The 206,320-nt window shown below is 38.8% G+C and overlaps 1 protein-coding gene across 1 annotated transcript; it reads right to left on the reverse strand.

The window, feature by feature from the left end:
- Positions 1 to 24,506: 24,506 nt before the first annotated feature.
- LOC126162267 (methyl farnesoate epoxidase-like) lies at positions 24,507 to 167,983 on the reverse strand. The gene is made up of 9 exons (XM_049918665.1): positions 167,850 to 167,983; positions 133,919 to 134,170; positions 106,220 to 106,472; positions 89,110 to 89,236; positions 76,135 to 76,249; positions 74,060 to 74,240; positions 54,194 to 54,311; positions 47,861 to 48,002; positions 24,507 to 25,247 (listed from the first exon to the last, which is right to left on the reverse strand). Exons 1-9 carry the CDS (start codon positions 167,932 to 167,934, stop codon positions 25,066 to 25,068), a joined length of 1,455 nt encoding a protein of 484 aa, XP_049774622.1. The 5' UTR covers positions 167,935 to 167,983; the 3' UTR covers positions 24,507 to 25,065.
- Between the last annotated feature and the right edge of the window lie 38,337 nt (positions 167,984 to 206,320).

Here is a 206,320-nt window from a genome sequence, read left to right on the forward strand (position 1 = left end):
TCGTTTTTCCGCCAATACCAAGGAAGGGGTGGCGATCGGATGACTTAAGTGAGTGGAGGTAGCCCAAGTGTCCTATTTTCCCGCCATTTTCTTAGGCAAGTGGAGGAAGCCAAGCGACCTTTTATCTGGCGAAATTTGAACATCCCGCCACCTTCTGGGGGAGGGCAGGGAGAGGGGGTTAGGTTAGTGGAGGTAGCCCAATTGACCTATTTTCCCGTCAAAATTTGAACTGCCCACCATGTCATCATTCCACGTTGCCACATTTATCACTGCCATATTGGTTCCGCCATCTTAAATAAGTTTGATAGTTATGCAGAGTGGGATGATGCTCTCTTTGACCCCAACTAATGCAAAACTGTGTTACCCCATTCATACGTAAGGAAGTCAAGCTTGTATGTTCTGTCACATGACATGTATAAAGTAACAAGCTGCAGAGCGGCACGAGACTGGCTTTTTTTTTTATTTTTAAGCCAGGGAAAAAAATCCTCTTTTCTGGTATTTACACTTGGTATTTTCTCAGCAACAGTTGAATTATAACTGGCAGTGACCGACTTCGAAGCTTCCATTCTTCCTATGGCTCTCCACTGCAGAGAGTCTGGTAGGCATCATCTCTCTGCCATACTGCTGCCTGAGACTGAGTACAAAGTGATTGTGGATGTGGGACTACCCAACAAATACTACCCCATTTGGTGGGTGCCTTGACAAGAATTTTGAATCACATCACGAAACTGACAGTGTTCATTTCCGAATTGTAGTCACTGCTGTTTTTCTTAACATGTAAATACAAGTTTGCTCCCAGAAACAAAACCAGAAGAAGAGTCAACATACAGAATAATTTTTCGAGAACCTATTACTATGAAAACTTTAAAACCTCCAGCAGATGTTTCTGGAATGTTTCTAATTGGCTAATGTTTCATCAAGGTAATACATTTTTGAACTACCTCCTTCTCTTGTATCGTGAATCTTTACATGGGATGGAGTTCGTGAATCACCGATGGCACTACTTTGAACTAAAAGCTCTGTTCTTAACATTAAAGCTCTGTTCTTTACATTAACAAAGCATTTACCATTGAAGGTATTTATCTCATCCACAGCTGTAACACGTTTTTGTGATGTCAGGCAGTCATCATTCACATGGAGCTCTTTAAAACATCGTTGTTAAAACCATTTATTTGTGTTACAGGTTCCTTGCGATTTCGATGCTTTCCAGATGACCCGAAACCAAGTTTTTCTATGGTTCCTACAGCTCTGACACATTCGTTTATAATTCTCTTTACATACCTGTTGCTGACACCACATGGTTCTGGAGTCCGTTCTTGTGTCTTCAATTGTCAGCATTAGGAGACCTGGTTTCAAATTCACGCTTGAAAAAGTTATAAATGCGATAAATAACTCCCTTTGCCTGCTTGTGAAGCACTTCACATTTATTGCCGTCACCGGGCTTTCTTCTTAGCGCCCTTAAACATGTTACAGATATATATTCACACATTCACACCTATACTGCTACAAGAAAAAACAAAAAACAAAACAAAAGAAAACTGACAGTTGAATGAATAATGCGGTTTTCGCGAAGTACGGCAACAGTGAAGCATGTTGGAGCGAGATTCTCGCTGTCTAGCTGTAACTCGCTGGTAGCCACTCAGAAAGAGAATGAATATTATTGGCTGCTAGTGGCTAGTGGAGGGGAATGCGCAGAACGGCTGAAAATTGGGTCGCCTTCTAACCTGACATGGAATTTAAGACTCACAAAGAACGTCAGCGGCATCAAACAAATTTACACTTTTGTGTTCACATAAGGCTCCCAAAAACCAGATTTCATAATCCAGTTTCACAATACCATTTCCAGTTGGTTACGTAAACACTGTAGCTTTACTGTATGGAAAATGATGATGGCGTCCTCTTGGGTAAAATATTCCGGAGGTAAAATAGTCCCCCATTCGGATCTCTGGGCGGGGACTACTCAAGAGGACGTCGTTATCAGGAGAAAGAAAACAGGCGTTCTACGGATCGGAGCATGGAATGTCAGATCCCTTAATTGCGCAGGTAGGTTAGAAAATTTAAAAAGGGAAATGGATAGGTTAAAGTTAGACATAGTGGGAATTAGTGAAGTTCGGTGGCAGGAGGAACAAAACTTTTGGTCAGGTGAATACAGCATTATAAATACAAAATCAAATAGGGGTAAAATAGGTTTAATAATGAATAAAAAAATAGGAGTGAGGGTAAGCTACTACAAACAGCATAGTGAATGCATTATTGTGGCCAAAATAGACACGAAGCAAAAGCCTACTACAGTAGTACAAGTTAATATGCCAACTAGCTCTGCAGATGACGAAGAAATTGAAGAAATGTATGATGAGATAAAAAAAATTATTCAGATAGTGAAGGGAGACGAAAATTTAATAGTCATGGCTGACTGGAATTCGATAGCAGGAAAAGGGAGAGAAGGAAACTTAGTAGGTGAACATGGATTGGGGGGGAAGAGATGAAAGAGGAAGCCGCCTGGTAGAATTTTGCACAGAGCATAACTTAATGATAGCTAACACTTGGTTCAAGAATCATAAAAGAAGATTGTATACATGGAAGAAGGTTGGAGATACTGACAGGTTTCAGATAGATTATATAATGGTAAGACAGAGATTTAGGAACCAGGTTTTAAATTGTAAGACGTTTCCAGGGGCAGATGTGGACTCTGACCACAATCTATTGGTTATGAACTGTAGATTAAAACTGAAGAAACTGCAAAAAGGTGGGAATTTAAAGAGATGGGACCTGGGTAAACTGAAGGAACCAGAGGTTGTACAGAGTTTCAGGGAGAGCATAAGGGAACAAATGACAAGAATGGGGGAAATAAATACAGTAGAAGAAGAATGGGTAGCTTTGAGGGATGAAGTAGTGAAGGCAGCAGAGCATCAAGTAGGTAGAAAGACAAGGGGTAGTAGAAATTCTTGGGCGACAGAAGAAATATTGAATTGAATTGATAAAAGAAGGAAATATAAAAATGCAGTAAATGAAGCAGGCAAAAAGGAATACAAACATCTCAAAAATGAGATCGACAGAAAGTGCAAAATGGCTAAGCAGGCATGGCTAGAGGACAAATGTAAGGATGTAGAGGCTTATCTCACTAGGGGTAAGATAGATACTGCCTACAGGAAAATTAAAGAGACCTTTGGAGAAAAGAGAGCCACTTGCATGAATATCAAGAGCTCAGATGGAAACCTAGTTCTAAGCAAAGAAGGGAAAGCAGAAAGATGGAAGGAGTATATAGAATGTCTATACAAGGGCGATGTACTTCAGGGCAATATTATGGAAATGGAAGAGGATGTAGATGAAGATGAAATGGGAGATACGATACTGCATGAAGAGTTTGACAGACCACTGAAAGACCTAAGTCGAAACAAGGCCCCGGGAGTAGACAACATTCCATTAGAACTACTGACAGCCTTGGGAGAGCCAGTCCTGACAAAACCCTACCATCTGGTGAGCAAGATATATGAGACAGGCGAAATACCCTCACACTTCAAGAATAATATAATAATTCCAATCCCAAAGAAAGCAGGTGTTGACAGATGAGAAAATTACTGAACTATCAGTTTAATAAGTCACAGCTGCAAAATACTAACGTGAATTCTTTACAGACGAATGGAAAAACTGGTGGAAGCCGACCTCGGGGAAGATCAGTTTGGATTCCGTAGAAATATTGGAACATGTGAGGCAATACTGACCTTACGACTTATCTTAGAAGCTAGATTAAGAATAGGCAAACCTACGTTTATAGCATTTGTTGACTTAGAGAAAGCTTTTGACAATGTTGAGTGGAATACTCTCTTTCAAATTCTGAAGGTGGCAGGGGTAAAATACAGGGAGCAAAAGGCTATTTACAATTTGTACAGAAACCAGATGGCAGTTATAAGAGTCGAGGGGCACAAAAGGGAAGCAGTGGTTGGGAAGGTCGGGAGACAGGGTTTTAGCCTCTCCCCAATGTTATTCAATCTGTATATTGAGCAAGCAGTAAAGGAAACAAAAGAAAAATTCGGAGTAGATATTAAAATCCATGGAGAAGAAATAAACTTTGAGGTTCGCCGATGACATTGTAATTCTGTCAGAGACAGCAAAGGACTTGGAAGAGCAATTGAACGGAATGGATAGTGTCTTGAAAGGAGTGTATAAGATGAACATCAATCAAAGCAAAATGAGGATAATGGAATGTAGTCAAATTAAATTGGGTGATTCTGAGGGAAATATATAAGGAAATGAGACACTTAAAGTTGTAAAGGAGTTTTGCTATTTGGAGAGCAAAATAACTGATGATGGTCGGAGTTGAGAGGGTATAAAATGTAGACTGGCAATGGCAAGGAAAGCGTTTCTGAAGAAGAGAAATTTGTTAACATCGAGTATAGATTTAAGTGTCAGGAAGACGATTCTGAAAGTATTTGCATGGAGTGTAGTCATGTATGGAAGTGAAACATGGACGATAAATAGTTTGGACAAGAAGAGAATAGGACCTTTTGAAATGTGGTGCTGCAGAAGAATGCTGAAGATTAGATGGGCTGATCACATAACTAACGAGGAGGTATTGAATAGAATTGGGGAGAAGAGGAGTTTGTGGCACAACTTGACTAGAAAGGGATCAGTTGGTAGGACATGTTCTGCAGCATCAAGGGATCACCACTTTAGTATTGGAGGTCAGTGTGGAGGGTAAAAATTGTAGAGGGAGACCTAGAGATGAATACACTAAGCAGATTCAGAAGGATGTATGCTGCAGTAGGTACTGGGAGATGAAGTAGCTTGCACAGGATAGAGTAGCATGGAGAGCTGCATCAAACCAGTGTCAGGACTGAAGACCACAACAACAACAACATGTAAACACTCCAAAATCTAGTCTGGAAATCCTTTTCTAGAAAAATCCGTTTCTAGATACCGGTTTTTCGCTTCCATGATCAATTTTCGCTCCCATGTAAATGCAAAACCATTTTTGAAACGTGCTTGGGTATTCAGGTTACACCTTGTTTTCAAATTATTGTGCAGAGTGTCTTACTGTGCAGTGAAGGAGAAGCAGAAGTATTAGACTGATCATCTAGCTGCGTACCTGTAATATTTAAATGAAGACAAATAGCAGTTGTGCTGACTAAATCAGGAACAGGAACAGCTGTTTTCCAAATACCATATTTAAATGGGCTAGCAAATTCACTTCAGACCGTAACATGTAAATGCAACAGCGAGAAATGGTTTCCACAATTCATTTCCAAATAGCGGTTGTGCTGACTAAATCAGGAACAGGAACAGCTGTTTTCCAAACACCATATTTAAATGGGCTAGCAAATTCACTTTAGACCTTAACATGTAAATGCAACAGCAAGAAACGGTTTCCAAAATTCCCTTTTTGTCTTCATGAACACGAGTCCATGAAAACGTAATGTGCTAGGTACAACTTGCTCTCAATGAAGTTACCTGCGTTGGCATAACTTCTGAAAATTTACTGAAATTAAATCCTGACTTAATTTTAAATCAAGTTTGAGGGCTAAATTTTTACTGCATTACCATTTATATGTTTTGCTAATGGCGTCATCTGGGGAAAAAGTGACATAAAAAGTTTTAGATGAAAATATAGACATTTCTACTGTAAGAATTTTGAACAGAGTGTACGGTACATATCAAGCAAATGAGGTGAAATAGATGTATCAGTAGAACAAAGCTACTGGTACCATGTATTTTTATAATGACAGAACATAAAGGGAAATGAAATTACTGTTTACATCATACATGGCTATAAAAAAGTGTCTCTCTTCTGCAGAATTGAACAAAGATAGACAAGTTGCAGTATATGTACACAATGAAATGAGAGATTCATTTTATTTTTTAAATAAAGTAAATGAAAACAGAAAATAAAAACAGATAACACTGTTCATTATTTATGTGTAATGGCAACACATAACAGCTCACAAAAGGGAAGAGGTAAATCCATTTACCACCAAAGTTTTAATACCTTGCAAAGGTGCCTTGGTGATAAAGGCAGCACCTATAGTTTTTGGTATTAAATCACAAAAATAAAATTATAAAAAAAAAAAAAAAATCGTCAGTTGATCACAATTGTAATAGGACAGCAAAAATAATCTTCACTGAATTGCTACAAAAATGTGCCCTTGAAGGGTTAAATATTTTCATGAGTGCCCAATGGGTCGACATCTTGATTATTTAATAATCTGGGGAAAATTTGCAGGAAGTTTATGTGGAAGGGCATGAGTGGGCACATTAAGGATAGAGTAAAGTTTTGTCAAATTTGTGCTCTAAGTAAGCCAGTGAGAAACACTAAGATCAGTTTCTTGGCATCCGCCCTAGTTGAGACCCTCATTGAAAAATTATATGTGGGCTTTGTAGGAGCACTGCCTAGAACTCAGAATGGTCACAAGTACATTTTGGTCCATGTCAGTGTGTTTCCCAAATTCGCTTGGTTGTTTCCAACTAGAAGTGCTACCACACGAGCACCAGTACATTGTTTACAACAAATATTTGCTGTATTTGGGCCTAGTAATGCTGTTGTTGTTGTGGTCTTCAGTCCAGGGACCGGTTTGATGCAGCTCTGCTATCATTAGTTATATTGTTGGTGTCACCACTTTAGGCTTTCGATCATCTTTTGCTGTAGAGCCCAACAGTTGTTCCTTAAGTGAATATGGGGGCACCAACTTGCCTCTATTTAGTCAGTCCTTAATGACCTCAATGACTATATCCTGGTCTTAGGAGTCCTGCCCAAGACACGGCTCAGTGCCTGGTTATCAGTCACAAGGCAATAGGTTGTGTGTTTAGTGTAGTAATGAAACATTTCCAAAGCAAAAAGAACTTACAAGGCCTTGAACTCATAAATAGAATATTTATTTACACATCAGATAATCCCATCAATGTGTATGCATTGGTCGTTCACATTGATTCCTTACTGCGATAACACATTACCTAATACAGACACACATACATACATCTGTACAATTATTTTTTGTCAAAAAACTTTTGTTAACAGTCTGCTGTGGTATACTGTGCCAAATGCTTTTTGGAAACCTAGAAATGTGGAAACTGCCCGTTGCCCTTCATCCATAGTTTGCAGTATGTCATGTGAGAAAAGAGTGAGCTGAGTTTCCCCACAAATGATGCTTTCTAAAACTGCACTATTCATGGACATAAACTTCTCAGTCTCAAGGAAATATATTATATTCAAACTTACAATATGTTCAAGAATTCTGCAGCAAACTGATATTAAGTACAGGGTGTGTCAAAACGAATATACAGGTTTTGAGGCTTTGTAGCATTTATTATATTCACCTTACAAATATAAATAATACATCAAATGAAAGAGCAACCCAAACAGTTTTGTCTGTATACTTGTATGCAAAGGGAAGAGAGTGGAACGAACCAGAGTGACTGAAGAATGTGCTGGACGAGTGAGAACCTTTTACACACAGCACCAAGAAATCAGTTTGGATGGCTAGTCATGATTTAGCATTTCCAGTGATGTCTCTGTGGAGAGCTTTAAGGAGACACTTACAACTACATCCTTATGATCTGCAGTTGTTACAAGCTGAAAAAAGCCTACAGCATAAGTTTATGTGTCAACTTTGCAAATGAAGCATTGCTGCTTTATGATGAAGATATTCTGGATCATGTCGTCTTCGGTGATGACTTGACAGTTCACCTAAGTAAACACTTGTAAGAAAAACTGTTTGAGCTGCTCTTTCATTTGATGTATTATTTATAACTGTAAGTTGAATGTAATAAATGCTACAAAGCCTAAGAACCTGTACATTCATTCTGAGACACCCTGTTTATTGGTTTGTAATTTTGTGGGTCTGTTCTTTTACCCTTCTTATTCACAGGCATCACCTGGGCTTTTTTCCAGTCACTTGGGGCATTGCTCTAGATGAGAGAGATTCATGATGAATGCAAGGTAAAAACGGGCCAGTGCCATAGTGTGTTTTTTGTAAAATTGAATTGGGATTCCATCCTGATTTGGTAACTTATTTGTTTTCAACTCTTTCAGTTGTTTCTGTATGCCAGGGGTGCTTATTACTATGTTGTCCTTACAGGAGTCAGTTTGATGGTAAAATAATGGTATGTTTGAATGATTCTCCTATGTGAACAATTTCTTAAACTACAGTTTTCATTTTGCTTTCTTCAATTGCCACAACAGACTGGTTAGTGACTGACTAAATGGAAGCCTTATACCCACTTACCGATTTTGCATAGGATCAGAATTTTCTTGGGTTCTCAGCCAAAGCTTTTGTTAAGGAATTATTGTGGTGGTTGTAGATCTTTTCACATACAAATGAATCCCTACTACCGTATTTACTCGAATCTAAGCCGCACTTTTTTTCCGGTTTTTGTAATCCAAAAAACCGCCTGCGGCTTAGAATCGAGTGCAAAGCAAGCAGAAGTTCTGAAAAATGTTGGTAGGTGCCGCCACAATTAACTTCTGCCCTCGCATATATATGTAGCGCTACACTGGCATCCTTTGTAGCCACAAAGATAAATACTGGCGCCAAAACCTCTGCGTCAGTAAATAAAATTAAAAAAAAAATTGGAAGACGAGCTTTTTTTCTCCGCCCGAGTTTCGACCACTGCATTCTCATACATTATCCAACGAAGTAAATACAAATTCCGTATTGTTCATCTTCGAATGTAGCAGAATTTCAATGTACTACGAAAGTCCGACTGGCAAGACTGGGATTTTTGTCAATATGGCCAACTCTACGTTCTGAATTTTTTCCTACCTGTGAGAAGAGATGGTTGCTAATAGGAACCAGATGAAATGTGAATCACATGCAGTATTCTCTTCACCAAAAGAATAATACGAATATAAACATTTTGTCATGTATTCTTTCGTGTTTGTTTCTATCTCATTTAAATCGTGTCTGCCTAATAAACTACGAAACTAGAGTGAGACAACAGCAAACGCGGAAGAATATACGTATCGTGTCATGTTTATATTCGTATTACTCTTATGCCTAATAGTGATACAGTCAGAAATGAAGCACGGCAACTGACTAGATTTTTAAATCGAAGATGACTAATTTCTGTGCAGAATTTGATGTACTAAAGAAGCGGCCGCAAAGACTTTCAAACGGAGAAAAAATTTCGCCAAACTCTCATTCAGAACATGTTCTATCATACGCAGTCTATTATTTGGTTCTTGTTGATCATTATCAAAGAAAGCAGCAGTGTAAGTAACTACAAATAGCAGTCTCTTGCCATTGCTTCGCTAATGAGACAATTCCTCTTTTTTTAATTGTAGGCGGCGGTAGCGCGCACAAAAGCAAGCCATGCCGCGAGCAGCGACAGGCCGTAAACACGCACGATCAGAATGCGACAAACAATGCATGATACAATATAGTAATGCATTTTCAGCTTAGATTGACTGACGTAAACACCTATAACACAGAAAACGGCACTTATCATATCAAAGCAAAATAAGCAATCGATTCAAACCAGACGAAGCACGTGAAAAAGGAAGAGTATCCGTGTAAATACGGACGGAGCGCCTGACGCATAGCAATGGCTACCTGGTAAAGCTTAACTGCTAAGCTTACGACTCGAAACAAACTACTGTAGCTGTATCGTCATTCATTCGACCTAAATTGTGTCTCATATTACAATGGACCAACTTTGTGTCGATTTTGAGGTGCGGCCTAAAACTTTTCTCTCCCCTTGAATATCGAGTATCAAATTTCAGGTGCGGCTTAGATTTGGGAATTTTTTTTTCCTTTATTTCGAATCTCATTTTTCAGGTGCGGCTTAGATTCGAGTGCGGCTTAGATTCGAGTAAATATGGTAACCTTTGCCTCTCATCATTTGTGTGTTTGTATTTGAACAGACACTGCAATAGCCTTTGATTTCTCAATATTTTCTGAATTTCATTGTTAAACCATGGTGAGTCTTTTCCATCATACAATCTGTTTAAGCTTTGCCCATAATCCCTCTGTCCATTATAATGAAACTAAATGATTTCAGTTTGTTATATAAGTGAGACGCTAACAACTGCTTATCTGATCTTGCTAGCAGAAACTCTCTCCTAGCCTTTTTTACTGATTTATTAACTTTTGTAACCATAGTTGCTGTGATGACATCATGATAACTAATCCTTATCTGTATACTGATGCTGTCGATAAGATCCAGCCTGTCTGTAGCTAAAAGGTTTAAGATATTTCCAGTGTGTGTGGGAGCTGCCAAACTAGCTTGTCAAGGCAGTTTTCAGAAAACATGTCAAAAGTACTTCACAAGACTACCTGTCTGTAGCCCCTGCAATAAATCCATAGATGTCCCAGTCTATACTCGGTAGATTAAAGTCACCTGCAACTAGTATTGCATGATTTGGGTATTTATATGTTGCTGACCTTAGATTCTAGAACTGTCAGTGGAATTGGGTGGCTGGTAAAAACATCCAGTAATTAACTTGGTTTCACCTGCACCTGCTATATGTGATCAGGTAACTTCACTGTCACATTCAACTTTGAACTCAATAGTGGCAATATTTTTGTTGATTGAAATGAATACAGTGCCCTCTTATGGCATCTAATATGCCTTTCCAACTCGCTTTATATCTCAGCGTTATCTACTTCAGGTTTCAAGCAACTCTCAGTCCAAAGAATAATTTGAACATGAGAGCTTTCCTGGAGAGCAGTAAATTAAGGGTCTTTGTTACAAATACATTGACAATTTACTGATAATTTTTTAACAGCAAAGTGTCATTACTCTGAATGTGGTCTGATTTGACTATCTGTGTATTGACTGGTAAAAGTCCATCAGAGTATATCAAACTATCGCTTAAATCTACAGCCAAGACCATCACAGAATCTACGAAGCCTTTGATTGAGACGCTCCACTTGGCTCCAAACCAAAGGACCCCAATCAGCTCTGGGTACAATGCTGAATACTGTGAACTCTGCTTGCACTCCACATGAGGTTAGTGACCATCACCATCTTTCCCTGGTGCTTCCCAGAACTCTCAGAACCCTTGTGACAGGTATCGTTGGTGCAAACGTCAGCTGCAACTTGCAGATGATTACACCCTTCATGCCCAGGAGCCTCAGGCAAGGCCTCCTCCACATCTCTGATAAGGCAACCCGGCAGATGTACCCAAGTGCGTGTCGGCTACCTTCCTGATCTTGGATGCTCTCTCTCTCAGGCTCTCCATAATGCACATAACATTTGAGCTCCCAATCATTAGCAAACCCCTGCCCACATGTGTCTGCTCACACCATGCTGAAGGAATGGCCACCTGCTTACTCATAGAGCAAATAGGTGAGGCCAGATGGCCAGCCTCCGCATTGGCCCTCCCAGTTATGGGATGTGAATGTGTTACCATCCACCACACACCCTGCTCTGAGGGCAGATCCACCATTCCATATATGCTATGAGGTGCCTCAGCAGCAGAGCCCATGGGCAAAACAAGTGACACCTGAGTTCCCGCATGAGGAGCGCCAGATTCTCTGCCTCTGCTACTCCCCAAGGCAACAGTCTGAAGGCAGCTGACCATAGCAAAGAACACATTCAGCTGTTTGTGAATGTGTCTGGCTCCTCCTGCATCCACACAGCATGCACATTTCCTAAAGACTAACTGAAGGTACTGTTGATCATAAGATTCTAGTAAATAAGATAGAAGCACTAGGAATAAGAGGGGCAGCTAATGACAAACACTGTACATGTACATGTATACTGACGTCTGACTATGTTTTCTGGTTGTTTCACTTTTTTTGTCAGGCTGTGTATTTGTGTAACTCCATGGAAGATGCTAAAAAGTCTGTGATTTTAGGTGCTGGTACTTATGTTAAGACAATACCATAATTCATTTTATTGATAAATTTGTGTAATTGTATGATTTTGTACTCCACATAAACATAACTTGTCCGATACCAGTGCTCAGAATGGTTCACAGAGAAATAAAACTATAGGAATTGCTATTATTGCTATTAGTACAATTGAAGAACGTTATACACTCCTGGAAATGGAAAAAAGAACACATTGACTCCGGTGTGTCAGACCCACCATACTTGCTCCGGACACTGCGAGAGGGCTGTACAAGCAATGATCACACGCACGGCACAGCGGACACACCAGGAACCGCGGTGTTGGCCGTCGAATGGCGCTAGCTGCGCAGAATTTGTGCACCGCCGCCGTCAGTGTCAGCCAGTTTGCCGTGGCATACGGAGCTCCACCGCAGTCTTTAACACTGGTAGCATGCCGCGACAGCGTGGACGTGAACCGTATGTGCAGTTGACGGACTTTGAGCGAGTGTGCATGCGGGAGGCCGGGTGGACGTACCGCCGAATTGCTCAACACATGGGGCGTGAGGTCTCCACAGTACATCGATGTTGTCGCCAGTGGTCGGCGGAAGGTGCAAGTGCCCGTCGACCTGGGACCGGACCGCAGCGACGCACGGATGCGCGCCAAGACCGTAGGATCCTACGCAGTGCCATAGGGGACCGCACCGCCACTTCCCAGCAAATTAGGGACACTGTTGCTCCTGGGGTATCGGCGAGGACCATTCGCAACCGTCTCCATGAAGCTGGGCTACGGTCCCACACACCGTTAGGCCGTCTTCCGCTCACGCCCCAACATCGTGCAGCCCGCCTCCAGTGGTCGCGACAGGCGTGAATGGAGGGATGAATGGAGACGTGTCGTCTTCAGCGATGAGAGTCGCTTCTGCCTTGGTGCCAATGATGGTCGTATGCATGTTTGGCGCCGTGCAGGTGAGCGCCACAATCAGGACTGCATACGACCGAGGCACACAGGGCCAACACCCGGCATCATGGTGTGGGGAGCGATCTCCTACACTGGCCGTACACCACTGGTGATCGTCGAGGGGACACTGAATAGTGCACGGTACATCCAAACCGTCATCGAACCCATCGTTCTACCATTCCTAGACCGGCAAGGGAACTTGCTGTTCCGACAGGACAATGCACGTCCGCATGTATCCCGTGCCACCCAACGTGCTCTAGAAGGTGTAAGTCAACTACCCTGGCCAGCAAGATCTCCGGATCTGTCCCCCATTGAGCATGTTTGGGACTGGATGAAGCGTCGTCTCACGCGGTCTGCACGTCCAGCACGAACGCTGGTCCAACTGAGGCGCCAGGTGGAAATGGCATGGCAAGCCGTTCCACAGGACTACATCCAGCATCTCTACGATCGTCTCCATGGGAGAATAGCAGCCTGCATTGCTGCGAAAGGTGGATATACACTGTACTAGTGCCAACATTGTGCATGCTCTGTTGCCTGTGTCTATGTGCCTGTGGTTCTGTCAGTGTGATCATGTGATGTATCTGACCCCAGGAATGTGTCAATAAAGTTTCCCCTTCCTGGGACAATGAATTCACGGTGTTCTTATTTCAATTTCCAGGAGTGTATATAGAATACTGCATTTTGTTAACTGGAAAGATAAAGCTGTCTTTAAGAACCAAGAGGTTAAAGCAGACTCTGAAAACTTTTATATTAGTGTTCATCAATAACAGAGATTTTTAAGAAGCTTGTCACAGAAACTACTCATACCTGTTATGGAATAAGCCTTGGTAGGTGTGCAGTTTTGCCCGATTGCCACCCGAAAGTGCTCTAGTAGGACTTATCCTTAAAATGAATTGCGAGACACTTCTTCATAAGTTCAAGTGGGTTACAGGCCTGAATTAAAACTAAAGAAAGACTGACTGAATGGCATGAGTGTCGCCCTTATAAAGACTCGGTCCAAGGTTTTACTGAAGGAACAGAAACTTTCTTTTATTGACTGTTGGTCATTGTATTTTGTTTGTATATTATTTATCATAAGCAACATTTATTCAAATGTTGCCTATGCAGTGGGAATCCTGGTTTTATGACTGTGTTAAAATTTAGTTACTGAAAATGTAGTAATTTCAGATAGGGACTCTTGCTCCTTAATATGGGTGTCACTGGATTCAGAAAGATCAGACAATCAAAAGTATATCAACAAATCCTAGTAATTTGCCATAATTTGGCTAAAATTTACACTGAATGTTAGGATCAGGTGAAATCTTTAATTAATTAACAATATCTTTTAAACTAATTACATTTGGCTTATTATGAACACTTCACTGAAAAGGGGAAAATAGCTCTTTAAATTGGAAGTGATCTGTCCTGAATTTACCTATTAACTCATTAACTCACAAGAATTTATCCATGACTAAAGTACCAAATCTTATAATTGTAAGAACTTTTAATGACCATTATTGCTGCTGAAACTAACTAACTCATTGCAACAAAGTGAATGATTTGAATAATATTTTTGTTGGGGGAATTTGTTTCTATCATTCGAATAATATGCCTATTATGTGGTTAATGTAGCAACTGTAACATCGGAACATTGAATAGAAATTTAGCAGAACTTTAAGTAGGGTGGTGGGCATCAACCTGCTTTGTCACAAGCTCTATCATTGTTCATTCTGATAGCTCCTGTTAGCAGTGGTGTAGCAGAAGAATGTTTTCTGTTGTTTCCTGTTTTAAGAGAAATGTAACAGATAAGATTCAGCTGTATCATCTTGATGCTGTTAGTGGGCTGATGGCCCATTTCTGCGTTCAAACTGATGCTACAAAGACTTCATCACAATTAATGTTAAAATAGCTTCTCCTGTGACCATGTATATGGCACATGTTCTGCTATTACAAGTCAAGAAGATAGTGATACCTTTGTTATGGAATTTTGTTTATGATGTACTGGTAAAGACTGAAACTGTATCATATTAGTATGAATTTTTTTCTCTCTTTTTCTTGGGCCTTTTGGCCATAACTAACAAAGTCCTGCAGCATGCGCTTTTTGTTTTTGTTGGGTTAACTATGAACAAAGGGAGGCTTCTGTGCAGGTTTGTCACTTCACTTGTAATAAAACATATTTATTAATATTTACAAATAAATGAGGTAATATTTTAGGTGCTGTGAGGATTTCATTTTTATGAGCAAATTTTGTATTTCTGAAAATTAAGTACATTCAGGAAACCTCATTTTCTTGGAGAAAACTGCTGAACTATTGTTTTCCCCAAAGTTTGGGAGTCAGTACTGTGAGGAAGTCTATGTGGCACGTAAGACTGTGCAAATCTGTAGGCCTATCTGTTTCAATGAACAATCTGTACACTAACAAAACAGTTTCTGTGAGTTAGTCTCTGTTGTAACAATTTGGTTGTCATCCTGAAGTTAACTGCTGCTGCTCAGAGTGGCAGGAACAGTTTTACATTATTTTCATGTAAAATTTTGTATTATTGCCAGTATTATGATTTATTAGCCATCTGAGCCTCACCAATATGAAAAAATATAATTTTAAAGTGTTTCATATGATTAACCTTTATCAAAGTGAGAAATAAATAAAAGAAGAAATCATCAATTTTAAAGTTTTGCACAAAATTAGCTTTTATTATCATAGCAAGAAATGACTACAAGAAGAAATTGGCAAAAAGTGAACAATCAGTTGTTTCAAGGAGATAGTTTCACTTTGGAACCACCAGACATACACTCTTCAACCACCCATCATTTCATGTGATATATTTGAAAGTGAATTCGCATCTTTCTAGACATAATCCAGCATCTCAGATCTCTCATGAACTGATAACGCCTACAACTTATGGTCCTAAATAACAAAAAAAAATTTGGTTAGTTTTTAATTAATTTTACATCACAACTATATACCGCTCAAGAGATTTCAATCAGAAACCACACATAAAAGCAGCAATACAAACTCAAATTTATATAACCGTAACTTTAGCCAGATTTACTTTCACTTTCAATTATCTCTTCAATGTGGCCAGTATAAAAAAGACCCGCATGTCATAATCTCCATGCTGACAATTGCTTTGAATACTGTGAATGGCTGCTACAATGCACTACATTCATAGAAGTAACTCAGTGTACCACTGAATGTTTCTGTCTTGCAGCAGCATTGGTGGTTTCATACTAAAGGCACTGGTACTTGAAAAAAACTTATAAAATGGCAGTTTCAGGAAGAAATCTCTGGTACTCAAAGGGTTAACACAGACATTCCTATGAAGCATTCCCATATTGCCGGTGGAATAAAACTGAACAACACGTAATCTTATCCCAAGTGTCACCATTATCTGTTTTTTGTTGATATGATGCTAGAAATATTTGTGAACACTGCAAATTGACATTATACTCTAAGAGACATAACTAATATTTTAGCAAGTACCATACAAAATAAAAACCGAATTTAAAGCATGCATTTCAGAAATGCTCAAAGCTAAAAAATGAGCAGTCTTACTAATTATCTGTATTTCACATAGATACTTCTTGAAAAAACATTGCAGTCAACTGAAAAAAATCTAGTATTGTTAATTTTGGACAAGTCTGAATGCTATTGCTTGTTGTAAAGACCAGTACATTCATGTGCTTAAAATTCCTTCACACTAGAGCCATAAAATTCAGCTACTGAATGGCTGCTTTTTCAAGCCATTAGAGGACTTTTATACTCAAGAATGCAACCAGTGGTGCATTAACCACCCACAACATTTAATTATGCAAGAATTTATTTCCTGATTGTTTGAAATTATGCAGCAAAGGATAGCCTCAATAGTGAAGGCAACAATATCATTCAATAGATGCAGCATTTCACCAAGTCCTCACTTATGCACTAAGGCAAATTTGCTGCCTTTGTTATAGGGCAGAACGGTACTTGCAGCTGCATCTCTCAAGAGCCAAAGGTCATGGGCATGTGCAAATGAAGCACAATTAGGTCCAAGTACCTCTGTTTCACCAAAAGAAATAATTTCTTAACCTAGAAGGGAAGATCCCCAAAAATGACAGTATAAAGGGAAGACGTCTACGGGCACTTCTAGAAATTACCTGAAAATGTGAAATTTGTTAACACTAATCTCAATTAGTGTTTCAAGGAATAATATTTATAGCAAATTAAGTTTTTTTTTCACAATATTTAGACACATGGCCTTGAATCATAACCAAGCTTAGAGCTCAGACATGGCTGCACTTTTGGGCCATTTGAGACTTGCTGCTGTTAAACTGTATCGATAACGGTCTAAACACACACACACACACACACACACACACACACACACACACATACACACAGAGTCACACACACAAAACTGAACTATTGGCTTACTGCAACAATTGTATAAATTGACAACAGATAACTGGCTGTCACAAGCTCTGTTGGTCAAAGTCACAGTTCATGCACAACTCTGCTGACAATGTTATTGTCTGGTTTTGCTTCCACAAACATGACTAGATTTATAATGCACAGCACAAAAAATATAATTCTTAAGCATTGGCTGTTTGCTATGAGGCAGGTTTACATGGCAGTAATTTGGACCTCTTAAGCCCATAGAGAAAAATATAATTATTTGCAGCATTACAATCTCCTTATGAACTGATTGCACCTGACTGTTTTTCCTGTCCCCCCCACCCCCTCCCCAGTGTGTGGCATCTTTATATACAGAAATGCGCATAAGTTTAATATTTGTCTTGAATAGAAATGATACAAAAAGTGCAAGTGTTCCTTAATGACCGATGGCTTAGCAAATCTCAATCTTCCATGGAATGAGAGGACTCAACAGTTTCTCATTCAGCTAAATACAAACAAATTTACTTTACACAACAGCAATGTCATTTATTTTCTAGCTGGTACAACTGTTCAGTCACAAGCAATAACTCAGAATGCATGTTAATGTAACTGAATGTGGAGCAGCTTGTAACAGAATAAAGATGGTTCTGAAAATTTCAATCAGTTATGTATATGACAAATAATATATGGCCCAATTAATATACGACATCTTTGTAATATTATTAACTATTATGCTATTATTACAAGATCCATAATTAGTTTACAACAGCTAACTTTCTTTTGCAGTGCTCATCTGAAATCCTTAAGATATTCCTCATATTAATGGGACAAAATAAATGAATGATCAAGTGAATTCATAAATGAAAAATATTATTTTGTGGCATAGTGAGGACTAATATATCAACAAAATAATCAGTTTTTGAAAATATAGTACAATTGGATAGATAATCTGCCTCCACATAAGTGCTGAAGTTTTCACAGATCAGTATGTTATTGTGTACAGGACAACACTTTACTATTACGAATCAGATGAGATATCATATCACACTTTAAGATTTAAAGTTTTGTTGTAGGCATCTTAAACTTCTCAGATTACAAATAATGCATGCAGAAAATAATCATTTGCGCCAAGGCCACAGTAACACATAGACAGCCGAATTTGCAGAATGCAAAATTCATAAAGATGAAAATGTGTTTGGAAGAGTGAGTGAAGGGGGGAAAGGAAGGAGGTTTAAAGTTTTGTTGCAGGCATCTTAAACTTCTCAGATTACAAATAATGCATGCAGCAAACAATGATTTGCACCAAGACTACAGTAACACATAGGCAGCCGAATTTGCAGAATGCAAAATTCATAAAGATGAAAATGTGTTTGGAAGAGTGTGTGAAGGGGGCAAGGGAGGATGAGGTAGAGAGCAGTAATAATGTAATAACCTTTTCTGTTGTGAAACAAATTGTCAAGTGTTTACATAAATTTGAAATGCGGGGAAGCTTAAATAATGTGAAAGTAGGAATGACCTGTGGATTAAGCTGAATTTGAAAAAAAAGTCATTAGTGTTTATTTGTAAGTAAAACAAGGAAAAGATGTTATATTTAATGGAATTCTTTCCTCAGTAAGGAATTTTTATACTTTCTGTTCACCACATGGTGGTATTTTCAACAGTATGCAGCAATCAGTTGGTAAACATAAAATAAAATATTTATTGTTTTATTTGCTGAAGTCTAGTTACATTGTGTCACAGCAAAGTCATGTGTTTACTATTGAAGATCTGAAATTGAAACCTGAAGTGACACAAATCATTATTTTGGTTTACAAATGAAGCAGTTTCAGTATGGCTCTATCTTTCTTAATCAAGGAGTAGATATGGGGTCTGAGCTAAAATAGCACTACACTAAAAATGCTAATTTTGAGACAGTATCTTCTGACTATAATCAAGCATTTTCTGAAATACTACACTAAAAATGCAAATTTTGAGACAGTATCTTCTGACTATAATCAAGCATTTTCTGAAATACACTTCTATTTAACAGTTATCAGTGCTTAATACTGTCAGACTATGTGTTTGTCAATAGCAAGCAGAACGGACATCACCTTTGTGGAATACAATGATCATGCTGATACAGTAGAATGACAGAAAGAAGCACTATAAAGGAAATTGTTTATGACATTAGTAGTAGTCTATAGAATTCATGGAGATGTAAACATTTTTGACAGTGTACTGTAGTGTGAAGAGAAAAAGAGCTTAGTGAAAGAAAGAGAAGAGGAGAAGGAATGAAATATTTCCTGTTATGAAAGTGGTCAGCAATTGTTTACATAAATTTAAACTATAGGAAAGCTTCAACGATGTGACAGTATTAGCAGTAAGAATATCCAGTGTCATATCCAAAAACAAAGGGTATTCATTTGTCCACATGTAGGTATTCAGGCTATGCAAGGACCTTTAACACTCAAATAAATTTGCTGAAGTCATCATAGGTTAGAACTCTGACATAGTATGTGCTAGGTTTTTAAGCAACAGAAGTAGACTGTCTTTCTTCCTATCAAGCTGTGAAAGATACCATATGGACCAAATCAGTTTTACAGAATCTCATAACACTTCAGGAAGTGCCCAACTACCTTGTAAATGGACTACCAAAGTCCTGTTAACTGATCAAGAAGTATGAGCCCCATTAATGCACAAAACTCAGATGTGAAGTATCATTTAATATAAAAAAAATTTCTGGCTCCTTCAGTCCAGAACATCTCAGCTTCATAAATCAAGAAGCAGATACGCTTACCAAGATACTCTTTAAAAGCAATTTTTAGAAACAGATACTATTACTGTTTACTGTTAGCACCATGTATCCTAAAGACAAACAACATATTCAATCTGACATTTACTAACTAAAGTAGACATAATATGATCATTTATTAAAATAGATTTGTTTTGTTTTATTTTCACTTAAAATATCAATAAACTGTGTTAATCTTTTAAGTTTGTATTTGGCTCTCTTTTGTGTGCTACTCTGTGGTGTCACTGTAACTGTAATCCAACCAATGGTTACAGTAAAATTTGCTACACTTTTGTCTGTGTGATTCTTCATTATGTTTTTAGTGCTTTTATTTTGAAACTAGTAAGGCATTGTTATTATTCTAAAAAGACATGCTGAGTTGCAGATAGGCACTACAAACAGACAATGAAGCAAGTAACCTTTTGGTCAATCAACATTTATTGGAATGAGGCAAAAAACAACAAACACACACGCACACACACACACACACACACACACACACACACACACACACACACACAGAGAGGGCGAGAGAGAGACAGAGACAGAACTGCGCACACATGCAAACGACACACACACACACACACACACACACACACACACACACACACACACACACTGAGAGAGGAGAGAGAGAGAGAGAGAGAGAGAGAGAGAGAGAGACAGAGAGAGGAGGAGGGGGGGGGGGGGCAAACGGAACTTGCACACACACATGACCACAGTCTCTAGCTGCCAGAGCAAGACTGTGAGCAGCAGTGCATGATGGGAGGAGCAAGCTAGGTCGTGGAGGTAAGGAGGAGTCTAGGGCGGGGAGTGGGAGTGGTAGCAGGTAGCAGGATAGTTGGTGGGAGACGGTAAAATGCTGTTTGTGGGAAAGTTTGAGGGGGTAGGGCAGCTATGTGTAGTTCGGAAGTTAGAGGGCAGGGGGCTGGTAGGGGATGGGTAGGGGGAAGGGGTGCAGTGGAAAAAGAGAGAAATAAAAACACGGTTGGTGCATTGATGGAATAGAGGGCTGCAGGGTTGGAATGTGGACAGGGAAGGGATAAGTGGGTAAAGGACAGTGTCTAACAATGAAAGATGGTGGTGCCATATGAGGAGGCCACTGCCATGGTAATACCCATCAGGCACTTCCCCTTTCGTTTTGTTTGGGTGATTATCATACAGTTTCATTTACCTCTGGTGTATCTAAATTTTTCCTGAATGACATTAATCTGATGAACTATTAGGGTTAGGGTAAATCACTGATCAATCTCACAGTACTTGCATGACTTGAGTAGCGGCAGGAGAATTAAAATTGGTTATAGAGACAGATTTTTGGACACTGGAGGTGACCATTGCGTTAGGGGCAGCTTTAGAACTTTCCCCCAGCAGCAGGAAAGTTCTAGGCACCTTCTCACTGATAGCCTTCCTTTTGTACTCACCGAAACTGGCCGTGGGCTCAGCAGGGCAGTGGTTTGTGAGCCTCCATTCTGGCAGCCAGCCTTTTTTCGCTAGTGGCCAAGCGAGAGGCTGGGAACACTGTGGCTGAATGTGAAATGAGACTTCTTTAGAAACTGGCGCCACTGGGCATCCTGGTGCCAGCCTAACTGCTTTATTGGACATGGTGTGGGAGCCTGGTCTCCTTATCCTGTGTGCAGGTCCAGGTAAAGTGGCATTGGGCTGGCGCCCGGCTAATGTGTTTATTACAAGAACAGCTTACCTTGTGAGATGGTTCAAAGAATTTCTCCGGATGCCGTGTTTCTTAGAAGCCATCGCACCTCGCCAAAATGGCGCCCACTAAATCGTTTTATGGACTATGCAGAGCTTGGTTTCACTAGGAAGCTTCCCTCATCTTATGAAATACGCCGGGGCTTTGGCTGCAGGACATCCAGGCATTGTATGCTGGTTTTTTGGAGGAGAACAGAATGTGTACTGCACTGCAATGATTGGCTGAGAAAGGTCGGGTCTTCTTGCTATAAAACATGATTGGTATGGTAACCACTGCTGGGCCATGATAGGTTTATTCAAGAACATGGGGGGGAACAGCTGTTTTTGGAAGGTTTTGAGCAACAGGAGGGGGACTTGCTTCTCAACCGTCGTGGAGTACAGTCACTAGATCTCTTCCATTTATACAGAGAGAGCAGTTAGTTTTACCGATGGCTGGACACCCAGACAAAACTATATTTTCAGGATCGTGAGACGATCACCGGCAGACATAGGGTCATATCCTGCAGTACGATGCTTCAGCATCACCTGGATGCAGATGATGCCGTCTCATCTTTCACCAGCTATATCGCTAATGTTGCATGGCTTCGACAAATTCAGAAGCATATCAATCATTTTCCTGACCATCTTTTTTCATACCAGCCTTGTACTCACAGTAGTCGCTCCCAGTGTCCACTGCTTGCTTCATTGTATCTTGACATGAGAGGCCAATCAGTGGAACAATACAGCAGAGTGTGCTTGCCTAGATTGGCATCCTTCCACTTACAGTAGCCAGTCTCATTTACATGTAAATTCTAGTTAGGTTCCCCAAGTCTGTTGCTAACCAACCTGAGTTTGTGTTAATGAAATGTTACACAGTTGAAGTTTCTGTTGATATGTTTGTTCTCTCTTGACCTTGATATTACTTAATAAATCTCTTTGTGAAACCGTGGGACCTTGTCATTAATTTTTCACTGACACTCATTCTCATTCCCTGCGATGTCATTTAATTTGTTGTGGGTTTGAAGTAATTAAATTACTTTTATGTCTAGTTAGCCAACTCAGGGGTGATCCACACAGGGGCCAATGTTTAATGTCGGATCTCCTTGTGCTATTGATGAATGTGGCACCTATTGTGTATGGTGGTTACAACTTTTTTGTCTTTTGGCTGACGGAGAATTGCTACCACCATAGGCTAGCTTGCAACAAAGGTTGAGGCCAGAAGGGTTTTGGGACTGTAGGATATATTGCAGGGAGAGTTCCCACTTGTGCAGCTCAGGAAAGCTGGTGTTGATGAGAAGGATCCAGATGGCACAGGCTGTGAAGCAGTCACTGAAATGAAGGAAGTCATATTGGGCTGAGTGCTCAACAACTGGGTGGTCCAGCAGTTTCTTGGCCACAGTTTGTCGGTGGCCATTCATGCTGACAGACAGCTTGTTGGTTATCATGCCTATGTAGAATGCAGCACAATGGTTGCAGCTCAGCTTGTAGATCACATGACTGGTTTCACAAATAGCCGTAACTTTGATGGGATAGGTGGTGTTTGCGACGGGAATGGAGTAGTTGATGATGGGTGGATGTGTGGGACAGGTCTCGCATCTAGATCTATTACAGGGATATGAGTCATGAGGCATGGGGTGGGGAGCAATGATTGTTTTGGATGGATGAGGATGCTGTGTAGGTTCTGTGGGTGGCTGAATACTACCGCAGGAGGGTTGGGTAGGATTGTGGGTAGGACATTCCTCATTTCACAGCATGATGAGAGGTAGTCGAACTATCTTTCTATCTTTTGTCTCCCTCTTGTTGTGCCTTGAAATGAGGAATATCCTACCCACAATCCTTCCCACCCCTCCCACAATGGTATTCTGCTGCCCACTGAACCTACACAGCATTCATGTCCTTCCCTACACAACCTCTGCTCCTAACCCCTTCCCTCATGGCTTACATCCCTATAATAGACCTACATATGAGATCCATACCATACATCCTCCCATCACCACCTACTGCAGTCCAGTCGCAAACATCACCTATCCCATCAAAGGCAGGGCTACCTGTGAAACCAGTCACGTGATCTACAAGCTAAGTTGCAACCACCACACTGCATTCTACATGAGCAGGACAACCAACAAACTTGAATGGCCACTGACAAACTGTAGCCAAGAAACTGCTGGACCATGCTGCCCAACACAATGTTCTTCATTTCATTAATTGCTTCACAGCCTGTGCCATCTGGATCCTTTCCACTAACCCCAGCTTTTCTGAACTGCGCAGGTGGGAATTCTCCTTGCAATATATCCCAGGCTCCCATAACCCTTCTGGTCTCAACCTTTGTTAGACATTGTCCTTTATCCACATACCCCCTTCCCTGTTCCCATTCCAGCAATACACCACCCTCTATTTTGTCAACACACCCACAGTCTTTCTACTTCTTTCTGTTTTTTTCTGATCCTCCTCCTGCCCACTGTGTAACCTCCCAACTGCACCTAGCTGCCCTACCCTCTCCCCTACCCTGCTATCCCTCCCCCTCTCTTTCCCAGTCTCCTTCTTACACCCTCGATGCAGTTTGCTTTTCCATGTGCCATTTCTCGTGTTCTGACCTGTGGACGAGTGTGTGGACTACATTTGTGTGTGTGTGTGTGGGGGGGGGGGGTTGTCTGATCCTGATGAAGGCCTTTTTGGCCAAAAGCTTAGTTGTTTGACAGTCTTTTTGTTATGTCTATCTGTGACTCAGCTTCTCTGCTATATGGTAAGTAGAAATTATTCTTTTCATACTATTGTCGAATATATAACAGAAGATTTTCAACAAAGAGTTTGTGTTTGTCTAAAATTGAGAATGGAATTCTATATTCTAATACAAAAATCTGAAATGAGGTGCCTGTTAATCCAAGTGGTATACAGCATTCAAGCAGGTAGTTAAATAAAATTAAATATGGCATACAAGCAGGTAATTAAATAAAATTAGAGACAGCACATGAGCAGATTATTAAATAAAATTAGATATACACCTTTCTTACCAGCTTTATAATTTATCTGAATAATTCAGATATGACATTTCAAGTCTTAGCTAGCACAGTATGTTGTAATACACCTAGTAAAATGTCTTTGTTCATAATATGAGTAATTATTTAAATTCTTCCCATGTATATAAACTTAGACACACATGCTGCACTATGAAGTGACAAGTGTTAGGGAATACTGTCTTTTCATTATGCAATATAGGATAGCTACTTAAGAATAAAATGAAGCATAAAAACATAAAAAGAATGAAAATATAGGCCCACTTGTCCCATACCGCACAAGAAAAACAGTAATTAATGCTATTCAGTTGCCACCCCCATCCCTCTTGTGTGTGTGTGATTAGTATTATATAAATGAGTGTAAATTCCACCACTTTCAACTGATAAACATTATTCTAATACTGGAAATGAATTTTAAATATCATCTCATGAATATATCAAAACAAGCAAGTCTAAATTTCCTGTACACATACTAAACATTATGGAATAAACATGTAAAATCAAGATCAATCAAATCAGTTGTGCTATAATCTTGGTGTGAGGGTTGCATAGAAAGGCTTAGGTGACAGAGTGACACCATCATAACCATCAAGTGAAGGGACAGGATGGGCTGCTGGCACACTGATGCTGAAGCTATGTAACACTGTTGAGAAAAACAGAAACATAGTGCTCCTCGCAAGACCTTCTCCCAGACACCTGCGTCTACCTGTAGAATGATAAAGATTACAATAAATTAAAAAATACTTCATTCCAGATGCACATCATGGTGCAAACAAAATTGTCAATCACTTTATCACTAAGCTATTTGATAGAATGTTAGATATTACAAAAATTGAATATGCTCTAAAATAGGATTACTGTCAATAAATTTAGTCAACTTTCCCCAGTCTGTGCCATATCCAACATTGGTACAGTTTTGTCATAGTACTTCATAACCTTGGGCTTGAAGCAAATTTACATGACATCTTACAAGGGAACCTCCCCATCACACACCCCTCAGATTTAGTTATAAGTTGGCTCAGTGGATAGGCCTTGAAAAACTGAACACAGATCAATCAACAAAACAGGAAGAAGTTGTGTGGAACTATGAAAAAAATAAGCAAAATATACAAACTGAGTAGTCCATGTGCAAGATAGGCAACATCAAGGATAATCTGAGCTCAGGAGCGCCACAGTCCCGTGTTTAGCATGAGCATCTGCGGAATGAGAGGTCCTTGGTTCAAGTCTTCCCTTGAGTGAAAAGTTTACTTTTTTAATTTTTGCAAAGTTATGATCTATCCGTTCATTCATTGACATCTCTGTTCACTGTAATAAGTTTAGTGTGTGTGTTTTGCGACCGCACCGCATAACCATACCGTGCAATTAGTAGACGAAAGGACGTGCCTCTCCAATGGGAACCGAAAACATTTGATCGCAAGGTCATAGGTCAACCAATTGCTCCACAGGTAAACACGTCTGATATATTCTATACAAAACTGGTGATGGCATGTGCGTCACATGACAGGAATGTGTTGTTGACCCACCTAACTTGTACACTTGGTGAATGGGTAAAAAGATTCTTCTATCGTGCCCAATTTAGGCTTTCTTGTGGATGTGATAATCACTTCCAAAAAAGTGATGAAAACGTAAGAGTTTGTCACATAAACTGCAACAAATGAATGCAACTGTTTCACAGCCACACAGTTTTTCCTGTGCTCTGTCAAAACATATGTTTTTAACGTTTTCAAATTTTTCCGTGTGTAGACCGTCAAATCCTGCATATGTCCAAGCAAATCTGAACATGTCCTGGAATTTTGGAGAGCAAAGTTGATTATGTGTGAGTGCCTGAGCTTTGATAATTGACTCACGATCATGTAAACAATACTGCTCTGTGTACCTGTGCAGCTTCGCAAAATAATTGTCTGAAAATAAAAAATTAAACTGCTCACTCGAGGGAAGACTTGAACCAAGGACCTCTCGTTCCACAGCTGCTCACGCTAACCACGGGACCATGGTGCTCCAGAGCTATCACTATCCTTGATGTTGCCAATCTTGCACATGGACCACTCAGTTTGTACATTTTGCTTATTTTTTTCATAGTTACACACAACTTCTTCCTGTTTTCTCGAGTGATCTGTGTTCAGGTTTTCAAGGCCTATCCACTGTGCCAACTTATAACTAAATCTGAGGGGGGGTGTGATGGGGAGGTTCCCTTGTTAGTAAACAGAATGATTCCTTGTCAAGTGGCGTATGGATCCCCACTTCACAATCTTCGATTTTGACAAATCTGGTGCACAGGTTTTCTAAACAACTAATGGAGGATTTACAGATTTGTAGCTCCCAAATTTTAATACTCTGTGGGCACAGGCCTCTTAAGTGAAGGCTGTGTAGTTGTCATGGCAGCATTTCAAAAAATTTAGCCATGTTTGAAGTGCTATGATTCATTGGCTAATTGTGGTAATGCTGCAGAATGTCCCAAGATAGTTGGACTATTTTTATTATGCACATTCTGTAAGTTTTATGTCATTTGGCTCTCTATTTTTGTCATAAATGGCATTCAAACTTGTCAATAAATTTTGACACAGCAAAATTTCTCTCAAACTGAAGTAACTTGATCTCTTTTATGTAGTTCATCTTATTTTGTAGTAGCTTTTTTATGTACCCTTTGTCAGAAAAGTTCCAGGGCAGTTTTTTTATTTCTGAGTTTACAATACTTAAAAGGAACAAATATTGATTTTATGTTACCTGGTATGAGTGCATCCGTGAAATGACCTCGAACATGTTCCCTCGCAGACTCATTAGGTGGCAGGGCTGTGTTTAGCAACACACTGTTGGGGTTCTTGGTGCATTAGTTATGGTGTTGCAATGGATACTGATTGAGAGCAAAGTGTGAGCTTTAAGTTCTGCATTAAGCTTGAAAAAACCCCTGGTGAAACGTGGATAATGATTAAGCAAGCATATAAAGGCGAGGCACTTTCAAGAAGTAATGTTTTGAATGGTGCAAAAGGTTTTGTGAAGGCAGAGATTCAGTGAAAGACAATTCTAGAGCTGGTCACCTGTCTACAGCACATACCGATGCAAACATGAAGCGTGTAAGGCAGTTATTGCATGAAGACTGTTGTGTAGCTGTGTGTACAATATCAGAAGAACTTAATTTGAATTGTGATGTGAGTCATAAGATTTTATGTGAAGATTTAGTGAAACAGTAACTTAATGCAAAACTTGTTCCTCAAACACTAACAGAAAGAGGAAAGACAAAGCATTTCACCTGAACTAGTAGATGGAGCTCGATGTGATCCCATACTTCTGTCAAAGATTTATTGCTGAGTATGAAAGTAAAGTTGGTGCTGCCAGTATGACACACACACACACACACACACACACACACACACACACACACACACACACACACCACAGCATCAGAGTGTTGTATGTTGGAGTCCTGCTTCACCAGCCTCAAAAAAAGTCAAACAACAACCTTTGAGAACAATGACAATGTTGATCACATTCTTTGATAGTGAAGTTCACCATTAGTATGTTCCTCGGGTCAAACAGTGAACCAAACTCTGTACATCTAAGTCTTGAAATATTTGCAGCAAGCAGTTCGATGTTGCCATCCTGTTCTGTGGCCTTCTCAATCCTGGTTCTTACTGCTTGACAATGCAAGACCCCATACTACTTTATCTGTTATCAAATATAGGGCCTGAAGTTCTGTTATTGCCATCCTACACCCTGTACCTTCACCTGACCCTTCACATTGTGATGTTTTCTTCTTTCTGTGAATGAAAGACATCCAACGTGCTGTGACAAATAAGCTTACAAGCATCACAGTTGAAAATCTGCCTATTTGCTTCCAAGACCTCCAGAAACATTGGCAATTATATATAAATAGCCAAGGGGGCTTCTTTGATAGGAGCTAGGATCATTACTTGGTAAGAACAATTTTCTTTTCTTAAAAGAATCTGTCCTGGAACTTTTCTGACAAAGGGAGTGAAGCCTGTAAGTTTTATCATGACTGTGTTCATAGGTTTTGAGGTAGACAAGGTGAGATTGCCTATAAACAAATGTTCTGCCTAAGAAATGATACCTGATCCATACTTGTGTTAACTACCATTTGAAACAGAATCTTTTTTTGCATAAAATATCAAATTTGTACAAATATTTTTTTTTTATTTTCCTCGAAAGACTACAGTTATGCACTCAAGTTTCTTGTGCAAACTACTGTTCAGTCATTCCAGAGAGATATGGACATAAAGATAAAAAAAAATTATTTTTACCAAACTTAGTCCTCTCACATCTAATCAACACTAAAGTTCTACATTTTACTGCTTTGCTAGCAATTTCGCCCAGAAACAGGAATTTTCAGGACTATAGCTTGGCGAATATGATCTATACAGTTTGCAAAGAAATCAAAGAAATTTTTGAATGTTGGCAGGAATATTGAGGAGGAAAGTTTTTAATTACAAGCTACGCAAAAATGCATGAACCATTAATTATTTTCTTAGGTGGCTAATTATATTTATTTATGGCTGTTCTATTTTCCAGTGTGTCCCATGTGCAGCATAAAAATTGTGAATATTTATGAAACATTGAACTCATTTTTGTTGGTAAGTCTCAAATAGAATCAGCCAGAACCTCTTGGAAGAAAGGTTTTATTTGGCTTCAAGAGTTGCAGGAAAAAAATAAATTCACCAGTTTACTCCAACTTATTTGAGAGCATTTCAAGTGTAAAGGTTGCAATGTAATTTCATGTCATTTGTTGCCAAAATATTAGAACCAATTGATGATACACCAGAATTTATGGTTTCAGCATTGCAACCAGGACAGAAAGTTGCACTCATATGTGACAACTGCTGTGCCAAGGCTTTTCACCTGCTCAGCCAGCAACCAATAACACAGACAAGTTATGCAAGCATGGATTTCACAGGCCAGCTCTTCAGATGGCAGACAAAGGATGGCCTTCCTTGTTCTGGCCACCATGTGGCAACCTGAGTGCTGCCAGAGGTCAATGGCTGTGGGTCTTTTCTACTCTGTGGGCCACATGGCTGACAGTAGTACCTGCAGTATGCTGATGTCTTTTTGAGCAGACCATTCAAATTCTGTCCCTTATTGTATCATTTGATGGGTTTTCAGAAACTATTGTCACAAGTAGTGAGCCTCAGTTTGTTTACATAGGATTCTCCGCTTCCTGTGAAGCAGATGGCCCTATTCTGAAGCGTACTGAGCCCTTCCACCCTGACTGTGATGATCTAGCTGAATGCTTAATCTTTTCCTTTAAATCTGAGCTGTCCAAGCTCCACCACCATCCTTGTTTGGATGCGGCCCTTATGCTCTTCTGACTTCTTATCATTCCACTCCACAGGTCAGGTCAACCCCATCAGCAAACTCTATGGCCAACCACATCAGTCACAGTTATCTCTCATACATTCCACCAGCTCCCAAGCCTCCTCTTGACAGTCCAGCCACCATTGTTTCTCTCTGCAAGATACTGCATGGATCCTTGTCTTCACGAGGGGCCACCAGCATTCATTTCCCATGGTCATTTCCAATCTTCTGTGGTGGGACCTGGCTCAGGTGACACTTCAAGATGGCACACTGTACCACCATAAGCTGAGTTAAAAGGCCTTTACCAGGGTTTCAACGTTTATAAAAATGTCTTATTCAGAAGGAAATACTGACCACCTAAACAAGGTAACAGTGAAAACATGAAATACACACACACACACACACACACACACACACACACACACACGCACGCACGCACATACAGGTACAATGTATCTCATTATGAACACAAAAGTTATTCAGACTTAGTGAATCACATGTTGTGCCAGAGGTGCTTAAAATATAGCCCAGAGGCATCACTCAGGTATGAAATTTCACCTCTGTGATGTAGTGGCAACTTCTGACTCTGAATGTAATAGCAAACACCAAATGTAGTGGGAGGAGGTAGAAGGCAACTTATTAAGACTCGTCCGAGCTTTCCAAGTGATTTATTATTTCCAGCTACAGTGCCCCCATTCCTCTCAGTCTGCGTCACCGGTCCTGCAATGCTGAGGACATCACTTTGCTGTCTGCGAAACGGTTTGGTGTGGAATGGCTGCCTCAGCGACCCGTGCAACGCCCTATGGTGTGTCGGCCTTGTACGGGTGAGGAGTTGTGGCGACGTCAGGGCTGCACCAGCAGCCGACTCAGCAACCTTCATCCTGCACTGCCTCAGCACCACCCACTGACAACTGCAAGGTGGCCAACACCATGCATGCCCGCCGGCGTGGCTTGGGTCACGGAGACAACAAGCGCCTGCGATCCGGCAGCTCTATCTGCAGCCCTCGCCCTGGATGTCTCTGGTGCGTTTTGGGAGTCAAGACGACTGCTCACAGTAGCGAGCCATGGAGTGGCCCACCGCTAGCTGGCCACGGACCCTGCATCGGCCTCAGAGGGTCAAACCACCAACCCACTGTGGACTGGAACACTGGCGCCCCATCTGCTGCTGTGTGTAGCCGGTGGTGTGACACTCCCCGCTGTCCAGGAGAGCTGCCACTCTTGAATGCTTTGTTAGTGAACCAGCACCTATTTATATGTGGCTGTGCACCTCTGTTTTGGTAAACCCACTGGTCTGTGTTATGTACTCTTAACAGAGGTTGGCCAATAGGCCCCTTCTGCCTGTGACTTGCACCATGCAAACTGTTGCGTGTACTTTTTCCGGCGGTTCCACGCCCCTGTGGCCTCTATTTTACTTTGCAGCTGCTGGCAAGCATAACTCATGGTAAACATGCCTGTGCCTGGCTGTAACTTGCACACTTAGTAATATAACACCAAAACTGACTTTCCCTATCCCAAACAGTAGTGCCACTACTGTAATAATTAAAACTTGCACAACATGGTTATTGTCATATGGTATTTCCTCACCAATGTACAGCTAGTGTACTAGCATCATGTACAGAACAGGTGGGCAGAAGAAAGCTTCTGGCAAGAGGGGACAGTAGTAGTATGTGCAAGGACGGTGCGTAATACAAATGAAACTTATCTTGCTAAACTTGTTTAAAATGTTAAAATTAAAATTGTACATTAAAAACCAGATAACATTTAGCTGTGTATGTATTTAAAATTGATGAAATGGCAACAAATAGTAAGCCACTACCTGAAAAAGATCATTCTGGTAAAAACAAATTATGTAAAACTGAATAGTGCAAATAGAAAAATAGCAAAAAGAACCAGATTGAGGTGTGGGAGGTCGATGGAGGTATGGAAAGGGGAGAGGAATGGGGGTAGAGAGAAGGAAGGAAGGAGGTGGATGGAGGGACATGGTAGTGGTGGTGTGGTGGGGGGTGGGGGGGAGAAGACAATAAGATGGTAAAACATTTGTAACTTTCAAATACATCTCAAAAACCATGTGGAAATAGGGGTCTCAAACTGGTTCTTTTTGCTGTTGTTTCTATTTGCAATATGCACAATTCTACATAATTTGTGTTTACCACAATGACTCTTTTTAGATGGTAACTTATTATTTGTTGACATTTCATTAATTTTAAATATGTACACAGTTAAATATAATCTGATTTTTGTTCTAACTACAAGAACACACAGATAATAATGAACACTATACTTTATTACCTTGAACACAACACTTTATTACCTCAAGAATGTTGGTAAAAAAACAAACACTGGCTGTGGAGTGGTGGCCCCACACTGGCTGAAGTAAACATCTGGCTGAGAGTAAGGCTGGCCAGGCCCGACTCTATAAACTGTCAGCCAGCGCACATCTGAAAGTGGTGGCCTCTGCCGATGCTGGCATCTTGTGATTTCTGTGACGCACTGTACAGCTGCGTGCCCAGATCATGGGTGTGGAATCTGACATGGGTCACTACAGTTTTTATGTAATAATTTTAATTTAAACAAGTTAAACATGATAAAGTTTCATTCACTATCACGCACCCTCCTTTCACATACTACTAGCGCCTCTCTAGCCAGAAGCTTTCCATAGCCCAAACATTCCATATGTGACGCTAGTGGTAATTCTTTCTTGAGTTCTTTCTTCCTGCTATTATTTCTATTTGAGGAGCTAAATCAAGTTGTCTGTATATGGGGCTAGAATGAGTTTATTTTGCTTCTTAATTCTGTAGTAAATGCAGGGATCATATTCTGATTTATGGTTGATTTTACATAATGTTACATCCAACTTCCGATACCAAAGGAATGATGCCTGTTTTAGACCATAAAATGCTTTCTTCATCTTACACAGCTTCATCTCCTCCCCCTTCATCATGTAGCCTTCAGGTTGATGAATGTAAATTTCTTCATCAAGGTTAACGTATCTATAAGAATAGAGGCTAATCATAAACTTGTTCAGCATCGAGATCAAATTCAACTGTTAAGGCTAAAAGGTTCTGATGTGAAGAATGATCAATAACAGATGAGAATGTTTAATCAGAGTACTCTCCTGTCATCTGTGAATAACATTTTGTGACAAAACAAGCCTTGTGACACTTCACCACATGACATTTCTTTGACTTTGAATACTCTCTTTGAACTGATCATCTATATGCCTCATTGTAAATCAGTCAAAGACCAAGTCACATTTCAAATAATGAATTATGCTCGTCATTTAAGGCTTCCTTCCATTTTTCATAATTCCCATGACACATTCCTTCTTTATACAAATTTTGGCCCAGAATTACTGGTAAAACAAGCATAATCATATTATAATGCTTGGTGTTTGGCTTTCCTGAACATGATGTCTTATTAATTTCTGACTGTATTTCTTAATGAACAGCTTATGTATCTGGCTGATCAGTGTCCATGTCTATGAGGGACATTCAGTAAGTAATACAACACATTTTTTATCAGCCAGTTTTGGTTGAAAAATGCAGAATTTGTTGTGGGACATTGTGGAATATTCCTGCTTCATCACATGTAGTTTTGTGAAGCTTCAATAAGTATTAGGCTGTATGTAGCCTTCAAATGGCACCTGTAACAGAGGTGCATTCCAAGCAGAGAGCTGTCATTGAGTTTCTGTGGGTGGAAAACCAGAGCAGCACAGATATTCATAGGTGTTTGCAGAATGCCTATGGAGACCTAGCAGTGAACAAAAGAATATGAATTGTTGGGCAAGTCGTCTGTCGTCATTGCAACAAGGTCGTGCAAACCCGTCTGATCTTCCACGTGCCGACCAGCCACACACAGCTGTGACTCCTGCATTGTAGGACCGTATGGAACTCTCATTCAAGATGATCAATGATGATGACGGGGAGGTTCTGGATGCAGCAAAATGTTGGCTCTGACATCAACCAGTAGGGTGGCACCATGTGGGCATACAGACCCTCCCCATAAGGTGGTGCAAGGCCATCACACTGAATGGAGATTATGTTGAGAAACAGGGTTCTGTAGCTAAAAGAGTGGAGAATAATATGGTGTACTGGAATCCTGACTGAAACCAACCTGCTCTCAGAAAAAGTGTGTTGCATTAATTATTGAATGTCCCTTGTACATTGCCATTCACTGTCTGTTCTGTGTCACTTTGTGCCAGTTCAAGGTAAACTGCATTTCTATCAACATCAGCAGATTGTGTTGGTTCTGTTGTCTCTTTGATGCTGATATGTGCTGCTGCTGGCTGATTGCTTCAATCAGATTACTGTTCATGATGTCGTTTCCGTAATTGCATTTTGAATTTTTCACTATTGTCTTTGGTGAATTTGAATCAGTCAGAGAGTATGCTTTAGAATCTGTGCAATATCCAACAAAGGGAGGTTCCTTGGACTTGTCTTCTAATTTCATTTGTTTATTTTTGGTATACATACAGATGCTCAACACACAAAGATTCGTAAGTGACTCAGATTTATTTAATGGCTCCTCCATAATTCTTCAGGAGTAACATTCTGAACAACTTTTGTTGGAGCTAATTTCTTCTGATAAATCACTGTGTTCAACATCTACATCTACATCCATACTCCGCAAGCCACCTGTCAGTGTGTGGCAGAAAGTACTTTGAGTACCTCTATCGGTTATCCCTTCTATTCCAGTCTCTTATTTTTTGTAGAAAGAAAGATTGTCAGTATACCTCTGTGTGGGCTTTAATCTCTCTGATTTTATCCTCATGGTCTCTTCACGAGATATACGTAGGAGGGAGCAATATACTGCTTGACTCCTTGGTGAAGGTATGTTCTCGAAACTTCAACAAAAGCCCATACCAAGGTACTGAGTGTCTCTCTTGCAGAGTCTTCCACTGGAGTTTATCTGTCATCTCCATAACGCTTTTGCGATTACTAAATGATCCTGTAATGAAGAGCTCTGCTCTCCGTTGGATCTTCTCTATCTCTTCTATCAACCCTATATGGTATGGATCCCACACCGGTTAGCAGTATTCAAGTAGTGGGTGAACAAGTGTACTGTAACCTACTTCCTTTGTTTTCGGATTGGATTTCATTAGGATTCTTCCAGTGAATCTCAGTCTGGCTTCTGCTATACCGACGATAAATTTTATATGGTCATTCTATTTTAAATCACTCCTAATGCCTACTCCCAGATAGTTTATGAAATTAACTGCTTCTCATTGCTGACCTGCTATATTGTAGCTAAATGATAAAGGATCTTTCTTTCTATGTATTTGCAGCACATTACACTTGTCTACATTGAGATTCAATTGCCACTCCCTGCACCATGCGTCAATTCGTTGCAGATCCTCCTGCATTTCAGTACAGTTTTCCATTGTTACAACCTCTCGATATACTACAGCATCATCCGCAAAAAGCCTCAGTGAACGTCCGATGTTATCCACAAGGTCATTTATGTATATTGTGAATAGCAACGGTCCTACAACACTCCCCTGCGGCACACCTGGAATCACTCTTACTTTGGAAGACTTCTCTCCATTAAGAATGACATGCTGCATTCTATTATCTAGGAGCTCTTCAATCCAATCACACAATTGGTCTGATAGTCCATATGCTCTTACTTTGTTCATTAAACAACTGTGGGGAACTGTATCGAACGCCTTGCAGAAGTCAAGAAACACGGCATCTACCTGGGAACCCATGTCTAAGGCCCTCTGGGTCTTGTGGACGAATAGTGCGAGCTGGGTTTCACACGATTGTCTTTTTTGAAACCCATGCTGATTCCTACAGAGCAAATTTCTAGTCTCCAGAAAAGTCATTATACTCGAACATAATACGTGCTCCAAAATTCTACAACTGATAGATGTTAGAGATATAGGTCTATAGTTCTGCACATCTGTTCGACATCTCTTCTTGAAAATGGGGATGATCTGTGCCCTTTTCCAATCCTTTGAACACTACACTCTTCTAGAGACCTACGGTACACTGCTGCAAGAAGGAGGGCAAGTCCCTTTGTGTACTCTGTGTAAAATCGAACTGGTATCCCAGCAGGTCCAGCGGCCTTTCCTCTTTTGAGCGATTTTAATTGTTTTTCTATCCCTCTGTCATCTATTTCGATATCTACCAATTTTTCATCTGTGTAACAGTCTAGAGAAGGAACTACAGTAAAGTCTTCCTCTGTGAAACAGCTTTGGAAAAACACATTTAGTATTTCGGCCTTTAGTCTGTCATCCTCTGTTTCAGTATCATTTTGGTCACAGTGTGTCTGGACATTTTGTTTGATCCACCTACCGCTTTGACATAAGACCAAAATTTCTTAGGATTTTCTGCCAAGTCTGTACATACAACTTTACTTTTTAATTCATTGAATGCCTATCACATAGCCCCCACACTACATTTCGGTTCGTGTAATTTTTGTTTATCTGCAAGGCTTTGGCTATGTTTATGTTTGCTGTGAAGTTCCCTTTGCTTCTGCAGCAGTTTCCTAACTCGGTTGTACCACGGTGGCTCTTTTCCATATCTTACGATCTTCCTTGGCACATACTCATCTAATGCATATTGTACGATGGTTTTGAACTTTGTCCACTGATCCTCAACACTATCTGTACTTGAGACAAAACATATGTGTTGAGCCATCAAGTACTCTGAAATCTACTTTTGCTAAACAGAAAAATCTTCTGACCTTTTTTAATATTTCTATTTATGGCTGAAATTATCAATGCAGTAACTGATTTATGATTGCTGATTCCCTGTTCTGCGGTGACTGTTTCAAATAGTTCAGGTCTGTTTGTCACCAGAAGGTCTAATACGTTATCACCACGAGTCATTTCTCTGCTGCTCCAGGTAGTTTTCAGATAAAGCACTTAAAAAAATTTCACTGGATTCTTTGTCCCTGCCACCCATTATAAACGTTTGAGTCTGCTAGTCTCCACCCAGAACTATAACATGGTCAGGAAATCTACTTGAAATATTTTCCAAATTTTCCTTCAGTTGCTCTGCCACAACAGCTGCTGAGCCAGGGGGCCTATAGAGACATTCAATTACAATGTCTGAGCCTGCTTTAACTGTGACCTTCACCCAAATTATTTCACATTTCAGATCTCCATCAATTTCTTTTGATACTATTGCACTTTTTATCACTATAATAAACACTCCTCCCCCTTCACTGTCCAGCCTGTCTCTGCGGTATACATTCCAATCTGAGTTTAGAATTTCATTACTGTTTACATCTTTCAGCTTTCTGTCCCTAGCACTATGTGGACATTGTGACTGTTTATTAATGAGAGCAGTTCTGGGACCTTTCTGTAGACACTCCTGCAGTTTACTATTACCACATTACTATTGTTATGCCCTGTTGTGTTTTGCCTACTACTACCATGTCGCGTCTCAGGAGGTGTCTTGTCTGGCCTAGGGAGGGAATTCTCTAACCTAAAAAAACCACAAGTGCACTCCACACATACTACGCTACCCTTGTAGCCGCTTCCTGCGTGTAGTGCATGCCTGACCTATTCAGGGGGACCCTACATTTCTCCACCCGATAGCGGAGGTCAAGAAATTTGCACCCTACATCTCCGCAGAATCGTCTGAGCCTCTGGTTTAAGCCTTCCACTTGGCTCCGAACCAGAGGACCACGATCAGTTCTGGGAACAATACTACAAATAGTTAGCTCAGATTACATACACCCCATGAGCGAGGCTTTCCACCTTCACCTGCTCTGCCAACCGCCTGTATGAACTGAGAATGACCTCTGAACCCAGACGGCAGGAGTCATTGGTGCCGACATGAGCAACAATTTGCAGTTGGGTGCACCCAGTGCTCTCTATAGTCGCCGGCAGGGCCGCCTCCACATCTCGGATGAGACCCCCCCAGCAAGCAGACAGAGTGAACACTGGTCTTCTTTCCCAACCTTTCCGCTATTTCCCTAAGGGGCTCCATCACCCGCCTAACATTGGAGCTCCCAATCACTAATAACCCCCCCCCCCCACCATGTGCCTGCTCAGACCTTGCTGAAGGAGCGGCCACATGTTCACTCACAGGCAGAGTGGGCGATGCCACATGGCTTGCCTCCACATTGACCCTCCGCTTTGTGCGATGTGAACGCCCGTGAACCCGCCACTCCCCTTGGGGAGAGGGTGGCCCAACCGTGCCTGGTACCCACGAAGATGTCTCGACAGTAGGGACTGTGGGTGAAACACGAAACACCTGGGGTGTACCATGCAATGCACCAGACTCCCCACTGCCACTACACTCCAAGGCAGCAGCCTGAAGACGGCTGACTGCGGCCATCAACACGTTCAGCCGTTCGCGAACAGTGGCCAGCTCCTCCTGCATCCATACACAGCAGTCACAGGTCCTATCCATCCTAAGAAATCAACAATTGACTGTGGAGAGTTAAACAACTTTTAACTAGACTGCTAATTCACTAAAGGCAGCTGATAGCTGACTAAACTGTGGTTACTAGACACTTCTTGTTGGAAACAGTGAAAATAAGCACTACCTGTCTCTGGACTGTATTCAAAACAAACACGAAATCTATGGAACACTATTGCTAGTACTCGAAAATTAAAGCTTCCTAAAAGCAAAAACACATGGAAAAAGAAGTGACAAGTAAGAAAAACACAGTTAAGACTTAAATTAGCACAGTTAAGACTTAAATTAATGTAGCTTGCTGCACAGCAGATGTGAAGCTGACGGCAGTTGCGACAACACTAGCACTACTGTTAATGGGTTCAGCCCAAAATATAATTGCATAGTCCTGCGTCTGTCAACATCAGTCTTGCCTTTTCAATGATAAACTGGTTCAGGCATTCTGCAACTCCATTTTGTCCTGGTGTGTAAGGAATTGTTGGTTCATATTAGATTTCATTCTCCTTTAAGAATGACTTCATATGTTGATTAACAAATTCTTTTCCATTATCTGTTTGAACTATTTTAATTTTTCAACCAATTTCATTTTCTACCCATGCTTTAAACTCAATGAAAGCATCAGAGACTTATTTTGCTGAGTTAATCAACTGACATTTTTGTCTGTAAAAGTAAGAAATAGTGTGCTCCTTCCACAGAGCCATAAGGATCAATGTGTAGTACGCCAAGTAGAGCTCCTATTCTTCTGTGTGATGGTTTAGGAAAAGGTTGTGCACAATACATTCACTTGTCATTTGACTAACTGACAGAAAGTTACATCTATGGCCTGGAACACAGGCTACATCGTTAATGGTTATCTGCTTATTTTTGTCATCATAGGTAACTTCAAGATGAATTTTACCCCCTGCACTTGCCTTGAGATTGCAGTTATTTGCTACTGTAACTTTTGCAATTGTGGCCAATTGGAAATTGTTAAATGAGTCTCTTTTACCCCTGGTATCTACATAGCAGCCACCTCCACCATGTGAAGATGCAGTTAGAGCCATTAATGCATTTTCATTTTCAGCTTTCGTGGTATGACCACAATCTGAAGATTAATTTGGTTTCTTCTTAGTTCTACACTCACCCACTTTATGACTAACTTTCTGATATTTATAACATTTAAACAACTTGGGTTTTCATATATTGCAGTTGATTTTCAACTTCTGGTGTTTACTGTTCTGTTTACGAGCTGCCAGTGCCAAATCTATAATCTCATCTGTCAAAGCCAATTTGTGTTTCATTGATTCTATAATAACCACTAACTCACTAAATTGAAGCCCAAATTCTCAGTTTCTATAATCAAGGGCTGGAAATCTTCAGGAAGTTCACTTAGCATGATCACAGCTATATAATCATCGTTCAGTTTCTTACCAGTGTTCTGAATTTGTTGAGAAAGTGATATAAATTTTGACAAATACAACCCAGAAGCCAATTGTGCATTCATTGAGTATTGTAGCAGCCCAAAGTAAGTAGAGAAACTCTTATCTTTGAATGCTGATAGTAAATTTTGCCATGCTTCTGTAGCAGTAATTGCTTCATGCTGATGAATTTACAGTTAAATATATTTTGGATAATGATTTCTGTACATTCTTTGGATTTTCATCAGCACCAGCAGTTGTTTCTCACAGTCCCTTGTGTTTCAGGTACATTTCCTTTGTGTACTTCCAGTTGCTGAAGATAGCCATGCCTGTCAGATTTTCAAAATTAAACATTGATTGTTCACCAAAAGCCATCATAAATATCTTCAGGTAGTTCAACAAATAAATCTCAAAAGTTTATTAACAAAAATACGATAGAACTACATTGGACACATGCAAAATATGATAACTTTGCAAGTAAAAATCATGACAATTGATTTCACACAGATACATGCAATATTAATTTATCAGTTTTTGCACAAACGGTACTTTATCAATGTTGAAACTTCACTGATCTCTTCTGGGGTCCACAACCTACTGGATATTGACTCTGATAAGCACTCTAAGACAGTGCAATGATGACTGTGATTAATGAAATTCACATACGCCATACTACGGGGTGTTCAAAAAGTCTCTCCGCAGTGCCATATGATTGTTAGCCGCATGTGCTGTGTGATTGTTCACCTGCCTGGGTTACTTCCCTTCAAGTGGACTCTCCCAACATTCCACTGTTTCGTTTATCTCAGCCAGCATCAGTAGTATCCTTGGTGTGTGGCGATACGTGTTGACGTGAACATTTGAGTTTAGCTCCTTTGTTTGTTTGTTTCATTTTTGTCGGTGTTAAACTGCTAACCATTAAAGAACATGTGCTTTTAGTCAAACAAGTGTTCAAAGCTGGTGGTAAATACATGGTTTCTGTTCGTCAAACATCTGATTCAGTTTTTCTGGAGACAACACTCCCACATCGCGATACTGTGCGATATTTGATTAACAAATTTCAAAGTATGAGTTTAGTGACAGATGCACTGAGAAGTGGTCATCCTAGCGTTTTGTCTGAGGATAAACTACTCAATATTTCTGATAAAATGTCCATGAATCCAAACAAGTCCGTAAGAAAGCTTGGCCAGGAAATCGATGTTAGTGTCGGAACGGCCCACACAGCTGTAAGGAAAAAATTAGAACTTTTCCCATACAAAGTGACAGTCATGCAAGAACTGATAAATACTGATCATGGCCAGAAACTGCATTATTGTCAATGGTTCAAAAATTTTGTTCAACAAACCGGAAGGGATATTCTTAATGAAACATTTTTCATTGATGAGGCGTCATTTCATTTGTCTGGATACATGAACTGACAAAATTCTCATTTGTGGAGTACTGCAAATCCACTGTGTATTCATGAGGAACCACTTCATTCTGTGAAAATAGAAGTTTGGATTGTGATTTCTAGACGTCAGATTGTGGGTCCCATATTTTTCAATGAAACAATAAATGCACAATGATAGTGCAGTGAGTTTCATTTTGGTATATTCACTGTGGCATACGGTACGTGCAGCTAACAATCATACGGCACTGCGTTGAGACTCTTTGAACACCCTGTACCCTGTATTTATTCATTGATATACTTACAAAACAGAGCAAACATGAAAAACCAACAAACTACTGTAGAAGGTGGCAGCAAAGGAAAAATGTAGTTGTTTCCAACAGTTCCAAGTATTCATTTCCTCTCTTATTCTGTAGAAGTCCTCCTGATTTATCTTATCAATTCTCTTAATTTTTGACATCTTTCTGTAACACCACAGTTCAAATATTTTGATTCCTTTTTTTTCTGATTTTCCCACAGTCCACTAAACACTTTCATACAAAGCATTCTCAGTAAACATTCTCAAAAATTTCTTTTTCAAGTTAAGGTCTATATCTGATCCTAGTATACTTCTTTTGGTCAAAAAGCTCTTTGCCTGTGCTAGCCTGGCTTCTTACATCCTCTTGCTTCATCTTTCATTTTATTGTACTTCCAAGGTAGAATTCCTTCACTTTGTGTACTACATGGTTGCCAATTTTCATGTTAAGATTACTACTAATCTTGTTTCTGCTGCTCACTTAGTACTTCAGTATGTCTTTGGTTTACCATAAATTCATGTTCTGTGCTCAGTATAATATTCATTCCATTCAGTGAGTCCAGCAATTCTTGCTCATTTCTCAGACGCTGTCAGTGTCATCATGAATCATTGACATCCTTTCACATTCAGTTTTAGTCCCACTTCTGAATTTTTGTTTTAACTTCTTCATTACTTCTTTGATATACAGATTTAAAACTTGATAAGAAAGACTGCATCCCCATGCTACATAATTCTTAGTTGCTGGATTGGTTTTCAAAGCCACTATCCCTAAACCATGGTGATCAGCACAGCTATTGCAATCAGCAGCATCTTTGGCTTTCTGAATTCATATCCATGGACAATTTCATTATGTTTTGCTTCTTATCTGCACTAGCTTAATCTTACAAAACTGTATGCATACATTTCCACATTATGAGGCACATTTACAGTCAACCAAAAGCGTCATGAGTTACACAATTTTTAATGTGAATGTCATAAATTGCCTTAGCCACATGTCTTGAAGAGTTTTTTATAAAGTGGTTTATCTTGGCTCTATTATGAGTGTCAGTTACATGGATCATCATGGACCAAATGTCTAGAGATCTTTGAAGTACTGATCATGAGGGTATTACACACACAACAGTTCTGTACAGTCCCATTGCCAGCCTCTGTGCAGAGGCTTGTAAACCAACACTGTCCATCTAGTGGTGAGCCTCATGGTTCACCAAATCTATAGGTTCAAGTCTGATCCCCAGTCATTCCATCTGATTGCTTAACCCAGCATGTGGACAGTTTTAGTAAATCACCTACACGACACAAAGCCATCAAAGATCCACTTCTGGCATTGATTATAGTTCTTGCTCAGACATAGACCTAACTCATACCCCGGATGCTTGAAAAGCTCAGTCATTTTTCACTTTTCTGCAATACAAGATGAAGATTGCCCCAGATCTCATTTATAAATTGTCTTTTCAGAAAATATTATGTCAGCAATTACATATCTCTTTTTATGAGTGAGTTAATGCAGAAGAGGGCTACCTTGGCTGCCTAACAGTTTGACCTGTTGGTGTAATTGAGTCACATGCCAAACAAATAGGGAATTCTTAAGGTGGGCATTAAAGTAGTCTAGTGCATGTACACAACAGAAAAGCTGGTTCAGTCCATCCAGGACACTCTTCTTTACTTACAAAATCTAGGAAGGAGGTGATATCCTATTGGTTATTCAAGTAAGGCAGTAATATGGGGCAACTAAATGTTGAATGCAGCAGTCAAGAGTCCTGTGCAATACCTACAGTGACATATGTTTAAATCCCCTGTATGAGCAGCGTCATGCATCATTGAGGGCACAGGTGACTGACTATATGTGAGGAAAGACAATCTTCACAACTACTGATGCAGAATGCTAATGTGGCTCTGTATAAAGCACACTGTTTCCTCCTCCAGAGAGATGGTTGCCAGCATGTGGTCCTTGTGACATATGTCTGTCTCTACAAAGAGTGCGACAGTTTAACTTAAGTACAAAAATGAGCTCAATTCATGGGTACATATGTATACAACAATGTGTCAGAATATAGGTCATGTGGGTAAATAGTAGAGTTTAAGTGGAAATTAGTTTTCTGTTGGGCAACCTCTTGTATTCAATTGAAGTGTGTCATCACAGGAACTCGGAGTTAAGTAGTTATATTAGAGTATACTTAGAATTAGCACTGTAATACTATAATGCTGAACATAGTTAAATTATTATTTTGTGTTTCACTTCAATAAAATATACATCACTGATATTTTTCTGTATCCCAGAGTGTTAACTTCCTTTGGATCCATGGAATATTACTCATGTAATATAATGTAATATTCACAGAATTTTGGTAAACATTTTTGGAAAACAGGGATCAATTAATTATTATATTTTGACTAAAGTTCAGTCTTGATCACACCATTTATGTTTTAATGATATAGGTAACCGGTTTTGGTTCTTTTTACAAAACCATCATCAGACCTGTGGATAAATTTTAGGAAATACTAGAAACCAATCTTTAAATAGAATGAAAGTGTCTAATGATGTCAAAATTTAACAAGATATAATAAAATTAATTATACCCATGGCTCCCTTAGGATGGTAGGCGGAGCTCCTAAGGGAGCCATGGGTTTCTCATGGACACAATGGTCAGAGCTGTGATATTTAGGTGCATCAGCAGGCCCTTCAGTTTGAGGACCTCACACTGGAGGAATACTGCACAGTTGTTTCAGGTCTTCCACACCATGGGCCCATGTTGTTAAGAACTTGCAGCCCCAGTGCATGGAGTCTAGCATGCTGTGGGAAGAGTTTGTCACCACAGTACAAACAAACCAACTGGGCTGACTCAGACAAACATCTTGCCAGCAGCAGGAACAGTGAACACCACTTCCTTCATGCCTCTGTTGTTTTGTACAGCATCAGTGGGCAGCCTGCCCCAAGAAGTGGGCTTCTTGCCATAAATGTAAAAAGATCACATAGCAGCAATATGTCAATCTCTGCCTCCCCCAGGAGTCATTGCAGGAACCAATAAATATCAATATTCACACTGTTTTGTCATTGTGTTTTCTGTACCTCTAGGCTAGAACAAACTTTTCATTGAAGCACAAGTGATGGATCAGTCATTAATTCTACAAGTTGACAAGGGGCTTCCATGTCCCTGCTCAACTCACAGGCATACACCAGGCTTAGACCCTGCCACTGGCACAGTCGAGCATCGATTGGTAAGCTACAACAAACAGCAGATCCCTATTGTCAGCCAGCTCATGGCCCACACAGTTTACAAATGAGTTGTCTGTTCCATTGTGTGCTTGGTGGTTAATGACGTGAGTGCCAAAATCCTTTTTGTGTTAGAATCCTTTGCTGCTTTTGGTTTTTCTTTTATGGATGCTGTGCATCTGATGTCAGATCAAGTGCTTTATCATGAATTGGATTCTTTGTGTACTTAGTTTTTGGATCTGTTTCCCCCAGGATTAGGTTGTGCAAATAATTTCATTGCACACAACACTCTCAGACCCTCCACCTGCCCTTTCTTTTCATGGGTACAGCCACTGCCAGTAGCTTTATACAACCAAGTTAAGACGGAGCTTGATTGCTTGACATTGGTTGGGATTAGACTAATTTCTTCAAGCGAATGGCCTAAACCCTTGGTGGTTGTAAAAAGCCATCAAGTCAGCTTTGGGTCTGTGGCAACTTCAAGGTCACTATTTATTCACAGTCAGTCACAGTTATGTACCCTCTGCCATGCCTGGATCAGTTGTATGCAAAGTTGGCTGGGGTTAAATTCTTTCCAAATATCAACTTGGCCGAAGCCAGACCAATGAATGAGGCATCAAAATAGTTGCTTGCAGCTAATATGCCTTTCAGCCACTATCAGTATCAACAGCTAATGTTTAGGGTCACTGGTGGTGCCATCTTTCAACATTTTTTTAGAACAGGTTATGACTGTTGTCCCCCATTGCATTACCTATCTTGATTATATCATTGTCGCAGGTGCTACCACGGAGGATCACCTACATGACTTCCATTCTTTGTTTACTGTTCTACAGGTTATGCACCTCAGATGTAATCTCACTGAGGCATTCGTCCCATGAAGCAATATGTGGCTGCCATTATTGCTTTGCCTTATCTATATAATCTAGGGGAACTCGGGTAAGTGGCACACTATCACAAATTTGTTTCCAGACTGACTTTCACTGCCCACCCCTTGGTAATGTTGCTTCAGAATTGTTCTTCTTTTATTTGGTCTGCAGCTTGTGAGCATATTTTTGTACAGCTTAAGTATCATCTTCACTCTGCTCCATGTTTTGGAACATTTCAACCTGACAAGCATCTGGTCCTGGCTATGGATGCATCTGAGTACGAGGTGAGAGTCATCCTGGCCCATTGTCAATCAGATAGCTCCAAAGAGCCTACTGCCTCTGACTCAAAAACACTCAACTCAGCTCAGCAACATTATTCTGAGTTAGAAAAAACCTCTTGCTATTGTCTACAGCTTAAAAAAAATTCATGTGTTAACGAAAAATTTCATTTAGTTGTAAATTATAAGCCCTTGGTTTTCTTGTTCAGCCACTCCGTGTCCTTACCAGACAAAGCCACTCATCATCTTCAGTGTTGGGCTTTGTTCTGTACAATTCTGAGACCCATTTTCATCCCCAATATGCGAAAATAGATGCCTAGTCCTGGCTCCCCATGAGCCTTGACCCCTCTTCGACCAAGAGGACCTGCTTTGTCTTCATCTGGACAGATGCCATGGATGTCTCTCCAGTCACTGGATGCCATGGATGTCTCTCCAGTCACTGGATCATGATGCCTGATCTTTTTGTAATAACCCTCTGGTTATTACACCTGCCACCCACAATGGGCATAAGCCGAGCCACTACAGCAAGTGTAGTTCTCACTGACATTCAAGTGACATGCCTGTAACTACATAAGGTGGCTGCCAGGGGCAGCACAGTCACTGACTTCCATCACCTGGCCCGCCATGCATGCAATGCATTACACCAATGATGCCTGATCGGGACAGGATCTTTACAAGGAAAAGCACAGGTCTCCAGGCCTTTAGTTGTTAATATTTTTTAGACATTTAACCACCTTCACTGTATTGTTATTGTTGCCACTCTGTGACTTTATCTACACTGTTTTCTTGTTGTTGTCACTTTGTGACCCAATAAATTGTATCTCCCTTATGGTGTGTTTCTTTGTGTTCCTAGTTAGAACAAAATCAAAGAAGAAAAGACAAAATTCAGCCTCTTAAATTGCATTAGTCATTTGGAAAGAAAGGAAGAGAGACAATAATTTAATGTCCCAAAATAAGAAACCTTGCAAGCAGTAATCAGAGTTGCCAGTTTTTATTGTTACTATGTGTTAATGCTTATGCAGGCTGATTCTGCTAAATGAGGACAAACTGCAGGAAAAATCCCTGAAAGGATAAGGAGAGAAAGGTCATATGGACATATGACTGAAAATGTGTTCCAAGAGAGGTACATCCACTTGAAGGTAGGGTTAAAAGATCTTTGACAGTGTGTATTTCAGTGATTGATAGCACACATATGAACACATGATGCAAGTGGTAATGTTTGTCTTTACTAGTGTTTTAAGTCCACATTCCAGAGGACAGCTAGCTAAAGCACCATAATTAGTAGCCACATTAGCTTTTGTGCCACCACAAGCATGTCTTCTAGTGAGGGAGGCAGACTCACCAACAGGAAGTGCAGATATGCCCTTACTGGTAAGGCTTTGTGGAAGGATGACTGGGCCCACAAGATGGCTGTTAACAATCCCCACCCACACATTGAGGCTGTGCCAGTATTGACAGTTCACAACTATTATACTGTGGGTATTCTCTGATGCACACAGGTGGTTGTTGTGAAGGTTCACAATGCTGTCCTTCATAAAGATAGCCTCATTTGTGAATAGAATGGATGACAGAAATGCCAGCACTGTAGTGGCCTATGTGACAAACCAGTGACAAAATTGTTGCCATGGAGGAAAGTCCCTGATAGTGGCAGTTTTTGTGGTGAATGTTCCACATGGTTGCCTGGCTTACCTCACACTATTGGACCACATGTCTGGTCCTGATACCAGAGCCACTATCAAAGATCTCTGATCTCCACCTTTGTAGTGCATGTACTTTCCTTGTACACATTTTTGGTCAAATGTCCGTATGACCTTTTTTGCTCCTAATCCTCTCAGGAATAATTTCTTCCAGTTTGTCTCCATTTAGCAAAAGCACCCTGTATAAGCTTAAATGTGAGGTTAAGCAGCCTTCCATTGCAGAAACAGGAAGCAACACTGACATCCATTCCTTCCTTTAAAAATGCCCTTTGCCCATTGATGTACAGATACAAGGAATAAATGGGTCACATTTCATAAAATTCTGCAGAATGTGCAATGCTATTTAATGTAAGCAAAATTAAATAAATAAAACTGGAAAACTATAATGAATAAAAACTACAAACTAGTTTTATTTAAAGTTGTAAAGCATCATCAAATAAAAGAAGCAAACCACATATGGCAATAAACAAACTGTCTTCAAAGTGCTTCAACAAGTACTTTAATATTTTTCCTCATACCTAATCCAAAAGGAAGAAACCAGGTATCATGTTTTATCTTTCCATCTTTTCCAATGAATCTGTCTGGTCTGAAGTTTTCTGGATCTCCCCAGTGTTGTTTATCCATGTGTACACTCCATATACTAACTAGAATTGTTGTTCCCTGAAATATACAGGATATATTACTTGATTTCAAAATAAATTTCCTGTGTCAAGTCTCTCTCTCTCTCTCTCTCTCTCTCTCTCTCTCTCTCACACACACACACACACACACACACACAAGAGTAAAAAAATTATTATTTTTTTTTCGAAGCATAAATATAGAGTAATTTGAATAGTAAACCATGAATAAAAATTGAAAAATCGTTCTGACCATGCACTGAATGTAGTATTTACATGACATTTCTGAAGGGAAAATATGAAACATGTTCACTCTTACAATGCTTAGCAGTATCTTCTAAGAAAAAGAAGCTCTATATACAAAGTTACACATCTTCACTATCTTCCATATACTAATGAATGTAATTTTCAGTGCGTTTATTTTTCCTTTGTCACTGAAGTATCTGTCACAAAGTATTGTTCATTTTAGTGTAGAATTTAGAAGAATGAAAGTTGTGAATAATGTTAAGAAGTGTAATGATTAAAATGGTGAGTGAATTCATATACAGTTATATAAGATTAAACATGTAGTTATATTGATTTGCAGTTAAAATTCTGTAACAGTTTTAATGTGCTAGTTCTTTTTTAAATACATGCACATTTATAAAATATTGCCAGAAAAATCACAGTGAATGAGGAAGCTTTGTTTATGTTTAGATCTATGGGGTAATCATGAGAGGGGGAAGCCTGGAAGAGGCTATAGTTATTATTGTTGGTGTGTAAAGATACATTGCAGGTAGTGGGTTGGTAGTGGTTGTCCACTACAGCAGAAATCCTCTCCATTGAAACATGGAAGCCAATTGGAGTGTGGCACCTGGATGATTGCATTTATTGATACTAAGAAGTAGGTGAGTATGCAAAGAGGGGGTGAAACAAAGAGAAAGAAATGGTCTTGTAATGCCAGTGGATATTGCACTGGACCTGTCTATTTTCCTAACATAGTGTGGTCTTTATGCAACCACATGTTGTGCCTGCTGTGTGTTTGAACCAACAGCACATACTTAGACAGAGAGAGTGGTTCATGTTAAAGTGCTTCCCCAGGGGCTGACGAAGCTGCAGTCTTCACTTAAAACTTCCGGGCTGATAGGCCGTGGGCAGTTCGCCGCTTTACCTCTGAGGATGTCTCCTGCAGTCGGAGACGAAACGTCAGGAGAGTGTTTTATACTTCGACCACGGCCTATCAGCCCGGAAGTTTTAAGTGAAGACAATACCAGCCGTGAAAGCTTACATTGTATGAAGCTGCAGTGTTCTGCAGCACTAACATTTGAATTATTCAGTAAATCTCTTGAGTACTTTAATTGCCAAGAGATAGGCAGTTCTAGAAGTCTTTGTTTTTGTTTGGTTCCAGACTCAATTTTTTCTGTGGTTTATTTGTATTTAGTTTATGTTCATTAAAACCTGTGATGTTGAAGAAGGAGACTTGAATTCACAAGTGAAGTATTTTGATTGGCCCACAGATTTTAGCAGACATTGGAGGTCATACTATATTTCTGGATTAAGATTCTTACAGCAAGACTTTTAGGTTGACATATCTGACAGCTGGTGCAGACTGTTATATAAATCTATTGAATTCTCCGAGATGTTGATCTCCTCTTCTCGGATGGCTCCATAAATACATGTGTCCACATCAAGTGCACCAATCACCGACAGTACCTCCACTTTGACAGCTGTCATTCATCCCACATCAAAAAGCCTCTTCCTTACAGCCTTTCCATCCACAGATACTGCATCTTCAGTGGAAGGCAGTTATCAAAATTAACTGATAACCTTACCAGAGCCTTTACTTACAGACAATACCCTATCCAAAAACAAATCACCCATTCTGCTCCTGTGACACTAGTAAACCTGTTAACCAGCCACTCCTCTGATCACCCAGTGTCATCCTGACATTAAAAAGCTCAACCACATCCTCCACCAACACTTTGAATATCTCTTGCCCTGAAATGAGGGATATCCTACTCAAAATTTTATCCACATCTCCCAAAATAGTGTTGTACCACCCGCTCAGTGTATGCTTGCCTATGCTCATTCCTATTCCAATCCTATTTCCAATACTGCACCCTGTGGGTCATTCCCTTGTGGTCAGCCCTGGTGCAAGATCTGTCCCATACACCTGCCCACCACTTTCAACCTCAGTCAGTCACAGGCATTTCCTCCTCAATGAAAGGCAAGGCCACGTGAGAAAGCAGCCATGTTATGTGTGAGCTATGCTGCAATTACTGTACCCCGTTCTAAGTGGGTATGACAAATAACGAGCTGTCTACTCACATGAATAGCCATCACCAAACTCTGGCTGACCACAAGCCTGACCATCCAGTTGCTAAATATGCTCCACACCAAAACACAAATGACGTCAACAGCTGTTTCACTTTGCAGGCCATTTGGATACCTCCTTACAACACAACTTTTTATGAACTATGCAGATGGGAACTGTCTTTCCAACATCCAATATATCCTGCACTCCTGCAATGCCCCTGTCCCCAACCTCCACTAATTTGTTCCCATCACTTCCCCTTATCTTTTCCCTTCTCTCTTCTGTCCAAACCACTCCTTCTCCATGCAGATCATGCACTGCCTTCTCCCACCACTCTTCCTCCCCAACCCATGCAGGAATTCTCATTCTTATTCTCTCTCTCTCTCTTACACACACACACACACACACACACACACACACAACTCACAACACACACAGACAGACACACATTCTCTCCCCTCCCTCTCTTTTCCTTTCCCCCCACCCTCTCTTTTCCTTTCCCCCCACCCTCTCTCCCCTTTTCAACACCTTGCCCTTCACTCTCACCTCCCTTTCTCACTCTTCATCATCACTTTTCTCTCTCTTTACCCCTCTTTTTTCCCCTCCCATGTACTCCATTTGACTTGTTGTGCAGCCACAGAGGCATCTGTCCTAAGACTTGTCTCTTTCCCACTACCCCCTACTTGTGTCTTTCACTGCCCCTCCCCACTTCCATCAGCTCAGGCAACTGCTTTCAGTAATAGAGTATTGATAACCAGTCTTGCCATGGCCACTGAGTGTGTATTTGGGTGCCTGTGTAGTTGTGTGTGTGAATGTATATACTTCTGCTAGAGAAAGACTTAGTGTTTGAGAGCTAGTGTGAATAGTCCTCTGTTGTGTGTTTCTGTGCAACGCCCATCAATCCACTTGATCCACTATAGGTGAGTGATTGCCTTTTCCTTATTTTACATGTTGCTGCAGCCAGGAACTTCAATTTTTGTTCATTCTAATGAATCCCACAGATGGTAACAAGTGCAAGCCACAGAGCTTGCTTAAACACAAGCTAGGCTCAGTGAGAGGGAGTTAAGAAGTGGCATGCCCCCCCCCTTTTTTTTTTTTTTTTTTTTTTTTTTTTTTTTTTTTTTTTTTTTTTTTTTTTTACTGTTGCGACCAGAGTTTACTTTTGAAGTATGTTACCAGCTCACAGAGGCTCTTTAAATTACTCACAGGCCAGCAAAATACTGACAGGCTGTTGACACATCAAATAATAGCAATAACAATAATTGCATGCTCTAAATTAAAACAAAATGATAATAATAATAATTATTATTATTGTTATGCATATGCTAATGCAAGCCATGAGTATAGTATGCTGATGAAGGCAACTAGGCAACCAGTTTTAACATTACAGATGACACAGAAAGAATAATGAAAGTGAACGCTCTGAGTTTGTAACTTATATTGATGTACAAAATGCATTCAACACAGAAAATTGGATTTTTTAAAACTGGAATGGAATGGAAAGGTGGAAGCTATGCAAGTGCCCATGATATTGCAAGGAAACTAAAATTAAGAAAGGTGTGAAATAGGGCTGTCTGTTTTTATCACACTTGTTCAGTGTGTTCGAAATATTCCTGCTTTCTGTGATCTTGAAGCTACCATATCACCTGGTGAAGTTCCAGTTGACAGACTTGAATAATTTCTGTGCACTGTCACACATGTGCTGTCCAGCTAAATAAGGGTTATCTGCCTTGCCTTGACACAAAAGATGAGGTTAAAACAGTTGCTTCTGCTGCACCACTAACTAATGCCCTGCAGCAGTCTGACTACTTTCCAAAAGCTCCCACTTCTGACCACTGGATTGTACAACAGACACTGCAATCAGTTGCTAAACTGTCACCAACTGATATCTACAATTTTTCTGTAAACAACACAGGAAAACAGTCTAAAGTCAAAGAGGGCATGGACATATACAAGAACTACATACTTTAAATGATTGGTATACGGTAGCTGTAGTTAGGGGACATAGTGGTGTAAGTAATCTTCCTGGTCTTGGGACTTTTCTGAATGTGATGTTACAGCTTATTGTACCTATCATGTTGGGGTACAAGCTAATAAGGATTTTGGAAAGTCAGATCCATGTCATTCATTAGGTAACACTCCCAGATAGCTAGATGCTCAGAACTCTGTTAGATGGCTTTTTCCTGAACCATCTGTCTACACTTTCTAAACTTTCTACACTGAGAGAACTTTGGGCCAATTAGCCTCCAGAGCAGCAAGTAGGCATTGCAGTTGGCCATTCCCTGTTAACGTTCATAGTACTTCTGTAAAGTGCTGCTGCCTACTGACATGTTCAGAAGTGTGTTGTCCGAAGGGTATTAGTAAATAATAGCCTTCTGTAGGAAACACTCACTATTGAAAATTGTCAGGTCAGGCCAGGCCACCATCCTTCAGCTGGATTAAGCAAAAACTAGACACTTATCTACAGGTGTGAGAACAGTTCCTGGCCCCCAAAGGCAGAAAATAAATTCTGTTGCTCACAATAATGAGCAGCAATCACTGACTGTTGCAGCCAGAAGTGATATATTGCATGTTAATTGAGAAAAGGACCAACATCTTAAAAAAGAGAACAACAAGGAGTCAGTTAAACTAAGAAACAGTCCATTGCAAATGATTTGTTGTAATGCTGTAGTGGTGGGCACAGAAAAGAATGTGAACATAATATGGAAAGTGATGGCAGTCACATTGTAATAGTGTAAAGTTAATGTAAATGCTGAAACAACAAAACTGTTACTAACAGGAAAGAGTGGTCAGCATATCATCACTTATACGACACTTGGAATATGTTACATGGAGCAGATAAAACAGTTTTGCTATTTAGCAAGCAATCAGTGATGGACATAACAAGCACACTATGGAAAACTACATAGTGAGCAGCCTTTTCTGAATTAGTGTTCCAGGTCAAGATAAGTCTCTCAATGAGCAGATCCGTGACTCAGAAAGGTATTTGCAAAATATTTTGTCTGTGGTGCGCTACTCTGTGATGGTGAGAACTGAACAGTAAGTAAAAAGGTAATCAGCAATGAAAGTATGAATATGGATGAGAGTACTTAGAATGAGGTGGAGCCGTAGAGAAGCAAATCAAGCAGTCCTAACAAATATAAATGAAGAAGGCTGGAAGGAAAGAGAAGAGAGACTGACAAAATTTTCTAGCCATATGCCTGGACGTAACATGTGTGAAAAGCATTTTTGAAGGCAAATTACTTGGTAAAAGGGGATCAGGCAAACACAGGGAACAAATCTTTTAAGCCATGAAGAGGGTAGTGATTTAACAAAATTATCAAGCTGAAGACTGAATAATGGTTTTAGCAATGAAGCTTAGACTTTGCAATAAGAAAAAGCAAAAATATTATTCATATTCACTGATAGATAACACCTCTTGGAGAGCTAATTGAAAAATAACTTGTTACTCATTGATGTGTCAGTGAAAAGCATTTAGTACATTCATGATCATGAGAGAGAGAGAGAGAGAGAGTCAGTTAGTTGTCCACAACTCCATAAATTAAATTATTGAATGGCTTTATTGTCTGAAAGACCATGGCTAGGATTGTTCAACTGCCTTGTGCAAGTCTTTCTATTTGATGCAACTTCGGTGACCTGTACATGTTCATGATGATGAGATAAAACTATCATTGCAACACAAACATCCAACACTCAAACAAAGAAAATCTCTGAGCCAGCTTGTAATCAAACCTGGGACCCCAAAATCTGGAGACGGCGATGCTAACCACTAGACAGTGAGCTGTAGACCTTAAATTAACTGATGTGAAATACAAGTGTCAGTCAGTCTGGCTGAAACATGAGTGCAAAGGCATCAGATCATTCAGAAATATTGTGAATGGTTTCTAAATGTTAGGTATAAAACTATTACCAACACCATTCCTTCTATCAGGCTCTGTTACCTTTGGTATTTTGTATCCAAAGAGTTCTGTATCACAAACAGCTCGATGGGCAACAGAAGTAGGAGCAGTGTTTACTCTTCTCTGTATCTCCATTAGAACTGCTTCAGTATATGGCATCCTAAAATACAAGAAAATTAACACATATATATTTTCGGTAAATTGAAACATAAAAAGGAAACACGAATTTACAGAACTATTTAAAGTTTCTAAAAATATATACAACAGGGGGAAATGTTGGATGGAATAAAAAAAAAAGAATAAATGAAGACAAGTGCTAATCATATAGTTTTATTTGTTAGACAGTGGATACACAAATAAATAAAGAGCTGAACCTTGTAATTCAACTATAGAGATTTTGTTCTTCATAGTAATTACACTCTTATGCACACTCAGGTAGATTATCATGGAGCTGCTAACATCACATCTTAGATTTAGAACTCAAATAGTTGGTGAAAGCCTTTTGTCAGGTAGTTACTAAGATTCATCATGATAATGTTGGAGCCTTTGTCTGCAATGATGGTTTATATTCTTGAGAAAGGACCTGGGGAAGCATGGTGAGGCCAAATTTGAGCTAAAGAATTCCTCAAGTTGACCAGGTGGTGGGTAGGTGGGAGGGGAAGGGGGCTCACAACTGGGTGGGTGTACAAACTGAGAAAGCCAACATTTAATGGTGGAACTAGTTCTGTTTGGTACCAGGGATTGGTAGCAAAGAAGTGTTTCCACTGCAGAAATTGGTAGAAGTAGAGCAGTCTTTGACATATACACATATATTAGTGTTCCACATAACTTTAGTGGCTTTTGTGATATGTAGTTAAGAGAATATTATTGTTATTGCCTAGATAAATTTTGTAAAAAAAATTGTGAACAACCATGAGCAAGAAGTGTTTGAGCTGCTGTAGGAAAGTCAGTTCTGGGGTTCTGTGCAGCTGTCATGACAAATGGTTACAATGGGGTGAATGTAGTGGCATGGGAATCGGGGAAGTAAATGGGTTTCTTCCATGGTATTACAGATTATGTTCAAGGGATAGGAAAATAGTGGAACAGGAAGGGAAGATTAGAGCCCTTCAGGCTGAACTGGATAGTGCTAGGGAGGAACTGATGAGGTTAAGTGGGTAGGAGGATGAAGACAGGTGGGAAGTTGTAGCAAGGAACAGGGGCCACAGAAAGAGAACAGTAGCAGACAGTTTCATCATTGGCACAAACAATAGATTTGCCTTGCTATCTCAGTCAGCTAAGGAAGAGGCTCAAGTAGATGTAAGTGTAGTCAGCACTCAACAGACTTTCACTAGGAAACCAACTGTTGCAAAAAAAAAAGTAGAAAGTAGGAGGAAAGTTCTGTTGTTGGGTAGTAGCCATGGAAGAGGTGTGGGCCAGATTTTGCAGGAAAAATTAGGTGACAGGTTACATGTATTTTCAAGCCCAATGCATGTCTTAGCCAAGTGAGGATGTAGGATCATTGTGCAAAGGTTTTACAAAGAAGGATCATGTTGTGGTAGTGGGTGGAGCGGGAAACAGTATTGACAGGGATCAGGGCTACAATATTGAGTGTGACCTGGTAAAAATAGCATCTGCAAAGAACCATACAAATGTTGGCTTGGTTCCTGCTATCATGCAGTATGACTGGCCCAAATTGAACAGCTCTGTCAGGAAGGTCAATATAGAGCTAGATCAGCTGCTTTGGACAGCTACTTTGTCAAGCATAGGTTTGGTTCCTGGTGATGGCATTGGTAGGTGGGACTTCACAAGACATGGTGTGCATCTCAAATCTTTAAGGGGGGGTGGGCACTGAAACTCATGAGAGTACTTTTTTGGGCTAAGATCAGTATCCAATCATCCTAAATCAATTGAAATTAAGCTTAATGAAAAGTTCAGACAGGCAGGTACTAAAGATGTGAAAATATCACAAGATTCGCATAACAGTACAGTGAAAAATAATGTTAATATATTGCATCAGAATATCAGGGGATTAAAAACAAAGTAGATGAACTTCTCGTTTGTATAGAAGATTTAGAAACTGAGGGTGGAATAAATGTACTATGCCTGTCTGAACGTCATATAGTCACCGATATGGAAATGGTAAATGAAGGTGGATATAAGCTTTCAGCTCATGTAAGTAGAGACATTATGGAGAGAGTAGGAATTGCCATATATGTTAAAATCAGTCATAGTGTGAAAAATTTGGAAACTAAAAAATTTTGCATAGAGCAACACATAGAAGCATGTGCATGTGAGCTTAAACTAAATAAAGGTACTTTTATAATTGTAGCCATTGGGAAATTTTCAACTATTTTTGAAAAATTTGGATTCTTTGTTGTGCTACCTGTCAGACAAAGGAAAGCAAATTATTGTTTGTGGAGATTTCAATGTAGATTTTCTGAAAGAGTCCGATAGAAAGCTTGACCTTGAAGTATTACTTGCTTCTTTCAATTTGACATCAGTTATTGATTTTCCTACTTGGATGGTACAGGAAAACAGCACCCTGATAGATAATGTTTCCTTAGACCAAGATAAGTTTAATCAAATAAAAACTTTTCCTATTAAGAATGGTCTGTCTGATCATGATGCACAGCTAGTTACAGTAAATGATATAGCTCCATGCAGTAATGCAAAACAGTCCTCCAGAGTAGTGCATTCCGTTAATGATTTAACACTTCAAACTTTTAGGGAAAGCTTGCAACAGTTAGACTGGGATGAGGTGTACAGGGAACATGATGCTAATCTAAAATTTAACCTATTTCATGATACCTTTGTGAGTATATTTGAAAACAGTTTCCCTAATACGCAAACAGTGAAATACAATTGTAAGAAACCACGTAAAAAGCCATGGCTTACTAAAGGGATAAAAATATCTTGTAAACAGAAAAGGGAAATGTATCATATAGCTAGGAGGAGTAATGATCCCGAAACAATGACACATTATAAAAACTACTGCACTGTATTAAGAAAAGTTATTAAAAAATCCAGGAGTATGTGCATTATGTCTGAGATTAGCACATCTGATAATAAAATTAAAAGGATTTGGAATATTGTGAAAAGGGAAACAGGGCAACTGAGAGCACAGGAAGACTGTATTTCTATCAAACACAATGAAAAGAATATAATATAGGGAAACATTCCACGTGGGAAAAAATATATCTAAAAACACACACACATATCCATCCACACATATATGGATATGTGTGTGTGTGTGTGTGTGTGTGTGTGTGTGTGTGTGTGTGTGTGTGTGTGTGTGCGAGTGTATATCTGTTCCTTTTTCCCTCTAAGGTAAGTCTTTCCGCTCCTGGGATTGGAATGACTCCTTATCCTCTCCCTTAAAACCCACATCCTTTCGTCTTTCCCTCTCCTTCCCTCTTTCCTGATGAAGCAACCATGGGTTGCGAAAGCTTGAATTTTGTGTGTGTGTTTGTGTTTGTTAGTGTCTCTATCAACATACCAACGCTTTTGTTTGGTAAGTTACAAACACAATGAAAAGTTTGTTAACAAGAAGTCAGAAGTAGAAAACATTTTTAATAATCATTTTTTAAGTGTGTAGAAAAATAGGTTCCAGCTGTTCATTAGAAAATGCAAGGCAGTATATGGAAGAGGCAGTACCTACACAATTTGATAAAACTGAAATTCAACCCACCTCTCCTACTGAAATTAGGAAAATAATAAATTCACTCAAATGTGAAAGCTCGCATGGAATTGATGGCATTTCCATCAGAGTACTAAAAGCTTATTTCCAACAAAGAAGTAGGATTCTCAGCCACATATGTAGTAACTCACTGAAACAGGGATTTTTCCAGATAGACTGAAATATGCTGTTGTTAAACCATTGCATAAAAAATGGGATAGATCTGATGCTAACAACTACCGCCCAATCTCACTTCTGACAGCTTTATCCAAAATCCTGGAAAAAGTAATGTATTCAAGAGTAGCATCACATATGTGTAAAAATGAAGTACTAACAAAATGTCAATTTGGTTTTCAGAAAGGCTTTTCAACAGAAAATGCTACATATGCTTTCACTGATCAAATATTAAATGCAATGAATAACCGAACATCACCCATTGGGATATTTTGTGATCTCTCAAAGGCTTTTGATTGTGTGAATCATGAAATTCTTCTAGATAAGCTTAAGTATTGTGGGTTGAGTGGGACAGTGCATCATCATCATCATCATCATCATCATCATTTAAGACTGATTATGCCTTTCAGCGTTCAGTCTGGAGCATAGCCCCCCTTATACAGTTCCTCCATGATCCCCTATTCAGTGCTAACATTGGTGCCTCTTCTGATGTTAAACCTATTACTTCAAAATCATTCTTAACCGAATCCAGGTACCTTCTCCTTGGTCTGCCCTGACTCCTCCTACCCTCTACTGCTGAATCCATGAGTCTCTTGGGTAACCTTGCTTCTCCCATGCGTGTAACATGACCCCACCATCTAAGCCTGTTCGCCCTGACTGCTACATCTATAGAGTTCATTCCCAGTTTTTCTTTGATTTCCTCTTTGTGGACACCCTCCTGCCATTGTTACCATCTACTAGTACCTGCAATCATCCTAGCTACTTTCATATCCGTAACCTCAACCTTGTTGATAAGGTAACCTGAATCCACCCAGCTTTCACTCCCATACAACAAAGTTGGTCGAAAGATTGAACGGTGCACAGATAACTTAGTCTTGGTACTGACTTCCTTCTTGCAGAAGAGAGTAGATCGTAACTGAGCGCTCACTGCATTAGCTTTGCTACACCTCGCTTCCAGTTCTTTCACTATGTTGCCATCCTGTGAGAATATGCATCCTAAGTACTTGAAACCGTCCACCTGTTCTAACTTTGTTCCTCCTATTTGGCACTCAATCCGTTTATATTTCTTTCCCACTGACATTACTTTCGTTTTGGAGATGCTAATCTTCATACCATAGTCCTTACATTTCTGATCTAGCTCTGAAATATTACTTTGCAAACTTTCAATCGAATCTGCCATCACAACTAAGTCATCCGCATATGCAAGACTGCTTATTTTGTGTTCACATATCTTAATCTCACCCAGCCAGTCTATTGTTTTCAACATATGATCTATAAATAATATGAACAACAGTGGAGACAGGTTGCAGCCTTGTCTTACCCCTGAAACTACTCTGAACCATGAACTCAATTTACCGTCAACTCTAACTGCTGCCTGACTATCCATGTAAAGACCTTTAATTGCTTGCAAAAGTTTGCCTCCTATTCCATAATCTTGTAGAACAGACAATAACTTCCTCCTAGGAACACGGTCATATGCCCTTTCTAGATCTATAAAGCATAGAAACAATTCCCTGTTCCACTCATAACACTTCTCCATTATTTGCCGTAAGCTAAAGATCTGGTCCTGACAACCTCTAAGAGGCCTAAACCCACACTGATTTTCATCCAATTGGTCCTCAACTAATACTCGCACTTTCCTTTCAACAATACCTGAGAAGATTTTACCCACAACGCTGATTAAAGAGATACCTCTGTAGTTGTTACAATCTTTTCTGTTTCCATGTTTAAAGATTGGTGTGATTACTGCTTTTGTCCAGTCTGATGGAACCTGTCCCGACTCCCAGGCCATTTCAATTATCCTGTGTAGCCATTTAAGACCTGACATTCCACTGTATTTGATGAGTTCCGACTTAATTTCGTCCACCCCAGCTGCTTTATTGCACTGCAATCTATTGACCATTTTTTCCACTTCCTCAAATGTGATCCTATTTCCATCATCATTCCTATCCCATTCTACCTTGAAATCTGAAACATTACTGATCGCATTTTCACCTACATTGAGCAACTCTTCAAAATATTCCCTCCATCTGCGCAAGGCATCCACAGGATTCACCAGGAGTTTTCCTGACCTGTCCAAAATACTTGTCATTTCCTTCTTACCTCCCTTTCGAAGACTGTTAATTACACTCCAGAATGGTTTTCCAGCAGCTTGACCCATAGTCTCCAAAGTCTTCCCACGATTTCTTCTTGGATGCTGCAATTATCTGTTTGGCTTTGTTTCTTTCTTCAACATAGCTTTCTCTGTCTACCTGGGTTCTGGTATGTAGCCATTTTTGATACGCCTTCTTTTTCCTTTTACAGGCTGCCTTGACTGTATCATTCCACCAAGCTGTTTGCTTCATCCTACTTTTACACACTACTGTTCCAAGATATTCTTTAGCCATTTCTAGTACTGTGTCCCTGTACCTTGTCCATTCCTTTTCCAATGACTGTAATTGACTACATTCAACTAACTGGTACCTTTCTGAGATCGCTGTTATGTACTTGTGCCTGATTTCCTTATCCTGAAGTTTCTCTACTCTTATCCTCCTACATATGGACCTGACCTCCTGCACTTTCGGCCTCACAATCCCAATTTCACTGCAGATTAAATAATGATCAGTGTCATCAAAGAATCCCCTGAATACACGTGTGTCCCTCACAGCCTTCCTGAATTCCTGATCTGTTATTATATAGTCAATGGCAGATCTGGTTCCCCTGCCTTCCCAAGTTTACCGGTGAATGTTCTTATGTTTAAAAAAGGAGTTTGTGATTACTAAGCCCATACTGGCACAGAAATCCAAGAGTTGTTTCCCATTCCTGTTGGCCTCCATATCCTCTCCAAATTTACCCAAAACCTTTTCATACCCTTCTGTTCGATTTCCAATCCTGGCGTTAAAATCACCCATGAGCAGAACACTGTCCTTGTCCTTTACTCTAACAACTACATCACTGAGTGCATCATAAAAACTATCCATCTTATCTTGATCTGTCCCTTCACAATGCGAATATACTGACACAATCCTAATTTTCTTGCTAGACACTGTCAAATGTATCCACATCAGTCGTTTGTTTACATACCTTATTGCAACTACGCTGGGTTCCATTTCTTTCCTGATGTAAAGCCCTACACCCCATTGTGCTATTCCTGCTTTGACGCCTGACAGGTAGACCTTGTATTCTCCCACTTCCTCTTCTTTCTCACCCCTTACCCGAATGTCACTAACAGCTAAAACGTCCAGCCCCATCTTACTTGCAGCCTCTGCCAGCTCTACCTTCTTCCCAGAGTAGCCCCCATTGATATTAATAGCTCCCCATCTCATTACCATTTGTTTGCCAAGTCGTATCTTAGGAGTCCCTGGTTTGTCAGTTAGAGGTGGGACTCCGTCACCTCCAAAGGTCCGAGGCATTTTGCTCTGATTGTTGCCAGCATCATATTTAAAGTACCAGGGAAGCAGGTTGCTAGCCTTACTTGCCCCGAGTCCCATTGGGTTTTACCCCTAACGGCTGAGGGACTAACCGGTGGATTTGGTAGTCTTTGCCGTATGAGCACAAAGGTGACCACGACTCAGAATATGTCCGAGATGCCCAGCCTTATTCCAGAGTAACTGGTATCCCGACTGTCAGGACCACTTACTTGGCCACTCATACGTTGCCCGTGGTTCATGAACTAGGACATGACTACAGGAACCCACACCATGAACCACGGGACAGTGCATAAATTGTTTAATTCATACTTATCTGGAAGAATGCAGAAGGTTGAAATTAACAGTAGAGATAGTCTACAAAAACCAGCAGAATCCTCTAACTGGGGAGGTACCAAGAATGGTGTCCCACAGGGTTCAGTCTTGGGTCCCTTATTGTTCTTAATATATATTAATGACTTACCACTCTGTATTCATGAAGATGCAAAGTTAGTTCTTTTTGCTGATGATACAAGTTTAGTAATCACACCCAAGAAGCAAGAATCATCTGAGGATATTGCAAATAATGTCTTTCAGAAAATTATTAAGTGGTTCTCTGCAAATGGACTCTCACTAAATTTTGAGAAAACACAGTTTATACAGTTCTGTACAGTAAATGGCATAACACCATTGATAAATATAGACTATGGACAGAAGTCTGTTGCTAAGGTAGAATACTCAAAATTTCTGGGTGTGTGCGTTGATGAGAAATTAAATTGGAAGAAACACATTGATGATGTTCTGAAATGGTTAGGTTCAGCTACTTATGCTATTAGGGTTATTGCAAATTTTTGTGATAAACATATCAGTAAATTAGCCTACTATGCCTATTTTCATTCATTGCTTTCATATGGCATCATATTTTGGGGAAATTTGTCATTAAGAGAGAAAGTATTCATGCACAAAAGCTTGTAATCAGAATAATAGCTGGAGCCCACCCAAGATCACCTTGCAGACATTTATTTAAGAAACTCGGGATATTCACAGTACCTTTGCAATACATATATTCACTTATGAAATATGTCATTAATAACCCATCCCAATTCAAAAATAACAGCGAAGTGCATAGCTACAACACTAGAAGAAAGGATGATATTCACTATTCTGGATTAAATCTCACTTTGGCACAGAAAGGGGTGAATTATGCTACCACAAAAATCTTTGGTCATTTGCCAAATGGTATTAAAAGTCCGACATAGTGACACAATCCACATCATTACAAAATGTCATATTCATGATCTATGGAACAAGGATTAATGTACGTATGTACAAGTCCAGCATGACTGAAGTTGAGTGTGGGCTGATGGTGAGGCCTGTGGATAGGACTGACAGTTCTGTAGGAATCAGATTTCTGGTGGGTATATATTGACAACAGTGTTCTGGCTTTATGTGCATTCAGCTAGAAAAATTTCATGTGGTTCTGTTATCAAACATGACAGTCATACTTCTCGTACAAGTTATGGCCAAAGTTTTTCAGAACCAGCTTCCAAAAGCTTTGTAAAGACATTGTTTCCCATTCTTTATCACTCTATGAAAGTGTAGATATTGCAGGCATACAGTCACACAGTGGATGTGTCTCTCTTAGAGTAGAAAATGTAGGTTTGTTGTGGAAGTTTTGAGTCTGTGTCTAGAGACAGAGCACCTGTTGTGACTGAGAAAAAATCAGGACCCATAGTGTAATGGAATGGGAAAATGAAAAACCTTCCTGTACCCAATTCATGCGGATTTCCAGCTTGGCAAATCTGATCTGTAATAAGACCTATGTTTCTTGTATGCAGCTTGGGATGAATGACTGTTTGAATATCTCTTGTCCTTATGATCCCTACAGGAGTGATAAGTAAGGGCTTGTAGTATATTCCTAGAGTCTCCAATTAAAGCTGGTTCTCGAAATTTTGCAAGTAGGCTTTCTTGGGATATTTTATCTCTGTCTTAAAGAGCCTGCCAGTTCAGTTCTTTGAGCACCTCAGTGATACTCCCCCATGTGTCAAATAAATCTTTGAGCATTTATGCTGCCTTTCTGTGTTCACATTCAATATCCCCAGTGAGTCCTATCTGGTACAGGTCTCACACAATTGAGCAATATTCTACGATGGGCCACATGAATGATTTGTATGTAGTCTCCTTTGTAGACTGATTGCATTTCACTAGTATTCTACCAATAAGTGGAAGACTGCCGCTTACTTTACCCATGACTGGGCCTATGTGGTCATTCCATTTCATATCCCTACAAAGTGTTACACCCAAGTAATTTTATCCTTGATAACCTCAGAATTTCAAAGTGTATTTTAGTCAACATTGTCAAAAGCTTTCTGTAAATTCACAAATGCTATAAACTTAAATTTACCTTTCTTTACTCTATCTTCTCAGTTAAGCTGTAGCATCAGTATTGCCTCATATGTTCTCAAACTTCTCTGAAAAGAATATTGATCTTCCTTGAAATCAGATTCTACCAGTCTTTCCATTCTTTGGTGAATAATTAATGATAGGATTTTGCAACGATAGCTTTTTAAACAGATTATTTGATAATATTCACTCCTGTCTGAACCTGCTTTAATTGGTATTGAGGTTATTACATATCTCTCTGAAGTCTTATGTATTTTGCCTGTGACATATTTGTTGTATAGCTGGTGGAATCATTTTGTTATGATAGGTACTCCCAAGGATCTCAAAAATTGTGAGGAAATGACCTCTATCTCAGGGGCTTTGTTTCAATTTAAGTCTTAAGTGCTGTCAAATCTGCATGAAGTGTTGTATCTCCTTTCTCATCTTCATTTACTTCCTTACTTTTGTCATAATAAATTTTCAAGTTTCTTTCTTTGTGTAACTCTTCTGTATATTATTTCAATCTTTCAGTCTCCCCTTCTCTACTTAGTAGTGGACTGCCATCAGAGCTCTTGATATTCTGTCACCTGTTCCTGTTTTCTCCAAAACTTGCTTTAATTTTCATATACACAACATCTTTCTGTTCCATAGTTATGTGTCACTTAGAGTTTTGCATGTCTTCTCAAGCCATTCATGCTTTGCCATTTTGCACTCTGTCAATCTCATTTTTAGATATTTCCATTCGCTTTTGCCTTCTCCATATCCTACATTTTTATATTTTATCCTTTCATCAGTTAAATTCAGTATCTATGTCTTATCAAAGTTATCTATTAGGCCTTGTCTTTTTGTCCGTTTGAGCTTTGGTTGTCTTCAGTATAATATCATCTCTCAAAGTTACCCATCATCTCCTGTTTTATTCTTTTCTCTTGTTTCTGTTGATGGTTGTCTAATGATCCCTTTCAAACTCAAAAACTTCTGATTATTTTTATTTATCCAACTTACAACTCCTTAATTTCCTACATTTCAGCATTTTCTTCAGTTTTAATCTGCGATTCTTAGCCAATAAATTATGTCCAGTTCCACATCTGCCATGGGAAATACTTTTCAGTTTAAAAACTGGTTTCAATCTCTGCCTTACCATTATACTATCACTCTGAAATTTTATGGTCTCTTCTATGTCTACATCCTTCTTTCATGACTCTTAAATATGCAATAATTAAATTGTGATCTTTACAACATTATTTTCAATCATGAAGCATTCATAAATTTCCTTGGTTTTTGGTTAAAAATGATACATAAGAGCAAATCAAACAAAATATGTGAATATTAAAAAATATTATTCAGGAAGTGACAAGATGAACAACTACCTATATACTATGTGTTGTATCTTTTTATCACAACGGAAATTTTGCTATTCACTGCTTCTTTGAGTAATCAAAACACCAACAAATCATTCAGGTTTACATCTAGTGACTTTTGTGAATGTTAAAGGCATTTGGACTTCAGTTCTATAAATGTTGTGACTCTTGTACAAAGTGTTTGGATTATGCTTGCTAAATTGCAACAGGACATTTACAAACACCACCATAAGTAATCACGATTTGACTGATGTAAAAGGTGGTTTTTACAAGATTTGAAAATACTGCAGCAATGGCAGTCATCTCTAATGGCATGTAGTGATCCAAGATTGTTGTTGTTGTGGTTAGAAGTCCGCGACATTAGCTTTATTAATAGATTGTTAAAGTGAATAAATAAAAAACTCAGAAAATTCTGAGAAATAAGAAGTGCACTAAGGTAGTTGGCTTCACCAGCTATAGCATACTGTCCTATATTTCTAGCCATAATTGTTTCCTGTGCCTCGACTGGGAAACCTATAAGGGAATGTTATATTGTTCTGAAGTAAGTGCTGATTAGGACTTTCTCGCTAACACATCAACCACTTTATTAGCTAGAATTCCCCTAACCTAGTTCCAAGCAGAAAATCACATCCATTGCTAGCAGTTGTAAGCAAACAGGTGGACTAACCTAGTTTGTGTTGGATACATACAATGTATGGCTTGAAGTGCACTCATGGAGATGGAGCAAGTTGTGTAGCTTGAATACATCACATACATTTTAGAGCATCAAAACTGCATGTCATAAACACTGAAAGTGTTCAGTAAGTTGATATTGGCAATATGATTATGGAAAAACCATGGAACAACAAAGGCTATCCCCAACATAAACTTCGTTGATCAATGGTGCTGGTGGTTCCAAAATATCAAAAATAACTACGAGGCTCTTAACACTCCTGGGTAGCAGTGCACTTCATTTCAGAATTGAAACTTTTTCTTACAGGTCCTCAATTGCTTTGTAGTATGTGTGTCATTTACAAAAGCCATATATGTGGTTTTGGGGAGAATCAGATGGAATGCCTTAGAGTTCAGATCAAGCAAGAACCAGTAAATTTTTAGTACATTTTGCTTTGTTGTCAGGTGATTTGTGGGAACTAGGTATAGAACTAGTCATATAAGCTGCTGTACTAGGTCTAATCTAGTAAAATGTAAACTCCATCCACAGGCTCTGGCAGACCCTATGGTACTGCAACCACTGCATAATTTTCTGCCAATGGAATCCGTGGATATGGTATAGGGGGATGTGGTGTCAGTACACCACGAACCCAGCTGTTGTCAGGTTTTGTGAGCTTGGTGTAATCTAGTGCATAGTATTAAAATTTACAGATCTTTAGGTCTTGGTGATTTGTACACCTGGCACCCATAACAGAGTTGAGGCCCCATGAATACATCATAAAGCTGTAGAAAATGTTCTCTGTTTGTTCACTGACACTTGAGACTAAGGCACTTACAAAATTAAGCACCTTGCAGAATCGTGCCTTAGAAACTCCAGCTGTCATAACCGCAGAGCTTATTGTCAAAAATGAAGTCCTGGTAGCTCAGTCACCCATTCACATTCAGAGCAGCGACTCTCATAAATGGTTCATATAGACTAAATATGCACCTTCAGTGGTGCTGTTGAATGGATATGTATATCTTATTGGAAAACTAGGAACTAATGTACACTATCCACTCCTTGAGGATCCTAATGACCAACTGAATATATGAAAGTAAGAAGGCTGAAACTAAGAAATACAGATTGCAGATAATGGAGTTTTAAAAAATTAATGCCTTTAAAAGTGATTATGGAAAATAGTTCTCTGTTATGTTATGCTATATGATAAATAAGTTAACTTAAGAAAACTGCCATAATGGACCTTCCTTTTTCTATTTTTTTTTTTTTTTTTTTTTTTTTTTTTTGAGCTATGCGTTATTTATTCTTTTATTCAAATACTGATTTCATTGTCATATTTTTAAAAAAGTTCATGATAATATTACAAAGGTAAATCTATGTTCAAGAGTTCCTGTTTATAATTGATTAGTTCTGCAGATTGAGATTCCTGAAAAATATTGAATCAGATTGTTCTCTTGTAGTATATTCTTTGATTCTTCACTTAATGCTGGTTCTTGAAACTTTGTAAGTATGCTTTTTCAGGACAGTTTGCTTCTTTCTTCAAGAGTCTGCCAATTTGGGTTCTTCAACATTTCTTTGGCACTTTACCTTGAGTCAAACAAACCTGTGACTATTCACGATGCCCTTCTTTTTATATGTACATCCAGTATCCTGTGTTGGTCATATTCAGTTGGGTCCCACACACTTGAGTAATATTCTAAGATGGGATGCACAGGAAATTTATAAGCAGTCTCCTTTGCAGACTGACTGCATTTTCCCAGTATCTTGCCAATGAATCTATGTCTGTCACCTGCCTTTAAACCTATCACTGAGCATATGTGATCATTGCATTTCATATCCCTACAAACCATTATATCCAGATATTTGTCTGATTTGACCAATTCTGATTGTGAATCATTGTTACTGCAGTCATAATAACAGGCTTATGTAACAGGCTTATGTTGGTCATGCAGATTTAGCTTAAGATATCCATCCATGTACATCAATCATAAAATCATTGTCATGGCTGTGGAAGTGTGTGAGTGAATTAGAAGAGTGGGAGATCAGAAATTTGTGTGTTTCTACAATTTTTGAATGTGTCTATGAGATATCCACCATTAACTAGCAGGTGATCAATTAAAAACCTTCATTATCACTTATTTATTTCCACCTTGGGATTTTTATTGTAAGATATGGTTACAAAGCCCAGAAATATGTATTATTGCTTACTTGTCAGCTTGTTAGGAGAAAATTGTCGTAAAATTTCTCAGAGTCCAAATGGATAATAATTTAAAACGTAATTGACATGCAGATAAGCTGATTGAAGTCGGGAGATGTGTTGGACCAAATGATATCTTCAATTGTGGGTAAAGTAGATGGTTGACTTTGGTTTATTGGTCGAATTCTGAGGAAGTTCAGTCAGTCTACAAAAGAGACTGCTCACAAGTCGCTCATGTGATCAGTTCTTGAATACTGCTCAAGTGTGTGGGCCCCATGCCAGATAGTACTAACAGGAGATATTGATTATATACAGAGAAGGGCAGCACAAATGGTCACACATTTGTTTAATCCATGGGAGAGTGTCACAGAGATAGAAAAGGAACTGAAATGTAAGACTCTTGAAGATAGATGCAAACTATCCTGAGAAAGTCTATCAACAAATTTCAAGAACCAGTTTTAAATGATTGCTCTAGGAATATACTACAATCCCCTATGTATCACTCTCATAGAGATTGTGAGTATAGGATTAGAATAATTACTGCACACACAGAAGCATTCAAACAACCATTCTGCCCATGCTCTATATGAGAATGGGACAGAAAGAAACCCTAATAACTGGTACATGAGATGTACCCTCTGCCATGCACCTCATGGTGGTTTGCAAAGTATAGATGTAGATATAGATATTTGCTGTTTCTTGTCCTAAAATTACCTCTGCTCTATTCTCATGACATTTCCTGTCCCCAACACCCAACTTATTTCTTACTTCACTCTACCTCCCACGTTTAGCTTGGCTTCTGAGTCTTTAGACTGCCATGCACACTATTTTTACTGTTATCTCAACCACCATCCCTATATTCTTCTCTGTTCCTACCAGCTATTCTCAAGACTACCACTTCTCCATCTTGGCCACAACACAATGAGACTGTAGTTATGTGTTTGTATATTTGATTGCAAGTGTCTGTTCTTCTGTGGAACCTAATTCCATCATCGAATTTTGGCTTTCTCAGTTCATACATCCATCCAACTGTGACCCCCTACCTAACTGCCACCTGGTCACCTTCGAAGAATTTCTTACCTCAAACTTAGCCTCACCATCCTACCCCAGATCACTTCTCAAGAACACAAACCATCATTGCAAGCAAAGGTTCCAACACTGTCATCATGAATCTCAGTAATTATCTGACAAAAGGCTTCCACCAATTGTCTTGACTCTTCCACCTACAAGCTCTGCTATAGTGATCCTACCTTACAAAGGGAAGGCCTCAGACACGGCCAACCGAATCGGCTCAAATTTGGCAGGTCGCTTGTTTACAACCTAAAACAAAGGAATCTAAGATATTTTGGGTCAACACCCCCATGTTTTTGAGAAATTCACCCCTAAAGGTTATGACGAGCAATCGACTTAAAATTGGCAGGATCAATAGATAATTGTAAATAGAGCATTTTTCATCATCAGTTATGGGGTCCGAAAACACCTATTTTTCCAGAAATTGAAGTAAGAAACTTTTACGACTGCCACTTCTGTATGCACATGGTAAATGCTTTTCGCTGACAGCACTGATAGCGCAACGGCCAAGGTAACTGGCTGGGAATTGGAGAACCCTAGCGGATGTTCTTCTTTTCGTTTGAATTTTTCCATATCTCAATTGATAGGGATAGAAGGGTTAATAAGGTAAGTAAATCAATAACAAATGATAATAATAAGGTAGGCAAATAAATTTCTCAAATCTCTTGGGATAGTAAACAACTAAAATGTTACTCCAGGTCACTTTACAATGGCTCTTCCAGTCACTGTTACGTGTCCTCACTTTTCTTTGAACAACTAGATGGATGGTACCTGTCATATAAACATTTGAAACAAATACACTCACAGAACCAAGAACATCTAATGAATGCAATCTTTCAACAGCTACACTGTTCCTTCCAAAGATTCAGCAGAAAACAAACGTGGTTTACATTTAAAAATACGTCTTTTTCGGGAATTAATTTTGATGCGTACCATGCATACGGTATCATTGCCTGAAAAATCGGTGCTGAAAGTTGGTTATGAATTATGCTGTGAATAGTTTTGTATTATCACGTAATAGGGGAGAGAGTGTGACAGATATGATATGCGAGTTGGGGCACTTAAATGTGAATTGCAGAGTAATCATGTAGATGTAGATGTAGTTGTTGCATCCGTGCGGTTGTGCACTTTCCGCTGGGTTTCCAGAAGCATACTGCAATTCTGAAGCCTGGAAATAAAGATTTTAACCTGGCGATAGAAATAAACATCACATGGCTGGCACACAGGTGTGCAGTTTGGTGGTATTACTTTTACTGTGCACGTCGGCTGACCCTCGCCATCTATAAACATTGTGCCATATATTGTAGTGTTAATTCGTCCACTCCAGGAATCCAAAATTAGACAAAACTTGTTATCAGAAACGATTGTTTTTAAAACATTCTCAAGAAATGTTCTGTAAATTGCATTTGTCAGTTTCCCAGATTTGGAGCAGGTATTGTAAACATTTTCCAATGAGTCGGTTAAACATTGACCTCTTCTATAACCCGAGGACCAAATGTAACATTCGTTTCTTGTAAACACAGGAAAACCTTAGGCAACACTTTTCCAGAGGCTGTGATGGCATATTGCGCCGTGTACAAATGTGTTAGTTTGTTTTTACTACCAACTGAAAAAAGGGTTCGTTTTTCTCCCTTATGCAGTTACGTGCGTCGAATGTTCACCCGATACTCACATCCTCTTTGATCGGTGTTGATCATGTAATCGCAATTAAAACTGGTCATAAGCGACATCATTTGCATGCTGAAAAGAGCTACCACTTTCTTTATATCTTCTATATTTTGTACCTCCTTATGAGAGACGTATTTAGTGATGTGCCATTGACAAATTTTGTACTCTGATTTGAAATTTCTTGCCCAAGATAATGATGCAGTAAACGTAAAATCCTTGTTGGCCATATATTGAAATACTCTTGAAGTATTCTCATTGTTACATTCTCATTACAACAACGAGATTTGACAAATCGGTCATATGTCCACTTATTTATCACCTGGTATTTGTCGTATCTTGTCCCTCCTTCAGTGATATCACTTTCCCACAATTTCAAGTCCTTCCTTTTCAGGGCTGTTCTTGCTCCATTCTTTTGTAGTGTTTGTAAGTTCCAATTTGGATGATTCCTGGGTAGCACTACTGCCTTTACTTTTACTTCAAGGAGTATAGCACCGTAGTTCAATCGCTTAGTAACCAGTTCATAATACTAATTGGGAACAGATGAAGCACATATTCCCAGTGACTTGGATATTTCCAAAGTGTTATGACCATTTTTCGATTCAGTTGTCAGGATATCTTCCACTGAATCACCTTCTGCTTCGTCTTCATGGTATAGTACTTCAGTATCAACAAAAGTATTTCGTTCATCAGCTCCAAAAATTGCTCGGTGATAGCTGCTCCTATCAATCTGGAACGTCGAGAAACAGAACTGCCTGCTTCCGGTAGTGCATTGATAATGCATCTGTCTTGCAGCACTTCTGCAAACCAAAACACAGCGTTGGTAACTTCCCACTTGCCTTCGTCTGTGACTATATATTACAGCACTAGTCGAAGGGTGTATATCCTCCATTATTCAGATTATGCACCTGAAAGATATGACACAACAAACAATAACTAGTTACTACGGCTACGTACAGTACTCGTCATATGTTACTTATGGAAGAACACTGTATTCATTCACAAAACGTATTTCATTGGACACATTAATGATGGAAAAATCACTACATGTATCTGTGAGGTTCACGACAGGAAAACAGCTCTTTCTGATTGACTTCTGTAAGGCTCATGCTGGACACCTTCACTCTTCCAGGTTCACAACTATGATATGACGATGAGGCAACTGGGACAACATAACTCTCCCTGTATGGATTCTGTCCTGTGCCTCACTGTAAACAAGTGTCGCGTGGTTGGCTGTCTGTGATCCCTCATGAGAAATTTGCAGCATTCTTACTCTGTGTTGTTATCATGTGACAAGGCTTAAAAGTTTAACACTTTACTAACTCACGGCATTTGGGAAATTAGTTTGCCTACCTTATTATTATAATCCCTTATTGATTTACTTACCTTATTAACCCTCCCATCCCTATCAATTGAGATATGGAAAAATACAAATGAAAAGAATAACATCTGCTAGGTTTCTTTGAGATTCGAACCCGCGTTTTCTGATTCCCAGCCAGTTACGTTGGCCGTTGCACTATCAGCGCTGTCGGTGCTGTCGGCGAAAAGCGTTTACCATGTGGGTACAGAAGCAGCAGTTGTAAAAGTTTCTTTCCTCAGTTTCTGGAAAAGTTTGCGTTTGCGGACTCCATACCTGATGATGAAAAATGCTCTATGTACAATTATCTATCAGTCACTCCAATTTTGAGTCGATTGCTCGTTATAATCTTTAGGGGTAATTTTCTCAAAATTTTGGGGGTGTTGACCTAAAATATCTTAGAGTGCTTCGTTTTTGGTTGTACACAAGTGATCAGCCAAATTTGAGCTAAATTGGTTGGCCGTGTCTGGGGCCTTCCCCTTGTTAGAAGTCCAACACGACCTCCAGTCTTTACTCAAATCGTTAGCCCATCTCATAATTTCTGCTGATTTCACCTTCCTCCTCAACTGAATGACCCCTAGCACACTCATCTTCTACATGCTTTCCAAATTCTATAAACCCAACAATCCTGGAAGCTCCATTGTTGCTGTTTATGTGCTCTCATATGAGAGACACATAACACTTCCTTCACCAATTCTTAATCATCTATGTGTCATTGCTGCCTGGATCCCTACTTGTCACTGTTGACAGCTCCTCCCTACACACCGACATCCCTCATGCCCATAACCTAGCTGCTACCAAGCACTACCTTTCCCAACATCCTTCTGATTCCTAACCCACTACTTCGTTCCTTAATGCAGATTACCAATTATATCCCCACATAAAACTGCTTCTCATTTGAGAGGAAGAAATATAAAGAAATCTGTGACAAGGCCATAGGCACCTGAATGACACTCTCCTATGCCAATCTGTTTATGGGCCATCTTGTGGAAACATTCCCAGCCTCCCAAAACAGCACCCTTTTGTGTGGTTCAGTTTCATTGATGATATTGTCATGATCCGGGCCCAGGGCCTAGATGTACTACCCCATTCCTCCATAACTTTACACCCACTCTCCCATCCACTTCAACTAGTCCTCCTCAGCCCAAAAGGCCACTTTCCTGGAATTTCACTTCCACCTCTCCAATGGCACCAGTCATACCTCCAGCTGTATCAATCCTGCCAACCACCTGCATTTCAACAGCTGTCATCCCTTACATACCAAAGAATTGCACTGATTTAGCCTGCCCACCCACAGGTGGCATATCTGCAGTAACAAGAATTCCCTTGTCCAGTATGCTGAAGGTTTCACAAAGGCTATCACAGACAGGTACTACCTCACATAACTTGTCTGCAAACAGATTTTCCAAGCCTTATCCGCACACATCCCTAATTCTCCCACCATACTCGTGAACCAGTTAAAGATGAGCACACCACTCATCACTTAGTATCATCCCAGATTAAAGCAGCATTTTGTGGACCTGTCAACGACTCAGTACTTCTACTGTCTAGAGAGTGATCTCATTTGATTTTAAATTATTTACATTATGCCAGAACTTTTCTTACTATATTAGTTTTGATCTTCATTGTTCTCAAGCATGTGCATCAGTGGTTTGCACAAAATCAAATCAATTGAAATGTAATTTTATCCTTCTGTTTTATTAATTTTGTATAACAGAATGAATGTGTATAACATACATACATGTATTTTTTATCATACTATTGCTATTTTCATATACTGACAAAATAGAACTTTGTGTGAGACATGTAGCTATTTGACTAAGCAATTTTACCACTTTGGATAAATATTTCATCTAAACTGTCTGACAAAGGATGTTGCAACAATAACTTTGTAGTATGTTTTATGAAATAAAACTACTAATATTGAACAGTAACATAGTTCTGTTAGTCCTTTCTAGATGCTTGACAGTGTTTTGTTTATGCTTGCATCAGGTGTGTAATTTTTCCAACTTACATTGAGCGATCAGCAAGAGATGGCAGTCTGGTCCTCCCAACAACAGAGTCAAGTTCTGCTTGCACTTTTTGTTGTATTTCTGGATATCTCATCATGTATAAAATAGCAAAACTGAGAGTGTTGCTTGTTGTTTCAGAGCCAGCCATGAACAAATCAAGACATACAGATAATAACTGTTCATCTGTAATTGAAAAAGAAAATTCATTTGTAAATTATATATTTAAAATTGTCTTTATGGTTGCAGTACTAACTTTATAAACTGGGAAATAATCTCAGGCACTGTGCACCTCCATATGATGTCAGTGCACAGGGGATGGGGCAATTGAATTGAATCATATTATTTTTATTTATTTCCTTTTGTTATATATAAGCTATATGTAAACATAATTAGCTTAAACCAAAGACACCACCAAAGCAAAATTAACGAGTTGTTTTGTGGCAAGGATAATGTTTTGATACATTGTTAAATATCTGTATGAAACAAAGTAAGAAATATGTTCATCAGTTTATTAATTCATGTGTCTTCACCCTTTTGTTTTGCAAAGTGGTAGCATATGGACGTATGCTTGGCGCCATCGTACCAGCATTTTTTAAAATGTGTATTTTAACTGTTAATGAAAAATATTATAAAATGTTATTAGAAAAGGAATATTTATTTGCACTGTTATGAGTTCAAACCCTATCTGTTCATCATTTCACTTGCTGCTGAGACCCCGCATCAAGAGGTTCGGTGCAGGCAAGAATAATTCACACCATATCTGGAGTAGCATACCTGCATTGACATTGTCACACTCAAGACTAAACACAATGGAATTAATGTGAAGGTAATGACTTAGACTTGATAGGCACTTATTTGAACTTGGTGTACTTATACCAAAAATATTGTGCTTCGTGTGACAGATTGATAGTTTCAAAGGTTGTGGTGATTATTTGGTACCGCACACTACTGGAAGCAGTAGTACAAAATGCAAATTACGTTTATTGACCTTGAATGTAATGATATTAAAGGACTGTTGATATTTGTATCAGTCGAAGTTCACCCAAGTTTGTGCACAGATTCATAAATTACCTTCAAAATTTTTACTCAACTATTCTTTCCAATCAATTTTTCCAATTATTCAAGCAATTATTAATCCATTTCCACATCTCTATTCATAACAATGTACTTTACTAAAGTAATAACTTACATAAAAGCCATCTTGTAACATAATAAGGCAAGGGTCCATGTAAGAATACCTTAATGTAGTAACTATATATTTGTATAAATTTTTTATCACAACTGCGATTGTATGTGATAGTGTTTAAGGAGAAATAAATATTCTATTCTAATTGAAATTGGTTATTCATAAGTGAGTTATAGCATGTGTGTGTGTGTTCTTTTTAAAATGAGTACCTTCATTATTGATTATTGATCATATTAGTTTTGAGAAGTTCTATATAAAAGTTAAATTAAAAAAATAATTTATGTAAGTGGTTTTATACATTGTATCTTGTCAAGCTGAAAATTAATCTTTGCATTGTTTTGATGAATTCTGTAAGAACAATTAGTTTGAAGATGAACTACTTAATCAGTTTTTTTTTAATTTCACTGGATAGATAAAAAGTCTACTCATCAAACTGAGCCAGCAGATCACACCCATAGAAGTATTTTAATTTGCAGGCTTTTGAAGCCCATTGCTCCTTCTGGCAGAGAGGCTGAAGGGGAAGGGGGAGGTGTGGAGGAGGAAGACTTATGAGATCTAGGAAATGGGGAGGGTTTGTAAAAGTTGCCCAGAATCCCAGGTTATGGGAGACTTACTGGATGGGATGAGTTGGAAAGACTGGTTGTTGGGGACTACACAAGACAAAATTACTATTTTGGCATGTTATTTTCTCACTTTTGTTTTCTTACTAACCCTTAAATTTTCTGCATTACTATTATTTTTACCACATGAATACAGATGCTGGAAATTGCCTTGTGCTATGTGATAAGAATGAAATTGAACTGAGCTCTAGAGATAGCTATACGTAAAGTGTTGAAGGTTTTTTTTTTTTTTTTTTTTTTTTTTTTTACATAGAATGCCATATGTTGTAACCTGTGAATGATGAAGTTGTTTTGTTTTTATCTTCTTCTTTTTCCAGAAGAAAAGAATCAATTAAGTCCCTTGGGCATCCTGCAGTTAATGTTGTCTCATGTTCATGTATAGTTTCCTGCAAATAAGAGAGCAATTTTAGATCCTGCATTGCTAATAATTAATAGTGCTTTGTGTACTCTGATGTAGGAAGACTCAAAACATATTGAAGGAATTACATTAATATCCGTTAGTGGGTATAGCATTCAAAGCCTTATACATACAGGAGATATTCTGACAGTGCCGTATCAGATATTACTCAGATATTATGAAAATGACATGAATGCATTCAAAATAAATTAACATTGATGAAAATAAACTAGTACTATCAGTTCATCCATTGGTCAATGCCATTAAACATAAGGGACACCATATGTCAATCTTATAAGAGTCAGGCCAATTAATTCAAATGATGTCCTACTCTTTAAAATGTATAGTTCCTTTACTTTAAGTGTGCATTGGTTGAATGTCTTCAAACAAGTTCTGTGGTTTTATGAAAATTATATTTCTAGCTGTAAGAAAAAATGATGCATCCTGAAGGAATTTTCTAAAAGGGATGGAAAGCGATAGATGTACTGACAAACAAATGACAACAGTTTCAGAAAAATTGGATGATTTATTAAGGAGAAAGAGCTTTACAAACTGAACAAGTCAATACCCCCTTGGTCCATATGTGGCCCTTATACAAGCAGTTACTCAGCTTGATATTGATTGACAGAGTTGTTAGATGTCCTGAGAGGGGTATCATACCAAATTCTTTCCAGTTGGTGTGTTAGAACATCAAAATCCGAGGATGATTGTAGGGCCCTACTCATAATGCTGCAAATGATCTATGTGGGAGACCTTGGTGGCCAAGGTAGAGTTCGGCAAGCATGAAGACAAGCAGCAGAAACTGTCTCTGTGTGTGGGTGGGCATTATATTGCTGAAATGTAATCCCAGGATGGCTTGCAATGAAGGCCAACAAAATGGAGCATAGAATCTTGTCAATTTACCTCTGTGTTTAAAGGCACCATAGGCAACAACAGAAGGGGTCTTGCTATGAAAAGAAATGGCACCTCAGTCCATCACTCCTGGTTATTGAGCCGTGTGGCGGGCAACAGTCAGGATGGTATTCCACTACTGTCTGGGGCATCCTCAGACATGTCTTCACTGGACATCAGGACTCAATTGAAAGCAGGGCTCATCACTGAAGATAATTCTACTCCAATCAATGAGATTCCCGGCTGAAGACAAGTCTGGAGGTGCACCAGACATTGGTGGGATACCAACTTGACTGTCACCTGCTACAAGACCCAAAAGCAGGAGTGATGGTCTGGGGTGCCATTTCTTTTCGTAGCAGGACTCCTTTATTATTGTCTGTGGCACCCTTACAGCACAGCAGTACATCAAAGATATTCTAAGCTGTGTTTTGTTGCTATTCATGGCAATCCATCCTGGTCTTTCATTCCAGCAAGATAATGTCCACCTGCACATGGGAAGAGTTTCTACAGCTTGTCTTCCTGCTCATCAAACCCTGACTTTACCAGCGAGGTCACTGGATCTCTTCCAGGCTGAGAAAGTTTGGAGCATTAGCAGCAGGGCCCTCCAATCAGGTCAGCAGTTTGCTGATCTAACATGCCAAATGCACAAAATTTGGCATGATATCCCTCAGGAGGACCATTCTGTCAGTCAATGCCAAGATGAATAACAACTTGTAAAAGGACAAGTGGTATATCAATGTATTACTGGCTTGCTCAGTTTGTGAACCCCTTTCTCTTGAATAACTCATCTAATTTTTCTGAAATTATGATCATTTGTTTGTCTATATAAGTACATCACATCTACTGATTTCCATCCCATTTAGATAATTCCTTCATGGTGTGCAACATTTTTCTTTTTTTTTTTTTACTTAAAGTGTCTATACATAACTAATAATCACTGGATCTAACTCCCTACCAAATACATGCTGATACATAATGCAAAATAAATTAGTAAAAAAATTATAGCACTGCATGGACTGCCACCAGTATATATCTTGCAGAAGCACATGAAGACAAAATAAGAGGAATCAGAGCATATACAGCAGTATATAGACAGTCGTTTTTTCCTTGGTCCATTCGCAAGTGGAACAGGAAAGGGAATGACTAACAGTGGCACAACATACACTCCACCATGTATTATGTGATGGCTTGCAGAGTATGTAAACAGATATAGATGTATCCAGTAATAAGAGGAAAAACTCCCCATATATCATAAAAATGTTCAGCCAACCACTAACAAACTTTCAATTGTTGTAACTTAGTTTGACACTGACCTAGGCTACATGATGTCCTATATATTATTGAACATTGTCAGAAAGCAGACCAAATTTATTTCATTAGGCCACCTGGTTGCACAAACTCATGTGGGAATAGCTGCCACACTCTACAGAAATCTTATATAATAGTGCCCTATGCCACTTAGATCAAAAAATTAGGCTAGCAACTGTTGAAACTGTAAATATTAATAAAACACTGGTTATCTTTATTACGAGGTGCATTCAAGTTCTAAGGCCTCCGATTATTTTTCTCCGGACTGGAAAGAGATAGAAACATGCTCATTGTTTTAAAATGAGGCCGTGTTCATTGTCAATACGTCCCAGAGATGGCAGCACCATATGGCAGATGGAATTTTACCGCCAGCGGCGAGAATGAGAACTGTTTTAAATACTTAAAATGGCGACGTTTTCCTTACTTGATCAGCGTGCAATCATTCGTTTTCTGAATTTGCGTGGTGTGAAACCAATTGAAATTCATCGACAGTTGAAGGAGACATGTGGTGATGGAGTTATGGATGTGTCGAAAGTGCGTTCGTGGGTGCGACAGTTTAATGAAGGCAGAACATCGTGTGACAACAAACCGAAACAACCTCGGGCTCGCACAGGCCGGTCTGACGACATGATCGAGAAAGTGGAGAGAATTGTTTTGGGGGATCGCCGAATGACTGTTGAACAGGTCACCTCCAGAGTTGGCATTTCTGTGGGTTCTGTGCACACAATCCTGCATGACGACCTGAAAATGCGAAAAGTGTCATCCAGGTGGGAGCCACGAATGCTGACGGACGACCACATGGCTGCCCGTGTGGCATGTTGCCAAGCAATGTTGACGCGCAACGACAGCATGAATGGGACTTTCTTTTCGTCAGTTGTGACAATGGATGAGACGTGGATGCCATTTTTCAATCCAGAAACAAAGCGCCAGTCAGCTCAATGGAAGCACACAGATTCACCGCCACCAAAAAAATTTCGTGTAACCGCCAGTGCTGAAAAAATGATGGTGTCCATGTTCTGCGACAGCGAGGGCGTAATCCTTACCCATTGCGTTCCAAAGGGCACTACGGTAACAGGTGCATCCTACGAAAATGTTTTGAAGAACAAATTCCTTCCTGCACTGCAACAAAAACGTCCGGGAAGGGCTGCGCGTGTGCTGTTTCACCAAGACAACGCACCCGCAGATCGAGCTAACGTTACGCAACAGTTTCTTCGTGATAACAACTTTGAAGTGATTCCTCGTGCTCCCTACTCACCTGACCTGGTTCCTAGTGACTTTTGGCTTTTTCCAACAATGAAAGACACTCTCCGTGGCCGCACATTCACCAGCCGTGCTGCTATTGCCTCAGAGATTTTCCAGTGGTCAAAACAGACTCCTAAAGAAGCCTTCGCCACTGCCATGGAATCATGGCATCAGCGTTGTGAAAAACGTGTACGTCTGCAGGGCGATTACGTCGAGAAGTAATGCCAGTTTCATCGATTTCGGGTGAGTAGTTAATTAGAAAAAAAATCGGAGGCCTTAGAACTTGAATGCACCTTGTATTTCTAAAACAGAAGTGTTAAATATCATAATCATTAAATGGTTACAAATAAAACTATGGTCTATATGGTGACTTTAATGTTGACCTACATAGATCAGGAAAGATGAAGAAATCGCTATGTAACTGTCTGAAAAAATTGGTAACATTCCTCACAAGATCCAAAAGCATTCTAAAATAAAGGAAATATTCTAGTCTGGTGACGCCAAAAAGTTGTAATATTTTTCTTAAATACATTTCTTTGCTACTGTAATACTATGATACTACATATCCCATTATATTAAAGTATTTGACTAATAATGTATAACAAAATCATTTATGTAAAATGTTCCTGTGAAAGTAAGGTAATTTCAACTGTTATCCAATGAAACACAGTTGCTTAGAAAGTGAATGAAGAAAATTAAATCTTTCTTTGCCTCTACAGTCTTTTACGAAACTAGAAATGATGACATAACATCTAGGACAAAAAAATAACAAATAAAAAAAAGAAATTATTAGGTGGAATTGATGTATTTCTTCATTTTATAACTGAATAGTGTATAACTGATGTAAACTTCCTATAGACTAATTTTTACAATTTGTATCCGTTGACCTATTCTCTGAATATGCTAAAAATAATGAAATTTTCTTTGTATTACGTGTGCATTGCATTTATCAGTTGCATCTAAATGTCTGTTTTTTTCTTATTTTTGTTTACTGTATTCTGGAATTTTCATTGTAATAAAAATAGGTCTACTTTTCAAGAAAGGCCTGTTATTGTTGACTTCAGAAAAAATTAAATACTGTCTTGGAGGCACAATCAACGTAAGCATTTCACAATGCTGTAACTAATTTCTGAAAATGTTCATTTGATTGTGCCCTTTTCTTTTTAATTGTGAAAATTAAGGTAGTTTTCTTTAACTCAGTGTAATTTTATAAAGCTACCATACCTACTATGTAAAAGCCTTTTAAAGTACATGAATGCTCTTGGGAAAAGAAGTCCTGCAGATATTAGTTGACATTGTTGTGGATCTAACAATAGCTTTTGAAGTTGTATCCCACAAACTCTTACCAGAGGACCTATGGTTTGTGTTCAGCTGTTTCAGCTGACAGTTGATACCTTTCGAGAACAGTTACTATCTTTATATATGTAATTAAAGGCTACCCAGCCATTGACCTTCGTCTGTGCGAACGTGCACAGGTTGCCCAAACTCTTACGGGAATCGTCACCTTAGCGTGCGCGAGTAATGAGTGGATGGGCAAATATCTATTAGGTACATTATGTATGTAGATTGTGGACAGTTGGGAGTGTGGGTCTCACGGGAAGCTTAAAAGGGATAAGTCCCTGCAGTCGCACGATTCATCTGTCTCCTTGGTGGCTCAGATGGATAGAGCATCTGCCATGTAAGCAGGAGATCCTGGGTTTGAGTCTCGGTTGGGGCACACATTTTCCGCTGTCCCCATCGAGGTATATTAGCAACACCTATCAGCAACTGAGGGTTTCAATTAATTATCATTTATTCTAGAGAAGCTGCACTGTCATCAGTGGTCTCTGTTCTTTCGAGAACAATTACTATCTTCATATATATTCTAGAATACATTACTTTTTCAAGAACTTTGGAAAAAGCTGTCATAAGCTGGCATCAGACCTATCCTCTTTTTTATGCAATGTCTTAACAATAGTATATTTCACACTATCAGGAAAAATGCCCTGTTTCACTGAGCTAGTACATATGTTGTTAAGAATACCACTTACCTGTTGGGAACAAGCTTTTAGTACTTTGTTGGGGATACCATAAATTCCATGTAACATTTTACTTTTGAGTGAGTTTATTATTATCCTAACTTCAGAAGGAGAGGTGGGTGGAATTTCAATTTTATCAAATTGAATAGTTATTGCCTCTTCCATATATAACTTTGCCTTTTCTAATGAACATCTGGATCATATTTTCTCCACAACATATAAAAAAGATTATTAAAAATATTTTCAAACTCTGACTTTTTGTTAAAAACTTTTCATTCAGTTTTATGGTAATATGAGGCCTATCTAGAAAGTATCCGACCTTTGGCCAGAAAAAATATTTCGAATACCTGACAGGATTGAGACCCTAATCTCCTTCAAAGTAAGCCCCTTGTGCTTGTACACACTTAGTCCACCAATCCTCCGACTGCTGGAATACTTCTGGAAGTTTTCTTTTGGAATGGTGTTCAGCTCTGTCAGCGTTATGTTTTCTGTACTCTCAAAATGGTATCCTTTCAGTGGCATCTTCAATTTTGCAAACAACCAGAAGTCACGAGGTTCCATGTCTGGAGAGTAGGGAAGTTGGTGAACAGCTGTAATTCCATGTTTGACCAAGAAATTTTGGATCAGGTAGGAAGAATGTGTGGGGGTGTTGTCGTGATGCAGTTGCCACATTTTCGCCGTCCACATATCTGGTCTTTCACGGCGAACTGTGTCACGGAGTCACCAGAGAACATCTTGATAGCACTCCTTTGTCACTGTTTGTCCTTCCAGTGCATATTCATGATGCACAATTCCATGGACATCAGTCAGCATCAACTGATTTTGCTTCTCACCTGCTGCACTTTCTTTAGCCTTGGAGACTTGGGATTCTTCCATTGTGATGACTATCTTTTTGTTTCTGAGTTAAAACCCATACATCCATGACTCATCTCCAGTTATCATGGTGTTCAGAAACCCAGCATCAGTGTTGGTGGTGTCCAGAAGATTCTGTGCAATGTCAAAACAGAGGTCTTTTTGTTCCAGTGCCAACAACTTTGGCACAAATTTCGCAGCCCCTCAATACATGTTCAAATCATCTCGCAAAATTGCCTTTACTCCCTCCAACCTCTTGGGCAATCTCCCACATGGTCAAACGATGATCTGCCATCACCAAATTTTGCACCCTCTCAACAACAGCTGCACTCTGAGCAGTTTGGATCCTGCCAGAACGCTGGTCACTCTCTGCTGATGTGCGGCCATTTTTGATTCAGTTGAACCACTCCTTAATTTATGTTACACCCATCGCATCTTCTCCAAACACCTGTTAAATCTTAAAAATTGTTTTGCTTTGAGAATCACCAAGCTTTTGACAAAATTTGATGCACTACCTTTGCTCAACCCAACGAACACGTTGTGTAGCACCTCACTCAACAACTGACAGGCACCGACTGACACACTGGAAGGCAGGGACAAAATTCACGCAAGCACATAAAGGTCTCTTCCTTTGCTGTGTCCAGTGGCGTTGTGCTATCATCTCTATTTTGCGCAGGAAAATCAAAGGCCGGATACTTTTTAGACAGACCGCATACAGTCTTCCTGTGCTCTTAGTTGCCCTGTTTCCCTTTCAGCAATATTCCAAATTGTTTTAATTTTATTATCAGTATTGTTAATCTCAGGCATAATACACATATTTCTGGACTTTTTAATAACTTTCCTTAATATAGTACAGTAGTTTTTATAATATTTGAATGTTTCTTGGTTACTGCTTTTCTTGCTATTAGATTTATTTCCCTTTTCTGGTTATAAGATATTTTCATCCTTTTAGTAAGCCTTTGTTTTTTTATAGTTTCTTACAGTAATATTTAACTGTTTTCTTAGGGCAACTGTTTTCAAAAATACAAGCTTTTCAGGAAATAAGTTATAGTTTAAATTAGCATCAGGTTCCTGGTACACCTCATCACAGTCTAACAGCTGCAATCTATCCCTAAAATTTGGAATCATTAAATCATTAATTGATTAATTGAATGCACCCTTTTGGAGGACTGTTTTGCATTACTATATGGAGTTATGTCATATACTGTAACTAGCTGAGCATCATGCTCAGAAAAATAAAAGCTATTCTTAACAGGATAAATGTTTATTTGGTTAAATTTACCTTGATCTGTGAAAATATTATCTATCAGGGTGCTCCTTTCCTGAAATATCCAAGTAGGAAAACCAATAACTTATGTCAAACAATGAAAACTCCAGGTAGGAATGTCAGCAATGTAGGAAAAGACAGATTACTATTTACCATAAAGAAGGCACATCAGGTTGCACACAGGCACATTTAAGAGATACTTACATAAGGCTTACGGCCACAGACTTCATTAGAAAAAGAGAGACGCACTTCATTCAGACTCACAAGCAAACACACCTCACACACACTAGACCACCAACTCCAGCATCTCGGGCTGGAATGCAACTATCAAATGGGATGCAAGCAGCAATCTGGAGGGGGTGCAGAAGGGGATAGTAGTCTCCAGGTGGGGAGAGAGACAAACATTGTCTGATGGGGTTGGCAGGGGGTAGACTGCCAACAGGAGGTTGTGGGCCAAGGAGGTGGAGAAAAAAGGAGAGGAGCAGGGAAAGACAGGCAGATGCAATGACAGAGGTCTGCAAATAAACAGGGTGGGAGATGAGAATGGGGAGGAGATGATAGGACAGAGAGGGTGCAATCTGTTGGCTTCTTTGTTCCTTCACAAACTCAACACCTTCTCTCCCATCCACTTTATGTGATCCTCCTCAACTGAGGGTGCCATCTTCCTAGATGTTGACCTTCTCCTCTCTGATGGCTCCACCCACACCTCTGTCCACATTAAACCCACCAACCACCAACAGTACCTGCATTTTGACAGCTGTCCTCCCTTTCACATAAAAAAAATCCCTCAGATATAGCCTGGCCACCTGGGGATGATGTATCTACAGTGATCAGACTCCCTTGCTCAGTATGCTGAGGGTCTCACTAAGGTCTTCACTGACAGGTGCCACACACAGACTTAATCTGCAAATAGATCTCCCACGCCATTTCCCCTCACACCCCTAATCCTCCCACCAACCCCAAGAACCAACCACAAAGGGGTGTCCCCTTCATCTCCCAGTACCACCCCAGACTGAAACAGCTGAACCACATCCTTTGCCAGGGCTTTAATTACCTATCATGCCCTGAAATCAGGGACATCCTAGCTGAGATTCTTCCCACTCCTCTGAAAGTAATGTTCCATCACCCACCCAAATCCCACAACATCCTAGTCCATCCCTATGCCATTCCCAGTTCCAACCATTGCCACAATGATCAGTGCAAAACGTGCCCAATCCACCCACCCAGCAGTTCCTTCTCCAGTCCTGTCACAGGTTTATCCCATCCTGTCAGGGGCTGAGCCACCTGTGAAACCAGCCATATCATTTACCAGCTCTGCTGCAATCATTTCACAGGTTTTTATATTGGTATGAGTACTGACCAACTGTCCACCAGGATGATTGCGCACTGCCAAACTCTGGCCAAGAGCTTTCAAAAACTCATTTACGCTAGAGGTCTGCAGCACCATTCCCCTTTCAATTATTGAACAAACTCAAGGATGGCTGACGTAGTGTTCAGTGTATCTGGGATTGCAAAACAGTTAAGATCCCCAGATGCTAGGAAGGCATCTGGCCCAGACGGTATCCCCCTAAGATTCTATGTTGACTATTCTACAAATGTAGCACCCTTTTATCCATCATCTATCAGAGATAATTGGAACAGCGGAAAGTTCCATGGGGCTGGAAGAAGGCCAAGGTCATAACAATCTATAGAAAGGGTAGAAAATCGGATGCACATAATTACCGGCCAATTTCACTGACATTGATTTGTTGTAGAATCATGGAACATATTTTGTGTTCACACATAATGACCTTTCTAGACTCTGAGAATCTCATCTGCAGAAACCAGCATGGTTTTAAGAAACAGCGCTCATGAGAGACACAGCCGGCCCTCTTTGTGCATGATATACAACAGTCTCTAGATACCGGCTCCCAGGTTGATGCCATATTCCTCAACTTCCAAAAGGCATTTGACTCAGTTCTGCACTGTCACTTGCTCCAAAAAGAACATTCTTATGACCTTTCCAGTGACATACGTGGTTAGATAGAAAGTTTTCTAACATCAGAGAGCAGTATGTCGTCCTGAACAGGGGGACTTCAACAGAAACAAGCCCAACATCAGGTGTGCCCCAGGGCGGCGTAATAGCTCCACTGCTTTTTACAATTTACATAAACAATCTGGTTGATGGTATTGACAGCTGCATTAGACTGTTTGCCAATGATACTGTATTCTACAGGAAAGTAGTATCACACGAAAGTTGTGAACAAATCATTGAGGATTTGCAGAAAATAAATGTGTGGTGTAATGACTGGCAGTTATCTCTCAATATTAGTAAGTGTAACCTACTGTGTATAACAAAGCAGTAGCATCCATCAAGTATCTGGGTGTGACTACTTGAAATGATCTCAAATGGAAAGATCAGACTACACAAGTAATGTGTAAGGCAAACTCTAGATTGCGGTTTATTGGTAGAATCCTGAAGTGATGGTGTCCTTCAACAAAGTAAATTGCTTACAGTACTTTAGTTTGTCCAGCCTTAGAGTATTGTTCATCTGTATGGGACCCTTACCAGTTGGGTCTGGTTCAAGAGATTGAGAAGGTCCAAAGAAGACTGGTACATTTAGCCATTGCCAGAGCATTATAAATCTCATAGAAATTTGGAAGTGGGACACACTTGCAGATAGACAACGCGCTAAATGGAAGGGCCTGCTCACTAAATTCCAAAATCCGATCTTCACCAAGGATGTAGAGCATATATTATTACCACCCACTTTCAAATTATGCAATGATCACCATTTACAGATAAGGAAAATTAGAGCTCGTACTGAGGCATTCAGACAGTCATTTTTCCCTCACGTTGTCCACGAGTGGAGCAGAGGGGGGAAATATGACTTTGGCACAAATAGTGTCCTCCACCACACACTGTTTGGTGGCTAGTGAAGTATATATGTAGATGTAGAAAGTAGACTACCCTGTGGCACAACATGCAGCACAATATAACACACTTGATTTCAATGGCTGCTTCACTACTTGAACCACCTGGATCCTTCCATCCACCAACAGCTTTTCTGAATTGCACAGATGGAAGTTATCCTTATAAAACATTCTCTGATCCCATAAATATTATGGCCTCAAACTACCATCCCCACACCCTCCATCCAACAATTTTCACCCTGTCTGTCCTATCATCTCCTCCCCATTCTGATATCCCACCCTGTTTATTTGCAGCCCTCTGCCAATGCATCTGCCTGCCTTTCCCTGCTCCTCTCCTTTTTTGCTTCCTTTTTTCCCAACTCCCTGCCCCTCATCCTCCTGACAATGCACCTGTTGGCAGTCTAGCTCCTGCACACTTCACCAGGAAGTATTTGTCTCTCTCCCCACCTGTACACTACTATCCCTTCCTCTTCTCTGCCTCCCCCAGACTACTGCTTGCATCCTTCTTGATAGTTGCATTTCAGCCTGAGATGCTGAAGTTGGCAGTTGGGTGTGCATGAGGTGTGCTTGTTTGCATGTGTGAATGATGTGTCTCTCTTAACTGATAATGGCTGTGGCCAAAAGCTTTATGTAAGTGTCTTTTAATTGTGCAAGTTTGCAACTTGAGATGTCTTATTTACTATAAGTAGCAATCTGCCTTTTCCTACATTGTTAATAACTGATGTCAAATTGAAAGAACTGATTAATACTTCAAGATCATTCTCCCACTCAGATTCTTTCAGAAAATATGCACTGAAATCCCACAAATAATAATTTGCTACCCTCTGTCTTAGAGAAAGCACAACAAGGACTCCAAGTTTTTCAGAAATAGTTGAAAATTTTCCAGTGGAGACATTGTTACAATTATAAACTTACCATTATTTAGTTTAGGCTCACAGGCATGCACTTGTATATGTCACTCTACATGATTATTTTCAGTTTCTAAATTTTTCATGCTATTATAACTTTTAACATGTACTGCAACTCCTCATTTTTCCATATTCTCTCTACTCACATGTTCAGAAAGCTGATATGCACTCACATTTACCCTTTCCATAACTGTGACTATATGATATTCAGATAAGCATAATACATCTATTGCATTCTCAGTTTCTAAATTTTCCAAACAAACAATAAGTTCATCTGCATTGTTTTTAATCCCCTGATATTCTGAGGCAATATACAAATATTATTTTTCACTGTTCTCATATGATCTCATTATGCTTGATTCCTTTCAGTGTTGTATCACTGGACACTAACCTTAGCTTAAAAAAGAGGTACCCCCACCCCCAAAGATTTTGCTATCAACCCAGTCAATTTACCCTTCCATTTCCTACTGAGATGCAGGCCATGCCTACTGAATTCCCAGCTACCAACACCATCAACAGGAACCACACCCATATCTGCCCTAGTAGCCACTTGAAGCAGCCAATCCAACTCCATATTGACCCTTCTTACAGAACTATTTAATTGAAGCCAATCATATCACCTGAAAGCAGGCACCAACCCAACATTTGCAGGGTTCGTTGCAGAAGCTATTTTTACCAGGTCACTCACTATTGTAGCCCTGATCCCTATCAATATTTTTTTCTGCTCCACACACTGTCACAATGTTATCTTGCTTTGTAAAGCCCTTGCACAAGGATCTTACATCCTCTGTAAAGCTGTACATCCGTCTACATAGTACAAAAATTCATCCTTATTGTCTTCATGTAAGCAGTACAAAGATCTGCCTTCAGTGTCTACCTTCAGTCACTATATTTTAAATTAACAAAAGCCTGTGAATATAATTCACCAACATTAAGTAATTATTACTGTTTTGTAGGACCCTGTAATTTCTGTACATAGATTACATTTACAAAAACTTATCTAAGATTTTTTCCACCTTTCTAAAACAGTTTATATGTACACACACAAACTGAAAAAGTGAAAATCTGTATTTTACATTTTTACATACTGTGTGTGTGTGTGTGTGTGTGTGTGTGTGTGTGTGTGTGTGTGTGTGTGTGTGTGTGTCTGTCTGTCTGTCTGTCTGCCCCAAAGGAATATGAAATTATGATCAGTACTATCTTCTAATAACTTTGAAACAACAGCTTATTATTTTGCTTCATATATGACAAAACCTGGAAACACAACATGTCATGTCACCACCCCTCATAGCATATACTTAACATGGTCCGTATATCAATGTATTTATCCTATAAAAGATAATGTGAACAAATTGTGCAGAAATCATTCAGAGAGCAAGTAAATCTAAGAACAGAGAGGCTTAGGTACTGAACTATAACACTACACAGCTCTTCTAATGTTACAACTAACCTTCATGAAGTTCCACATTCGCTGTAAATTATTCACAAGGGTAACATATCCTGAGGCTCTGGGAGCAATAAACCTGAGGTAAGGCATTTGGTTTAGCAGCCCACCAGACATATCGGTAGCACGAAAACTGAAAGAATGAAAACAGTAACAAACATTGCTTCATGGTCTATTTTCATTGTAATTTATTTGAAATTAATCACTGTTGTTAGTGGTACAGAAAATTCATTAGAAGAAATCCAAGATCAAATATATTTATAACACATAACAAACTTTACCTTAACTTAAAAGCATAGTGACTCAAAAAAATTGGTGGTCAAATATTTGGAACTGACACCTGAAATGTATTTTAAACCAAGTCCCATCCTAAGCTTATAACTGCTTATTTTATATGGCTTTGCAGATTGTGTTTATTCTCCACTGGGCACTTTGTTTTTCATAACAGGAGCGGGCATGTGGCTTACTTTGTATACATGTAAAGAATAGCTCTCTTTAGGTTACCAATGTAAACGTGTATGAGCAAAATCACAGTTTAATTTAACAGTGATAAAATAAGCTTATGTTATATGAGTGAAAGCACCATTCAATTAAATAACAATAAACTTTCATTATATCAATCTGTTGCTGCATATAATGTTACCCCCCAGAAATGACCCACTCAAAGCATTTAACAGCACTGTTGCATAAGATCCAAGCCAGCCATTTATTCAGTTATTAGTTACCTTGTAGACAACTATTTCATTGTGGGATTGTGGTACTAGCTCCTAACATGGGTCTTTTTTCTTTTTCTTTTTTGCACAAATTGCAAATTTTTTCTTACCTAGCTCACTGTTTATTTTATATTACCGCTGCTCACTTGGATGTATGACTACACAATTTATCACTGTGTTAGCTGAAGCAATAATGAAAGAATAGATAAGAGTTGACAATTGTAAAACAGTGGAATGGTATGATGTTATTTGAGATTGGCATTCTTTATAGTATATATAGGCACACCTGCTTGAGGGTTAATCATTATGCCATTCCGAAAATTTCATGATTGTAGTGTCTCAAAATACATTATCTAAATTGTTCTGTTAAAATTTCTTCTGTGGTAACACTGTTGTTGGTAGGCTTTATCAATGTAAATCCATGTCTGTAGTGTTGATAAATGCTGTTCGCTGGTTTCAAAGACTGGTCTTGTCTTTTAGATAAAGCTTTATTTTGTGCCAAGGAGGTCGTTAATTAATGCATGTTTTTATTGCAGTGTATATTATTTGAGGATAATTACTGGGGAAGTCGCCTATACCCTGAAGCAACAATATAGAGTGTCTCGACACAGATGATAATCATAGGTCGACATATTTTTTTGTGACTTAATGAATGAAAAGAATTAGCTTATTATGGTTCATTATAATTGGTATTTTATTCTCATGGGACCAGCTGAACAATCTATTCTTTATGCAAGTTGGCACTGCACTTCATTTTGCACTTCTGTCTATGCGTGGCTTAATGCCCATTTTCCAGCATATTGTTTGGGTCTTTGAAGACCTCTGAACTGCTACCATCAATTTTTGAACTACAATTTCTGTGTTCATCAGAATCTGTTAGTGCTGAAGGTGCCACGCCCCAAATTAAATTAAAAATTAATTATTTGTAGAAGTCTGTTCTAAACATTTGAAAGAACAGATTAACAGTTTTGCTTTTTATGGGAAACTATTAAAATGTATAATAATTCTGCCATTTTAAAGTATGCTATGCTTTTTGTTTCAGTAAACTTATTAAGAACTAAAAGAGTTATATGATTTCTTCAATCGTGTGTTGATTGCTAATCACCCTGTATATTTTGCTGTACAGAAACATATCCTGAATAATGTCATAGTACTATTTAATTCATTCACTCATCATGCTCTATAAATCCCAACATGAAGGAGAATCTTCAGAGTTGTAGACTGACTCACATTATACATCAACAACTGCTGTTTACTTATGTATACTAGCACTGAAATTTATTACAAACACCCATGCATGCACAAACACAACTCACTCACATGATTGCAGTCTCAGGCAACTGGAACCACACTGTGAGCAGCAGCACCAGTGCATGATGGGAGTGGTGACTGGGTGGGGAAAAGGAGGAGGCTGGGGTGGGGAGGGGGAGTGATAGTATGGTGGGAATGGCAGACAGTGAAGTGCTGGAGGTCAGGAGGAAGGCAGGGGAGAGGTAGGGAGGGGGGGGGGGGGGGAGCGGAAAAGGAGAGAAATAGAAATGAATAAAAAAATTAATAAAAAAATTAAATTAAATAAAAAATACTGGGTGTGGGGGTGGAATGACAGGTGTGTAGTGCTGGAATGGGAGCAGGGAAGGGGCTGGATGGGTGAGGACAGTGACTAATGTAGGTTGAGGACAGGAGAGTTATAGGAACATAGGATGTATTGCAGGGAAAGTTCCCACCTGCGCAATTCAGAAAAGCTGGTGTTGGTGGGAAGGATCAATATGGTACAGGCTGAGAAGCAGTCATTGAAATGAAGGATATCATGTTTGGCAGTGCGTTCAGCAACTGGATGGTCCACTTGTTTCTTGGCCATAGCTTGTCGGTGGCCATTCATGCAGACAGACTGCTTATTGGTTGTCATGCCTACGCAGAATGCTGTACAGTGGTTGCAGCTTAGCTTGTAGACCACATGACTGGTTTCACAGGTAGCACTGCCTTTGATGGGATAGGTGATGTTAGTGACCGGACTGGAGTAGGTGGTGGTGGGAGGATGTATAGGACAGGTCTTGCATCGAGGTCTATTTTAGGGGTATGAGCCTTGAGGTAAGGGATTGGGAGCAGGGGTCGTGTAAGGTTGGAAGAGTATATTGTGTAGGTTCAGTGAATGGCAGAATACCACTGTGGGAGGGGTGGAAAGGATAGTGGGCACGAGATTTCTCATTTCAGGGCACAATGACAGGTAATCGAAACTCTGGCACAGAATGTAATTCAGTTGCTCCAGTCCTGGGTGGTACTGAGTTACGAGGGGAATACTCCTCTGTGGCCAGACAGTGGGGCTCTGGGAGGTGGTGGGACACTGGAAAGATAAGGCACAAGATATCTGTTTCTGTACAAGGTGAGGAGGATAATTATGGTTAGTGGAGGCTTCAGTGAGACCCTCGGTATATTTCGAGAGGGACTGCTCGTCACTGCAGATGCGATGAGCACAGTTGGATAGGCTGTACAGAGGGACTTCTTGGTATGGAAAGGGTGGCAGCTGTTGAAATGGAGGTATTGCTGTTGGTTATTAGATTTGATGTGGATGGAGGTACTGATGTAGCCATCTTTGAGGTGGAGGTCAACATCTAGTAAGATGGCTTGTTGGGTTGAGTCGAACCAGGTGAAGCAAATGGGGCAGAAGTTGTTATGGTTCTGGAGGAATGTGGATAGGGTGTCCTCACCTTTGATCCAGATAGCAAAGATGTCATCAACAAATTCGATTAATCGACAAATAGTACAATTCTCAAGGCTGTCAATTCAACTAGGTACCTGGGTGTAAAAATTACAAACAACGTCAGTTAGAAAGACCACATAGATAATATTGTGGGGAAGGCGAGCCAAAGGTTGCATTTCATTGGCAGGACACTTAGAAGATGCAACAAGTCCACTAAAGAGACGGCTTACACTACACTCGTTCGTCCTCTGTTAGAATATAGCTGCGCGATGTGGGATCCTTACCAGGTGGGACATCGAAAGGGTGCAAAAAAGCGCAGCTTGTTTTGTATTATCACGTAATAGGGGAGAGAGTGTGGCAGATATGATACGCGAGTTGGGATGGAAGTCATTAAAGCAAAGACGTTTTCGTCGCGGCGAGATCTATTTATGAAATTTCAGTCATCAACTTTCTCTTCCAAATGCGAAACTATTTTGTTGAGCCCAACCTACATAGGTAGGAATGATCATCAAAATAAAATAAGAGACATCAGAGCTCAAACAGAAAGGTTTAGGTGTTCGTTTTTCCCACGCGCTGTTCTGGAGTGGAATGGTAAGGAGATAGTATGATTGTGGTTCGATGAACCCTCTGCCAAGCACTTAAATGTGAATTGCAGAATACTCATGTAGATGTAGATGTAGAAATCTGAACCAGGTGAGGGGTTTTGGATTCTGGGTGTTTAGGAAGGATTCCTCTAGATGGCCCATAAATAGGTTGGCATAGGATGGTGCCATGTGGGTGCCCATAGCCATACCCTGGATTTGTTTGTAGGTAAGTAAAGAAGAAGTAATTGTGGATGAGGATATACACACATCGAAAAAAGTTTTGCATCACCTCGGTTCCCGGAACTCCTGAAAATAGACAGATTGTGAATATTGCATCACAGACGCAGTCCCTTTGACTGTTCAAAGATGTCACCAAACATGCCCAAAGATGTAAACAACCATGCATGAGCAGCACCTATTAGACGGAGGGGCTTCAACAGCTGATCACTTCCAGTCATTTCACCAGGAAGGAGGTACACAACTCGTGTTGTCTGTAGTTCAACCGTGCCTAGATGGTCAGTACCATGGTTTGATCATGTCCGCATTGTTATTTGGTGCCAGGAAGGGCTCTCAATGAAGGAAGTGCCCAGGTGTCTCAGTACGAACCAAAGCAATGTTGTTCGGACTTGGAGGAGATGCAGACAGACAGGAACTGTCAATGACATGCCTCACTCAGGCTGCCCAAGGGCAACTACTGCAGTGGATGACCACTACTTATGGATTATGGCTCAGAGGAACCCTGACAACAATGCCACCATGTTGAATAATGCTTCTCCTACAGCCAGAGGACATCGTGTTATGACTGAAAGTGTGGGCAATAGGCAGCATGATGCGCAACTTCACTCCTAATGTCCATGGTGAGTCCATCTTTGCAAACATGACGCCATGCAGCATGGTACAGATGGGCCCAACAACATACCAAATGGACCACTCAGGACTGGCATGATGTTCTCTTCACCAATGAGTGTCACATATGCCTTCAACCAGACAATTGTTGGAGACGTGTTTGGAGGCAACCCAGTCAGAATGAACGCCTTAGACACACTGTCCAGGGAGTGCAGCAAGGTGGAGGTTCCCTGCTGTTTTGGGGTGTTATGTGACGCCGATGTACACCACTGGTGGTCATGGAAGGCGCCGTAACCGCTGTACAAAACATGAATGCCATCCTCCTACCAATAGCGCAATCATATCGGCAGCATATTGGCGAGGCATTCGTCTCCGTAGCCTACAATTCGCGCCCCCACTGTGTACATCTTATGAATGACTTCCTTCAGAATAACAACTTTGCTTGGCTAGAGTGGCCAGCATGTTCTCCAGAAACGTATCCTATTGAATATGCCTGGAATAGATTGAAAAGGGCTGTTTATGGATGACGTGACCCACCAACCGCTCTGAGGGATCTATGCTGAATTGCTGTTGAGGAGTGGAATAGTCTGGACCAACAGTGCCTTGATGAACTTGCAGGTAGTATGCCACATCAAATACAGTCATGCATCAATGCAAAAGGATGTGGTACTGGGTATTAGAGGTACTGGTGTGTACAGCAATCTGGACCCCCCAACTCTGAAGGTCTCACCGTATGGTGGTACAACATGCAATGTGTGGTTTTTATGAGCAATTAAAAGGCCAGAAATGATGTTTATGTTGATCTCTGTTCCAATATTCTGTACAGGTTCTGGGACTCTCAGAACCGAGGTAATGCAAAACTGTTTTTGATGTGTGTAGTTGGTCATGGCAACTAGGAAGGAGGTTGTTGGTTTGGAATCTGTTGGGCGTTGGGAAAGGTAGTGCCCAATACCGGTAAGGCCATGGGCATTAGGAATATTAGTGTACAGGGAGGTGGTATCAATAGTGATGTGCAGGGCACCGTGTGATAAAGGGACAGGAACTGTGGAGAGTCGGTGGAGGAAATGGTTGGTATCTTTTATATAGGATGGTAGGTTCCAGGTAATAGGTTGAAGGTGTCGGTCTATGAGAGCAGAGATTCTGTCAGTGAGAGCACAGTAACCGACCGCAATGGGGTTTCCTGGGTGGTTAGGTTTATGGACTTTAGGAAGCATGTAGAAGGTAGGAGTGCGGGGAGTGATAGGGGTGAGTAGAGAGATGGATTCCAGGGAGAGGTTCTGGGATGGGCCTAAGGATTTGAGTAGTGACTGGAGATCCTGCTGGATTACTGGAATGTGGCACTGTGGCAAGGTTTGTAGGTGGAAGCATCTGACAACTGGCAGAATCCTTCTGCCAGGTAATCCTTGCGGTTCAGAACAACAGTGGTGGATCCTTCGTCTACAGGTAGGATTATAATGTCATGATCAGTTTTTAGATGGTGGACTGCAGTTATTTCTGTAGATGTAAGGTTAGTCTGCATGTTGAGGGATTTGGAGAATGATGGGGATGTAAGGTTTAATGTTAAGAAACTCTGGAAAGTTAACAGGGGGTGGTTTGGGGGCAGTGGTGGTGGATCACGGTTGGATGGAGGAATGAACTGAGTTAGACAAGGTTTAATATTGGTCTTTGGTGGAGTCTGATTGGTAGGGTTGGTGGCGAAAAAGTGTTTCCACTGTAGGGAATGGGAGAAGGAGAAAAGGTCTTTAACAAGTCCTGCATGATTGAATTTGGCAGTGGGGCAAAAGTTGAGACCTTGGGGAAAGGACTGATATTTCTGTGGGGCTAAGGCTTCTGGTGGAAAGGTTCATGACTGTGTTGTGGGTCTGCTTAGGTTCTGGATTCTGTGTGGTGGTGGGAGGGAGTTTTGGAGGGTGGGGTAAGTGTAGTAGTCTGCAAGACATGGTTTGTCAGCTATATTGGAGCATGGGGGAGGTCTGGAGGTTGTTGTAAAGGTGATGGACAGTGGCACTCCAAGGAGGGAGTAGGAAGTGAGCAGGATGGAGAGCTTTTTGAGGTGGCATTGTGCATGTTGCTCAAGTTCCTGCAGGGCAAGAGTTTCAATGTGTGTTATGGATTCAGGAATTTGGGATTGTATAGTAGGGGAATCTTGTGGATGGAGAGAAGGTACTGCAGGGAGGCTTGGGCTTGGTTGATATGGTTTTGCCAGACTTCATTGGTGAGGGCTAAGGATTGGCAGAATTTGAACAGGTGGATGTCATTGTGAAAGGAGGGGTGGTAGCCAGCGATGGGTAATTTGATGGTAAGGTCATTAGGGGGGATTCCATGAGCCTATCTGCAACTCATCATCTCCACTATATGGTGAGTAGCAACTTTCCATCTCGGAATATTGTTACATTCCATCCTCGATTTTCTGTTGTTTGATTATTGTAATTTCTTATAGATTACTTTATATGTGTAGAAAAGCACTGACTTTGAAAAAAAGTCACTGCTCCTTCTGTTCTACTTATCTGCTGTTTTTATCTAAATTCTCAAAGAAAGCCTGTATATAACTTTATGCCGACCGCTGTCTGCTGCCTATAAACTGTCAGGAACTATCTAATACAAATTTTCTGTTAAATTGCAGAAGGAATTCAAAATAAGGTATTCTTTTACTCTGTTTATGAAAATTGCTTTTACCTCTTGTATTGTAGTTGTGGACTGCAAAGTTCATTCCAAGTTTACTATTGTTTCTAACCACAAATACTGTTAGGGAGAATGTGTATTGACATGTAAGTGCAAGAATTCTTAGGTCCCTGGAGAGGCTTCTATAAGATGTTAGGTTATCAACTTTACACTATTTTCTTTTGTGCGACTCTGTAGAATAAATAATTTTTCTCCTTGGTTACATTTCCCCAGAATATTATGCCACAGTGCAGTTTGAATGAAATTAAGCAAAGAATTCTGTCTGCACGTTCAACACTGTGAGTAATATTTCCATGTGCAAAGCAGGCAGAATCTAGCTATATGGTTAACTTATCCATCAGGGTGCCCATAAACTTCACACATGCATTGTATTCCCATTGATCTCTACTTCTGGCAACTGTGAATCATTTTGATTCATTTGCAGTCATGTAATATGAGCTTTGTAAGATTAATGGGCAAGTTGTTGGCCATAAGCCTACTGCAAGCTTGTTCAATTATTCTCCTGGCTGTGACTGGTACAGATTTTATTTTTATTTATTTATTTAGCACATTTATTATCACATTCATGATATTGGACTTGTTATGTTTATGTAAATAATATTGGATGACTTCTGTTGTAAAATATAGCAAATGAAGGAAAATAAATCCTTTCTATTTATTTTAGATATAATTAAATGGAAGAAACAGGATATATTTGCAATATGATAATTACATGAAAATAAAAATTCAGCTGAGAAAGCTACAAAATTATAGACAGAATGGCTTGCTGTTTCTTGACTTCAGGTGATGAAATTCTAAGAACTGCTGACAGACACATCCTAAAGTACAAGAAACTATCCTAAAGTACAAGAAACTATCCTAGCTTTCAGAAGTATTAGCTTCTTCATCATGGAGGGAAAAGAGGTGTACTGAGTCACTCAGACCACATAGATTTATGCATAACAATCATTAGCAGTTATGCAAGTCTCACTTGTAGTCAGAAACAAGTAGCTATTAGCAGCTACAGTCAGAATTACAGATCACATGGAGACACACTTTTTAAGGATTATTTATTTATTTATTCCTCATCCCAGAAGTATTCCAAATACATACAATTAAACACATATATGATTGTATAACAATCATAGGTATATATACATAAATTACAAAATATACATAAATTAACAAGGCAAAGGAGTTGATTGCATATTTATGATGCACTCTTTCAAATGTTCAGTATCAGCTTCACATTTAGTACATGGCATATTTTCATTTTCAATGGATGTAATTCCATTTGGGGGAACATCACGCACATCGCACTCAGGAACCATTTCATTTGGGTTCACATAAGTGACAGTAGTTCACTATTTCTAGAGCCTTGTTCCTGACACTTGAGTGATAATATTACCCACGATGCACTTAAGGTAATAAAAACTGATTTTTATGTATGTCATACATTTTTCGCTCAATTTACATTTATGTTTCCCGAGCTAACATACTTGTTATTTACACTGTCTGCCATGTTGTGATAAGTTTAGAACATACTGTAAGTCTGGCTGTGCTGTCTACTGAAAAGTAATTCAGGAAGCAAAAAAGTTATATAATGATAAATTAATGACAGCACCTAAAAATAAAATGAAAGGCATTTGCAAAGATGTAAAAACTGAAAGTAACAACAAACATTGTGCTGTAAACTAAACTTTGAAACTGAATCTAAATGGTGAATTGACATCAGAACCAGAAAAAATCATAAATACTTTTAATGACTATTTCAGTACAATAGTTGAAAATCTGATAAAGAAGAACTGCCACAGAGCCAGTACTCAACACCCACCATGTGTGGAAACCATAAAAGCATCAATGTTTCTCCACAAAGCCTCAAACACTGAAGTGCTCACAGTTATAAAAACACTAAGAAATAAATACTCTAGTGGCAGTGACAACATACCAGATTTTATCGTAAATAATTGTGAGGAATACATCATAGAACCATTAACAGTTGTAATTAATGCATCCTTTTGTAAAGGATTTTTCCCTGGCCACCTTAAGATAACTTACATTATCTCACTCCACAAAAAGAAAAATGATGTACCTAGTTACAGGCCAGTAGCACAACTCAGCACATTTTCAAAAATATTTGAGAAATTGTTGTACACGAGATTAGAAAGTTTTATTAACAGATTCTCTTTGATATTGGAGCACCAGCATGGATTTATAAAAGCTGAAACAACAACCACAGCAGTATATGAATATCTTGACACAACCTTAAAATCTTTGGATAGTAAGGAAATTACTGCTGGTATTTTTTAAAATTTGTCTAAAGGTTTTGATATTATTGAGTACACCACACTCCTTAGAAAGTTAACTAATAAAGATATGAGAGGAACTGCAAACCAATGGTTAGAATCATCTCTATCAAATGGAGCACAAAAAGTTGAAATGAAATTATGAAATTTGAAAAAAAAATACTGATGTTCATCAGTGCACTCCTCTGAGAAAACACCTGTTAAATATGGTGTACTGTCTCTGTTATATTGTGATGACACTAATGCAAAGCTTACTTCAGGGCATATGACACTGTTTGCAGATGACACAAGTACTCTGGTGACAGGCACAGACAAAGTTGACCATGATCATAAGGTTAAACCACTTATGTCACAATTGAGTGAGTGGTTCAGTGAGAACAAGCTCATCATAAATGTGCAAAAACAACCTACATAAGCTTCAGCCATTGATCTGAAATTTCCAACTTGTTCCTAATCAACTAAGAGCTCTCCAGTGCGAGCTTCATTAAGTTTCTTGGTATATGGCTTGAAGAAAGAAAATGGAACACACATATAAGTTATATCTCAAATAAGCTGTCAGCTGTGTGTTATATTCCAAGGGTACTCAGCAAGTCAATCACCAAATTAGTCCTTACACAAGTACATTATTCTTACTTTCACTCCATACTACAGTATGGGATCATATTCTGGGGGAACTTACCCTGCAACAGAATATCTTTAAAATGAAAAAAAAGGGGAGGGGGGGGGGGGCAGTACACATAATATGCAATCTCAGATATAATTAATCGTGCAGGCAACATTTCAAGAAACATAGCATTATGACACTGTCATCTGTCTACATTTATAGTATTATATAATTTGTTAAAGCCTACCCATTAAGCAATGATGGCTCATTAATGTTAAATGAACATTCATAGCTTCAAAGCAAGACAGCAGTCTGACTTACATAAGTTTCAGTCCACAACAACTTGTTACCAAAAGAGTGTCTTACATGTTGGGATACTGATGTATAATAATGCACCAAAAAGAAGACAGAAATATCAATAGATTTCACATATAAATTAAAAAAACTTTCTTTTCGAACAAAACTTTTACACAGTAAATGAAGTTTTGAAAAAGGTAATAAATGTTAGCAAATTTCTTAATAATTGATCACATAGGCCTTATTATATTCAAGTATGAACAAGTGAAAGTACAATGCAATGTCTATTACCTTCTTGTAATACTGAACAAACTTTCATGAAACAATTAAAATTGCAGTAATATAATTGTAAAAATAACTTATAAAAATTACTTGTAAAAATGTATACTGACTTGTCCAATATCATATGTGCAAATTGTACAATATTATGACTTCTTGGGTCAATTAAATACAATAAAATACATTACCAAATCTTCATTCAGATAATGTTTCTCCAAAACTGAGCCAAATCTAGGGCACTGTCATTGGCAAGCAATAAATCTTATTCTGAGCACAAAAAAGTACAGAGAGGGCATTGATACATATGACTGTCTGTTCTTGGACACACTCACACTTGCCAAGGCAAAATTTATCAGTAATGATAGCTTAATAAGACAGTCAAAAACAAATCAAAAGCTATAAGGATATTGTGAAGACTATAACAGGGAAGAAATGAGAAGACAAGGATATCATTCTCAAAAATGTAACGAATTTCAGTATTAAAAAAAAACAAATTGCCAAATTTTATAAACAGTTGCTTCATCAATTCAACTTCCTCATGAAGCTGTAAATCTACAAATCAAGAAAAACCAGTATGTTCAAAAGCTGCATGAAGCATGTGGTGGAGCCAACAAATGAACATGAAGTGTTAAAAGTGATAAAAAGCTTGAAACTTAAAACATTGGCAGGATTAGACGAGGCACCTATTTCTATCATAAAATTAAAGTTTCACAGATTAGAAGGGCAACTTATATTTTGCGAAGGAGTGTTTCTGGAAAAACTGAAAATCTCATCAATGAAGGCATTATTTAAAAATGGTAACAAGTATAAGGTAGAAAACAATCAGCCAGTATCACTCCTTCTGACATTTTCCAGAATATTAGAAAAATTGATGAAGCACAGGATCAAGAAATATCTAAATGATCATAAGTTACTAAACAGAAAGCATTATGTCTAGGCAGGTAAAATTACAGAAACAGCAGTAATGTGCTACAATGAACAAATAATCAAAACTCTAGAAAATGACAACAGCATTCCTTAACACTGTCTAATGCAGGGAAGTGTCCACAGTCCTTCTTGCACAACTCTTTTCCCACAAAATAAGATTTTTTTTTTAAATGCTTGAATCGTTTGCACTAAACCAACAACAGAGAGATTTTTGCCTTGGAGTGAAATATTCAAAGTATTTAAATGACCAGTTAGGTCACCAAAAGAATCCAAATTTGCCACCTACTTAGGATCACAAAGTAATTCTTCTGGATGTCCTATCATTTCCAAAAAGGTAGTGATTCCATCCCTCAAGGAGAAAAACTGATGAAGCGCCTTCCCTCTGCTCAGCCATCTTACTTTGGCATGGTAGGGGATGTCTTGGTATTCTGCTTCGATATCAATCTGATATTCTTTAAATTGGCAATGTGTGAGCCCATGCAAGCGAAGGTAATTAACATTTCGAGCACCTGTGTCCATAACGTTTTCTTATGTTGACAATCTTCACACAAAGTGCATCCTGGTGTATCAGACAATGGACTACCGTGAATAAGGAACAGCTGACTTCAGCCATTTGTCACCTGACCTAACCCAGGAATCCAATGCGTATCCCTTGTAGCACGGGGGTTACATCCATTGTTATACTGGTCAGGCATTCCCATTTTAAACCCATTGACTAAAACATGTTTTCCAAGGCTAGAAAGATATCCAAACCTGTGGTTGTGTCTTTTAATGGTATAAGGTCAAGAAATTCTTTCATGACACACGGACTGTCGTCGGTGCCCCAGATACATATGATGAGCTAAAATATGTCTGCAGCATCTGTGGACTCATCAAGAGTGACAGAAAATGAAATGGAGTTTGCTGCTCTCTCCATTAATTGCTGCTCCATATCTGAGGCAATATCTTTGGCTTGGCGAGCAACAGTTGGAGGTGAAAGAGCTATTTTTTCAAATTTTTCCATGAGGTCTGCTGGACAAATATGAGCTCCTGGGTCAACCAGGCGATCCTTGATCAGAATCCCAGCTGCAAAGGGTTTTGCTGCTTTCACAATGCTCAGCTAGCATTTGTAACTTGCATGCAAACTTTTCCCACCATACACTTACAATTAATTTTATAAAATCCTGTTTTTAAAACACGTTTATCATTTAAACAATTAATTGTTTCATTCACTGAAACCCAGATAAACAACTAACAGAGAAAGGTTGGTTTCAGGTGCATTTTCCTCCCATTCCCCTAAAAAGCAGTCATAGATGCTAGCAAGGATAGCAAAATGTGGTTGCAAAATAAGTTTTTATTTCTTGGAATATTTGAATTTTAATTAATTGAAAATGTAGATCAAACTGCAATATATGTTTTTCCATCCATCAAAACACAAATACACAAAAGCAAAGAATGACTCTTAATGACAATTTGCTGACTGAGGGAGTGTGTGTGATGGCTTTTCAGAAAGTGGCAAAAATAATGCACCTGAAACTTAAATGCAACTCAAATATAAAAATTAACCAGAAAGAAATATTCCTTGTTGCTGATAATCTGATATTCGATAATTGGCATATAGCTAAGTGAGACATCACAATATAAAATAAAGTTTTATTTATCATCTCTATAAATAATAAAGAGTTATACAATAGGAAACAATTACTTCACTGTAATACTGTTTGAAAGTTTCTTTTAGTTCTTCAAGCTTTGACTGGTGTTCCTCTTGCCACAAATTTTCGAACTGATCTTTGTGACAGCTATTAAAGTGCTGTTCAGTCAAGTACTTTTTTTAATACATGAGGCTCCAATGACATACTGAACATTTGACACGACTTTCAACAGCAGTAAAAAAGAAATTAATTTCCCACTCGGGTTTAAATAGTGCAGATGTGCCACTCCTCCTTTTTTTTTGTCTATTGCTGTTGACCATCCATCTTGATCCACTGTAGTTTTATGTCTGTTGACTAATGACTTTGTGTCATATCATTGCTTGTGTACGAAGTGCGCATACAGTGGTACGATGAGGCGGACCGCACAGTCAGCTAAGCGACACAGCTCAGCCACTGCAATAACATACGAATTTGCCTGGGGTGGTGGCCTTGTGCAATCACAGCTGCTCGCGTCCCAGGGGCACAGTTCAGATGAGCCTGATCTATGCAGAAAACACTTACAGGAACTCTTCTCGACATTGTTAGTGAACTGATCATATGCCTTTGAACTGGTTTGATGTTTTGGACCATGACATCCAGTACAGAAGAGAATTTTGACCAGTCTGCTTTTTTGAAGTTATATCTAGAATGAAAGGGAACACACTGTGGTTGGTTAGCTGGATTAATCTGACTCAGGATTGATCTGTAGAGAGACTTTGGCATCAGATTGCATACTGTTTTAAAGCACTATTGTGCTAGTTGTGCTATACTATTAGCGATGAAAATCAAATCTGGATTGTATCCTTTTTGCCAATGGCCACTGTTGAAGGAAGGTGCAGTTTACTGTCATGAATAAGAGACAGTTCACTAACACTTGTCCAATGTTGTGGCAGCTCCCCTTTATTGCCACTGTGTTCATATCACCATTCAGTACTGTAGCAATTAAAATCTCTCACCACAAAGTTTACTTTCTCATTCCTTAAGTTCACTGGTTCATCAAAGGAAAAAACAGAGTTTGGTAGCTTATAGACTGATGTAACTGTGCACTTGGAAAGTTCAGTTAAAATTTTGATCTCGTTCTCCAATGTATATGCTGTTGACAGGAGCAGGGTTTCAGGTTTTGTGAAAATGGCATCTCCATACTGCTGTGAGCCATTTCAGCTGTGAGTTGCTTGCTGTCAATTATGGGATGCGCCTGGTTAGTATTAGCTTGTTTGTAATTATGATCACTGGCAAATCTATATAATATGTGAATTACACATTCCTGGAAGTTCCAACATGATAAAATCAGATAAAATATTTTGAGTGGGGCTATATTGAGGAAGCTTGGGGTAGTAGAGGGTACAGAGGAAGGGACATGGAAAAAAGAAAGATAATAAAGAGAGAAAAAATAAACAAACAAAGCACAAATAAGGAAGGAGGCAGACTAAATGGCCAGATACTCTTGCTGCAATTATCATTGTGGTGTACAATATCAACTTTACTGTACTCCTTGGGTAACAGAAGAAATATTGAATTTAATTGATGAAAGGAGAAAATATAAAAATGCAGTAAATGAAGCAGGCAAAAAGAAATACAAACGTCTCAAAAATGAGATCGACAGGATGTGCAAAATGGCTGAGCAGGGATGGCTAGAGGACAAATGTAAGGATGTAGAGGCTTATCTCACTAGGGGTAAGATAGATACTGCCTACAGGAAAATTAAAGAGACCTTTGGAGATAAGAGAACCACTTGTATGAACATCAAGAGCTCAGATGGAAACCCAGTTCTAAGCAAAGAAGGGAAAGCAGGAAAGGTGGAAGGAGTATATAGAGGGTCTATACAAGGGTGATGTACTTGAGGACAATGTTATGGAAATGGAAGAGGATGTAGATGAAGATGAAATGGGAGATACGATACTGCGTGAAGAGTTTGACAGAGCACTGAAAGACCTGAGTCGAAACAAGGCCCCCGGAGCAGACAACATTCCATTGGAACCACTGACGGCCTTGGGAGAGCCAGTCCTGACAAGACTCTACCATCTGGTGAGCAAGATGTATGAAACAGGCGAAATACCCTCAGACTTCAAGAAGAATATAATAATTCCAATCCCAAAGAAAGCAGGTGTTGACAGATGTGAAAATTACCAAACTATCAGTTTAATAAGTCACAGCTGCAAAATACTAACGCGAATTCTTTACAGACAAATGGAAAAGCTAGTAGAAGCTGACCTCAGGGAAGATCAGTTTGGATTCCATAGAAATGCTGGAACACGTGAGGCAATACTGACCCTATGACTTATCTTAGAAGCTAGATTAAGGAAGGGCAAACCTATGTTTCTAGCATTTCTAGACTTAGAGAAAGCCTTTGACAATGTTGACTGGAATACTCTCTTTCAAATTCTGAAGGTGGCAGGGGTAAAATACAGGGAGTGAAAGGCTATTTACAGTTTGTACAGAAACCAGATGGCAGTTATAAGAGTCGAGGGACATGAAAGGGAAGCAGTGGTTGGGAAAGGAGTGAGACAGGGTTGTAGTCTCTCCCCGATGTTATTCAATCTGTATATTGAGCAAGCAGTGAAGGAAACAAAAAAAAAATTAGGAGTAGGTATTAAAATCCATGGAGAAGAAATAAAAACTTTGAGGTTCGCCGATGACATTGTAATTCTGTCAGAGGCAGCAAAGGACTTGGAAGAGCAGCTGAACGGAATGGGTAGTGTCTTGAAAGGAGGATATAAGATGAACATCAACAAAAGCAAAACGAGGATAAGGGAATGTAGTCGAATTAAGTCAGGTGATGCTGAGGGAATTAGATTAGGAAATGAGACACTTAAAGTAGTAAAGGAGTTTTGCTGTTTGGGGAGCAAAATAACTGATGATGGTCGAAGTAGAGAGGATATAAAATGTAGACTGGCAATGGGAAGGAAAGCATTTCTGATGAAGAGAAATTTGTTAACATCGAGTATAGATTTAAGTGTCAGGAAGTCATTTCTGAAAGTATTTGTATGGAGTGTAGCCATGTACGGAAGTGAAACATGGACGATAAATAGTTTGGACAAGAAGAGAATAGAAGCTTTCGAAATGTGGTGCTACAGAAGAATGCTGAAGATTAGATGGGTAGATCACATAACTAATGAGGAAGTATTGAATAGGATTGGGGAGAAGAGAAGTTTGTGGCACAACTTGACCAGAAGAAGGGATCGGTTGGTAGGACATGTTCTGAGGCATCAAGGGATCACCAATTTAGCATTGGAGGGCAGCATGGAGGGTAAAAATCGTAGAGGGAGACCAAGGGATGAATACACTAAGCAGATTCAGAAGGATGTAGGTTGCAGTAGGTACTGGGAGATGAAGAAGCTAGCAAAGGATAGAGTAGCATGGAGAGCTGCATCAAACCAGTCTCAGGGCTGAAGACCACAACTAACAACAACAACAACAACAACTGTACTGTACTGTATAATATAAACTTCACTATACTAGTTGTCTTGAATACAAAAGTACTTTTAAATAATAACAATGACAGCTCTTAAGCATAATACTAATAGCTTGTACCTTGAGTGGACAATGTTTAGCAGCTCGGAGAGACGATGATCATTCAATGCAAAACGTTTACCAGCCAGCATTGCCCAAAGTGAATTGAGGACACATATATCGAAAGCTGTGTGCATTGGTACAGGATGCTGGCAGCGCTTAGCCAAGTCATCAACAAGGTCACAGGCCTCAGCGGCAATATCTGGATCACGTAGTCGCCTTTGCAGGAATCGACGTTGCTCAAGCCAGTGTGTACCATCTGTAAAAACCACTCCTGTGGTGACACACCAGAGTTGGAAATTAGCTCTTCGGTTTATGAACTAATATATAGCTTCAGTTCACTACAGTATCCTTAATGTATATTTTTTTATCTGTTCATTTACATTATATTATCAGTAATATTTTCATTGTTAATATATAACTTGTGTTACAAGTTATTAAGTTTTAACTGCATGAGAGACCATAGTGATTAATTATTGGAAGGCATCATGCCTAAAGTTCATTATGAAGTTCTTAAAAAATTTTAAGTGAAAATGCAGATCAAACAACAAAGTCCAATTCCTTCCCCAACTCTGTAAAAGTGTTCTTTTGCTCTAGCTGTAATGGCCTTGAGAATTTTACAGTCCACATCAAAAAAGATTTATTCACAAAATAAAATTTTTAAAATCAAACAGTGGAAAATCTAGGATGGAATAATGAAAATATTATGATAAGCATAGACTGCTACTCACCGTATAGAGGAGAGCATGAGTCACAACAGACACAACACAGAGACTGCTATATATTTGCAATTTTGGCCAAACACAAACTCATGACCACCATCTCATACAGCAACTGTCCAATATGTGGGTGAAGATGGTAAGGGGGAGCCTGGAGCAGGTAGGTGGAGGGATAATGGGATAGGAGTGGGGGAAGGTGTACTGTTGCTTGTGGAAGTGCACAGGGATACAGTGGGGATAGTGTAGGACTGTTATGTGTAATTGTGAGGTTTGAGGGGGGGGGGGGGGGGGGGGGGGGGAGTAGAAAAGAAGAGAAGTAGAGAAGCGGAAAAAGACTACTGGGTGCGCTAGTGGAATAGAAGGCTGTTTAATGCCAGAGTGGGAGCAAGGAAGGGAACAGGTAGGTGAAGGACAGGGACTAAGGAAGTTTGAGTACCATAGAAAGCAGCAAAGTGGTTGCAGCTTAGTTTGTACATCACACAACTGCTTTCACAGGCAGCCCTGCCTGTCACCTGACTGGAGTGGGTAGCGGTAGGAGAATGTATGGGACAGGTCGTGCATCTAGGTCTATTACAGGGATACAGGGCAAGGATTTGGGAGCAGATGTGGGATAAGGATGGACAAGGATATTGTATAGATTCAGTGGGCCTTGGACTACTGCTGTGGGATGGTTTATGGATTTTAGGAAGCATATAGGAGGTAGAAGTGTGGGAAGTGGCAGGTCTGAGGAGACAGACTCATTGAAAAGGTTTTGGGATGGGCCTCAGTATTTGAGGAGAGACTAGAGATCCTCTCAGATTTCTGGAATGGGGCTACTGAGGCAGGGTTCATAAGTGGACGAATCCGACAGCTGGTGAAGCCCTTTTGCCTACCGCAGTGGTCGAGCCTTTGTTGGCAGATAGTATTGTAAGGTCGAGGTCAGTTTTTCTGCACATATAAGATTAGTTTCCATGTGGGAAATTATGGTGAGGCAAGGTTTGAGGTCAAGAAATTCTGGAATGTTAGCATGAGTGATTCTGGAATGTTAACAGGGATGGATCACAGCTGGATAGAGGAGTGAACTGAGTCATTTAGGGTTCAACATTGGCTTTGGGCTAAATCTGATTCATAGGGTTGGTGGTGAAAAAGTGTTTGCACTGTAGGGACTGGTTGAAGGAGAGAAAATCTTTAATAAGTCCCGCATGACTGTATTTGGGAGTGCGGAAAATGTTAAGGCCTTCAGGAAGAACAGATATACTACCCTGCTATCGCTCCACCTCCCTGTACCAGCCTCCTCCTTACCCCTACCACCCACAGACTGCTTCTCCCATCAGGCACATTTGCTGTATGCAGTCCGGCCTCAGTGACCAGAGACAGTGATCATGTGGGTGTGTGAGTTGTGCTTGTCTGAATGTGTGTGTATTTTTTACTATAGAAGAAGGCCTTTTGGCCAAAAGCTAAAATGTATAGCAAGCTCTCTGTCACATCTGTCTGTCACTCAAATCTTTCCTCTATACGATGAGTAGCAATCTGCCCTTTCCTTAATACTGTCATTATTCCATCCTGAATTTCCCATTCTGTGATTTTTCCTAGTGGCTTTTCTTCCATCCCACTAACGTGCACTATTTTTCTTTGTTACTACCCTCTAACACATTACTTTACTCAGTATCCATCCTTTTCTTTCTCGTCATTCCTGTGTTTTACATGTTGCCTTCCAAACTGCACAAGCTCTGACTTGTGGTTCCCACTGTATAAATCATCTTGTCTGTGCACAACACATGGCTATTTGACCACACTGATTGTTGATGCAACATCTTATGTGCCACAATAGTCCCACCAGTATAACTGATGCCAGACTTCAAAATTATCATTCTTTCATCCTAATTCTCTTGAATTTTCACATTTTATTTTCTGTACTTTCCTGTACCACATGAACTTGTTGAACTATAATCTGCCAAACCAACCCCACCTCACCCTCTTTCTCTTTCCTTATTCCAGCACGCACATACTAACCACAATCCGTCCTTTTACATCTGCTGTCCCCTCTCTTCACACATATTCAGCCACCAACCTGGATTCCACATTATCACTCTTTTATTTATTTTTATCATTAATCTTATTGTGTTTTCAAGTCAATTTTAGTTCGTTTTCACCTTTCACTTTTTGTCATGGTTCATTCACTCAGTCCTATTTGCGATTTTTCACGCTTATTTTTACTTATTTTGTGGATTTTTATGCGTTTTTTATACTCCACCCTGGATCCTTACTTCTTCTATCATCACCATGATAGAAAAGTTTCCTTATCTCTGGCCTGAACCTATCCCCAAATACTGTACTTGCATTCTTGTAATGCTCATGGAACCCTGCCAAATGTCTCTGCCATTAAATTACTCATCTATGGTTGCAACTACTCCTTGCACAATTATCTCTATCTATTCAAATTCCGTCAGTCCATAGCTATCACCAACCTGGTCCTGCGAAACCATGTAAATCAGACCAAATCTCATTGCATTATCTCTTCTCCATCCATAAATTTCTCCTGCTCTGCAGTCCCAAATTCCTGCAAGTCACTCTTACACTGAAACTCCCTCCAACCACCAAACAGAATACAGAGTCTAAACAGGTCCAAAACACTGTCAGGAACCTTTCCTCCAAAAGCCTCAGTCTAACAGAAGTATCAGCCCATTTCAAAGGCCTTACCTTTTGCCCCACTTCCAAATTCATTCATGCTGGACTTGTTAAAGATCTTCTCTCCTTCCCCCAACCCCTACAGTGGATACACTTTTTTGCCATCAACCCTACCAATCATAATTGGCCAAAGCGAATGTTGAATCCTAAATAACTCAGTTCATTCCTCCATCCAACTACAATCCATCTGCACTGCCCCTAAATCACTTGCTTTTATCGTTCCAGAATTTCTTGACCTCAAAGCATGCTTCACCATCATTCCCCAAATCTCTCAACATGGAAGCTGCCATTACAACTTCAGAATGAACTTTAACCCATCACCTAAAAACTGTTCCTTATCTTATAATCCTACCTGATGACAAAGGCTCTACCATTATGGGTTTGAACTGTAGGTGTTACCTGTCAAAGAGACTCCAGCAGCTGTCAAATCCTCCCAAAGTGACCTAATTCCAGAAATCCAACAGAATCTCCAGTCTCACCAGAATCCTTACATCCAACCCAGAATGTCTCTCCTCACTATTACCAGTCCCTGCACTCCTGACTTCTATACGTTTCTTAAAGTTCAGAAACTCAACCAGCCAGGATGACCCATTGTGGCTGGTTACTGTTCATCCATGGAGAGAATCTCTGCTTTCTTGGACCAACACCTTCAGGCTTCTACCATAACTTTCCCTTCTCAATAAAATAAGCCAACCATTTCCTCCACCTACTCTTCACTCTTCCTGTTTCTTTACCACATGGTGCCCAGCTCATTAATATTGTTGCAACCTCCCTCTACATCCCTAATGCCCATGGCCTTGCCACTATTTAACACTACTTTTCCCAACACCCAACTGACTCCAAATGTAGGACCTTATCTCTTTAAGAATGATCACATCAAAATTGGTATCAGTGACCATGATGTGATAGTGGCAACAGTGATTACCAAAGTACAAAGGACAATTAAAACAAGCACAAAAACATACATGTTTGGCAAACCAGATAAAAAATTGGTAGCATTATATCTCAATCAGGAACTTGAAACTTTCAGCAGAGGGCAGGAGCACATGGAGGAACTATGGCTCAAGTTTAAAAGAATAGTTAACTTTGCACATGATTGTTTTGTACCCAGCAGAACAGTTCATAATGGGATGTTATCTCCATGGTATACAATCATTGTAAAGAAACTTCTCAAGAAACAGAGACTACTGCATAATAGATGTAAAACAATGCACAGGACTGTAGATAGGGAGATGCTGAACAAAACACGTTTGGCTGCCAAGAGAGCAATGCATGACAACTTCAATGAATATGGTATGAGAATACTGTCAAATGATATTTTGTAAAGTGCAAAGAAATTCTGGTTGTATGTAAAGGCTGTTAGCAGCACCAAAGTTAGTGTCCAGTCCCTAGTGAATAAGACAGGAACTGAAGTTGAGGGTAACAAAGCAAATGTTGATATGCTTAACTCCATTTTCAAATGTTCCTTTATAAAGGAAAACCCAGAAAAATTGTCCCAATGTAATCTGCAGTTCACTGAAAAGATGAATGAAATAAGTATTAGTGTTAGCGGTGTTGAGAAGCAGCTGAAATTGTTAAAACTGAACAAAGCTCCTGGGTGTGATGGAATCCCTGACAGATTTTATACTGAGTTTGCAGCTGAGCTAGTCCCTCTTCTAATTATAATATATCATAGATCTCTTGAAGAAGAACACAGGCCCAGCTCTTGAAAAAAGAGTATAGGTCACACCTGTCTACCAGAAGAGAAGCAGAAGTGGTCCACAAAACTACCATCCAGTATCCTTGATATCAACCTGTTGTAGAATCTTAAAACATAATCTGAGCTCAAACATAATAAGGAATCTTAAACAGAATGACCTCCTCGATGCCAGTCAGCATGCATTCCAAAAATGCCAATCATGTGAGACCCAACTCACGTTTTTCTCACATGAGTACTGAAAGGTTTGGATCAAGGCAGTAAGGTAGATGCAATATTTCTTGATTTCCAAAAAACATTTGACTCAGTACCACACCTATGATTATTGTCAAAAGTTCAATCATATGGAGTATCAATCAAAATTTGTGAGTGGACTGAGGACTTGCTGGTAGGTAGGATGAAGCATGTTACCTTGTATGGAGAGTCATTGTCGGATCTAGAAGTAACTTCAGGTGTGCTCCAGGGAAGGGTGTTGAGACCCTTGCTATTCATGTTATAAATTAATGAACTTGCAGGAAATATAATAGTAACCTCAGACCTTTTGCAGATTATTCATTTATTACATTACCAACCCTAAATGAAATTTTTGTTGTACTGATGAATGATGGTAATTTGTCTTACTCTAATGCCATTTCTATTAGAGTATTAAAATATTGTGCTGATTTGATAGAACCACCCTTGAGCTATCTTTGTAATCAATCAATGGCTCAAGGAATATTTACTGACAGACTTAAACATGCACTAGCAACATCTCTAAAATTGGAGATCAGCAAATCACATCCAATTACAGGTCCATTTAAGTTTTTCTGACATGTAAAATGTTTCTTAGAGTGTCTCCTCCATTAAAAAACTGACACATTGTTCACAGCATACAGTAGCTTGCTGTCTCTAACTCTGGATTTAGTAAATGATCATCTGCAGAGAAGGCAATATATGATATTACAAATGAATTTCTGACAGAGATAAACAACATAAACTGTGCTGGAGACATGTTCTGTGACCCCAACAGGGCCTTTAATTGTGTGTACCATGTAATTCTACTTGGGTAACTAAATACTAAATTATTATGGTGTTAGTGAAATCCTTCATGCTTCAAAAATAGTCTTCAGTATTGGATCCACTCCTGTCCATGTTAGTGAAATCCTTCATGCTTGAAAAATAGTCTTCAGTATTGGATCCACTCCAGTCCATACCCTACACAAATCATATTCCAATCATTGTAAATGATTATTCAAAATCTTTAGTGTTTACTGAGAATATTATTAAAGAACTCAAACTGAATCATACTATACAAAGCACAGATGATAGTCAAATAGGCCTGCAACTGTTCCACAGCAGATTCTATAAGCTCCAATCTCGTCAAGACTCATGTTGTGCAATTTCAAACACACAAAATGAGCTCCTAGTACTGGAAATAGGCATCAATGATCACATTTTAAACAAAACTCTGTGCTTAACAATTCTTGAGTCCAGGTGAATAATGAGGTAAATTGGAGTCAATAGTTCCCACTATATTTGTTTCTTAATGATATTTATTGTTAGTAGTACAAAGTAGATTTAGTTAAATTGTTATTTACCTGATGACAATGCAGGACAGAAAAATATAAACTTCATTCAGTGATGAGCAATGGGTTTATGTCTTGGTGAAGTTCAGTAAAATGTATTAACTTAATACTGGGTAATATTATGATATTGCAGACTTCCAGAGTGAAATTTCGCTCTGCTGCAGAGTGTGTACTGATTTGAAACTTCCTGGCAGATTAAAACTGTGTACCAGACTGGGACTGAAACCTTGGCCCTTTGCCTTTCATGGGCAAGTGATAGAGAGATTGAGCTGTGTTAGCATGACTCACAACCAGTCCTCACAGCTTTCTATCCAACTTTGCCTCATCTCTTACCTTCCAAACTTCTAATGGAGAACTAGCGGGAAGTGTGGAAGGTAGGAGATAAGGAAATGGTGGATGTAAAGCTGTGAGGACAGAGTGTGAGTCATGCTTTTGGATAGCTGTTGGTTAAGCACTTGCCTGCTAGAGGTCTGCAAGTTGGCATTTTGCTCACTCACACTCACTCGAGCACACTACGCTCAGGCACGGTGTTCATAAGCGTGAATGCTTGGAGTGAGCAGGCTATAGTTGAATGAGGTACCAAGGGATGAGGAGGACAGAGGCTGCTGGGCCTGGTGCACCCACTGCAATGCTGTTGTGAATGTAATACCAGTGGTAGTAGTAGTAGTAGTAATAGTAATAGTAGTCTGCAGGTTGATGTTACTTCTGATACACACCCACCACCTTATGGAACTACATTCAGATCAATTTAGTTACGCTGTGGATGAATATTCCTGTATGGTAATGTCTAATCTCAACATGAATGGTAATATCTAATTGTGATGTATTTATGAACCATAAGAGAAAATAGCTTGCTTTACACAATAACAAAAATTCTGAAACAGTTTAAAGTCTCACAAGATAATTAAGTAACTAACTAGACACCAACTTTTGCAATGATGGTTGGTCTAAGAGTGAAAAATAAAAATGCTCTCTTTTTATAACATCATCTGCATTATTGATTCAGATTTTCGTATGTAAATTTGATCACATAAGAAATTAGAAATCTAAGAGGAAATCATTTCTGAATTCTTCTGTTAGCATTGTAATTACAATGAATTGTTAGAATATCGTCTAACTCATTTTGGATCAAGTCTACTTCATGTGTCCAAAACGAGGTTCTCTGCCTACTGTAATATATTTACTAGCCACATTTGAAGCTGGGCCACAAAAATTTCTTCTCACCAAATTAGATAGCTTAGGAAAGATTTTACTGTTATGCTTTCACCTCACAAGCAGATCGCCAAGATTGGCGCTATCCATTCAACCTCATGGGCAGATTGAGTATAACATGACACACAGTGTATTGACTCTGAAAACACTACCTTTTTTTAGCCGGTAAGCACAGACGACATAAAATAAATATTTACATATGTCACAAAAACAGAATAAGATATTACTATCATGTTATAATTTTGTCCCAGCTTACCTGGAACTGATGTACCATCATAAATGTGTTGCACCATATTTAACTAGTCATCTCTATCAGAAACAGACACAATTTTTGCTAATCAGAAGGGCAGGATCAGAAATGTTACTATCTTGCACAAAATCAAAATGCTGACTTTCACCTCTATAAGGCAGGGAAAGCCCTCTTTCAATTCTCATAGTATTTACAGTTTGTAACCAATAATAAGGCAGTTAAACTGTACTGCCAAAATATGTGTGATACTGAAAACATCATTTTGCAGTTAAGGAAGACTTTTATTTACTGGACATGCAGCATGCCTATTAAACAAGAAACTGTAACTCTGTGTCTTCAAACCGTGTATTACAATGACTTTTCAGTTTGTGCTGTCATAAGCAGCAAGTTTTTCAGAGACCCCCTTCTCCATAAGCAATTCCATGATTTTATCATATTGCTAACTACAGTCTGTAGTATTCTAGATAAGTAGTTCACCTAGTCAGTTTCTGACTTCAAGCTTATCTATACTGATGTCACATCACTAGTTTTCTTCATGGAACAGGTAGTATATTTAGCAGTATAAATCATGGAAGAAACCACTGCAACTTCATTTTTCAAATAATCATTGTCAAAAGTGTGTTTCAAACTTGTGTTCATAATTTGAGTAATGCTGAAAGAATTGCAATGCCTTACATAAATTTGCACCTCAGTCAGTGACAAATGAAATCTTATTAAGATGCTGATTAAATAATATTTCCTCAATTCCTTCTTAATAAATTCACCAGATTTTTTTTTCTTGTCAGTAAAGTGAGTGGTCACCAATACCATATGTCACTGTGCCTATTCTTGATAAGTAAAGTGTGCAGTAACAGATAGGTAAGACCTTTTCCAAAATGTTTGTCCACATGTCCACTGTACATGCACGTGCATATAAGCTTATAGCCTGGATTCCTATAGCCTGTACTCCGTTCGCTTATCTTTTAATGTTTCATGCTACTTTTGTAGGATTAGGCAACATTTAGGAAGTGTCAACATGTCCCAATTCTGAACTTACATTTACAAGCTCCTGACATAAAGTGCAAAATTTTCCATCTGATTGTAATGTAAATGAACAAAAATCTCAGGCACAAATTTCTACACACTTTTTAGTTACCGAAGCTTTAACTTAAACTGTAAATTGAATGTGTGTGCATGAATAATGCTGTGTGGCACATTTTGTGTCATCTTACTGCACTCTGCCATTCTTGTAACATACAGCACTATTTGTGCAGAGGTGCAAAAACTGCACGAGTCTCCTTGCTGTTTAGTGCTACCCTTGAACAGTAAATGGGTCAACTATTACAGCAGAAAATACAGACCACCGTATACAACATTATTCCATGTGAGTGTACAAAATGTCAGAATGTGCCGTACAGTGTAATTCATGCACATGCTTCAATTTTTTAAACTCAAATTTTGTTCTGTTCTGCAAAAAGGTGCTTTCAGATCTATGTTGGTGGATCTGCAATACAGGAGAGCAGAGCACCTGACAAGAAGCAGGTATGACTCCCATCCTTATCAATCACTGGTGAAAATATTTCCCAGACACTGTTATGTCCACTGTCTTTCACACTCAGTATATATTCATTCAAAACAAATTTCACTTTCACACTCTCCTTCATCTCACATTCAATTTTTTCACAGAACTTCTTCTAAGTACCTTGCATGACTAACACTCTTCCCTTCCCAAACATCACACAGGTCCTCCTGCACACCTTGCAGCACTAACACTTCCAGCAGTGGTATACCTGTAAGGTATCCAGAAGAACTTCTGTGTAGTTTGGAAAGTAGGAAATACTGGCAGAAGTTAAGCTGTGAGGATGGTTCATTAGCTGTGCCCAGTACCTTGGTCATTAAGAGCACTTGCTTGCAAAAGGCAAGATTCTGGGTTTGAGATCTAGGCAGGCACACAGTTTAGCATGGGGTAGCCGCACGGTCTGAGGCATCTTGTCACGGTCCGGGCTGCTCCCCCCGTCAGAGGTTCGAGTCCTCCCTCAGGCATGGGTGTGTTTGTTGTCCTTAGTGTAAGTTAGTCTAAGTTAGATTAAGTAGTGGATAAGCTTAACGACCAAAGACCTTAGTAGTTTGGTCTCATAAGACCTTACCACAAATTTCCAATTGCACACAGTTTTAATCTTCCAGGAAGTTTTAGATCTACATCTACATCTATGCCTACACCTATCTATATGTAGATGTAGATGAAGTTTGAGATATTGCCTGTTCAGATGATGGTCCTTTTTTATATCCCAAACTGATATGATTTCCTGTAATGACTGCTTAAAAAATCTATTTTAAAGGACCTTCTTAAAATATTTTGTAAGTGCTGGCAGTAATATGATGAGTCTTGCCTGAAAGGGCAGGAATTGGAATACAAGCTGTACATAATTCCTAAGGTTTCATTTTTTGTGAAGTGGCTTGACAAAAGCCTATTCAAGTTTCTCAGGGAAATATCACTACAAAATAATTCATTAAGTAACTTAATACACTGCAAAGTACAGCTGAACAATACTTGATCATTGTTCTACTGATTTCATTCTGACTGCTTGAACATTTATTTTTAGAAGAGTTAAAAATACTGAAAACATCTCATGACATTGCAAAAAGTTGTGAGAGTTGTTAAATTTGGATATTATACTGATTCAAAACCTGCTGTAGAGGTGTTGTTTTCAAACCACTGCTGGGATATGCCGTACAACACTTCATGTCATCCCACATGTTGTTTCAAGCAACACGGTTAAATCCTTTCTGCCATTTCACCAGGTCCTGACCAGTGTCTCTAGAGAACGCTGCTGGATGCCTGATGTGCAGCTAACTTGCTACTGTTTTGCTATAGATTCATTTCTTGAATACATAGATGACTTTTACGTGCTTAATTGGAACCATAGTGATGTAATTTGAAGTAAGCAGTGATTCCACCAAGCAATATCACTTAGTAATCATAATCAAGTTTAAATATGAAAGCAGGCTCATCACTGAAGTACGACACTTAGCACATTTATTATTAATTCCTATCTACATACAGAACAGGATGGAACTCCTGATCTTCTCTGATGTTTAGGTTCACAATGTGGCACACGGCCAAAACATTCTGTTATACTGTGTCATTTCCCCATTACACCAGGTAGTGTTTTTCAATTCTTCTTCTGCTAAACAGAATTGCTGCTGATTGTGTCACCAAAAGTTTTCTTCAGTTTGACCTGGTATTTTTCCTAGCTATTGAGCTTCCCTTTGTTGTAGAAGTGATAGCTGCTACAGCAAACTACAGAAAAATATTGTCAAGATAGTAAAACAAGCAAAATACAAAAAATACCTTAGACCAATATTTAAAATTCCAATATTTAAAAGTCACAGTATATTGCTTCTGCTTGTTTACATATTTACAAATCACTGATATCTGGGTAACTCTAATACCTGTGTTAGATAAATCCTGACTTTGCAATTGTGCAGCCAGTTGACAGTGGTCTGTGTGCTTTGTTTGAAGAGTTGGATAAAAACAGCAACTGAGCAGCGTAGGAGGAGAAACATTGGCTTTCTGTGAGGTTATAGCTTTTCTTCTAATGTGGTGACATGCTACAGTGCATGCACGCTTGTGAGCCATCTGCTTCAGCAGATGAAAACAGCAGACAAATTGGATAGGCCATGAGCAAAGTGGACTGAAGTAGTGAAATCTCTCTGCAACGTTCATTTCCTTGCAGCAGTCCTGGTATGCTTTACCGACTTGAATAACATCATGATTTATTCGTTTGATTGCAGATCAGCTGTTAGCATAGTGGACCAAAGTAGTGGAATCTCTCTCTAGCACACATCACCTTACAGCAGTCCAGGGTGTTTTGCCTGCTTGAACAGTATCCTAATTTATTCATGTGATCTGGTGGAGCAGCGTCACCATCCCCAAGGTGTATTCTCTCACCTTCAGGAGGCTGGTATCATTATCAAACTGGAGATGGGTGTTTTCAGCATTCTGAAGACCAACTTCCTCAGTTATGGATATCATCTGCAGGCTCTCGCCACCTTGACATGAAGACCCAAGTTGCACATCTCACGGCATGCAAGGAACTCCGCAGATTCCTTGGAATGGGAAGCTGTGAGCAGTCAAACACAGCTCATGACCGCACTTCAGGGCGAGTGCACAAAAGATAAAAGGTCTGTTCCCTGGATCACACAAATTTCAATCAGTTTTGAATGAACAAAGTGCAACCTCTTGCAAGCTGCTCTCACAGCAACCACTCCCCCCCTCCAACCCCCCTGTCCACCCTGACTGCTCTGCTCACAATTGTCACCAACACCAGCCAATTTATCAGAGGTGTAGTCCTGTAACAAAGTGTTGAAGCGACTTGGCAGCCTCTAACTTTTTCTCAGTGAAGCTTACAGTGCTGCAGTTGCATTGTGCCACGTATAAGTGTGAGCTCCTTGCTATGTATGAGGTGGTTAGGTATTTCCACCCCACATTGGAGAAGTGCCATTTTATGATTTTTACCAACCCAACCATTGCCCCTTGACAATGGGTTTCTGTCACAAACAGCACACACAGACATCTGGCACCTTGCCAAAAGGGACATAGCATCACCAATTGCCTTAGGCAATCATGTGCCCTTACCGCTCCCCTCGACTATGCAGCCCTTGCCACCGCACAGGTTGCCAATCCCAAGCTCTTATGGCTGTAAGACAACATAAATACGGGTCTCAGTCTGCAACTGCAAATGGCACCAGGCGCCCACGAACCCATCTGGTGCAACATCCATGCCAGTACCAACCACCCAGGCCCTCCCTCAGAACGCATACGTCTGTACCTTCCCCTGGATGTCCACAAGGCAGCCCTCAAGCAGTTGCACAGCCTGGCCCATCCTGGCATCCATGCATCTGCCATGCTTGTGAAGAAGAGTTTAGTATGGCCCAAGATTAATCACGACTGCACCAACTGGGCCAGTGCCTGCATCCCGTACCAGTGGTCTAAAGTTGGCAGACATGTGCATGCCCACATCGCCTCTTTCTCCCCCTCTCCTGGTGGACCATTGCTTCTCTCACACATATATATGGATATCACAGACCCCCTGCTGTTATCCAACAGCCACCGGTATCTCCTTACTATTATCAATCAGTTCACCTGGTGCCCTAAAACAGTACCTGTGCCTAACATAACTGCAGACACAGTGGCAAAGGCCTTTATAGATACATGGGTCTCATGTTTTGGGTGCCCCTGTCTCTGTAACATCACCACTGACTGTTGATGACAGTTCACATCTTGTTTATTTAAGACTCTCTAAGCAACCTGTGCACACTTGTGCACTTCACGACCACTTACCTCTCTGTTGCTAATGGCATGGTGGATATATACACAGGTCTCTAAAAGCTGCCCTCATATGCCACTATCCAACTTTGTCTTCCTCTCAGCCTCTACTCCTCTTAGGTTTTTGGGTGGCCTGCAAGGTGGATATGGGTACATCACTTGTCCGAAGAAACTCATTAAGTCACTCCCCCTGCCACCCTGCATCCTTGTCTTCATGCAGCAGCTACATGACTCAGTGGAGTGCCTGTGCCCAGTACCTCACAGGTGACACAGCAACTGCCAGCCCTACATGAACCGAGGTCTCAGCACATGTACTCATGTGATACTCCAGGTAGATGCCGGTCAGCCACTACTCTGCCCACAGTACTCAGGAACACATGTTGTCCTCTTACATGGCGCAAAGACATTCTCCCTGTGGCTCCACTGCACCACCCTTAGGCCTCCATCGATCACCTGAAGTTGGCATAGACACTCCGCTTTCTGAGCCTGTGTGTACCACCAGACATCGAGATCGAGGTGGTACCAAGCAACAGTGACAGTGCTTCACCCAATACTGCTGGTTTGAATGATGGCCCATGGGACTCCAGAGTGGGTACTGTCTGTCTGTTTGCCCAACCGACCAACCTGACAGAGCCATCAATGATGTCAGTCACCCTGCCCCCAACACCATACATTTGCCCAGCCACTGCACCCGAGTCATCTGGCAAAAAATCATGTCCCTGGCACTAAGGGTCATTCACCACTGTTACAGTGCTGATGCATGCCCATGTAGCGTTCGTGACCCAGCCTCCCAGCAAGGGACACCTGCAGTGGATGCCCATGACACCAACACAGGACAGTGCACAGTATACCATCCACAGGGAGGAGGGGGGGGGGGGGCACTGTGCATCACATTCTGGCATGCTACTGCCCTCTCACCAAACCCTGTCGCTGCACCACACCACACCCCACTGTACCGGCAAACTGACGTACAATAGCACACAACGCCAAGGCTGGTGGTGTGGCATCACGTCACCTGAGCACCAGGCTCACCATGGAAAAAAGCAAGGCCTACTGTGCACTTCATCACCATGCCTGTTGCTGCAGCATATGTTGGCCTCATTGACTCCATGCTGCAGCGAGCTGAGGACCGTGACATGTGTCGTCATCACCTCTGTCTCACCACCTGTCTTGCTGCCACAGCCGACGGCACCTCCTGCCAACAACAACATACCACCACCCAGCACAGGGACCACAGCCAATATTGCTGCCACCACTGCTGTTGCTGATTACAACCCCCCCCCCCCCCCCCCCCCCCATGTCACGGACGAACAACCATGTAAGTCTCTGTTCCTTTCCTGGATTTCACCTCAAATGTATCGGTTGTTGTCGCAATTGGCTCCTTTGAAGGATCCTGCGTCTTTGTCCTTCGCTGAAATGTGCTCACTTCTGTCTGTCTGTTTTCAAAAGCAAACGCATGTGGTAGCCTCTCGTGTTGCCTTTTATTGTTGTCAAAAACAGTCACATCAATCCTATTGTGTTTGGGCTACTGAACTTCATGGCCTTAGTCGAAAGTGTCAATTTGTTACTGACATTCACAAAGAATCCTATGCCGATTCCATGGTACAGGATGCTATTATCCGGTTGGCGCCCGACAAAGAAGTTCGGCAACGTGCCTTTAAGTTGGCAAATCCGACTCTAGATGAAGTTCTCTCCATTGCGCAGTCTTTTGAAATTTCTCGCGCCGCTGGAGCGCAAATAGAGGCATGGGATGATGTCGGGGAAATACAACTTCTGTGCGCTGTTGACGATGCGTGCGGCGCGTCCCCGCTGGCTGACATGGCCGCAGTGCGCTCCCATACGCAGCCTCGGTCTAGCCGTAAACAACCCGCTAAGAAACTGCAGCAAAACCCCCGGCAACTTCCTTCATGTCCGCGGTGTTTTACGAAACATTCACGCTAGGATTGTCCCCAACGTTGGGTTGTGTGTCACAATTGCAAAAAGAAAGGTCATGTGTCTTCCATTTGCAAATCCGACCACATACATGATGTTCATGAACATGACGCTGATTCTGATTCTGTGTTGTCTGTCAATTGCACTTCTTCCCTTTCAGGGAAGTTATTCCTCACTGTCCAAATCCTTGGTCGAGATGTTCGCATGCAAGTGGATACCGGTTCTGCTGCCACTAAAATTAATTCTCAGACGTATCTTCAGTTGGGCTCTCCACTCCTGTCACCTGTCACTCGGCAATTATGGACGTACAATAAACAGAAGATTTCTCTCTTGGGACAGTTTAATGCTGAAGTATCTTACAAATCTGTCGTTCGCACTGTTCCCATATTTGTGGTCGACCAGAGCTACGCAGAAAATCTTTTTGGTTTCGATGCCTTTTGCGTTTTTGGGTTCTCCATCGATGCCTCTGTCAATATTGTCTCTGATGCTATTCCTTATGCTCAACTGGATTCCTTGTCGACAACATTTTCGTCCCTTTTTTCTCCAGGGTTAGGCCGTGCAAACGACTTTGAAGCTCATATCATACTCAAACCCACTGCTCGGCCTAAGTTTTTTCAGGCTCGGCCCATTCCTGTGGCCCTTCGTGATCGGGAAAAACGGGAGTTGGATCATCTCACTACTTCAGGGGTCTTGCTTCCTGTCACTTCCAGTGAGTGGTCCTCTCCTGTCATTGTCGTTGCTAAGCCAAATGGTGATATTCGTCTCTGTGGCGATTTCAAAGCCACTGTAAATGCTCAATGCCTCATCGACACTTACCCTATGCCCCGTCCTGAAGAACTGTTCACTAAACTTGCTGGAGGCCAGTATTTTTCTAAAATTGACCTGTCAGAAGCTTATCATCAACTTCCTCTTGACACTGCTTCCTGGCAGTTTCTGGTCCTTAACACACCTTTCGGCCTCTATCAATACCAACACTTGCCATTCGGGGTTGCTAGCGCCCCTGCTCTCTTTCAGCGATTCTTGGAACAATTATTGCTCCCTGTCCCTGGATGTAACAATTACATGGACGACATTTTTGTCACTGGCTCCACCACTGAAGAACATCTTCAAAATCTCTGCACACTTTTTCATCTCTTACAGACTGCCGATCTTAAGTGTAATCTTCAGAAATCACAATTTTTTCAGGCGTCTATCACGTACTTGGGGTTTCAACTCTCTCGGGATGGTATTCGTCCGCTTCAGCAAACTGTCGCCCTACATCTGTTAAGGAACTGCAGGCCTTCTTGGGGAAAATAGCATACTATCACAAATTTTTACCGTCTGCGGCTTCGGTGGCTCAGCCGTTGCATCGCCTGTTGCATAAAAACGTGCCTTTTCACTATCCGCATCATGCAAAGCGGCTTTCCAGAAATTGAAGACTATGCTGAAACAGGTCCCGTGCCTGGCTACTTATTGACCTGGCCAACATCTTGTTCTTGCCACAGACGCCTCTCAATACGGGGTTGGTGCAGTCCTTGCACACTGTTTTTCTGATGGTTCGGAACAACCCATTGCTTATGCCTCCAAAACGCTCACGGATGCCCAACAAAAGTATTCTCAAATTGAGAAAGAAGCTTTGGCCATTATTTATGCTCTTCATAAGTTTGGTGTTTTTGTCTATGGCTCAAAATTTCGTCTTGTTACGGATCACAAACCACTTGTTTCCTTGTTTCATCCATCAACGTCACTTCCCGACAAGACTGCACACCGCCTCCAGCATTGGGCTCTTTACTTGTCCCGTTTCAATTATGAGATTCATTTCCAGCCAACGGCTCAACATGCAAATGCTGATGCTCTGTCTCGCCTTCCCACGGGTCCTGATCAGGCATTCGATAGGGACGAACTTTTGTGTTTCCACCTGGATGTTGCCGAGCAGCAGGTTGTGGATGGGTTCCCCATCACTGGGGACAGGCTGGCAGCTGCTACAGGTTCTGACCCTACCCTCTCCCAGGTTTTACGCTGTATTCAGAAGGGTTGGCCAGATTGCCCGTCCGCTAAGACTTCTGATCCGTTGCGTAACTACTACGCTTTGCGCTACCGCCTCACGGCTAGGGATGGTGTTATCCTCCTCTCCACTGACAATGCTTCGCCACGTGTTGTGGTACCTGCGTCTTTGCGTGCTTCGGTCTTGCGCCTCCTTCGCCAAGGGCACTGGGGTGTGTCTCGCACAAAATCTCAGGCACACCATCATGTGTACTGGCCTGGCATCGACTCTGAAATAGCACACATGGTCGCTGCCTGGGGCCCTTGTGCATCACAAGCCGCTGCCCTGAAGTCATCTTTGTCACCGTGGCCTTTGCCTGAGAAGCCCTGGGAGCGCATTCATGCTGACTTTGCGGGACCCTTTTTAGGTACTTATTGGCTCCTCGTAATTGACGCCTACTCCAACTTTCCTTTCATTGTCCGTTGCACGTCGCCTACCACCGCAGCAACCACCAGTGCTTTCGCCTGCATTTTTTCTTTGGAAGACCTCCCCTCTACTCTTGTTACTGATAATGGTCCGCAATTTGCCCCTTCCTAATTTGCGGATTTTTGTGCTCGTCACTGCGTTATGCATGTCATGGCCCCGCCGTTCCATCCACAATCCAAAGGTGAGGCTGAACGACTGGTCCGCACATTTAAGGCTCAGATGCGGAAACTTCTGACTTCTTCTGCTGCTGATGATGCGCTTCTCCTGTTTCTGGCATCTTACCATTGCACCCCCATGGGCGACCACAGCCCGGCTGAGCTCTTACATGGCCGACAGCCCCACACGCTACTTCATCTTCTGCGGCCTTCCACCTCACAGCCGCGGGTACCTTCACTTGGCCGGTTCACCGCCAATGACCTCGTCTGGGTACGGAGATATATGGGGATATGGCAGGCGGCCAAAATGGAGCCCGGGCCGCATCTTAAGACACCGTGGTAGATGCCTGTATGAATTCCAGATGGACACGGGTGTTGCAGTGCGTCATTCGGACCAGCTTCGGCCTCGTGTGCCAGCAACGCCTGTTCCGAATGCCGCTACACCACCTTTGGCTCTACCTGATGCTCGGGATCTTGGCATCTCTCAATACTCACAACGCAGCCCTTTCACCATCGTCGCAATGCCAGCACAAGAATGGACACCACCAGGAGACGTGCCCATGCAGGAACTGGATGACCATCTTCTGTCAGACCAAATCTACTCGCCTCCTCCTCCAACGGACGCCGACACATCGCCCATGTCTCCTGTCATATCAACTGGACTTGCCGCAATGGGCAGATTGGTGCATGGGGCCCCAGCAGATTCGACCCCTACGTCTCCTGTCATCTCAACCCATTATCATCGGGGACACTTCCGTCCGTATGGGAAGCCTCCTCCTTGAGACTTTACGGAGAGTCAAACAACGCCTATGGACCTTAGCCATCTCCAGGACACCTCCATCAAGACCAGTGCAACAATTTCAAAGGGGGGAAAAGTGTTGTGACTCGTCGATCATTCAAAGCGCCGCCGTGCAATTACGCACGTCCTCTACGTGCGGCGCTGTCTGCCAGCCATGCAGCAGCTGCGCCACCTAAGCGCCCAGCTGAGCAGCAGCCGCTAGACTGGGACTCAGTGCTCATTCAAATGCTAATGTGTACACGTCTTGCTTGTCAACTTACTCTGTGCCTTATATGTGTTGTGTCGTTCTGAAATATATGTGTTTAACTTGACATTATAACAGGAACATGGTTGATTGCCGAAATATTGTGTCCTATGCACACTCATACCAGGCTGTTCACCCGAGGTTTATTTTGTCATGAAATACACCTAGAGAAATTGAAGAATCACATTCCCCATACTGATATATGTGTATAATGTTGAAGTAATTATGATAAACATCAGTATGATGAGATTGGCACTAGCCCTAATTCATTGCTAGTATGCTTTATGAATTAACCAGACTTTCTACTGAGTTCCAGAGAGCCTTCATGTGTCTAACATTGTACCTGTTACCACTTGGACCTCGGTGAGAGAGAAGCCACTGTTCGAGCAGCAGAGGCAAAGCCTTCTGGCTCTGTCTTATTATCATTTATGATCACGTCTCTAAACTGCTCATTATAAATATGAACTAACCTTTTGGCCATTTACCATGTAAAAGGTTTTCTATCACACATATCCAGAACCGAGCATGATCTTTGAGCCACTGTCAAGAAATCATTGGTGCCAGATCAGATTTCTTTGTGGATTTCTGGCAGGCTACATGATGCATTTGTGACATCAACTGAACAGTTGTCACTAAAACTCCCAGCATCCTTTTAAGTAAGGTAGAATATTGTGATGTCATAAAAAATTCTCTGAAATAGTTGAATCATATCTATGTAACAGGAAACAAAAGGTATCAGTAGGCAAGTGTCCTGTATTAAGTAATCAGTCTTTATGTGAATGGGAACTAATCACAAGATGTATCCCAAAGGTTTCCATCAAAGAGCTGTTACTATTTATTTTGCATAGTGATCACAGATGATACAAACATTGCTAATAGAAAGTCAAATGTAGATTTATACAGAGCTGCTAATGTACATTGTTAAGTTGTTACCCAAGTCACTGATATTCAACTTTGGAAACAAAAAAACAAAAAAAACCAATTGTGTACATTTCAAGATCTGAAAGAGTTTCACCCACCATATATGTACAATATGAAGACAAGCAATAGAATGAGATAACAGCATTCTTGAGATTAAAATGTAATAATAAATTTAGTTAGAAGGTACATACAAAAGAACTGCTTAAACTTCTAAATAAATCAAAGATTATGCTAAATTATTGGGATCGTAACTCAATAACAAATTCAGTTGAGAGGGGACTATTACAGACTTCCTAAAGCACCTAAACAAACCTTTATGTTCAATGTGGGTATTTTCAGACTTATGTGATGTAAAAGTGAAACATCTGACATATTTTGCTTATTTTCACTCCATAATATCATATGGTATCATATTTTGAGGGGACTCATCAAGTGAAGCAAAACTGTTTGTGAGAAACATGTTCAAAGAATGGAGTATAATTTCTATTGTTTCTCAGCATATTTATTCTTTACTAAAATTTGTCATAAGTAATACATATTTCATTAACAACGAAAAGTCAGTTTACTGAAGCAGTACCAGGACTAAACACAATCCTCGTAAGGGCTTAAGGTCACTCACTTTCATTCAGAAAGTTGTACGTCCTTGAGGAACACATTCTTTTCAATAACTGGCAAGAAACCCTAAACAGTTTAGAGCTATTTCAGTGGCAAACTTCTACTCCACTTATGAATTTCTTAGCAAAACCATTAGCTGTACTTATTATTAACTGTATCACACAATATGATACTACACACATAAAAAAAAGTTTTGCATCACTACAGTTCCGAGAGTTACGGAACCTGTACAGAAAATTGGAATAGAGATCAACATAAACATCATTTCTGCCCTTTTTATTGCTCAAGAAAACCACACATTCCACGTTGTGAGTTAATGAGCATTTTGGTCTCATTTAAGTACATGGCCGAAAGAGACAGTCTTCCAGGAATTGTGAAACAAACCCTGCCATCCAGGACAGTGTGCTACAAATAGTGCAGATTAACCATGAGATGGGGAAATTAACAGGCGTCTATTGTGCTGAATGAGGCCAGGCTGATCAGGCCTAAGTGCTGTAGCATGCAAGTGAGACAGACGAGAACATGCATCATAGAGAAACCCCGTAGGAGCTGCTTGTGTCCAGGGAGGTGTAGTAGTGTTAAATATGGCAGGCCTAAGATCGGTCATAAAGGGAAACACTTATGAAAACTATTTAATTCTGTAGTAATTCAGGGAATGAAGCCACAGTAATATTAATATACCATCTTTCTTAAATTTTCATGGTGATCCCAATAAAACTTGAATGTTTATCGTATCTATAATAGTGTAGGATTTACTGTTAAAGTGAAATTAACATGTTTTGTAACAAAGACCTGAATGCTAAAATCTGAGTGCTTTGGTCGATCTTAACAATCAACATTTCATATAATAGCACATCATTAAAATGACATACCAACTCTATAACTTTATTTGTTTAAAAACTATAGTAAATTTATATTATCAGTATTTTCAGTTAAGCACCAGATCATCATCTCCTCCACACAAAACACACTGAATGATGACAGCATGACACCTCATTGAATCATTAGGTAATAGAATATTTGTTGTAATGTTTAGTGCATAATAGTTACTTTTGTTCTTTATTTATTTATCAGAGAGCACATTGGTGCAAGGCTACTGGCTGTGACATTCAAAGTTAAGAAGGAAATTGTATTGGTTTTATGTAAAAGAATTTAACATTTATTATGTAATGGATATTATTGTTACTTTAGTTAGAATGCGTAAGTGGTCAAGCTTTGATTATTTAAATATGTTAAAATGTAAAATAATGTAGAATAATCTGTAGCCAATCAGATGGACAGCTTCTGGGAAGGGAACTGCACTAGTCAGTTGAGTGACAATGTTCAGCATGCGGGTGATGCAGCCGGAGATGGGCAGAGGGACAGTATGGCTGGAGACACCAAAGTGGACAGTTCTGGTCTAGACACCAAAGGAACAGTTTGGATTGGGACTCAAAAGCAGTCAGTCGGTCTTTAGGCAGCTAGGAAGTGAAATTACTTAGAAAATTTCGCGTTGTGTGATATTGCGGGACTTAGTCTCTGAGCGGTGAGCAGCCGTGCACCTGGTGTCAACTCTAACTTTTTGTGTAGATTACAAGGTGGAGTATTGGACTTGTATTTTGTGATGAGATTGTAAGTGACTGAACTGTGTCAAATGGATATGCAGTTGAGTGTAACAGTAACTCTAAATACGACCACTTTTACTATTAGTTTTCTTTCTGAATAAACATTATTCTAACCAAATAGCAACTGTGTGGCCTACATCATTTATGGGTCGTTAATTTAGCACCGGATGTTATTATTACTGTTATTATATGTTGTGTTAACTTTTTGATGAAGAGGAACCTCATGTGAGCCCAAACATCTTTGGGATGTTAGCTTGCAATGTTGTACCACCATACAGCGAGACCTTCAGAGGCAGTGGTCCAGATTGCTGTACACACCGGTACCTGTAATACTCAGCAGCACATCCTCTTGCAATGATACATGCCTGTATTCATCGTGGCATACTATCCATAAGTTCATCAAGGCATTGTTGGTCCAGATTGTCCCACTTCTCAACGGCGGTTCAGTGTATATCCCTCAGTGTGGTTGGTGTGTCACATCGTCCATAAACAGCCCTTTTTAATATGTCCCAGGCATGGTCAATAGGGTTCATGTCTGGAGAACATTCTGGCCACTTTAGTCGAGCGATGTTGTTATCCTGAAGGAAGTCATTCACAAGATGTGCACAAGGGGGGAGCAATTTGCCATCCACGAAGACAAATGTCTCACCTATAAGCTGCCAAAATGGTTGCACTATTGGTTAGAGAATGGCATTCACGTATCATACAGCCATTACAGTGCCTTCCATGACCATCAGCAACATACATCGGTCCCACATAGTGTCACCCCAAAACATCAGGGAACCTCCACGTAGCTGAACATGCTGGACAGTGTGTCTAAGGCATTCAGCCTGACCAGGTTGCCTCCAAACATTTCTTTGATGATTTTTTGGTTTGAAGGCATATGCGATACTCATCGGTGAAGCAAACTTGATGCCAATCCTGAGCGGTCCATTCGGCATGTTGTTGACCCCATCTGTACAGTGCTGCATAGTGTTGTGGCTGCAAAGATGGACCTCGCCATGGATGCCGGGAGAGAAGTTGCACATCATGCAGCCTATTGTGCACAGTTTGAGTCATAACACGATGTCCTGGGGCTGCACGAAAAGCATTATTCAACATGGTGGCAGTGCTGTCACGGTTCCTCCAAGCCACTGTAGATAGCGGTCAGCTGCTACAGTATTAGCCCTTGGGTGGCCTGAGCGAGGCAGTGCCTCTGAATCTCCTCCATGTCAGAACAACATTGCTTTGGTTCACTCTTGAGACACCTGGACACTTACCTTGTTGAGAGCCCTTCCTGGCACAAAGTAGCAATGTGGACATGATCTAACTGTGGTATTGACCATCTAGGCATAACTATAGACAACACAAGCCATGTACCTCCTTCTCGGTGGAATGACAGGAACTGATTGGTTGTCGGACACCATCCGCCTATTAGGCCCTGCTCATGCATGGTTGTTTACATCATTGGGCAGGTTTAGTGACATCTCTGAACCATCAAAGGGACTGTGGTTGTGATGCAATATCCACGGTCAACATCTATCTTCAAGAGTTCTGGGAACCAGTGTGATGCAAAACTTTTTTTGATGTGTGTATGTAATATCTAACTTCAATACAACTTCAATGCAGTAATTCAAATCAGTATAAGTAAGCCTTGAAAATAGTTTTTGGTTTTGATAGTGCTTAGCTACAACAGAACTGGTATTATCCAGTGCACTTCAGTATTTATACATTTAAATATTTGTGGTCTGCTTCTTAATTAAGATTTAATAGAAACATCTGTAAAATATTTAACTTTACATATTGCTGTGGACCACCTCACTTAGAATCTGTGAAAGGAACTTCATCAAATACAGTTACTCTGCAAATATGTATTACACATTTTTTGTTTTAACAGATTCCACAGCCTAGAAAATGTCATCTGTATTGGTCTATGGAACAAATAGTACATATAGTGTAATTCAATATAATCCAAGTGTTTGTGATGAGCATGCTCTCTCAAGGACCACAGTTCTTTGCCATATCTGCTACTGAAAGTTACAAATGAGGCTAACTTTTGCAAGTACAAAAAATAGTAAAGCAATTGAAAGTACTAAATAAGTAAAAAAATGAGTTGCTATTCACATCTAGTAAAGGAAATTAAACACAAAGCATAAACAAAGTACTAATGCTGCTGCAGTTGTCCTCCCTGTAACTCATGCCTCCTGCCTGAGGACTAGCTAGCATCCTGCATGTGTTTCTATCAGCAACACTGTGAACTTTACCTCCTGAAGATGCAGTGAAGTGTCCATGCACATTCACACTTAAATACTGTATTCGAGTTCTTGAGTTGAAACTTCTGGGCTGAGAGGCCATGGTCAATGTATAAAATTTTCACCTAATGTTTTGTCTCCATCTGCGGGAGACATCTTCTGAATTTCTCCCGCGTCATCTGGCTACTGCAACTGAGGGTCCAGGTACTCTCACATTTATAGAGTGCATAGAGGGCACCACCATTTGTCACGAAATGCCGATGGTATGGCTATCTTTGGAAGGCGTCATCATTCTCGATTAAGAGTAATTGATTGTCCAACTTTAAAACTTTAGTTTTAAAGTTGGACAAAATATGGATGTTGACGTTGTGCCAGCAGATGGAGACGAAACATTAGGTGGAAATTTTATACATCGACCACGGCCTCTCAGTCCGGAAGTTTCAACTGAAGACAACACCAGCCGTGAAAGCCTACATTGTATGTATTCAAGTTGTTAATGCTCTCATGTGGAATAAAGTTGTGTTCAGCCTACTGGTAATGTTGTACTTACTCCTACATTCAGTAGAAGGTAAGTATAAATAGCTCCTAAAACACTTAAACACATTAGGCTAGTTTTGTTCCATAGTTGTTTATCCTTCAATAGAATATGGTGTAAGATGTCCAGAGTTCATGTTCAGAGCCTTCCTTTCATAAAATTGCCAAAAATATCCATTGTGAACACTCAGCCTTTGATCCCCACTCTCTGCCACCCACCCTCTCAACACTTATGAACTTGTTTATTACAACATAATATTCATTTTGAAAGAAGAGTGAGTTGGCTTCATCTCTAAAATTCCAATGATTTTGATCATCATCTAAAACAGTATTCTACAATAAGATTTTTTGATGTTATTGTTACAACTTTTTGAAAGGAGCAAGCTCTGATGATGAAGGCAAGCAGATTATCATGGACACAGTTTAGAGAATGAAAATGACGAATTTGCATCATTATTATCTTTGTTTTTATACTGGCTCTTCTATGCTTACAATAGAATTTCTAACAATAGCCACTTGTAAATTCACAAACAGAAGAATAACATTCAAGCATTGTGGCAAAATCTTGAGTTTCTATTTCCTTGCCGATTCCTCACCATCAGTTTGTAGAACTGGGAAGTGACAGTGATGTATATCTTTCCTCAAGACTGTTGAACTGCTGGTTTGCTATCATCCTTATTTAATGTACTGTTCTCCCATGACTTAATAATTCAGAGTTATAATTCCGAATTGGCTTTTTGGAACAACTTTGTCCCACATACAAGGAAAAGATAAATTATTCTCCTCTGGAGATTACCCTGAAGATTCTGGAAATACAGGTGTTCTGTACTCTTTGGTAGTATGTATAGTCTCAGTCTAAGTTGGCTGCACTGGTTTCCAAATGTTTTTTCTTTGTTGGAAGCATTGTTACAAGAATTCCCCTCTTTGGTCATGGTAAAGTAGTGTAACAACAATCTTGCCTGTAGAGATTAATTTCAACCTTAAAATTCAAATAAGTATCAGTTTCTTTACATTAAGTAGTATAAAATTACATTGTCCCTTTAATAAAGCTTAAGTTCTATTTACTTTCTTATATCATTTGGAAATTATGCTTGGTGTTGCAATATAGGTTACCTAGGACAACTTTGTCTTGGCACGAAGTTGCTCCAGTTTCACTTAAATATACCTACATAATTGTTCTATACAATATCCTACATGAATGGTGCAAAACACAAATGGAGAAAAATTTAAGAGCTGTCTAAGGAAGCATTTCCAAGATAGCTTAAAAAATAGTGACTCTTCAAGGTAAAGAAGAAAACTATATATGACGGTAGTATCTGTTGCCGAAAGAACAGTTACCATGGATGACCATGCAGCTTTGCTAGAAATGAAATGATAATTAAATGGACACCCTAGCTGCAAACAGGCGTTGATGTACTTCATTGGGGACATGTTGAAAATGTGTGCCCCGACCGCTACTACGAATGTAGTGGTGTGGACATGGTGGGAATGTGGATCTCACGGGGAGCGTGCAAGGGATAAGTCCCTGCAGACGCACTATCCTCTGTGACCGTGGTGGCTCAGATGGATAGAGTGTCTGCCATGTAAGTAGGAGATCCCGGGTTCGAGTCCTGGTCGGGGCACACATTTTCAACATGTCCCCAATGAAGTACATCAACGCCTGTTTGCAGCTAGGGTGTCCATTTAATTAGCATTTCAAAGAAGAAAGCATGGTTTCAGGTTTTAGAAGTTTTAAGGCAAATGCAGTTCTGAAAAGACTGTCAGATGTTGAAAGGTCTGTGAAAGTTGAATGTATCAGTGAATCATTTCTTAAAGCAGCAATTGGTAAGAGAGCAGAGTCTGCACATGTTGTAAGAAGAAAAAGGTAATTAATAAACGTGAGGCCTGGAAAATGAGTCATCCCTGCAGACTTGGAAGTGCAAATGCTTGGATCACCTGCAAATGAGAAGGAGAGAAAAAATTACTGGTGTATAACCTCTTCTACTGACAAGTCTGACTTCACTGTTGATTATTCTACAAGTGATGGACTGGAGTGTGGACAAGAGGACAGTAACACTTATAAAAACCCTGCTTAAAAAGATAATATATCATGGAACAAAAACCTGAAAGAAAATAACTATATTGTAGTCAGTTATAATGTGCCAAGAAAGTTAGAGTGTCATGCCTGGAGGAAACTATGAAGTTTAGGAAGAAGCCAGCTGAAAGGAAAGAAGATGTAATTACCTATAATTTTTCGGACATAAAAATAAGGAAAAATGAGCCCAGAGCAGTTAGGAGACAATATTACTCTGTTTTGGAACTGGGTCACTAAATTCTTTTCTAATCTCATAATGATACTTCCCCTACTTGTGTCACACTCCCATCTGTAATATTTTCACTCAGTAAAATATTTAGTAAAGTACCAGTACTTAACTTTAACTGCCTTTTCTCTGCCTTACTTTACTTTACAGAACCTGCATTAACATTATTTCTTCATAAATCATGAGCAATATTGGCCATCTGATCAAAAACTTTTTCCCAAAAATTAAAAATTAAAGTTTTCCTATAGTGCGTCAACATTAGTCCGTTTAGGAAAAGAAGTTTTTTTCCCATACAAGAATGATTAGTTATGCATTCTGTGTCAGAATGTACATGTAAAATCACCACTTTTTCCACAAAATGTTTTTGCACTTAGGAACAAAAATGGAGGACAAATCTTGAAAAACTAGAAAATGTGGGCCCAAGCTTGCTCATTTTACAGCATCTCAGAGTAATTGTTGTAACAAATAATTAAACTCTATAAACTGAACATCTGGCAAGTGGTGTAAACATTTTCTTACCTAATCGTTTGTTAAATGTTCTTGTCTGGAAGAAGAAACCATCAGGACGACCATCAAAGGCATCTGTAGAGAGAACAGTAGAAGCTGCTTCCTTTCCGCAGATAACTGCAATGAGATTATTTCCAAGTCTAAGACCAATGATTGGTCCATAAGAAAGTGCCAAATCATCCCATACAAGGTGAAGATAACCTAGGTGGTGTCTTAATTTCTGAAGCTGCAAATAATTTCCAACGAGTGGCAACCATTTTGGCCCTATAAAGTGTACAAAATGGACTCCATAAATGTAAGAATACTAGTACAAAAGTCACAGAAAGTTATGAACTAGATTCAGAATATAGAAAATTCTATACTTCTTGACTGCAAGATCAAGAGTAGTTAACAGCAATCATTTCATATACAAATGTAGCACAAAAATTGGCCATTGGCCTGTGCATCCAGAGTTAAATATCTGTGCATTACTGTCATGAATGAAATACAACAAGTCAGTTTTTCTATTTACACTGGAAACACATGGAATAAGAAATATTTCTTCAAAATTTCTATAGTTTATTTCAGTTAATGCTCACAAAATTATTTGGTGGCTATAACAGTTTCAACTGTACAGTCATGATCAGCAGCCATACACAAATAAGAAACATTGTACAAAACATATTGACTAATATTACATTTACAAACAATTCAAGCAATATATTGCGCATACTAAAGCTACAGAAAAGAATAATAAGGAACATGTGTACCGCCCATCCAAGGACATCATGTCGCCCACTATTTGAAAAACAACAGTTATTAACAGTTCCCTCCTTATACATCTATGATATTATCATCTTTCTACATAGCAATTTAGAAGTTATTTGAGAAAAACTGTTTCAATCACTCATATAACACAAGAAACAAAGACAATTTCATGCTTCCCACTCATGGGTTAAACCTATATGCGCAGTCTCCTCAGTATATGGCAATGAAAATTCATAACAAGCTAAAAGGAAAGAATGTTCTGAGTATGAACCTAGCGACACTGAAAACAAAGCTATATGATATACTTGTCAAACGCTGCTACTACACTGTTGAGGAGTTCATGAAGGATGAACTGAACATTTGAGCAGGATAAATTTACATATAGTCTTGTGTGTAAATGTAGCTGTCCTTCACAAAAGGGAGGAAAGAAAAATAAAAGTTTATATTAATGTTAAAATTCTTTGTACCAATTAGGCCTAAGTTGTGTTATCCATTTTTTGACGTGTCTCCTGTACACTAATCATATGATTAGAAATTGTATGTTATGAGACGAATAAAACACTATTCACTATTCTAACTACACTGTATAATTTAAATGTGATACCATAAATGCTGCTCATTCTGTGGTTGCATCGAAACATGCCGGGAGTCAACATTTCATTGAGGGTCCTAAAACAGGACTGGATGGAGCTAGCGAGTGTAAATCCTTATATAGCCAGAACTGGCTGTAAAGCTATTACAATTAATTCTTCAGACATGTTCACAAGAGAAAGTGTTCTTTATTTTTAGAAGCATTACTCTACATCCTCTAATGTGACTGGCTCACATGTAAAATGCCTGATAGTTCAAATGTAGGCTCTAGTCATTTTTTATGCTGTAAAATGAATATGATTGGCATTCTGAACATTTTGAGGAAGTAACGCATCTTCCTTCTGTTCCAAAACCTTACCTTCCATTCTCCTCAAAGTACTCTCATTTAGGTCCTATGAACCACTATGTCTCCTCAAACTAGTTACACCCACATCAACATCCAAACTGTGCAAACCCCTGAGAAGTGTGGCAGAGGATACTTCATGCTGTATCAATTATTATGTTTTCCTCCCATTCCATGCATGTGTGGAGTGCAGGAGGAATGACTGCTTTTAAGCCACTGTGTGCATATTGAAACACTCTAATGTAGTTTTTGTCATCCCTGTGGAAGTTATACCTAGTGGATTGTAGTATAGTTCTAAGTTCCTCACTTAATACTGGTTCTTTAAATTTCATAGGGATGGTTTTGTCAGACACTTGATATATGTTGTTAAGAGTTGAGAGTTGGCCAGTTCAGTTGAATCAGCATTTCCATGATGCTCTCCCAAGGGAGAGAAAAACCTGTCACAATTTGTACTGCCCTTCTTTGTGTACATTCAATATCCCCTGTTGGTCTTATTTGATTATACACTTGGGTAATGGTCTACGTTGGATCACCTTAGTGTCATGTAGACAGTCTAGTTCATAGACTGCATTTTGTCAGTACCCTACCAATGAAACTAAGTCACCTTCCTGCTTTACCTATAGTTGAGCCAATGTACAAATTAATTTGCAATGTGAATGTAAAATGTCTCATTCCACATCATTATGATCTATCAAGCAAAGTTATCCTTGGAACATGTAACTAACCAACAAACAATGTGATCAAATTGCTTCATAGGGTGCACAGTCTCAAAGAGAGTGCAGCTTGTATTGCTGACAGCTGATTAAACTGATCAGCTTGCCACTTATGTAGTAGTGTCTGGAGTGGTATCAGAAACAAAAAAATGGTATCAGAAACTCCTCATAGAAGCTGTGTGAAGAAACCCTGTATTTCTGAAGTGAAACCCTAAGAACCACTTTTCAGCTTTCTTAATGTAATTCTGTTACTGTGTTGCAAAAATTATTCACATAATACATGAGCAATCACCTTCAGTTCTTGACTGTATTTTGAGAGGTTGGCTTTCAGTCTACTATAATGCATCCACATATTTTGCAAATTTGCCATGTGCTGCCATCTCCTGACTTTGGGTAGAATATTTTTTTGTTACTGTATGAAAGAATATGCATGTTACATCACCAAAGAGTGAGTGCTTACTCTTTAGGGTGCAACTGCAAATTTATACCATTTTGCATGTGTTGTGGAGTCTAAGGGATAGGTTTCATTTCAGACTGACTTCAAATTAAGTACAAAAATTGGACAGGAAGTTCATCTTTACTGAAGAGCTGCTCAATGAGGCCAGAAAATGAACAAAAAATGGAGTAAGCAAATGAAAGATTGCCGCTGCTCTTGGTACATAGAAATTTACTTTAAGCAAAAGACTGGTAGCAATGAGTAGTGAACATAGTTTATGTATTCCCTTATTAAGCATCCAATATACAAATGCATAGGCTATGTTCAAAATATTCTGATTACAGATAGTGTTTTCTTTTAGGGCACTGTACCAACACCACTGGGATGTTTTAAAAAATTTCTCATATGAATTAGACAAAGAATTTGCAACCTATGTCAGGGACCTTTATGCTGTGTTCTTTGGTCTCAGCAGGCTGCAACTCATGCAATTAGCGTTTGAGCGCACAGAGGCTAACAAGTTGGATCCCCTCTTCAGTAACGATGCAAAGACAGCTGGATAGCACTGGATTCAAGATTTCTACAAAAGCCACCGTCTTACACTTCGGACTCCAGAGAAGTGCAATATAGGGAGGAGTACTGGTTTCAGTAAACCTCAAACTGAGAGATTTGTAAAAAATTTGAAGCAGGGAGCAGAAGAGGAAAAGTTTCTTGCTCATCACACCTGTAACATGGATTCAACAGGAATACTTTCTGCTCTAACAAGACCCAAAACATCATAATTCCAAAAGGAAAACATTTGGTTGTGTAGGTTGTGTCAGCAAAAAGAGGGCAAACCATCACAGTTGCCTGTGCAATGAACCCTATCAGTTTCTTCATACCACCAGCCATAATCTTTCCATGAAAGAGGATGGAGCCTACGCTCTTCAAAGATGCACCCAAAGGAACTCTCCCCATGATCTCAGACAGTGTTTTCATAAACTCTGGTTTCTTCATTGACTACCTAAAGCACTTCAATGGCTATGCCAACCCAACTAAAGATGGTCCATTCTTCTTGATACTTAAGAATCGCAAGTCGCATTGCAGTCTTCAAGCTGTTCTCTATTGTCAAGATTATCATAACTTTGTTATCCACGCCACCACACACCAGTCCTAAATTTCAGCCCCTAGATAATTGTTTCTTTGGACCACTGAAAACTGCTTATGCAGCTGAAGCTGATAAATGGGTGCATGACAAGCCAGGGACTGCAATTATGTTAAGTGACATCTGCCCGGTATTTCTTAATGCCTATGAATGAGTTATCACTCTTCAGAAGACAAAGCATTCCTTCCATGCAACAAGTAAACACCCATTTAACCCCAATGTGCTTTCAGATAAGGTACTCCTTCCATCAAATGTCAGTGTTTGACCCCAGGAAGATCTAATCCAGAATTCTCGATGAACAGAACAACTTCCACCTAAAGTGGTAGATTTGAACAGCACCTCCAACAGTGACCCAGGTAGAAATTCTCCATTTGTGGGAAGTGAGAACACAGCAGAAACATCAGTATCTCCAGCAGATATCTTGCCTGTACCAAAAGCTAAGCAAACAAGTAAGAGAAAACAACAATCCAGATGATCAGAGGTCATGACATCCTCTCCATACAAAAATACATACTGTCTTATGGACCTAATACTGGGGAGACATTCTGCTACATAAGAAGCATTGCTTCTGAGGACATATCCTGTTCCAGACATAATAGACCTACTGCACGTGAAGAGACAGCAGACAGGTCAGATATTTTCTGTGCAGTATGTGACAAAAAATAAGAGAAGCCAATTCCAGAAGACTGGATCCAGTGCATTAAGTTGAGAGATGATGGCATGAACAATGCTCTTCATTTGAGACTGTTATTGCATTTCTTTGTGACATTTGCTAAATGCATAGTCTTTGGGTTTGTTTGCGTGCTCTTAAGCACAGCTGAACGTAAGTGAGTGCATTTCTCATTTTTTGTATTTTTAAAAGCTCAATAAAAGTATTACTACTCTACTGCTGTTGTCTTTTGAACATGTATATATTGTGTTAATAAATATAAACTTAAAATGTTTTTGTTTCCTATTGATAATAACTCAGATATTTAAACTTATAATTCTCCTATCCCTGTTAATTTTTTCACCCAGGTATTCAAATGAGTTGACTGATTTCATTTGTGACTCTTGGATATTGTAGTCATATGATACTACATTTTTTGTATTCTGAAGTGCACAATTTTATATTTTTGTTCATTGAAAGCAAGCTGCTAATATTTGCACCACTCTGAAGTCTTGTCAAGATCTGACTGAATATTTGTGCAGATGGTACTTCATTAAAGAAGTCTGTCATTGTTATTAATATTGATTGCCAGATCGATAATATACAATGTGAATAGCAACAATTTTAATATACTTCCCTGCATCAGCTAATGTCTCTCCATCCAAGATAACATGCTGTATCCTTGTTATACTTAGTGACATGCTCCACACCCATGAGAATCATCTCATTTTTGGGTCTATGGAAAAAAAAATTGAATCTAATCTGATACAGTTTTGTTTGATACACTATATGATAGTACATTTGTTAATATGTTTTGGTGGTGTGGCACTGAGTCAAATATTTTTTGGATATCAAGAAATACTACATCAACCTGACTACCTTGATCATGGCTATCAGAAAATCACGTGAGAAAAGTGTGAACTGCATTTTATATTGAATTTGGGACCTTTACCTTTTGTGGGCAAGTGCTCTTGTATTGTATTGTATTGTATATTTATTGGTCCTGTGAATCATACACTGTACAGGGGTACATAATGATGTAGGACAAGTCAAATAATTTGCAATAAAGTTCGCAGAAAAACTGTTGTATGGTTTTCAGTATATAGCAATATAACTCTAAGATATGGGACTAACATTTCACAAATACACAAATAAATTTTACTCGCACACAGTTCATACTTTCGGCCTTGATTATACAGACACACACATATATGTAATAGACCACATATAACACACTGATAAATCTACATGTACACATTTTTTATTTTGGCCTTAATTGTATAAACTATTTAAATTTTTCACATATATACATTGTAGATAAAAATTCATCAACACTATAGTAGCAATTCTGTAGCAAGTAGTCACTCATCACAGTTTTGAATTTATGCGTGCCAGTTATTGCTTAATTTTTTTAGCTAGTTTGTTATACAGTTTTTTTCCTGCTTGCAAGGGTCCTTTTTGTTTTAGTGTTGTATGTGAAAAGTGCATATGTAAATCTTGATTACTCCTTGTGTTGTATGAATGGATATTTTGGTTTTTTGGAGCAATCTTGCTATTTTCATCTACGATTTTCCTTATAAACATTATTGTTTCTAGGATATATAGGCATGGTAATGGAAGAATATGAAGCTTTTTAAATGAGGGTTTGCATGAAGATCAAGGTGCTGAGCCTTCCATGGCTCTTATAATTCTCTACCAATGAAGCTATCCAAGCATGACTCATGACCCATCCTCACAGCTCTACTTCCACAAGTACCTTGTGTCCTACCTTCCAAACTTCACAAAAGCTATCCTGGAAAACTTGCAGAACTAGCACTCCTGGAAGAAAGTAGGCTGCAGAGACATGGCTTTGTCACAGCCTGGGGGATGTTTCCAGAATGAGATTTTCACTCTGCAGTGGAGTGTGCGCTGATATGAAACTTCCTGGCAGATCAAAACTGTGTTCCAGACCGAGACTCCAACTCGGGACCTTGGTCTTTCATGGGCAAATGCCCAGCACACAGTTTTAATCTGCCAGGGAGTTTCATATCAGCACACACTCTGCTGCAGAGTGAAAATCTCATTCTGCATTTTGTACTGCTGATTTTTTAAGAATCTGAGCTGTTCACATAGAGGACATCACATTGTCTGAGATACTTCATTATGTTTTAGTTCAGAATATGTTCTAAGATTCTACAATGGATGGACGTCAGTTAAATAGGATAGCAGTTTTGTGGATCACTTATGTTACCCATCTTGCAGATGAATGTGATCTTTGCTTTCTTCCAGCTACAGGTCATAGTTTTTTTTCCAAAGAATCAACAATAAGGGGTGATTATAATTAAAGTCCCAATTTCAAAACCCTGTAAAAAAAGAACCACTGCTCCCAATGAGATCAAACTTGAAAGAAATATTATAGAAGAAGAAGGAAATATTATGGAAAAAAATAAATAAATGAAAATTTTTCCACTAGATGGCACTGTAAGTGCTTCAAAGTCTGAAGTAATGGAATTTAACACAAGGACATAAATAGAATTTGACATGAAATTACTCATAGGAAATGACATTGTAAAACAGGAAAACTGGATAAAATTCTTGGGAATCACAATCCAGGTCAACCTCATTTCTTAGCCTCAAAGCTGTTGAAGAATGTATTTGCCATAAACACGATTAGCAAATATTGTAAGGCTATGTGTGTACTAAAAACTGATTATCACACGCTATTCTCATCAAATTTAAACTATGCTGTAGAAATTTGGGGTGCAACAACTCAAGCCACCCTAAGCACATTATAAACACTACAGGAAATAGTTATCACAATTATTTGTGGTGCCAAACTAGGGAAACATGTCAGAACCTGTTCTCACAATAAGGTATGCATACCATTACAGGTGTATAAATATTCAAAGTTATATTGCTTGTGAAAACAGTAAATCCAAATTCCAGCTGTGAGCTGCACCAGTATGATACAAGACAAAAATTTAGATACTATGTAAATAGCCACAGAACAGCTTTATGTGAAAAAAAATGCACTTCATGCTGGGATGAAGCTAGCCAATGCCCTACTGAAAAGTTTCACAGCCTTTCCTACTAACAAAGACAGCTAAAAAGAATTCTAACTAAAAACCCTTTCTATTCCCTAGATGAGTACTTTATCTTGTGTGTTAAGCACATAGTTTTAAATTACTCACAACTGATACAATGTTTTGATAGCAACAAAATGTAAAATTTATTAACACAAACTAATCTTTAGTTTAAAACTTATTGACATATTCAGAAGAATAATCAGTATGATGTCCTGAAACTGTATTATTTCTGAGGATTGTATTTGATTTTTTGATGTTGAATAAATACTATTATTATTATTTCTTTCCTTTCTCAGATGTTATGTCTGGTTAAAAATGGAAAGTGACATGGACCTTGATCAAGCATGACTTCCTTTTAACTGTACGGTATATGTTACATTGCATTTAGGAACTTTCGGGTAATTGAACATGTATCAATAATTACAGATTTCTGTAGTTGTATATATACGTTTAAATGTAGCTGTATTGCGTTGATGTACTGGTGGATATTGTGTGGTATGACCCCTGTAGTTGATAGTATAATTGGTATAATGTCAACTTTATCCTGATGCCACATGTCCTTGACTTCCTCAGCCAGTTGGATGTATTTTTCAATTTTTTCTCCTGTTCTCTTCTGTATGTTTGTTGTATTGGGTATGAATATTTCGATTAGTTGTGTTAATTTCTTCTTTAATTGGTGAGTATGATGTCAGGTTTGTTATGTGGTGTTGTTTTATCTGTTATAATGGTTCTGTTCCAGTATAATTTGTATTCATCATTCTCCAGTACATTTTGTGGTGCATACTTGTATGTGGGAATGTGTTGTTTAATTAGTTTATGTTGTATGGCAAGTTGTTGATGTATTATTTTTGCTACATTGTCATGTCTTCTGGTGTATTCTGTATTTGCCAGTATTGTACATCCACTTGTGATGTGATCTACTGTTTCTATTTGTTGTTTGCAAAGTCTGCATTTATCTGTTGTGGTATTGGGATCTTTAATAATATGCTTGCTGTAATATCTGGTGTTTATTGTTTGATCCTGTATTGCAATCATGAATCCTTCCATCTCACTGTATATATTGCCTTTTCTTAGCCATGTGTTGGATGCATCTTGATCGATGTGTGGCTGTGTTAGTTGATACAGTTGATACAGATAGTGTTTTCTTTTTCCAATTTACTTTGTTTGTATCTGTTGATGTTATGTGATCTAAAGGGTTGTAGAAGTGGTTATGAAATTGCAGTGGTGTAGCCGATGTATTTATATGAGTGATTGCTTTGTGTATTTTGCTAGTTTCTGCTCGTTCTATAAAGAATTTTCTTAAATTGTCTACCTGTCCATAATGTAGGTTTTTTATGTCAATAAATCCCCTTCCTCCTTCCTTTCTGCTTAATGTGAATCTTTCTGTTGCTGAATGTATGTGATGTATTCTATATTTGTGGCATTGTGATCATGTAAGTGTATTGAGTGCTTCTAGTTCTGTGTTATTCCATTTCACTACTCCAAATGAATAGGTCAATATTGGTATAGCATATGTATTTATAGCTTTTGTCTTGTTTCTTGCTGTCAATTCTGTTTTCCGTATTTTTGTTAGTCTTTGTCTATATTTTTCTTTTAGTTCTTATTTAATATTTGTATTATCTATTCCTATTTTTTGCCTGTATCCTATATATTTATAAGCATCTATTTTTTCCATCGCTTCTATGCAGTCACTGTGGTTATCCAATAAGTAATCTTCTTGTTTAGTGTGTTTTCCCTTGACTATGCTATTTTTCTTACATTTGTCTGTTCTGAAAGCCATATTTATATGATTGCTGAATACTTCTGTTATCTGTAGTAATTGGTTGAGTTGTTTATTTGTTGCTGCCAGTAGTTTTAGATCATCCATGTATAGCAAATGTGTGATTTTGTGTTGGTATGTTCCAGTAATATTATATCCATAATTTGTATTATTTATCATGTTGGATAGTGGGTTCAGAGCAAGGCAGAACCAGAAAGGACTTAATGAGTCTCCTTGGTATATTCCACGCTTACTCTGTACTGGCTGTGATGTGATATTATTTGAATTTGTTTGAATATTAAGTGTGGTTTTCCAATTTTTCATTACTATGTTTAGGAACTGTATCAATTTAGGATCTACTTTGTATATTTCCAATATCTGTAGTAACCATGAGTGGGGTACACTATCAAAAGCTTTTTGGTAATCAATGTATGCATAGTGTAGTGACCTTTGTTTAGTTTTAGCTTGATATGTCACCTCTGCATCTATTATCAGTTGCTCTCTACACCCTCGTGCTCCTTTGCAGCAGCCTTTTTGTTCTTCATTTATAATTTTTTTCTGTGTTGTATGTGTCATTAATTTCTGTGTAATGACTGAAGTTAACATTTTGTATATTGTTGGTAGGCATGTTATGGGGCAATATATTGCAGGGTTTGTTGTGTCTGCTTGATCTTTAGGTTTCAGATAAGTTATTCCTTGTGTAAATGTATCAGGGAATGTGTATGGGTCTGTAATGTAACTGTTAAATAATTTAGTTAGCTGTGAATGTGTTGAGGTGAACTTCTTTAGCCAGAAATTTGCTATTTTATCTTTTCCAGGGGTTTTCCAATTGTGCATAGAATTAATTGCTCGAGTGACTACATGTTGCAAAATTATCACTTCAGGCATTTGTGGTATCATCTTGTATGTGTCTGTTTCTGCTTGTATCCACCATGCATGTCTGTTATGTTGCACCAGGTTTGACCATATGTTGCTCCAGAAGTGTTCCATGTCTGTTATGTTTGGTGGATTGTCTATTTTAATGTGTGTGTTATCTATTGTCTGATAAAATTTCTTTTGGTTTGTGTTGAATGTTTGGTTTTGTTTCCTTCTATTTTCACTTTTTTGTATCTTCTAAGTTGTTTGGCCAATGCTTGTAATTTCTGCTTCTTTTCATCTAATTGCTCTATTGCTTCTTGTTGTGAGATTTTACCTAACATTTTTCGTTTTTTGTCTGATATTTCATATCTTATAAATTGTGTTAGCTGTCCGATGTCTTTTCTCAGTTTTTCTAATCTGATCTGTAGCCTGTGTTGCCATGCTGGTTTTGTGGGTTTCTTCTGTATGTTGGTTGGTTCTGGTCTCTGCCTAGTGTCTATATTTAGTGTAGTGAGTGCTCCTATATAAACCAGTAGTTGTAACTCTTCCATAGTTATATTTTCATTTATTTTGTTGTGTATGATTGTGTTGATAGTTGTTATTGTTGTTTCGACTTGTGGGTTATTTGGGGGTCTATGCAAGAATGGTCTAATGTCTGTATTTGTGTCTTTGTATTCTGTATATGTCAGCTGAAATTTTTCTTCTATATCTAACATGTGTGTCACTTCGTGTTATATTTGTGCTTGTTCTGGTGGCTGTCTTAAGATTTCGTTTTCCTCTGATTGTTTAATTGATGCGTGTTGTTCTTTGTTTGTTTGCTCTGGGATGTTTGAGTCCATTACCGTATTTTCTTCTTCTTCTGATTGCACATTATTTTGTTCCAGTATTTGTTGTACTTGTTGTTTGATGTTTTCTAATTCTGACTGGGGTATCCTGCTATTTTTGATTATTACACGGATCTTATCAGCTAGTCGTTGTTCTGTTAAAAATTTTAATTCTGGGTATCTGGTAATAAATGTTGTGTATACTTGTGATCTGTATCCAGTTGTGTTGGTTCCTAAGTTTGTTGCTTGGTAATAACAGAACACGAGGTGTCGGTTAACTTCATCTGACCATCTCATCCTCTGTCCTTGTTTTCCTTCTAGAGTGGTTGCAGGAAGCATATCCTGAAAAACACCTCTATTTGGATTTAAATCATTTTCCGTGTGGCTAGCAGTGTCGTTACCATTGTGGACGGGCATAGGGTTCAAGTGTCATCCCCGACCATGACAGCGCTTCTCCGAGGCTTCATTAGTTCTGTCCTGAACTAACTAGTCACACTAAAAGGGCGGTTAGCCCTATTAGTGGTTTGTTCTTTTTGTCGCCTTTTATGACTGGCAGAACATACCGGAGGCCTATTCTTTTACCGGGCCTCCACAGGATTTATTATTATTATTATTATTTCTATTTCTATTTTTCTCAGACCTTAGGTCTGGTTAAAAATGGAAAGTGATGCGGACCTTCATCAAGCGTGACTTCCTTTTAACTGTATGGTATATGTTACACTGTATTTAGGAACTTTCGGGTTATTGAACACGTATCAATAATTACGGATTTCTGTAGTTGTATATATACGTTTGGATGTATTGCGTTGATGTACTGGTGGATATTGTGTGGTATGACTCCTGTAGTTGATAGTATAATCGGTATAATGTCAACTTTATCCTGATGCCACATGTCCTTGACTTCCTCAGCCAGTTGGATGTATTTTTCAATTTTTTCTCCTGTTTTCTTTTGTATATTTGTTGTATTGGTTATGGATATTTCAATTAGTTGTGTTAATTTCTTCTTTAATTGGTGAGTATGATGTCAGGTTTGTTATGTGGTGTTGTTTTATCTGTTATAATGGTTCTGTTCCAGTATAATTTGTATTCATCATTCTCCAGTACATTTTGTGGTGCATACTTGTATGTGGGAATGTGTTGTTTTATAAGTTTATGTTGTAAGGCAAGCTGTTGATGTACTGTTTTTGCTACATTGTCATGTCTTCTGGTGTATTCTGTATTTGCTAGTATTGTACACCCACTTGTGATGTGATCTACTGTTTCTATTTGTTGTTTGCAAAGCCTGCATTTATCTTTTATGGTATTGGGATCTTTAATAATATGCTTGCTGTAATATCTGGTGTTTATTGTTTGATCCTGTATTGCAATCATGAATCCTTCCGCCTCACTGTATATATTGCCTTTTCTTAGCCTTCTTCTTCTTCTTCTTATTATTATTATTATTATTATTATTATTACTGTCATTAATATTATGATCAGTATTCTATCCACTATTTTCTGCCACAAGTTGAAATCAAGAGACAGCACATCCCACAACAGACTGGAGTAACTTGTAGGTCATTTTCTGAATGTGCTGCACACTCAGAGCCTTCAGTTCAGCTTTTGTTATTTTTTCCCATAGTGTTTCCCCCTTCTCTGATTTAATCAGAGTACTGAACACAGCATCTTTCAGTTAACCACCCAGGCAGAAGTGATACGGTTTAAGATTAGGTGATGTGGATGGTCAGGCATAGGGAAATGGTGGCTGACAATTTAAGTATTTCCAAAATGTCTCAACAGTGCTTCACTGGCTGTAAAATGAGCAGAAGAGCCCCATCTTGCATGAAACTGATCCTGCCCATATGTCCATGCTGTTGAAGGGCTGGAATGATATTGGTGCACAGAAGACTCTTGTATCATTTCTCCCATCTTTGGGGGAAAATATGGCCCTAAGATAAATGATGCCATCGCACTATCACCCTTGCAAAATGAAGTGGTACCAGTTGAAATCCAAGTGGATTTTCCATTGACTGTGTTTAGCAATTCTGTGTGCTGAATTGTCCTTGGAATTAGAAATGGGATTTATCTGTCCACAGAATGATTCATGGCCATTCATTGTTCACTTCCACATGAGTAAGAAATTCTGTATCAAATGTTTTTGTTACTGGCAGGTCAGCATGAATCAATTCCTGAACATTGGTCATTTTGTATGGGTAGTAATACAATATGTTTCATAGAACTCTATGCACTGTACTCACAGGCATATTCAATGTTCAGGCAATTCCGCATACACTGCATGTTTGCACACCACCACTCAACCCCTCCTGCAATGCTGTGACCACATCTTCTACTGACAACAGATCGATTGTTTTTCTTCCTCTGTCACACTGCACTTCAAAAAACCCGTCTTTTCAAAATTTGTAATCATTTTCCCCAGACCCATGGCAGACATTGGACCAGTGTCTGTTTTCATACCCTTGAATGTCCAGAACTTCTGCAGAGCTACAGGCACACAGTCACCATTCTTGTAAAAGAGCTTTAACAGCAGTGTGTGATCCTGCATTGAGACAGTCACACCAACACACCAAGCATCTCCGAAGCAAACTGACAAACAGCTGTGTAACCCATGTCTTTTATTTTGCTTAGAGTACCATCTAGTAGTAAAATTTTTGTTATTTTTTCCGATGGTGTTTCCCCCTTCTCTGATAATATTCTACTTAAATTTGATGTCATTCTGAGGAGAAGTTCATTTTTACAGCATTTCAAAACTGGAACTTTAACTGTAATCACACCATACATTATAGTTAAAAGAGGGAAACTCAGCCACAAATTCTGTGTATAATCTGATACAGATAAAACCAGGTTCTGGGTTCTTGATCAATTTTGACAATTTTATCTGCTCCCCAATGCCACTTATACTACTACTTGTCTTGCACTCATATCTGCAGTGACATGAGTATCCAATTAAGGCAATATACCTGGATCCTCCTTTGAAAAGAAAAACTTGCAATTCATATGTCATTCATTTATGCCTGGACACTAACTTTGGTGCCACTGATAGCCTTGTCATATGATCAAGCTTTCAATAAGATTCTGGTACAGTAGTTGTTGAAGGCTTCACCCATCATCCCATTGAGAGCTGCATATTTCATTCAGGATCTCTGTACCTATAGCCCTGTTCTTTTTGTTACACTGGTCTCTTTTGCAGTTCCTTTACAGAAACTATGTATTGTGGACAATCACCCTCATCACACACTGTTTGGGGATTGAGGATAGAAAACTTTTCCTACGGCTGAAGTTTTTAAAGTAAGAACTAGACTTATTTTCTACTAAATTAGCTGTTTTTTCTAAACTTTAGCCACAGTTCCTCTACATGACCCTGCCCAGAGCTAAAAATTCAAGGGTCTTCCCTGAAACATAGTGTGACTACCTTGCTATCGAGTTTGCTGAACTTTCAATTTGAAATTGTTTTAGTTGCCCTTTGTACTATTGACATCCTCAAAAATGTCAGGTTTATTTGATTCCATTAAATCTAATAAATTACATCACAAATGAGCTTCCAAACCATATGTTCTAAGTAGTTTTCAGAGAAGACGTTTCATAATATTTTGCATGACATCTTGTCACCCCTATCACTTATCCTAACGAATTTTTATTTCCTATTAACTTTTCTTTTTGTTACACACTTAAATTTACTCCAGAAATTTCTCTATTATCAGTTTTGAGATTTTTGAGTTTCTATATTTAGTATTATGTGAACTTTTTTTTAAGTCTTATACTGATACTTTGAGGTCTCCAATAGCTATCATTATCCATATTGGATGGAGAGTTACCTAAGCTAAAAAAACCTTGTGTGCATTCCACACACAAGCAATCAACTGGGAAGAAGTCTCTGATGTGTAGTATGTTCTGACACATTTAGGGTACCCTATAGTTCTCAACCATATGTCACAGCATAATCTTGTCACAGAACCCTCAAATTTTTGGTTCAAGCCTTCTACTCAGCTTAGTGTTGGAGGGCCAAAATCAGTTCTAGGGATGACACTACTGATTGTTAGCTTCATTTGAAACTCCATGAGCTATGCTGATCTTCTTCACCTTCTTAGCTATTCACTGAAATGAACCAAGTATGACCTCAAAACCCAGGTGACAGGCTTTGTTTATTCCAATACAGACTACAATTTGCAACTGGTTACATGTTGTTCCCCCAGTAGCTGCCACAACAGCCTCTTCAGCATAATGAATGTGGTCCAAGACATATATGAGTGTAGGAGGTGGTCCTTTCACTATTTTGCTGCCATTTCCCTAAGGGGTATCATTATCCATCATACATTCAGACTTTTAAGGATTAAGGAACTCTAGCTTTTTGTACTTGCTACCCCCTTATACAGAACACAGCAAGTTTTCCAAATGGTGAAGCTTGTTTCACTGACACATTTGCAGTTTTGGTAGGAGACAGCATCTCAGTCTTTTTGGTTAGAGCCCTGAGTAATCACCTATCCCTTCCACTCCTGTACATGGTTCCAAGACATATCATTGACAAGTGGACAAGTGATAATAGATCCTGTGCTACCTGTATAGGAGACAGTATCCATAGAACAAGGTAGTACTTGAAATATCTTTGGTATATCTGGTATGTCACTTTCTTTAGGTGACCCAACACACACATTTACAGCAGCTTCCAGTCACTTTGCAGCACTCAGAGCAACTTCCATCTGAAACTGCTACTGATTCATCTTGTGCTCAAGAATACCATTCATCAATCATCTTGGATGTTTCTGGTGTGACTGAGATTGGACTACTGATATGCGTATATGTATCATCAGCATGAATTGCAGATTTTAGTAGTGTTTTATGTTTTCTGATAGGCGAGTTGTGTCAATGAAGAACAGGAGTAGACCTAGTACTGTCAAGAACAGGAATAGTCCCACAATTGAATCCTGTGAGATACCTTGTTGTATAACAAAACAATTCATGGCCATACAGCCAGATTTTAGTATCCAACTCAGTTTTCAAATGTTCCTTTGCGAAGAAAAACCCGGGAGAACTGCCACAGTTTAATTCCCATACCACTGAAGAGATGAATGAAATAAGTATTAGTGTCAGTGGTGTTGAGAAACAGTGGAAACTGTTAAAACTGAACAAAGCTCCAGGTCCTTATGGAATCCCTGTCAGATTCTATTCTGAATTTGCTGCTGAGTTAGCCCCTCTTCTAACTGCAATCTCTCATAGATTAATTACATAAAAAATAGTACCCAGTTCTTGGAAAAAAGCACAGATCATACCCATCTACAAGAAGGGTAGTAGAAGTGATCCACAAATACCCATCTACAAGAAGGGTAGTAGAAGTGATCCACAAAACTACCACCCAATATCCTTGGCATCAACTAGTTGTAGAATCTTAGAACATATTCTGAGCTCGAACATAATGAGACATCTTGAACATAATGACCTCCTCAATGCCAGCCAGCATGAATTCCAAAAACATCGATCATGTGAAACCCAACTTGCACTTTTCCCACATGACATACTGAAAGCTATAGATGAAGGCAATCAGATAGATGCAGTATTTCTTGATTTGCAAGAAACATTTGACTCAGTACCACATCTATGCTTATTGTCAAAGGTTCAATCATATGGGGTGTCAAGTGAAATTTTGGTAGAAAAGACATAGCATGTTATCTTGGATAGAGAGCCACCATCAGATGTAGAAGTAACTTTGGGTGTATTCCAGGGAAGAGTGTTGGGACCCTTTCTGTTCATGTTGTATATTAATGACCTTGGAGACAATATTAATAGTAACATCAGGCTTTCTGCAGATGATACAGTTGTCTATAATGAAGTAGTATTTGAAAGAAGCGCATAAACATTCAGTCAGATCTTGATAAGGTTTCAAAGTGGTGCAAAGATTGGTAATTTGCTTTAAATGTTCAGAAATGTAAAATTGTGCACTTCATAAAAGGAAAAAATATAGTAATCTATTAGTATAATATCAATGAGTCACTGTTGAAATCAGCCAACTCAAACTAATACTTGTAAAGATATGAAATGGAATGATCACATAGTCTCAGTCATGGGTAAAGTAGGTAGTAGGCTTCAGTTTATTGGTAAAATACTGGAGAAGTGCAGTCAGTCTATAAAGAAGGCTGCTTACAAATCACTCATGTGACTGATTCTAGAATATTGTTCAAGTGTGTAGGACATGTACCTAATAGGAATAACAGGGGATATTGAAAATATACAGAGGAGGGCAGCACAAATGGTCACAGGTTTATTTAATCCATTGGAGAATGCCACAGAGATACTGAAGGAACTGAACTCGAGGACTCTTGAATATAGACGAAAACTATCCCAAGAAAGCCTATTAACAAAGTTTGAAGAACTGACTTTAAATGGTAGGAATATACTACACTACCCTATGTTTTACTCACATAGGGGTCATGAGAGTAAGATAGAATGAGAACGTAGAATAATTACTGCATGCACAGAGGCATTCAAACAATTATTCTTACCACACTCTGTATGTGAGTGGAGCAGGAAGAAATCTTAATAATTGGTACAATGAGATGTACCCTCTGCCATGCACTTCATGGTAATTTGCAAAGTGTGGATGTAGATTTAGATTTAGAACATTATTTCAGCAAAAGAGCATGTTGCCATCATCTGCTGCACCAATTGACTGACTGCCTTGGTGCTAGCATGCAGCATGTGTCTTTCCCTATGATCGCTCTGACTCTGCTCTGTCCTCAGTTTCCACTCTGGGACACATGCTCAAGACATGTCCACTGGTACTCTATCTGCCCCAAAAATCAGTGAAGTTGTAACTGCAGGATACTTCCTTCTTCTTCTTAATAAAATAAAGTGCAGGTTCCCATGGCTTACTAAAGTTGCAGCCACAGTCACAATCAATCAGCCAGTCCCCTACTTGAGTCTCTGTGGATTCTTTAATGACTAAATCTCAGCATTTTGACATACACTCCTGGAAATGGAAAAAAGAACACATTGACACTGGTGTGTCAGACCCACCATACTTGCTCCGGACAGTGCGAGAGGGCTGTACAAGCAATGATCACACGCACGGCACAGCGGACACACCAGGAACCGCGGTGTTGGCCGTCGAATGGCGCTAGCTGCGCAGCATTTGTGCACCGCCGCCGTCAGTGTCAGCCAGTTCGCCGTGGCATACGGAGCTCCACCGCAGTCTTTAACACTGGTAGCATGCCGCGACAGCGTGGACGTGAACCGTATGTGCAGTTGACGGACTTTGAGCGAGGGCGTATAGTGGGCATGCGGGAGGCCGGGTGGACGTACCGCCGAATTGCTCAACACGTGAGGCGTGAGGTCTCCACAGTACATCGATGTTGTCGCCAGTGGTTGGCGGAAGGTGCACGTGCCCGTCGACCTGGGACCGGACCGCAGCGACGCACGGATGCACGCCAAGACCGTAGGATCCTACGCAGTGCCGTAGGGGACCACACCGCCACTTCCCAGCAAATTAGGGACACTGTTGCTCCTGGGGTATCGGCGAGGACCATTCGCAACCGTCTCCATGAAGCTGGGCTACGGTCCCGCACACCGTTAGGCCGTCTTCCGCTCACACCCCAACATCGTGCAGCCCTACTCCAGTGGTGTCACGACAGGCATGAATGGAGGGACGAATGGAGACGTGTTGTCTTCAGCGATGAGAGTCGCTTCTGCCTTGGTGCCAATGATGGTCGTATGCGTGTTTGGCACCGTGCAGGTGAGCGCCACAATCAGGACTGCATACGACCGAGGCACACAGGGCCAACACCCGGCATCATGGTGTGGGGAGCGATCTCCTACACTGGCCGTACACCACTGGTGATCGTCGAGGGGACACTGAATAGTGCACGGTACATCCAAACCGTCATTGAACCCATCGTTCTACCATTCCTAGACCGGCAAGGGAACTTGCTGTTCCAACAGGACAATGCACGTCCGCATGTATCCCGTGCCACCCAACGTGCTCTAGAAGGTGTAAGTCAACTACCCTGGCCAGCAAGATCTCCGGATCTGTCCCCCATTGAGCATGTTTGGGACTGGATGAAGCGTCGTCTCACGCGGTCTGCACGTCCAGCACGAACGCTGGTCCAACTGAGGCGCCAGGTGGAAATGGCATGGCAAGCCGTTCCACAGGACTACATCCAGCATCTCTACGATCGTCTCCATGGGAGAATAGCAGCCTGCATTGCTGCGAAAGGTGGATATACACTGTACTAGTGCCGACATTGTGCATGCTCTGTTGCCTGTGTCTATGTGCCTGTGGTTCTGTCAGTGTGATCATGTAATGTATCTGACCCCAGGAATGTGTCAATAAAGTTTCCCCTTCCTGGGACAATGAATTCACGGTGTTCTTATTTCAATTTCCAGGAGTGTATTTGCCAGAATCTTAGTGTGGCTGTAATCCATTCCATTCCATAGACAGTGCTCTGCACTGGCAAACTTGTTAGGCAGTAGTACTTGGGTCAATTGCTGATTTTCATGGAAGTGATCTTTAACAGTTCCCACCATCTGGCGAAGTATGACATGTCACATTACCAGTTGATTTGTTAGACACTGCCAAGCGATGTACATGTAAATGTAAAAGTTTTATGGCATTATTGGCAGGGAAATCCCATAGGATGGATTCACCTAACAGAAAAGATGTTCTTCCTGCATGCATATGGCCACTTTTCTTCTGTATAAGTGAAAGGGTGGTGATGTGTATTTGTGGAGTGTAGGTTAGTGTAATGGGTACATGTGTAGTATAACGTTAAGTTTGTTTCTCTTAAATAACACCAAGGAGGCAACCAGGCTTAATGTCCCCATCTGACAGATGGATCACTATCAACAGTGCCACATTTCCTTATTTCAAGAGACTGTAGAAAGGTTTGAAATTTAATCCAGGATGTTGGCACAAAGGCTGATGATCAGGATCCTAATGCTACCACCTTTCCTCCTCTTTCTGGCCAAAAATTGGTAGTGAAAGTTTCATCCACCACCAGGATTCTAACTGACATATCTCTGAGTCGAGCACCACCTCATAGGCACTTGTTAGTCACCTCAGCTATGAAGGTGAGAGCACAAGTTTTAGCATGTAGGCATAAAACCGTCTTTACATGGCATTTCCTGTCTGTGCATCCTATGTTCCTACATAATGCACCACTGTAGGAAGTAAATGCAATAGCTACATACTCCTCAGTTCCTGTTTTGTTTTTGCTGGTTGTATTGTCAGTGTAGGTTATAGATCTCACTGGAGCTGCCACTCTGTGTACCCTTTCTTATGAGGAACTGTCTCCAGATTTTCTAGTTTTTGGATGATACTGTTTCTGAAAGGGTATGTCGCCCTATGTACCAATGCTTTGTGTGCCAAATCGGTATGTGTCTTCTTGCAGTATACAGTGTGGCTCATTGTACCATATGCTCTTCTTTTTAACAGGTCATTCAGAAAGAAGAGCATTCTAATCATTTCAACTTCCAGGGTAAAATTGATGTTTGTATGTATGAAACTGAGATATGTAAGGAATTCATTCTCTCTGCTCACAGTAAATGCTGCCAAAAAGAAATATGTCAACATAAAGAGATGCTTTAACAAGTTAGAGGTTGTCAAGACTTGTTTCTGGCCAATAAATCTGACAAACTGTCTGCCACAGAGCAGTAACTATCGGGAGTATATGCACTGGATTATTATCACACTGACATTCTGGCATAGATATCAAAATTCTGGTACTGAGTGATTAAAGAAGCCATCAAGATTCAAGTAAGAGACCAATCGGACAAACATTACTTCAGTTACAACCTTAATGAGGTGTGGAAACCAGCACTTTGTTTTTTGTAAGAAGAAGGACACATTCTCAAATTGCAACAAACTGATTTTGGGGACAGGCAGAGCACCAATAGACATGTCTCAAGCACATAAGACGGCATAGAGGAACAAGTCATAGGAATAGTCATGCTACGTTAAGGCGGTGTCCCCTGAGGAGGACTGAACTTCATTAATTCCCACAATATCTAACTTCAACCTATCCATTTCTCTTTTAAAATTTTTTTAACCTATGTGCCCAATTAAAGGATCTAACATTACACACAGTGATCTGTAGAACACCAGTTTTGTTACTCCTGATGACGACATCATCCTGAGTAGCCCCCACCTGGAGATCTGAATGGGGGACTATTTTAACCTCAGAATATTTTACCTAAGAAGATGTCAGTACCAATTTTAATAATGTAAAATTTTGTTTTTCAAATATCATTTTATGATCTACAAACTCAATATCCTTGTTGAGCTAACACAGAATAAATTTTGTTATTTAGCAATGCTAGGACTTCATTTATTAGATGATAAATGTCTATCTTTATAGAGAATTCTTTTTGCAAGAAGAACTGAGCTGTTGTTCAATAAGTTCTGAAAAGTGGAACACTATTCTGGTGTAGAATGGTTTCGATAAATTGGAGGCTTTTAATGAGGATCTGATATAGTTTCTGCCAAAAATACTAGTTCAATACCTTTTCTTTAATACTGCTTTCTGTCTGACTTCAGTTTAATTATTGTCTTTGGATAAAAACGTCATTTCTGTTCATCTCATTACATATTTCAGTCAGTTACCTTCTGTACTATACTATAGGTTTCTCTCAGTGTATGTCTCAAGTTTCATTGAGCTATGTTACTTGGTAATAAAACATCATGTGAAAATTACTTTTGTCCTTAAGGTCTGGATACCAATTTGTATACTGTGGGAGGAAAGTAGCTACTTTGAAAGGCAGCACTGCTCCCCCTCTTACACTACTCAGCTGCTGTTTTTGTTATACTTCATTTATTAAATTTATTGATTTTGATAACACTTGTTTAGCACCCACTGCTTTGTCCATGCAGACTGCACAGATATTTTTTTTTTCTGCAATCAAATTTGTATGTTGTTATGTCCATTGCTCATGCATGAATCTACACACTGTGCAAACAGGGTATATAGTGTATGCAAACTAAGCTCAGGCAAGGTATTAAAATTTAATAAAAGAATTAGTGACCTTTACATAGCTGCCAGTCTTTAGATAATTAAAGTGTCCCAATGGATTTAACTCAGTTTCATGAAGCAACTTAAAAAAAAAGAAAGAGACAACTCAGAGAAGTAGTTCTACAGTTATTTATGTCAGTCTCACAACTGGCACTGAATTTTCTCATGCCAAACAGATATTCTTGTAGGCCTACCTATTTAAACATAATATCTATTTTGTCATCATTAATGATAGTTTGTGTAGTAATTATATCAAGAATAAGTTTGTAAACATGTATAAGGCCCACTGAAAAATTAATGTATCAAACATCTGTTTCTTTTTCTATGCAGTTCTGACAAAGTCAGTTAGTCGTGGTGATTGTTAATAGCTTAAGACTTGTTGTAGACAGTCTGCAACACTTTATAAATTTTTCACACTAATTAAGGCCATAGAAGCTATGTCATTTCTGAATGTACTTCTAACCAAAAAGCAATTCTGGTAGCTGGAGTTGAAGGTTGTCTTTAATCCTGCCTTTTGAGTTCTTTTGGTGATATTTTCATTGAAACTTTCGTCCACTAACACATATTTCTTTATTTATAACTGAGAAGTGAAATAGCAGTTTTCATAGATTTAGCTTTAAAATACTTTAGTAGTTATTTAATAATGATTTATTTAATAAAAGACTTTCAGCCACTGTTCCACCTCCTTAGGGGTTTAATTTCTGAAAATTCAGGAACATGTGTCTTTTTGTTTCTGATCAACAAACCAAATACTAATTTCCAGAGTTAGCTTCAAAACTTCCTTAACAACAACACTTTCCAAAAACCCTTTTATCCCCTCTTTCATCCCCTTCACATCACAATCTACCCTGCAACACCCTTACAGGCTTTTCAGACAATTTCTGACCACCCTGTATGAGATCCCGCACAAGGGTGAGAAATCTTATACTGAAATCTTATACTGGACAGACATGTCACACTGTGGAAGAATGTTGTGTTGAACACCATTCATATACATCCCTGGGCCATCTTGATAAATCAGCAGAGCATTGCCTGTACATGAGACATTGCAAGATGTCCAGCGCAGCTCTGGACGAAACGTTAGGAGCTGAAGAGTTTCATGGACCACGACCTTACATCCCGGAAGGTTTACCATAAGATATGTCATCCGGTTGTGAAAGCCTTCATAAAGGGCCTTCAATTTATGACCTGGTGTATTACACTGCAGAGAGTTAATTTATCTTTCAATCACAGGAGCACCCAACAGCACAGTCATTGCCCATTGTGCATGCATGGAATGCTTCTCTTCAGCTCCTTGTAGGGGACACTATGAGTGCCACTTCCATGAAATTGTGAGCAGCTTCCTGAACATGTGTAATTCCTGTTCCTGACCTGAATTTCAATTATGCTACTTGCTTATCACCAGCCTTTCTTGCAGCTATAATGATACCAACCACCAACACCTGAAGATGCTGAAACGTTGTTTCAATGAAATATTGTGGGACTTGCACAGTATTATCTGGCAGCAAACACGAGAAGTGTATTTGCATCAGACCCACTGGGAAAGTCAGAAAAGTCACAGAAGATGTTTGCTGTAAACATGTAGATGGGCAGGCTGCTTTCATGACTTAAGATTTATAATATTTTATACACAAACAAAACATCATAAATAATCATTGTTGAGTTGATTTACAATGTTCACAATGGAATATTTATATTTTGTTTGTGCTGTTCTCTATTTTGACTCGTATTTGGGAGGAGTGGAACTTAAACATTTTTCCAGGCATCCAGATTTAAGTTTTCCATGTTTCTTCTAAATTAATTAAGTAATGTGAGTGTCATGATGACACCCTGAAAAGGCATGACCATTTCATTCTTCACGCTACTCTAGTACATGCTTGTGCTCCACCTCTGAGTCGTGAGAATATTAAAATCTACTATTTCTTCTTTGTTCTCTGCCACATCAGGTTGGAGAAAAGTCTGGTGTTTTATAGCATATCAGCTTGTGCAGATATATAAAGCTGGGTGTAATATTCATAAACATGTTTCCCTGCAAAATGATGACTAAAAACAAACTCAGCAGTGGTTGCAGTGTCCTTATTTGTATGAAATGTAACGAATTTACTCGTTTTGATTTCAAAAAAGGTTCAAAATGTCTTTTATCTTGTTCTAACCATGCTGCTCTATCTTCATGCACTTAGGATTTACCAAAGTATCTCTATAGCTGGCAGTGATTGACATCTTTACCAGATTTGTTCAACCATCTAATCTCTTACTGCAGGACACAGTTGACTCTTTAATATGTCTCAGTATATCTCCACAAAAAATCATTAATGCAAATGAAGCCCCTCTCTGAATCCACTGACTAGGAAAAATTTTATTTGAATTATTAAGAACAAATGACCCAATAGTACTTTGTTCTCTTGTTCTTTTGCAATGGTTTCCAAATGAAAATATTCTTTGTGATTTTGGAGTAAATAAACTTCTTTTGGGAAAATAGAAGAAACTGTGTTTACTAAAATAGCAAGTATACTAATTTTTTTTCACTACAACATAAAAAATATTTAAGCACACCCATTATGCAACAAAAATTTTGACTCTTTCATTATCACTATTCAGTCTGTCAATTCCATGGGGATTACAATAATGATATTATCAAATTAATGCAAGATACTAAAGAGGAAGGTCTTATGGCTGAAAGCGTAAATATATAGCAGTCTTTTTGTTGTGCCTGTCTGTGATTCAATGTCTCCTCTATATTGTAAGAAGCTATCTGTCCTTTTCACAATGTTGTCATTATTCCATCCTGGATTTTCCATTCTTTCAAAGTTTAAAATGTTTTCAGAGCTCTGTTCAATTACATTATTTTTGTGCTATTTGTCTAGCAATTTAGCCTCATTTTCTTAAGTTTCCTGCAGATTCTAGGCATTCCTTGGTGTTTTAGGGTTTGTAGCCAGATGAGGTTGACAGCTTTCCATGATATTTCAGGCTGCAACCTTTCTGCTATCTTCAGGTGAGTGTTTTAGACTGGAGATTGCTAGTGCACATAATTAATGTTATGCCAAAAATTGCTGCAGAGATGCATGTACATAGTAGCCATTACACGACCCCTTTCAGTGGATTTTGGTTCCTCTTTGAATATTGTCCCATCTGTGGTGTGCAGGTGCATGTGTGATATTACATGTGGCCTCTCTGTCAGAATGTGGACTTGCAGAGCTAAAATTCAGATGTCCACTTAATAAAGTTAATTGTTGCTAAGCATGTCATTAGGCATAAAATATTTTCTTTCTGAAGATACTAAAGAAAATGTTGGGTTCCAGGGCTTATTCAGCTGAAAGCCACCATCATGAGTAATAAGATCTTCTGCCAAATGTATTTATAGAGATTTCTTAAGACTTGAATACCATGAAAATCTTGTAGGGGCCAAAATTTCCATAGCAGAATAATCCATAGAATGACCTGTGGAGATACAATGCTCAGCAGTGGCTGATGTACTGGATTGTGAAAAGTGAGTGTGGTGATCATGTTCAGCGCACTTTTCAAATACTGTGGGTTTGGTCTTATCATTGTAGCCTTTGCCACACTAGCAAGGTATTCTGTAGATTTCAGCCTTCTGTAATCTGAGCTAGAAGAATGCTAGTTTTCATATATGGCCAGACAATTACTTTAAAATAATGTTTTCTTAGGATTCTAAATAATTTTGATAAAATATTGCCAAAATATGGAAGGAATGCCCTAGACTTAAACAGCTCCTTCTCCTCTTGATCTCGTGAGTGGTCATGTCTCTTCCTCCTTAAAGCTGTGCTAATCTGATATGGAGAATTTCCTACATCTTTGAACACACTTTGTAGATGTTTCAGCTCCTTTGCAAGGCTGTCTCTATCATTCACATGTACGCAGCGCATCAAGGATGCCCTTAGTTGGTAATGCCTGCAAATACAGACTTGTACATGTGAGCTTATGGAAAATGGGATGCCCCAGTGAACCATCCACTTTGATTGACCAAGGCATCCAGAAATGGTGAACAGCCATCCTTCTCCATTTCCATTGTAAATTGGATGTTCTCTTGAGTTGAATTCAGATGCTACAAAAATCATGACAGTTCTTCTTCACCATGAAAACACACTACAAAAGTATCATCAACATATTGCCAGAAGACTTTTGGTTTAAGCTCTGCCAAATCAAGTGCCCTCTTCTCAAAGTTTTCAAAAATAAAAGTTGGCTACCAGAAGTGTAAGAGGAGTACCCATGACAAAACTGTCAATTTTCTGAAGACATTCATTGTTGGATAAAAAAATAGATTGAGGAAAGGGCATAGTGAAATGGCATTGTTATATCGACTTTGAACTTACTGCTGATGACTGACAATGGATCCATGAGTGAAGAGTGAGGTGACATCAAAACTTAGTAAAAAGTCTGATTCATTGTGTCATAGTGATTTCAGTCTTTTGACAGTCACCAGAGTTGTGAATATAGTGCAATCATTTTCCCACAGAAGGTCTCAATAAAGAAGCAAGATGTCTAGCTAAGTCATATGTCACAGTGATGATATGGCTCAAAATAGGATGCAATTGTGGACCTTCTCTGTGAATTTTTGGGAGATCACATAAACTTGATGGAACCAAGCAATAATGGCTTAATCGTTTTGGAACTGCTTGTAGAAGAGAAGAAGAATTCAACAATTCTGACATTTTTCTTTTACTCTCCCTGTTGGGCCTTTATCAGTTTTCCCAGCACATTGATTCACTCAACAAGCTATAAATCTACAGGTCATATATTTCATACAGCAACATCACAGTGGCAATTCTCTTATCCACTGAAAGGTCCACAGTGTCAGGATCTTATCATTAATTGTGCAGTGTGGCCCTTCCCATGGAGGAAATTTTATTCTTCTGACACAAAGATCTCTAAAGTGTGAGACACGTTTCACACCATATTTCTCCTGCTATGTCACTGGGAAGAGATCTAACAACTTCTTCAACAGCACTAAATAAAACTAGTTAAAGATAAGGTTCTAGTAATAGGTGTGATGTTCAAGCCTTTCCCAAGCACTGTCAGCAACACATTATTCAAAACCTTATCCGTAAAATAGACCACAAAGCATCAAAAAGCATTGGTGACATTGCTGACAGGTGGGTGAATTTCACAGATTGTCTTGAAGCAGACTCATTACGGACACAGTCTGACTTGGCCCAGATCACACCATTGTCCCATTCCCATAATAGGGATGGGAGACTGGATGCAACCTCCATGTAAAGATAAAACAGCTGTTTTGAAATGGCATTTCATTCATAGTGTGCAAAATGAGTGTTCTTCTTATTATGCAACAGCCCCCCCCCCCCCCCAAGATCATTATGAACTGTCCAATACTACCTTTCTTATATGAATCTGTGTATTTATCATATGATTCAGTGCTTCATAGGGCGTTTTATGGGTATTTTTATAGGTATCGTTCTTTGTAAATACATATAGAATATTCTGGAATGACGTACAACATCGTGATTGTTAATAGATTGTTGTCATTAACAAAAATATGTACATATGCCAAATTAAATATCAGATCATTAAAAAATTGAAGTAATAAATAACTAATGACTCTAACTACCATAACTGCAATTTGTCAATTTACTACACAAAAACCTCATCATGATTCAAATGAAAACAACAATCATTGTCCAGTGATGTAATTTCATTCATTATTCATTTTTATGTAATTCATTGTAATTAATGATGCTTATAAATTACGCAGATATTTACCTCTTGCTAGTTACACCACCCAAATTTACAGAATTCTGGTATTTGAGAAAACATGTGTGTATTTAATTTATGTAATCTGGTGAAGCACGGTGTGTATACTTTGAACAAATGTTAGCAATAGAATCCATACAGTCACTAATTACAAAATTAAACTTAAATAAAATAATTGTTGAAATCAGATTGTGAATTAATTTTCGCACATAAAAGCATGTTGATGATAAAAATATTATGTTATTTGACATTATATTTTATAGCTTGTACAAATGTAACAGCAATTAGTTCATATTAAATTGTTCTTAATTGTAAGTTATATTTTGGAGTAAATTAACAATGGTAGTGATTGTTAAAAATGTATTTAAAGTGATGCAGCGAGGCTGCGCAGGCAGTCAGTCAAGTTTTGTTTACTTTTTGAGCCAGTGCAGTTCAGTTCGGCTTAGCTCAGTTTTGTCAGTTGTTTAGCACTTAAGTCAGTTCTGTCAGTCAGCTGATGTCAATAAATAATTTGTCAAGTTTGAAATTTTTGTGATGTTCTCATTATTTGCAGCATCCACAACATCGATGAACCACAGGCCAATGCAAGTTAAGTAGTAACATTTAAAAGATCATTACATCCTTCATGAGCACTAGGCTTACCTAATTTGTGATAAACTTCATAGCAGTGGTCTTGACAAAATGTGTCACTCTGGCAAACTTTTAACTGAGGACATTGTTCCACCACTTCAGTAAAAAACCCAAAGAACTTTTAACAGTCATGCTCATTTATTGCATAACTTGTACAACCTCTTGAAGTGTAATGCTATCTTCTCTGCAAAGAGGAAAACATTTCCCCTGCATAAAAAGTATTCTGTGATATTTCTGAATTGCAGCTTTATGAGGTCAATATTTTGGCTGTCAACCAATCAGCCATCTTCAGGTGAGTGTTTTAAACTAGAGACTGCTAGTGCACATCACTAATTTTGATGTGTTTTTACTGAAGTTCCTTGACAGTGGCCTCACTATAAAGTTTTCCACAGTGACACATTTTATCAAAACCACTGTGAAGTTTATCACATGTATGGTAAGCCTAGCACTCATGAAGGAGAGAATTCGTTTTACTTGCCATGAACTGAACATCATTCCAAAACAGCTGTTTTATCTGCACATGGTGATTGCATCAAATCTCCCATCCCTTTCATGGGTGAGGCTCAGCAGTGTGACATGGGCCAAGTTAGATTGTTATCATAGTGATTCTGCTTCAAGGCAATCAGCAAAGTTCACACACCTGTCAGCAATGTCACAGCAAGTACATGCTTTTTCAAGCTCAATGGTCAATTTTACAGGTAAGATTTTGGACAATATGACATTGTCAGTGCTTGGGAAAGCCATGAACCTTGCACTTACACCTGAAACCTTGTCCTTAGCTGATCTGATTAGTGTTGTTGAAGAAACTATTAGACCTCTTCCAAGTGATGCAGAAGAAGAACTAAGGCATGAAACATCATATGAGAGCTCTGCATTACAAGAGCAATATTTCCTCCATGGAAAGGATTGAACTATGCAAGGAGTAGGAATATGCTCATGTGGTGGCTCTTCCAGCAGCAAAGGAAATGTCATTGTGCTGTTACTGCATGAGATTTACAACAAGAATATTTATAGCTTGTTGAGTGAACTAACGTACTGGAAGACTGATAAAGATTACACACAGAGAGTAGAAAAGAAAATGTCAGCATTGTTGAATTCTTCTTCTCTTTTGCAAGAAGTTGTGAAAAAATTAAGCCGTCACAGTTCTGTTCCACCAAGGTTATATGATCTCCCAAAAATTTGCAAAGTAGTGCACCATTACAGCCTACTGCGAGCAACATCAGCTTTTGACATATGGCTTAGCTATACATCTTGCTTCATTACTGAGACCTTCTGTGGGAAAATGCTCACATTGTATTCACAGCTCTGATGATTTTAATCAGGAGGCTGTAGTCACTATGACTCAATGAATATTTGTGGTCACTCATTAGCAATAAGTTCAGAGCTCACAGAACAGTGCTGTCTCATCATGTCTTTTCCTCTATCTACTTTTTATTTAACAATTAATATTTTTAGCAAATCTCTTCTGGTAGACTTTAAAGAGAGGACATGTGATTCAGCAGAGCTTAAACAAAAAGTCATCTGGTGATAATCAAACAATGGAAAATCCAGGATGGAATGTAGAGTTGCCTGAGACTGCAGTCATGAGTGCTTTCCTTTTCATAATATTGTCTACTGGTGATATGTTGATGATACTTTTGTAGTGTGGTCCCATGGTGAAGAGGATGTGTCACAGTTTTTACAGCACCTGAATTCAGTCCATGAGAAAATTCAATTTACGATGGAAGTAGAGAAGGGTGGCTGTCTGTCGTTCCTGGACATTTAGGTTGGTTAGTTGGAAAGTGAAAGGTTCACTGGCGCATACCATTTACCATAAGGCCACACATACAGATCTGTATTTGAAGGCATCTTATTGTCATCACTTTTGACCAGCTATGGGCATCATTTGAACATTGGTGCAGTGGGCACATGTTGTGCCTGATAGAGAGGGCCTTGCAAAGGAATTGGAAATCTGTGTTAAAATACAATGGATATTCTCTACATCACATTAGTACAGCTTCAAGGAGGAAGAAACTTGACCAATAATAATATCAAGAGGACAAGCAGCCATTCCTCTTATATGTCAGCAATATTTCACCAAAATTAGTTAGAATCCTAAAAAAAAATTATATTTAAGTAATCTTGCAGCCACTTACAAAGACTTATGTTCATCCTTGTGCAGTAAAGGATGATCTGAGATTATGGAATGCTGGATCTACAGAATATCCTGCAGTGTGGCAAATCATTTTGAGTCAGCACCACATCTATGCCAATTGTCAAAAGTTCGATCGTATGGGGTATCAAGTGAAGACTTCTTGGTAGGGAGGATACAGCATGTTATCTTGGATGGAGAGTCATTGGCAGATGTAGAAGTAACTTTGGGTGTACTCCAGGGAAGTGTGTTGGGACCCTTGCTGTTCATGTTGTATATTAATGATATTGCAGACAATATTAATAGTAACTTCAGACTTACTGCAGATGATACAGTTGTATATAATGAAGTAGTATTTGAAAGAAGCTGCATAAACATTGTCAGTTCTTGATAAGATTTCAAAGTGGTGCAAATATTGGTAACTTGCTTTAAATGTTCAGAAATGAAAAATTGTGCACTTCGCAAAATGAAAAAAACATAGTATCCTATGACTATAATATCAATGAGTCACTGTTGGAATCACCCAACTCATACTAATACCTGGATGTAACACTCTGTAGGGATATGAAATTGAATGATCACATAGGATCAGTTAAGGGTAAAGCAGGTGGTAGATTTCAGTTTATTGGAAGAATACTGTGGAACTGTAGTCAGTCTACAAAGGAGATTGCCTACAAATCACTTGTGCGATTGGATCTAGAATATTGCTCATATATATGGGTCACGTACCAAATAGGACTAACAGGGGATATTGAATGTATACAGAGAAGAGCAGTACAAATGGTCACAGATTTGTTAAACCCATGGGAGAATGTCACAGAGATACTGAAGGAACTGAAGTTGAGGACTCTTGAAGATAGACACAAACTATGCTGAGAAAGTCTATTAAAAATATTTCAAGAACTGGTTTTAAATGGTGTGTCTAGAAATATACTACAATCCCATATCTATCGCTCACATAGGGATTGTGAGAATAAGATTAGAATAATTACTGCACACATAGAAGCATTCAAACAATCATTCTTGTTGTGCCCTATATATTAGTGGAACTGGAAGAAACCTTAATAACTGGTACAATGGGACATACCATCCGCCATGCACTCCACAATGGTTTGTAGAGTATAGATGTAGATCCTACAGTGGTCAGACTGCACACACATGTACGTGAAAGTTGCACTGATCGCAATTGCCACACTTGCCTTCCACTGTTGACAACTGTATCTCCACAGGACATTCTATGGTTTATTCTGCTGTGGAAATCTGTACCCTTATGAGATCCTTCCGGAAATCAATTATTAAGGAATCTATTGAAATCCATTTGGCAGAAGATCTTATTAATTGTGATTTCAGCTTTTGATTGGGTAAGCCATGACACTTAATATCTGTGAAAGAAAAATATTTTATGCCTAATACCACATCTAGTGAAAATTAATTTTATTAATTTGCCATCTGAATTTTAACTCCACAAGATCGCACTTTGACAGAGGTGCCTGTAATATCCCCTTAACCCGTGCCTGCTGCCGGTAGCTGAGTGGTAAGCACGACACAGTGTCAATCCTAAGGGCCACAGGTTCAGTTCCCGGCTGGGTCAGAGATTTTCTCCTCTCAGGGACAGGGTGTTGTGTTGTCCTAATCATCATCATTTCATCCCCATCAACACGCAAGTTGCCGAAGTGGTGTCAAATTGAAAGACTTGCACCTGGCAAGTTGCCGAAGTGGTGTCAAATTGAAAGACTTGCACCTGGCAAACGGTTTACCCAATGGGAGGCCCTAGTCACATGACATTTACATTTACCTTTACCCATGTGCCTGCACGCAATAAATGGAGCCATATTTGAAAAAGGACACTAAACTCAACAGAGGGGGAGTGGGGTGTCATGTTGCAGTGCATGCCAATGTGATTGTATCTCTGTGACAATTTTTGGTTAAAGTTAGCTACATTCACTTTAATCTCCAGTCTAAAGCTCTCGCCTGAAAGTGGCTGAATGGTTGTCAGCTGAAATATTGTGTCAAGATGTCAGCATCATCTACCTGCTATCCAGAAACATCATTGAATACTCTTTACACTGGGAAAACTTCAAGAATCATGACAGATTCCTTACAGTGTGATATTCAGCATGGAATTTGTCCCTCAGTTTCTTAAAGTCATTTTAAAAATGAAAATACATTGGATGTGCTGTTTTTATAAAAAGTACTGTTTTAGAAGACCTGGGACTATCAGTTTATAGAAAAAGTACTGTCAGTTGTTTTGCATTTCTTACATGCAGGAAGTAAAACCTGAGTAAAAATTTTTTATTATGTACTTATGCCTCACTTCAGACAAAAGAACTTAGTCTGTTAATATTTTAATCTTATACTTGCAATTTAAAAGTGCCCATCTTTCTATTCCAACATAGTTAACTGTAGCCTTCAGTTCCAACAACCAGAGCAGAGATGTATTTACATTGCGAACATTTCTCTTGGGCTGTTGAGCTGTACTTTGTTCAGTTACTATGTGGTATATTCAGGTGTATAGGGATTAATTTGATTATGTAATTTTGTTTCCTAGCATTTTACTATTCTCTTTTTTCTTCATTTTTAAACAGACTGTATAATAACTTGTTAAGAAATTGAAACCATTTTGGTGATCTGAAATTGAAATTGAAATTTCTCAAGGATCATCTTCCAATATTGATATGGCTAACAATACAAAATTTTCCAACAGTTACTTTACTAACCACTTGTTTTAAATAATATGTCAACTAATAATATATTAATGCTGCTAATGTTCTATGTAATAGCTCCCATATTTAATTGTAGATGTATGGAGAGAATTCTAAATAATGAGATCATTATAATTGCGAGATGTGATTGTAAAATGTAATTGTGTGACTCACAAGTATTTATAATGAATGGGAAACACCACCTGGATCACTATTTCTTTTATTAAGGATAACCAATTTCAATTGGACCAGCTGACCATCTTTAGATCTGGTGCTACAAGGTTTGTAAGAAGGACTTTTATCACTACTGACAAACTACACTTTGCATACCAGATCTAAAGATGATCCACTAGTCAGATCAAAACTGGTCATTATTATCATATTAAAAGAAATAGTGTTCCAAACAGTTGTTTTTGTTCACTATAACAACTGCGATCACAGTTTACTGAGGCAGGGCATCAATTATGTCACACACATTTAATATTAGTTTTCTATAAAATACAAACAGACTCATATAAGAGCTCATGAAAGTTATATCTGGGCATATCTCTGCTAAAATGAACATTTGTATCTGTCTAAAAGAAACACATCACATATCAACTACAAAACAATGTGAAGACAAGTGAAAGAGTATACCTGGTGGAAATCTGTGTGGTTTGAAGGTATCAAAATATATTAAAACTGCTAATGCAATAACTATCCCCAAGTAAATTATGTACATTGCTGCTCCTTCTGAACAGAACTGAATTAGTTTCTTGAGTGAACAAACATATAAGAGGTCTCCACAAGTGAGGTGTAATGAAAAACACACTGTTCTTTGAGTTGACTTGTTATATCTGTCATGTGGAAATATGTAGTAAGTATTCCTGTCAGAACTCTTCTGTAAACAGAAAAGCATTTGCAGATGACCCCATATCTTAAAGGTCATCAGAGTTTCATGAATGCAGGGGTAACTATTTGTCATTCAGTAGATAAGACAGTCCATGAATTATTAAAAATAAGTGCTTCCTCTATACAGATTTCTTTTGAAGTAGTTAGCAAGCAACCTGTCACATACTGTGACATTCTAAGACACATTTTAAAAGGAACTATGTTATCTGGTAGTGAATGGTATCTTTGTATTACAGAGTGACTGATGGGTCAAATAATAAATAATTATAATACATGAGTGGTTCCATAATATTTATTTATCAAAATTTTTATAATTACATGTCTAGTTTCAGCACATCTTTGTATATTATTTGTGTCATTTAACATGGATATTTTTAGTATGTATTCATGTTTTCTAATATGACAAGCCAAACATATAAAAATTATTTATTCATTCATCTTCAAGTTTTTCCATGCCTCTGATATCATGAATAATTTCAATAAGTACCAGAAAATGAACAAAAAACTATCTGAAATTCTTACGTTCCTTACTGATGTAGTTAACTGGTATTAACTTTTAGTCTTGTTGTGAAACTAAAGTATATTTCCAAGTATGAGTAAGGACAGAATATTTTTTGCAGATTCTCAATAACTGAGTGTTGTCTCCAGGATGAGGCACATTTCTTGATCAGAAGCAAACAATGCCTAAATATTTCTGTTTTCCTCATAACAAATAAAAATTACTCTGGGGCACTGGTCTGAAAGAAAATATTTATTGTTTGTATATAAACATTCACCCAAGTCTGTAACTGAGATCACTATTGCATGCTTCTTAGATGGTGCTTGACTCAGAGATAACCCGGTTTGAATCCTGGTGATGGAAAATTTTCACCACCAATATTTGGCCAGCAAGAGGAGGACAAATAATGGTGTGTAAAGTTTCTGGTGTCCAGTCTTTGCACCAGTGCGCTGGATTAGATTCCAAACCTCTCAATAGTATCGCACGAAGTGACGGCATGTGATGCTATTGTTGGCAATCTGTCCATTGGATGGGGACATTATGCTTGATGACTCCCTTGGTGCTGTTTGATAGGAATAGGCTATGTAACAGCAGTGGGTTCCACCCTGCTCTTCTCTTCATCCACAACAGTACTCCAACACAACACTGTACAATCACTCATCACAGTCACGCTATTCAGCTTTTTGTTGCCACCCATACTTCCTTGGGCCCAGCACTGTTAACACCAGTGTGTGCTTTACAGGCCATGGAATATGGACACCACCGCCTTGCCCCAAATACCAGTTTCTCTCATTTGTGTAGATAGCAACAGATACACGCTTGACAATTCATAGCAGCCTGGAGGAAGGCAATGGCAAGCCACATCTGCTATGACATTTCCTTGACAGTGATGCAATGTTGCTAGATCTGATACCCTACATTCAAAGTCCCAGAGTATGGGATTATTTTGACTTTGATATAAACACACCATAAAAATTTGGTGAGAATTTTAAATATATCTACATCTGTACTCTGCAAGCCACCTTGCATTTTGTAGTAGAGATATTTTGTGTACCACTGTCACTTCCCTTCTTTCCTATTCCAGTCACAAATGGTTTGCAGGAATAATGATTGCCATGAAGCCTCTGTGAGAGTCTCAATCTCAAATTTCTCATGAAATAATGCTGGGACAAAATTTCCTATGAATAATCATACAACTTCTATTCAGCTTTTTGTTGCCACCCATACTTCCTTGGGCCCAGCACTGTTAACACCAGTGTGTGCTTTACAGGCCATGGAATATGGACACCACCGCCTTGCCCCAAATACCAGTTTCTCTCATTTGTGTAGATAGCAATTGTCCTTGCAGTACACCCTTTAATTCTATAATCTTTATTCTCTCAGTCTGCTATCCTGAAACAACCCCCCTCCTCCCCCTCCCCCAACACCTGCTCTTGCTCTTGCTCCTTCCACATCTAACTGGGTGGACAAATTCCAGTAGCACTTCTCTCCAGTATCATACTAAAATTTGAACATTCATTTCAGAACTTTTTATGTTGATCTTAAACATCAGTTTCATGGAACTGATAATTAAGTGCACTGAAACAATGCACTGATCGTTCGATTATACATTTCATCAATAAAGTTTAAAATATATGGCCATCTGACTTCTGACAGTGATTCAGAGGATCCCTAATGCTTATTACCATATACGGTTGAACTACAATTGAAGTGTGTCAGGAATGTTTTTCACCAGTTTCAGATTTTGGAGGTTTACAGTTGTTTATATGGTGGTACGCAAATCACTCATCAGCTTGGAAACAGTTGCACCCTGAAGGAACCAGCCAATATGATTGAAATTTGATAGATAATTTTTGTATCAAAAGAATAGCCAGTGATTGAATTTTTTACTCAACTATGTATATGATTAGATACACACATTTGAGAGGGGAAATATCACAGGGCTATCAGAAACTGGATGGATATTCTAACAGATTAAGTACCAGTAATAGTGTGCTCCCACATGTTCAGCCACATTGTTGTTTCCATTTTACACACAATATTTCAATGACTGAGACATTTGTCTCCTTCACGTGCTGTGGGTAGTGTTGTTGAATACATTCACTACTTGGACCACATGGGCAGCAAGTACACGTAACAGTACAACTCACAGCACCTTAAGGAGGTGACTGAGTAGTTTGTCAAAATACGTGCAGAAAATGGAAACAACAACTTCACTGAACACCTGGAAGCACAGCATTAATCAAACATACTGAGAAAATCTAATTGTGATAGATAAAATTATGTACCACATTGGTCACAGAAATATTACCATCACTAGCTCTTATTGTCAATAAATAAAACAAGCCATTACAGCAATAGACAAATTCATACACATAATACAATATAGTACATGCTATAAAAGAACAGAATTGTTAATAATGTTACAGTTTAATATCACATGTCATGAAATCCTTTATATTGTAGAATGGGTTTACAACTACCAGTCATAAAGTGTTTGTTTGTATTGCTGTTTTGGTAAATTTTGTATAGCTTGTGGAAGTTTGTTAAATAATTTGTGGCCCATAAGTTCATAACTGTTAACTGATTTTGACAGTCTGTGGTAGGGTGTATAGATACAGCTGTTTGTCCTAGTGTTGTAACAATGTATATTTGCCCTGCGTTTTACTATAGGTAAGTTCTTTTTTGTGTAGATTAAAACATAATAAATATATAGGTTTATTACTGTCATGATTTTTTGTTGAGTAAACAAAGGTTTACAATAAGCCTTGTATGGTGAGCCTGTAATTATCCTAATAGCTTTCTTTTGCAGCAATAGTATATCATGCACACAAGTGGAGTTTCCCCATAAAATAATACCATAGGATATGATGCTTTGGAAAAATGAGTAGTAAGATACTCTAACATAATTTTTAGGTACACAGTGCATTAATCGCCTTAACAAATAGATTACCCTAGACAATTTACCACTAATATATGTAATATGTGGATTCCAAGAAAGTTTATCATCCAAATATACCCCCAAAAATTTAACACAACTAGGATCATCTGATGGAAACTTGTCTTTTAAACTAAATACCACCTGCTGGGATTTGCTTTCATTAAGCAAGAACCCATTTGCTTTAAACCAGAGGGAAACTTGCTCACTTGACTCTGTAACACATGTTTTAAGGCTATTAAGATCATTACTGCTGTTCAGAAACATTGTATCATCAGCATAGAGTACTGTTCTGGATTTAATAAATGATGGCAGGTCATTTATCATTATTAGGAAAAGGAAACGGTCCAGCATGGAACCCTGCGGAAAACCTACATTAACTTGTTCTATACTGGACATTTCTTTCCCAACACAGACGGCTTGCTTACGGTTTTGTAAATATGATCTTAATAGCTTCCGGCTGTTACCTTTAACACCATAAAAGTCCATTTTTTTTTGAGTAGTAGTGTATGTTCTACACAGTCAAAGGCTTTGCTTAGGTCACAAAAAGTCACTTCAGCAAGGCATTTATCTTCAAATACTTGATGGATGTATTTAACAACATTGTCTATGGCATCAATGGTTGACAGATTTTTCCTAAAGCCATACTGTGATCTACTTATTAATCCTATGATATCAAAGTAAACAGATAATTGTTGGTAAATTATGCATTCTAGAACTTTTGAAAAAACTGGGACTATGGATATTGACCTGTAACTTGAGACAGAATTTTTATCTCCTTTTTTATGTACTGGAACTACCCTAGACAGTTTAAGCTCATCAGGGAAAAAACCCTCCAGTATACAGTTGTTTATACAATATGTTAGGGGGTACACTATACAGTCTATTACTTTCTTCAGCATGTTACAAGACATGTCATATATGTCTACACTGTCTGATGATTTTAACTGCTTCAATATTCTTAACACAAAACCTGGTGAGACCTCAGAAAAATTGAAGGTACTTGTGTTTGTTGATGACCTAGCAATGTTTTTTGACAGTAACTGTGATGAGCCGATTTCAGGTTTAATTATAGCACTTCCTACTTCCTCAACTGATTTAATAAAAAAATCATTAAATTCCTGGGGAGAGATACTAATTTTGTCACTTCTTTTATCTTTGGTGACACTATTTATTAGTGTCCATGCTGCTTTGCACTTATTGGTGGATTTCTCAATACTTCTGAGATTGTGTGCTTGTTTGGCTTCCACAATTGCTTTTTTTTATTCATTCCTAGATCTAACATAGGCTAATTTAGCATGGTTTGTTTTCAGATTTTTATAAATATTGTACAACAACATAACTTGATTTTTCATAGTAGACAGCTGTTTTGTATACAATGTATTTTGTCTATTTGGAACTTTTACTTTTAGGACTCTGTCAGTTACTTTGCATTTCTGTATTGGAATGCAGTCATTAAAGTGTCCCAAAAATTCTTTAAGAAACCTACCAAATAGTACATTCGCTGGCAGATAATTACTTAGAGTATAACGTGTCTCGTCATAACACAGGCCAAACCAATCTCTGTTAGAAAGGGATATACGAAACCTGTCAATTTTCTCATCTGTGACTGGTCTAGTGACCACAACTTCTGGGACAGGCTTATTTACATTACTCTTATCAAGAGGGAACCTACTTGTATAATTTAAAGATACTGAATCATGATCAGAATATGGAAATACTGTCACAAAACTGATTCTTCTGTTGTTTTAAAATTTACAAAAATATTGTCAAGACATGCATGTTCTCTTGTAGGCTTGTTATTGACTGAATGTAATTATGCTAATTTGGACTCTAACCTACATAAAATGAAACTACTTAGGTTTTTCTGCACTGTGAGTAGGTGTCTTAAAATACTTAGGAGAGACAAACATAGCTTGGCTTCTTTTGTAAAATGATAGCTATAAGTGCCTAGCTTTCACCATATACCAACAAGTAAGGAAATGTGTGATTGCCTTGGTATCTATGAAGGAGAGGCAGTTAGGTGTGGTGTCAGGAGAGGCAGTTAGGTGTGGTGTCAGGGGGAACTGGATGCAGGAAGAAACTGGGGAGTGAAGCAGGATTAATATGCTATGAGGCCATGGTATAACCTACATTATAAATAGGAACATAGGACAGAGTGAGTTTATTAAGAACAGTTCAGTGATAGAGTTGCTCTTGTCAGAATCTATGGTAAATCAATGAGAACAACAGTTGGTCAGGTGTACATGCTGATTTCACAAGCAGAATATGAAGAGACAGAGAAAGTGTATGAGGATATTGACAATGTATGAGGGGTGACTGAAAAGTTCTCAGCCCACCCAATAAAGTTTGTCAGTAGACCAAATGTTTATGGTTATTTTTCAACATAGTTCCCTTTTAGGGCCACACACTTTTGCCATCAGTTTTGCAGGCTTATTATACCTTTCTTGTAGAATGTTTCTTCTTACATGACAAAAAAGCCCTCCACTACAGTCATGATATAGTCTTGCCAAAATTTGGTTCCAGCTAGATGTCCCTTGAGCTTAGGGAGGAGATGAAAGTCAGAGGGGGCCAAATTGGATGAATAATGTGGGTTCTGAAGCAGTTTGAAGCCACAGGGGTCAATGGTAGCAAGTTGTATACGACCCGGGACAACCAGGAATCCAGGAAAAACCCAGAAACTTTTTCATCTGGGAGAAAACCCGGAAAACCTGGGAACTTTTCATTGTTTTAGTTTTCAGATAAATTTTTGTAATTTTGACTAGTAAGAATCGATACTCTAACAAAGGATATTACTGTAGCCCACTACTGCAGAATAATACTGCAACAATAAAATGTGAATGAGGAAAAAAAAGAAAAAAATTAAACATAAATTGCAAAGGAAATGTGCCATATACAACAACAAAACACAGTGCTCATACAAGTGTTTGCCAACAGCAAACATGTCAAAGGCTTTAGGAAGACTATGCAATGCTTCATAACAACAAATTGCCTCCAATAGCATGACGTCACAACTGTTTACATTAGATTCATTTTAGCAATTACAAGCGGGTTCATGTGCATGTGCATGTGCAGTTAAGTGGCATATGAGTAGTACTTTCTGCCATTTCTGGCTACAGAAATGTGGCTTTTGGCTGCGTAAACACTCGCAGCAAACAGCTAGATGCAACCAGGAAAAATTTTACTGCTGCGCCCAAGCTGCCAGATTCGTTCTTGGGCAGCGGCCCGGATCTATGAGGGTTGGGGATGTGGGGTGGGGTGCCAAATTCATATTCTTGAGGAGAAAAAAACTTGTTTTACAAAGTGCCTAGCATCCAGCGCGTGTTGATGTATCAATTACTCATATGATTTTGATGCGCATCCCTGTTGGTTTTTGGAACACACTCTGTAAGTTGATTTCTGAATGAGTAACCGTGTGGTCTTGTCACGGTTCGTGCGGCTTCCCCCGCTGGAGGTTCCAATGCTCCCTCAGGCATGGGTGTATGTGTTGTCCTTAGCGTAAGTTAGTTTAAGTTAGATTAAGTAGTGTGTAAGCCTAGGGACCGATGACTAAGTTGATTTTTGAATGCATGCATAGTGTACGTGATGTCTCTGTCAGGGGAATCCTCGTCGCATGTAGAAATAAACTTTCCTGCAGGCAGAAGGGGACTGGGCTATACAAGCTGAGTGGAGTAAAGCCGAACAAGTGAACACCAATCGCTGTCTGATTATGTTGTTGATTGGGTTTGCGAATGATCAGAGTTGTTGTAATTACTAGGGAAATCCATAGATTCAGATTACTAGAATGGAAATAAACGACTAACAGGAATAACAGGTAAGAAAGATTACTTATTTTCTTCTCAGTGCATCCAGCAAAATGAAATTTTGTCAGAAAATTTTTGGCCAGATTGTTACACTAGTAAGGGCCAGTTGCACAGTCCCCGTCTAGCAGCCGCTTAAGTTCTGTTCTGGAAGTATCACGGAAAATGGTTTGTATGAAAATAACAACACCTAAATGGAGAATAATCAGGGATAACTAAATTAGTGATTCTGGCAGGGTTAGTGAAGTTAACCAGCAAATAAGTTTTGACAAAGGCAGGAATAATTCCAGAATTAGTCATGAGAAGATTGTTTGTTAGAAAGAGGAATGAGATGAAATGGGGCCATCACACAAATTAGGGAAGAATATGATGACTCCAAATTTATATAAAAATCTCATACTACTACTTTTCAATCTCATACTCGAGAAACTGGAGGGTATGAATGAAACGTGAAACTATTTTCTAACACAAAGCTTTTTGCTTGTAGTAGGCGTAATAGGCATTTTGTGTTGGTCTTCATGAATTATATTCTGTCGTGTAATAAAAATGACCATTTGTGCCAAAACAGTCTCGTTTATTTTCTGTGTGTTACAATATCTGCAGTGTTAGAAAGGCCTATTTTGTTTTATCTAGCACACAGTGACAAAATAGACGAAATCAAATCCAGAAACCACACCAGTCTTGGGTACTATTTGTATTAACAGCTTACGCAGCATTAGACAACAATATTTCGATTTTTCATGTAGCAAAACATTTGACAAACTGCGATGAGGTAATAGATTCTTTCGCAAAAAGTAAAGCATGCCATGTAAAGCTGCAGCAAGATTAGAGAGAAAACAATGCTAGGAGGTAAGGATTGAATAAATGTGTACTGTATTGCTTGCCTTGTCTGGTTTTATGTATCCTATATTTAATTTTATGTCACCCAAAACAGAAAGTTATTAGCTAACATGGAATAAAGAGTGCAAATTTTCTGAAGAGTTCTTGTTCTCTCGATTACAAATAATCCCATCCAGTATTAACTGTATTTTTTTTAAAAAAAAAGGAGGTGCAGGATGACAAACCTGGTGACTGGGAGCAGGAGAGGCATCACAGGACACTTTAATTTCCACTGTCCTGAATATCGTTTGATGACATCCATTACAAAATGTACACATTTCAGTTCCATGGAGCGAAATACAGTGATTTGTGATAGAAGAATGGTGTGTGAAGAGGGGTGGCACTGCACTCTGGCACACTTAAGACCAAATAAAATGTCTTACATTTCCTTGAACATATATATGTTTTATGTATCAGACTCTTCAGAAAGATGTGCGCTACAAAATGAACATATTTTTGAAAATTCGATTTTTTTAAATTTTTGACGTCATGTCTCTAATGCTTGAGGGAGAGTGGCAGGAGGGGGGTGGGGAGGGGGGGGCTAGAGCGCTACTGTCTTAGTATTGCCCCGGTTCAGAAATATCATAATCTGGGGCTGAAGCACAGAGCAGTCTGAGTTATAGTGGGGAAATGTGTAGTGACCCATGTTTACACTTAGTGATTTTGCTGTTTCCTCTTCGTTTACTGCTCTCACATCAAATGAAAATAAAATGAATTTCTGTGACCCGGAGCTATCAAGTGAATTAAAATAAATTCACATAATTATGGAAGGCTAATATACATTATTAGTTTCAGATTTCATTTTATTTCCAATTTTCTGACAGCCATGCATTAATCGCCTTTCTAGAACAATTACGTTTTTTTGTCGGTTTGCTAAAGAAATTTGGTGTTTATTAATCTTTTACGCTGAGGCAGTCAATGTGTTTGAAACAAAGTGTTTAATTACACACTATTGGCTAATTTCAACTGCTCGCTGCATTTCAAGTGCACATTTTCATCTTCTAGCACGTATGGTATTATGCCATAATAAAGAATCAAAAATGAGTTAATACAGTACTGGTAGGCTACTGCAAGAAAATTTACATCCCAAAACCCATACTGAAATGCTTAATATCAAGTCCAGGCCTACTTCATTGGGAATCTGGACATACGAATGTGCTCTTTAAGTATGCACTTTAAATTTGCCATTGTAGTATGGTTCACGAAATTCTGATGCTCTTGGAGTATCATCTGATGTCTTTTTTCTTTTATGACATAATGTAAGATCTTGTAATGTTTTACATGTATGAACATATGGACTTCCTGTGTCATAGCAGCTGCCAAAGCGCGGTGTCGCCTATTATCTGGTGCTCTGATGACTGCTGAAACAAACCTATTTCTAACAGGTCACAGGAAAATATTGTGAATGGTGGTTTGAAAAGCGTTACTTTCAAAGAAAATTTCCTTTTACACAAGTTGAACAATGTGCGAGAATGTACGATGAATTTCTTAAATCACAGAGCGTTTGATGATGAGCCATTTAGAAGTATTTCGAGCCCAGAAGATCAGACGTTCATGTTGTTATCATGAGCAACTCTTCTGCAGTAGCTGATTTATTTGTGGAAAACTTTGAGGATAAGTCACTGGACTCGGCTAAAAAATGTACTGTCACTTGCATTCATGAATATATTCAAGTTAAATTTTGAGGAAACATTTCCTAAAGTAGTACTTTCTGTTGGGGGATCTAGTAGGAAGACTTGGATAACAAAAGGTATCAGAAAATTCTCTGAAACACTCAAATATCTGAGATCTATCAAAAATGATAAGAGTGACCCAGCCTTCTTACAGTTTTTTCTTAGGTACAAGAGGACATACAGAAAACTGTTGCAGGAAGCAAACAGAATCCAAAATGAAAAGACCATACAGAACTCAAACAATAAAAGCAGAGCCATTTGGAATATAGTAAAACAAGAAACTGGTAACTCAAAATCAAAGCAGTTGGACATAAAAATTAGAAATAAAGGTAGTTTAATAGATTATGCTAAGGGCCTGGCTAACTTTATAAACAACTAGTTTAGTAATATAGCAATTAAACTGCAAGAACAGCTTCCTAAAACACAACATACAATGGCAAAGAACTCTGTATCTCACACAATGCTACTACTACCCACCAATGGAGATGAAATCAGTAGCATTGTACATAAATTCAAGAGTAAATCATCCACAGGTTTAGATGAGGTTCCAATATGTATACTAAAAGACTGCATTAGCAGCATAAAAGAACCCTTAGCAGACATTATAAATGAGTCGCTCTCATCAGGTTGCTTCCCTAATTATCTAAACCATGCAAAAATTCTTCCCATACTCAAAAAAGGTGATACAGAAAATATAGAGAATTACAGACCAATTTCATTGCTGTCTTCTTTTTCAAAAATAATGGAAACTATTATGAAAAACAGACTTATGGACTACTTAAATAAATACCAACTTCTATGCAAAGAACAGTTTGGTTTCAGGACTGGAAAGGGAACAGAAGCAGCTATAGAAAAATTTACAAGAGTAGTTCTAGAAGCCCTAGATAAAGGAGAACAAGTAAGAGGCATTTTCCTAGATCTCAGCAAAGCATTTGATACAGTTGACCATGAAATACTACTAGGTAAACTTGAAGCACTAGGAATCAGGGGGGATGTAAATAAATGGTTTAGATCTTACCTTGCAGACAAAGTGCAGAGGGTGGAGATATCTCAAATTTCAAGTAGCTCAAATTATTTAGTGAAATATTTGAACATTGGAGTACCTCAAGGGAGTGTGTTAGGCCCAATACTATTTCTTATTTATATTAATGACTTCCCACAGTGGGTAACGCAAGGAGCAACAGTGTTGTTTGCTGATGACAGCAATATAATAATTACAGACAGGACACCAGAAATGTTAAATGTAAAAGCTGAAAAGGCACTTAAGGAAGTTCACAACTGGTCAAATAACAACAAAGTAACCCTTCATGTGAAGAAGACTAATAACATAAACTTCTATAAAAAGAAAAAAACCAAATATGACAAAACTTAAAGTTCAAAATGAAACTGTAGGGTGTGTAGCCAGCACAAATTTTTTGGGTATGTATGATGATCAACAATTAAAATGGGATGAACATATTAGGATGCTTGGGAAAAAAATTAGCAGAGCATGCTATGCCTTACGAATATTAGTCACTGTGTGCAATAGTTCATGCCAGAGAATGACATAGTTTGCACACATACATCCTATAATAAGTTACGGCATAACATTCTGGGGTGCAAATGCCCAAAATATGAAATATGTGTTCAGATTGCAAAAACGAGCTATCAGAATAATGAGCAAGAGTCACAAAAGAGCACACTGCAGCGAGCTATTTAAAAAGTGGGGTATTCTGACTATCCCAAGTGAATATATCTTGCAAACTACAGTTTTTATTCACAAAAATATTGAGCAATACTTAGCAAACAGCTGCATACATGATCACCAAACCAGAAACAGTAACTGCTTGCACCTAGACAAAATGAATAAAACTAAAACCCAAATCACTATGTTTTCCCAAGGTGTCAAGATATACAATAAATTGCCAAAAGAAATCAAAAGCATAAAGGAACTATGTAAATTTAAAGCATTCCTTAAAGAATATTTATTAAAAAATAGTTTTGACTCGATTAGAGAACTCATGCAGCATAAAATTGGCATAAATAAATAATCAGGTTAATCAATTATAAAGTGGACATTCTAGATTGTAATTTACCCATACAAGTATTACAGGAGACTTGTGATATATTTCTTTTGATTGAAGCAGGTTCTTCAGCATTATGTAATTCAATGATAAATTGTGTGTGTAATATACATATATATATATTACAAATTTATTATATATAGCTTGTATATCATTACCTTATATGACGAAATAATGTACAAATGTATGTATAATGATGACACCCATACAAAGAAATTTGCTTACGGATGAATAAATAAATGATGATGATGATGATGATGAGTCCCATACTTCTTTACAGAGCGTAGGGGAGAGACGCGGGAGACCCGCGCTGCCTTACTAGGCAGGGTCCTAGTGGAGGTGGTCTGCCATTGCCTTCCTCCGACCGTAATGGAGATGAATGATGATGATGAAGACGACACAACACCTAGTCATCTCGAGGCAGGAAAAATCCCTGACCCCGCCGGGAATCAAACCTGGGACCCCGTGCTCGGGAAGTGAGAACGCTACCGCAAGACCACGAGCTGCGGACAATAAATAAATAAATTTGTGTGATATATCTTAAAGTGTAACATGTGCAAAAAATATCAACATTATAAGTGAAAGCTTAGCTTCTCTCGCAGCTTATTAACCTTAGAGACCAATATTATATGTGAAAGCTTTGATTTTCTTGTAGCAACACCATGTATATTAATTTAAAACATTAACTTTTCCTGTTTGTGTATCCATGCTTCTTCACAGTGATGTTGCTATTAGCTGACTACGTCATGTGTCCTGTGGTCTGAATATTTGCAGTCACGAGCTGGCGCAATCACATGACATGAGCTATGACTGGCTTACAAAAGCGCATCACAATCTTGATTACAATGGTTTGAAAATTAACATGCGGGGTTTTGGTTCCATTCAAGTTTATACTTTCATAATACGAAAATATGCAGCATACATTTTGCTGCACATCAAAAATCTTTCCAAAAGGAGTTTTCTTCCCCGAGTTTTATTTTCTAAAGTGCCGGGAAATTCTAGGCCCGTGTATAAAAACATAACTGTGCAAAGGATTGATTACTTTTACGGTTCCGAGGGAAAATATACTGCCACTTAACAACACGGAAAAAGTGTGTTTTCATCTTGGAGAAAGTGTATTTTTAACCGGGAAATTGGGGAAAAATTCGGGAATTTTTTTCCCTTGTCCACGTATACACCCTGGGTAGACGTCGCAGTAGATGCATGGGCACATTGTCCTGATGAAAGTGCACTCGCTTTGTTAACATCCTGACAGGTTTCACCTTTTTTAAAGTATTCAGCCAAGATAACGCAACTGTCTTGAATTTCTTATTTCTTGGCAGTGGGTGATGAAGGGTGTTTCTGCTGTTTTGATTGAACTTTGAGAGAGTCAAGTTGAAAGTGGTGAACCAATGCTTCAGCCATTGTAACAAATCATTTGAGAACTGTCTCTAGATGAACAGTACCTCAGAAAGGTCAAGTTTTCGGCAGACATGATGTGTCTCTGGCATTTGTTTTCTGCTGTCAACATTCTTTGGAACCTCTGACTTGAGACCTTGTTTACATCAAGTACAACTCTTATAATGTGTCCAAAGCATTCTTTAGATGCACCCATGCTCTCAGCAATGTAGCATTCTGTCAGGCGCTGGTCTACCATGATGATATCCTGGATTGCAGTGATATTTTCCTCCATACTGGCTATCACTGTGAGTTGTATCTTGGACAGAGGTGTTGCCCCACTTGAATTCCGCCACTTTCTTTTCAAGTGAAATAGGAAGGGGACTCCTCCCCTAATGTTTTCATCAAACTCCTATGCATTCAAGCCCTTTTTTGGCAGACACTGGATGACCAAATGCTTGCTATCTTGTTTCAAAACTCATACATGTTTGACACTTCGAACTCCAATATATGAAACAAAAAGCAAGATAGTAATGAAGATTGTGGTATGTAATCTAGCAAAGGAATGTACTATTGGTTGCTGAACTGACATTTGGCTAGGACACATACTTCCTGGGTGAGCCAAGAACTTTTCAATAGCCCCTCATCATGATACCTAAAAATCTCGAGGGTTTCCAGTCAGTAGTAGGGGCAGAAACAGAAGACAGAGTTGTGGGAGAATATTGGTCTGATAGCAAAAATGTGAAAGCAGGAAGAGTGTTTGAGTTATGCAACCAATTTCAGCTAATAATAGTGGATATGCTTTCAAAAAATTACAAATGGGACAGAGACTTGAAAAGACTCCAGCTGGCTTACATAATGGTCAGATAGAGATTCAGAAATTGAGTGTTGGAGTGTGAGGCATACCCAAGAACAGATACAAACTCAGATCAGAATTAAGTACTGATTAAGTGTAGACTGAAGCCTAAAAGAATCTCCAGAAGAATAAATGTGGAGAGCAGTGGGATACTTAAGTACTGAGGAATAACAAGGTGTATTTGAAGTTCTCTGAGGCTGTGTATACTGTGATAATGAGTACCGCTGTAGAAGAGGAATGGATATCTCTAAAATGGACAGTCATAGAAGCAGGACAGAGAAATGTAGGTTAAAGAAAAGTAACTGTCAAGAAACCTTGTGTAAAAGAAGAAACACTTTAACTCATCAAAGAAAGAGGGAAGTACTAAACTATGCAGGGGAAGACAAGAATACGACTATATAAATCGCTTAGAAATAAAATAAATAGGAAATGTAGAGAAACCAGGGCAAAATACTCAGGCCTTAGTGTCCAGTAACAAGAGTGACCATGTGTGTGAGCTATGCTTGTGTGTTTGAGTTTTGTTGCCTATGTATGATGGACTTGATCTGATAGTTAAAGAATCTGTAGCTGTCTTTTTCATTGTGCCAGTCTGTCACTCAACATCTCCTCTATTGTTGTTATTCTGTACCAGATTTTAGATTGTTTGATTTAACCGAACAGCTTCTCTTCCTCCTTCAAGCCAGTTCTGCTTCCATTTGTTCCTATTCTCTATCACATTACATTACTCAGTGTTCATCCCTTTGATTCCCTACTTTCCTACATTTCCTTGTCATCTTAAAAACTGCACACCCTTTCCGTCAATTTATCACATACCCAGTGAAGCTCTGACTTCTGAGACAACCTGTATCATTAATGATCTTGTCCGCACATAACACATGGCTATGTGCCCATGCAAACTTTAGATGCAGTGAATCATATCCACATTCTCTCTGCTGATAAAATTATTGTCACATCTACACATTGATCCCATGGTTCCCTTCACCCACATAAATTTTCGAATGTTTTCCTGGTCCTGACTGATCCCAAAACAAAACAGTTTACTTTCCATATGATTTTGAAGCTAACTGGATTGTATAATTAACTGTTATGTCATTATGTAAAATCCATATAAGTAATTTCGCCTTCTGAGCTCTGTAACATAATTTTCAACAACTACGTGTCAAAATAGTCACTAATATTACTTCCATCAATTGGTAGGAACACGTACAGTCAATTAGTTTAATTGCAATTAGGGCTTTCCATTTATGAGCTATTGAGTAACAGAACAGATGCCATATATAATGTAATAATAATGTTTGAAAACTGGAACAACTCTGTTTATCGTATTGGCAGCTTGCTATGCTGTTGGCTAACATAGCAACATCTACTTACCTCATAATTACTGTAATCCATAAAATAAAACCAGATTAACAATGTAAACAAAGTGTTTATATGGGCTGCTGCATTGTCTATTGAAATTCTGTTCACATTAAAAAATAATGTATTCATATTTGAAAAAGGAAACTTGGTAGGAATACTTGAGATGAAGTAGTTTCAGTGCAACTAACAAAAATGTAATCAACATTCTTTATTCACATTGTTTCACTTATTTTTCCATGAAAACAAGAGATATGTAATTGTCATTGTATCACATTCCACGCATTTCAGTTTTAACCACTGGATTATAACATTTTTTGTAATTATCAACAGCTTCTGTAGTTGTTATTAGTGAATTTACTATACACAACAAAACAATGATTGCTACCGAGATTATATAAGACCTGTGAGAAATCTTGTAGGAGGCCCATTATGCATTATGATGTGAGCCCTTGAGCGTTCTCCGTGACATAATAAATTATGCATCTGGAATGTGTCATTTGAGAACCGTGGTAGTCTCTGGCCAATTTTCACTTAAGATACTCAACAGGAAACATTAGGTGCAATCATTAGATGCAATGAAACAATGAGATGAAAATAAGTTCTGGTCATCTTTTATTATTTTGAACAAACTGAGTTACACCCACCATATTTCAAGAACATTTGTTTCAGCTACCATTGACAAAATTAATATTTTATAAAGACATTTGTTTTGAATTATTTTCTGTTGATAACATCTATCTCCAGCAAGGCAGTTGCACCACAATATGGTGGAAAGGGCTCGGATAGTGATTTAATTTGCGTCAAAGTGCTAAAGTCGCTCATGATTTTTCAGGAGTACCATTTTCAGCATCAAGACTGAAAAGACCATTTTATTTGGAAGTAAAATTTTGGACAGGGCACTGAAACATTCTAAAACCAAAAAATATGAGGATAAAGAAATTGGACTGTGGAACTGTGAGTACCAGCGGCTACAATCAACTTGGACATTGTGAGGAAGCAAGCTGGGATATTTTTACTTCCCCTCTTGTTCTGCCACCTGCCTTCTTAAATTTGTCCCCCCCCCCCCCTCCCCCGATTTTAACAGATTACTATTAACATACTTGAGTATAATCTGCATTTTCATAAAAGAGGAAAGTTGACCCTTAGTTTTAAGGGAGGGAACACCAGGTCTAATTTTGTGCTTAGTTTTATGTGTGTAAGTGCTTTTATAATTTATTTTGACTATTCCTAGTTGGTATCTTTCATTATAGGGTGAAATCAGTAATTGTTTTGTAACTTAAATTCTATGGTTGATGTATAAACAAATATAAATTCTGTACTAATTATAAATATTTGGAGGAACAACTTAAAGGATCTCTTTGGCTCTATTTGAAAACATGTTAACGAAGCTGCCCTTAATTAATTCCAAAGTAATTTCCAATTTCATCAAAAGTATTGTTTGCATAACTATATATGTTAATTTCATCATTTAAACAAATAATTCAGCCTAAACCTTGTATTAGGAGAAACTGTTAGAGAGACAGAAATTTTTTGATGTATTCAGTTATTTTAATGAGTTAAGTTTTCATTTTAATTTCTGTAAATTAAACTTCAAACAATGTGTAGTTTCAGCACCTACTATTGTGAGGATATATAAGGGCCTGATTTTTGGTCTCAAGACAGTCAGTCCATGGCCAAGTTGCAGACGAGGAACCTATGATGGTTAGAATGACAACAATGCCTCAACTTAACAGTGAAATAAGTGTTACACCAATAGACCATGTGTTAAATCAATGACAGTGTCTGCTCCCTACATACGTTCCTATTCTTCAAGAACTGTGAACTTCGTGGTTAGGTTTTTATTGCTCATAGATGTTCAATAGCAAACTATTGCAGCAGTATGTGGTGTTAACCTGCAGCCTATTAATGAGGCTTATTGAAAGTTAAACAAAAGTGCACTGGCCATATAACTGTGTAATATTGGGGAGTTGTGAACAGTGAAGTAAAAGACTGTGAAACGCAACTGTGCATCTGTCAGCTACATCATTAACAGTAGACAGTACTTGCACTTCCACCCTCTATTTTTTCAGCCAGTACATTGACACCGAGGACAACAGATGAAGAAATAAAATCAGGTGAACCACCACAAAATCACAAAAAACACGGAACACCATCTACAATTATCTCATATTTTATACAATGTCATCAATTCAGTAGGCCATGTGAAGAACTTTCTATTTAGGGAGTGTTTTTCTTTTTTGTGTGTGTTTTGAATATAATATTTCCATGATGTGTGACAACAGTAGGGTTGGCAGTCAAGAGGTGGTGGGAGTAGAAAATTTGACACAAGATAATAAGGAGACAGCTGAAAATAATGTTAGTGATATGGAACCAGAAGGGGAAGAAGTAGGTGGAGATTCAGACAGTATTTGTTCACTGATTCAAAGTTTCAGTCATGAAGACATACTTGGAAATAGTGCCAATCTTTTTAATATGCTTGCAAAACTCATTGGGGAGAAATTAAATAAACAAACTCAGATACTAGACAGCAGGACTGAGAAAAAACTTAAAAAACAGAGTCAGAAATTAGACAGAAAGTTGGATCAACAGGTGAAAAAATTAGATCATTTGCATGAAAACTTGTAGAGACAAGGCAAAGACAAGCATTAAAATGATTCATGAAAGATTTAGATGATATCAAAATTTAGATAGAGAAAACTGCAGAGACAACTGAGGGTCTGGAAGTAGATTTGAATGATTTGAAAACACATGTAACCACAAAGCATTCCAATTTTGAAACACTTATTACTTCTGTTGAACACAAAATGAGAAGGTTGAAAGCAAATCGAACAGTGAGGCAGAGAGCAATGACCAGAGCTTAAAAATATTATATTCTATGATTAAAAATGAAGGTGATGGCATTAATTTGAAATTGAGTGAAACAAATAGCATATTTAACAAAGAGCTGTCAGATGTAAAAGGGGATGTTGGTACATGTGCTAGTAATGGCAAACGTAAACGAGTTTGAAGAAAATGCCAGTAGAAATTTTTGTAGTAACATGGTAGTACTTGGAATAGTATAAAAAAAAGAATTTTTGTGGGTAAACAAAATTCACCCAATGGACTTCGTTTACCAGCATGATGATAATTTTAGTAATGGTATGTCAGAAGAGTTGAAAATTAAATGTGTAAAGAAATTTGTAGGTAGGGAGGCACTGTCATGGGATAATCAGAATATATACAAATATGACTTTTGCAGAACTTGAAAATCATTTTTGATCAAATTTTTTGGTCTGATATCAAGAAAGCTAGGATCAAATCAAAATTTCTGAGTGGACTATGTTTTAGAGAAGGCAGCATTCTCATGAAAGACTTTTGTGAACAGTGACTTAAAACACTCATACAATTAGATAAACCATTAGATGAGACAACACAAATAAACTGCATTAATGAGATGATGCCAAATAAAGTACAGTACAGTGAGGTTAATGTATGGACGAGATGATTCTAGTGAACAATTTTAAAAACATGCTGATAAACTAGATATGGCATGGGAAGGAAATGAGAGAGAGAGAGGGATAAGCAAAGAGAAAATGAGTTTTGTCAGAATGGGAGTATGGTTCAGTGATAATCATGGAGACTGAGATAGAAGAAGAAAGAACAGGAAACATTAACATCATAATCGTAGTAGAAGAGATGATCACTGGAATGACAGATGCAGGGATGATGACAGGAGAAATAATAATTGGAATGATAGGCATAGGGATGATGAAAGGGGTCATGAGTAAAGAAGTAACCAATGGGAAGGTAGTAATAGAAGATTTGATGATATGATTTTTGAAGACAGAAGAAGTAGATACCACACTCAGGCTAATAGAAGAGGTAATTTCCAGAGGAGGTGCCACAGTAGAGATTACATTACTTCACATCAGGTAAACAGAATAGTTTAGCAGAGAATTTTGGGAAGACATGCTAAGAGAAATGAAAGGCAATGAAAATAAGAGACAGAGGGGTGAAGTTCATCTTGATGATAATGCCTTAACAAATGTATTTAATGAATCTTGTAACTAACAGAGTTTTCATTAAAGATGCTGATGATGAAAATTGTGATTAGTTTGGTCTTGTGAGGTTAATGAATAATGAAAGTGTAAAGAGGGACGATGAATCTATTTGAGCTGAGGTTAAATGTGTTGAGACTGAGAATCACGTACTTGAGGGAGAAAAGATAGGATAGATAGTAGTTGTGATGTTGATGGTGCTTATACTGTGAATGTTAGTGTTACTGATGATGATTTAGGTAATGGTTTTTTATTGTTTTTCAAAATAAATTATGTTCCCTTTGTGCAGGAATGTTTAGCAATTGAAGATCTGAGTGAAAGTTTAATACAGAGAATGAATTGGGTTGTCAAGGCTGTAATAGATCTTATTTTGGTTTAGCTATAAATTATATACCATTCAGTAAGTATCAGAACACTGTGAAGGGCAAAGATGCAGTATAAACATGCTCACACCAAAAAACGAGGTGTACAAAAAGAAAGATGAATGTATATCCGTATTCTAATGTTTCCTTAAGCTGATATCAAATTTTTCACTCTTCAACCATCTGTCTCTTTCCATCCATGATTCAAGGTCCAAGTATTGGGTGTATGTCAGACAATAACACATATTTGTGTAAAAGTGTTTACAATAGATCTTCTGGAAAGGGAGGCAGTTTCTTTCATTTCTAAATTGCTCATCCTGAAAATGATACTTTGATACACTGTAGCCTGCAAACTTAAAAAAAACATGGTGACATTAATTATGATTGTGTTATACTACATTCTTTATTACGAAGGAGGCTGGTGCACCCTTTTCTTTGAAAGAGAAGGGGTAAATATCACTCTGTTCAAAGGAGAGTTAATATATCAATCAATTCAGACTGTTATCTTGGTAATCATAGTGAGAGACTGTGGAGGTGTGAACGTAGACATGTGAATTGCTGCGAGTGAAAGTATCTGCCAGCCACACACCTCAAAATAATCAACATTATTTGCAAATCCTTACAGTGCCAGTAGTTAAATACCAGTATAAGGCAACAGTTATTTTTAATTGGAATGAGACAACATTGTCATTTACTGACTCTTAAGATGTGAATTTCTGGGGAGATAGATATTGTGATGATAAATAACAGTAATAGCAATCAGATCGGGAGGGGGGAAGGGGGCGGGGTAGAAGAATTAGATGGTAGAGGCTTTATGAGGAAGATGAAGGATTTAGTGATGGAGAAATAACTAATGATTCTTACAGTGAACTTATAGCAAAAAAGATAGGAAACCTGCAGAGGATAAAGAGGAGCTAGAAAAAACTTTAAGGGTATATAGTGATGCTTTGATGAGAGACCAGGTAAAGTGAAGAATTATCAGCTTCATCTAAAGTTGAAACATCGTGAGCCATTTTTCACTGAACCCTATGGTGTACCCACCAGTAAAAGAAGAAAGTTGAAAGGAAGTTACAGAAAATGCAAAAATGGAGGGTAGTGGAAATGATTTGTAGTCATTACACACTTTGTGGAGGGAAAATTTGTAAAAGAAAAGTGGAAGGAAAGAAACTACTATTGATGAAGAAGTGTAAAATCACTAGAATCATTCAAGAGGATTGTACTCATTTGTTCATCATGCATGTGGCAAATGCAAGGGCCCTAGCCACATGACATTTACTTCCACAGTAACACATTTCTGATTTCACATATTTTCTTAGACTGTCCTTTATCTCTAACTTACACACCTATGTCTGCATAGTTGAATGTTAGATTTAAGCACTTTGAATTTTGGATAGGCACATACCTTATAGAAGATGGCACTTTGATTATGAAAATGTACTTGGTTTTTCCCTACACACATATAATGATCTTATAACGTCACATATACCTGGACATCAAAGCATAAAAACATGTATGAGGAGTACAAAGAAAAGTCCACTAATGTCACAGTATCTAAATTTCAAAAAATAATTCATAATTGAACTGATGTAGGATGCAGTTGGTGCAGTGCTAAGCCAAGGAGGACTGGGAAAGAATCTTCCCATAGCATGTTCATCCAGGACACTTAATAAAGCACCCAGAAATTTTAACACCATTGAAAATGAAACATTCATTATTCATTATTGCTTGGTAGTGAAACGTTTTAGCCCATATGTGTTTGGTCACAAATTTATGATATGTACTAATCATGAACTTCTAACAGGGATTGGAAGTATTTTTGGTCCTTAATGAAGCTTAGACTGAAGCTAGAAGAATATGAATATGAAATTCTATATAAGAACAGGAAAGGCAATCATCACAGATCACTATCAGAAATTCGTGAAGTCAAAGTGGCAACTACAATGCCTAAGGTAATGAGGCCCCTTATCAAGATAGCCACAGACACACTGAAGTTGAGAGAGAGTCAACCTCTGCAGATGAGATTAACAGAGGCCCTTGACTCAAAGATAGAGGAAAGCAAAGGCCAAGTTTTGAAGAAGTGAAAAGGGTTCTATAACAAGAACATGATGTGCCTATTGGTAGAACCTTTGAATGGGCTAGAAAGTATCTCACCTAAGAAGGTATGAAAAAAGATGCAAGGATATATACAGGCATGTGAAAGTTAACAAAGAAACAAAATCATGCAAAATAAGATAAGGATGCTGCCAAGGATAATAAAAACTCTAGAAAGTGTTTTTGAGGAATGTGCCATCGACATTTTAGGTCCACCAGCCAAGACAGAAGAAAGGTATGAATACATATTAACATTTCAAGATTAATGACAAAATATATAGTGGCAGAGCCAATAGAGATGCAAGATGATGAGACAGTAGCAAGAGTATTTTAGAAAAAATGATTTTGAAGTCTGATATACTCTCAGTTGTCATCAGCAACATGGGAGGTAATCTTTTCAGTGACATGTTCCAACAGGTGTGCACATTACTGAGAACTGAGAAGAATCAAACAACCAGTACTATCCTCAAAGTAACTGTACATTAGACAGATTGTGCCAAACACTGACTGAGTTTCTGAGACACTTTGTGAATATGAGTCAAACAGATTGGGATTCATGGATAACCTATTCAGTATTTGTTTTTAATATGACACCATACATTGTAACAGGGAATATCCCACATTAATTGTTTTGTGACAGAAAGTGTAATATACTATTTTTTTGCAAAAAGACCCCATTGGATTAATGTACAATTGTAATGAGTACACACTGGATCCCAAGGAAAGACTATAATAAATGCATCAGTGCGCAAAAGAGTTCAATTATAGATGTAAAATAAATATAAGGAACACTACAATCAAACTAAAAATCTGAAAGTATTCAAGATGGGAAACAAAGTCTTGCTATATGATGTAAGCAGACAACAAGATAGTCAGTTCAGAGGTCCATTACATGTAGTCAGAACCAAAGGATCTAATGTAGTACTAATTTTAAGAAGAAACAACTTCCTGACCATTCATGCTAAGTGACTAAAGGAGTTGTCTTGAATTACAGATGATGCAGTGGCTCACTCTGGAAATATGAGCATGCACCTATGCAACAGCACATATTATCAGGAAACACCAGACTTCAAAGTGAAAAAATTTAAATAAAAGAATTGAAAGATAAATATGAAAAAAAGAAGAAGGAAAAAAAAAACCACAAAAACGGAACAAATATTGCAAGTATTGGTAGATGTCTGTACAAGAGGGCTGAGATAGAGTTTACTACAGTGGCAGCTAGTGCTAATCTTTGTTGGTGGTGCCTACATAAAAGTAAAACTTCTTAGTAAAATTTTTCCGAATTGTTTGTTATGGTAGTCTTCTTTTATGTCATACTGCTTAAAAATACTAGAAAATTGCAAGTATGTTAATTATACAGTTATAAATATAGGCTTAATACACAAAATGTTGTGGCTATAATAAAGAGTGTATAATAAGTGAACACGTGTGTGTGTGTGTGTGTGTGTGTGTGTGTGTGTGTGTCAGACAGAGAGAGAGAGAGAGAGAGAGAGAGTAATAAAGAGTGTATAATAAGTGAACACGTGTGTGTGTGTGTGTGTGTGTGTGTGTGTGTCAGACAGAGAGAGAGAGAGAGAGAGAGAGAGAGAGAGAGAGAGAGTAATAAAGAGTGTATAATAAGTGAACACGTGTGTGTGTGTGTGTGTGTGTGTGTGTGTGTGTGTGTGTGTGTGTGTGTGTGTGTCAGACAGAGAGAGAGAGAGAGAGAGAGAGAGATAGTATGTGTCAGTGTGTGTAATATTGTTGTAGTAGAAACAGCAAAGGACTTCAACAAACAGTTGAATAGAATAGACAGTGTCTTGAAAGGAGGATGTAAGATGAACACCAACAAAAACAAAACAAGGATAAGGGAACATAGCTGAAGTAAATTTGGTGATGCTGAGGGATAGAGATTAGGAAATGATACACTTAAAATCATAGATGAGTTTTGCTATTTGAGCAATAAAATAACTGATGATGGCTAAATTAAAGAGGATATAAAATGGATAATGTTAATGGTGAGAAAAGCATTTCTGAAGAAGAGAAATTTCTTAAGATCAATCATAGATTTAAGTGTCATGAAGTCTTTTCTGAAAGTATTTGTATGGCATGTAACTCTGTATGGAAATGAAACATGGACAATAAACAGTTTAGACAAGAAAAGAACAGAAGCTTTTGAAATATGGTGCTACAAAAGAATTCTGAAGATTAGATGTGTAGATCATCTAACTAATGAGAAGGTACCGAGTAGAACTGGGGTGAAAAGAAATATGTGACACAGCCTGACTAGAAGAAGTGATTGGTTGACAGGACACATTCTAAGGCATCAAGGTGTCACCAATTTAGTACTGGAGGGAATTGTGGGGTGGTAAAAATTGGAGAGGGAGACCAAGAGATGAATGCAGTAAGCAGATTCAGAAGGATGTAGGTTTTAGTAGTTATTCACAGATGAAGAGGTTTGCACAGAATATAGTAGCATGGACAGCTGCATGAAGCCAGTCTTTGGACTGAACTAACTATTTGATTTCTATCTTTTCTTTCATACTTAATAAATTTATCAAACAGTCTACTTGTTCATACTGAAATCACTGTATGAATACCTGAGTTCCAACCACGCAGCTCCAGGATATGGAAAGTGATTTGAGTTAAAGTTCAGGCTAGGGGGAGGTCTAGCTCCAATTTCTGCCAACTGAGGTCTGTAGTGAAACTATTTAAGCTAGGCTGCTTCAAAATATTTGAAAGAATAATAAGTTAAATTCTGGTAAAATAATAAATTAAATGGAAAACAGATATCACCTATAACACACAATTTCATCTCATTTTAATTTCTTTTTAGAGAGCTCTGTATCTTATTTTGAAAAATATGAAGATTTGGTGCCAAATATAAACTAAATATTGATACAGCAAAGCTAGTTAATGAAACAGCTGCTTTCAAATTCCGTTAAAAATAGTTGATGGAAATTGAAATGAGCGTTTGGCATCATTGGCTGAGAGGCTCCTTGCAGGGCAGGTCCGGCCACCTTGGTGCAGGTCTTATTACATTTGGCGCCACATTGGGCAACCTGCACACTGGATGGGGATGAAATGAAGATGAAGACAACACAACACCCAGTCCCTGAGTGGAGAAAATCTCCGACCCAGCTGGGAATCGAACCCGGGCCTGTAGGACGGGAATCTGTCATGCTGACCACTCAGCTATCAGGACGGACAAAAATAGCTGATGAAGTGCACTAACAGAGACTCCCACTGGGATATTCTGATTTTTGTTTTAAGTAGGGGTTACAAAGCTCTTAGCAAAAAACCAAAGTATATTTGAGGATATTTCAGACAATTTCAATGTAGTTTTAGAAAATGAAAGATAATAAAAGCTACTTAATATCAATTATAGGTGAAGCAGTTTATCAAATTCAGCTATCTTGTTGACAGGATATGACACAACTGCTAAATTTGACTTCAGTGATCTCATCAATATGTTTTCTGCAATCAGAGTAAACAAATGAAAAGTAAAGCTATAATCAGAACACAATTCTTGGAGAGGAATATGTTCTCAGTACTTAATTAGAGCCATTTTTCTTTTATTTCCTGTTGGTGGATCATAACTATAAATAATTTAATAGGAGCAAATAAAATCTGTTATTATACATAATGATAAAATCAATATGCAACAGCTGCCACAAACAATAACCCACAGATATTGTTTCATTTTCAGTTATTTCAGAAAATCTGTAGAATCTGAAATTTATTTACTATGATTTTGCCATGTGCAATAATTTTCATCTATGTAGTTCAAATGGCTCTGAGCACTATGGGACTCAACATCTTAGGTCATAAGTCCCCTAGAACTTAGAACTACTTAAACCAAACTAACCTAAGGACATCACACACACCCATGCCCGAGGCAGGATTCGAACCTGCGACCGTAGCAATCTATGTAGTCCATTTAAGTAATATTTTTCAATAATACTTCATCTATCTTAATCCTACCTTACAAATTTCAAAGTTTCCTTTATATGTGTTCAAAAAATTAAAGAAATGTAGTTTTGTCTGTATGTGGTGGAGGGGGGAGGGGGGGGAGGTGCACAGTATAGAGCACAGTTTTGGCAGTTCTGGCCCAGGTGCAGCTGTGGCTGTGGGTCCAGCCAGCTGGCTGCAAACATTTTGTAGATGCACACACAGGTGGGTGAGGAGGGGTGAGAGACGGCATGGTTTGCTAGAGTACAGGGAAATGGGGGTATACATGAGATGCAGCATCCAGTAGACCTTAGCTATGCTAAGGCGAAGAGCGGGGTGGAGAAAGGGAAACATCTTACTTATGCCAGTGTACCTGCAGTCCTGCAGTTTCGTAATTCAGGAGTGTGGAGGCAGTATTGGGAACCTGATGCTGCTCCTAGGTGTTTGATATGTGGGATGGGAAAAGGAAAATAGGTTCGTCACTGTGGAAGGATGTACAGATTCATCACTGTGGAAGGATGTACTGAGATGTGGAGGCATGAGAGAGGGGTAGCGGTAAGGCCTGGCCCAGTTTCTGGCAGTGTATCTGCAATGGAGCAGTGGAAACTATGCCTGATTACTTCTGGTCTCTGTCACTCATACTACTCCAAAATCGTGTTATACCTGCAAAGACTAGAATTATATCTATATTATATTCCTGGTGCAGCTGGACTCCTCTGGGCGTTAACAACAAACTGCCCCTAGTTTGCTAGGCTGTTGAGTAGTATAAAAAGTGATAGAATAGCACAAAATGAAGATAGAGACAGCTCAGAGTCTAATAGGACAAATGATGAAGCGGGAAACACAAAGCACATGAGGAATATTTCACTTTGTGGAAGAAGTTAGTAAGATATTATTTGGTACACTGGAGGAGAAATACCGGTATGCCTTATACTTTAAAGCAAAAATAGACTTGGTGGAAGGACAATAAAGACAATTTTTATGGCTTAGTAAGGAAAAAGTTAGCATAGTGAACCCACTTTAACTAGTTTCAACAAAACACTGTCCACAATAGATTACATGAAGAAATTATTGTTGATGGCACACAGGAGTTAAAGAAATACCATAAATAGGTACATTAACACTACTGATAAAAGACTGCAGCATTTCTCTGTAATAACTGCTGTAAACAAGTAGTTAATGCAGTTCTTGACTACATGTATTTAATAAATCAGAAAGAGAATATGATAAGAAAATTAATGCCATTGTTCATACGCAGAAAGCAGCTCTAGAGTCATGCATTTTAATCCAACATTTGGCGTAAAGTATCTAGAATTAATCAGGGATGACATTAAAGATAAGAAATTTCCAATAACACTAATGAAGGACAGTGGATATCTGCTGTTTCAAATAACAGCTTCAGGTAGCATGCCGAGCTATGTTTTAAATGTTCCACTAGTAGAGAAAAATGAGTTCACCCTATAAAAGGTGTTACTTTTACCAATGGAAAGAGATTCTACACAGAAAATACATACATATCGTGTTCCAAAGTAAGGCATACTTCTAACTGACAGTGCAAAAAGATAGTCTGCAAAACTGAGTAATGAACAACTTCAGTGTATGAATAAACCATAGGATTTGTAAACAGACTTTTATTCTTATGAGTACCCTATTAACGAAACTTGCAAGGCTAGGAAGCTACAACAAATTCATGGGACAGCTGATGATTATAACAAAAAGTGTTTATCTTAATGTTAGTATATGGGAAATCCACAAATGTTCTGATAAAAGGCATAGGTAAATTTACATTTCATGGATTATAGTGGCCAAATATTAATTCAATTGGAAAATGTAGTATCTATTAACATCATGAGTAATGACTTTATGGCAGCAGTCTAGATGGAGGCTGACTACTGCGCAATTAATAATGAAAATGAACTTAACAGAATTAAAATTAAATACATGCCTAGATTGTGCAATTAGGCAACTACACAATCTAAAATTGCTGGATATAAATTAAACAAGTAGAGGAAGAATTAGATTCCCAAGGGAGAAATTTCTTACCCCATTTACCTTAGATGCATGTATCAGTAGTAGGCTATTTAGGAACAGTGATGTTGTTAACAGTAATAACATGATGCATTTGTTGATACTGCAGATGTAGCAGAGAATTACCAGTTTATATCAGGAACAATAACAGATAACTATTGCTGAAAAGCCTGTGTCAATATTACAGTTGTGAACAGAGTTAATATGATATGACAACTGTCAGTCATCGTAAAGCATAGCATTATAAAATGTAACAGAAGTAGACAAAGTTGATACATTTTATTCAGACAGAAAGAGGACAAAATAGAAAAAGAGCCAGCAAAATATAAGAAAATATTGTAAATACATAATGGCTTACCAAACACAAATGTTGTATTCATGATAGCCAGTATATGTATATGTAAAAAGAAAAGTGCTTCTTTCCAGTGGACAGCTGAAACTGCTTATCAGGTGTAATGTGTGGCCTCTTTCAGCTTAAATGTTGTAATCGCTGGTAGGAGTGACATAATTCACTGTGAATTGTTTCTTTTTCAGGGATGAGAAAGATTATGTCATTTACTGCACGGAATTGTATAAACTGTGTTTTCTCAAAATTTTTTGAGAGTCCATTTGCAGAGAATCACTTAATAATTTTTTGAAGACATTGTTTGCAGTTTCATTAGCTAATTCTTGTTTGTTGGGTGTGATTACTACATTAGGAGGAGGAGGAGGAGAAGATTAGTGTTTAACGTCCCGTCGACAACGAGGTCATTAGAGATGGAGCGCAAGCTCGGGTAAGGAAAGGATGGGGAAGGAAATAGGCTGTGCCCTTTAAAAGGAACCATCCCGGCATTTGCCTGAAGTGATTTAGGGAAATCACAGAAAACCTAAATCTGGATGGCCAGAGACAGGATTGAACCGTCGTCCTCCCGAATGCGAGTCCAGTGTGCTAACCACCGCGCCACCTCGCTCGGTACACTATATTAATATCGTCAGCAAAAAGAACTAGCTTTGCACCTTCATGAATATAGAGTGGCAAGACATTAATATATACTAAGAACAATAAGGCACCCCGTGGGACACCATCCTTGATACCTCCCCAATTTGAGGACTCTGCTGATTTTTGCAGACTATCTGTACTATTAATTTCAACATTTCAACCTTCTACGTTCTTCCAGTTAAATATAATTAAGCCACTCGTGCATTGTCCCACTCATACCACAATACTTAAGATTATCTAGAATAATTTTATGATTCAAACAGTCAAAAGCCTTTGAGAGATCACAGTACATCCCAGAGGGCGATGTTCAGTTATTGAGAGCATTTAATATTTGACCAGCGAAAACATATATAACATTTCTGTTGAAAAGCCTTTCTGAAACCAATTGACATTTTGTTAGTACTTCATTTTTACAAATATGTGAAATTACTCTTGAATACATTACTTTTTCCAGAATTTTGGGTAAAGCTGTCAGAAGTGAGACTGGGCGGTAGTTGTTAGCTTCAGACCTATCCCCTTTTTTATGCAATGGTTTAACAATAGCGTATTTCAGTCTGTGAGTAAAAATGCCCTGTTTCAGTGAGCCGATACATATGTGGCTGAGAATTCTACTTATCTGTTGGGAGTAAGCTTTTAGTACGCTATTGGAAATGCCATGAATTCCATAAGAGCTTTTATTTTTGAGTGAATTTATTATTTTCCTAATTTCAGTAGGAAAGGTGGGTTAAATTTCAATTTTATCAAATTGCATAGGTATTGTCTCTTACATATACAACCTTGCATTTTCTAATGAATAGCTGGATCCTATTTTCTCTACAGCACTTACGAAATGATTATTAAAAATATTTTCTACTTCTGACTTATTATTAACAAACTTTTCATTGAATATGACAGAAATATAGTCTTCCTGTGCTCTTGGTTGCCCTGTTTACAGTTTAGCAATATTCCAAATTGTTTTAATTTTATTATCAGAGGTGCTGACCCCAGACTGCACATACTTCTGGACTTTTTACTAACTTTTCTTAATACAGTGCATGTAGTAGTTTTTATAATGTTTGACTGTTTCTGGATCATTACTCCTTCTAGTTATAAGACATATTTCCCTTTTCTGTTTACAAGATCCCTTTAGTTAGCCATAATTTTTAGATGGTTTCTTACAATTACGTTTCACTGTTCTCTTGGGGGGAACTGTTTTCAAATATACTCACAAATTGTTTCATGAAATAGGTTGAATTTTAAATTAGCATCAGGAACACCTCATCCCAGTCTAACTGTGTCTTTCCCTAAAATTTTCAATTGTTAAATCATTAATTGAATGCGCTATTTTGGAGGACTGTTTTGCATTACTGTATTGAGTTATGTCATATACTGTAATTAGCTATGCATCATGCATCATGATCAGGCAGACCATTCTTAACTGGGATGGTTTTTATTTGATTAAATTTATCTTGGTCTATAAAAACATTATCAGTGTGCTGCATTCCTGTATCATCTGAGTAGGAAAATCAATAACTGACATCAAATTGAAAGAACCGAGTAATACATCAAGGTCTAGCTTTCTATTGGACTCTTTCAGAAAATCTACATTGAAATCACTACAAACAATAATTTGCTTCCCTCTGTCTGACAGGTAGCACAACAAAAAATCCAATTTTTTTAAAAATAGCTGAAAATTTCCCAATGGGGACCTATACACAGCTACAATTATAAAAGTACCGTTATTTAGTTTAAGCTCACTCGCACATGCTTCTATATATTGCTGTACACAAATTTTTTAGTTTCCTAATTTTTCACACTATAATAAATTTTTTTCACACTATAATAAATTTTATCATATATGGCAATTGCCCCTCTGTCCATAGCGTCTCTGCTTGCATGGCCGAAAGCTTGTATTGACCTACATTTACCTTTTTCCATATCTGTGACTATATTATGTGCAAACAGGCATAGTACATCTGTTTCTCTCTTGTTTTCTAAATCTTCTATACAAACAAGAAGCTCATCTACTTTGTTTTTTAATCCCCTGATATTCTGATGCAATATACTAACATTATTTTTCACTGTGCTTTTATGACAATCTTGTGATATTTTAACATCTCTAGTACCTGCCTGTATGAGCTTCTCATTAAGCTGAATTTTGTTCAATGTTAAATCATTGCACACTGATCTTAGCCTAAAAAATGAGGTACTTCCATGAGTTTCAGTGTCCCCCCCCCCCCCCCTTTTAAAGATTTTGCTATTGTCCTGGTCAATTTACCCTTCTTTTTCCTGATGATATGCAGGCCATACCTTGTGAACTTCCACCTATCAATAGTATCAACAGGAACCAAACCTATGTCTGACTAAGTTTCCACCCAAAGCAGCTGATCTAGTTCCATACTGACCACCTTGACAGAGCTGCACAAATTGGGGCCGATCATATGGCATGAGAGCAGGAACCATCCAACATTTGTATGGTTCATTGCAGATGCCAATTCAAAAATAACAGTGAAGTGTATAGCTACAACCCTAGAAGAAAGGATAATCATGACTATTCTAGTTCATACTAGACTTTGGCACAGAAAGGGGTGAATTATGCTGCCACAAAAAATTTTGGTCATTTGCCAAATTGCGTTAAAAGTGTGACAGACAGCCAACCAACATTTAAAAACAAATTAAAAGAATTTATGAATGACAACTCTTTCCACTCAATAGATGAATTCTTAGATATGAAGTAGTAACTGTAAAAAATAAATAAAAAATAAAAAACTGTGTAATGAAAACTTATATTAAACTGACACTTTCCACATCATTATGAAATGTTATATTAATGATTTATGAACAAGTATTAATGTAATGTAATCATCATAGTGATAGGAAGTATCTTGTTCTCTTATTGGGTATGATAAGAGACTTTAATAATATTAAACTGTTACCTTGGAAAATATGCATTTTCTTGTAAGTGTCTATAAATGTTTTATAGGAAGAGGTGTGTACCATATGCAGAGTGTAATCATGTCTTTTAAATTTATAATGGTAAGCACTAGTTAGGAACAAACAAAGGCTCAGCTATGGCTGAGGGTGATGAGTGGCTTTTGCGTTCATTGAGATAACACTTCCACCAACAGGTTGTTTTGCCATACACTGAATGTTCCAGACTAAACTCTTGGATGATCTGTATTTCAAATACTGCCATTAACAGAAGTGCCACCTTGTGTCTCCTTAATTTGGAAATAAGATACTGTGTCCAGATGCAGATGCCACAGCAGCTACTTGACATAAACCAGGAACTTTCCAGAGAAGATTCTGGATGCCATGAGAAGGTCAGTGGAATATCAACTCTGAACATCTCATGATCTGGACAGGGTGGGTCTGATGTCAGAGAGAGTAGTCTATAAGCTGTGGACAGGTGGTCCGTGAGTTACTCAACAGCTGAGTATTGAGCTGAATCTAGTTATGAGTTAAAAGCCCTTGAGAGGCTGTGAGTCTGCCATGGTAAGCCCATAGCTGCATTGCCTGTCTGAGTCTTGCCAGTGTATTTCAGAACCCTACTGAGTGTAGATATTAGTAGTTCCAATCTTAAAGTAACCTCTTGTCATGGATCAAATGACTGTGTTACATATGTGAGTATATTCAGCCCTCATATCAGTTCCTAAATGCTGGCTCTGCCAAAGTCTTGGTGTCAGCTCTCCATCAAGATCACATGTATTTGCTTGTATGTGTTTGTTCCTCTGGTGTCATATTAAGCAGTTCCTGTACAAAACATCATTCCAAGCTATTCAAGACATACTGGAAGCTATAGTATGACCTCAGGTGTCAATATTGGATACCTACAACCACTATCTGAGTTTCAAAACAGCCAATCTACTCCATTTATACCTCCACTGATTACAAAAACTAATTTTTAAATGATAAAATGCCACCCTCTGGGGTCTAATGTGACTTACTGAAAGTATTTGATTGTGACAATCATAACATTGCATCAGAAACATTACATTTTTGTGTCATACAGAGTTCAGTACATGACTGATTTATTTTGTATTTATATTACAAGCTACCATACACTAGGCAATTCAAGTAATTCATAAAGGGATACAGCATCACCTACTCAGAGCATACCACAGGATTCAAACTTGCATCAAGTACTGCTAAAGCTCTGTGTCAATTATCTGATATTTTATTTGCCTAGGAACTAAGAATTGTACCTTTCTGCATATGATACAGTTACTGTTGTGAAGCTGACTATAGTATTAACAGAGTAACTAATTAATGATTTTGTGAATGTTACAAAGTGACTCTACACAAATAGGTTGGTTTCAGATTTTGAGAAATGCAGCTCCTCGAGTTCTGTGCTATCGAAATGCCCCACCCCAGCTCCAGATAAATAGACCCACAAAAACATTTAGTTTCATCTCCTTTAAGCACTACAACAATCGTCAACTTTAAGAGTCATGGGAACTTGTAAATGGGTATATTTTTCAAATGTCCATTTATCAATATTATGTGGAATATCACTTTGGGATACTCCCTACTCAGGCAAAAAGACATCCATTTTCCAAATGAAAGTAACTATAATTATGTGTAGTGCACACACATTTTGTAAGTATCTGTTCAAGTAGTTGAACATATCAATCACTGTCACCGTATCACAACACATTTATTCACCGGAGAAGATTTTTGTCAGCAAACCATTTGATTCTGAGAGTAATGCTGGGATTCCTGAATACAATACTAAGATGAAAAATGATCTGCAGTACCCTCTAGCAGATCTATAACTGACACATAAAGGAATGCAAAAAGTGACTATAATATTGTTTTGACAGTTTACTCATGAAATTAAAACTGTTTCTAACTAAAATTTTCTTAATACACATAAGTAGTCAATTACCAGTCTACAGATGGCTAACATCTAGCAACATAATTTTGTTTGATAAGTGTATGAAGCTTTTGTTCAATTGGCACATACCACATCTTACCATTTATCATGGGTATGATCTAAGAGACATGGAACTAACATTTGAGCACATTCTTTGAGTCCTATAACTGTTTTTATTGCATTAAATGATATTTCATGATATCTTTGTAAGTGCTCCTAGTATTAAAAGCTGATGTTGGAAATTGTATGTTCCTACTAAAAGAATGTATTTTTCATTCTCTGTCTCCCGTATTCATGTGAATGAATGGTTCTGCTTTACACAATATGACATAAGACATGAATGTAAATGTTTTATAAATGAACTACTCATTATCGTAATGGGTGCTATCAATATGATCTGTGCAACATCCAACAAGTATTAAAATAGTTCAACCCAAAGTCTCATGTAAGACAGTTAAGCAGACACTTTGTTAAATTACTTCAGTATAGTCTTGCATTATAGTCTTCACTTGTATTGGAGATCCATTATTCAAAATACTAGTCTGATGTAACACGTTCAGAACAATTTTGTTTTCAAGTTTGGTAAGAAAAGAATGGATTTTGTACATAAAAAATTTCCAGATGTTGCATAAAAATTGGAGTACAAACATAATGGTGTAATAATGGCACAACAGCAGCATTCACAGTCACCAGAAGAAAGAACATTATTAACCACTTTACAAGCTTCCATAACTTTCATAATTGATGTTTGTGTAGGAGGATAGGTGGGTGTTCTTTATCAACATGGATTAGTCATCTCTGTTTATTCTAGCTCAAAAAAGCATTACTCTGAAAGCTGGCAAGTTTTCCTTCTTTTTGTACGTACCTATTGACAACTCAGTGCTCTGCATTTGTGTGAGTGGTCTCCTTTAATTTGAAAGTATGTACACTCTGCTACAACTTTCCAGTACTCTATTAGAAGCATGGAATTGTAAATATGGCTCACACAGAGATAAAGCATGAGACAATACTTTGTTATCTGTAAGACCTTTAAAAACAATTAAGCTACAAAAAGCCAAAGCAAGAGACTTGCACACTTCCAATCTCTGAGGAAGTTTCAAACATTAACTTTATTTCCAAGCAGGAGCACAAATACTTTTGATGGTCAATTCACCAAGATGACATTTCTGTTGATTCATGTAATTGCGTCACAAAAGGTTTAATAAGATAAGGAATACTTGAGTGAAAAGTTGCAGTTGCCAAACAGTCAGTGTCTACAGTAATCAGATAATAGTTTGCAGTGCAATGATAGTGAAATATCATGTTAGTTTTTGATCTGAATTATCTAAATTGTTTCAGATTATTTCTTTTAGAAAATTTCATTAATATGAAACAAAGGAGCTCTCACGCCACATAACCTTTTGTAATATCTGCAAACTGCTACTGTGTGATTGGTGACAATAACTTATTATTATACCAGTTTTATTCCTTTGTGTTATCACATGTTGTGGGTGAAAAGAATATTCATATTCAGAATGAGATTTTCACTCTGCAGCAGAGTGTGCGCTGATATGAAACTTCCTGGCAGATTAAAACTGTGTGCCCGACCGAGACTCGAACTCGGGACCTTTGCCTTTCGCGGGCAAGTGCTCTACCATCTGAGCTACCGAAGCACGACTCACACCTGGTCCTCACAGCTTTACTTCTGCCAGTATCTTGTCTCCTACCTTCCAACAAATGGTAGAGCACTTGCCCGCGAAAGGCAAAGGTCCCGAGTTCGAGTCTCGGTCGGGCACACAGTTTTAATCTGGCAGGAAGTTTAATATTCATATTGCTTCAGATGTGCTATGTTAATTTCAGTTGTCTGTTTGTAAAATACATATGCAATCAGTTTGAGAATGTTTTGAAATTCTGAACAGAAAGGTGACTTAGCAAAACTGTTAAAATTATTTTTGAAGTACCATCTATTATTTTTGAATACTTCGCTAAACCTAGATTTAGTCATACAGTATGGAGACTTCACTCTCCAAGAGTCAGCTTGTTGTGAACAAACTCAGTGTGTAATTATCTTTGTCAGATATTTTTTGAATTTAGCAATATCTTTGGAGTGTTGCTTGGGGATTCAGTTTGTTCTTAGCTGTTTAATAATGTAAATGTCTTCTACATGTGCTTTGCAACTCAACCAACCCAAGTCTCATTGCCGCTACCCACATACCTGGAATCGATGACTGCATAAGGCTAGATAGCCACACAACATGAAAAAGGCAGGGTGTGCAACACAATTAACAGTCACAATGAAACAGAACTAGCTAAAACCTGCATATCATTATGCCAACAACAGAATGCCAAGTTTCACATCACATTTATTAAGTTTTAGAATTACTATTCATAAGAGAATTACTATAAATGCACTCACTACCTTGGGGCAGTGACAGATTGCCATCAAAATCTTACATTATAGTAAATAAATAAATAAAAGTTTCTGCTGAAGACAATATTAGAAAGCTAAATCTATAGAACTAATGCTGCAAGAAGAAAAAGAGTCTAATAAGAGAGTAAATGCTTTAATATCATTATTTTGCAACCAGTGAATTTCTTGAATATTGGATGTTCTGAACTGTCACCATGATAATTAATGACTTCCAAAAGAAATTTTAAAAAACAGCTCCAGAATCCATAAAGGCATTTGACAATCCAACAGCGAAAAGCTTTGGAAAACCATGACTATAAAGGTTTTCATTATTATTTGATAAAAGCACCAAAAAATTGACACAGAACATCCATTGTTGTATGAAATGATTGACAGCACCAGAAAAAGAATTACTCACTTAAATGTGGTTGTTGAGTCTCCAGTGCTTTTTAGTGCACATTCATATAATGACATTTAAAAAAAGGAAATGGAACTTTAACAGTGGTCCAACACTTTCAGTTTAGTGTAGATTTTGTAGTATTTTGTACATGGATAATATTGTGAGTTTTTGACACAGTGAAGGGAGCTTATGAAAAGAAATGTTCTTTTAAAAATGCAATAGAAGAGTGTGGTCAGTGCCAAGTCTGTATAAAGCAATAGTAATGGCCTCCACTGAAACTAAAACAGAGATAACTGGCAAATTATGAAACAGATACCCAATTTTAGGCGAAATATCTCCAACTCTAGACTGAGGCATCTAAAACACACTCAGTCGATGTAGAGCCAATGTAGAAATGAGAGAAATAAGTTTAGTTTTCTATGGTGGTGGTGGTGGTGGTGGTGGTGGGGGTGATATCAAAGGAACTGGAAAGGATCAATACTTTTAGCAAACAATAGAAGAAAAAATGTAACAGCTAAATGAAATTTGGAAGAGCTGAGAAGGACTGCAATCAAGATAATTAAGTGAAAATAAACACATTTTTGTGTACAAAACAAAGCTAAAGAATGTAAAAACTGAATGGTCAGGATTATAAGGAAAGTATGCATCAGACCACTTGTCTTGAAGTGAATTACAAGCCCTAATGACATTGCAATTTGTATCATCATAGGACAATATGGACTTCAAGAACAGGTTGCTTTACTTAATCCTTAAAGGGCAGAAATGATCTTTGCAGTATGGTAATAGTAGTAATTTAACTTGCCATTTCCGGCAATAAAATGTAGCTTAACATTTTCTGAAATAGGCTATACTGAGGAAAAGAAATGAACACAACTGGGATAGATCCAGTTCAAAAATGTTCAAATGTATGTGAATTCCTAAGGGACCAAACTGGTGAGGTCATCTGTCCTTAGACTGACACACTACTTAAACTAACTTATGCTAAGAACAGCACACATACCCATGCTCAAGGGAGGACTCAAACCTCCGGCACAGGAGGGGGGGGGGGTGCTATTCAGTCTGGGCCCAGTTCGTATTATAGATAAGGATAAATCATACACTGGAAACTCCAAGTTGGAATACCAACTACATTAGGAAAAGGATAGATTGCCACTCACTATAGAGGCAACATGTTGAGGTGCAGTCTGCCACAATGGAAATACGGTTGCAGATGTAGATTCTGGCCAAGCCCTTCTTCAGAAATGAAAGCCCACACTCATTCACACAAACAAGAACACTTAACACACCCATGACCACTATCTTTGACTGCTTGAGCCAGGATGCAAATGCCACATGAATGAAAGCAGCAATCTGGAAGGGGCCTAACTAGTACCCCCCCCCCCCCCCCCCTTCATCACTCAATACCATCCTGGATTGTAACAACTGAACCACATCTTTCGTCAGAGCTTTGAATATCTATCACCATGCTTTGAAATGAAGAACATTTTATCCAAAGTCCTTCCCAATTCCCCTCAATTTGTGTTCTGTCATCCACCCAACCTCCATATCATCACCGTCCTTCACTGTGACACTCCCAGTCCCAATCCCTTGCCACAGGGAGCTAATCCTGACCAAAAGACCTGCCCAGTCCACCCATCACAGCTTTTTATGTTGGTATGACTGCTAACTAACTGTCCAGCAGGATGAATGGCCACAACCAAA

This window comes from Schistocerca cancellata, chromosome 1 (genome assembly GCF_023864275.1).
Source record: "Schistocerca cancellata isolate TAMUIC-IGC-003103 chromosome 1, iqSchCanc2.1, whole genome shotgun sequence".
In the NCBI taxonomy this organism is placed as follows: domain Eukaryota; kingdom Metazoa; phylum Arthropoda; class Insecta; order Orthoptera; family Acrididae; genus Schistocerca; species Schistocerca cancellata.

Coding starts and splice junctions, on each gene's coding strand:
- LOC126162267 (XM_049918665.1), bottom strand. CDS start 167,934: ATGTACATAATTTACTTGGGGATAGTTATTGCATTAGCAGTTTTAATA. Junction 134,171..167,849: donor ACCACACAGATTTCCACCAG/GTATACTCTTTC, acceptor TACACTTTATAG/GGCCAAAATGGTTGCCACTC. Junction 54,312..74,059: donor TCTCTTGCTGATCGCTCAAT/GTAAGTTGGAAA, acceptor CTTGTATTTTAG/GATGCCATATACTGAAGCAG.